The 288358-nt window shown below is 36.5% G+C and overlaps 1 protein-coding gene across 3 annotated transcripts; it reads right to left on the bottom strand.

Annotated features, from left to right (window-relative positions):
* Positions 1–49582: 49582 nt before the first annotated feature.
* DIAPH3 (diaphanous related formin 3) lies at positions 49583–282998 on the bottom strand. Of its 3 annotated transcripts, XM_090131181.1 has the most exons (30): positions 282812–282998; positions 282552–282689; positions 272677–272709; positions 260422–260595; positions 254648–254752; positions 248565–248695; positions 244868–244942; positions 244710–244779; positions 244204–244340; positions 243632–243737; positions 236088–236198; positions 235547–235665; positions 235283–235399; positions 234220–234338; positions 234030–234094; positions 233472–233576; positions 231216–231551; positions 230204–230318; positions 194059–194091; positions 189043–189138; positions 187917–188011; positions 183049–183150; positions 161648–161887; positions 157685–157814; positions 137203–137326; positions 128929–129094; positions 122614–122749; positions 108885–108980; positions 108407–108466; positions 49583–52353 (listed from the first exon to the last, which is right to left on the bottom strand). In XM_090131181.1, exons 2-30 carry the CDS (start codon positions 282678–282680, stop codon positions 52097–52099), a joined length of 3582 nt encoding a protein of 1193 aa, XP_089987307.1. In that variant the 5' UTR covers positions 282681–282689; positions 282812–282998; the 3' UTR covers positions 49583–52096. The 3 variants fall into 3 exon arrangements, with proteins under 3 accessions (XP_089987307.1, XP_089987318.1, XP_089987314.1); XM_090131192.1 differs by lacking the exon at positions 272677–272709; XM_090131188.1 differs by lacking the exon at positions 194059–194091 and having other exon boundaries at positions 282812–282997.
* Between the last annotated feature and the right edge of the window lie 5360 nt (positions 282999–288358).

The raw sequence follows: 288358 nt of genomic DNA, 5'->3' as shown, positions 1-288358 counted from the left end.
AGTGAATGCGTATCAACTCATCCGAATGGATATTTGATTTCTGTTGAACTGTATCATGAGGTGCAAATCATCTTCTTCTTTCCAGGTAGTATAGTCTGCTTGACTGATAACAGGGCTTAATTAATGTGTATCTGGAAAGCTCTTTACTTTCTCTTTAGTTTGATATGATGCACATTTGTATGGGGAACAGTAGAGGTCTTACTAGCAGATGTAATCCCGCCCAGAATTCTTCCTGTGCTATCTTCAATAATGACAGAAATGCAGCATGTCACTAAGATTTTTTTTTTCTTTTCTTTTTTTTTTTTTTTCATTAGAAAACACCTTGTTACATTGGGTGGCAAAAATGATTGTAACTACAACTTTTTACAGTAAATTCTAAAATAGTTCACATTGTAGGTAATCATTTTAGTAATCTATAATAAAGGATAGTTTTCAAAAGCCTGTTGAACAAATTAATGGATTTTCAAAAACTTATAGTCATTCTGGTGTCCTTACATGATGGAATGACAGTGAACAAAGCAAATTACACCATTTACCTGGACTTCTGCAAAGCCTTTGGTGTGATTCCTGTGATTCCACATTACATTCTTATCTCTGAGTTGGAGAGAGAAAGAATTGGTCACAGTCAGAGGGTTGTGGCCAACAGCTCTATGTCGATGTGGAGGCTGGTGACAAGTATTGTCCCACTGGGGTTTGTCTTGGGACTGGTGCTCTTTACATCTTTATCAACAAACTACACAGTGGGATCGAGTGGACATTCAGCAAGTTTAATTAGTTTTAAATGAGCACTGCTTTAATGTCGGTGGGAAATATAGGATTCTTTTATCAACTACAATAAAAGAGGAATTCCTGTCATAAGATGAAGCCAAAGTTATACAAAATGAAAAGGAGTTTTTTCAAGGTAATTCTTGATAGATCAAGCGATGCTAATCAGTGGTTAGACCACTCTGTGTGTAAAGGCAATACTGCAGCTAAAAGTTTCTGCATAGGAGACCATGAAAACTTTTCAGTGTAACTATTGTGCATGTCAGTGACAAAAGTGCTAGCAAAATTCATCCCCTTTTAAATTGTCTGTTTCCTGTCCTTAAGCAACCAATACCTCCTTAGCCAGGAAATGGATTTGCTCTCATCTTTTTCCTGTGGTTTGAATAATCATTTATTTAAATGTATTAAGCAATCTCCCTACCTCATTATGTTCTTCCTAAGATGCCTCCCCCCTCTGCAACCCAGGCATTTAACAAATAAATTGCTGCATAAAGTAATATATGAGCAATAATCTCTGAGATTTAGGAAGTAAAATGGTCAAGATTCTTCTCAATATTCCAAATATTAAATGCCTGCTCAGTTGCTTCCCTCCATTTTGTTGTTATTTGCTTTGTACTTCCTCTTTATATTTTTATCTATCTGATGGTTTATATCTATTATTTAGAGTACATTTTCTTCTAGAAGACAAAAGAATTGGAAAGCTATTACCACGAGATAAACAAGATGGATTAATCTGTATCTGATAAAGTAATCAGATTTCAAGATTAAAAATAAGGAATTACTGTGGAAAGACACACACTATACAGAGGAAGGAAAGAATATCACAGGAATTTATGCATATTTAAATACATTTGCAACAAATCATTTCTCCTTTTTAAAGTATGCATTGTATGTTAAAAGAATACCAATAAACTAATTATTTTAAGATTGATTAAGAAAAAATTATTTTACTATGGACTGTTTGTTTTTATTGCCATCAAAGTTTCCTAATGTTTCTTTATCCTCAGATCTTTCTGTGCCTTTATGGTACATTTGCTTTCTTCAGCAGGAGTGAGACAGAGTCAAGTATTTGGGTTGGGGATGGAAGGAATTTCTTGCCATTTGATCAGAAGAGGGGAGGATATCCAGATGGAAAAGTTTGATCTGTTGCCCAGAAACCGTGCTTGTTCGTGACACGAATGAGAGTTTGACAACCGCAGAAGATATCAGATTGCAGCTCAGGTGGGTGTGTAGCACAGTCCCACCTGTTGAGCCATTCAAGCAACCAAGCAACCTGAGTCTTCCTGGATCCTACAGAGCTCATGAGATTTGTTATGTTTTGAGAGCACAGAGGGAAGGAAATATCCATCAGGCAGATTAACTGATAGCTTAAACATTAGCTTGAAGGAAAGTTGGAGAGGAAACATGAATAAAAAGAGACAAAGACAGCATGGTCTAAGAATTTGATGTGACGTTGGAGACTCATAGAGGAAAAATAGATGTCAGAAATGTGTATAATCTGTGAGAAAGTGTGTCTGTTGGGAGGTAGTCCACTCTAGCAGAAGGTAGCGTTTTGGGTATGTAAGAAAGACTAATATGCTAAGCAAAACACTGGGTGAGGGCTATGAGACAGGGAGGTGTGAGTGATTAGAAAGGTAGTTCAGACAGTAGGCAAGAAGAGGTCAGGCTGAGAATGGCTGCAGAGAGACCGATGCACTGATGTTGAATAAGAGAGAAAAAGAGAAAAGGCAGAAAGCAAGCACTAGTATTGATGGGGAATAATGAGGTGATGCTTTGGGGAGTCAAAATGATATAGAACTGTTAAATTTGGGAAAAATTGAATGAGGTAGTAGTTGGCACAGAGCTGAGTAAAGAACAACTTGGTTCAGGTGTCTGATGACTTGTAAGATAAATGATGGTGCTCAGGGGGATGGGTGCATGTACTATATGAGCTCATCTGGGGTGGACTCGATGCTGCTATGTCATACGGTCACTAAGTGTCTCAGTGCCAGCACAGTTACCCCTTGGAATTTCAGAAAAAGATATTCATTAATAAGAGCCAAACAGGCAGATCGTGTCTGCTTCTCTTTTATTTTTTTGTGCAGCACCAACCTTAGCTAAAAAGGTTTAAAGAGCATTTGCTGCAGTCTGAGAAGTGATTTTAAACATTTAGTGTCCTAGATTTGTCGTTGTCCTCAGCAACAGTGCAGAGTATCACTAAGGTTCTTGGTAGCACACTGTAAAACGCGGAGCAGTAAAACAACATTTAAAAAAGGGTGCAAAGTTTTTGATTAAAAAAAAGCATCATAAGCAGATAGAGAGTCTCTTTTTACTTTTAACCATGGCAACAAAAAGATTGTTGGCTCTACAGTACAGTTGTCTTCTAATCAGTTGAATGGTAGTCTTATTTACAATACTTACAGATAAATTATTTGGGATTTAAAAAAAAAATATATCCATAAATGCATTAAGGAGAATATCACCATTTATCATCAGAACAGAGGGACAAGGTCTACTGTACTTGTGACATGAACACAAAAAGATCGTGTTAGATTTATGAAAGTCTGTACTGGCAAATTAAACTGTTTTATCTCCTGTCCTGCAGAGCCCCCTATCTATGGGTTTGTTTTGTGCAACTTGATTAATTTGAGTATGTCTTGTGAAGTCCTTCGATTTCTCCACACATTGTGAGATTTTCCTCTCTAGAAAGCACCATTTTGTCTCCCATATACAACAGCTCACAAGTTTGCTTTATTTTGCTATTAAATAAAAGGATTTCTTTGAACATTATAGAATGTTGCCATTTGAAAGTGGATACATCCACCATGTCAGGGGATGGAACATAAAATATATAGAAAAATAATGTTCTTTTGAATAGCTAGCCACTAGTACGAACTTAAGCCAATTATTGTTCACTGCTACGGTTCAGTAAGACAAGAATAATTTTTAATGAAGCTGGAAATCAATACTGTTATTCTTGAGATAGAATCTATTTTTTCTAACTGTGACTGCTCCTAGATTTTGGCAAATCAGTTGCCAGCAAATGCAATACAAATTTGTTCCAGGAAAAGTACCAGAAAAGAACTTCAGGGGTTATTTTGTGCTCTGACTGAACTGACAAAGTGATAGTTTTACATTACTATCCACATTTTAAAGTGAGGGCAAGGAGGAGAGGGGGGACTTGTACATAATAAATTACAGATATATTGAGTGATCTCAGTGGTTTTACCTCCTTTTCTTTTTCAGTTTTCATACCATATCTACACAGTCAAAAATGCCATACAACTCCTGTATGCTGTCAGTTCTGCCTCAATGGAATGTAGTAAAAACAACCCTGGGCTTAGAGATTGTAGAACAAACCTGTGTAGACCATAGTACATACCTAGGAGATATAAGCATTCTGAATTTCCATCTGACCTTACTCCACTGCTAGTTGATCTGAACTTAGCTAGTGTTAAAGCAGTCTCTGATACACCAGTATGAACCATTCAAAATTTGGAGTTGCAATATAATGACCACGACACAGTCATTCATGGCCAGGCTCCATTTCACTGGGGTGTATGAGAACCACACTGTTCTTTAGCTGATTTCTGTGCTAGTATCACTCAGCATCACCACCATTTTTTGCATTTTGTTATTAAGTCAACTCTATCAATATACATCAGAAGTTTTTCAGTTTAGATATCTATAAATGACTGGAAAGCCTAACCATCTCATGTTGTGGGACTTTGTCAAAAGATGGATGTTTCCCAAGGCAGTATCTGACTTTTAGGTTCCAAAAGAATATGTAGAAGGCCTGGTGTTCTGCTTCTGATAGCAGCAGAAAAGAATGTTTTCTAGAAGAACACATGTAATTTACTTCTTTCTATTATCCCTCTCCTTTCATTCCCTTGGCATCTGCAGCATTTGTGTGAGTTGTTAAAGACTGTACTCCTATTAATTTATCTAACCTGTTTTAAAATCTGCTTATACTGTCTACTATTCTGTCTTCTAATTTAATAGAACAGTATTAATGACTAAAAAGATACTCTCTTTTTTTCAGGGTAAACTTAACCCCTATAGTTCAGCCCAGTTTTACTATGTGGGATATGGTAAATAACAGTCCTTTATACAACGTGTCTAGCACCTTCATAAATTTGCAGACCTTGATCCTATCTCCTCTCCTGCTTAAACTGAAGATTCTCATTCTCTCCTCCTCACAAGGCAGCTGCTCCTCACCTGAGATGATTCCAGTTGCTCTTTTTTTGTACTATCACAAACTCCACTACACCATCCTTAGAGACGCAGAGAACAGAATGATAAATACAACACGATGTGTGCATAGCAGAGCAATCAAGTGATGTCCTTTCTGTCTTGTCCACAGCACCGATCCCAGTGACGCCCAAGATTTTGTTTTTTTTTTCCCTGCCACTGCATACTAAGCCAGCAATTCAGAGAATTGTCAACTCTCTTACTTTAAAATCTGTTTCAGTACTTTTTTTGTAGCAGTTCTGAAGTCAGCACCTTAAGAACAAGATTTAGATTATTTTCCCCCAGATGCAGTACGTCTTCTCTATGTACACTACAACTCACCTGCAAAATTTTTGCTTTGCTTTTTCAGACTAGGAAATGTCCCTGTTTAATCACAGGTTACAGCTGAAGACATTGATAAAACTTGTTCACATGTTGATCTCTAGGAGACCCCACTGATTCTTCCTAATTTAGAAAAGTGATCACTGATCTGTCCACACAGCTACCTTTCTTTAACCAACTTTCAGTTCATAAGAGTCTCCTTTTCAAGTGGCAACCCAGCTTTTAATAACATTTCACACAGAATCAAAGAATGTTGAGAGGAAAAAAAAAGACAACAAACAAATGCACTATATACACAGATTCCTTCTATCCAGGTACCTCCCATTAGTCTTTTGTGGTTACTGGGGCAAGATTTCACTTTACAAAAATTGCGTCAACTCTTTTCCTAGCAGTCCATCCTCATGCAGGCTGTCATTCATCATCTTAGCATTTTACCATAATTAGAAGCCATGATCACTAATTTGTAGCTCCCAGGATCCCCTCTATTACCACTTCACAGATGGAAAGGTTATACTGTTCACCTACCTGTACGGTAACAGGTTGGATGTTTGTGAAAAGAGGTTTCACAACTTGGTGAGCTGCTCCACAATTTTACATTTGAACAAATTAAGTACATACTGGTGGAGGGTCAGTTAAGTATTTTGGTACCTGGCTAGACATCCAGTTTTGAGTACATAGTGTGTTTCTCCAATAGCATACATCAGGCACATCCTGCATACCGTAGAGTCCCTGTGTAAAGCTGATATTGCCTTTGGCAACTACAGAATGTCTCTGACTTTCAGCTTCCAGGAGAATGGAAGATGCTAATACACTCCTGCTGTTCTTCACCTTGTACTTGCTGTTTCACTCAGTATGTCAGAACTTGAAAAGTGCCAGGCATATGCTGGTTGCTGCATGTCACTCTTGCTGTCTTAGTCTTGAGACACATACATTAGATATGTGACATATGCTGAGTGAACAGTTAATGTCTGAAAAGGATTTCCATTGCTTAACAGCAACTTAGTGAGTGTTAGCCCTCCAGCTTCTCATACCTAATTCTGTTTGTGTCCCTTGACTAGTTAACTATGTGCTCTTAAGAGTCTGCATAGGATGTGGAATTTACAACATGAATTCAGTGAATTTAATCAGTTCCTTATCAAACCTTACATTGAGGTCTGGTTTGTGAGGATGAATTGGTAAATCCAAAATATTTCTATCCCCTCTACTACTGCACACTTTCTCATCTTTCATCTGTTTCTTTTTCTCTTAGCATTTATTTTTTTTTCCTTAATTATATTTAACTATTTTGTTAACTTATTTCCCTCCTCCTCTGTATTTAAATAATACACTTTAATATATTTATTGATTCTTTTTTTATTCTTTTCTCCTCTCTGTCTTTTCCACTTTCCATTCTCCAACTCATTTATTCTGTCCCTCACTCTATAGAGTCTGGCATGCTAATGCTTCCACAACCAAATGAATTAATGACTCCCTTGAGTCAGAGGGACAACCACTTTAGCTTTATATAATCAGGGAGAGATGGGTTGGAACTACCTGCTCACAATGATACACTCCAATTTGTTGCTAATAGGTCAAGATCCCAGAAATCATCTCATCTGGTGTTCTAAGTTAAGCTTCATTTGGACTGGACAGTTGTAGGACGTTTGTACCAGTGAAAAATGTGGCTCTTTAATATGCTTTAGTGAACGTCAGTTATGCTGCATGCTATGCCTCTCACCCATTCAAGCAAGTAAGAAACCTAAATTATTACATAATCGTTTTGTCACAATGAAAATAAGTTTCTACAGGAACCACACAGATCAGTTCAGACCTAAGAATAGTCATAAGCAAGCCTGAATAAAGATCGGAGAACATTTTTGTATGAATATAGATGAACACAGAGTAATTTCATAATGTAAATTATAAGAACTCAGCTTTTTTATTTCATCAAATAGAACTTTGAAACAAATGTTTTGAACAAAACAAAGAGATGTAGTAGCAAGGACATCCCAACTCTCTGCTATCTTTTATCCAGGAAGACCAAAGATGCCTGTTTTTCTGACCCCACTATTTTTTTCAGGTAGATAAGCAGATGAAGTGAAGGAGGTGTGGATTTTTTTTTTCAAGATTCTCTTTTGCATAGAATATCATAATGGTCTGATAATCTGGGTTATGCATGACATATTTTATGAGGATGATGTCATATTTCATAAGCCTCAAACAGAGATGATACAATCATTTCACAGTGGGAGCTATATGATGTAATTGCCAGCAATACCACATGGATCAGTGGCTCAGCAGGCTTCATTCAGTTCCTATTTCCTATAGAGCTAATATGTCTCTTTTTCCCATCTGAATACATCACAGTGATTTCTTAATTTTTATTTATTTATTTATTTATTAATATTCAGGTGCTTTATTTCAAATCTGTTTTTTGTTTGCCTGTTTGTTTGTCTGTATGTTTTAAATAGAACCATAATGCTTTTTAACTTCTTGGATTTCTACCCACATTCCCCATTTTATAGCCTAATATTGTGTTATAAAAATGATAAGTATAAAGATGCCTTTTTCTTCATTTTCCCAGTTGTTAGACAGTCAGGCTTCTCCTCATCTGTATTCTTGCTACTGAACCATCTGGCAGGTAAAGAATGAACATCTACTTTGAAGATTGAAGTCCTAGAGCTTGGTAGTGTCTGTATGCTAAGAGAGAAACCTGGATACATAACCAATGCACTTATAGCCATCTCATATTTTCTGTAAGATCACCTACCTCTGTGTTGCACTTTCACAGTCAGAAAGACTGTACTGTCTAATGTACATAATTTTGCTAAGGATACAATTCCAGATCAATGGGATTTGAACATCTCAGAAATGTGAAAACCCAGGTCAGATATGGAAAGGTGCTCTATATCTGGAATGCCAAAGACCCTCCTGGCAGATGGTTTATTCCCTTATGATTCCAAATTACTCTGTTAGCAAACAAGATATATCTAGTCTTTGTGAAGATAAACTATTGCAAATGTTAGTCTGTCTTAGCTCCAGCTTGATTTCAAGAGAGTTTTGACAAGTGAAGAAAGGTTAAAACTTAGCTGTGAAAGAAATACACTGTCATTGTTTTGAAAAAAAATGTTTCCAAAACAGAATCCGAAAATGTAGAACAATACTTTTAAGGTTCTCAGGTATGGCATTCATTTCACTACTTTTGTGCTCAGCTTTCTTTTCTACTGACATCAGCTTATGAATTAAAAAAAAAAAAAGAAAAATCATAACTGGTAAAATTGTATGAATTTTTTATCCAGATATTTTAATATTTTCATATATTTATTAACTCTCAGAGTTTTACTATAAAAACTGGCAGTACAAACTTACTGTCTGACATATGAGGGTATACAGAGAAAAATAAAATATGTAAAAGTAAAGAAAAATATTGAAGGAACTTTCAACTGCAAAAATAAGTGAGAAGATGTGCCAATTGTTTCTTTGCTATTTTAGTAAATGCTATCTGTCCATTTACTTTTCAAAGATAAAAGGGTATCCATTCTAGGAGTCTAGCTGGGCTTAGAGAAATAATTATTCTGGTCTCAGCAGGTTCAATATTCATCTGGAAAGAAAACATTCTCAGCATTAGACTGCTTGATCTGAAATATCAGACTATGCCTTGTCCTGTCGTCACTAGGCACCGAAAGTACATGTCCATTTTTATTTCTTAACCTTGATATCTGTTGAAGGGGAAACACAGCACAACACGATCAATCCAAGATGTTCCTGGAATGCACTGATGATAACTTCCTTCTCCAAGTGATAAAGGATCCAATGAGGAGAGAGACTGTGCTGGATTTTATTCTTATCGACAGGAAGAGCCTTAAAAGGAATGTGAATCTGAAGAGCCACGTTGGCTGCAGCAGCTGTGAAATGGTGGAGTCCAAAATCCTTAGGGCAGTGAGGAAGGCACACAGCAAGCTCACTGAGGCACCTGCACCCCAGAAAAAAAAAACAACTGTATTCTGGGATGCATCAAAATTGTGATCCTCAAGTCAAAGGAGATCATTCTCTTCCTCTAGTCTGCTCTTGTGCGTCCTCATCTGGAGCACTGTGTTCAGCACCCGGGCCCCCAACATAAGAATTACTTGGACCTGATAGAGCAAGTCCGGAGGAGAGCCATGAAGACAGTCAGAGGGATGGAGTCCTGTGAAACCACTCCTATGAAAACAGGCTAAGAGATTTGTGATTGGTCAGTCTGCAGAAGAGGTTCTGGAGAGACATTTTCTTCCGGTACTGAAAAGGGACCTACAGGATTCTTTATCTGGGAGTGTAGGAGTAACGATTTAAAACTAAAAGTATATTTGGGTTAGATATTAAGAAGAAATTCTTCACCATGAGGGTGGTGAGGCACTGAAATATGTTGCTCAGAGAGGTCATAGATGCCTCATTCATGAAAGAAAGGCCAGGTTGAATGGAACTTCAGACATTCTACCCATGTCAAAGGGAATGGAACAACATGAACTTCAAGGTCTCTTCCTACATAAACCATTCAGTGATTCTATGAATTATTACAGAAATTCACACCTTTAGTTATTTTCTTTTCTCCTCTAACTTTTGTGAAGAGCTACTGATAATTCATATCAGATACAGGGCAAATGGATGTAATGAAAACTTAATGCATCTAGTATTTCTTGTCCATTTCCATTCTTATCTTCTGTTAGACATTGCTAACTAGAAACTAGTTATTGGATGTAAATAAATACTAGATGACATCACAATTTCTGAGCTCGGTTATTACTGCATCTAATTCCTCTTCGAAGTCTTTAATGATTTTGCTTAGATAAAGATTGGGGTAAGCAAGATTTGATCCTCCAGAACAAAGAATAATGGAAGTAAAATTGCTTTGAAAAAATTATATTGGAACTTTTATATTCCTGTCCTTTCTTTCAATCTTACTCCATGAAGGTTGCCAAACAAATTCAGTTCTACCTTTGTGCCTCATCCCTCAAATATAAGCTCTTATTACTAGTCCTCCTCTTTGTGCAAACATTCAGAGGACAATGACATCTCTTCTCTGTACATGTTCACTTGCTGTGGTCCAGCTTACACACTGCTCTGTTTGTGAGATTATGCAAACATAAATATAAATCATTCAAACTTTCTCTGAAATGACCGCTATTCTGAATTTCTGCATATTAATCTTAAAGTTCCAAACCACAGATATCTAGAATACAAAAAAAAAAAAAACTATTTCATGGTCAGTGTGTGACCATTGCAACCTGTGCTCTCTGGACTTTATAAGAAAATGGATGCTCATTTTGACATTCTTGTTACATAAAGAAGAAAATCAGTTGCACGTCCAAGTTCTATCTCTCAATGCTGTACATGCACTCTGGTCTTCAAAGCTGTTTGCTCAGACTTTCTCTTTTCTGACCACTTCAACAGAATGGCATTTGGGCTTGATTTGAGCACTTTGTAAGTGCCCAGTCTCAGTTTAAAGAGACTTGCAAGTGTGAAGTTTTTCCAAATCACTTAGTTCTCAATGTCTGCAGAGGTTCTTCTTTCAGTGAATGAAGAAAAAGCAGAGACCTTTGCTATTAGACCTTTCTGTTAGACCGTATTAGCATGATGAGACTGCTCCCAACTTCTGTAGCCTGTTTGTCTCAGCTGTAACAGCTAACACAGTCTAAGTAAACAGCCTGAACTCCAATTATGTAGTCTGGAGTACAGCATTCTATCAACTCTTCTTAAGTAACATATATTTTTTCTGAGACCTGAGATCAGTGTCCACTGGACATATTGCTCGTGTGTTTGGGATATGAGAAAGGATAATTATTTGACAAGAGTTTTGCTCCAAAATACTAAAGTTAGTGCAAGATTTGTTGTAGCAGCCATTGTTTTGCCACTCAAATTTAAGTGCCACAGGAAGAGCTGTGGACACACAACCAGGTCCCTTAACAAACAGATGCACCTTTTTTCTTCTTCTCATTTACATGAACATAAAGATATGTTTTCTGTTTCTATCTGCATACACTGGACAGATACAAGCATTACTCTGATCATGTTATACACATTTAAATTATAAAGATCGTGGTATCGGATGATGAATCAGGATTAAGAAAAATTCAAAAAATAATGGGATGAAAAACTAAATTTAAAGCTGGAAATACAAAAAGAAAGTAGGAAAGTAGTTTTTTGAAAACTATTGCCATCAAAAGTGTAAGTTCTGAAGAAAATCAATAAAAAACATATCATCACTCCAAATGAAGCACAAATATTAATCTGGCTATCCATCCAAGGCATCATCCTTTCATTCAAACTGTATTTAGTTACTGTTTGGTAAGCATTTCCAGTTATACTCTTTTCTCTTCTATGCGTGTTTATACAGAAGTAGATTCATTTTCTTATTTATTATTCATTTCTTATTGTTCATACTTAAGTGGTCACAGCCCTTTAAGAAGTAGTTGGTTTTCCTGGATAACATATGTAAAAATATTGGGAAAGTTTAAATTCGCATCTGTCTTCATCAATATATATTTATGATTTTTCTGGATGTAAGTGCATTTCCTATTTATTTTTAACCAAAAGTTTTTCAGGCAGTCATTATCCATTCTCTTCAGCAGAGTTGTCCACTAACCATTATTGCTTTACAAATTGAATGTTAGTCAAAAGTCTTAAAATGCATTTTGTTTGTTTCCACATTAAATAAAGAACTGTGTTGTCCATTTCTTGTGCATTTTGACCTTGTTCAAACTTTGGTCTTTGCTTAGATAGCCTTGTTCCCCTGCCTACACTCTGTTGTCATGAATTTCCTCTGCAATGATAAAAAATAAAAATGGCTTACTGCAGAGCAAGGGGCAAGAACAGAAATTAGAGGAATGTAGGAATGTTGCATTCCATTTGCTTTTTATGATGGAGTTTTTGATTTCTTTGGAGGTGATTGCTCAGTTTATGCTTTTACATGAACTGAAATCAAGTGATTACATTGAAAATGTGTCTTGACAGATGTGGCTGTGCAAAAGGCAGTCACCATCATTTCCTCACACCTATTATCTGTAGCTTTTTCTCTTTAGAAGAAAAAATGCTATCTTCTGATTACATAATTTTTTTTACCTCTGATTTTTTCCTTCTTCAAGCAGAGTATCAAGTAGAGAAAATGGATCTACTTATAAGTACAGTCTTCCACTTTATGAAGCTCAAGGTAGTGATACAAAACAGTGTATATGACATGAAATTTCCTAGTCAGGCCTTTACATAACAGCTAATATAAGCCAATTTACAGCCTCTAAGGCATTTTTTTGTGATTTTTTAAAACAGTTTCATTATTTGGCTACAATTAGCTATTTTAATAGTCCTTCCTTATCCTTTTATTGAGACATACTTTCCTTGAAAGCCTTATTATTGCCATCTTGTTGATACCTTTCTTATCCTTGCACTAATTATAAGATAGAGGTATTCTTCCTCTATTCAATAGCTTTCAAGAAAAAGTGATTTAGAGAGAGGCACTTAGCATAGAAAACTCATAAGCTGCCACCTAAATAAGCAGTTAGAGAACAGCAGATGTTTTTAGATTGCATTGGTAAATGGTGCAGTGTTATAGACCAATCAATATAGTTAATGTTAATTGTAATGCACTTTTGTCAAAATGATGCTTTTTCTTAAGTTAAATTTTGATTTACATCACTTTCTATAGAATAATTCTGTAAACCTGTTGTCTGTTGCATTTTGTGCCTCTAATAGAAAGTTGCATTTCTTCAGGTAATAATCTGGCTGAAGTATAGTAAACCAGACCTTCATGTACCTGATGGAAAGGCATACCAGATATTTACAGAAGACATTCTTCACTTTGTAACTTTTTCATGGTGTTGTGTTTCCTAACACAGCTTAGTCGAAACCAAGTGATGTTCAAGAAGTTTCAAAGTCTGGAGTTCTTCAAATTCTAACTGTAATCTCATGCTATTTTGTACAATCACATAATGCTGTTGGCTTTAGAAGCTTAACTGTTGAATTAGAAAGCAAATTGGATTTTTTGCTATAGAAAATAGAATGAGTTTTTTGCTATTTGATTTCTGAAATGGTTTAATTTAAAATATGTGTTTCTAATGTGTTGTTTAAGGTCTGTCATAAGATCTTTGGGAGACAGGCTGTGCTTTATTTTCATTAAGTACAGTACTTGGGAGAACGGAGCATTTTTTGATGGTAGTGTTCTGCCACAATATCAGTTGTAGCTGTTCTGTGAAGTAAAATGGTTATTTTTTAATAGGTTGGTTTGTCACACTCTGTTCCTCCACTGTTTCAAATGCCATTTTGTATGCCATTTCTCAATCATACTATAATGAAGTACACAATGCAAAGCACAGTAATGTAATAAAGGAGCTCATCTGAAAAGCAAAGAAAAAGAACAAAACAACAAATAAAAAGATATAATTTTGTTAATAAAGTCAAAATATAATTAACTCATTGAAAATATTAAAGAGTTTTTATGCTTATGGTGAATCATTATTTTCTTCCATGTACATACAATATGGAAGGTGTACTTCTGCCACCCATACAAAGAGTGAGTTTCTTGCTCAGGTTCTGCAAATTTAGAAGAAATCCAAACATAGTTAGCCTAGACCGACATCAACATAATGCTTGGTCCATTGATTTTGCACGCTTGTATTTTATACTTGTACTCTTTATTTACCCACCACTGCAGTCTAGCATTTCACAGTCTATATAACTGCACATTTATTTTTCCTGATAAATACTTGTTCAGAACTTGTTCTCTCTTCCAGGAAGAAAACAGTATAATGCAAGTCCTTCCATCCATACAGCAGTAACAAAATAGATAATATTGCTCTGACTCTAACATACTCTTTGAAAAATGAACTGAAAATATTCTCTTTGTGAGACTGCCAGCCTGGCTTTTTACTGTTGCTTCTACAAACACTGACTCTGACCAAAGAAGGGTCTCTTATATACCCTCATCATCAGTCTGAAATCACCTCATTAGCCTAATGAGGGTGAAGATGAGCATAAGTTAACATAGCTGATTTGATCAGCAGACTCTAGAGTTGTTCCCGTCTGGACAGTGGTGGACAAATACAGACTATGTACTGACAGGCAGGTCATCTCTGAGTTTCAAGATGAAAGAAAGGAAAGGTACCGTTCAGATTTCCACTGACTTCTTAACACTGTAGTTCTTGGTGTTCCCTTCTGAAATCTTCACTAATACAGTTTGATACTATTTAGATTAAAAATATCATTCACATTTGGATACAGCTAAATCTCCAGTGTCCTTTTCTGCCAGTGTTCAGTTATCACAAGCATGGCTCTGTTGACTAGTATGAAATAGAGGCTTTCCTATATTATTAGAATTATTGGTAAAGTGACCCTCTGCTATGATTGGAATTGCCTCACTTCTGTTTGAAGTACTGAGGAATATTGTATAAAAGTTTCTCAATAATTGAAAAACATAGATAGTTATTTTTTCTTGCTATTGGATTATACCAGACATTTTAAGCCAGGGAGGGACTATTTTGTCCCACATGAGGAGTTCTGTTCAGCTGACAATGTAAGGAGTGATGTGCTGTAATCCTGAGACAGCTTTTACTTGGAAAATCTCCAGAACATTCTCATTCTTTTACAGCCTGAGATCATCAAGCCTGAGACCAGAGCTAAACAAAACTCCCTTCTTTCTCAGACAGTAAGTACAGGTTGTTCTTCTTTCTTGGCAAGACAGTGAATGAGAGCCAGACTGCCCTTTAGACTGTCGCGGCTAGGGAACATGGCAAGAAACCATTACCCCTCCCTGACTTGGCTGCTGACATAGGAGAGGAAAGAGTCCCCCTGATCCTCTCCATTGCCCTGCAAGGATACACTGGTGCAGAAAGGGGAAATCAAAAAGAGGCTGAGTACGAAAACTTACTTCATGTATCCTACATTTGAAAGGCTTTGCTGAAAATGCCACTTGGTCTTGGAGGAAAAGTCTGAAAGGATGGGTCAGAACTGTGTCTACAATTTTTTTTTTTTTCACTTCATGCCTGGTTTTACTACAGGTCAGGGGACAAAGTGGGTTGTAATGCTGTTGATCACAGCACGTTTTCAGTTATTTGTCTGCACATCTGTTAGCATTCTGCCAACCTCATATTTTCAGCCTCAGCCGTTCCTATATGTGTTAAAAAAGGGATTTAGAGATCAAAACCATTTACAGTGATGGCAGCTATAGTCTCAGTTTTCATTTAGTTGGTAAGCAAGCAATATATTCTCTCTCTAACATAATCATATGTAAAGTATTTATTTGCCATAACATTTTCTGGAATGGAGACCGATCTTGAGCACATCTCTTTGAAGTCAATGAGGCAGTCAAGAACTTTCAAGTTTCCTGAAAACAAAGTTCATTTCTGTGCATCTGCTCAAGAAGAAACCTTCTGAACTATTTCAGGATTCAACAGAGATTTTAAAAATCCAAAAAATGATAGAATGTAATAGAACCTTACATTGCATGAGAGTGATGCAACTTCAAGTAGCCAATTCTTTTCAGAGTTCAGAATTTTTCAGAAAATCTGAACTGTCTGTATTTTAATGTTGTTTTCTGGAAGGAGTAAAGCAAATACACGAGATATTGGGATATCCATAAGTTAAATCCTTCTTAAAAACTTCAATCTTTAGCTACTGTCATGGCAGAGTGGTGACGAGCTGCTTCATCTTTTGCCCAAGTAACTAAATATTATTTCAGCCTTTTCAAACTCAGTGATGCAGAAATACATCCAAGAAGAGATTGTGTGTGGAAGCCTGTTAGAGACACTTTGCTTGATTCAAGAAAATACAAGCACTCAGTTCACAGAGAGATGCTAACTAGCTATTTTTTTCCCAGCAGCAGCTTGTTAAAGAGAAGTTTTATTCACAGTGCAGAAGTACTCACATGGTGCTTAGAGCTGCCTGTGCTCTTATTCTGGCCAAACTTGTCCAGGACAGAAAAATCCTTGTGAAGATATTCTCTAGGAAGGTTCCCTGAGGAAACTGAGTAGGAAGAATTTTGACAGCATCAACTTCTTCTATTGTTCCTTCACAGATATATATGTCTCTCACAGTTGGAATTTCAGAGTTCAAAAATTAAGTAATAGTAGGAGAAACTGATGTTAATCTCCATAGGCCCCATTAGCTCGACAGTGTGCTTAGTCTCAAATGTGTGATAGCGGGGTGTAAGAGAGGTTGCTATAGTGTTAGCCTGGCTTTCAGTCTTAGCAGCTATGCAGAAATGCCAACACAACTCAAAAGTAACTGTTGTGCTGTGATAATAAGAATTACTGCACTTTGTCAGCTCATTAGGAAGGCAAATATATCTCATTTACTAAAGAACTTTTTAGCTGATGATTAAAGTACAGGACTTGAAGTCAGTTACCTAAGATCTTGTTTCCATCCCTGTCGTTTTCTTTTTTTTTTTTTCCCCTCCCTCTCTTTATCTTTCTTTTTTTATTTTCTGAGAAAACTTTGATTAATCATACTGTGCCTCAGTTTCTTTTCAGGTACCAGGAAGTTAATGCATTGAAAGCTTCTAGTTGACAAATGTAATGTTTGTCATGTGCTTTGAGCTGTTTAGATGAAAGATTCTCTCGAAGTGTAAATTACAGAGGTAAGCATGGCTGAGGTGGAAGTGCCCTCTTCCTGAGGGCAGCTGGTGACAGGTCCTTAGCTGATTTTTTTGTGAAAGCCTGTCTGCAAGCTCTGGCTCATACTCTGTTTCATTTTGTTTCTGGGGAAAGCCTTGCTTTGCTAGGGATCCATTGAGATGTTTATTTTTCTCCATAGGAAATTTTTATTTTTACAAAGATTTTAAAGAAGTTTCTAGGTGTGACATACATAGGTCTCTCAAAAAATAATGCCTCCTATTGATTTCCATGGAAACTATAACTGATACAAAAAGTACTATAACACTATTTGATAGAGCAAATTATCAGCTAGTTTTCAGCATAGCCACCACCATTAGCTATTCATTTTCACCAGCAATGAACAAGATCTTGCACACTGTACTCATAAAACTATACACCAGTGAAGATGACTCACTGTTGGTATCATCACTAATAAAACACACCACCCACTACCTCACTGTGCTCTCATCCTCTGTTTGGTCTCAATAAACATTCAGAAAGTGTCAATGAGTGTCAGTGGGTGATTTTTTTTTTCCCACGTGGAGGAATTCACTGACATACCTTTGCTTTCTACACACTTGCATGTCAGACATCATTTTGACAGACTGCCCTTCTACTGTCATATGTCACATAGCAATAAAATGTAATGGAACATTAGTTGGAAGGTTTGATCTTTACTGCCATGCAACCAACATGCGCCTATGACATCATGGGCCAACATAGTAACACGAGCAGCATTACTTTTCAAGAAGTCCTCGTGTAATACATGTTGTATATGAGTTGTCTGGCTATTCATCTCTATTGAAGTGACAACTGCATGGAGGTAAATGTCAGCTGACTAACCTCAACTAGACAGTATTTTGGTTTAAATGCTTAAAGCTCTAAATATGATAGCTGGGTCCATGCCTAGTTCTATTTCAGGCAAAACTCATGGCTTATAAAGATGACCTCAACGTGTATAGTTGTCTTTGGCCCCTTAATGCCATCTCCACTTTCAGGCCATCAGCTACCACCTTTGTTGAGTGGGGACTTCTTCCCTGTTTTGTGGGAAATTCTTTCTCCCCTCACAGCGGAGGTTTAGCGAGAAAGGTTTTCAGTGATTTCTGCCTTTGTGAGCTCAGCTTGATATGTGCAGCCCTCTGCATGGTTCATTCAGGAACAAAAGAAATAAGTAAAGACATATGGTAGTCAGACCCTTCATGTTGCCCTCTGTGCTCACAGTACCATCTTTTCAATGGGTACTTTCCTCTGGAGTTTCCCCAGCACAGATGAGAATTAATATTCCTACAGTAATTCTTAGAAAACTGGAAAAGGGAGATGTTTTAAGGGGAAAATTTTCATTAAGTTTCATGAATGAACTCTTCATTTTCAGACTTCACACAACATTCAAGGGAAAAGAAAAAGCCTTTATCTACCAAAAACGATTTCACATCAGGGCATAGGATATATGTAAATTAATCATGATCTGTTTTCTCAGAAGCTTTTTCATCTTATCTGCATGATGCTGGGAGAGGTTGGCAACTGGGGGAAGCTATTAATCTTGCATTGTTTTCACTGTACTATGCCTATTTTTGAAAAATGACCTTTGATTTAGGTCCATTACTTTGAAGAAACAATTATAATTTATTAACCAAAACCTTTTCCAGCAATTCACAATGATGAGCATATATGTGTGCATATTTGTGTGCACCTGTACAGTCTCCTAGTTATAAATCAGCCAAATGTATATGTTCAGTAAGGATGAGTTCAAGTACGTGGACTTTTATGTTGTCTCGAGATAGATGTCAGCACCTTGTCAGAATGAGTCAGGAGGACATCCACCATGTCTACAGGTCATATTGACTTTTCACTGTTATATTTGAAATGTGGTAAGAAATATTTATAGTGGTAGCTTTCAAATGTGCATTGAATGTGACTGTCTATAATAATTACTGCCAATAGCAATGTCTCTATACAGATAATCACTCATTATTGATTAACATATAAACTTGTACTCTGAAACTTTTCTACCCTAGAGGTGTTCACTTCTCAGGAATCTGCCTTAATCTCTAAAACTGAGGCTGGATTGAGGTTGAAGGACCCTTGAAGACCATATTTTAAAGGAAGCGAAAAAAAAGTTTTGTTAGCAGAAAAACAAAAACAAACAAACAAACAAACAAACAAACAAAAAAAGCCAAGATTTCAATGGAATTTAATCTTTTGTTTGAATTATTTGTTCTAATTCAACTGGAGATTTTTGCTAGTTGGGACACTTTTAACATGCTTTGTTTTTACTACAGAAATTGATTTTTGTTAAATAATTCCTGCACATTGGAAGAAAAGGGGCAGAATGATATGAAGGCTGCTTCTAAAGTACTGCCTCCTATTTTATTATGGAGGCCCATGTTAGAAGAGATGTTGGTGATACAGCAGTTAGAGGTCGAGCCTTCCCACCAATATTCCATTACATTTCATTGCCATGTGACTGATGGCAGCAGAGGGGATGTCTGTCAAAATGGCATCTGATATGAAGTGTGTATGAAGCAAAGGTGTGTCATTGAATTCTTCTATGAGGAAAAAAATTGAACCCACTGACACTCATAAACACTTCTGACTGTTTATAGAGATCAAACAGTGGATGTCAGCACAGTGAAGCAGTGAGTGGTGCATTTCAGCATTGGTGATAGTGACATGAAAGACAAGCCACATTCCAAGAGGCCATGCACAGCTGTCACACCATGGAAAGAAAGTGTCTTAATCAGCTTATATGCACAAATCAGCTAACAATGACTATGTTCAAAAATAAGATTTTGTGGCTGAGAATTTGCTTTATCATAGTGTTACTGTATTCTTTGTATCTATTTTTTTTTTCTATGGGAATAATTAGGAGGCATTAATGTCTGAGTGACTTACGTAGATCCTTTTCTTAGTCAATAAATTTTGTTTAAATAATTACCTATACTCAAAAATTGTAAAAGGGAGGACAAAAAGGTGTGCATGCATGCATATACTTGCACACATTTTTGATAGAGAACATCCTACTCTATAACCTTTGTAATCCAGACTAGAAGATAAATTTTTAACAAAAAATGTTACAGAGCAACAATAAGGTTGACTTGATGGAACAGGGGCATGCTTACCATATTTCTGACAATCTTAGCTGAAAAGATTTATGTTGATGTCAAGATAGGAAGCACTTCCACGTTCAATGGCCTTTTCTTGTCTTGAAAGAGTAGGAGACTACAGAATAGAAGGTTTCTCCAAGCCTTCTTCAGAGGCAAAAAGCATGAATTGGTTGTTATTCTGTTTTGCTTTTGCAAAATCTAGTAGGAAAAGCCAGCATGGTTGCAAAATTCATTATAATCACAAGTGTCAGTGTGTCTGAAGTAGCTGTGAAAACTGTTGAGTCCTCTAGGGGATGTTTATTTTAGTTGTTTCATTTGTTCTAGCTGTTTAAATTGTCCTTTGTCTAGATTTCATTCTCTATTTGCTGCACTTTCAAAGCAAATACATGTCTCAGAGTCCTAACAGCTGACAGCTCTCTTGGGTTGAACAGAAGAAACATATTTTTCTCTCCCACCTCCCACCCATGAATAACTTAAATGCAGTGATATGCTCTCTTGGGCTTTCGTGTTTCTAACAATATATAAATAAACCAGATGCAAGTTCTTTGGAGTAGGGCTCCTGTCATTTTGAGTTTGTCTGCAAAGCACCTTAGAACATTTTTGTGGAATTAAACAAACAATTCAGTCTTATATCTGATAAAGTGTAGCAAATAATAATGATTAATCATACAAATTGTAATCTTCAGTCTAGCTTTAAAAAATATCTCCAGCTGTCTCAGGATTACTAAGACCTATTTCTTCTTTCCATGTTAATGAGTTGTTTACAGATACTAATTTTAAATCACCCATGATATTCACTCAGTTTATTTATGGGTTTTTTTAATGTTTTGCTTTAAAATGATTGCAGCTATTCTTATGACCTTAGTGGTGTAGGTGGATTTTTTAAATTTTTATTTTTTACTTATAATGAGTGAAATATTTATTTCAGCCATGTATTCACATATCTTTCTGAGATTCACAGGATTATATGTTAGTTATACTGTTCAGTTACAAGGAATTCCTTGAGGACTTCTATCCTCAGGCAATAAACATAGTCCTTCAGTGTATCCTTACTAGCCTTGAAATTTGTTAGGAAAGAATGATGCCTGCCTGATTTTAATTTTTACTGCGGTGTTATATCAGCACAAAGTATATCACAGTATATCAGCAAAAGATTAACAGGATTGCAGGATGTTGAAACATCTGTAAAGAGAATTTTGTTCAGTTTGTAATAGTCAACTTGATTTTGCTCTTCTATTCTGTTGTAAAATTCCTGTGCACTTCTGAACACACAAATCGTGAAATCAGAGACAAAATTTGCATTTATACAGATTTAGTTAAGTACCAATTCTACCTTTCATCTGATAGCTCCATATGATGTGAAAAGACCTTTACAGGTGAATGCACTGCTGGTATTCAGAATCTGGTATAAACCTATGATAAGCTTAGAGCAAGACCTGTTTCACCAGTTTAAAACCTGAGGCCAGAAACAAATCTCAAAGTGATTGATAACAAACAGCACCATATATTCTTCAGTTCCCCTCTAGTTTTTCTTGTTCCTAAGTCACACCAAGCATCCTGGATGCAAAGGCTAAATTCCAGATTTAATTTCCAACTCGCAGACTTAATAATCACATTTGTAATGAATATAATTCTCAAGATGTTGTCTCACTTGTAAGGCATATCTTCCAAACAGATACAAGTATGACTCTAAGATACAAGTTCTCAAAAATACAGTCTAAATAAAATCAAGTAAGATCTCTCTGTTGGTTAAATAACAAAGTCTAGTTCTTAGGAACAGTAACATCAAAATAATGTCATAACTTCTCATTTACTGGCAAATGCTAAGTAGTGTAGCTCATAGCATATTCTCATCAGTACAGGAATCTCTCAAGTTACATATTTTGAATGTGTTTCTCCTAGTCAATTGCACTTCTAAGCAGAAGTCTTAATTTGCTTTTATACTAAGAACATTTGGTAAAACTTTTTTAATATTAAACACTATTTCATCTGGATATTTGCCCTGACAAATAAAAGTGGCTGCTAAGAAATGGCCAGTTTACCTGCTTACGGAGAAGAACAGGAAAATATATCCTAACTTACCTGTAAACTTTTGGTTTACTCCTCCTATTTAAGTGACCCTAAGATAAAAATCATCTAGAAAGACAAATGGCATTTATATCCAAGGACTTGAGTTTGCTGTTATTAGGTGAATTTTGCAGAAGTTTGTTTTTCCTGCATAGAACTTTGCAAGACTGAGGACAGCATGAATCTGAACATATAAATTATCGCAGAGAAAAAGAAGATAGGTCTTTTTTTTTTTTTTTTTTTTTTTTTTTTTCCTGCTGTCTGAGGCTGGAAATCTGGCTATATTCCAACATACAAGCAGAATTCAGTACGTATTAAAAAACAAAGAAATTTAGGTATTTTTTTAGGTAACAGTCTTCAACTTTCTGCTTGAGGACAGAACACTTCAAGCTGCTGTTCGCTAGTTTAAAATGACAGACTGGGTATTCATGCTCCTACTTAAACTTCTGATCTCTGTACTTTCTGCCCAAGTTTGCACTGCCTAGAAAGATTTTTAACCGGTCTGTAACAACACAGATGCTTGCCCAGTCTGGAAACCTATGGAGATTCTGTAGATCCTGTGGATTCTGGGACTTAGTATGTCCCACTTACATCAGCCTACCCTCCTCAAGGTGAGACCACATGAGCTTTCTTGAACAAGCCCAGCCCTGTGCCAACCTCTCCCATTGCTTCCTTCCAAACCCAAGGCAGGCTGTAACCAAGAATATTTCAAAACAAGCTGAGATGTGCAAGGAGTAGAGCTGGTTCTCACTTTCTTGCTACCTTGTGCTAATCCTGAGGTAGTGATGGGATCACCAGCCCTTACCATCACAGGTTTGTCTTGGTGAGGCCTAACTGAAGTGCAAGACAGAGCCATGGCATAAGCCAAGATGGGGATGACAAGGGACATGCCACTGTGCCTAACTTCCTGATCCTCTTTTACTTCCTACATTTTTATGAGTCTCATTGGTTGTATGTTTTACATGCATTCATGGGAGAAAGAAATGGAGAGTATAAATAGTGTTTGCAGCAGTAGTGGCCTTTCCCAGCAACAGTTTTTTAAAAAAAAAACTTTTTTGAGATCCCCAAGGAAGCAAAATTCAGTTTTCCTACAGTGCTGTGCATTCTGGAATTAGATGTGCCATCTGATAAAATCCATAGCTTCTTGCAAGTAAGCAGAAGAGGTTAGCTAGCATTTACATTTCTGTTCAGACCTTTCAGTTTGCTCCCACAGGTCATAGGAAAATTTTTGTCTAAGTATGACATTGGTTTACAGTTCTAAATCATCTTTTCAGAAGTAATTTGAGAGTCAAAATTACATTAATTGTCAAGGAAAATAACCATTTATAATGGCTTCCCCATTTGAAAATGAAATTTCAGTTCTGAATCTGATACTTTCTGGAAATCTAAACTAAGCAAAATAGAATACAAATAATTTTTGTCGAAAGGCCAGATTTTCAATACTGTACAATGAATGTATTGATTATTGTGTATCTGTGTTGGTAAACATCCAAAAATATTTTAATTTTTCTTACAGCTGCCTGTGGAAATTTTTTCAGTTTCCAAAAAAGGACATAAAGCAAGTGGTCTTCAAATAGATAATAACTAATATTTAGAATCCTTAAATGTTCAAAAGGGATAAATCATCAATTACTGTAAACTTTTATCAGAAATTAGTTCTGAGCACTTTTTATGCTGTCGGTATGACTTTTCTTAAGACACTGAAATGATGCCCACTCAGAGTCTATGGAGATAGCAATTAAGCATCTGCTGCAGCGAGGACTTTTTAAGGGGAAAAAAAAAATTAAAAGGATCTTTGTATTCTTTTCTTTTCAGTCAAATATTCATATATATCTTCATCTTCTCTGTTTTCAACAGTTTCCATAGTCTTTTTCAGACATTTTGCTAGAAAAATATCATTACAGACCCAGATATCTGTTCTTTTTTATTTGTAACAAATTCAGCAACAGAGACTAGCAATACAAAATCCTTCTTTGTCCTGCATAACCTATAGCGTGTGCACTTGCATGCCTGTTATCAGTGCAGTGCACTGTGCGTCTGCAAACAGTAATACAATCAGGTTTTCATTTATATTTATGTGACTAAGCTCTGTGTTTGATCATGTTAGAAGATACACACTTTCTAAATGTAATTCCCATATATTAATATATTACCTACAAAAAGCCATTGTTTATGTAGTGTGACTTACATGAGGATTGTGAAAGAAAATTTATCATTTAGATTCGTAAATATTTTCATTTAGTTTTAGATAAGAATATTTTTAATTAAAAAAAATGGAATTCTCATGAAATCTGTAAATTACTATCCGCAGCAAATTTACTACTGTCACAGCAAGACAAAAGTCATCGTTATGTTCAAAGCCAAATCTCACAGTCCTTTTCAAGAAAGCATCCATTATTTCTGAGATAAAAGTGAACTGTGCATTCCTGTTACTCAGAAATCTCCTTACTTATTCACAGGATCTTTGGCAAAATAAAATCCAGATCTCAGCATTATGGCCCAATAATGATCTCTATATTACAATTAGGGCTGTGCTGGTAATTTATTTTCCAGCAGCTGAGTCATAAATCTGAAGGTAATCACAAACCTTTCCTTCACTAAAGCAGTGGTTGGAGAACGATTTGGAAGTGAAGAAAACTTGGCTCTGTTCCCCGTTTGGTTGGGGACACCTGCAATCTCCTTTTCCAAAGGGATTTATTTTAATTTTATTGTTAATTGTATATGAACTGGAACAAAGACTTGGATACAAGTGTTCACGTACTGAGGTTTCCTACTCTCTGTTAGTGCAATCCTGTACTCACTTTACCAGACAATTTTCTTGTGGGGTATCAACACTGGCTTCAAATCTTTCAAAGAAAAGAAGAAATCTAATGTGGATTTTCCACATCCTAAGTACTATTTCCAGTGAAATTTAAAGTAGAAAGGGGTTATATGCATGTAACTGTTTCTCACAGAAGATGTCATCTAGCCTTCCTGAGTTCATAGGAAATTTCATTCTTCTGGATACTTCATCATTTCTTTGCCCTGTTAGAAAATAAAAGCTCCGTTCCCATTTACTTAGAAAAATGTGTCTGAGCAGCATTTTATAATATTTTCATAATATAATATGTATAACATTTTTATAATATTAACACTAATATATATTAAGAATAGCAGAGAATGAAAAGATTCCAGTCTGATTGCTTGTCAGCACCCTCTCTACCTCAATTTCAGGTAGATATACTGTTTGCCAACACAGAGTTAAAGGTTTTAAGAGGTAAAATTAGGAGAATAGAGAAAGATATAGGAGATGGAAGAAATGCAATATTATGCTACGTAGTTCCTCTCTTGAGAAGTCAGTTATTGAGGAGTAGTTTAGTTAGGAAGGGAAATTTTAGTTTGCAAGGCTAGACCTACTTTCAGGAGAGACAATGAAGCTTTAAAGATGGCAGAGTTTACTGGGAATTAAGATGAGTAATAAGTTGTTACCAGCAGCTGGGAAGGTGTCTCTGACAGAGAAGGGCATAAATTGGAGGAAACAGATTGCATATACTGGGCTATATCAACACTTCAAGGAAAATTTGCTTTGAAGGAGGAAGGGAATATCCAAAGAAGGTTATGTTATTTTTAACTCTCTGTTCTGCATGTGTGCTCTGTTGAAAAAGTGAATGCTTTGTTTTGAAAAAGCCATTCCGAAAAACCTTCAGTCAGCTCAGTGGTCACAAATCCCTGAAGGAAGAAGGGTTCACAAGTGCCAGATGCACTTGTCATGCTACCAGAGTGGAGGAATGGGAATGTCTGCTCAGTGATCCATTTCAAGTTTCATCTTCTGAGAGAGTGGCCTGGTCACTGACTAAAAGGGAAGAAAGATGGAAATAGTCCAGAGGGAAGCTGTCCCAAGTACAGTGATGTTCCATGTTGCTGGTGACCATTTTCAGCTGGTGACAGAGACAGCTGAAGAAATCTCTATCCCTAGGCACTTATTCTACATCTGACTAGAGCATCAGTTTTTTCAGCATTACTTCTTCTAGGGTTGAGCTGTAACTTGGAGAAAAATCACCAGGTTGAAAACAAGCAAACAAATCTGGATCAGGCACTTCAGGTCATTGACCTGACCACCATGTCAGCATGGCCAGCCAGATGCACTTTGATGCTACAGAGAAGGAAGTAGACTGCTATGTTAAGCTTTAAAGGAACAGCTAGAGACAGGGAACAGGATTTACATGTTTCAGACCAGTGTGATTTATGCATCATTGTGATGCTCACATGTGTGCTGACACTGACTGCGTATTGCAAATTGTTGCATATGTTTCTAAGTTTCCAGCTAGATTGGTTGATGGTCCATTATAGATTTGAGAAGATATGGCTAAGTGATCGAGAGTTTAATGTGAACACAGGACAAATCTTTTGAGAAAGTAAAGACACCAAAAGTACATAATACCCCTGATTTTTTGCTTGTGTGCCACAAAATAGCATTCATTTACAGAAAAGCTCAAAATAAGATTTCTGATTGGCTTGGAGGCAATTAAAATCTTTTTCTTACCCAGAGGTAAGGGATTTATCTGTGACATACCTTTTATATTATATGAAGGAAAACATAAAATCACTGAAGCAGTATTAGATGACTCTTTGATGACATATTGTATGGTACCACTACAATACTGAAAAAAAGTACTGACATTTTTTAAAGAGAATGTTGTGATGCACTTTTCCATGAGATACTGATTAATATGCTGTTGAGTCTATAAATAAGGTGCCAACAAATGACAGCTGTGACAGTATTTCTGCACTTTGCTAGGATAGGACTGAGATCAGTGACTCGGTTCATATAGGCCAGTTATCTACTATCTAACAGTAATGAATGGTGAAAGGCAGGATATGAGTTGCTATTTAGAGACAAATTGTTCAGAAAAAGGGACAGGATGAGAATTTTCTCATACAACTTTAGTCATGCTACAACCATACTCAGAAAAATGAGAGAAGTGTCCAAGTGCGAAACAAGCAATAAATCCAAAGATAATAAAAAGCAATGACTGTCAGTCCAAGGCCGCACGCTGTACTTCAACATGCAAAAAAAAAAAAAAGAGAAATAGAAAAAAAAAAACACAACTCTCTAGTGTGGTCTTTTGTTTAGATTTAAGAAAGTTACTCCTGTAGAAGTGTGATACAGTCTCAGCTGATTTATAGTTGAACACATTAATAATACCATAACCTTTTTCCTGTGTTGTAGACCAGATTGTGATTTTGAAATATCTTTAGGGACTTCCTGGATATTTCCAGTGTGGAAATAGTGAGAATCACAGAATCACAGAACTACAGGGGTTGACAGGGACCACAAAAGATCACTGAGTTCAACTCCTCTGCTAAAGCATGCTTCCTACAATAGATTGCACAGGTAGGTATTCACTGGTCTTGAATATCTCCATAGAAGGAGACTCCACAACCTCTCTGGATAGCCTGTTCCAGTGCTCTGTCACCCTTACCATGAAGAAGTTCTTCCGTTTGTTAGTATGGAGTGTCCTATGTTCAAGTTTCAGGCTGTTATTCCTTGTATTATTGCTATGCACCACTGAGAAGAGCCTGGCCTCATCCATTTGTCTTCCACCTCCCTTTAGATAATTATAAAAATCTTTCAGATCCCCTCTCAGTCTTCTTTTCCCCAGGCAAACAAACCCAGGTTGCTTAGTCTTTCCTCGTATGTGAGATGCTTCAGGACCTTTGTCATATACTTGGCTCTCCACTGGACTCCTACAAGATCCCTGTCTTTTTTGAACTGAGAAACCCGGAACTGGGCACTGTAGTCTAAATGTTGTCTCACCAGGGCCGACTCGAGGGGGAGGATCACCTCCCTCAATCTGATGGCCACTCTCTCTTTAATGCACCCCAGGATATCACTGTCCTTCTTGGCCACATGGGCACACTGCTGGCTTATGACAAACCTGTTATCCACCAAGACCTCCAGGTCCTTTTCCGCAGAGCTCCTCTCCAGCAGGTCATCCCCTAACCTGTACTGATGCGTGCAGTTATTCCTCCCCAGCTGCAAGGCTCTAGACTTGCTTTTGTTGCAACTCATCAGGTTCCTCCCTGTCCAACTCTCCAGTCTGTACAGATCTTGAATGCGGGATAAAAGTAGATAGAATGAACGGAACAATTTTGTGAACTGCTCCCCTGGGATGCTCTGCTTCTACACCTCTCCATATGCAAATTTTAATTTCTAAACACATGCTTTCTTGGGAAGTTGATTAACTCATAATGAAAGAAATGAGATAGTTCCCTTAAAATTTCAGCATATTACAGGAAATCCAAAGGCAACAGAGATAGAAATAATATCTTAAATACCTCTTACAATTGTCTGTAGCTACAGGAAGGTGTTAAGTTTTTCAAGGCAGTGGGTAACCTAATCAACACTAGTTTATAATAAGACTTAATCATACTTCAATAGTCTATATCAGTAATTTCTGTGAGATTTGTTTTGCTTATGGTTCAGTCCCAGCTCCCCCAGACTTTCCTCATTGGGAAGGAAAGTCCCTTCACCACTTTCATGGCCCGTCATTGGACTCTTTCCAATATATCCACAACTCTTTTGTACTGTACACTGTGGCCAGCACTACAGATATGGCTCATCATGGGACAGATCAGCTCTCTGCATCTGTTGGCAACACTTCTTTGCTGTGATGGCCTTCTCTGCTGTGAGTGGTGGATGGCTACAAGCTCTTCAGAAGGGATAGACGAGGAAGGAAGGGTGGTGGTGTGTTATATTACAGACTGTTTTCATGTTGAAGAGCTTGGGGTTGGGAATGATAAAGTTGAGTGTCTGTGGGTAAAGACTGGGGGAAGGCCTGTAGACTGACATCTTGGAGGAGGTCTGTTATAGGCCACCTAATCAGGATGAAGAGATGGATGAAGCATTCTATCAACGATATCCTGGCCTGCATTATAAATAGTGTGGCCAGCAGGAGCAGGGAGGTAATCATCCCCCTGTACCCAGCACTGGTGAGGCCGCACCTCGAGTACTGTGTTCAGTTTTGGGCCCCTCACTATAAGAAAGACATTGAGGCCCTGGAGCGTGTCCAGAGAAGGGCAACAAAACTGGTGAGGGGTCTGGAGCACAAGTCTTACAAGGAGCAGCTGAGGGAGCTGGGATTGTTTAGTCTGGAGAAGAGGAGGCTCAGGGGAGACCTCATTGCATTCTGCAACTTCCTGGAGGGAGGTTGTGATGGGGAGGGGTTTGGCCTCTTCTCCCAGGCAACAAACAGGACCCGAGGAAATGGCCGCAATTGTACCAGAGGAAGTTTAGGTTAGACATAAGGAAGAACTTTTTTTTTTCTCAGAGAGTGTTCAAACACTGGAATGGCTGCCCAGGGAGGTGGTGGATTCGCCGTCCCTGGCAGTGTTCAAGAGGGGTCTGGATGAGGAGCTGCGAGATATGGTTTAGTGCTTGTGGTAGCAGTGGTAATGGGAGGACAGTTGGACTAGATGATCTTGCAGGTCCTTTCCAACCTTGTGATTCTGTGATTCTATGATCCTCTGAGTGTGCACTGCTGTGTTATGGACAACCTTTCCACCAGGATGTCCAGAACCTTGTCTGCAAATCTGCTTTTCATCCAGTCAGTTCCAACACAAGTTCATGCACAGAGTTATTCTCGCCCTGATACAGGACTCAGCACTTCACTCTACTGAACTTTGTCAAGTCCCTGTCAGCCCCTGAAAATGTGTCTTGCATTTTAGAAAGCTTATCTCACACTGTTATCTTTTTTTCCTGTCCCAGCTACAGCAATGTTGCAATGAAATATGTCAGTTCTGCCCATAGATTTGATTGTATTTTGTCTTCAGTTCAGGACTGCTATAACACTACAACTACTACAAATACTACTATTACAACTACTACTACAACTACTGCTACTGATACCATGGAGTATTTAAGCTATAAGTTTCTGGTTGTTTGTTTTTTCTTTTTCCAATAAAAAAGCATTGGCTTTATAATACCTCAAGCAAAGTCTGCATTCATTCTTTTACAAAAGAAAGCCAGAATTTTAGAATGTAGTTTTGCAAATTTCTTTCCTTGTTACTTTCTGTTGACAGATCTTTAAGAAAATTTACATTTTAGGCAACTATCAGGAAGAATAACTTGTAAATGGTAATAGAATGTAGAAACCAAACTGCATACTAATTTAGGAATTGTTATACTGTGGGTATTGACACTGACTGATTTTTGCACCCATGTGTCAGAATTTGTAGGTTACTTTGCATTACTTAGCAGCTAATACCAAATGCTTGTAGAATTCCAAATGTTGACATCACCAAATTCCTGACATGTTTTCTCCTTATAGATCAGTTGTGAAACTTTGAATTCCACCTTTTTATTTTTGTTTGATTTGGACATTATAGCTGGACTATTTTATTAATATGATTATGTATAGACCTCCTATAATCTTACTGTTTTTGTTAATCTCAAGAGCCTCCTGTGACATTCCGTTCCACAGGTTGGTTGCACATTTTATTTTGCCTATTTAATAAGGCTGTTCTTCTTTATTTAAATTTGGATTTGCTGTCTTTCAGTGTCTCTAGATGTCATTTTATCCTTATCCTAAGAATGGAAGAAGATAGCAATTATCTTTCTTTACACTATTCATTATTTACACTCATTTTTGCATCCCTTCTGATTTAAATGGTTTTACATGAAAAATCTTATTTTGTGAATTTTTTTTCCTCTACTAATCATTCTTGTTGCCACAAGAGCTTTGTTGTTGCAAATGATGTCAGCAGAATCATTTTATTGTATTTTAGTTCTATGCTTAATGGTTGCATGCTGAATTATATAATCACGTCTGATGATTGATTGATTACTGTTTACTACTGTAAAAAAAAATGCTCACAGATATCTCTTTTTGTATTTCACCCTGCAAGTTAAATTGGGAGTGATCTTTTTATTAAAAAAAAAAAAAATCCTCTTTTCATTTTTATTTCTTACATTTCCAAAGCAAAAATCCCTTCCTACTCTTCATGATTTCCTTGCTGATTACCAGAGAGATATCAATTAAAAAGATCAGTCATCATGAAAAGTCATTGTTGCTTAAAGACTTTAAAAATCCATGCTTTTGTGACTCCCTTGTTACCTATTTTCGTGTAAACTCTTCCAAATCCACTAAGCTGATATGAATTGAGATAAATTAGATCATTTGTAGCCTACTCTTTACTGCCAAGATCAGATCAGTATTCTCAGTGTTGCACTGTACAGAGCATAGCATTATATGCTGAGTTTTATTTGAGGATGAAATCTCAGATTTACTCCCAGTCCAGACATTTTCTTTCCCCAGAATAGGTAGTAGTCATTGTTTTCCTCATTTTCTTTTCTTTGTCAGTTCTTATGTTCCCTGTGCCAGTTCTGCCCAATGCTTTCCGAGTACCTAACAAAATGCCAGCAGGTATATCTGCAGTGTTGTATACCAATTTGAATAATTTTAAAAATACATGGTTGACAGTACCCCTGCAGATGCTCCTAGCTACTATTCTCTCCTTCATAATGATGGCAAGTTACTTCACTGAGCTTACATTTTTTTGTTTACAAGGAAAGTGAGAATTCATTCATCTTAAGTGACAATCTTGTTGAAATCTTGTTGAAATACTACCTTGACTTATTTTATGCCAAATAGCAATTTCCAATTTGAGCATTTAATTAGACTCACAGAGGGTAGAACATTTGTATTTATGTGAACTATAGTTGACTCAGTACTGAATTAAGTGTCTAAATCTGCATTCTCTAGAACTTACTTTCATACTTACTCTACATATTCGTTCTGGAAATGTATATCTTGTAGATTTTCATTCTGTCTATAATGGTATTTGGAAGAATGGCATTTCTGGAATGAAGTGAGGAGTTTAGAAGAGAAAAAAATCATTTGATTTTTTATTTAATTTTTCCACATGATAATGGTTTAGAATGTAATCTGCGTTCAAAAATGCCCTCAAGTTTGGCTTTATAACAGTTGTCAAGATTTTGCTTTAAATCTATTTGTCTCTCTGAAACCTGGCAAATGTAGATTTGGAGAGCAAGTTTAGGATTATATTTGGAGTGCTGGCAAACTGTTAGATGAACTCACTACTTTGGGAAATTGTGTATCTTCCATCTCAGTTCAAAATTCAGGAGGGCAACAAAACTGTGATTGCTTTTAGAGACCTGGTCTTAGGCTCTGTTTGCCTAAGACTTCACAGACCTGGTTAAAATTGTAAGTCTATTTTTATTTACAGGATTCCTGTCTGCTTCCAAACAAAGATACTCCAGAGATCTGGTGCATGTACAAACTGTGGCTTGAAAGATGCATTAAAGTTTCACTGAATGTAGAGGAAATGGACCTGAGGGTATGGACCTGGGGTTATTGATTGATGCTTGGCTGAGCCAGCAGTGTGCTTAGGTGGCCAAGAAGGCCAATGGCATCCTAGCTTGCGTCAGAAACAGTGTTGCCAGCAGGAACAGGGAAATGATTGTCCCCCTGTACTCAGCTCTGGTGAGGCCGCACATCAAGTACTGTGTCCAGTTCTGGGCCCCTCACTGCAAGGAAGACATTGAGGCCCTGGAGCAGGTTCAAAGAAGGGCAACAAAGCTGGTGAGGGGTCTGGATCACAGGCCTTGGGAGGAGCAGCTGAAGGAACTGGGATTGTTCAGTCTGGAGAAGAGGAGGCTTATTGCTCTCTATAACTACCTGAAGGGAGGTTGTAGTGAGCTGGGGGTCGGCCTCTTCTCTCATGTTACTGGTGATAGAACTAGAGGAAATGGCTTCAAGCTGCACCAGGGGAGATTTAGGCTGGACGTTAGGAAATACTGCTTTTCTGAAAGAGTGGTCAGGCATTGGATTGGGCTGCCCAGGGAGGTGGTGAAGTCACCAACCCTGGAGGTGTTCAAGGAACGTTTGGATATTGTGTTGAGGGACATAGTTTAGTGAAAACTATTGGTGACAGGTAGATGGTTGGACTGGATGATCTTGTAGGTCTTTTCCAACCTTGGTAGATTCTGTGATTCTGTGAAAACTCTTCTATGAGTTATCTTGCAGTTGCTGAGTATCTGTTTTAAGGTAGATGAATCATGAATGCAGGGGCAACATTTTGAAAGTGGGTCACACTTTAGAGAGGGAAGTGCTCCTGCTAACAGGTTGCTGCATTAAGAATGCCTCAACATCTCCCCGCACTCCCCCCACCCCCGCGCCCGCCCCCCAAAAAAAAGAAAAGATGAAAAAGATGCAGCCTAGCTGTTTGCTGTTTCGCTATGAGACAGCTGTAATTCACTGGTCACATAAGAAGCCAGTGGAGAAGGGGAGGCATTCACACTGTGCTGTAACCTGGTTAAGAAAAGTGTTAGCACAGCTACAGCACTGAAGCAGTACTGATGCACTATGTGGTGTTATTCATATAAATAAGAAACAACCTCAGTGAAGACCAGTTTAGACATGCTGGAAAGCAGGACATTTTCTGTAATGTGGTTGAGTGGATAGCACTTTATATTGAAACAGGTGTATTGTCAACTGTACATGAGCTTCCTCACTTAGCTAGCACTCTTACAAAATGTCAAGGCAACTAGAATTACAGAATATCATTACAGAATATCATTACAGAATAGCATTACAGAATATCCCAAGTTGCAGGAGACGTACAAAGATCATTGAGTCCAACTCTGATCTCCACACAATACCATCCAAAATTCAAACACTATGTCTGGAGCACTGTCCAAATACTTCTTGAACTTCAGCAGGCTCAGTGCTGTGATCAGTGCCATGAGGAGCCAGTTCCACTGCCCCACCACCCTCTGGATGAAGAATCTATTCCTAATACCCAACTCAACCCTCCCCTTACACAACTCCCTGCCATTCCCTCAGGTCCTATTGCTGTCACCAAAGAGAAGAGCTCAGTGCCTGCCATTCTGCTTCCCTTTGGAAGAAACTGTAGGCCTCCATGAAATCTCCCTTCAGTCTCCTCTTCTCTGGGATGAACAAAACAAGAGACCTCATTCACTTCTCAGTCTTTTGCCTCTCAGACCCTGTATCATCTTTGTAGTCCTCTTTTGGGTGCTTTCTAATAGTTTTATGTTGTTCTTATATTGTGGTGCCCAAAACTGCACCATTCCCTCAAGGGAGTCAACAGCTCCTCCCCCTTTATTGTCATCCACAATATAAATTAGTATACCTTTAATTCCTGAATCCAAGTCACTGATGAAAGCCTTAAAGAGAACTGGCTCTAAAATGAAGCCAACTGGAGAACTGTTGGAAGGATTAGATCAGTATGAACACCTGGAGGTGTTCTGGCAGTTTTGTGGAGCACCACATGGAAAATTAGTGCAACACTATAAGGCAGGAAGCTAGTTCATTCACCTGCTCTGGGGAAGGGCCCACCATATATAAACACCTTGTACTGATGTCCGTCTAACATTTTTCTTGAAAGTCATTGATGATGGGTGTCATGCCTGAAGGCAAAGGTGTAGCTGTTGCCAACTCATTGTCAGATATTTATCCCCAGAGTTGATAACTGACAACAGTTATCCTCCTGTGCAGGTTCACTGCAGGCTGGCAATGTGTGCTGTCCCTTAACCCTCACATGTCAGCAAACTGCTTTGAGTTTATCAGCTCCAACCTGTCTCATCCCATGATACTTGTCCCATGTTCCTGTGCTGTGAAACTAGAATGTCTTTTTAAGTATACAAATCACATGATTAATTATCTAAGTGTCATATATCAGAGAAATAGAAAGAAAAAATATTACAAGTGGAGATGCAGCTTAACAATGGAATATGTCCCTTGTTGAACTGCTGGCCTGAGATTTAGACTGCCACTCATTTCACCTCTTTTTAGCAAAGACCATTATGCTCAAGGTTTATATGTTTCTTTGAACAGGAGAGTCATATGTGTATTTAAAACCTCTTAGATTTACAGCCCAGAGGATAACTGGTCTGGCTATTAAGGCAGATATAAAGAAGGCATTGAGGACCTCACCCTTCTCCTTGTCCTCAGTGGCCACATTCCCTGCTGACTAGGTCTAGGAGGGCACCACCCCAGGTAGGCTCTCCTATGTATATACCTACATACATTTACAAGCTATTTTCCCTTAATCTTTTCTTTTGTACAGAAAGTTAGTTAGCCATTCCCTTTAGAGCCTGGATTTCCAAAGTTATTGTCTCAGTTGTTTCAACTATGTTTGCCACTGGCCATGCTGCATTCATTCTTTCTACCTCTTTACTTAAGTGAAACTGGATGTAGAAAATCTAGCCAGACTCTCTTCAGCAAGGCACAATAATTTGTGTACTGCTACATTATTATAAGTACATCCCAAACTGCAAAAAAAGGACTAATTACAATGGTAACGGTAATTTGTTGTCTTGAATTAGGATTGTTTGACAATACACTGCTGAATTAATCAAGCTCTCCATATTTGTGTTGTTATATTAATCCTTTTAAGTATTACCCTTTGCTGTTTATTGAATCACATCATTCTCATTTTATACTATGTCTCCAATTTACAGAGTAATTTAAGACTTAATCCGATTATCCCAAATGCTTTCAAGTCCTCATGTCCAGGTGCCATCTGTATATTTTCCAGATGTAATCTTTTCTGTAATCCCACCAGTTCAAAATAAACCTGGAATAGAACTGCAACCATTACCAGTCAGGATCCAGTGCAAAATGTCCTGGTCATTTTTCTCAATGAATTATGAGGCCTTTTGATATGTAGCTACCATACTACAATTTTATTTAGAAAAAATTACACAGGGTCTGTTTAAGAAATAAATTGTTTGGATTAATGTCAGAGGTATAATCAGAGTGTCTCAAAAGATTAGGCAATGCCTTCTGACCCACTGAATCTCATCAAAGGAAGAAATGACACTGTTTATTCTTCAACAGTTCAGTGGCCTCACCTTGTCAGCCCATGTCTATCAAACTGCTCATGGTCCAGGAGCCTGTTGTAAGTGGCTTGGACCTTCTGCGTGGTTGGCTTCTCCTTCTAAATTTGTCACACTGGTTTGTGGCCCCATTTTCCTTCCTGCCAGGCATCACATCAACCCTGACTGCTGAGTATGTCTGAGGGGATAACAATGTTCAAGAATCCTACTTTCTAAATTACTGTGTATCAATTTGTTCTTGTACATTATCATACATGAAAATTAAACCATTTAATTTTAATTCCTCTGGACCTGTCTATTTAGTCAGACAGAATATATTTGCCTTCCTCTCGATCACTTGGATGGTTCTTATATTCACAAGGTATTGAAGATCATGAAGAAAGCAGAACTATACTTCTGTGTCTATTCTTCCTTGCAACAGCAGCTAGGAGAGAGGAGTGCACAAATGTGGAGAGATACAGCCCTACAGATGCTAAGACCAGCGAAGAAGGAGGGGAGGAGATGATCCAGATATGGAGTAGAAGTTCCCTCGGACGTGTGAGAGTGGTGTGGTGGTGCTGAGTTGCTCAGTTGCTGAGTTGTTAAAACATCAATTTCTTTATTCTATCTGCACATCCTTATTCTATCCTACCTGTATTTCTGTCTCCTTATAAAATCATTTCTCTACATCACTGATAACTGTTGTTAAGAAGACTGACTCAGGAAAGAGATTAAATACTTCAAACATCTCTATGCCATTAGTTATTTGCTCCCCTCTCATCAGCCTATGCTTTCCTTTCTCTTTTACACATTTTTCTTTTATTTGCAAAAACTTTTCAAGTTTCTTTGTATGTCCTTTGCTTCTTGCAAGTCATTTAGCAATCCATCTTTTCTGATTATATCTCTATATGCTCTGCTTAATACTGGTGAGATCAAATAAAGTGGTAGGTCTTTCCCATAGTGCTAGAAGCGGAGCATTAATTCTTGATACAATAGGCAACTGTGGCAGTCCGGGTTTAAAATCCCATCTCTGTAAGAGGCTGAGATGGAAGTCCTCATCCCCTATCCATTCTAAGAAAGCACTAAATATTACAATGAGAAGATATAAGCATCTTAAATTGTCACAGAAAATTGTATTAGATCACCTGGAATTTCTTCATTTCTTATAGATACAGAGTGGACTTACCAAACTGTACCAAAAAAATACAACATGGCTTCCTGAGTAATCTTTAAAAGTCACCTGGAAAAATGAAAATGCCCAGTGGAGTAATCTTTACATTATATTTTTCTTAGTGTTGCTGTAGGTTTTATACATTACCTTTCTAAAACATATGACTATTATACAACTGAAATGCAGCCAATTTTGCATTGAAGTGCAATATCCAGGCAGGTTGTTGACAAGACAGAGAAAATGCTGGTGAAGGACAATGGGGTAATCCTTCTTTTCATGGGAAAAGTGTCACTCATTTGTTAATGTCCTTGCAGAGCAGACAAGGCCTCATTTTTTACAGTTCCATATTATCATAATGGCTCTCTGTTATACACTGAGTAGTCACTAACAAGGCTACTCCTTGCCCTTTCTTTTTAATTACTTCCAGGTTAATGCATCACGCTTCACTCAGGTTCACTTGTGCAGCCCATTTTTCCTTTCTGGGTGCCCATTCTGGCCTTTCTGTATCCCCGCACCTCAAACACTGACAATATGAATATTAGTCTCAAAGCAAAAATAGCTCTGACTATCAGATGACTCCGTAATTTACATTTAGATTTATTTCATTTCTCAGACTCTGCAAGTTACAGAGCTGGGAACATTTTGGCCTGCAAAACCTTTTCCAAATAGCTGAAGCTGCATTCTCATCTTTTCAAACCATCAGACACCAGGTGCTGACCCAGTCCCATTAACCAATTACTCACACGTCATACAATTAATCTTTCATTGCAATTCAGTCAAATTCATTCCCATCTCCATATTATTCTTTACAACCCCAGTGTGTAAAACTTGCATATTTTTTGTCACTGTTCATTTTGCCCTGCCCAGTACTGCTTCAGGCTGGGAAATGAAGTGACTGTAAATGTAATTTATAGAATCATTGGCTGCATGAAAACTCTTTTCAGGCTGACCTGATATGACAGGTTGTAATCGTTTCTTTGGAACGATTCTGGTTTGTCAAGTAGGCAGGCTCTTTTCTTTAAATATCTAAAATAGCAGATTTGTTTGAGCAGGATTAGGTGGTGTTCAGAGCTCTACCGCTGTCTTATCCTTTTTCTCTTTTGTTTCATATAAACCCTTTTTCTTGCAGCCGTCTGTTCATACTGAGCTTTAGAAAGAAAAGGAAGGGAATTCTAGCAGCAAAAAATTAAGTATAGAAATTGAAATCTCCACCCTCACCTTCAGGTATTTGAACTGAAAACAGTAAAAGCCTTTGCTGTAGCTGGAGTGCCAGAGAATATTCTGTCCCTTTGACAGAAATAATCCTCTCTTTTCCCACTCCCTTCCTGGTAACCACAGGCTATGGGCAGAACTCTGTATTAGCACTGCATCTGCACAGTGTAGGGTAGTCAAATATCATGGTTTGGTTCCAGAAAAAGAATCTTGCGTGGGCCACACATCTTGGTGTTAGCACTGGCAGATTGGCTTAGGTGTCAGAGGATTATTCTGACTACTTTATCACAAAACGAAAAGATAAAACTGTTTTCGCAGATGGACAAAAAAATTAGAGGGCATGAGGGGATCTTAAGAGATTGCTTACTTAATCCATCACTCTGCCATAAGGCAGGTTCAACTCCAATTATGGAAATCCTGATAGATATTTGAGTAAGCAGTGAAAGGATGTGCAGAGTGGGAAGAACACATCCTCTGCCAGTGAGAGATGTATTTCATGGAAGCACTGCATACAGTGGATGCATTGCCATTCTCCATACAGCTGAGAAGTTTTCTTGATTTTGCCTTAAATTGTTGTCACTTCAGTTTAAGTCTGTGACTTTCATTATGATCATCATAGCTGTCAAAAAGAGATTATTCCCCTTCTCTCTGTGCCTCTTTTCCCCACTTTATTTTGTATCCTTCCTCATTTTTCTTCAGATTGAACAACTCTGAATCTTCTACTCTTTCCTTCTAGGCGATATTTTCTAAACCTCTGATCAATCCCCTCTCTCTTCTCACTTATCGAATCACTCATTACTGAAATGAGCAAACTTTTACTAGGGCTGAACAGAAAGGCTTTAGTAATCTCTGAATGTGTCATGCTGCATGAGTACATATATGCCTTAATATGATAATTACCTCTTATTTCTTATTTTTTTGAGATACCGTGCTGTTGTTCACTTGTGCTTGCTTCAGTTTTACAAGAACAGTGGCTGTTTTTCTCAGTGTAGCAACTTGCATTTTTTATTCTCATTCTTACTTGTGCAACAGGTTATTTCCTCCCCATACAGATTCATTCTTCTAATCTGCTTTGGGATTGTTTATGTGTAGAGGAATGAAAAGTGATGTTGATGTCAGGGTACATGACATTCTATGCTATTGTTCTGTGACTTCTTTTTTGTTGCACACCATGTTTGCTGTTTCCCAGTCTTTCTGTACCTCCTGAACGCTTAAGAGTTCTCAAGGATGATCACTGAATGAACTGCGATGAACTTCTAGAGACCCAGCTGATGGGATAGTTTTTAACATTTTTGTGCCTTTAAAGCTCTCTAGCCCATGTTTCTTTGTTCAGAAAATGAGGTCTTGTCCCTTGCTTGCACATACAAACTGTGACAGCCATTTGATCATACTGTCTCTTTTTAGTGAAAGCATGCAAGGGAGATATTAAAGCATTCCTGTAGTTGTCTGTTGATAGCTTTATTTCTCTGCTGAATTATGATACCAACACTTTTCTTCATCTTTGTGTTAATGCCAGTATTTTTACAAACGGATGTCTTGCTAACTGCCAGCTGAATTTCGGGTTGCATCACTTTCTGTTTTGTGCCTTCAGTTTTTTTCTTCCTGTCTTTAGAACCCTCGGTTAAGTTTGTCTTATTGTGAAATCTTCCTGGATCTCAAACCCAACTTACTTCTATTCACATCTGGCAACAGATACTACTTTTCAGTCTTCACATTTGAACTTATCTACTTACATCCATGATTTGTTTTTGTTGTTGTTGTTGTTCATTTGAATTTTTGCTTGTTTGGTTTTGGTTTTATTAGTTTTGGTGGGACATTCTGGGCGGAACTGCCATCTTTAGCTTCCACTGCTCTTGAATCAGATCATGCAAATTTTTACTTGATCATGCAAATTTTTGAATTTATTGTTGTGTCCCTTCCAGAACTCTCTTATTTTTTTGCAACCATTCTTCTCTTATTTCATTTTACTACCCAGTTTTGTTACACTGATTCAGTTATGAACTTGGTCATGTATCTAGCCTTCCATCTTCACCTGTTTACTTGTATGTAGTTAAGATAACGGAGTTGTTCTGGAGATCAATTTAGTATCCTCCTGTATGGACTCTATGGGAGTACACTGATCTTCACTTGTTTTTAGAACAGTCTGCTTATACTGTTAGTCTCATTAATTTTCTCCTTTCACTAGACTCATTAAATGCAAATACAGTTGTAATGCGGACTTAATCCTTTCCCAATCACATACTGAACGACAGTCCATTCTTCAGTGCCACTTCCAAAACCATACTCTGTTTTCACCTGAAATACGATTCTTGTTAGGGAGAACTGGCACTTGTGAGTTTTTCCACCCACGGTATAGTTCCTTTTAGTGACTTTTGGTCTGTAGTGGTCATTCCTGTCAGTATTATTAATGCCATATGGATGAGCAGCATAGGGTAGCAGTTGGCGCTAACTTTCGCTGAGTGTCATGTCTGCTTGACAGATATGTTCCACTGTTGCCCTTAGGATAGAGTCAGTAATCACCACCACTGCTCTTTTGCTTCTTTCTGGAAATGATGATGAATTGCTGAACCTTTAGAGTGTGCGACTCTTCCTAAACTGCCAGGGAGGTTGGAGCTTTACCTGCAGTACAGGAATTAAGGCCAGAACATGGAGTCGGTAGGAGTGAAGTTCAAAATAAATAAAAGGAGATGGAGTAGGGGAGTAAATGGGTTGAGTTCCTTGACAAAGGACTCTGTGTACAAGAGATTTTAACGTGACTGAAAAAACTGTAGAAAGAGAGATCAGCTGGGTGCTAGATGTGTTTACAGAATTGAATTGCTTCCATAGTATGTAACTCTTCTTACAATGGGATAAGCACTCTGCTTGACACAGGTAGTCCCTGAATTTCCCTCCAGGGCTCAGAGACGTTTGTTGTTGTTACTATATTGTCTTAACAGTATTGCAGTTATCTCTAGAAAATCTCATGCTTTTCCTGTGAGCTGATGGAATAAAGGTTTCTCTGCCGTCAGCAATACAAAGCTCTGCTTTGGAATAAAATCTCATGGCTTTTTGTCCTGCTGCCATGCGTCTGCAGCAATGTTGGAAGATTGTACATTTGACTTTCCCCCTTATTAAAAATAAATAAATTCATATCTAGATTAGGTATTTTGTTCTCTGGTAAAAGCTGTGCCTTTTGCAAATCCCCTGCACTGAAGTGACAATCTTCAGCCTTTTGGAACGTGACACTAGACAATCTCTCTTTGCTTTCTGTAAGGCAGTGCAAATCTGCCACAGAGCCAGAGGTTTTCAAGTGTGTTGCTGCACCTACGATCTATGAAGCATTTTGGAATACTGTAGCAGAGGATTATGCAGTTCTGCATGTAGATACAATTAGGTGAGAAGAAGGTGAAACTGTAAGGTCAGCATTCTGAAATGCTCTTCCTTTTGAAAGCTTAAGTGATTTTTCCTATTTTTTTCTTATTGTTGTTCATCTTGTTTTCTGAAATAAATAATAAAAAAACCCACACACAATAGCAAGTCTTTTGATATTTTCTTAAGCTATATCTTTTTTTATATTTTTTTATGAAGAACTTAAATTCATATTATAACCCCTCAAGATGAAGCTCAAGTAGTTGTTCTTCAAATCAAAAGCCTAAGGTGAAAATACAGCCTTGTATTGTATATCTTATGCAGTATTTTTAGAGAGTGTTTTCATACTGGTAGAATGTGAGATGGCAAACAGGCTTTATAAGTGACTACACACAGGTATGAAGCTGAGGTATCTGCAGAAGTTGTGTATTTTCAATACAGTTCAGGCCGTGAATAGCTGTTGTACAAGACAAAGACCGATTCAAGGTATGGATACATACAGAATGAAGAGTAAAAGTAGACACTTCCTTGGTGAATCACCATTTCTATAGACTTAATGACTGAATGTTGGTCGCTGAATCAAAGGTGAATAAACTGAGGGCTGAACTGAGCTGAAAATAGCTGAAAATAGACAACTGCATTGAACTCTAGATTAAAATGTGTACAGTACTGGATCATAGCTTGGGCTTCAGCCTTTGGGAGGTATGTCCAGTTTACAGTCAATTGAAATGTGAAAGGAATGGTCATGAGGAAGAAGATTTCCTGGTATTTCTTAAGTTGTGGAAGGAAAAAAAAATGTGCTAATGCCATTTAACAATGCAATTTACTAGCAAGAGGATTCAACTCACCTCCTCCTTTTGAGAGGTGTAGAAGTGGATGCTGTTTTAATCTTGCCAAGGAAGAACAAAGCAAGTGAAGTTCATGACAGGTTGCTGAGTAGGGCTTCAGCTACCCTTTATTCTACACTCATGTGGCACACTGCACTGATCTCTCTAATCATTTGCAAATGTTCGGATTCATCTGCCCACATCTGAGCTGGTCCCCTCAGGCTCTCTCTTTAGTCAGAGAAGGGAAATAGACATGGCTATAGACTCATTTTTCTCCTCTTTACATATTAGGTGGAAAGAGTTCAAACTGGCCTTTTCTATATAAGAGGAAAGCCAGAATGAGTGATTACCTCGGCTGGACACTTTTACATCAGAATTGTCTGAACTTAGGTAAGATGAATCCCACACAAGAGACAGTATATTGTCCCAGGAAAAAGAGCTTTCTTACAAAGAACAATTTGTATAAAATGAATTTTGCTCTTCATTATAGCTGGACTGTATGCAGGGACCCTCGATTTCAGTGACAGTGCCTTCCTGCTGACCTTAGATCAACGTTGCCAACAATAAGCATCTTCTTTCATGCATCATACCCCCTGGGAAGCATAGAAAGGTGTCATAGTACAGACTTCTGGGTCTCATTTTTATATAATTAACCAGTTTTCCACCTGAAATATTGTAATTAAGCTTTCATGTGTAAAGCAGAGCATATGCCACTGTCAAATGACTGAATGAGACAAGTCAGGCATTTCATGTTAATTTAACTTCACCAGCATTAACTTTCTTTCACTTGTTAATGACAACCATATGCACAAACTACTGATGGTAACTATTTCATGCAAACAACCTGATCAGTTTCTTGGTAAGGTTATATACTGCACTACGCTCTTATACTTTGACATATGCTAAAGGTAGGAGTTAGTTTTGTTCAGCATGACTGATCTCAGCATTACAGAGAAAATTTCACTCAGATATTTCTTACCTCTAGTCAGTAATCTAAGTCTGTGTTAGTGCTGGATGGACAGAAGATGTGTGCTAATGTACTTTGCTCTTATAGGAATTATATAGGAATGCTAGAACTGTGTCAGAATGTGGGCCAACACATTTGCCCTCAGTCACCATACTGTATAATTGTTAAACTGACCCTGAAACAAGCCTGACCTCTGCCATCCCACACCTGTACTGTCTATAGATGTCACAACAGGCAATAAGGGGACAGCTTGTCCTGGTACAGTGGCCTTCAAACTGGCTTTCCTGTTGCTTTGTCCTTCAATTGGTTCAGTCAGTAACAGAAATGCTGCCTTGCAGATCCTGTGTATACTCTTCTTGAGTGGACTTAATGGCTGTGGCTCGTTTAAGGAAAATGAGAACTGTACCCAAGACCCATTCTTGCTCTTGATTGATAGCCTTTCTTTCCTTTCCTTGAATTTGGCAGCACTTAGGTGTTAATGTGAATAGTGATTGTAGGATTGTTTTTGCTGCTTAAAATTTCAGGCAGGCAGAACTCAACTCGCCTATTCAGCATCATATTTATTGGGCTAGCAACAAGAAAATAATAATTATACTTACAAACTGCACAGATTGGAGCCAGAAGCAATGAGACAATAAAGCCCCATAACACCATCTGTATAGCTGCCTCCAGGCTAGAGCTGCACTTTGAGTCATCCCATTTAGGAGCTGTCTCTAACAGTCTCTGAAGTCAACAAGAGCCTTTGATTTCTTCTCAGTGGGTGCTCTATCAGATTGCTGTAGCCTCCTTTTAAAGTCTAAGAACAAGGGGGCAAAAGGCAAGTTTAGTGAGCTGCACTGTAAGGATGAAATAATACCACTTTAAGAAGAACCATTCTCTTTGGAGAAATATTAAATCTGTAGGGGGGATAAGAGTTCAGGGCATAGCAATTACTGTATAATAGTAAAATTTCATCAGCGGTCAAGGACAAAGTTGGATTTCTGGGGTACTGCTTGGTGTACAGTATGAGGCAGATTTGTAAAATAAAATATTTTTGCTTCCAAATGAAACAATTAACAGTACAGTTTACACGCAAGGTACCTGAAGTTAAAAAGATACTGCAAGCTCAATCTAATATTTTACATCTGCTACATTTATGAACAATTTTTATTTTTCGGTGGTGATCTACACAACATGCGCAACATTTGGCAAAACAAAAATGCCGTAAAAATCGGTTGGATGAATTGGTTAGAGCATTACCCATTCTTTTCTCAAGGCCAGTCATACAGGGGTCAAGCTGTTCTGCCAGGAAAATGTTCTAAGAGGAATATTTTATTTTACTGTTGTCAGCACATTGGAAAGGATTTTACTCAAGTCACCTTTGTATATTTTATTCATTAGGGCATGATCCTGAAAGGTTGTAGTAACCCTGTGCTCTGAATGACTTTGTGCCATTTGAGGATGATGAGCTGAGTATTTACGAGGACGTGTAGGGGACGACACAGGATTAGGCCCTTACCGTGGCCATCTGTGTTCATATATTGGACTTGCTTTGCATTGAATAATGGGACAGGTTAATTCTGTGAGACAACTGCGCTAATCAAAGCATCCTGGTAGTAGGTACAGCATGAACAATGTATCTTCTTAGTGGTATGTAATTAAAAGAAATTCTATCTTTATTTTAATATAGATTTATGCATTTAGTATTAAATACACTGGGAAGGAAACAGGAAGCAATGATCCTGTGCAGCCTTTCACAAGAAGAGTTTAATTTGTTCTTGCCTGCTGATTTTGATGCTCTACCTAGATGCTACTGAATTTAAACTGTTTATTAGTTTGTAGAAAGATTTACTGTAGTGCAGTATTTCCGAGAAAAATAAAACCTTCTGATCCTTCTTTGGGGATTTGGTAATCAAGAAGTAGAAAATTGTATTCAGGGGCTGAAGTTAATGAGAGCTCATTCTCTTCTTTGTGGACCAAAGTGCCCACTATTCTCTGAAGAGGAGACAGAGAAAAAGCTGGCTTTTTTCCTCTGCCGTCCTATGGTTTCAGCATTGAATATGTACTGTGGATTTGAACCTGTTACACCTCAAGTGATAAAAAAACAAACACACAATGACTTGAATTCCTATTGCATCTGATTGTCCACAGCGTTGGTTGATTCAAGGAAAGGTATGAAGATACGGCCCCAGCTATCTTACTGTGATGTCGTAGCACAACGTGGCATTGTGCCACCAACTGCACAATGAGAACATATTTTTTTTCTGTCTAAGCATTTTTAATGCACTGCTCAGGCACCTTGCAGATAAATTTGGCATAATCAATTCCAATTTTAAAGGAGTGGAAAGCTCTTATGCCATTTTTCATTTCAAACCACTTACTGTGGTTCCTTTACCTCAGTTGTTGTCTTTCAGGAGAAATGTTGATGGGTTGTGCTCCAGGATTCATTACTGAAGAATGCCTGTGCAAAATTGATGGGTCTTGCATTATACTATCAAGGTGACTTGTTTGACTTCGCTGCTTTGCTTTCCTATCCATTAGCAGAAAGTACACTTCATTAGTAAAAAATCTGATCAACAGACTGCATAATTGCCATTTCTGTCTTACTTAATGGAAAGAGTCTTGTTGCAATGCCTGTTTTCAACTATGTAAAACAATCTTCATATTAAGATGCAACAAATTAAGCAGCACTTTTACAAAAGCTGTTTATGTATTTATTATTGTTACTAACAGTTATAGACTGTAAAGGTTATGGTTTGCTTTGGACTGAAGATTTCAAGAAGAAACAGAACAGCATATAGCAAAGAAACCTAAGTAATTGAGATTTAAAGGTCCTTCTGAATTTGTAGCTTGCATGTAGTCATCAGGCTTGTAACGTTGACACACTTCAAGTTTTCTTTGCAGACCTTCTGTAGCGATTTTGACATCTTGAAATTTACAAAGGCAGTCTTTTATTGTATTTGTGTCTGTAGAACTGTTGGCTTTTCGTTTTGTTTTTCAATTATTATGTAGGTCACTCTGAAAGTAATACCTCCTACTTATTTTCATGGAAACTACAAGAGATACAAAGAAAACAATACTATTTGACAGAGCAAATTCTCAACTACAAAATGCTAGTTTTCAACAAAGTCATCACCATTAGTCGTGCACTTTCAGCAGCAATGAACAAGAGCCTGCGTGCTGTGCTACTAAAAATCTGCACCAGCAGTGGTGACCCAAGCATTAATGATTATCGCTAGGTGCAGCTTTTTTCTGCATAGAGGAATCCAGTTCCATACCTTTGCTTCATATGCACGTCCATATCAGACACCATTTTGCCAGACTGCCCCTCTGCTGCCATCTGTCACGTGGAAACAACATGTAATGGAATACTGGTGGGAAGGTTCAACCTCTACTGCCGTACTGCAGACATCCATCTCTGATATTGTGGGCCAACATAATGAAATAGGAAGCATTACTTTTGGAGCAGACCTTATATTCTGATCCTATAATCTGAGCTCAGATTTCTTGACCAGCATTCTTGTGGCTCTCTCCACAGTCTGAAACACTATGAGGACAGACTGCCTTCTGTACTGCCTTCTCTGTGTCAGCATGCGTAGCTACCAAGAGCAGCATTGCCCAGTATGACTGTACAGAGATATTATGTGAACTCATCTGACTCCTTATGCTCTTTCTTTACCAAAGTGAATGGGAGCAGGACTGGCCCTTGAATTTAAGAAAATATTCTGAGGTTTTTTGGGATTCATATTTATCTCTGTCAGACTTTTCCTTCCCTTTATAGCTTGAGAGCATTGCAAATGAGCAGCCCAACAATATTGCTATTCTGAGGATATTCTGATATATGTCTTCAAATAGACAAGACACCTGTGGCCATACCAACTCTGGATCACCCACCGTCATTTCCTTCATGACCTTTAAAGATGTCAGATGAGACTATTTTTTTCCATTTGCTTCATTCCACACTAGATGCAGTTTCAGGTCCCAGAAGTGAAATCAGGCAGCACATTAATCAACTCTGCTCCTAAGTCTCCTCAATTCTGCCTTTCTATAGTTAATTTTTTTTTTCTTTTCTTTTTTTTTTTTTTTTTTCTGGGTAATATAACACAGATTTTAAAAGAGAGAGGTATATTACCCTCCAGAAATAAATGCAGCTCCAATACCAGCAGTGGAATAAGCTCATTTAGATGAAAGGAACTATTTTCTTTTGGTGGAGTGAAAAACCTTATCTGTCTCTCTTTGGATTACATTCAAGAGTTATGCCTCTGTGGTATATGAGACTGACGTTGCATGCAAGTCATCTGCTTGGTACGTTGTCAGAAAATATTTCCCTTAATAATTCTTCAGTGCATGACATTGCATGGATCACAAAAAGAAAAAGCTGCACTTCTGAAGGAAAATAAAAGTACATTGGAGTTTAAAATGCATTCAGCTAACGTATCAAACTTAATGGCTATCTCTGGAAGGGAGAGAAAAATTGTATCTGGACCACTTCTCATTTGTTCTTCAGTGGTGTTAGAGTGACCAGAATGCTTTATTGGCATGCTTTCACAATGAGAAGTAGTAAAACTGTAAAAGGTGCTTGCATCACATGCCAGAATAATTTAAATAAAGTTGATTAATCTCTTGTATAATTAACACAAGGCGATCATCTCAGCATTTCTTACCTGTAGGAAACTTGGCATAATGTAAGACTGAAAACATAAAAGCTGCAAGTCATCTATTATTTTTTAATTTATTTAGTGAGCCAGACAAGCAGTTCCTCAGACTTTGACTTTTAAGTGAAGTTATTTTTCTGCTTTAGTTCAGTTGTGTATAACAAACACATCACATTAAAACAACAGAAACTGGTATAGCAACGCTTTATTTTGTTCTAGAGAAAACAATGTTTTCATGTAATTGCTCTCTTTTTTTTTTTTTTTTTTTTTTTTCTGGGCTCTTTCACTTGACTCTGGTTTCTTATTACAATATTTTAGCTGCTGTGGCTTTGGGTTTACCAACCCCTGCTTGTCCATTTGTTTTATAGTCACCAAGTAAAGCTTGGAAAGATTATTGTAAAAATTATAATTTGTTCCTGCTCATTAGAAATGGCTGCAGAAGTTAGCAGTAAATGTCTTCTTTTCCAGCTTTTATTACAGAAGCCCAAAGGGCTGCAGTGCTTCAAGCTGCTCAGCATTAACCTATTCAGGTCCAGAAAGTATGACTTTGGCTGGGCTAGGCTGAGGACTGGTCATATAAGGTGGTTTCAGACAAGTAAGTGCTGCAGAAAAATTGCTTATAACAGCTGCATCTGAGTTTTTTTTTTCCAACTTTTTTTTTTTCTTTCAACTTTTTAAAGTATTGTCATAATTAATGGAGAATGCAAAGTAAATAGTTCTTCCAGGTTGCTGATCCATGCTCTGTTAATGATGTGCTTGATTCAGAACAGGACTTTATGCCATGGCAGCCACCAACTCCCAGTGCCACTGTACTGTTTGGTAATAAAGTCACTACCATCATTTTTCCTTCTGTGTTCACATGGACTAGTATATCACCTATGGTCCATAAGCCAGATGTCAAGCTTGGTTGCATATAGCTTGAGGAAACTGATAGCAAACATTAATATCTTGAGAAGGTCAAGCCGTTAGAATTATTTATGTATGAATTTAGACCACTGCCATGAATAATCCAGTGTATGTATAAACTAAAAATTGATGAAATAATCAAAATTCTTTTACTGAAGTAAATGAAAAGTCATCCCAAATGAATGTGAAGTATCAAAAATGTGTTAGACTTTTACAGCTTACTGGCAAGAAAAGCCCCTGCTGTTTGTGCCTGCTGTATGCTGCTCAAGTAAGGAATGAGCAGTGGAGTATACCCCACAAGATCTCTCAAATGCTTTTCTTTGAACAGTTATGTCTGAAGATAGCAGGAAGCTTTTTTTTTTATAGGGATTTAATCTTCAGGTGTGAATTACAGAAACAGAGGGTTTTTCACTTCATGTGAAACCTTTGGTTCAATCCTACAGATCAGGCAGTAGGCTTGATACTTACTAAAAACATCCTACTAAAAATAACTAGCACACAGCATTGAAAATCTGCATTAATTTTTTAAAAAATTATTTAGCTTTAAATTTTAAACTCAATTAATGAATTAAGTGAATTAAAACAATTTACCCCATACAATTTAGAAGCCGAGTTTTACACTTTAATAAAAGCATAAGAGCATAATAATAGAGTACAGACATAATATTCTCAAGCTTACTGTTACTTTAATCCATTAAGCCATATGTGTATTTTTCCTATTCAAAATATCTTAATTGTTTACTTACAAAGAAGGATGAAATACAGAGAGAAAACTTACTGTGTACCACCAACTGGACTGTGTACTTCAATCCTGAATACATCAAATGGTAAAATGAAATGCTGAAGGGGAAAACCTACACATTGTATTTACATGGGTTGTGAAAAGTTACAAAGCTTTTTTTATTCTCCTAGTTATACGAAAGAAACTGTGAATTAACTTGATGTCTGCTTGGAAGTATGAATTCAGAAACACAACATCTAACAAAGACCAAGAACCTTGGAATGCATTCCTTAGAGCTCCTTGGTCTGTACAAAAAGATGGCCTAAGATCTACAGTTTTAAAGGTAAATATTTATTTTTTTAAATCAGAAGATGCTAGGCAGCTAGGAGCTCTTTGATTATTGAAAATTCTACTAGGTAGCTTCATTAATTTGATTTGCTTGAAAAATGATACATTGATGTCCTGAACTGTCAGTTTTCTGATATGGACTGTTATTCAAACGAACAAACGTAATGAAACTGTTAATGAAAATGAGTTTGTACATCCACCTTCATTCAGCTGGCCATTACATTCATATTTCAGAGGTAGTTCTCCACTCCCAGCCCTTTTATTCTAGCACGTCTTCAGCAATATACTTCTTCAAAATATATTTTATTTAGTTTTATTTAGTCAAGCATACTGTACTCTGTCGACTGCAATTTGAATGGTACCCTGTAAGCACGTGTAGGAAGTCTTAACAGTTGACAAGGTGCAGGAGATCGTAGTGGTACTTTAGCAACAGTTGCATTATGCACAGTTATGGCTTACAACTTACTATAGTGACTGGAGAGGACATTGTTAACTCCAGTGTGACCCATACTTTAGTTTTTATGAGATTAGCAGTTGCTGTTCACTCACTAAAAGGCACCAAAGACAGCCTTGACACACCTGTCCATTGTTTTGCAAGCAGCACTGAATAAATGATGGTCTGATAAAATTTCCTTGCATCTTTCCCTGGCTTCTCTTCATATTTTCTATTTTTCAAAAGCTAATGCAGGAAATGTAATTAGAGTATATAATGATGGTTACAACAGCCCCAGAAACACGAGATTGATTCCCATGATGGCTGAAAAACACTCCATGCAGTATGTATAAACAGGCCCAATTTCAGAGTTCTAATTAACTTTATTAATGTTTAGTGCAGAAAGTAAGAAGGCAACTTAAACAAGGATATAAAAAGCACTGAAGCACTGAAACACTGGTTTCATAACTGACTCTTATTGAAAGACATGTTTTTCAGTGTTTTGTAAAGAAAAATAGAGTAATTTAGAAGAAAGATATTAGATACCTAATACACTCTAATAATAAGGAAGTTTTAAATAATGGAGCAAAGATACGAATAGTAGCTTCCTACTTGGTAACATAGGTAGCAATTTTTTATGATGTGCAATTAATAAATATGATAGCGAATATGTAACAATGTACAATGACAGTGCGATAAAAGAGATGCAATTATGTGCAAGCTTCCTATTGTGCCAGCAAATAAGACTTTATGGGCTACTGGAAAATGAGTTTGTGAAAAAACCAATTGTAGAAACCTTTTCCATTATATGTTCCTTTTGTAGAAACATATTAACTCACATGTGAAACGATAAAAAATGACATTGGTAAATAACTGCGGAGAAAGACCTTTTGCCCACCACAGATACAATTGCAAAACACTGCATTCACAGAAATTATATATATATATATTATCTTGATATAATCGGCATAACTAAGATTAAGAGGAGCAATATATTATTCACATATAAAGTATATAATCTGCATAGATTTTTCTGTTTACTGTCCATGGATTTCCATTTCATAAAAGCATATATGATTAAGTGAACTTTGGAGCTCTTCAATGAACTCAAACTGGAATATTCTGAAAAACTTAGGTGATACACATTTCCCATTACTATAATTGCAAATGTTGCTGTAATAACACCTTTTAGGTACTAATATCTCTTCAGAACAGAAATTGCAGTGGAAAACATAAGACTACTTTTCTTGCATTCCCTTATTCCCAGGCATGGTGATCTAACAATATTTATGAGATACACCTATTTTGAGAATTTCTCAAAACATATGGTCAGCAGTTTCTTGAATAAAATGATTGTGACTTGGAATAATGTATTATTTGTTTCTGCTGATATTTTTTTGTAGTCTCAGTAGATAAAGGCGTAACAAAAAAATCTTTTTAATGAGAAGAAAAACAACAGTCTGGTGCTGTGGAGTTTGGAAGCAGAGTATTAATACATAGAGAAGTTTGGAACTCAGAAGTACATAATGTCAATAATGGAAAATTAGTGTATCTTTTCAAGCTATCTATTATAGTTTGTTTTAAAGCTTTGATTTAATCCTTTATATTCTATAGTGCTCGCAGCCTTGCCAGGAGAGCTTCTACCTCTGGAATGGTTTCTCCCTTAGAAGGAGAGCCATTACGGTCTGTTTTCCTTTCTTTGTTGCCTTCTCCATTACAGGCTTCCTTTCTCCCAGCAGCCTTGTTCCATGCCATAGAACTTGTTTCCACATCATAAGTAACCTCTTTGGTGACCGGGCTTCTTGTCGAGTTTAAGCTGATATTGTGGTGTGAACATGAATTCTCTACTTGTGCTTTCTGGTTCTCTGTGAAAGATAAAACAAATAAATTTCATCTCAATATAAAATACTCAGTTTCAATATTCTGTAATTTAAAAACATCTCTTGTCAAGACAAAATTTCACATGCAGATGACGCATTAAAAAGATTAATGATGTTCAAAGAGTAAAGAACAATGAAGAAAAAAGTGGCAGGCCTGGTCTCCTGGAAGTGATACAGAATTTACACAACTTTATTGGATTAGCATCCATATTTCCCATAAAATCAAGAACAAAGAATGACAGGATCCTTCTTTCTCACTTGAGTCAAAGAGAAAACACTACTCAGCACTTCACAATGGCTTCCAAACTTTAATCTGGTTAATTAAATTTCCTACATATTTTTTAATTGATCAAATTTTGAAATATAAAAAAATCTATTTCCATAGTAAAAATTCTTATTTATTATTTAGACAGCTAAGCAATTTTAAGAATCTGCTACTGTTTGCTAAATACCATTGGTATTAACTGTCACAGGAAGCTGCCCTTGGTTCAGATTCAGCTTTGCTGGGCTGACGTGTTTTAACAGACAGATTTCCTCCCTGCACGCAGCCCTAGTATTCATGTAACAGCATCTGAAGAGTCCCTCTCATAGATCTCAAACTTTTTAAAAACAGGCATACTCAATATTCATGTAACCTTGAACAAGGCTTGAAAATGGCTTCAGCAAACTTGACATGACATTTAAAGTTTTTTTGGTTATTCTCTGAAAGATGTTCCATCATCCCAATAGTAATGACTTTGGAGCACAGGCAGTCACTCATGACAGTGTGTTTTATGTGTGAGCTGAAAATTCCTACCAAAAACAGCTTGTACATTAAAAGGCAGCTGCTGAAGATATTTACTGCACTGTCATTCCCTGACCAGAGGCTCCCAGTGATGGATGAGGATTTTACACACTTTCTTGGACAATCTCAGCAAATTTTACAGGCACAATCACCTTTTGGGAAGTGGAGGAAAATAAATGCCTTTCTATCATCTTCTAGAGCAGATAAATAATTCTTAATTAAATTTTGATAATAGCTGATTTTTTTCACTTAGCCAAAAAATTAAGTGAAACTAATAGAAAACTAATTTCTATTTTGTATTATGGAAAATAATTTGCCCCTGAAGATGCAGCAACATATATTTCAGATTTCCTGTATCACAGAAGGCCAAAGATTGGAGATGAACACATCTTCATAATTACACATAATAAACCCATCATATAAATTAAAATATCTCATTCTGCTTAAATGCTTACATTTATTGATTCTGATCACATATTTGCAAGCTGAGAAAAGCATGCCACCTATATCAGTACACAAAATTTAAGCTGCATTGTAGCTGTTTTTGATTAGATTGTGTTAAAGGGGTGTGGGAAAAACAAGCGTTTTGAAAATCAATACATTTTAAAGCAAAAGATAAAACGCCAGAATGAAAGATTAAGTGTAGATGTGTACTAACACTCAAGTTCCAACTACTTGGCAGTTTACTGGAATCCTTACCCCAAAATAGTCAAGCACAAGGATCAATTAAGTATGAAGAACTATATTCTGTAAAAGACGTAGTGAACACTAATGCACTGAGGCTTCAGTGTTTTCCCCACTTTCTCATACTATGACTTAAGTAACTTAGAAAAGCAAAAAGTCTAAGCAAGGAACTGCTTCAAGTCAACTGCTAAGAAACAGCAGATGTTGGAATTGATCTACAGTGTCATCCCACTTCGAAACTCCAATTTAGAATTACGGAATGATGTCTCTCATAACTTGCTACTTACAACCTGGAATTCTTGTATAAGTAACTGAGTAAAGCTGAGTATAATTTGTTGTGTGTGTTTTTTCTTTTTTTTTTTTTCTTCTTCTTTTTTTCCCCTTAAAACAGCAGCAATGGCATTGATAATCATGACTTTCTTGGCATATACTAGTGAACAGAGGGCTGGAGCACCTCCTCAATGAAGACAGGCTCAGGGAGCTGGGATTATTCAACCTGGAGAAGAGAAGGTTGTGAGGAGACCTCATTGCAGCCTTCCCGTATTTAAAGGGGCATTATAAAAAGGATGGGAATCAACTTTTTACAAGGGTAGATAATTACAGGACAAGGGGGAATGGTTTTAAGCTCAAGGAGGGAAGGTTTAGATTGGATGTCAAGGGGAAGTTCTTCACAGAGAGAGTGGTGAGGTGCTGGAACAGGCTAACCAGAGAGGTTGCGGATGCTCCATCCCTGGAGACATTCAAGGCCAGGTTGGATGGGGACCTGGGCAATCTGATCTAGTACCAGATCTGGAGGTTGGTGGCTCTGCCTGTAGCAGGGGAGTTGAAACTTCATGATCCTTGGGGTCACTTCCAACCCAAGCCATTCTATGATTCTATGAACAGAGTAAGACCAGAGACCTTCCCTTCCTGCAAAAACAGGGAACGGCATTAGGAAGTGCCTTAACAACCAGTCAATTTACGTAAGTGGTCCTCAGTTTGCTTGTTGTGCAGGGAAGAAGCCACAATTCCTTGAAACAATCACATAGTCATGTCCTTAATACATGGTGCTTAATTCTAGTGATTAACACACTTCCTAAGAAATTAGAACATCTTTGCTTCAGTCATTTACGTACGCTATCTGAATCCAGTTCTATTATCTTAAAGTTGCTTCAGATGCTTCCTACATCAGGTGGCACCTTGTATGTTCTTTAAATTAAGGAAGGTTTTCTATATGCCTAGGTGCGTGCTCAGTATTAGCAAATTTGTCTGCAGGCAATTACCAGCACAGTAAACTGGCTGTTACGAATCCTATTCAGAAACACTGAACTTTGCTGCTGGACCTGGTTCAGAAAGCACACGTACTTACTTGTAGTCCTAGATTTCACTTTGGTAAATATGTTCCCAAAGAACTATTCTTTTTATCAGAGTGAAGGATCACTGCCGTTTAAGTAAAAGTTTAAAACTAGTTAGATATTAGTAATAATAAAAGGAGAAACTCACACTAATTCCTTAGGAATAATTTCTACTTTGCCAATATTTTATTTTAATAAAGCAGTAATTAGTGTCAACCCCAAACTCTGCAACAACCTGTACTGCTTCACACACTGATTCAAAGCTTTCATGCTTTGGTGATTTGGTATCCCATCCACTCCGCAGTCTGTTTATAATCAGAAAAAGCCCCATGTCCAAATTAGCTGACAAATTGAGCACAAGAATCAATAATCATTACTATATTTCTATTAGAGACTGGAATGCTTTGAACCATCAGAGTAAGGAAGTTCTGGAATGCACATATAATAAAGAGAGAAAAAAAACACAAAACATGATCAGTTATGAGGAGCAATTTAATCTGTTCCTGAAATTTCACATGGCTGTCTGCAGTAGCAAGAAAATGGCTAAGGGACATTGCACCAAACTTTCAATATTTTCCTTTCTACAGCAAGGGAATCTACAGGAGATCCGTAAACCAGTCAGAATTAACAGGCTTTTTTAAAACTACTGTGAACCATTACACCATGGTCATTTATTAATGTAGTTTATGTTTTATCTGAAACCAAAACTACATGTAAAACTATATTTGGAAAGTCCATTTGAGACAATGTACAGAATAAAATAAATACATTTACACACTATATATCTTGTTTCAAATAAAATGTGAATTGAAAAGAATAATGTTAGAGGCAGTTAAAAGAAAACTACTCATGGAGAAACACATCTACATGAAGTCTTGTGAATAGAAAAGCTTACATTGGTGAAGATGCACTACTTGTCCACCTACTGTAGCAAGCTCTACCTTCATGAAGCAGCGAGAAAAAAAGAAACGAGATATTAAAAATCACTGATTAAAGACAGAAGTTATTAATTAGCTGTATACATTGGAATTAGTTATGGTCCATAAGACTGATGTTTCTAATATTTGGCCACTCTGAGAAATTAATAACCGTCACTCACATATGTCAATAATCACTGTGAAGGTGAAAATCAAAAGAACAAAAAACCGAAAAAAAACCCTGTGATTTCACAATTAAGGTTTCTAAAGACTAAAGTGAGAAAACATTCGCCCATACTATTTTTGACTTTACCACTTCTGAATGCTTTGAGACTCAAGTAAGATAGAGATCGCATTGTAAACTACTGAAGTCTAATTGTTCAGATCTTATCTTATTGTAGATCCTTGGCATCTTCAGACCTATTAAAATTCCGTTTTTCCAGATGTGAATTGCTTGAACACTGCTGTTAATCAAAGACATTTCAAAATTGTATTCACGTAACCTGGGGCCAAATAGCTACTGTCATCTAGAGATAAGTCTTCTAAAATTACTTTCATTAATGGCAATGTTCAGGAAGTATAGGAAGTTCTGCACAAATATGCGCAAGAACTTCTTCACAGTAAGGGTGACGGAGCACTGGAACAGGCTGCCCAGGGAGGCTGCAGAGTCTCCTTCTCTGGAGATATTCAAAACCTGCCTGGATGCTTACCTGTGCAACCTTCTAGGGAGCCAGCTTTGGCAGGGGGATTGGACTAGATGATCTCTAGAGGTCCCTTCCAACCCCTACAATTATGTGATTGTGATTGAAAATTGTGCTTAATAGCTTTCCCTAGTTTAAATTGTGTCCCAGCATAGAATAACTTATAATCTATTAAAGGCTACACACTTTATATTCAGAAAAAAAAAAAGAAATTGTGCAATAGTATGTGAACAAAAAAATCAGCAATGTGAGACTTGCCTGCTGTGAACCTGGGGAAACAAAATACGATCGGTTGGAGATTTTAAAATCCTGCCTAATGCTGTTATATATTACCTTTAATGGTGAACAAAAATGATTTCAAGAGACTTACTGAACTTGAGACACAGATTTTTCTAAAGCCGGTAATAAATATTTTAAATAAAAATGTACTTTGAAAAGCTTTATTTCATTGCATAGTCTCTCAATAAAAGTCTTGGTACTAAGGACATATTTAGTTTTTATGTAAATACTTGTACACTGATTGGAAAATAAAGCTGTAAATACAATAAAGAGAACGACATTACATGGCATTATAAGCCTGTATTACAGTCATACATCTCAATGTGGGGCATGATAAAATCGTAATATAGGCAAGAACGATTGCAGTTATAGTCTCATTACATCTTTTACCGAGTTAACAAGGAAAATTGCTCAAAGACTCAGTGCAGTATTTCTGATCTCTTTGGCTTGTGTTTTACATGCTATATTGTATTCTTGAAGCTATGTCTATGCTGATAGATTTTCTTCAGACAACACTTATACATCACCCTTATCACCAATGCAAATTATTTTTACATAATGAATCATGTCTTGCCTTTGCTAGTAAATATTCTAGGGTCATGCCCCCATGTCAAATGGTTTTGGCTTGGTAAAAGTAACAGCCCTCATCACTGGCTCCTCAGCGTGGTGTCATACTTTGACCTTGGTTCCCTGTCCCTGATGAATGAAACTGAAAGTCAGGGAAAAGGTACTGAATCGTGTTCACATTGTTCCCGTGTGGCTTCCCAGCACAACAGCAGAAAAAAACTCCAGTATTCAAAATTGTGATTTTGAACTTCCACATACCAAACTCTTGGCTTTTGTACTATCAGAAAGGGCAAAAAGAAAATTAATTCCTATTTTCTTCTCAAGTAGGTGTCATAATTTCATCTGGGATAGATTTTTCTTCATTGTCTGGTATGATGCTATGTTTTGGTCCAGGTGAACAATGTTGATAACACACTGATGTTTATAGCTGCTCCTAAGTATTGTACAGAATCAAGGTCATTCTTAGAGAAGGGCCCAAGCAGCTGGGAGAGAACAAAATTAAGATAGCTGACTTAAACTGACCAAAGGGACATTCCACACCATTTGGCCAAAGGGATATTTCACACCATCATGTGGAAGGAGTTTTGAAAGGGGTAGGAGTTCATTTGGCTCTTTTCTACTACTTTGGGGGGTTGGCTGGGCTTTGGTCCCGGGTTGGTGAGCAACTGGTTGTGCATCACCTGTTATAAATATTTATACAGACATAACTATTATCCTTTACTGATTTTTCTATCTTAGTATATAGTTTTATCTCAACCCACAAATTCTGCTTTTTTTTTTTTTTTTTTTTTTTTTCCTGATTCTCTCCCCCATTCCACTAGGAATGTGGGGGGAGTAAGGAAACAACTACCACCTGCTGGGTAAACCACAGCAGGAGGAAATGGGGGGTCTTATTTCCTGCACTGGCCCTCAATCCCTATTACATCTTAAGGTACTGCACATATGTGAGCCTTGATTTTTGTTAGGCACACTTATTTCCTTAAAATCATTCATACAGCCCGAAGTTAGTGCTCTGAAATCCATTCCTTGACACTGGTGTTAGAACGTCACAACACCTAATTCTCTTTCTTAAAAACCTGCTTTACCTTCCAGAAGCAAAATTTAGATGTAATAGGAAGGACTGCAATAGCTAGAAGGCTCATGCCTATTACACAACATGACTCATAAAAAATGTTCTATCATCTCCTTGCTGGATAGTGTAATGAAAAATACTTAAAATACATTTTATTGCCATTTTTTATTAGTTTCCTATTTTTTTCAACAATTTCTGTGACTGGCAAGGGTAAGATGGAAGAAAATCCCCAAAACATTAAAAGAGTGCTGTGTGTTTGCCATGACTTATTTCATCTAAACCCTGCAGCACTAACCCTAGCACCTAAAGAAGTGTTAGCTGTACTTAAACGATCTTTGATAAGAAATTTGTTAGACCATAATATTTCATGCTAAATGTTCACAACTTGACTTAATCCAAAGCAGAAAAGAATTGATAAGGCACAGAAGAGTGTTACTGAGCCTTCAAAGATTAAATAAAAATAAAAACGTACATTTAATTGATGTAGCTGTTCTAGTGTTTTATTAAAATGTGTGAATTGCAAGGAATAAACATTAATCAATATTTCAGTTTAGATGAGGTTCACTAAGTTTTCAGAAACACTGAATATAATTTTTGTGTTCATTTCCAAGGCGAGAAGAGAGTATGTCAGAACTAAGTGAGACTAGGATAGAGGATTTATAGAAACTAAATTTCAGTGCAAATCAATTATAAACTCTGAGCAAATTAATTTGGGAAGAAATGAACTGTGCTGAACCAGCTCCTTTTACCTGTTCCTAAAGCAAAGCCTTTCCAAACTGTTTCAATCTCTTGCTTACCTACATCTTCCCAAAAACTAGCTCCTGCTGATCACTCCATTCAATCTTATCCTTACTTCTTCCAAATGCACCTTGCATTTGCACTGAGATGTGGTGGAAACAATTTCTGTTTTTAATTTAATCTAATACAGCAATGACTTTCATTACAAGAAATGCAAATTTAAGTTACTATGATTTAAATGCAAGTCTTCAGTGTCTGTCAAGTGGAAACAAAAACAATTGTTATCAAACTGCTGACAAAATTCACACAAGCTTTTTATATAAGTGAGGAAGGAAACCTCTGAAAGTGCATGATGGCTAATTCAGTCTTATGGGTTTAACCTCCTCCCTAATTTCACTTTGCATTACAGTGGATCTTGTTTTGTTCTCATGCATCTTTCCATAAATTAAGGTACATTTGGTAGTTTCTAGGACACTGCAAAATGGAGACTTCCGAAGTTGAAACCTACTTTATGATCACTATTGATTTTTAGAGCACATGGTTTCAATCATTCTTAATAAACAAATAAATAAATAAGCAAGCAAGTTTCTTAATTAAAGAATGGATGAATAATTTTGTGTAACTCTAGTATTAGTATGCAATAAATTAATCTTACTTATGTTGGGATGAGTGAAGATGAAAAGATGAATCTTGATCCTATCTCATTCTCATAAATGAGGCTTTGTGACAGTATGCTTTCAGCCAGTAGCTTAACATCTTATTCAAGTGAGGTGTTTATGGGATTTCTTCCAAGGTACAAACATACAAACAAATAGGTACAAACATTTCCTCAGAAAAGGAAACAGTCGGGAAATTATAATGATCTGTGATTAACATACCTGGCTTATTTTAAATTTCTGAAATGTGTTTCATTACTAGGCTTTCTACTCTGTACAGAAGCATATTGTAGTTGACCATTTCAAGTTGGCGCTGGTGATCAGTGACAAAGAACATAGAGGTCCATATTTATGTAAGCTCCATATTTATTAAGTTATACTCTGATAATACTCTGATAATTCATGTAGATCTCAGACTAAACTGATGGCTTTGAACAGGAAATCCATTTAGTTTCCAAACACTTTTGTGTGGTATCTACCTATAGATAGATGAGTACAAGCTACACTTTGATACAGAATTTAAGGAATATGCATAAACACTGCTGGCATCAAAGGAAAGCTTCTGGCAGCTGCAGTGTGTAATGGTAAGTAATGTGTTGAGGAAAATAAATGGAAAAGAAACACACAAATTGTGGCAGTGTTCTCTCAGTTGTGAACCGACCCACTCTTTGCCCCCACTCCACAACAAAAAGAGCAGTGGGAACCCTCAGATCTCTGAAAAATAAAATCTTAACAAATCCGAAGAATAAAAAACATCTTAAAGAATGACCTGATATTTATGAGATTCCAATCACTGCAGTTCTAAGTGGAATTGTTGCTTGTTAATTATTTATTAATTTAGCATAAATGTTTTACAAAAAACAACTATGTCTAGTAATTGCCTTTAGAATTTAATGGCAAACTCTTGAGTTTATCCTCTTCTTATTCTCTATTCCTGATATGAAAGCTTTACAAAGATCCTAAGCATTGTAATTACTGCTACAAAAGCATACTATTTGTATGTCCTTGTTTTAGCCCAAATTTCCATTTCCACACCTATATCAGCAATCAGAGTACTGACAGGCTGAAATACTGAAGGTAGAGCACAAATATTTTGTAATGCCAAATCGAACTAATGGGAAAAATTCTTTCATCATCCGTTGCACTTTTTTCCTATGGAATCAGCCTGCTTCTAAAGTAAAAGGAGTCCAGCCTGCTTCTAAAGTAAAAAAGAATCTCGCAAATGTTTTTGGGAGTAACATAAAGTTAAAAGGTGAAGACTGAAAGTAAAGTAGGCAAGTGTTAGTCTTAACAGTCAAGTAGAAATGCAATTTTCTCACATTCCTGTAACTCGTACTGGAACAATGTTCCAGGGCAGTTTGCGCCCACACAGGTCACAGTCACAGTGTGCTGTCATTCACTATTATCCAAAAGATTGCAGGAATAGCTCCCAGGCTCCCATGCTCCTCTCTTTACAGCGCAGGAGCAACGAGGTGATTGTGAAGTGTAACCTGCGTACACTAACATCCCAGATTGCCTTCATGAATGCACTGGAGATAGGTAGAAGCTGAGTCATCTTACTTTGTGTGACTTTCATCATTCAAGCATTATTATTATGGTTCTTTCTTTTCTCTGCAGAAAATTTAATGGTCAAAAGCATGCTAGAAAGGAGACCGAGACTGTGCAGCAGGAAAAAGTACATTTTTAAGAGCCAAACTAAAAAACAAATGTTAGGAAATAAATGCAAAGTAAAAAGTGATTTATCTTCTGTTGTTTTTCAAGATTGCTTATCAACCACTCTGACAGTTCTCTTTAAGTGTATCAAGCTAATTAACGTTACGTGTTTTCACTCAATTATTTCCTTTCTTTGGGATGGACTGTGATTGGGCGTTGTTCATGTGTGAAGGAAGATGGAATTTAAAAATAATCCTGCTGTGGACACAATCCACTGATAGATGTGTTTGACACCAATAACTGTACCTTGCAAGTGTAACAAATCACTTTGCAAAGGGACTAGGATTTCAACAGAATCTAAGCAAGGAAATTTTCTTTAAAGATGGCATTTACTCACTTGTCCCATCGTAACTGATGATTATCTGAAACAAATTCTAACCACATTGACATAGGTAATTAATCCAATCTAGGCAAATTCAAAATGCTGTGTTTAACATCATGAATGGTATGCATTTTTTACTTCATGAACACATTTGTGTCCTATATTTTAACAGATAAACACTTTGCAGCCACTTTGGTAAGTAAAAATTCAGTTTAATCATCAAAAGCCAACTATGAGATTTCCAGATTCCTCTTTTCCTAATCAATTGCACACAATTAATATGTAGCAATGATCAAGTATCAGAAAAGATCAGTTAGTCTTGCCATGTAAGGGAGGATTTTTTAAATTTAAGACATAATGCATCTTTGGTCTTACAGAAGCAGCTTTTCCCTCACTTAGGGGAAAAACTTAACGTAGACACAGAGCCAATATAAAAGAGTCTGAAAAAACGATCCCTTTACATTCACTGAAAAATCAAGGCTGAAAGCAGTAAGACCTCCTACACCACTGAAAAATATGAATTTTACATATGGACCAGTATTCCTTTGTCTATTTTGACTTACAAAGCAGCCTTGCAAATGTGCCTAGCTCAAAAGGTGATACTGAAAACAAAAGGTTAGAGATCATCATGGTATATTAATTATGCAAAAGAAGCCAAATCAAATCTAATCAGAAACAGCAGACTCCAAACAGGAAAAATCTCTTTTTTGTCAGAGAAAACATTTATGGTAATGCCAGAGCATCTGCTGATTACAGTCAGAGCTGCAGGATGCCAACATTAAATCACTGAACCATCTTGACAGCTTCTCGGTACTCAAGTCACATTCTAATAATAATTTGCTGTGAAATTTACCCAAATCTGAAAATTAGCCAGAAAATGTTCACAAAGAATATAGGTAAGAGTCAATAATGGAGATACAAAATTGATTTTCATCTGAAAAAATACGTATCTAAAATAGATGTTCGGTCCTTAGACATTTTAGAAGTGCATTATATTGATAAGTCTCTACAAAAGACTGAACATTTTAAGAACAAAATATAATTTTTTCTTCAATTTCCTGTTGATTGTGACCTATCACTTTTTTGTTTAGAATGTTAGCATGCATGTTTGTTTAATATAAACTCAGATTAGCCATTTGAAGAAGGCCTGCACCATTAAAAATCAATTTTTAATTCCTGACACCTGAGGATTCTACACAGAACAATATACTTCATTGTAAAGCTTTAATTGATGCATCTATGTACTGTGGAGGGTGATTACTTGAATAATAAGCATCAGAGATGTGTGATCTGGTTGCTAAGCAAATGTGAGCAAGGCTACAAGCCTGAGAAACTACGTAACAGTGAATCAAGGTGTGATGACAGGATAATTATTCCATGAATTGTCATGTTGAAGGACTCACAGAACACCGACCTGTATGCGATCACACATTGGAAAATTGCTTGAGGGGGTAATTAAAGTAATAATAGAAAAGTCCAGTCAGTCACAAATAGAAAAACACATGCTTAACTTATTTCTCTGTAGCATGCACGATCAAATGATTTCTTATCTTATAGCAAATGCTTCAACAGCAAAAGAATTCAGGGGACTACAGCAAAGACCACTGGAATTTAACTGCATTAGCATTAATGGTCTTCTTTCTCAGCACATGTCAGAAGACAAACACCATAGCTACAAATGTTCCCTCCTTCCTCCTTCTTTCCCTGGAGTTTTTATTGCTGAGCATGTTACATGTATGGAGTAGCTCTTCTTTCAGCTTGGGTGACAACTTTCCCAGCCTCTTGCCAAGATGCTGTATGTCTTTTGGGAGTGAGGGAGAGAAAGTCTTGGAACTCTTCAGCAACAGACAAAACATTGGTGTGCCATCAACAGAGCTCTGTTGGGAACACAAAGCACAGCACCATATGGGCTGCCAGGAAGAAAGTTAACTGCCACCCAGCCAGACCCAGCACAACTGCTGATATTTTAACAGATCAATACTTACTTAGTTGCCACTGTATATCTACATTTGACGAAAGCTATTCACGTGCCAGTTTTAAGACTTTTAAGACTTTCAAGATACACTTTCACAGTTTTGATATTTGCTTAACACGTTTCCGTTCATCTCCCTCTCAGCTTTTGTTCAGTTTACTGTATCAGTTTATACTGGTATAAACCCCTCTCTACAAGCCTGCACTTCAGCTCTAAGTATATGTACTTAGTGTAGACAAAATAATCTAGTTCTAGAAGTAAGCCTGTCTGTGATGGAAACCATCTGATTGCTCAGCAATATATACTCAGAAATCTCCTCACTCCCCCACGTCCCACCATTATTTCTTCTTTTTCCCCTTAAATTTTCATGAAAACTGAGATACCCAGATGTAACTGGGTATACAGGTCATATATATAATCACAACCACTGCATTTCTGAAAAAAAATAAAAAAAAAAAAAAAAAAAAAAAAAAAATTCTGCCATCACATTCAAAAGAGAACCTAAAAACATCTCTTAGGAAACACACTGCATACAATAATTGAAATTGTCATAATGACATTTCTTTCTAGAATGAATATGTTCTGTAAACACATTGCCAGCTCATCAATTAAGTTACTCAGTCATGGTAAATATGCTAGAGTTGTATTTCCAAATCTTTCCTAGCATCCTCATTAGAACTCATTTCAAAAGAGTAATGTTATACCTAAATAGCTTTAAATGCTGTGAAGAAAAACAAATTCTACTGATAAATAAGTCAATGTTCAGCAGCTAAATGCAGCCTAGGTAAAATCTATTAAAATGCAAATCTCAAGCACAGACTTCATCATTTCAAAGTAACATCCCACAGAAGAAATATAATTTTTAGATTTGTGTAATAATACCGTGAACAAATCAGGATTCCCAGCATAACTCAGCATCATCAACAAACAACTGTTCAGCAGATTCTGAAGACATTTCTAAAAATTATGGCTACATATTCATGTATTTTACTTCAGAAACATCCTAGCTCAGGAAGACTATGGGGATGAGGGAGAATATCCTCTAAGAATTCACCTAGTGCAAACTCCATGTTATCTGCTCGTTCAAGCTGGGCCTGTAACTGGTCTGTAATTAGGAAATTACACAATATTTAAAGAGACCGTATGTCTCTTGGGAAGATGTAGGGATTAGGAGCACAGGTAGTGTTGTCCTCAATTCTCCCAGTTTGAGATTGCCTGCCCAGGGAGGTGGTGGAGTCACCGTCCCTGGCAGTGTTCAAGAGGCGTCTGAATGAGGAGCTGTGAGATATGGTTTAGTGCTTGTGGTAGCAATGGTAATGGGAGGAAGGTTGGACTAGATGATCTTGTAGGTGCTTTCCAACCTTGTGATTCTATGATTCTAATATACTGGGCAGCAAAATGGCTGGGCTTATCACCAAAGCTTTAAACTATATTTGATGGGGGAAGGTGACATACTGCTGTGTGACAGAGAAGATCCACAGAACACTGTCACTTCAGAAAGCAGAAGTGGAAAACCTCACATTTGTTCCAGAATTTGGGAGGGCTCCTCAAAAAATGTAATGCGGCCAATAGCCCAGCTGAAGTGCCTCTGCACCAGTGCACGAAGCATGGGAAATAACCAAGAGGAGATGGAAACTGGTCAAACTACAAAATTATGACCTGATTGCTATCACAGAAAACTGGTGAGGCAAATCACACAACAGGCCTGGCAAACAGCAGAGTCAGAATACTGAATTTCAAGAGAACAAAATTCCAGCTGTTCAAGGACTTATTGGATGAAATCCTCTGGGAAACTGTCCTTACGGACATAGGAATGGAACAGAGCTGGCAGCTATTTAAGGACATGTTTCTGTGGGCACAAGAGTTTTCTGTTCTCAGCATAAGAAATGAAGTGAGGAAGCAGGAAATTGGCATTGCTGAGCAGAGATCTGTTGGTTAAACTGAGGGAAAAGAAGAAAAAATACAGGCACTGGAAACAGGGAAGTATGGACTGGGAAGAATATGGTGATGCCATCCAGATGTACAGAGATAGGATCAGGAAAGCTAAGGCACAGATGGAACCAAGTTTGACAAGAGATATTAAATATAATAAGAAGGGATTCTGTGATTCTATAGATACATAGGTCAGAAAAGACAGGCAAAGGCCAGTAGACCCTCTCTGATAAACAGGAAGGAAGAACTGGCTTCAACAGACAGCTACAGAGAATGACTTGGGGATCCTGGTAGTTGAGAAACTGGACATGAGTCAGCAGCATCCACTTGCAGCTCAGAAGGCCAACAGTATCCTGGGCTGCATCAAAGGAAGGGTGGCCAACAGGGAGAGGGAGTTGATTATTCCCCTTTGCTCTGTCCTTGTGGGGCCACATACTGTGCCCAGGTCTGCAGTGCCCAACACAAGAAGGATGCAGAGCTGTTGGAGTGGGTATAGAGGAGGGGCACGAAAATGATCAAAGGGCTGGAGCACCGCTTTTATGAAAAAAGGTTTAAGGATCTGGGCATGTTTAGCTTGGAGAATAGAAGGCTTTGTGGAGACCTCCAGTGTGGCTTTCCAGTACATCAGGAGAGCTTATAAGCAGGAGGAGGATTCACTTTTTACACTGTTTAATAGTGATGGGATAAAATAAAAGAGATGAGATTTAGGTTAGACATTAGGAAGAAGTCTTTTACTCAGAAGGTGGGGAGGCACTGGAACGGTTTGCCCGTAGAAGCTGTGGATGCCCCATCCCTGGAGGTGCTCAAGACCAGGTTGGATAGGACCCTGAACAGTCTGAGCTGGTGGGTAGCAATTCTACTCACAGCACAGGGTTGGAACTAGATTATCTTTAAGGTCCCTTCTAACCCAAGCCAATCTATGGTTCTATTATACAATTCTGTTTGCTGCTTCTGAGATTAGCAATGACAAAGACTTTTTCCATAATTTAGTATTTAAAGGAGGACAGCTTGAATAAGCTGAGGTGTAGGTCTATGTTTTAATCATCTGCTATCTAAAAGCATACCTTAGAACAAATTTCAATTGCGTTTGTGTAGGCGCACTGCAACTACAGAAACAAAATCATCTCTTTTTGGCAGTACTGCATAAAATTATTTGAAACAATGGAGCATGCTTAGTTCTGTGTGTCCTTGTGCCTGGCCAAAGGCCAATGATCCCCATGTGAGATTCACTGGAGTAAATGACTTTCTGCTAGTTGCCTCAGGCTCCCTTCACAGTCAATGAGGAGAAACAAGCACTTCTGAAGTGTGCTTCATTTCACCCTGATGTAGATATCTGAAACAGGTAGAGACAGCTTACAGTAACTAACTCAAATGTGAATGCCTGCAGTCTAAGTATCTAAAAGTAAGTCACCAGATACTATTTTTAAAGGTTACAACTTCTGTATTTGAAAAGTTCAAACTTTTGACTGCATAAAATCTGCATAAAGGGTGGACTGTCCAGTCAGTATAGTGACAGCAGATTGTAAGATCCTATGTTATACTTTCAGAGTTAGATAACAGATTATGCGCACCAATCTCAATACCTATTTCAATAGAATTTCATAAATTTTTTTCTTGGTGAAGTAAATCACATTGTTTGCTAAAGCAAGTAGTTTAGATATGAACAGGGGAAAACTGGTTTTTATATAATATACAGTCAAGAATGGTAGATGTGAAAATAGTCCTTATTAAGTATGCCACTCAGCTGTTAGCCATCACAAATTTTTGCTTCTTAAAAATCCTTTGTGTTCACTTCCTTTTCTCTATATATTTAGGCATACATATTACAGTTATTTAGGTACCTATCTCTTGTGATACTTTTGTGCAGTTTTTCAAGTTTCTAACAAACCTGAAACATATTCAGGACTTACAATCAGCCTATAAAACAAATGACCTCTACGTCTGCACTGACATATGGAATCCTACCACTCACATGAAAATTATCATTGCTTTAAACTGATGATGGGTTAGATTTAGTCCTAGCCATGCAACATTTTGTAAATTCTAATAGTGTACATTGAGATTTAAGAATCTCAAATGCAGTGTTTACTTCTAGTTTTAAGGGATTAAGATATAAATACAGTGCTTTGCTTTGTATAGCAAGGCAACTGGATTTTAGATATTACTCTGCCTTATGTGTTTGAATTTGTGTTGCCTAAGACTGCTAGCTTAGTAGGAGAAAGGATTAAGGGGAAAGTGATTTAGGTCTCATGAAAATGTATACAAATTCTCTCTCTCAAATAAAAACAAACCTCTAACAACCTCTAACAGTGCTTATTAGAATATGTAGCAACTTAAAAAAACAGTATAAAACTACAGCAACACCTGTCATTCAACACTACTTTAACTCGCATACTCTCATTGCCATTCAAAATATACAGTAAACAGAATACTTTCACTGGATCATATCACCATATTTTATGCATATATTAAAGATTTTTTGCTTCTTGTAAACCTACTAAGTATGACATTAAATTTGAATTATTTCATAAAACATAAAGCTAAAGAATTAATAATGGAAGGCATTCAAGTTCTAACATTGTAACAGCTACAATAATGATAATAATAATTAAAAAACTATTTTTGATATGAAATAAATACATGCAGTTAAATTGCTTTCCTTTTCATCTCTGGACACCACCTTGTTTAATTGACTTCTATGCTATATCCTATCATCCATTCAGAAATAATCCAAATGACCTCAGAATTAAAACAGAAAGTAATTTCTCTTATCATATTATATACATTTCCATATTTTTCCAAGCAGAAATGACTTACACAAAAGAAATTCTACTGAAATAGATTTCAAATTTTTGAGACATCTTTTTTTATAAGCAAGCACATAGGTAATCTGTAGATGGCTGAATTTGTATAGTACTGCACAAACTACACAAACTATTTAATTTTCAAGTGCAACACAAAATGTAGGATGTTGTCTACAGAGTCTATCTATGCATCCACATCTGCCATACTCCACTACAATAAAATCCTTGTAGGATATTGTAGTCTCTACACAGAATCATTATGCCTGAATCTACAGGACAAAAACAGAAAAGAGATTGCACTGTCAAGTGACTAGTCAAGGGAAAAAGGCAATCTTCAGAGTACAATTAAAAGCACGTACTTTAGCTATCTGTTGCCTTTTTTTTAGTATTAAAGTCCAGTTTAGATTGGTTTTAAATAGATAGTTACAACAGGTTCCATGAAATTAAGTGGAATACACCTACATCAGAACATGAACTTTCTTTATAGGTATTGAAACCCATCTGAGAACTGTCAGCTTTGAATAGCAATTTCTGACTCTCATTCCTAACAAAATCTTTCTTTCAGCAGTCTAAGTCAGACAGAGAAGTGGGCTGAAGAAGTTAAATAGATATACGGTAGACAGAGAACACTAAGACTAGTGCTTTGTGTAGCTGTCTGGATTTTAAGACTTCTTTTTTAAACACAGATCAATAAGGTATAATTTAAATAGTGCATTGACTATATATGAATTGGCATTAAACGGTATCACATTTTGGAAAGAATTAACATGAATGCTTATGATGCATAAGAGGATTTTGGAAGATACTTCAGCTGTACCAAGGCCAGGTTGGATGGGGCCCTGGGCAGCCTGGTCTAGTATTAGATATGGAGGCTGGTGACCCTGCATGGAGCACGGGGGTTGAAGCTTCATGATCCTTGAGGTCCTTTCAGACCCAGACCATTCTATGATTCTATGCACTGGATTACCTATTGTGAAAGGAAGGATAGGGAAATGCGAGATCTCCAAATTTATGATTATATAAATTCAGAGATCAGAACTACACTTAAATTTTCTTCAGACTTACTTGATTGAGAGACATGAAACCTACTTAACAACAGGAATTTAGAATACATTAAGATTCTGGGTGCAAATTAAGAAAGCACTCTATCACCTGTATTTCGGAGGTTAGAAAAATATTTATAGCAGGAATTAAGAAATCACATGATTATAAAAAAAAAATCTTTTGATGACGTTGTGTATATATAGAGAGAGAGAACAGATGCTTGATATTGTTTCTCTTTATTATTACAAAATGATTTTTTTTAAATTTATATTATTTATATTATTTAAATAATATAAATCTGAGTTTTTTAATTTCTTAAATATACAAATCCCAGCTTTCTGCTATATTTATCAAAATATAAATAAAATGACAAAACATGCCATTAAAGGGTAAAAATGAATGTTCGCTAATGTACAATCATCAGACTAAACCTGTGATTTCATTGAAATGTAAATACTTTAAGGTTAGAAACTATAATTACAAGTGGGTTATCAAAGAAAATAAAATCACTACGTTGAAGAAAAAAGAAAACCCATCATCATTCTCTGGCACAATTTAAAGTCCTTTTTTTTTTTTAGTTGTTAAAGTTTTTATGTAAAATGTTTCTCATTGAATAATTGTCATCATATTTCAGAAAATAACAATGGAATGTAACCGGTGATTGAATACAAAAATTCTCATATCTCATCCTCTCAATTTGAAGGGAATCATATATTTATCTTTGTAACTACATAGGTCACTCTGAAAGTAATGCCTGCTATTTATTTCTATGAAAAATACAACAGATAGATTAAAAGAGCACAATAACAATAATTGAAAGAAGAAATTCTCAGCTACAACATACTAATTTTCAAAAAGAAATGACCATTAGCTATGCATCTTTGCCAGTGATGAACAAGAGTCTGCATGCCACGAATGAGTGTGACCCACTGTTTCACAACTGCTATGATGGCATTGTTTCTAGGAAAATGTTGCCTACAAAGTCCATCATTCATTGTTCTGACCAGATGGAAGTCAGAAGGTTCCAAATTTAGACTATGTGGTGGTTGTGGTAGGATGGTCCAGCCAGGATTGGCAGTGCTCCATAGTCTTCCAATTGGTATGGGGCCTAGGATTATCATGTTGCAAGAGAAAGGTTGTCTTCTTCTCCATCCTGACTCTGGAAGTTCAAGCCTTCAGCTCAGTCAGTGTGAAGATGTAGCAGTCAGACTTGATGGTCTGTCTGAATTCCAGACAATCCAGAAGGATCACCCCTTTCCTATCCCAAATGACAGTGCACATTACTTTGCCCATTGATGGCTGCATCTTGAACTTTATCTTGGATGGGGAATTCACACTTCACCACTCCATGGACTGAAACTGTGATTTCAGATTGTAGTGGTGACACTGCATCTGGTCACCAGTAATGATGCAATCCAGGTAGCTGTCACCTTCAACCTTGTATTTGTTCAATAGGTCCTGACAATCTTACATATGGTGTTCTTTCTGTCTTTCTATGAATGCTCATGGGAACTACTTAATGCAAACTTAATGCTATAAAACTTAATGCTTAAAACTTAATGCTATATTCCAGTGCTGCCACCATAATTTCCAACACAATGAAGCCAATATTTACTTCCACACACAGTTCCCTGGTTGTAATCTGCCAGTTCACATTGATGAGCTGGCTGATCAAGATGCTCTTAATTTCATGGTGTGACAGCTGTGCATGGCTATCCAGAACCTGGTTAGTATTTCACATCACCTTAGCTGATGCTGAAAAGCACCACCCATCACCTCACTGTGCTCGCATCCGCTGTTTGGTTTTCATAAACATTCAGCAAGCATCAATTAATGACAATGGTTGTAACTTTTTCCACATGAAGGAATTCACTGACACATCCTTGCTTCATACACACTTCCATGTCAGATGTGTCAGATGCCATTCAGTCATACTGCCCCTCAGTTGCCATCTGTCACATAGCAACAAAATATAATGGACTTTTGGCAGGACGATTCATTCTCCACCACCATACCACCAACATCTGCCTTTGATGTGATGTGCCAATATAACAGAATAGGAGGCATTACTTTGGAGCAACCCTCTTACTTATTGCACAAATGGATTTTACTCTCACAAACAGGAAATACTGCATTTGTCCTCATTTAAAAAATATATCATTAATATTTAATATCTGTTTGATAATTTGGAACGCAAATCTAGTATTACACCCCCTCCCCCTTTCATCATCTAAGACTGCAATAAAACATATGCGCTAGTGTACCTTCTAGAAACAGGCATTTGAAAATGTCTACTGTCCAGGGTTATAGTATATTTAATACCATAATAGTTAACCTTCTTCCGGAAAAAAATACACCAGAGAAATGAAGAAAATATAAAATACGCTCCACTGTGTGTGATACTGTGTATGAAGGATCTTCAGTTCTTTAATGATCAACCTTCATCATGTGCAGTAAATCAGTTTATTGCAATTATCACTAACTGATGAGTTCCTATTTAGAAAAAAAAAAAAAAAAAAAGAAAAAAACAAACCAGTATACTTTTTATTCTCACTGTATTTATTGCTTTTAAGCAGTGGTATGAAAAAAAATCTGAAAATAATCTAACCATTCATAACTGCTCACTTTTACATAAATACATATCTACATACATACATATGTATGTTTATGTGTATATGATTTCGGTTAAAAGAAATACCAAACAGTTATTAATGGTACATTACTATAAAATAAAAATTCAGGATAGTTTGAAAACCTGTCAGTTAGTGCAATTACTGTTTCATAACAGGGGGAATAATTTCTTGTAGAGTGACATGTTCCCTTATGTCACAGCTATTCTTCCTTTACAAAAGCTGTTACTTTGATGGGAAGGACAAATGTCTGCCATATATTACTATGCAGTCCATTACAATGGGTTCATTCATATTTATAATACAATCTGTGATGTTGATGCAATCTCTTTAGACTTCAGTGTTATTTCAAACAAATCCATAACTGAGAAAAAGGCAGGCTGTTGACAGGAGTTAATGTGGGTTTTACTCTGTTTACAATTGCTTTCTAATCTACTAAATGGCTGTGAAAATTGATGCACTGTTAGAAGTGCTTTTGTACACTACTACAGATAAAGGGTTGTTATACAGCAGTGATCTCTGTAATGCTAAATTGAATTTTTGACAGAAGTTTTTTGTTTTTCCAATTTGAATGTGACAAGACAGGCTATGCAATTTCTAGTAAGTTTAATTCCACCAATTCAAAACATTTTTCCACCTTTATTAATTGAGATAGCTATTACTGCTAGAAGAAAAAAGTTTGAAATTAAACATACAATATCAAATTATATACTATAGAGAAAATCTGTTAGTGGACCAGCTAAGGACCAGAGTTAGTGATTTTGCAATCAAATTTGTTGAAACTGGATAAGTGAATCCTCAAACAGGTAGTACAGCTTGCAGAAATGCTTAGCATGTCATAAAGGCAAACAGATTCTGTTTAGAATCACAGAACAAAATCTGGAGTTATGATATGACTTGTCAAAAAATACATTTCCAGAGGGATATTAAGAAAATGTGTTAGGATATTAAAAATTAAAAAGGGTAGCTTTTTAATTTTTAAAATTTATTCAATCAGTGAAATCTCAGTCAAAGAATTCCAAACTTTTTTTTTATCACCCTGAAAAAGAAGAGAATCAGAAAAAAAAAAAAAAAGGAAAAAAAAAAAGAATAAAAAAAGAGAAAAGAAAAAAAAAGAAAAAAAAAAAAAAGAAAAAAAAAAAAAGGAAAGAAAAGAGAAAAAAGAAAAAAAAAAATAGAAAAAGGGTCCTTTTAAGCTTTAGATTTCCCAGGTAAGAAAGTGCAAAGAAATACCAAGGCTTTTACTGCTATGAAATCACAATAGACTTTGGTACTGTCTCTGCATAACAGCTACTCTAAAAAAAATCCTAATGCACTTCTCTCAAGTATCTGGCGTCCCACTAAAATCTTAACCTAAACAATGCATGACAGAACATCTTTTCATTTTAATCAAGAAGTTGTTGATATCCAATATGAATATGAAAAAATTACTAAAAAATTAATGAACAGTTTTCTCTTTCATGGCTTCTGATGGAAGCCATAAAAAAAAAAGAAAAAAAAGAAAAAAAAAGTCATACCCATACTAGACATTTGCCTGTCTAGTAACTTTCAAATTTGCTTATGTGTTTCAATTCTACCAGATTTAATGAAGAGGCATATATCTCTCAGACAGTAGAACAACTCAGGCTAGAGAAGAACCCTCCGAGCTCCAAGTCATCTGGTTCACACCCAATTTCAAAGTGAGACACAGCTGTTAAGGAAGATCCTACTTTAAAAAAAAAAATAAATAAATAAAAAAATTCAAACCTTGGTGACATTTAATTACCTCAGCCAAATTTTGGAGTCTAATATACTACAAAACCTGCCAGTGCATTTCACACAGGACAGTATTACCATACTATGCAGAGTAGTAAGTAAAATTCACTTACACAGTCTATCAACTAAGAAATACAAATGTGTATTAACCAGGCTTCATGAACAATAAAACTCACAAAGTATTTTATTCTCATGGTTTTTTGTTTTTTTGTCTTTTTCTATATGACATCATCTCTCTCCTGAATACTCACTTTTTCCCACTTTTCAAAAGAAAATAGCCTTAACAGTTAAATTCTGTACCTCTTACTAACTCAAATGAAGAAGAATCATTAGAGGTAAGTGCTGCTGCATAAGTTTTACGAACATTGTAAAGCAGAGAACGAATTCAACTTTGGTATGTAGAGATTGAATAGTTTTAGAGAATGATAGCATTGTAAGAAGGTTCTTCTGGACTTCCTCCAATATATACTGGTGATAGTCATTACTTACAAGCAATTGTTGATTGTTTAAAACTACAGAACTGATTGTAGTTACAGATAAATTTTCTTCCCCTATAAATTAAGGAAAATACTACACAGAAGGGATATATAAAAAAGTGATTATTTTGTTTAAGCATGGTTAAAAAGTACAAGAAATTCAGTCACCATGCAATATTTCTTTCATTAATACAACAGAAATGTTTATCCCAGATAATTAGTAGGAATCTTCTAAATGCTCTTAAGTAACATCTTGTTCCAACTTGCAGCTACTTACTAAACCCAATCAAAGAAGCTATGTAGTTTAGCAACCTGTACTTCATATGCCATTGTTCTTCACAAGCAATACCATGGAAGTTCATTATGTTCAAGTTTAGCATTTCAGAGCTTCTGCATCACACAGTGTTTGTTCGAATTTTTAAACATCTAGAACATTTCTCCAGAACTACTGGAACAAAAAAATGAACTTATTTTAATGGCTACTTTTATAATTTATGAAAAATACAGAAAATCCAGTAATCATATTATTTGAGATACTAAATCACATGAAACTTTATTTTACTTCACTTCACTTCGTTAGCTTAGAGAGAATGACATCATCTGTGTGTAGTCACAAAGCTGAAAAAGTTGGTATAAAAAGTATCCCGTTCTTACCAGGAGGGTAAGAAGCTTAGCTATTCCTTCGGTAGACAATAACTTCTCTAACTGCTTACATATAAATTTTTTTAGTGTTTATACCCGAATTCCTATTATGAGGAGCCACAAATCATAGAATCATTTAGATTGAAAAACACCTTTGGGACCATCAAGTCCAACCATCAATGTGACATAACCAATTTGCATCACTAAACCACAGCTTGCAGTGCTAGGACCCCATGTCTCTTAATACCTCCAGTGATGGGGGCTCTACAATTTCCTTGGCAGCCCATTACTTGAAGAAATTCATGAAGAAATTCTTCTCAATATCCAATCTCAACCTCTTCTGGCAAAACTTCAGGCTGCTATTACTGACTTCCTTAATTTTTCTCCATTTTTAGCTCTTGACTAGATGCAACCACTTATTTATCACACAGTATGTTTTTGTACAGTTTTCCAAAACCAGATAATTTAATAATTGACACAAAGTGACCTGTTTAATATATTTTTTTGGTCTCCAATGAAAGAAAGTTCAAAGATGATAAACATATAAAAAAAGACAGCAGCTCAGAGTCTGCAGTCCTGAAAGGGTAAAGAAACATAGAAAAAGCTGCTATAATTGTTTAGTTAAACGCTATCTTTTGCCAGATTAAAAACAGACCAAAACTTGTGAAAGAAATAAGGTCTCACTGAGTTTCTGCTCAGATATCATTAGGAACTGTAGCATGATGAACACCAATTTTGTTCCCGTATGGACTGGTTGGAAAACAGCAGTTTCAAAGTGGAATCTCCAGACTGTTGACAAGGATGCTATATGAGACAGGTAAACCAAAGTATGAATCTTAAGTAAGTTTTCTTAATTAAGCTTAATTTCAATGAAATGTTCTTTGTAAACTGCTATATTTCCAAGAGCTTCTATTACACAGAATGAAATTTTCTAGATAACAGTTTCACCAAAAGCATAGTCATTCCTAATACACAATATATTCATTTCTTTGTGCTGTATAGCTTTCATTTTTACTGTCGTATAACCCTAGTAAAACTTTCCCACTGAAAACAGAGCAAGCTATATCATCTTAACTGTACCTACAAGCTCTAAAATTCACACTCATATGCATCATTTACACTTGCAGTCTTATGTATGGCAGACTGAACTTATAGGGCTTGAGAGAAGAAAAATCCCATATGTATATGTATATACATATGTATTTTTCTATATACATATGTACATATATACATATATACATATATACATATATACATATACATATGTATACATAGAGTACCTATATGTAATAATACATCCTAGGTACTATTTCACATATCTCTGTATCAGTATGGAAAGCCACATTAGAAACTTCTCAATGCAGATTCTATCAGCTTGAAGTCCTTACAAGCATTTTACATTTTGCTGTACTGACCAAAACAAACAATACATACTCCCCTTATATATAACAAACAAATATTTATGTAACTAGAGGAAGTAATAGATAAGCAGATCTCAATACTTGAACAATGCAACTGTATGATTACCAATATGATGTCTGAGTAAAACTATGAAAAAAGATGAAATATTAAAGAATTAGTATTACATTAGAACAGTGTTGGAGTACCAATTGCTTCCATAATGTACAACTCTGTCCAAGCTAATGTGCTTGAAAATCCTTCAGATGGTTCAAGAACCACGTGTTTTCCCCTCTACAATTAAAGTTGAAATCTGCATTCTCAGTGAACTTTAAAATTCCTTAAAGTTGAACACATTAAAAATTCTTTAACTACCCGAGTCATCCTTTACCACTTGTTGCCCCTACTCAGTAAGTACCTGTGACATATCAAACAGTCAGATAAGAATTAAGAGTGAAAGCAAATCCCCATATTTATTGTCTGTTACAGAGTACTTTGAAAAGTTATTTGTGATGGGTAATTACAGCAAAAGACATGCAACTATCTTAATGCTATTTGGAGGACAAACTTGTTTCTTAACTCTGATATGTTCATATGAGTGCCTAAAGAGAAATCTCATTAATATTTCAGTTTGATTTCAGTATGGATAGACAGCAAAACTGTAGCTTGCTTCAATGGGAGAAAGAATAAAAGAAGGATCAAATGGCCTAGCTGTCCTATTTCCATCTCTTCTCCTAAAGAAAGTAAGCTCTCACAGTTAACTGAAACTGCTGTTCAGGGAAAGGTCATTTTCTTGTGGAGATTTAAACTGAAAATTCGAAAACTTATTGGCAACTACAGTTTATTTATAACGCTCTATTTCTGTGGTATATATATAAGTATATTTATTGAATCCTTTGTCAAACTTCGCTTTAGTTGTTCGAGCTTGTGCAAGTAAGTTATTTGTGTTATACATATTATTCAAAGTACTTTTAAATTCACAGTAATTTTAATTTTCTCAAATTACAGACAAGTTTACTACAGCTTAAGACTAGTGCATGGTTTATTTTTTTTTAGATATACATTCATATTATTGCAGAAGCTGCAGTTTAGAGGCATATAAATTAAGTCCAGATTGCCTGATTTACATTACTGATTCCCTGATCTAGCTTAGTTGAACACTGAATTTAAATAGAGGTGCTTGAAGTCAGGAGGGATTTATGTATGTGCTTATATGGTATATTGAATCAACACCTTATTGCTGCAAATCACAAGTACAGCATGTTAAAGCAGCTTACTGTGGCAAAAGCATATTTATCTATCTATAACAAAGCCAGAAATGATACATCTCCTCTAAGCACTTCTGAGAGTTAGTAGAAACCAGCAGGCAACAACAGTTACTTACCACCTACTTTTCCTTAGAAAGAATTATCTAGCATAATAAATCAAAAGAAGCATATATATTTTCAAATTCAAAGGAAAAGGTCCAAACTGGCATGCTTTAGCTGTTTGTTAACTGTGTTTCTCCTAATGAATTGCCCTGTTGCTCTGTATCCCTCTGACTGCAGTATAACAGCTTTCATTAGTCATTGTAAATAAGGCTTTGTGCCACCTTATTTACATTCTTATTGCAAATAGCTAGAAACTCACATTATAATTCAGATACTGCACTTGCTGGGAAATCATTTGATGATGTCTAATGCATGATTTTACCTTAAAGAACATTAAAACCAAATCTTTAAAGTTTGTGGACTTTTTATTTTTCATCTGACTTTGCCAATGGCATTAAGCTCATCATGGCCAGAATTCTTGTCAATAATAACACCAAGGGAATCAGAATTTTACTGTAATTAGACACTGCAAATTGGGTTTTTCCCGTGGTAGAACTGTCACAGGGGGAGACTGATATTCAAACTGTAAAATATTATTATCAATTGAAAATGAACTAGAACTGTAAATACAGAATAGAAGTGTTCTTTGAAAAAAATCTTAATCAGAAATATAAACAGTGATAGATTTCACAATACACAATTATTTTATTTTCTAGATATTTTCATTATAAAGTTTTATTTTCATTCTAACACTTTAGCAAGTCAAGAACCGACTGTTATCTGAATGGTTGTGAGCCTTCAAGTAAAGTTTTTCTAAAATTAAATGAATTGTTTTATGTAGGTCAACCTGAGGTCAATGGATTTCAGACAGAATTGACATGATTGTCAGTGACTGAGGTACAAAAATCTTATTATCCAAAAATGAAAAAAAAAAAAATATCAGAAATAAAAAAAATATAATACATATTTTCCTAAAGTGGAAAAACAAAACTAACAAAAAAAATTTACATTTGTATAATTACTTTTATAAAAAAGTGTTTGTCACTGGTAGCATTCTTTACACCTATGACTTTCCTTACTACACAAAAATGAATGTTTGATACTTAAATAAATATATATGTACCTATGTACAAAATATCCCAATTATATACATATTATACAGAGATACTTTGCATGCACATATATTGTATCCAGTTTTAATTCAGGCTTTAATATAACTACTAATGCCAAAACAATTTTTAATTTTTTTTAATGCTCTGCTCAAACACTTTGAAACAGTGACTCTCAGTAAAATCCCCACTGGCAATCCGAACCCAGAAAAAGGCATTTCACGTTTTAAAAGACTTATTCCACCAAGGAAAGAATTATCAAGTCCATTAAAAGGATTCAAAATATTACTTACATAATATAGTACAGAAAAGTACAAAGACATGAAAAGACGTCCATATAAGAGTCTTAGTCGACAAAAAGGGAAAAAGGAAAAGCTAATCGATTCCTTAGAAAGGGGAACAAAGCTATTTTCTAAACCCGTTTTCAACCTTCCTAAAACAAGGAAATGCTCAAATATTGAAATATTTTTAGTGAGCACATGAACTAATTCTCTGGTATTTGGTATGTTCCTCTCTGTTTCACTATGTGACAGAGCACTGGAACAGGCTGCCCAGAGAGGTTGTAGAGTCTCTCGAGATATTCTAGACCTGCCTGGATGCCTATGTGTGTGACCTACAGTAGGCAACCTGCTTTAGCAGGGGGATTGGACTCCATGATGTCCAGAAGTCTCTTCCAACCCCTACAATTCTGTGATTCATCTGTACAACTTGAGGCTGTATTCAACATCCCCTGAGCTATGCTATGGTTGAAGCAAATTTGTACTGTGGTTTTCAAAACTATAAACTTTCAGCAGACAAAAAAATAGAAAAACACAAAAGTATACAATTGTTTTCATCTGAAGGGTGAGATGTTAGTGTATTTGGTTTATTGTCTGGTTACTTTCTTCCCATGCTGGCAACACACTTCCTAAGGGGCTTCTTTCTCCCCATAAACCATTTTGAACCAGATATCACACAGGTAGCACCTGCAACGCAACATACCTATGTAACTTAATTGGCAATATTACTTAATTTCATGGAAGAATTTGTTCTTAGCACTATTTTCATGTTACTTTATATATTTGAAGTTTTAGGAGAGATTTGATCTAAGACAACTAGAACAATGCAAGTATTGTGACTATAATAATAGTAAAAATGAGAAGTATCAGAGAATTACTAAAGGAAAGTCAAAATATCAGGCTGTTTCTAGGAGGCACGAACAGGAACATCATGTTTTAAGATATGTGAAATTATGCTTAAATCCTTGCCTACATCAACATCTTCGTCCAGTTTTAGACTGAAATTTAAGAGAGAAGCTGACTTTTTCCTTTTAGTTACCTGGAGAGTAATGAAAATCATGAACATCTATAAGTCTTAATCTAGAAGATGGAAAAACAGGTGCTCTTTAATCTACAGACAGCATAATATCAAGCAAAGAGACAGGGCAATGAACGTATGTCAAAAGGACACCTAGCTTTTTCCTTATTTCCAAGATAAAATTATTTTTTGTACTGTGAGATAATTCATCCAATAACACATATATTTAATAAATATAAAAAAAGAAAAAATGTAGCAAACAGTAGAATGAAATGCTTTAATATGAGAAGAGTATTTACATGCAGGTGTTCAGATCTGCAGACAGGGACATGTACTCACTTCTATTCCCAATGAACTATACTTCAGTGTTTAGTTCCCAAAATAATCAAATCACTGTCCAATCCATGATAGATTAGACTTATCCAATTAAAATGACAATATTTTTATAACTCCCAGAATGCCCGAAAGGATGACTGGGAATAAGTATTCACTCTTTCTGGTGGGTTTTTCCTCTGCTTATCTCCATAAGCTGCACAGGACTCTTCATTCTAATTATCAGATACCTGAGTGCTTTCCTAGTAACAATCCATTCAAACTATTTTATGGCAATGCATCACTTACATTAATCTTTCAACAAAATTAGGTACCACAACAATCTACTTTTCTAAAGCTAAATATCTTCACAAAGAGATATCACTTATGTTTCAAGTACTGAATCAAGCAAGCAGCTGACGAATATTATAGTCCATACACGACGTATTCATCAGGAGAGTTCTTAAACTACACAAAACTTGGCACTGTTAGGACAGATTTCAATACACGCATACTTAACTGCTTTAATATAAATTTTGAAGTGCTACAGGCCTTAACATGTTATAGCTATAATAACATAGGTTAATAACATTCTAGGAATGGAAAGTCACTGTTTATACCCCCTCCCCAACACTGCCACTAAAAACAATCAAACAAGCCAGAAAACAAACAAACAAAATCTCACATGCAAAACTAACAAAAAAGAAACAAAACAGAAACACGATGAAAGGAAAAATCAGAAGGTTTAAGAAGACAAATAATGATGGAGAATGTTCAGTACCTCTGTAAGATTTAGCTAGGCATCAGTATCTGGCTAAATGTTTTCAAGTGCTTTAGAAAAAGGCCACAGCCAACTTAAAAATCACATTTGCCCAACTGCAATTCAAAGAAATAAAATAAAGAAAATAATTTCCCTTCTATATGGGAACATTCTGCATTATTTGCCTTGCTTGGCTAACAAATTTCTTCTTTTGCATTGGTCTTTCACAAAGCAATAATGGACAGAAACTTATGAAAAATATAGTAATAAAACCACAGAATGTAGAAATGGAGTACGTAGATTAGGTATAAATGCATACAATTAAAATTTCCAGCTAAAATATTTTCCCTGAGAACTGCTAACACAAAGTATTAAGCTATAATTGCATAATATATGGCAAAACAGCATGGCTTACCCTTCAGCACGAGGAAAAAGGGGAGTAAAATTAAAAAAAATATAAAAGAAGCAAAGAATAAAAGTCATTTATAAGAAAGAAATAAAACTTCAGGCTCAGTATTTATACACGATATTACAGAAAAAACCAACAACAAAAAAACAGTGAAAGCTTTCTTTATTTTTCTACCCAAGGCATTAGATAACTTTTAAACAACTCCAAGTGATTCAGCTTATCTCAACAGCTAGGTAACAGTATGGTATAAAAAAAAGAACTAAAGTTTGTGTGTTCACAGTTTGTATCACAGGTGTAGTAACGTACATTTGGGAAAAAAAAAAAAAAAAAAAATCAACCAAACAAATAAAACCCAAATGCATGTCAGCAAGGAAAAAGGTTGTCCGCCTACCATCTCCTAATCCTTGCAGAGAAGTGAATCTGAACCTTGTGGATGTGGGGCAATTTGCTTCTTGCCTGATGCATGCTCTGCTTTAATGCATGGTGGAAGGAGATGAAGAAATGCATTTTTTCAGGACACTGAGGATGTAAATGAGTTCTGAAGTTTTTCATGTCATCCAGCTCACCCACCAGTTTTGATTTTTCACTACATATATGTATATATATTAACTAATACAAATTCTTACATAACTGAAAAGATAATTAGGAAGCTTTTGTCTTCTGGTGAACTTCCTTGCAAGATCTGACTGAACTGCAGTCTCATCTTAACATTCTAATCTAGAAACATGAAAGTTCCTAGGGCTTTTGACATGCTAGCTTCAGAGGCAAGAAGAACCTTGGGAAATCTCATAGGTGATCTGGTCTCAAGATATATCAAGTCAAAGGACAGTCTGATGGGATACCATGTAAATGTTAATGAAATCCTCTCCAAAATGTTAATGGTCTACTGCAGGTGACCAGTAGTGTCTCTGAATAAGTACACTAAGAAAAATTGGAAGCTACATATTAGCTTCATAAGAGCTTGCAAAAGAAGTGAAATTAATGAAAACAAGTGATTCATTTTATCCATCTGCAACTAAGCTGAAATGCCACATCTCGTTTAGCTTACGGGACATGTAAATTTATATTTCACCTTTCAATTGCTTGTACTATAAGAAAGGATTTGTAATACCTAAGGAAAGGTGAAGAATTTCTAGATTTTTTTTTCTTAAGCCTAATAAAAGGGAAGATCCTGAAGTATAAATGTTTCAATGCAGTGACTTCAGTTGCTTCAAATTTCATTAAGGCAGAAATAGGAGACTGAAACAGCAAGCAGAAAAAAGGAATTGTGGGTTAAGAGATGAAGAGAAAAACCAGTTTAAAAACATTAGTGATCCTTCAGAATTTGTTCTCGGGGAAGCAAGGGTAGAGGCTAGAAACCAAAAGCTTAATGAGCATGCAATCAGTACACAGCAGCCTGTTTTAGCTGTAAGTCTCAGTAACAGTGCTCAGTGCACTGTCAGCTTCATAATGAGCAAGCTTTCTACTCAACTGAAGAACTTAGTGTATTAAACAAATCACAGTATATAAAAATTCATTGCTTGTGGAAACAAGTAGAAAAAGATCACCATTAATGATGAAGTGCAACAGATAAAATAAGGAGACAAGGACACAGAAGCATCGCTAGTTTAAATAGTTTACGCTGTTTAAAGCTTAGTTTAAGCACAATTACCTTTGACATGAGCCATTTTGATTTCACTACTCCACCTATGTCAAAAGCCACGAATGTCAGCACTTTGCAAACAGTGTCTTTAAAAGCTGTAGCTTATTAACCCAAGTTTTTTTTCTGGTCTGTTCCAGGCCCGTTTCATATGGGAGAGAAGTTCCAGGTTTATTTACAGTTTAAATTTACTCTATCTGCAGTATTATCTCTAGTACAAGAGAGGCATAAAAGCAGAGAAACTAAATGCATTGTTTTCTATGAGTGAGTCATGTAGAATTTTCAACTGGTATTTCTAAATGTGTTATAGTTGTTCAGTACCATACTACACCAGTGCTCATGTGCCTTGCTGTGGTTGCATCTAGGTAAAATGTAAGATGTAGAATAGACTGCAATTAGTCCACATAATGTATCCTCCAATTCAAAGAAACATAGTTTCTTTCAAAAAATAACATTTGGATTTCTGTTCCCAGAGTAACTCCTTTAGGACCTGAAACAGTGATCTCATTACAAGTTTTTCAGTTACAGAAACTCTAATTCTGCAAGATTATATCCATAATATTGCCTTTACCTACATCTTTAATTCTACTTGTTTCAATTTTCTCATTCTCTCCAGGATTTTTGCCGAGTTCAGTTCTCCTTTTGTGTCTTCTTTAAATCTTAGCTTCAAGTGTTTTATCAAAAGCAGATTTCTACTTCTTGTCTACCTAGCACCCTCTTTAAACTGTAGTTTTTAAAAAAAACAGTATGAAATATGAACCCTCTTTGGCTCCACAAGCTGCCTGTTCTTTCTCTGTCCTATCTGTAATGTTGTTCTGAAATGAATATCTTCTTTGAATTCAGCATAAAACAATTTTATTTTATTTTATTATTATTTTTTTTTTAAGATGGATTCTCTAAAAAGAATCTCAGAAAAGTAATAAATAAATAAATAAATGTAATAAGCAATGGAAAGAATTTAGGAAAGTTATATATGTTTAAAAGCTGTATAGCTATATTTGATGTTTGGACCACAAAAAAACAAACAACATTTTCTTCTTTTTAATGCAAACTGCACAAAACACCTCTGAAAGAGCACTTTATCTAAGAGAGAAGACGAGCACTGTAAGCAGAGAGGCACTAACTAGGAAAAATTACAAAGAAGCATCGATAAATCGCTGTTAAAGATACAGAATATGGGCTAAAGTATCTTCTATTATATTTAACCATAAAGCTAAATACATTTTGGCTTGATGAGTAGTAGGTGACATTTTAAAATGTGATTGATCATTTGTCCTGATAAAAAGCTATTTTCAAAACTTCACTTATAATTCTTGTACTTGTGCTAATGCTGTTAACGTTTCCTCTCCCACATTTACCTCCCAAACATACATCACTTATATAGTATATGCTATGTTGTAATTGTTTGTAACATGTATACGCACACACACACATGCTTTCATCTTGCCTTTGTGAGACTAACCAAACCAGACTGTTTCAATTACATAATTTAATTAATTTTAAATAGTCTTTGTTTTGTTGTATTATTCTAGCAGCACAGGTCTAAATTTACCCTAGGTAAATTAATTAGTTTTGAACGCTAGTGAATAGTTCTCTTTCTTTATTGCAAAAATACTTTCCTTGCTACAGTCAAGAGAACTGCTGTCTCTTCTTATAGTGCAGTGAAGTTAAAAAAATAAGACTGATCTTTCCACCTATTTACCTGTTTGCGATCTTCCTAGTTAAGAAATTCCCAGTTTATAGAAAATATATGATCCTTCTTCATCTCTTAAAGTTCTCACTTACATACAACTATTATTGACACTGAATTCCATTTGGGAATAAAGCCTGTATGTAACTGGTATACTTAATACTTACAGAAGTGGACAAGAAGAAGGTATCCCTGACTTCCACACAATTATAACAAAATATGTTTTGAATATTCTTTAGTATGATTTTCCAATATATGTTTTAATTCTATAATCCTTATCCTTGTAAGGAAAGGTGATGATATGTCTTTGTTAATTAACCTCAAACGTCAACACTTGTAAGGAATCAAAAAAGGACAGAGGAACTAATACAGTTTCTTGAACATTACACTGTAGAATAATTTGGGGCTACCAAGAGTCTTATCCAATAGTCATACTAGGTCTTCACTAGTAATCTCTGGTTGGTTTTGGTTTTTTTTCAGTTTTAAAATAAAAACTCAGCCTATTACAGAGGATCAAAGTGTGATAGCGATACTCTAATCACAGTAAGCGTAAGTTAGATAGATACCTTATCAGGGCAAAAGCTTCATCAAAAGAACAAATTGAATGAAATCATGTAAGCTGCTAGTTCAAGGCAAGGAAAAGAGGAAAAAAAACCCTCTTTATCCATGCAAATCCTTTCAGTTCATAAAACATCCATTAAATTAATGCTACAATAGATGATGAACTACTTGCCAGATTAAGCTTAAAAACTGTATCAATGCTATCAGTAAACTGCATTTCAGTTTGAAAATTCTGATTTATAAAACGTTTTGATAAACATACTCCTTTATATCATAAAACTTAGTCAGTGAGGATTCATGTCACTTCCTTTTCACGTCAATTCTATTCGCTGCTGCATTGCCACAATCTGCTGCGGCCACTAGAGCTCAAGACAGACAGAGCTATCAAATCAATTATAACAGCCTGCCACTGTCTTACACCGACAACAAATGATTGATAACAAAACCTGCCTACTTTCAGTTCTCATCTGACAGCAACAAAACAGTCCCTGCCTGCTTTTACTAGCATTTGTCATAAATCAATAGCAATTTCATCACTCGGAAAGGTGCTGTCAACTCTACTCAGTCCATCTGGTTTCACTTTACTGTTATAATTTTTAATGCATAAACTATTCAGGAAGGTTAATGTGTACAACTGGCTTCTTTTAGAACTTCCTAGACATTGGCACCAGAGCAACACTTACAAAATATAAACTGTCAATCATTTTTAAAGATGGGAGGAGGAACCAAGAGAATCATGATCTGTAGTCTTAACAATATATCTGCATCTTCCTTTACTGTGAGTTTTCTCTTTATTAGGTAATACTGTCATCTGATCCAAAACCAAATTACTTCTTCTGACCCATAATTATAGCCCTACAATAATTACATGCGTAAGTTAGCACAGTGAATCATTTAAATGAAACTCAGACTTTTCAAGCATGTGGTAATAGGTAAGCTCTGTATTCTTCCTGCCATGCTGAGCCTGGCTGACAATGCTTTAAAAACATCAGAATTCTATAAACATGAAAATCTAATTATAATATTTTAAAACACTTTGAGTAGTGACAAACATAAATTTGTATTGCATTACAGAAAGCACTGATCTACCAAGTGGTACAATTAATTGTGTAGCAATAGAGAAGCTACATCTCTTAACACATGGATCTATTTTATACTCAAGTTTTTGTCTAAAAAGAATTGTATTACAAAATGAATTGGAATTTTCATTTGCTTAAAGCAGTTGGTGAATGTTTTAACTTTACTGCAGTGAAGCTCTGAGCCATGGTATTTAACAAGCTATAGCTTATGCTTAGAAACAAATGTTTGTCACACTTAGTTTTCGAGCAAACAACTTTTCAGATGTTGCTGGGGAGAATACTGTTTTAACAACAATCTTGGGACAGATATTTTGGTATTTTGGTACACGGGACATGTTATATTTACCTCTGGAATAATAATGATACTTCTGTGGTCATATTTTATAGTAACATTACAAATTGGAATAATTATTGAATTAAATAAGTTCATATTTAAATCACTTAGAATTTTTTCAAATCCATAATATTAATATTAGAAAGTTACATCAGCAGAAAAAAGCTCCATTACTACCTCACTCTTCTATATGGAAACACTACAATAGGCACTCTTATGGGAAAGAATATTGATTGGCCAAGGACAGATAATTCTGTTTTCCCTTCTGCAAGAAAACAAAACTGTCACAGGCATTCACAGCATGCCCTATGCTAATCTTTAAAGGACTCATGAAAGAACAAAGCAAAATAAGTTTGAGTAGCCAAAACTGGCTACTGTCCATCATGTGACATCTGACTGAAAAATAAACAAACAAACAAGTAAGTAAATAAATGAACAAGTCATGTTTATGGACGGACTGAAATTCTCTTTCTGACATTCCTGAGTTCTGTCACTTTCCTTCCCCTCACCCCAATTACTGTCTTTTGGGGCGTTCCACTTGTATTTATAGCAAGGCTGAGAGTATAACGAGTTTCCAGATGACTCGTCTCTCCAAGTTTCCTTCCTGGTGTATCAGGCACATATGACACTGACTAACAGCCTTCTCAGATATTTCATTATTTAACAGGTCGACTAACACAGCAAAGAACCTGCAGATTTTAAAGGAACAAACCAATTATGGACATTGAATGCCACAGGTAAATTAAAAATAAGCTTCTCTCTCACATTATGGAAAGTTGGGAAACATCTATCCCAATGAGCACTAATGTCCAAAGTCATCTTATTACCACCAATTACTTACTTGAATTTGAATTTTTAATGTGTAACCAGCCCAAGGAATTTTTTTTTCCCTTATATTTGACAAACATGTAAAAAATCAAGGAATTTATCTTTTAAAATAAGTGAGTTGATGAGGTGATGAAAAATAGGTTGGGCTGATAGTTGGGCTTGATGAACTTGAAGGTCTTTTCCAACATTAATTAGTCTATGGTTCTACAATTCTAAGATGCTGGTATTACAGTCTAAAACCCAAGAAAGAGTGGATTCATTTTTTCACAAAATAGAACAGGAAGGATATTTTTCTTTCGGATGAAAGCCTAATTTAAACACTACCTCCTATCCTTCTGTTACTGTATGAAAAAATAGACAGCCATTAGATACATACACCGTATTCTTCACTGTTTATCTTAACCATAACTAACAGCTGAACAGGAAGATAAAAGCAAAGGAAAATAAAACAAAAAAACTCTTTACAAATATCCAGGAAGCGACTGGACAATATTTGCACACCAGATATTAATTCATATTGAGGATTATTCATCAGTCTTAATTCATATTAGGGTCTTCGAAACAGTCCCTTACAACATCCCTCTCTTCAAAATGGAAAGGTACGGATTTGACTGGTGGTCTGTTCGATGGACAGGTTGCAAGTTTATATCTAGAGAGTGGTAGTCAATGGCTCAATGTCCAGATGGAGATCAGTGATGAGGCATCCCTCAAGAGTCAGTACTGGGACCAGAGCTCTTTAACATCTACAGCAATGACAATGATAGTGAGATCATGAGCACCCTCACCAAGATGACATTAAGATGTGTGATGCAGTCGACACACCTGACGGATGGGATGCCATTCAGAAGGATCTAGACAGGAATGAATAGTAAGCTCAGGTAGAACTTGAGGTTCTATAAATCTATGTGCAAGGTCTTGCATTGGGGTTATGGCAACCCTCACTATCAGTATAAGCTGGGGGATGTAAGGACAGAGCACAGACTTACTGAAAAGGACTTGGGGGTACTAATGGATGGCAAGCTGGACTTGAGCTAGCAATGTGCAGCCCAGAAAGCCAATCATATCCTGCATCAAAAGAAGTGTGGTCAGCAGGTCAAGGGAGGTGATCCTGCCCTTCTACTCTGTGCTGGTGAGACCTTGCCTGGAGTACTGCATTCAGATGTGGAGTCCTCAGTACAGGAGAGAGATTGATCTGTGAGGGTGTGCCCAAAGAAGGGCCATAAAAAAGATCCAATGGATGGTATACCTCTCCTTTGAGGACAGGCTGAGAGAGCTGTGGCTGTTCAGATTGGAGAAGAGAAGGCTCTGAGGAGACTTGATAGTGGCTTTTCAGTAACTAAAAGGGGGCTACAAAAAGAAATAGTACAAGAGGAAATGGTTTCAAACTAAGAGGGGAGATTGAGGTTAGATATAAGAATGAAGTTTTTTACAGTAAGAGTGGTGAGATACTGGAACTACATATCAGAAATGTGGTGGTAGCCCCATCCCTGGCGAAATTGAAGTCCAGGTTGGACAGGGCTCTGAGCAGCCTGATCTTGCAGATGTCCTTGTTCATTGCAGAGGAGTTGGATTACACGACCTTTAAGGGCTCCTTCCAACACAAAAGAATCTATGATTTTGTGATTATTTGAAAGAAAAATATAAGAGACGTTTTTCTGAAGCCACAGAATAGTTTTTCTTGCTTTTGTCTAAATTGATGTATCATCTTTTTACAACAATTTATCCCATGAAGGACCCTTAAAAGGGCAATGGGGAACAAGATCTGGAAAAATATGAAGTGAAATTAGAACAGTAAATTTTCTCAGAAGTCACTACATTCATTTGAGTACTGTAGCACAACGTGAACCTTCAAAAGAAAAGAAAGAAGCGTAAAGAAATCATATTGGTCCTATGATCTACAGAACTGTGTCAAAAAGGGTTTTTTTTATTCTCAAGGAATTCAGAGAAGTTGCCTTGGGACTGTTTTTCTTCAAAGACAAATAAAAAAAAAATCATTTATTGTGGTTTGCTTTCATGACTTATTTAAAAAAAAAAAAAATTAAAAAATGGGGGGGGAGGGGGAGGTTGTATGAAAGTTGTTAAAGAAAGGGCGCAGATGTATTTTCTTTTGATTTTACCAGCAAAGAAAATTCATCACCTCACAAAACAGGCCCAAAGACCAATCTGAATCTTCTTAAAGGTTATGCTCTGACCCAAGAATTACATAAATTGTAATAACTGAGGCCATAAACCCTGTAACGTCATCTAAAAAGTTAGCTGAAGATCTAATGCAGTGGTTGGATGTCTGTCTTAACTCTATCAAACCTATTTGTCATTCAGACTCAATTAGATGCTTAACACACTGGATTATCAGATTATCTCTTCTCCAATCAATCCACTAGTCACAGATATTCAGAGTACTCAGAGTACTAAACTCATGTACTGACTAAGGAAGAACATCTAACTATGCAGGTATGACACTTGTTTTATTCCTAGTAAATTCACGAGTATTCTCAATGAGAGGAAAGAAACTGAAGCTGTGTTTCTCACACCCTGGCTAAATGATGAAGAAACCTGGATATTGAGCAAAGGCACTAACATTCATCTCCTTCCTCTATTGCTTTTTTTTTTCTTTCTCTCAGAAAAGCAGATATTTCATAGCAAACAGAAAGAAATTTCAGTTTTCAATACAATGAGGAAAAATGTGTGTATTTGGTCAAATTTATTTTCTCTGTCTTCTTATAAGAGAGAAGGAAAAGAACAATATATATGCACAGCTCTGCTCCAAACATTTCTCTTAGGTAATAACTCCCAAAACTCAAACTCATCAACAAGTAACCCATTCCACGACTCCACTCGTTCCTCAAATACATCTATAGCAGTGTAATTCTTCTTGATTGCAGACTGTTGTTCAGCAACATACTAACTTTTAGAAGAGACAAAGTGTGCAGGAAAACTCCTAATACTTTTTGGGTGTTTCATTTGCCAAAAACAAAACAAAGAATCAAAAAAACAACAACAACCTAAATCCTCACCAACACTTCCCATCATTTTTCCTGGAGTTGAAGGAAAGGATGGGGTATGATACACATGTACACAGATGGGACCAGCTTTTAAGCAGGTTTATGTGGTAATATTATGGGCAGGGGTAATACAAATTTCAATCGCTTGAAAATAATCAGTTTTAATATTGAACTGATTTTCACCTTTCAGAAACGACAACAAAAACAAATATCCTCCTTCGATTAAAATTTTACAGTTGAATACGATCAGTTATTTGATGGATTCTGTTTCGTAATGTAAAGACAGAATCACACATAGCGGTTAAGGAAGCCATCTGGCCCAAGCACGGACACCCAGAGTAGGGTGCCCAGGACCACGTCCAGGTGGCTCTTGCAGATCTCCAAGGAGGAGACTCTACAACCTCTCCGGGAATGATGCTTGTGTCATCTGAAATTCAGGAATAAACTCATTAATTCCAGTGTGATGTCAACAGGCATTCTAGACACACACACCTTGAACAAAAGACTTTCAGCGACCTTCAGACAAATAATATAGATTATTTGTATTACATATCAGACCTTCAGACAAGTAATATACATTATTTGTGTTACATATACAAAAGGTTTCCCAGACAGTATATACATATTCAATACTTCTTCCCAAAATCATTAACATAGGGTCCCCCCTGCTTGCACATGCTCAGTGATTATGGGTGGGGGGTCTCAAGACTCTCAGAGATGGAGTAAGCAGTCTTCCTCCTCATGACCATAAATTGTCCCCCCGCCCTTTTTTTTTTCTTTTTTTTTTTTCCTAAGTTGGCAGTTTTAGAGTGATGTACTGGAGAGGGCACCCGCGCTGACCTACATAACAATGATACACTGGGCTTCTTGAGCAGATAAAGAATGTTCTACTTTTTAGAAGGGCGGGTAGTGAAATGGCTTTAAACTGGAAGAGGGTAGATTTAGACTACATATTAGTAAGAAATTCTTTACTCTGAGGGTGGTAGAAACTGGAACAGGTCGCCCAGTGAGGTTGTGGATGCCCCTTCTCTGTAAGCATGCAAGGCCAGGCTGGATAGGGCTTTGAGCAACCCGGTCTAGAGGGAGGTGTCCCTGCCTATAGCAGGGGGTTGGAACTAGGTGATCATAATGGTCTCTTCCAACTAACAAACTACTCTATGATTCTACAATTCCACTCGTTCACAGTTTTCACACCAGGCAATCAGTGCCCTTAGTAGCTCTGTGCACAGAACTTAGTGTTAGCGCAGAAACGCTAAGAAACAAAATCAGCCAAGGAAAAGTTTTGCTTAGCACACAGCAGAGCTAAAGCCGGCAGCAGCCTCTGCCGGGGTCTCTCCCAGCCCTTGCCATCAGCATTCACCCCGCGGCCGCAGCCTCCCGCCGTCGCCATGGTAACCCGGGTTGCTCGGGGCCGCCCGGGTCGGACCGGGCCGCTCCTCCCAGCCCCTTGGGATCACCCTCTCTGCATCCCTCTTATCCTTGTTGTTATCGCTATTATTTTCCCCCCCATCGGTTCGCTAAGGGTAATTTCAGCAAGCAGGAACAGCTGAAATACCTTTCTCACTCCTTCCTTTACGCAGCCCTACAAAAAGCCCAAACCGGCTTGGTATATGGCCAAAAAAGGAAACGCAAGAAGTCTGTCCAGATATGCTAATTGTTTTCATAGGTGGTTTACACTCCTTTCACAGCAACTGATGGGGAGAAGAAAAGATTTATTTCTATATAACGGAGCTGCTGTAGCAGTGGGGTAAAGGCAGCAGCTATATGGGTGGGCAGCAGTCTGCATGGTGAGCCAAGATAAGAGGAGACGGTAATTTAATTATCCCAGAGCACACAGAGTTGTTAATTTGGGCTGAATTTGAATTAACCGCAAATATGGCAACAGAAACGAAAAGGTGTAAATAAAGCGTTCCGGAAGCGCTGTGCCCAACTTTGAAATCAAACAACACAGAGCGCTTCACACTGCTTTTTCCTGTTGGCCACGCGTTTAATTCAGGAACCTTGCTGTGAATTTTTAAATCTTTAAAAACATCTTAGGATTAGTGCTTTTCTGACAATGCTTCGACTTTACCAGTGCAAACTCCACTCTGAATATTGGCTATGAATGCTCCTTCAGCAGATTCACGCTAAAGCAGCTGGGCCAATGGAATATATAAGTAGCTAAATACTGCGCACAGGAAACTGGTAAGCTGAAGTCAGTTAGGCTAAAATGTCAGCTGCCACCTCCCCAGGCAGGGAAAGTGTACAAATGAATAAACTTTACTGAATTCTTTTCAGTGAAATAAGTACTTTCTTTTCCCTCCCCCAGTGAAGAATGGCTATTACAAGAGCAGATTAAGAAAAGTGAATATTGAAAGATAAATCACAATCCCATTTCTGCTTCTGTGAAATAATTTATTTCTGTGATTCCTTTTATATTCAAAAGTAGCAAAGGAATGGGATCAAACAATTGATTTCTAAAGACAAAGAACTATAAACACTTTTCTTTAAACTAATCACCCCTCTTCTCCCAGGCACTACTTTGAAGACCATAAATTCTGCTGTCTGAGAAAAATTATTTGGTAAACTGTGATTTTTAAAAAGCAAATATGCAAATTTCTCATCATAAGCACCAGCGACAGCACTTGAATGTTTAATCTTCCTGCTGTTTGTTAGATAATCTTATGTAACTGGCTTTAAACTTTTAGTTTGGTAAATAATATTGGTTGGACAATCATATTTCTTTTTTCCTTAAACTGCTAAAAATTTAATTCATCAACAAAAAAGAAGTAAGTAACGTCAACTGGAAACCTAAGTTTAAAATAGGAAGTATTCTGGAAAAATTACTGCTTCTGTTTGATGCTGAACAGAGTATTGAGGGTCATTCAATTTTTTGTTAATAATTAATGCAATTTTATTTACAAAAATGTGAAATGAAAGTTAATAGAGATGCTTTCCATGAATACAAATTACAACAGAATATCTCCTGAGCATTGATCAGTAATGAGGTATTATGTGCACTCCAACAACAAATCCCAGTGGAAAGTTTAAATGATAGACATTCTCTTCTTAGGTTGACTGAACGACCCTAAGCTGATTTATTGAGTAAACTCAAACTTATTTAAACTTTTTTGGGGGGGGGAGGGAGCATGAATTTATTCACTTTCATATACCACTTCTACACAAGTTTACATGAAAATTAAATCCACTGCACTATTCAGGTCGCATTGTCTCAAAGATAGGAAATTTCACAAAAGCAATGGATAAAATGACTGTTACTTTAATTACATATTGAAATCTTTTTTCTTTTTACTGAAAAATGCAATAGATTTGAAGCTGAGCTTTTATTTCTTTGATGCTCCAAATAAGGGAATATTAAAAGCACTTCAAATACCAATTAATTAAAAAATATTTAGTGTAAGAACCACCAAACTTTTCGTCTAGAGAACGAACAGATGTTTATACTAGAGAGAAGCAACCAAGTTTCAGCAGAAGCAAACAATCAAAAGGGAACTAATTTCTGGTCTTTTCTAGTTCCTGTCAGCATACTTTATACAAAGGCATACGATTATAGTATATGATTACCTCTAAAGTCTGAAATTTAGGGCAACAAGGCTGCAATCTTTTCTGAATACAAAGCACCTTGAAGTGGAATTCTCATGGCTGGCTTGCTCATTTTTTCCCAAGAAAAGCATCAGATTGTAAAATTTTATTGCACTCCATTCAATCTGATGTAAGAGGACCCCACATTAATAACTAAAAAAATTAAGGATGAAATCTGCAACATACACTGAAAGTATAAGTCAGTGGAGTGTGCCATTTACTAACATAAATACAGTCAGCTCTTATAAAGAGCTTTACTATTTCTCATATTTTTGTATTGTTCTCTCCAACTTGTTCAGTTTAGCTTCGACAAAACCAGACACTGGAAGATTAATTTTAGTCAAATTTCTTTTCCCATAAAAATGCAGTTAGTATTCCTGTTAAAAAATGTTCTTGATGAAATAAGTTTTCTTATCACTTGCAGAAATGTATTACTTACTGCAAACATTTAAATAACTATTTCACTATATCAGTGCAGGCTGAGGGAATAAAAATTTGCAAGCTAAAAATAAGAAATAGCTCCTATTAAAAAAAAAAAAAAAAGGAAAGGGAGGCTAAGTTAAAAGCAATAAAGTGTTAAGTATAAGAGAAAATACCCTGTAAGCACTCAACGCACTAGCATTGTGGAAGCAGGGATCAAGGAAACCTAGTTGGATTATATGATGCAAGACCAGAGCTAGTAGTCCTTAAAGTACATTTTACAGCAATTTCTGAAAATATCCAGGTCCCAAGTAGTTGTTAAAGTACATTTTAAAGCGATTTCTGAAAAAATTCAGGTCCTAGTGGCATACAGTTTGGATGAGAGATCTCAACATGTGGTGTCTCTAAAATGGATTTGATAGGTGGACCATTTGGTGGGTAAGGAATTGGATGGATTGTCATATTCAAAGCATTGTAGTCAATGGCTTGATGTTCATGTGAAGACCAGTGATGAGTGGTCTTCCTCAAGGGCCAGTATGGGGACTGTCACTTCGTTGATAGCATGGAGATTGAGCATACCTTCAGCAAATTTACAGATGACACAAAGCTGAGTGGTACAGTTGGCATGCTGGAGGGAAGTGATGCCATTCATAGCAGGCATCAGAGGTAAGCCCATGTAAAAAACATGTGGTTCAATAAGGCCAAGTGCAAAGTCCTACACTTGGACTGGGGCGTTCCCTAGCACATATACAGGCTCTGTGATAGGTGGATTGAGAACAGCCCTGCAGAGAAGGACTTGGGAATATCAGTGGATGAAAAACTCAGCATGAGTCAGCAGTGTGCACTTGTAGCCTAGAAAGGCAACCATATCCAAGGCTGCATTTAAAGCAGTGTGTCCAGGAGGGTGAAGGAGGTGACTGTACACCTCTACTCCACTCTTTTAAGACCCTGCCTGCAGTACTGCATTCAGGTCTGAAGCCCCCAACATAGTAAGGACATGGAATTGTTGGAATGAGTCCAAAGGAGGGCCACAAAGATGATCAGAGGGTGGGAGCACTTCTCCTTGAAGAGAAGCTGAGAGAACTGGGGATGTTCATCCTGAGGAAGAGAAGGTTCTAGGGAGACTTTAGCGCAGACTTCCAGAGGGACTACAAGAAAGTTGGAGAGGGACTTTTTACAAGAGCATGTAGTGATAGGACAAGAGGTAATGGTTTGAAACTAATAAAGAGTAGATTTAGATTAGACATTAAGAAGAAATTCTTCGCTATGATGGTGATGAGGCTCTGGAACAGGTTCTTCAGAGAAGCTTGGATGTTTCATCCATGGAGACCAGTTCAGATGATGCTTTGAACAACCTGGTCTAGTGGAAGGTGTCACTGCCACTGTAAAAGGGCTGGAACTAGATGATCTTAAAGGTTCCTTCCAACTCAAAACATTCTGTAATTCTGTGTATGAACATGTTCCCCCACCACCCAGTGTCCCTCTCTCAACTCACAGATCTTTAAAAGAGACATATACAATATGGATATTTAAAGTTTAGACAGTGTATTACTTGAAGGTATTCCTGTCCTGCTTCTCACTTAGCTTACTTTTAAGCAAGCTAAAATATACTCTTTAAATGCATATTTTGGTATTTGCAGTTAACAGAAAATTAACAAGTATGATGTATTTTGTGTTACCATAGATTTCCCATAAAAATCAGTTGGAGATACTTCTGCAATCTTTCTGGTTGCTTTCTCGGTTACTTCAACACGCACATTTTTACCAGTCCTATTAAAAGTAATATTCTCATTTTGGCAACAGTGTGTTTTATAGTTCATTGTCGCAGGTCAAAAATGCCATTTTTACTAGGCTAAGTTTGCAGTTACAGATTGAAGAAGAAGAGAAATGTTTTATATACTGCAGTGAATGGTACTGTTGAATGTTTTGATAGGTAAGAGGGAAAGATGGGCTGAGAATAAGGAATAGGTAGATGTGGTAGGGAACAAGAAAAGCTATCATTGGGTATCTTAAAGCCTCTTAAAAGGCTTCAGAAATAACCATCAATGAAGAAGAAAATGATCCACGAAGAGAGATCAGACCCCAAACTAAGAAGTTAGGATGTAGCTAGTTGTATTAAAAACAGAGCTTTTAATTGAGTAGTTTATTTTTTTAACTTTTAATAATGAAAACAAAGCTCTTTTGTCCAAACTTTTCTATTTTAAAATTGTCTGTCACTGGAATAGGGAAAAGAAATAAATATACTTCAGCATATTTTGTTTTCAGTTCCATTGGAGGAAACTATTCTAAATAATAATGTATTCAATCTTAAACTGCAAGATTCATATATTTTTGAGAAAGCTGAAACAAAACTAACATTTTCTAATAGGAGATCTCACAACATATCAAGTTTTCAGTAAAATGATCTCAGGGCAACTGTTGTTAGGTAGATAAACAGAGACTGGGTAAGCTCAGTGGAGAGTAATTGGCTGTGTCCTGTTTTCAGTTAGTGACTGGCAAACAGAAAGAACAGACTTAAAGCACGAGGGTAAGCTTGGAGACTGATTAGTCAGGAAGCTATTGCTAAAGGCAGCACGAGTAGGAGCTATCCCATGAGCTCTCTTACAGCAGTTTTCCTTGCCCTGCGAGACACAACTGGAAATCCCTTAATGCACTCTGCCCTTCATTTATTTTTGCTACTGGACATTTGAGACCATTTAAGAACGCTGCTTTTTTTGAGTAGTTGCCTGATGATGGATCACACAGAATTAAAATGATTTTATATTTCTTAGGGAAAGGGGAAGACTACCATCTACAGTACAATTATAAAACTAGGGATGGTCTGATAGCATACTGCTTTTTATACTGTGCTGAGTAGCCAGAACTGAGTTTACAACTAGTCAGATATCACTCTTTATTATATATGTGATTTGCTGTTTAAGATGAAATTATGAACTTAACATATCCAAATTCAGATATTTTGTCAGCTTTCTTGTAATTCCTATAAATAATCTTGCTGCTTTTAACTATTTTAATATACTGTAAAGTGTGCCATGATTACATTCAATGCAAATATTATGTTTTTATACCAGTCAGCAGTGATGAAACATTAACTTCAAGTCTTGCTAATCAATAAAAATATAAATATGTAACATAAAGTTACAGTACCAATTCATTTAATTTTTATCCAGCTATTCTAACAAAACATTAGCATACTTAAAAATTATTATCATAGTAGCTAGCTGTGAAATATAAATTACACAAACACTCTGCAGTAAAGAGAAAGAGCTGAGTATCAAGATACTAGAGTCTGGAAGCAAAAGAAAGTGGGTTATCCAAACTCAATGCAAATGTTCATATATAAGCACTCATTTATTCTTTTCTTCATTCCTTGCTCAGGATAGAATATACTAACTTGAAGAGCAACTATTCAAACTATTGTTTTATCTTCAGTATTCGTTGTGCCAATTTCTATTAACTTTATTATAGATACAGAATTAAAACATGGAGAAACCTCTTCCTCAGATCACTAAAATTAGAGGCCTAAACTCACTATTTAACAATTTATAAAAGCTAATTCTTGTCTAAAATGGGTATGCCCCTCTCTCTATGCAATATAAGAAGCATAAGCTCACTAATTGGGTATCTATATTAATGAGGTATGAAATTCTTCAAGAAATTAAATACATGAATTAATTGTACAAGATCAGTTAAAAATGGACACTTGATATGCCCAAGTAATTAATTAGTATTCAAAAGCACTTTACGTGTTTAGTGCTTTGTTCAGACTATTTTCACTTGCAGTTCTGGATATCTGGTACATCTGTAAAGTAGATCCTGAGGGTCTCAATATTCTAACAGTGAAAACTGGGGAAAAAACAAACAAACAAAGAAACAACACAAAAACAACCAAGCCAAACCAACCAACCAAAAAAAAAAAACAAAACAGAAAAACAAACCAAACCAACCACAGCCACCCAAAAGTACACAGAAACTGCTCTGGTTTGGAGAAAATCTTTAAGCACTGTTTCTCTTGAAATAGTTCTTATTTCATTCTTCCAAATTTAACAGTCCCTCTCCAAGCTCCTCCATCAGCCTAATTTGGCATTGTGTTCATATGGGTTATCAGCAGGTTTGGAATCGTTACAATGACTCACCCAGTTTTTCAGCTAATGATGGTAGAGTGAAAGGAGAGGTGTCATGAACTTTACTTTCTCATGGAAAAGATGGAAGAAAAAATACTTATATATTAGAACACAGGAAGAAAAAGTGTATTATCTCTCCCTTTTCTGGTAACAAGAGTAATGCATGCTCATATAAGAATAGGTCCTCGGATAAACTTCTCCAGACAAAGTTCTTTGGGGAAGAAAAAGCAATTTTGGCAAGGAAATGAAGTAAGGTATTTGGGGAATAAATTACTTTTCATTACTTTTGAAAGTAAGAATATGGGAAAAAACAGTCACTAAATGTAATTATAAATACAGTAAGAAAAGGTACCCATTTCAAAATGATTATGAAAACCTTTACTCAGCTACATTTTTAACTTTGGTTCATCCAGATTCCATTATTCCCTTAGGGCACAAATTTAAACCATACTCTCCATATCCCTGGAAAATTCCCTCTGTTCATTAGCTCCTCGGCTTACAGAGTTCTGCTATAAATAACAAACATTACTGAGCCTCGTGATTCAAATATTCATATTGAATGAGGAAAGCCGATTATGATTCCTGCCACAGAAAACATTCAGTCTTTAATCCAGTGACTGAAGTAAAATGCATATGGGGATCTGGAAGCTCCAACCATGAAAATACCAGCCTATTAATTTGTGTCCCACTAGGCAGGCATTTTCCAACAAATAGTTTACCCATGGTTTTATTAAGCTCTTTTATCCGAGATGTTTATACCAAAGCAGCTGTGATTTAATTCCATTCCATAACACAAATACCTATGATACTAATACAAACTTTACCATTTCCCACTAATATTTTTTGGTGAAGTGTAGAAATCAATCTCAAATTTAACTAAAGCAGTCGCTTCATCGAGCAAAATGTGAGGCATATCCTGATTTTAGATTATCTGATACGTTTTTCATCTTTCTGTTTATGAAAAGCAATTACAACAAAATGCAGTGCTTCTAGCCAGTATCTGCTCCCAAATGGCAAAGAAGAACCCAAGTGACAAAGTGATTGGAGAAGTGAAAATATATACACTTTTAAATTATTTAACTGTGATTTAAGAAACAGAAAAGACTTTGATTTAGTGGAAGATGTCCCTGTCCCTGCAGGGGGGTTGGAATTCAACTCTTTTGGTTGGAACTAGATGGTCTTTAATGGCTCTATGATTCTATGATCAATTCTGTGTCAAGAACAAGAGTCAAACTACAATGTCCACTGAAAGTGAATTCACTCTTTATTAGCCCAATTTACCTCAAAATCCAAATATTCTTCCCCAAATATGCTTATATTATAGCCTTTCATTTTGGATTTGTAAGCTACATGAATGTAAGGAAAGGCAGATGGTATGGTTTGTGGGTCATGTGTTACTGTGACATAGGAGACTGTACGTATGGTGCAAACTGAAAGCAGAAAGTCAGAAGTAGTGAAAATATCAGATTGCAAGAGTAATGTATTCACAAAGGTGTTGCCCACTGATGAGCTGCATAAGTGAATTGTGTAATTTTTTTGACAGCTGCAATATATAGTACCTTTACTATGCCAGAAACAGCTTAATGTAAATCATGATGAATTGTCATGAAAAATACAAGTGATTTCCAAAACCATTTTAATAGGATCTAACCATCTAATCATAGTCCAACTGTCTTGCACTACTCCAGATCATTCTGGCTATCATCTTCCCTTCTGACATTCATGTGAAAGCTGTATTTGTTTCCTGTATTTGCTTTCTTTGCCACTCATGATCTATAAGTAGGAGCCACCAAGAAAGTCTCTTGAGCCTCCTCATTATTTTGCTGGGAGGTTGATGTGAATTTTGCCTTAGGCATGTATGATGGAAATAAGCAAGACTTACGTATTTTTGGGATGAAACAAAGATGATACCACATTTATCAAGCAACTTACAGACACAGTCAACAGTTCTGGTTCATCTTACATGCAAATTTCCCTTTAGAATATTCCAAAACTTAAAAGTAAAGCTTCCAAGTGTTCCTATTCCAACAAAAAGGAAGAAAGCACAGGATGCTCTTGTTTTTCCGGCATCTTTTAATGCCTTTTATTTGCACTGACTGTTGACTTACAACAACAAATATCAGGAAGAAATAGAACTCCAGTATTTCTTTTACACTACACATTTTTGCTCTGTAGCAACAACCACTCAGAAAATGAAACTGAATAATCCCAAGGGAGGAAAAAAAAACTGTTAAGGGAACACATTCACTTACATGGCAATGAAAGATGAATTAAGTGCGCTTAAAGAATTTGATGTGTAAAGTTTTGTGCTTTCTCTGCATCTTTTGAAATACTGAATGAACACTATTGCATTTACTAGACACTGCTTGAGTCATAAAAGACTCAGGTCAGGATCAATACACTGTATCAATCTAAGATTTTGTCCCTAGTGTACCATTAACCAGACAATACTCAATTCTAACATCTTGCTATTGAAATTTCACAACCCTACATAGTGAAAGAAAGTAAAGGCAATCATTTTAAAATGATATATGTAAGAATATGATGAGAACTGTGATTGTTGTTCAAACTATACATACGTTATTTATTCTGTTTGGATCAGTGTTTCTAAAGCATTTGAAGAAAGTTTCAGGACCTTAGATGCCACTTATTCTTAATGTTCAGAAAATGATAAACAGAAGGGAAAAGGCCTGGTAAATTTATACCTAAAGCTTTGTTTAATGAATACAGTAGAGATTTGAAAAGTACTCTGAGAAGTGACAGAACCTCTTTACTATACAGATCAGCTCAGTAATCGCCTTCAAATGGAAAGTTCTGCATGACTAAACAATGGAAAGACAAATATGGGTAAATTGTTGGTAATTTACAGCCCCCTTTGCAGATTTAAGATTGTCCACTGATGCATATTCAGAGGACTGCTTTGAATATATAACCTGCCTGTAGTACCTTTTGGAAATCTGGTTACTCAGACAGATGACTACGAAGCTGACATTTACTATATGTGCAATTATGGGATATAGAGTGTCACTGCTTTCAAATGTCACTTCTTTGCTACAGTTCTCATCTTGCAGAAAATGTCCTTGCATTTCCTGAAAGAAGCATTCTTACTGAACTAGTACCACTGAACACTGGCAAGATATTTATGAAAGCACTTAGTTCTTATGAGTGTCTAATTTGAACACTTCAAAAGATCTCACTTTAGTAACGAACTCATCAAACCTCTGTAGAGTAAGTCCCTTTATAAGGTCCAAGGTGGCACTTAGAATTTTTGCTCTTAGAAATCCTTTGCTCTCTTTCTTGTCTATACTATGTTCACTGTAACTCTTCATGATAAGACAGAGACATAAGGATATGCAGGACAGTTTACTCATGGCTTTTTTTCTAACATTACAATTCCTCTTTTCCTTTTCTTAATACGGGTGCTGCCAAGAGGTTGACAGTTTGGGTTTGGCTCATACAGACGGCAAGGTAACAGAATTTTTTTTCTTTCCATATCAGTTTTTTCCAGACTATCATGCACTTACTACTGATTTGAAGTACATTTTTCCATTCTTAGCAGAATCTGTATCAATTTTCCAGCATTTGGCTGTTCTTTTTTTCTAAGTGTTATTTCCTGTTTTTCTTTATGTCAATCTTAAGTCAATTAAAAGATGCCAATGTTGCTTTTTTTTTTTTTTTTTTGGGGGGGGGAGGGGGAAAGGCTCTGAAAACTCAAATTTTACCATTTTTCATCCAAATCCCTTCTCACTACCTTTCATCCTTCTGACCCACTTTCTCTACTCCAACATTAAACTTCAAGGAAGGGGGATTCCTAGATAAAGATCCTAAAAACTCTGCAACAAAATTAATCATACTTTATTTTCGAATGTTAATTCTACAGGGCCATCTCTGTGAGACTCTGCATGTGTGTGCAACTATGCCAATGCAGAATTAGTTCTAAAAAAAACAAATAAAAATGAGTAAATTAACTTTCCTCATCTGGATATTTTTCACATATATGCAAGGTTTGTTCCTATGGCCACAATTTCTCTGACCTTTGCTGCCTACTCCAGAAATATATATATATATATATATATATATATATATATATATATATAAAATTAATGTTGTATATGGTTTCAGGGGAATTATTTCTGTTAGGATAAGCAGCAGTTTTACTTGACTGCTGAAGTCAATATTGAAGTGAAGGTTTGGTCTTAAAATGGGAACAGTTGAGAATTACCTTTCTCTTTTTAACGAAAATCCTAGTAAATATTTTCATTTTATAATAGTGCCTACAGATATTGCAAGTTTGCTGAGGAAACTAGTCTGTTAACTAAAACTTCACAAATCCTTCCAAAAAATTTGTCTACCTTCTTCTTTCCATACATGAGTTAAAAACATCTAGCTAAATGTTTAGCTCATGAATGGAATGAAAAACAGGCTAACATCAATAATTTCTTAAAAACAATGTCTAACATGAGGAAATGATTGTGCTCAAGAATGCATCTTCAGGGCCACAGGTTAAGAAACATACTGGGAAAAATCTTCACAGGCTTCAGTGTCTTTCCAATGCTAGGTACTTTCTAATGTTCCCTGCATGCAATTTTGGGAAACAAAGCAACATATACTTTTTTTTTAAAAAAAAGGAAAAACTGAGATCAAATGTAAATCATCACATGCTGTCATATATAGCAATGCTCAAATAAAATACTGACCTCCAGGTGATTGCACTATTGATTTTCAGAATTAAGATCTGGAGCCTTAGCTCATTGCCATCTATGATTGTCAAAAATAAGGTAGCAGAGACACTAAGATGAATCTCAGAAGACAATTCTGTTCTGAATAAGAGATGAAAGAAATACAGAAAAAAAAAAAAAAAAAAAAGAACCATTTCCTTCTACTTAACTGGTATTAGAATAACACTGCTGGCAAGAATTTTATTTAACATACATATTTAAAACAGTTCAGACTAAACATCATACAAAAATTATTCTGTCATTTACAGGTTTGCTGAACAAAAAGCTACAGTAATTTACACTATCCTTTACAGCAGGGGTTTGACTTTACTATGGAAAGAAGACCTTTGAGAGCACGGTCCACAACCCAACTGATTGCAAAAGAAAGATTTCTTTCAACCTCTGAAGTCACAAAAATCAACCTGCATTTTCACTTCCATTTTACTATAGCTTGTCTTTACTCTCAGCATTTTGAATCTAACCTCCTTGTAAAGAAAATCACTTTCCACTGCATTTGAGATATATATATGTGCAATCACAGCTGTACATAGAATTTCTATTCATGTATTTCAGATAACATTACCTTGGCTAATGTTACTGCAAATAAATGTGTAGCCATAGCAGCAGAGAACTTAGTGCAGGCTGCAAAGCTTGACTGAAAACTTATTTAATAATGCAGTTTTCTGTGCTGCAGTGGGCACTTTGCTGCCTTGGATATGTTGTTTGTGTATTTGAACGTAACTAACTTGGAATAAATGTGCAAGATGCTAATGCATGTTGATTGTTGTTTTAAATAACTGATAGATCAACGTTAGCTATTAGCTGCTTGAGAAGATATTATAATGTGCAAAATCCTGATCACTGACAATTAAGTGCTTTATTCTGCTCTCAAAAGATAAAGCTTCTCCATTTGATATTACTGAATCAAAGGTACAAAAACACTAGAACTACTAACAGACAGCTAGAGCTGTACACTACTCTGACAAGCAATTACAGCAAAAGCATATTTTGCAATACTTCCAGTTTATGGTTATTTTCTTTTAAAGCTAACTGTAACCTTACCAGGCAGTTTTTGTATAAATTTAATTCAGCTGTTAGTAAAATAAATACAAAACAGCATTAATAGAAACAAAGGAAATAAATATACAAATCATATAAAAAAAAAAAAATCTATTGAAAAGACTTGTATTCCTAAGGCAATTCTGATCACAGAAATAAGAGCAGAATTAAATGACAAGAAAAAAAACAAACAAAAAAACAAACAAAAAAAACCCACACATCGTGTTAGGGGGAAAAAAAAAAAAAAAAAGACCATCTGTTCAATAAAAGAAAAGTGCAGTAGATCTGAAAATAAAAGAACGCAGCCAAGAGGCCACCCTGGGAAGCAGCATGAGAACCAATACTCAGAAATACCAGGTGAAGACTACCAGAGTTTTCAGGGGAGATCAACAAATCACAAGGAGGAAAAGGACCAGTCAATGGCTATCATTCGACTACATTTACTACTTTTTTTTTTTTTTTTAGCAATCTATTTAATGAAAGGAGAAAATGTCAACTCTCTGTTCTAGCGCTATTTAGTGCTGGCTTGGTCCTCTGTTTTTCACTTGTCTTTTTTTTTAAAAAGACTTGGCTTAGCCTCACCATTAGGAGGTAGTTTGGTATCTTGAGAGTATTGTACTGAGGATAATGATGGCAGTGATGAAATAAATTACCTTCCTCTTGCCATTTATATTACAGCTATGGAGAGAGTGGACATTATTTCCGTATTTCTCACCCTTACCATACTCTATGAAATATGAAGTCGTTGTTTTTTACATCTACTGTGCTGGGGTACAATTTTATTTCACTTTTTTTAGAGAAAAATCTTTAATCATAAAGACTAAACAGTTTTTGTTTGGTTTTATTTTGTTTCTAAACAAGAAAGATTAGTTAGAACTTGATGGCATCTGCCCAGTAGAGATTGCTGCATTCTGAATCATTCAGCAGGTTGATATTTCAACACATGACTTATAATTCTTTCTGACTGTACTATGAGTCAAAGAAGTACACTCTAGGTATGAATCTGCAATGTGTATTAATAAAGCATATCCACTGTAAGTGAATCTGTTAGTCTCATCAGAAGAATCAAACAAGAAAAGTGCTTTATCGCTTTTCACAGATTTTAAGGTAGTAGCTTTTTTGGCACACTGATACAAAATTTAGCATTCATTTGAAATTTCAAGTTGGGAAAAACAGCCAATCAATTAAAGGCCAAACCAATCTTTCTGTCTAATGACATACTCCAATTTTTATGAAGTAAGCTGAAATCTGAGACTTTTTACTATAGAGTATATATAAAATGAGCTACAGAAAATAAATCATAATGTCTAGTATATGTAGAAACAATAAGTTACTGCATATTTATCCACATTAGATATAAAGTGAAAGAAACAAATTAGAAAGAGGACGAAACTGAAAAAAACAAACTTGACATTATAAAATACTCAACTCCTTCGTAACAGAAAACTAAAGAAGCTTTCTAAGTCTTGGTTTGAGTGACAACTCTACTAACTTCAGTGAGGTTACTAAAAATAAACTTTGCTACTGAGGGTCTAGTATACATTCTAGATAATATGCAACGTACATAATTTCTAATTTCCTAAAACAAAATAAATGATCAGACAGAACATTCTCCTACATAGGCTTTCAACAGCTGACGAAAGAAAACAAAAAAGAATAATTTACAAGATAAACTCCAAGTAATTAATGCCCATATATTTTAGCAGAAATTATATCAAGTTCAGTGCTATGTTTGGCTCAAGACAGTTAGATACAACATCTAGATTCTGTGACAAGTGCAAACAAATCAACAACGTAGTACTGAATTCCTTAAAAGAAAGATCAAGAATGTATTATCTTGCTCCAGAAAAAATGAGACAGGCTCAAGAAAAGCTGCATTCATTGTGAAACATCTTTGAATCATATTGTCTTAAGATGCTCTATTGAAAATATGTCTAAATTTAAAGCAACAAAAAACCCAAGAGTTTACTTTTACTTTTCTAGGACAAACATCTGATCTTTAGCCAAATTTGAGTACCAGATTATATTCATCAGTTATAAAAACTGGTTCCCATGCTTTGCAGAATTTAAATTTCTGTGTTCTTTATTTTTTTTAACCTGAGACAAAAGACTTAGTCCTCACGTTTGTCCAAATGCATTTATAGTTTGAAAACAGAAACTATACTGCCTGTAGATAGATATCTGTCAGATAGATAGGCTGAATATAATGGGCTGAAAATAAGCAACAATCAACATAACTGTTCCATCAAGTGGTATTTTACAGGCTAGCATTCAGATGTGCTCTGTTGTCATTATTTAAATATCAGTATCTTATGTGCCAGACAAGCACCTGCCAAATTTACTTCATTCTTCCTTGGGCCAATTCCTAGAAGTGAATTAAATTATCTTTCACCTGTCTTTCTGGCTCTAGATTATTTGACTTTCAGTTTAATGACAAATTCTGTATGGTCTTTTTGTCCACTGCAGACATTTAAGAAATAAAAACATAAGAAACACCAAGGTATAATTATTATCCTCAGTGTGATTGCATTTGCTTTTTAAAGTATGAAGTGTTTTTAAATCTCAAAAGATAATGCATTCTGCTTACAAAATGAAGACTTTTGTTTTTCTTTAAGGTTAATGAAAATTTTTCTTTAATAAAATAAACTATGTAAATAAACTGAGACCACTAGGTTAGAAGCCACTGAAAACAGTCAATCTGGATTCTTGAGACTTAGATAAAATGCAGCTAAAATACTGTTCTGCAGATTATCTAGGAAAGCTAAAAAAACATCTATACCCTCACTGTAACTTTTTGCAGAGGACTATTTCTACTGATTGAGTGGGATTGTTTGGGAGTTTATGCATAAGACCCATGCTCAAATTCTGGAGAAATACTATTCCATGAAATACCTGATTCATTTCCTCTTACTTCACTGATACAACATCATTTTTTAAATATTTTAATGAATGACAGCTTAAACTATTCCACACAAGGACCAAGAAAACCAAGACAAAAAGAAGGAATGCAAAAGGTTATATAATTTGGTGTCATAAATATTTAACATTTTAAATGTTATGCAATCTCTGCTTTCTAACAAAGTACATAATAGATTAAAAAGTCTTACATTACTGTTCCTAAGGTTTATAAAATTACTGCATTGAAAACTGTGGTCAAATTTTAAACAAATATAAAAAACTTAAAAAAGACAGAAGAGCTTTACAGCATAATAAGTACTGTTTCATGGTGTAATATTCATATGAACATTAACGACAAGGTACCAATTCTGTTTTAGTGTTCCACTAGTGCAGAAAACAGAAAATATCACAGCCATCTTTTGAAAACACAGATCAACTACATAAGCTAAGTTAAAAAGAACATGCAATTCATGAATATGGTTCATTACCATGGTTACAGGCTTTCAGCACAGGCCTTTGTGTGGTTGGACTGAGATTTTGTGGTATTTCTGCAAAAGCAAGAAAACAAAGGAAAATAAACACCTCTTTGAAAGTTTCTGGATGGAGTATTGTAACAACATAAGCAAGCAGAAATATTTAAAAGTAAGATATTTCTAGGACTACAGTAGTTTATTCTACAGTGGAATAAACTGATGTACTGTCAGGGCAAGTGGACTTTTGTCTCCTGTATACAGTGGTTATTACTATAAACCCCTAAAATTTAAAGTATACATAGCTATATGGAAAAACTTAACAATCAGGCTGCACATAGTTTAGTACAGTGATCTCCAGAGAGCAGCAAAATAGCCTGAACATTCCTGATAGATATCACTGCAAGAAAGAATTAAACCCCAAAGCCTTTGGTCCACTGGACCCATAATGATTTTAGCTTTATTCAGAAAAAAAAAAGTAAAATAGAATATTCACCTTTAGGCCTTGGTATTCTTTTCCTTCGATCTCGAAAAGCTGCACCTGACTGCAAGGCCTCCAACAGACTATCCATCACTCCAGTCTCCTCCCCTTCTGTAAGAGAAAGGAAAAGAACCCTCTGGGTAACCACAGCAGTATGAAAGCATAAGTAATATTAACAATAAGAAACAACAATAATTCGTAGTAGTATTAAAATCAGTTATTTAAAACTTATTTGAAGTTATTTGAATTTTAACATTCAGAACATTGCTTTCTCACAACTAAACAGAACAGATTTGGTCTTCTGTCAATTGCACTAGGCCAAATTTTATTTCATTCATTTCACATTCCTCTTTCTCAACTGTAGCTTTAAATGAAATGTCATTTCACTCATATTTTCATTTCAGTACCCTTTTGCAACTGCAAATAATCAGTTTCACGTCAGCTTTCAAGAGCTGTCCCTTAAGTGATTTGCTGTATTAGACAAAAGAGATCATTTCAGTTATTGTTATAAAAAGTTGAAATTGTTTCTCGGTGGGAAGCTGAAGGAAAAATATTGGACTAAATAGGGTATAAAATGATATCCATAGGTATCTTTAATCAAAAGCCATTTTCCTTTTATACTTAATGACCTGTGTTCAATATTGATGTAGTCCAGGAACATACTTCTCATCATATTACACAAGTGGGGGTAATATCCCCCTGAAAGAATTAAGAATGTAACCAAGATGTTATAACTAAACACAAGCATTAAAAACATTACTTATATTTCCTCAAATAAACATATCAGAAATCTTAAGATATTTTAACCTAATTGATCCTTTGTCTCTACACCTGTCAGGACAAAAAACCCCACAACACCATGGATTTCCTATACAATGAAAAATCTCTACAGAGCAATAAAGAACTAACTACATGACAGAAATCTCATTATGTCTCACAAGGCTAAACTCCCAAGGTCAACATACACCCTGGATACAGTCAGACACATCACATGATTTTGAGGATATTAGTGAACACATTTCTACTCTCAAAATCTGAGCTTTGAAAAATGTCATTAAATATTAAAAAAAGTTCTTTTTTTTTTCCAAAAAATCTATAGAAATACACATATAAACATATTTAAAGCTCACAACATGTTCTGTAACATTGATTCAAAATTAAATTACCTTTTTGTAAACATGTTTTTTGTGATTTTACCCATTCTTTAATTTTTGATAATTCTATACATATACTTGTGTTTAGGGAATGATTTTCATTTCATTTTTGGAATTTATTAAATATATTCCACTAAGAAGAACAATCTTCTTTGTAATACTTCATGTGCTACTACTCCAAGATGCTGTCCTGAAAGTGATGAAACTGTAACCTGAGAACACCCTTATTTCTTCTCTTTTCTCAATAGACTCAACTACCAGATTTAAAGAGCTATACATGAGGAGAAATAATGGAAAATTAGCAAATATTTTATGACTTTGCATAACATTGATCCCCTTTTATTTTCTATGCAATACATGGTAGATATGGAATATAAGTAAAGACAGATTTTTTTCTTTCTTTGAATTTAGTATAATGTACTTTACCACAATGAAGTTTCCTCTCTCATGACCAGCGGACCAGTACGGCAACAAACTTACTTAAAAAATATTACTCGGGTTGCATATTCACCTTCTTGGTGGTTTTTATTCTTGTTCTGTTAACTTTTTTTTCTATCTGATCTCATACAATTCTTTAATATTCACATGTCAAATGAAAACTCAATGAACGTTTCAGTTTAAAGTGATGCTTGAGGGGAACAAGCCATTAGTTACATTCAGGTACGTGAATTTTGGAGGAAAGTTTATAAGCATTGTGGGTAGTAACAATTCAAAAAAGACTCAATAATATTACAGTCTCCAAAATAAAAACATAACTATTTATGAAAGAAGAGTTCATAAACTTTGTTTTAGACAGTAGTAATAACAAAAAATAAAATAAAATAAAAAATTGCTTTCAGTTCTATTTCAGCAAGTCATTTTTTTCACTTTAAGCCTTTCTAAGACTATTATGGATTGCATAGTTATTTCCAAAACATAACAGATTTCAGTAGAAAAAAAAAACAGTGCATAATCTGTTCTACAATAAAAAGACCAACTGAATAAAAAGTATTACATATTTTAAATAATAGAAAGGAAATACTGCAAAACCAACTTTTCGTCACATAGCTGGAACATATTGAAGGGTACTATCTATTTTTCTTTCTTATCTGAAATACACTGTAGCCAGAAATCGTCTAATGTTTTCATTGACATGCAGAAGTGTTAACAGAAGAATGAATGGCATATATAAAAATTGAATTAAAACTGAATTAAAAAAGAAACACCTCTAGTAATATTATAGTATTTGTGGATTTACTGAAGAAAAATTAACGACTGCAAATGAAAACATTCACAGTTGTTATTCTGTACTAAAACATGCAGAAAGCTTGTTTTTCAAACTTCTAGATTTTCAGTGAGGCTCCAAATGCTGTTTTTTGATGCCTAAATCAGCAGTTGATTACACCACCTTCTATGAGGTCATATAGCTAGCTATTAATACCCATACTGTTATCATCACTCTAGTCAGTTAGTAATAGGCAATAAATTACATTAATCTTCCTATTCTGAATCTGTTTTGCCTGTGACGGTAATTGGTGCGTGATCTCCCTGTCCTTATTTATGACCCTTTTTTCATCATCTTTTCTCCTCCTCTTCTTTTTGAGGAGGAGAGGTGAGAGAGCAGTGTGGTGGAAGATGCCTGTCAGTGTAAAACCACAACATCTTCATATTTCACAAATGCAACAGAAGAAAAAGGGTGTAAGAACTCAGGGGATACTCATCAAGTTATCTGAAATATCAAAGACTTGATATAATCTTTGAAATAAATCCAGGTATCATGGCATCATTTTAGCTTTTATGTAATTCAAAAATAAACTTGTAGCACTGAAGCTACTGGGTTTGTTCTTCTTGTCTGAGTAATCAAGTCCTGGTCTCACAGTTCAGTAGTTAGCAAAATAAATAAATAAACAAACAAACAAACAAATAAATAAATATTTTTTTTTTCCCTCACTAAAATATTAACTGCTTTTGGTTTTCCCTCTTCAGCTGAGTATATAATTCAGGTCAAATACACTGTGCCCAGTTCTTGATGAAATGGAATTTAATTCCTTCTAGATTTAGCTATGCCAAGTCTTTCACTATAACATAATAAATGTTCTGAGGCAAGTGAATACCAGTCTTGGGACACCAGCAGAGATTTCCCAGATTATTCACACAAGGCTAAGCATGAGAGAAAAAGATACAACTTAAGGTACTCTTAAGCACTGATAAGAAAAAGATTTAAGAAAAAAAAAAATCTGCAAGCAGAAAATATTTTTTTTTTCTCTTTCAAGTGCTCCACTGTAGGTTTGCTTGAATAATGATCAACTGTAAGAGTACATCCCATAAAGCAACGCCCAGCTTTTAAAGGTCCCAATTTGAGTCAAAACCAAAGGGCCAAATAGCATAAGAGTAAAGTTTTAGCAATGGTGTAGTGTTTGATAACTTAATTTCTGGAGAGTAGGACAGGGACAGGGAGATAATTGAAGCAATCAATACAGGAGTGAGCCCCAGTGTTTGGAACTGGTTCAATTTTTTCAGTTTCAAAAAGATTCTCAGGCAATAAGATTCTGTGAAACATTCATACTGCTGACGTATAACTTTCAAGCACTTTCAGACATACATGTGAACAGGGCAGGAGTTCTTATTAAGGCTCATATAGTCAATGCAAGAATAACAGAAACATCCTTTTCCAGAGAAAGAAATGTTTCAAAATGTGCATTATTGTGACCCCCCTAAACTGTGACTCCTTACTCCAGTGAGATTCAGATACAATCTTACACAGAAATTGTTGGTGGATGTGAAGGTTAGTTTTGTCCAGGATATGGTGGAATTTTAGTAACACTGCATGAATTAGAGCGATAACTCCTAACACAGTGTAAGTGCTCCTTTGACCCTAATTAACTGTAAGAATGTTGTTACAGTACACGCAGAAAAGAAAACTACTGATGTACAAGTGCAAAGTTGAAATAGCTGTCAAGTAAGCCTGGGATGGACTGGCTGAAAGGACAGTTCCCTTTCCCTTTATAATTAAAAAGTGTTAAACTCATCTTCTGCCAGGAATGTTGCTATTCAATCGCCTTTCCTCAGAGGCAACTTCAGGAAAAAACACCTAATAGCTCTTCCCAAACCTCAAAGGAATCACAGAAACAGTCTAGTCCAGAATAAAATGAGTTCAATTTCTTACTGATGCTCAACACAAAGCAGTAAGCCTGTGCTAATTCTTCAAAGCCCTAGAAATTATACCATTTTAATATGATTTCACCTAATGACAGAATCGTACCATAAAATCAGATCATAAAATGGCTTGGGTTGGAAGGGAACCTCAAGGATCATCAAGCTCCAATCCCCCTGCCACAGGCAGTGTAACCAAGCTCCCCATTTAATAACAGACCAGGCTGCCCAAGGCCCCATCCAATCTGGCCTTGAACACCTCAAGGGATGGGGCATCCACAACCTCTCTGGGCAGCCTCTTCCAGCACCTCCCCACTCTCTTTGTAAAGAACTTCCCCCTGACATCCAACCTAAATCTTCCTTCAACTTAAAACCATTTCCCCTTGTTCTGCTATTATCTACCCCTTCAAAGAGTTGACTTCCCTCCAGGTTTTAGGCTTCCTTTAGGTTCTAAAAGGCTGCAATTAGGTTATCCTGCAGCCTTCTCTTCTCCAGGCTGTAGCACCTAATTCCATAAATCTTCTAGCTGAGGAGAGTTGGTTTCATTCTGACTTATTTCTGCATCTCTGTTGGATCCCAATTTTCCATTAAATAATCAAATCATCTTATGGATGATTTCGTGAAAAAAACATGATGAGACAGAGAGCACCTTTAGCAAGTCTGCATCTAGTACAAAATCCAGAGGAATGGCTGATGAACCAGATGGCTGTGTTCCCATTCAGAGGGACCTTGAGAAGCTGGAGAAATGAGGAGACAGAATTCTCAATGAAATTCAAAAAAGGAAAATGAAAAAATCACCAGGAGTCAGCAATGTGCCTGTGGGGCAAAGAAAGCCAAGGAAGAACACTGCCAGCTGTTCAAGGCAGGATATCCTTTACCTCTTCTCAGTGCTGGTGAGACACATCTGGAGGATGAGTGGAATTGACATAATTGAGCAAATTCAGTCAAGGGTCATGAAGATGATCATTAGGCTGCAGCATTTCTCCTGTGAGGAAATGCTGAGAGAGGTGAGACTCTTCGAGTCCAGAGAAGAGAAGGGTTGGGGAGATTCTGTCAACATGTCTAAACATCTGATGGGGGTGTGGGGTGTAAAGAAGACTGAGCCAGACTCATCAAAGTGCCCAGAGACAAGGCAGGAGAGCAATGGAAGCAAACTGAAATCCAAGAAATTGCACTTAACTTTTTGGGTTTTTTTCTTCTGTTGACTGTAGTCAAATGATAGAACAAGTTTAACCACAATGGAAACTCTAAATATGGCTACATTAAAAAGTAGTTACCTTTCTATTAAATCATCAGAAACTAAAAATAAAAGTCTGAAAATAAAATAGTTTACCTCCATATAATACCTACTCAACACAGGATATTGTGTGCTTTATTGCATTACCCATTAATATATTCAGAAAGTCGGTTTAAAAGCTCAAACTTCTTATGACCCAATTTCTTTTTATTTTATTCTTTTTAGCAGAAAAACAGAACTGCTAAATTAATCTAAATGCTAAGTTTTTGTTACTTCTATTTAATTACTTATAATTAAACAGACCATAATTAAGCACTGTTATCTCAGATTAAGATCTGGTTATGATCTGATTGGACAGCTAATAGAACAAAGTCAGCTATGTACAAAGAGATCAAATTTTCACTGTTCATGTATGATTTCTCTGTTTTCTTTACACATTACCGCTCAACTCAGATGACACTGACAAGAAAGACTGCAATCAATCCATCTTTCAGACCAGCCAAGACCAAGTACTTCCAGTGCTGTTGTTTCAGAAAGTAAAAAAAATAGAAACAAATGAAAAAGACCTACTAGCTGAGACTTGCCAATTACAATTGCATTTAGAAAGCAGTTAGAACCACTCTATTTGCATTCTTATGTGAAATTAGCTTCTCATATTATATTCAGCTACAGATATTCTTCTATATGTGAGGATGTCTATGAACATCTGTTTCTTTGTTACCGTTTGCCTCTGAATGAGTTCATTGAGTAAAGAGAAGTACATTACTATTGCCATTCCAACTTATAAACAACTAATAAATTAGAAAATATACACAATGATCACTCACACTGACAGCTGTGTTACAGAAATGAGAGGCTGAAGGAACTTTAAAAGTTACTTATTTTGCACTTGTGGAGTGAGAACATTCTGACTGGTGACACAACTGTGCTTAGATACAGAAAATCTTCCATGCAACGTTGGGTAAGCAAGGCCCTTTCTGTTTAGCAGATGTGAGTGCACAAGAATACCAGGGAGGATCAGCTCAAAGGACCACCTACCCCTGCATTTATTGGCAGAAACAGCTTTAAAGAGGTCAAAATAAACACATTCTAATATTAAAATAAAATACGTAAGGATGCTGTCTTGTTCTCCAGCAGTTTATGATTCAGAGACTTTGTATTTGCATTTAACAGTTTTCAGTAAATAGAAGCTGCTAGAAAAATAATGTAACTTTTGTTAGTTTCAGAATACAAATATTTTGGTATGCAATAACAACACTGTACTTCTGCAAAACCGCTGCTGTATTGCTTGGTTAAGATAAGTGTCACAGTGAACAGCACAGAAACAGAAGCAACAACAGATTCAGTGTGAAAGAAGAGTCAGAGACATGACCTTCTCTTCTGCTAGCTTTCCAACAATGGCAGAAGAGGTTCTTGGCTTTTTTACAGCTTTGGACTAAGGAAAAGAAAATTATGTTTTGGTAATTATATTGATTTCTTCTCTCTGTTGCCACTGGAAAGAAGAAACTTATGAAGATTCAGAGGAAAAAAAAAAACAACACAAAAATCTACTGAAAGAATAAAAGGCATTTACAAGTAGTTCAAGAGAGAGATTAAAGAGGACTCTAATATATCCCTGCTTATGGAGGAGATGAGGGATAGTATTTGGAGTAGGAATTATAGAATAGTAGAATCAACAAGTTTGGAAAAAATCTCTAAGACCATCTAGTCCAACCATCCACATATCACCAGTTTTTCCCCACTAAATCACATCCCTCAGTACAACATCTAAATGTTCCTTGAACACGTCCAGGAATGGTAACTCTACCACTTCCCTGCACAGCCCGTTCCAGCACCTGACCATTATTTCAGAGAAGAAATATTTTCTATTTCTTCTTTTCCTATGACGTGGGAGAAAAGGCTGACTCCCAACTCACCACAACATCCTTTCAGGTAATTGTACAGTGCAATAAGGTCTTTCCCGTGCCTCCTCTTCTTCAGACTAAACAATCCCAGTTCCCTTAGTTACTCTTCATAAGACTTGTGCTCCAGATCTTTCACCAGCTTTGCTGTCCTTCTCTGGACACACTATAGAGCCTTGAAGTTTTTCTTGTAGTGAGGGGTCCAAAACTGAGCACAGCACTCAAGGGACAATCACCTCTCTACTCCTGCTGGCTACACTATTTTTGATGCAAGCCAGGATGACTACCTGGGCACACTGCTGGCTCATGTTTAGCCAAGGGTCAGCCAACACCCCAGGTCCATTTCCTCAGTCTTCTAGCCACTCTGCCCCAAGCCTGCAGTATTGTGTTGGGTTGTTGTGGCTAAAGTGAAGGACCCTGTACTTGATCTTGTTGAACCTCATCCCACTGGCCTCATCCCAGCTATCCAGCCTATTCACATCCCTCTGTAGGACCTTCCTACCCCCAGGCAGATCGCCAACGTGGTGTCATCTGCAAACTCACTGAGGGTCTATTCAATCCCTCTGTCCAGGTCATCAGTAAAGATAATAAACAGGACAGGCCCTAGTGTCCTGGAAATGAATGCTCAATCAAAATACTGCTATCTGCATGTCTGCAAAATGTTCCAAACATGGCTCCAGAGATTCCCATTGTTTTTAAAGGTATACTGTTTAAAATTTCAAGCATTTTATACACATTTGTTTAGAAATCTTACTGCTATCACATAAATGACAAGTCCTATGAGAACAAAAGTCAATAAAGATATGTTTGTACATTTCTTTTTAAAGAATGCTGTTTGTTTTGACTATTTTTTTTTCACTCAAAATTTGCTGTTATTTATTTTTTCCCATGCCTTTATATAAACATGAATTTCCCAAATGCCGTTCAGCTACTATCCCCTTAGGTTTCACTTCTAAGTAAAATTTTCAGGAAAAAAAAAATGTTTCTGCTAAATCTTTTTTTTTTTTTTTTTTTGCAGTTCAGTACAAATACTTCATACAAATGAACAGTAACTGTTGCATTCTGAGTCTATGGATTACTAGCAAGTGCATAAACTAATTATTGTATATTTCAGAAGATTTAGCACCGTTGAGATCTTGGCAGAATATGACTTGTGACGACTACTAGTTGGTTTCTAACTAATATACACTCTGATCAGTTCTATTCCTTTTTGTACTACAAGTATCTAATTCCCTGAACATCCTACAGTGTGAGATGCGATGAGGTTTTGCTGTATCTCAACTTTTGATGTGGCCTCTGAAGACGTATTGCACATTGTTTTTCAGGCTATTTTTTTTTAATGAAACATACCTGCATATTTATCATTCTCTGCATTAGTTTCAAGTACAAACATGACAAATATTCTTGAGGGAACATCTGCTTTCAATAATTTATGCTTTTCTGCCAAGGCAATATAGTTGCAGCTAAAAAACAAGCTTCATACTTAGTGACATATCAGCTCATGTCTCCTGTGTCTACTTTTCTGTGTATTCACAGAATCACACAGAAGCACAGAATTGCCAGGGTTGGAAGGGACCTCAAGGATCATGAATCTCCAACCCCCCTGCCACATGCAGGGCCACCAACCTTCCCACCTAATGCTAGACCAGGCTGCCCAGGGCCCCATCCAATCTGGCCTTGAACACTTCCAGGGTGTCAATTTTTGTCATGCCTTGTTCCTCATGCATTCTTTCTTTCTCCTTCTTTCCTTCCTTCTTTCCTTCCTTCCTTCCTTTCTTCCAAGTGGTGTATGAAGCAAAATTACGTCTACAATCCAACTTCGTCATGAGCTTACTGTTAACTGCCCACAGAGTATTAATATTAGTAAGTAACTAGACAATGACATACAGTCCTGTAATTCCTTCTGCTTAAATCCCTAAGAATAAATTTAAATTACAAAAATGTTACCTCGGGTGTCCCCTTGTTGAAGAGAACACACATAAGTATCAGTGGCGCTATTAAAAAGTCAGGGCACAAGTAGGAAGTGTTATCAACTTTAGGGAAATTCTGAAAGGCAAAACTCCCTAGAGAGACCTCACACAAAATACTTGTTGGATATTAATGCCATACTTTCAGGATTTCTTCATATATAGAATTATCAGAATTTTTGCCCGCTCAACAGTACATTTAATTGCACAAAACATATATACCAAAATACATCAAATCTAGTAACAATCCTACAGTTGTCCAGAACTGGAGTTTTTTGTAGAAAATCACCCCACAGACAACAGATTATTAACATATGTTAGAAATCACTGATGACATTTCCATTGTTATGGATCAGAAACTGATTTTTATAATATGTGATCTTTAATATGTGATCTTTCCCCTCAGAGGGAAGGATCGCATTAAGAACTATTGATTCTCCATCCTCAGCGAGATGAAATTAATAAAATGGTGGCCTTACACCAGATGGGGAAAATAGGGTCTTTGAGGGCACCTATTAATATAGAGAGTGTTGTTTAATTTTATCTGATGGAATCAGAATTCTAATTAATTATGTTTACAATTTTCATTGTTTAAACTGTCAGTGCTGGGATACTCAGTGCCTTTTTGTTTTGCAGAGCACTTCTTAACTAATGAAAATATTCATATTTCACAATGTAGCTGACAGTAACAAAGAAAAATCAAGCCATAAAATACTTCTAGCAAATCTGTGAAATATGTGACTCCCCTTTTCCCCCAAACCATGTAAACAATACAAAAAGCTCTGCAAAAAGGAATGCTGCAAAACTGACTTCAAATTAAGCTATAACTTTCTAAATCAACTGAAACATGGATTTAAACCCAGTTTCTTGTGGTAAAAGTTAAACTGAGAAACAGCAATGAAAACAAACTAAACATCAGATTTCCCATATAGAATGTTAAGAAATCATTTTGACATCACTTCATTGCTTTAGCATAAGGAAGGGCATCCTTTGTAAATATCCACTGATTAAATTGTGGCTTGTTGTTTAAATAGTATTCAAGGAAAGACACAATGAAGATGCCACAATGATGGAATTCTCAATTATATTACAATAAATTTTGCTGGTGTTATCACAGTTAGAGGATTCTTTACACTATGATAAGATCAAAATAATTGATTGATGTGTTTTCTGCTGAGAATCTGAACAACACAAGAAAGCATGTATCTGAATGTTAATAGTATGAAGACAAGTGATATTTACATAAAGATCTCCTTCTACAAGTTATTTACCTTTGTAACCTTAGTATGTGATAGTTTAGACTGTCTTCACAGATGCAAGTAAAGTAAAGAATTTTTACTGAGTTTTCAAGTTAAGATGGAGCTCAGAGGAATATCTGAAATTTACATCTATATTATGTGAATTTAAGCTTCAGCCTGTTATAACAGTCAGTAATATTCCCCAAATAGCTAACTTCTTATTTTAAGCATTATATAAGTCACTTACTCAAGACATAAATTGCCTCATGCATCTGGTGACACCACAGACAAGACAAACTTACTCTTCAAATAAATCTCAAAAGCAGGTGAGAGATGAAGCAATGCAAAGAATGGGACTTCGAGAATAAAAGAGATTCTAGACTTAAGCATCTATGTTATAAACAAGACCTGTGGTTAACAAAAGAAGTTCAGTACGATGATATAAACCCAGTTTAAGCACTGGATAGCAGTTCAGGCCTTGAATTAATGGAAACACTCTGAAAGCTGGAGCTCCAGAACTGCAAACACACTGTAGTCATTATTCGGCAATTAACAGTCACTGAAAAATGCACAACTTAAAGCAAATTATAGAAAAGACTACTCTAATATTTAAGAAATGAATTGGCAGCTAAGAAAAAAAAATCAGCTGAAGGCTTGGGAATGCCCTCTAAAGGACTATAGATCATGCAATTTAAGGATAACAGAACAAGGGTTGGGAAGTGTCTAGAAACTAAGCCACCTTGCTAGAGTATGAGTAGTGAGAGAAAGAGAAAACAGAAGAGAAAAAAAAAATAAATCCAATTCTGTCTTCTCTTGCTGAAGGGCTCTCAAATTTGTTCACGTCATCTTGCCAGCAATCAATGGTAGCTTATCACTACTAGCTATACAAAAGTAGCTCTATGTTTTTGGCTTTTTTTTTTTTTTTTTAACTCACATCAGATTTAGGGTACAAATATTAAGGACTGACTGCTTGAATACATACTGATAGTGATGGAAAGTAAAAAATAATTTAAAGTGATAATGAAATATAATATCTAAGAATAAGCATCAATCTAATAAAGTTCTGTTTGAAAGTGTAACAGAACAAGTTAAGAAAGTCAGTAGTGGCATATAGCACAGTGATACATAGGCATCCTTAACCTTCATGTCATTTGCAGTTAAAACAAGATGTTACTGAAAATTGAAAGTAGAGATGCAGAGTACACTATTATCTGTTCAGTTAAAAAAATGCCTTATAGAATCAGTCAGTACATACAGACTATTCTCAAGTATCCATCTGTTTAAATGCAAGAAAATGTTTTCCGGGATGGTGACATCAAGGAGTTTTGAGTGGCTTCATTCACAAAACATTTGAAATAATGTTCCTACAAATCCAATATCTGATCTAGAATCCCTATCAGAAGTGAAATGTAGCAGAAAATCAGTTACTCCACATTGTCACCCTTAGATATTAGTGTTTATGTACTTGGACAGAGAGAGGGTCTAGTTAAATTTGTCAGCTGGTCAGATGTAAACATTTTTTGATTGATTCACAGATTCTTAAAGAGCAGACTTAGTCTTTCAATGAACAAGCTGTGGGTAGGAAAACAGGGGAAAATAAGTAATTATTATTTTTTTTTTAAAGTCTTTGCTATTCTTCTTAGTAAATATGGTTGCAATAAAACTGCCACAGTAAAAAAACAAACAACCTCCCCTTCCCCCAAAGCTTCCACTATTCATATCATTGTTGCAGTACTTTCTGACAAATAAATCTACCTTAAGTGCTTTCCACTGCCAGAATTTGGGTTTTCTAATAGACTTTTAAAATGACAATTCAAAGTGACAAGCACAAGAAACCTTACAAAGAGCTCTGCAGAACAACAACAACAAAATAAACCAACAGCAGCAGTGGCCAATTTAGCAAATATCAGATCCAATACATTTATAGTTTCAGATGACTCCAACATACTTTTTTCCCATTTGATGAGGGCCTTATGTAGCTGCTAACGAAGGAAAGAAATTTTTCTGTACATTTATGTGACCTATTAAAACAAACAAACAAAAACAATCTACTAACAGACAAAGTAGCTATTTACTCAATGACTTAGATGATTTCTGGATGACAAATGCATATAGTTCACAGCCACAGTAGTTGAAGGAGTGGGTTTAGCTACCAGAGGCCCATATACACATGAGGGCATGTGACTCAGAAGTCTATAACACTGGAACCTGTTACATAGAAAGTTTCAACACAAATACAGGAAAAACGAAACAGCAAAGAACTTTAGTTTTCCCAAAAGGATTATCAATTGTATATCCAAAGCACTATCAGTCATTCTTACAGCATGTCTTAGAGAAGAATAACTAATCTTTTTTGAAACACTTCCAACCATGCAAGAATACAGCCACTATTCCTACTCTTTCAAGGCTTCTATACTACATTCTTTGAACTTTAAAAGAGCGTCACATTTACTTCTAAAAAATTTACATTTCTTTGTTTCGAGGAGAGTCTCTTGATTTCTATCTTAATAGAAAACTTTAGTATCACACCTCAAGGCACACATCTACTCTGGATATTAGTGAAACGTGGAAGAGACAGATAATCATTTATTCCAAAGGTGTGAACCAAGGATTGAGTGGGGAACTGTGTAACGAGATCTGCTAAGAAAAAATGAAAGTAGCTCATGATAATTTACACTGAAAGTCGTATATCATTCTGAAGGATTCCAGAAGCTCAATCTAAGATAAAATATAGCAGTATAGAGAATCATCAGAGATCTTCTTTACTAACAGGGAATTTACAGTGTCTGCAGTCTCTTGGTACAAAAGACAACACAGAATAAATGAATAACTTTAAAAATGCATGGATGAGGTTACTTTGAAGGTGTTTCAATAGGGACTTGGTGGAATAACAACTGACGTATTCAAAGAAGAATCCATAGTACTTCAGACCAGACTTATTCTCTTGAAAGAACAAAACGAATATGTAATCTTAGTTAAAAGAAATAAAAATGGCTTTATGACTTGGAGAATATTTATTCTCAGGTAACATAACAGGTTCTCAGCATAACTGAACTTATTTGTGATTCAAGGTACACCAACCTTCGCGCCAACCTTACCTTTCTACATTACTCACCTGTTTTCATTTCTAACAAACGCTTTTTCTTTTGTTGCCTTTCTTGTTTTTCTTTTTCTGCTTTCTCCTTAGCTATTTTAGCACGTCTCTGTTTTTCTTCTGCTTCTCTCCTTCTTATATTCTCCTTTACTGCTTGCTGTGCAAAAAAAAAAGGGTTGCTCTTAGCAAAAGTTGAGCTTAAAAACAAAGAAAACTTAAAAATTCAATATTCTTACTAATCTTATCAAATATTTTACATTCAACATACAGTACATTTTATTCAGAAGAACAAGCAAATTCAGAATAAATACATTAAAACCATACTAATCGGCTCCAAATGGGATTATAAATTTCAGCAAGAATTACAGCTTATAAATATATATATTAGTGAAGGAAGTCAGAATATTTAAACTACCTGTTTTCAGATAACTATAAATTTATGTTCTTTACTTGTAGTTCTAAAGGAATTTCAAGACCTATTCTTCGTCATAACACTACTAAGACAAAGGAAACAAAATTGCTTTGGTGACTTATTAGTTTATTTTTCTTATTGTTATCTACATAAGAATTAGTTCACTGAGATTATAAATTCTATTTTTCTGGTTAATATTCCTACTACATTCCTTATTTTGAATCATAAATAAGTACTCCAAATCTTCAAATGAAGCCAAAATAGAACACAGAGTTTCAGAGTTTTAAAATCATTCTTTGGCATATCTAGACACTAACCAAAAAACATCAACTTCAATAACATTTTTAAAAAGTGCTTTTAAGATAAACTTCATTATTTTGATATCAGCTGTGTATGCTGGTACGTAGCTATGTGGGTTACATAAAATGTAAAGAGCATTGTAGCTGCAATACATGTGCCAACACGTGTGCTCAAAATTTTCTTTAATTTCCGTATGTGTTAAAGTCTGGTCTAGTGCTTAGTGACCCTGCCCATAGCAGGGGGTTGAAACTAGATGATCTTTGAGGTCCTTTTCAATCCAGACCATTACATGATTCTATGATTCTATGATCCAATACAGCATAAATATGGATTATAGCAATATTTGCACAGGCACTGCTTGTAACATCACTGCAATAGACAGTAATGAAAGATAAGATTTTTCAGACTTGAAAGCCCAGGTGAATCTAATGAGGCTCCACACAGCAAAGTGTAAGGTTTTGCACTTGGGCTGGAGGAATCCCAGGCATCCTGGGATACAGACTGGAAAGAGCAGTCCTTGGGAGTAGCCCTGCAGAGAAAGACCTGGGGGCCCTGATGGATGAAAAACTTATCATGAGCCAGCAGTGTGCTCTTGCAACTCGGAAAGCAAATGGTATTTTGGTATCTTGGGCTCCATCAGAAGAGGGGTGGCCAGCAGGGACAGGAGGTGATTGTCCCCCTCTACTCTGCTCTTGTTAGGCCTCATCTGGAGTACTATGTCCAGGTATGGAGCCCCCAGTAAAAGAAAGACAGACAGCTGTTGGAGAGGGACCACAGGAGGGTAGCAAAGATGATCAAAGGGCTGGAGTGTCTCCCCTATGAAGACAGGCTGACAGAGCTGGGCTTGTTCAGCCTGGAGAAAAGAAGGCTGCAGGGTGACCTAATTATAGCCTTTCAGTACATAAGAACAGGAGGGAAGTCAACTCTTTGAAAGGGTAAATAACAGCAGAAGAAGGGAAAATGGTTTTAAATTGAAGGAGGAAAGATCTAGGTTGGATGTCAGGGGGAAGTTCTTTACTATGAGAGTGGTGAGTGCTGGAACAGGTTGCCCAGAGTGGTTGTGGATGCCCCATCCCTGGAGGTGTTCAAGGTCAGATTGGATGGGGCCCTAGGCAGCCTGGTTTAGTATTAAATGGGGAGGTTGGTGGTCCTGCATGGGGCAGGGGAGGGTGGGGGGGGGGGCGCTGGAAATTAATGATCCTTGTGGTCCCTTCCAACCCAGGCCATTCTATTATTCTCTTATAATGAAAAAATGTACATGGATTTTATAAGGAAATGCTCCTCCTTGAAAACTAAAATTTGAAAGCTTTCAATCATGAAAAATTACTGTGAAATGAAAGGATTTTTTTTAAAATACAGCAAAACTTTACCTCCCCAGTATCTTCTCTAGGGTCAACTCTGTCAATCTTCTTGACAGGGATGGTGGGGAGAAACCTACTAAAGAATGCTAAAGTTCTAAATTGAATTAATTGTAACAAATTGTTTGCAGATTTTCAGACTGAGCACTCAGTAAAATAAACTAGACAGCAAAACTCTAAAGGGACTTGAGCACAAGTACAGTATTGGAAGGAATTACATAGTTGCCTAACGGAGTCATCAAAGAAAATTCTACTTCACATCAACATTTTTTCCCCAAAATAGTATCAGTAGAACTCAGTCTCAGCTTGTAACCATGCAAATTTAGATATGTATTCCTTTCTAATTAAAATGATCAATGGGACTTAGTTTAGTAGCTCACACCTACATATACAGTGCACACTGGTTGCTCTGGAGGATCACATCCTGCTTTCAGCCTCTCCCTCAGTAGGACAACAGCCTCTCACAAGTCCTGTGACATAACTTAGAATTTCAGACTGATGATGCCTCAAACACCATTTGAGACATCAGTCCAAGACATAGGTACTTCTGCTGACAGAGCTCCTTTGAAAGCAACAACTAAACAAAAACTGACTACATGCCATCAGATAAAGCAAGATGCAGATTTGCACTTCATTTAGAAGTCTATCTCCTGTAATCAAATCCTATCCTAAATGTTCTACGTCTCATGCCATTTGCATTTCTTAATAAATAAATTCTTAATATTAGATTGCTAAAAAAGCCTAAAACACTACACAGTCTGACCACATCTACTCTATAGCAACACAGTATGCAAAGTTATTGTTCAGAAGGGCTACAGAAGTAGATTTAGTTTGTATAACATGCCAACGCTTACAGTTTCTGGGATGGAGGTATTCTTGGGTTCTCTGTTGTGCTTTCCTGGATCATTTGTGATTTTTAAGTATTTGTATAATACAGAAGATAAATGCTCTAGCATCTAGGAAACAAATGTTAATGTCTTCTTCCGTACGTTTGCTTTTACTAAAGCACTGATTCAAACTTTTCTGTCATTTCTGCTGCAAAGCAATCTAGTAGCAATAGGAGCAAGGGGTTTCTGTAGTTCTGCAATTAGTATGCTGTGTTGCATTTAAAAGTTGCTGATTCAAAAAATCTTTTGCTTTCTCCTACACAGACTACTGCAGGAAAATTCTAACCATTAGAGAAAAATAAGAAGGAAAAATATTACAATTCACATTATTTCAAAAAGCTGTTTTTCTCAAGGGAAGGAGTGAGCCTACTAGCAGTACATCCAGCTGTATGAAAGCACAGGTGAACAGACATTTCAGATAAATAAGATGATGCAGTAAGTGTATTTATCTGCAGGCACTACAGCACTGAAGGTAAGGCGCTTCACCCATATTTTGGGTTCAGCCAACCAAATGTGCGCTAGATTTGGTAGTCACAGAGTGCTAATGTTAGTTGCTACAGATAACACTGAAGTATAAAGTGCATTCCAGTATTAGCTATTAACTTGAAAACTATGGCTCCAGATTTTAAACTGCTTAGTTTTCATTAACTGAAAAATACAAAAGTGGCCTAAGTGAATAAAAGTGTATTTAAATTGTCAGCTTTGCTCAACAACAGAGATGACATAACTTCATCTTCCCATGCGTAGCAATGACTAAAGCTGTATTTTTGTTATAGACTATTTAAGAATCCAATAATGGTGTAGCACTAAGTTTAAACATCTTTTGAGCTAAGTTTTCCAAACACCTTTCACTTCTGTCAGTAATCAAAACCAATTCTAAACAATTCTGAAAATTAGGCCTCAGGTGTCTCACACTAGGTATACCAAAAATCTTTTCCAAATAGACTAAAACCCAAGCAACTACTCAATATTTTGTTTAGTGTCATTGAATGATAAGTGGTTTCATGCCTTATCTACACACCTTCTTCATATAGCCTTCAAATTGTGCTCTGCAAGACAGAATTATTAATTTTCCTCAAGGTTTCTTCTATCATGTTCATCAATAACAGCTAACTGTTTCAAAGCATTAATGAATCTATCTTTATAACACAGCTGTGAAGCAGGTTCTTAGTATCTGTGCTAGTTCTATGGACACAGAAAGCAACTATGGGGAAATTAAGATAAAGGACAACCACTACTTTGTATCTCCAGTTCAAGATGAATCTGAGCACTTAGAATTCTTATTCCACAGCATTTAAGATGTGGGTTAAAAATTATAATTTTATAATTATAATTAAATTAATGTAACTATTTTATAACATTTAGAATTTTTGAAATCAGTTTCCTGGGTTTCAAATTAGGAACAGTTTGGAAAATATAACTGGTATGTGTGTTTGAGAAGTCAGGCATACAGAATCAATCACCAAATCATTTGGAAAAGACCCTCAAGACCCTGAAGTTCAACAATCAACCTAACCTACAAATTCCATCACTAAAAAATGTCTCTTAGTGGCATGTCCACACATCTCTTAAATACCTCCAGGGCTGGGGATCCACCATTTCTCTGCACAACTCATTCCAAAGCTTGATTACCATCTCCAAGAATAAATTCTTGCTAGTACCCAATCTAAACATTCCCTGGCACATTGTGAGACAGTGTCTTCACTGCTATCACTTGTAACCTTAGAAAAGAGACCCTCTTTGCTGTTATCTCTTTTCAGATAGTTGCAGAGAGAGATGAGGTTTCCCCTCAGCTTCCTCCTCTCCAGACTAAACAACCCCAGTTCCTTTAGTTGTTCCTTGGAACACAGCTTTTCCAGTTCCTTGAGCCAGCTCTGTCACTCTCCTCTGCATGCACTCAGTACTTGAGCAACTCACTGTTTTTCTTGTGGTTAGGGGTCCAAAACTGAATACAGGATACGAGGCATGGTCTCAGTAGTGCTGCATACATGAGGATGGAACTCAGACTAGGATGTGATTGGCCTTCTTGATCACTGGCTCATGTTCAGCCAGTTGTCAACCAGAACCTCCTGACCCTTTTCTGATGGGAAAGTTTTCAGCCACTATTCCCAAATTCTGTGTCACTGCATGGGATTATTACAACCCAAGTGGAGGATTTCAGACTTCCCTAAATTTGCTTTGGTATTTGAAATTGAGGGTTATGAGAGTCTTGTGCATGTATTCTAAAGTGTATCATCAAATTAATCATCCTTCTTTCAGAAGAAGTATACTGGCAATGTTAAAAGAACTTTCAATATCTTTTGGAGAACAGCTGATTATCCTGAAATTTGCCAAGACAATCGTTTGTAGCCATATATAGTGAGCTCCAAATGTTTAAAGAAATACTATGGTGACAAATTTCTAAACACTTGTTAAAACTCTTAAATCATATTTTGGTAGAACAAAGAATAATAAAAACACCACATTGCGATTAAATAATGTTTATTATTAGTATTTGTAAACATTATGAAAATATGTTGGGACTGAAAAAAATATCTAAAGAAAAATTTAGATTTCAAAAAAAACTTTAAACTTTTATGCTGAGCTATTATTGCACTATTTGTGAATATATATATTTATATATAATGGTTGCAGGATGATGGCATGTGATATAAGAAATATTGAACTAACCTCAATCTATGACTATTTTAGATAACTCTTAAGCAAAGATCTACTAACTGAAAGTGATTTTGAATTATGCTTTTGACAATGTACTGAGCTTTAGATATGAAAAGCTATCTAAAAATAACCTGCATCAGTCTAATGGCTGTTTCTCACATAAATAATCAGATAATAAAGACATTAAAAACTTTAAAATAATTCTTTGCTGCTTCTCTTTAAAAGGCAAGATAAGAAAGATTTAAAAATGCATAGAAACCAAACTCAGAGAAACATGAAACTCATTATCATTAAATAAAATAAAGTTTTGGATTTGTATTTTGTATGGGAAAAGAATAAATAGAATGACAGCTATTTTTTATTTTTAAATAAATAACAAGCATCCTTTAAAACGAAAAAGCAGTGTTAGGAAAAGTGGAGTTTCATATTTTTCCTATTCAGGTTATAAATAAACGTAAGATGTTCAGTTTTAAATTACATTCATCATTATAAAGAATTTCCATTTCTTTCAAAAAGAAATAATCCAAAAATAATAACTCAAAGCTTAATTATCGTAACTTAGTAGAATTTAGGATGAACAAAAAAAGTTTCTGTGATGTGCATCAGATACTGTTTGAGGCAGAAGAAAATTATTTTATTTTGTTCAAGAATTTAAAGACTACAAAAGCAATTTTTAAGAAATGTTAGGTAATAAATAAATAAATAAATGAACAGACCATACCATGAACATCATCCTGAAGTTGTTTAAGTCGGTTAAGAACTCTTCCACTGAAACTTTCTTCAGATCGATTGCAAAATACCCCATCACGTTCTGATACAGTTTTTCCATATTCTCATGCATCCGTGAAAGTTTCTGAAAATCTTCTTTGGCATGAACTAGAAAGCTGTATGCTGCTGTTAAGGCTGCAAGAGTACTCAGTTAATCCATTCAAATCCGTGGTTTTTAACTTAGCATAGATCTGTAATTCATACACATTTTTCATTTCCAATAAATGAAGTGTCAAGGTAATTCCTTCCATGTCATATACACTTCCAAGTATTTTCTGTGTATATTAGCACTCTAGATAAATCATGATGTTGTCATCACATTTTCTCAGACTCTTTTAATTTAAAGATTATTCTAAGGACATGCAATTTATTATGGAATTAAAAGTATGAAACAAAGCAGCTCAGTGTTGTTGTGGTTTTTGTTTGTTTGTTTTTTCTGTTTTTATATCACTGTCCCATTTAAACTAAACGTTTAGGTATACAATACATTCTTCAAAAATCTCCCAAATAAACCTGCCAAAAAAACCTATCAACCAGCCAATAATGCTTTTGACTCAATCTAATAACATAGTTTCCAAAACTGTTGATGGAAGCAACTCAAGTGCATTCCATCTCTCCTTCTCCAAAAACTAATTGGGATTTTCATTTAAGAACATATGCACAATTATCTTTAAGGTCAAACATGTAATTTAGTTTAAGTAAGTTAGAGACTTAGAATATATTTCTAAAATAACTCATTTAAAAATATATAAATTATGTAATTTGATTTAGAACTATTAGCTAACTTCACTGAAATGCATGCCATTCTGTCACATACATAAAAACAAAGTGAAATTTAGATATCAGTAACTAACCCGAAAACTTTAACATATCAAGAAATACTGTAATTCAAATTCAAAACTACTTCAAATACAGTAAAAATAGAAATGTTAGTAATCAACGGTGTTAAAAATAATAAATAGAAAATAAAAAAACCCCTCATCCTAACTACTCTCTATAATGTTAATATAGCAACAGTATTGCTTCCATTTTTATTTCTAGTGGCTGCATCAGATATTTATGCTAAGGCTATTTACAATGCAAATACAATTTAATTAAATTAGAGGTGAAAACAACACAACTACTCCCAAAAAAGATAGACAACTTATAAAAAGCACAAAAATACTGCATAGCAAATGAAATTAAATAAAAAAATGTTTATTCATGACTCTGTAAAGCTCAAAGAAGAAACACTGCACGTTGGTCTGTGGGACAATTTCATACAGTATTTACTTAAATGGAAAGGCAACTAAACAAATATTTATGTTCTGTTCTCTTCATGCTCTCGAAAAGGATGTAAAAGACAAAAAATGACAACTTCACCTTTTCTCCCACTGTGCACCGCAATTACTATAAAAGACAATTAACTGTTTATTTTATATCACAAATACATACACTATTTACCATTTTATTTTTATGAAGAATGGGATTTTTAATTAGGTGAATTAAAAACTAAGAAATAGAATTTTTGTCCACTCTGCTATTTCAAATTGATATGAACAACTCACTACTGGGTGATGATTTTTACTCTTCAAATTTTATACCATGTACTTGTTTAGCTTTACTTAGAGACCGCATCCCATTTGATCTTCACTATAAGATGTCTTTATAGTTTGTTACAGTTAGTTTAAAACATTCTTTTACTTATTCCCCAACATGCACAAAACTTACTGGTGGGATAGCAAGGAAAGTGAATAAGAGATCAGTATGCAACAGCTGCCCAAATATTAAGTAAAGAAAAAAAAAGAATTATGAATAACAAAGCATGGCACAAGTACACATTGGGACCACATAAAGAAATGTCAGCAGTTCAAAAAAGAAAAAAAACATGCCACAGTAGGAAACAAAAATTAATGTTAAGTCACAGAAAATGTTTTTGCATCTAGATCATTTTTCACAGTATACTTATATATAAATCTTAGATCATCAATAGAACTTAGATAGAAATAACTATCTATTGCATTTATCTATTGCATTTTTGAGCTTGTTTATTTCCATAGCTTGGAATGCTAAAGGGAAACCAGGTAAATTGTTGGGTTTTTTTTGACAATAGGTATAAATGCCGTTTATTAAACCTGCCAGTAACTTTCAGTGTTCTAGAAAGGAAAAAAATCTTACAAAAGCTAAACATATAAATAAAATGTATATCTAATGTTGTAAATGAATGATAAGCCAGTATATACTAAAAAGGAAAGTTCTGAGAAAATCTGTGATATTCTACAAGATGTAAGTACAGTTACAACAATGTTAATAGTGTCTATATAATGCTTACATTAAACTGTTGGAACTGACTCCCCTCAAATACGTGGTGCAGAATTTTAAACTGAAAATGCAGCATTCTGGAAAGATGTGCTACTATGCAGTATTTCATTCCCAGACAGAGAATTCTGAGATTTTTATTTTCTGTCTGGTATGCTATGGGATACCCTAAGCTCTTGGCATTCTACTGAGACTGCGCTTCAATTTAGGTATTTTTAATAAGTCCTCTTCCTTTTTTCCTTAAATACAGCTTTTGTTAGCCACTACTAGCTAAACTGGAGGCAACAGGGAATACTACTGAGCACGGCAATCCCAACTGTAATTATTATGAACAGGTTGATATATATGCATTATCAGCTACACGATTCATTGGCTTTGGATGAATGAAGACAGAAGTACAGCAAAGCTGCAACACAGGTGGGAGGAAAAGCAAATCAAGAAGTTAGTTATTTGTTAACTTTTTCTGAAATGGCTTCACTTCGTGGACAGCCTTTTTGAACTCATGGGACTGCAGATCATCATTCTGCTCATTATTGGAACAGAAAAGCAATGCGGGGCTGAAATGAGTAATATCTGTGGTGGAATTTCCATATACTATATATTTGGACTTGCATATTCATGGCAGCTTTTTTCATAGTGGACTGCTTGTATGAAAACTGTATTGATTTTAATATATTGTGCTATGTAAAATACTAATATAGTGGACTGTATCAAGACATGTAAAATCAGCTGTTACTCTACAAATTACGTTAGTACGCCAAACATTTTCTCAGAAGACCTTATTTCATTGCGTGTGACTTTTTGACAAACTAACCCATGTATTAAACATAGGCAATCCAAAAAGGAATATGATCCTTGCATAAGTACAAAAGATTAATAGGTGCACAGATGCTGTGTGTATTTCAACAGAATCTTCAAAATGGAAGTGAGACTGTCATTATATAAGCCAGCAATAGTCTCTGTAAAAACACAGCAAATTTTCAAAGACTGGTGTAAATAGATTGAGGTCACTTCAAACTAGGATTTCAATGAACAATTTTATTTTATTTTTTTTTAGGCCAGAGGATAAAATTATGCAGGGCTCCAGTGAGAATTTCCCACATGAAGCTCTTGGGGAAATAGTTGCAATTATCTGAAAAATACATGTCACATAGACTTCATTTTATATATACAGCAAGGATCAACGGTAAAATTTCTTCTCTGAATACAGTAGTTCAAAAAAGACACACTAATGTTTAGACTTTTAAATTAGTATCTTCTGAAGAGTATTTGTCTAATAATTCCTTTTCCTTGACTTACTCACTCAATCTTATCTCTGTTAAACATAATACTAAAACAAAATTGACATACGTTTGTATCACAGTGTATATATCCCTTATATTTATGAACAAAACTAGTGTTAAAACCAGAGTCTGAGGTCCAGACCAGATAGAAAACATATAAAAGAATTATGCAGTTCAAGTTAAATTTACATTGTTTGCCCAAACCCTATTAATTACATGCCCATATAGTCAACATCTTGATCCTTTCTGAAAGAGTGACGAGCAGTCCTTTTTTACCTGACCAGCTCTGGTCTTGTAACCTTGCAAATCCCTTAGGATCCTAGGATGTCTTATTTGTTCACACTGTACACAAGAAATTTCCAACTATATGGCTGGTTGGATAACCAGTAGTTTAGAGGCAACATGTATTGAATTGGGTTTCTTATACTTTACTTGAATCAGGCTAAGTTCAATCGTTTCCTTCTCTTTAACAAATTCACTTAAACTACAAGGAAAAAGGAACAGAGAATTGATCAGTAAGAAAGGACTGTATTCCTAGCTGAAAGGTATCAACCAACTTACTATCTCTCAAGTATTAGTTCCATAAATTTGTGTGAAAATCACCTTTATAAATACATTCAATGGTTAAACAGGATAAAATTTGTCAAGAGTTTCTCAACTACTCCTTAGAAAATCATTAGATGTGAACTGGACTGATAGAGAAGATGCTGATTAACTACTTAATTAAGCTTTCAACATGTAATTTAAATTCTCTTCATAAACCCACTAAATTTTCATTTTGAACATACAGATGCATTTTGTTCACTGTGCTTTTTCTTGAACGTTACGCTGAATGAATTTAATACTATAAATCAATATCAATTCAATATTCTTTGACTGTCCTAATTAAAGCAAACAAATGAACTACAATAATGACTATAATTTCTGTTCAGCTAGTATACATAAGATGACTGACAAACTAGCACAATTTAATATATAAGAGAAATATTCATAATTATAGACTTTGTCAATAAAAGGGTGCACCAACTGTGCATATATCTGACTTCCTGAAGAAACAAGAATGCTAATCAGTTCATTAGCTACCTTTGGGTTGTGATATTTTGTGACAGGATGTAATAGGCTGCTTGTCCATGAAGCCTAATTGTACTCAAGATGAAAAATTATTTCCAACAAAGCACCATCCTTCCTTTTTCAGATTTCCTACTGGTTTCTCTTTATGAGCTGCATGCCTTTCAAGACTTCAGCATCATTCAGCTTTCCTTGTCATAGGAATAAAAGTTAAGACACGTTCAGGCTTCATCATGCTGTGCAGGATTATCTAACCTTTACATCAAACCTTTTTTGCTTCGTAATTTATTGAAACTCCTGCTTTTCTAAAAGTGAGCTTCTTTAATTAGTGTGTTCACAGAAATTACTTGAAACCAAATGCAATTTAACTGTTCTGAAATTATTGCCTCTGTACTGGGAGAGGTAGTAGGTGAAGGCAAACTATTCCCGTTCATAATATTTTCTATTCAAAATACTGTTTGAATAGCCTAACATAACAAAATACGTAGTGTAGCTGGTTTTACTTGCACTGATTTATTCTGACTATGATAAAATATTCATCTCAGCTGTTTCTGACAGCAATCAATACCCAATGATTGGAGAAAACAAGACGAAATAGAAAAAGTGTAGCATGATAAGTCAACTTATGTAGTATTTAGCTTCTAAGAATCTGCAGGTTACTGATTTTTATGAGCTAAAGCTACCTCTGGTCTAATGTATTTAAGCTCCAGACATAGTATCTTTAGCTGACTATCTAAGCCTTAAAGGAAATTCATCTATGTTGTCAACCTCTACAACATCTTAAAAGTAAATAATGCAGTTTAATTGTGTGCTGCATGAGTAAACATTTCTGTTAGTATGTTTTCATCTCTGAAGTAGGATTTTATTCCTAATTATTTACAAGAAATAATGAACACCTTCCTAACTTTCCTGTTCCATGGTAGATAAATTTACAAGTATCTTTTTACTAATTCTCATTTAATTCTCCAGCTTCAGAGTCCTAATCTATTTAAACATCCTTCTTGCTGAAATTATTGCTTTCTGTAGTTCATTGTTTTCACCATTCTCTACCACATCAGTAGTGTATAATATACTTTTGGAGATGGGGTGATTGAAGTACTCAAGATGTAAGACAATTACTGATTTTTACTGCAACTTATTTATGCTTTCTGATTGTTTTTAACTACATTTGTTCTCAAGAACTCGTAACATTCTTCTGCTAGATGTATTATTTCATAGTCATTGAAATGTACTTGCCTTTCTGTTAGTATCTACTAGTATCTGCTTTTTGGCATGAGTTTTTCAATTTTATTTTTTAACTAGATATTATTCCAGAATAGTCATTCTACTATTCCCTTAAAAAATCTGTTTCCTTGGAAGACTTTGTTGACCCATCTTGTTGAAAGATGCATGGATATTCAGTTACGCTTTACTGAATGTCTTGGCATAATCTGTGTTCTGCAAGGAATGGTTTCTCCTTAAAAACAAACAAACAAACAAAAAAAAACAACAAGAAAACAAAAACAAAAACACCACAATGTCCCTCTCACTTAATACTGTATCTTGCATATATGTGTATATATATATATATACACCCACATATACATACATATATAGATATGTATATAGACTGAGCCCATATATATGATTGTTATTATTTAGTCTAAATCAGTTTTTCTTGGCAGAGAAACCAGACTTACAGCTACACCGCTCAGTTTCTCCTTGCAGCCATCTTAAAAGAAAATATCTTTTCAGCTCCAATTTTTCTGTTGTCTAGCACTACCTTAGTTCATGTAAGAATATGTCATCCAAAGGGTACATACTTGAGTTTATTTTTAAGTCTTTTCAAGTCTGGGGGATTTAATGCTATTTAATTTATTATTTTAATAAAACTCCTAAAAACTTCAGCTGAGATCATCCCTTCATACAAAATATTACACAGTTGGTTCAATCAAAGATCTCTTTGGAGACAACCGCTGCAAACAAAATTTAACTTTTTGGTTATGGCTTATCTTCGTGACACACAATGATAATCTAAATCTTCAGCAGTACCGCTGAAGTACTCTTCTGAAATGCTTGAAAAGGACATTTCTTCCTTTCCTAAGATGATCAATATCCTTTCTAAGAGCTCAGTAAATTGCTCTAATAGACTTCATATATGGGGATAGAATTTTAATTCTGAGAAAAGTTATGGCATTTACTGACAAGGTCCACCCATTTACCTATCTGAATATCATATTTTAACTTCTTACACTATTGTTTTACAACTGTGACCTATTCTGTCTCAAATGCAATTTATAACCTTATATGAAAGTATTCCACTAACTTTCTGCCATCAAGTTCCAGAAATACCTAATGTGTCAGTAACACAAAAGGAAATTAGGCATCCTACTTAATCATAGTTGGAATTTCAGATGTTTGACATTAGCACAGATTTATTTCTCAATTCACTGCTCTCTGCTCTCCTTCTTAAGTTAAACTTATATCTTCAGGCTATTCTTCACTCAATCCCAAATGATTTTTGTTAACTTCTTTTATATCTTTTTTTATGGAGGAGATTTAGAACTCTCCAAGTTCTCTACTATACTATTGGCTTCTTCAGATGCAAAAACATTTCACACTATAGAGACATCGTGCTAGTGAGTTTCAACAAATCTCTCAAAACCACACTGAGTTGGAAAAGAAAGGCACTAACAACAGCAACAACAATAATAACAAAGAATAGTTTCACCAACAAAATAAACCACAATAGAAAAAATTAGTAGTAACACTGAAAGGTTACAGATACTCCAGAGTCCAGAGAAAGGCCTAAAGCCAAGTTATATATAGTTTGGTTGCAACTAGTCTTCAGAAGAGGAAATTGGCCCTAATGCAGCAGTGATAAGAGCCACTTAGCTTTAGGGTCTCTTGCTGTCCTTTATTTAATAGAGTTAGATTAATCAAGAGCAATGAATAACTGTCTCCTGAGTCCTCCTGTCTTTATATGTAGCAATGTAGACTTCCAGCTAGATAATAACCTAACTTTGCCACACTCACAAGGGAATTTCAACTTTTCTCTCTATGTATGCTGATATTTCTGCTCCTAGGATATTCTCCATGGCCAACGGTCAGTAGAGAGGTTTAAGCTAGAGAACAATTTCCTTGACTTTAATTAAATATCTTCCTGTCACATATGAGAGAGACAGGCAGTTCAGTTGGGTAGAAGGCTTGGAATAAATAGTCAGAAGGTAAACTTATTTAAGCAATAAGAGAAAATTTTTGTTGTAATTGTTGCATCTACCAAACTATTCTGAATTGTAATTCATACACTAGAGAACAAATACAGGGTGATGCACATCTTCCTCTAATATACTCTTATGAGAAAAATCACCCAGTAAGACACCTACACATGGAGTTAAAGCTAATAGCATTTTCCACCAATTCCACTCACTACAGATGACTCCATTAATAAGGCTGTTCATATGCTTAGCTTTTAAGAGAAAAAAAAAATAAAAATCAACAATATATGCTACAGACTGAAGCTAGATAAATGTAAAGTTTGAGTTATTGCTATCAAACTATTTGTATGTGTTTTTCTAAAGAATACTCCAAAGGATATGGACATTTTTGCTACGAACTTATCATGCTTATCTTCAGCAACTGGAAAAGTCTGCAAATCCTTCTCAAGCTGTTGGAGTTGCTTTTCCATATGCTTCAGGCTCTTCTCCAGGTTTTCTGCTGAGACTAAAACACAGTACATTAACTCTGTTAACTCCTTAAACAAGAAACACTGTAAAATTTGTCAGTTAAAATCTTATCCAAAACAGCATACTGAATTTTCTATTTTGAAATAAAAGCAGTGACCAAATTACAATGCATGATGAGGAAATTACAATGCTCAGTTTCCCTACTTGTATAGTTGCCTTATTCTGATTAGAATATTGTTTGAATGTTGCATTTTGCTTTATTCTTATGACTAAGGTATAGCACAGTCAGTTTTAAATAACCTGAGATATACATATACCAGTCTGTCTTCTCATTACCTGTAGGCAACTTTAAAGCAACTCCAAGAATCACAAAGCTTGCTTAAACAACAATCTGTTAAAACAGAAAATATCAAAATTTCTATGATACATCATGAAGAAAGTAAGACCCTCAAAACAAAGAAAACAAGCTACCGAAAACTGATGCATGAAACCTAAGATCCAGCTCCCTAGTTTGAAAGCACAATGCCTGTTAAGAAACACAACAGAATTTGTAAAGTCAATGTGCCTTTCAAGCTGGAGAGAAGCGCAGACACTGAGATGAGGTAAAGCAATACACTTAGAGTGTAAATAGGCTTAAGAAAAAGAAAAGAGCAGAAAGGAAACATCAGGGATCTATAACAGGATGCGGAAAACCTGCAAAATTTCTTACCAGAAAAAGAGGAATGCAACTTCCAATCATTTGAAGGAATGCGGGGAACACTGATGATACAAAACAGAGAGGTGTCGCTGACATACCAGAAGGCTCTGCTTCCATTCAATGACATCTAGACAAACTAGAGAGCTGGGCAGAGAGGAACCTAATGTGATTCAACAAGGGTAAGTGTAGAGTTCTACACCTGGGAAGAAGTAACCACATGCTTCAGTACAGGTATGGGGCTGACCTGCTCTAAAGGAGTTAAGCAGAGAAGGACCTTGGTGTCCTGGTGCACAACATGTTGACCATGAGCCAACCTTGAGGCCACGAAGGCCAGTGGTATCCTTCATATCTTGATGATACGAAGTTGGGAGGATTGGCTGACACACCCGAAGGCTGTGCTGCCATTCAGCGAGACCTGGACAGGCTGGAGAGCTGGGCAGTAAGAAACCAGATGAGGTTTAACAAAAGCAAGTGTAGAGTCTTGCACCTAGGGAGGAATAATTGCATGCACCGGTACAGGTTGGGGGATGACCTGCTGGAGAGGAGCTCTGCAGAGAGGGACCTGGGTGTCCTGGTGGACGACAGGTTGGCCACGAGCCAGCAGTGTGCCTTTGTGGCCAAAAAGGCCAATGGCATTCTGGGGTGCATTAAAAAGAGCGTGGCCAGCAGGTCGAGAGAGGTGATCCTCCCCCTCTACTCTGCCCTGGTAAGGCCTCATCTGGAGTACTGCGTCCAGTTCTGGGCTCCTCAGTACAAAAAAGACAGGGATCTCTTGGAAAGAGTCCAGCGGAGGGCCACAAAGATGGTGAAGGGCCTGGAGCATCTCCCCTATGAAGAAAGGCTAAGTGATCTGGGTCTGTTTAGCCTTGAGAAGAGAAGACTGAGAGGGGACCTGATCCAGGTCTATAAATATCTAAGGTGTGGGGGGCAGAGTGGCGAGGCCAGACTCTTTTCAGCAGTGTGCGGAGACAGGACAAGGGGAAATGGCCAGAAGCTGGAGCATAGGAAGTTCCGCACCAATGTGCGCAAGAACTTCTTTACGGTGAGGGTGACGGAGCACTGGAACAGGCTGCCCAGGGAGGTTGTGGAGTCTCCTTCTCTGGAGATATTCAAGACCCGCCTGGACGCCTACCTGTGTGACCTGGTGTAGGGATCCTGCTTTGGCAGGGGGGTTGGACTCGATGATCTCTGGAGGTCCCTTCCAACCCCTACGATTCTGTGATTCTGTGATTCTGTGGGTGCAGTGAAAAGAGCACTGCCATCAGGACAAGGAACATGATCCTTCCCCTCTGCTCCACCCTGGTGAGGCCACATCTGGGGTACTGTGTCCTGTTCTGGGCTCCCCAGTTCAAGAATGTCAGGGAACTACCAAAGAGTCCAGCAGAGGTCTGGGCTACAAAGATCATTAGGGCCTGGAGCATCTCTCTTACAAGGAAACACGATAGATCTTTAGTAGAAGAGAAGACTATGAGGAGATCTTGCCAAAGCTTATAAATATCTAAGGGTGACAGAACAAGGACCAATGGGTACAAAATGCAACACAAGAAGTTCCATATGAATATAAGACAGAACTTCTGTATTGTGAGAGTGACATAGCACTGGAACAGGCTGCCCAGTGAGGTTGTGGAGTCTCCTTTTTTGGAAATATTCAAGACCTGCCTGTATGCTTTCCTGTGTAACCCACTATAGCAAACCTTCTTTAGCAGAGGGGTTGGACTAGATGTACTCCAGAAGTCTCTTCCAGCCTCTACAGTTCCGTGATTCTGTGACGCAATTTATTATTTTTTATCAATGATTTCATTCAAAATATACTGTTCCTACAAAGGTAAAGTTACCTTCATCTACAAAATCCCTGGAAAAAGTTTCTGGCCCTATGATGTCAATAGGATCTGTAATGGATCCATGATTTCCTTCTGCATAGAAATATGTGATAGAAAAATGAGATGCACTCACTGAACACATTTTTCTCTCACAAAATTCTGCCAAGAATTGCCAAATGACTGGATTAAAAAGTTGCATAGCAACTACAATTCCATTCATAACAGGAAGGTTAACACAAGTATAAAATGATCAATGATAACCGTGAAAATGCTAATACAGCATAAAAAAAGTAATTTCTATACAATCACTGTTTCTAAAAAATATAGGGGATATAACTGTATGTTCATATTATAATTTACAACTCAATTCAGTTTGTAACCATAATTTAAAAAACCCTCTGTTTACTCAAAATCACAGTTTTCCAATTTTATGTCAGGCTTGGCAGATTCTCAGTGAGTGATTTGGCGAACTCTAATCATCACTAGATAGGTCATTTAGCTTTAGCAGTTAAGAAACTGCTTTGTTAGAGAAGTAGAGTTAAAATTAGAAGTTGACGGTGCATATTGAAGATGTGCTTCAAGTCTTGATAAGTTTCAGAATCAATACTGATTTTAATATAAAGTCATACCTCTGCTGTCTTAAGAAGCATTTGAGTGTAGGTGCACACAAGTTTAAGAAAATAAATAAATAAATAAAAGTATTTAGAAAGCTCCTAGGAAATACATAATATATACGTTGTGTTTAATATTAATTATCAAGTTCAGAATCTTTACAACATAGTTTGTCTTGTCTTAAATGTGCATAAAATTAAAATACTTACAAAATGTCAGAATGATCAGAGCCAAATTATACACAAGTTTAAAAAGAAAAAGTGTACATAGCAGCTGAGAAAGAGCTACTTGCTTTTTGCCAGATTAAAAAAAAAAAAAAAAAATCAGCTCCTAGAGTTAATTTGCAAGCCACATTTTCAAATTCTTGTTTTCAGCAAAGTCTTAAAAAAAAAAAAAAAAAAAAAAAACAACACTTCAGTTACTTCTGGTTTGGTTTTTTTTTGGACCTCGAACAGTTATGTATTTGATCAAGAATCTTCATATGTCTGTCTTGTTCTATATTTGGTTGGGGTTTTTTCTTCTCTGTAATTGTCTTAGGTTGTTCCTGAGTATGAAATTTCAGCATTCCTATCATTTCAGCAATACACATCTATTAGATATATTTTCCTTTAAGACTACATTTCTGTAGACAGTCTCGAACAGAAACTAAATCACCGTATGTTGGTATTGTTTTGGAATTCCTGTTTTAGCAACTTTCAATTTAGTGAAAACAGATGAAAAATCAAAACTGAGAATCTAAGCAGCTCTTCTAAAGATCACCTGAAATATCTATCAACATTTGCCCATGCTCATCTAGAAAATACAGTATAAAGTCGAGAGCGTAATAGAATGGCAGAAGAGGAAAAAAAAACCAAACTACCTTTTACTCCTACTCCTGAGGAGATGCAGATGTAAATCCAAGCCAAACTGAAGTGGATAACTCATAATAATTCTGAATTTAAGTGAAGGAATGGAGTTTTCAGTGTTAGTGAGCACACAAAACTAAGTTGTCTGTTGAAATAAAATCTATACGTGCCTGAAGTGTCATTTATACACTCTGAGTTTCCTTATCCTTGCTTAAAAAAGACTCCTTATATCCTTCTAGGCAGTACTTAGCCTTCCTCACTTTTCAGGGTTAAAACAACTTTGTTCTTCAAGTTTCCTCTTTTGATTCAAATCTTTTAGTACCTTGGTTATTCCAAAAGCTTCTGCACTGCATCTGGTTTAAAATTTCTCCACATTTCAGGTGATGGTTTACCAGTGCCTTTAATGTTTGCATTAATATTAGTACTGGAAATACCTTATCTGATTATCTTTAGATAAAAAAAATTTCTTTCCTGACCAGAGCTCTTACTGCAGTATTAAGATGCATGATCTTGTACTTCATACTATTGATTTTCATTTCTTTTACTCTACTCCCTCAGCACTATTCAGTGATGACAATCTAATCCCACTCTCCACTGACAATGCTGGCTAAGTTTTTTGTCAGAATGTTTGTTGGTTCAATAGCACAAATTTATTTTGTTGCCATGTCCCATTTAGGCAGCATTTTACACTTCCTTCATTTTTTATCCTAATGAACAATTTCCCATTTTATATTACATCAAATGCCTTCCATTCAACATAGATTTCATGTGTCAAAACGAAAAAAAGAGAAATTAATATTCACAACCAGCAGATTAGTTTGCTACCAGTAAATTCATTTTCATTTTGTGCCATTGTCATTAACCTCTGTTTGATTATTCCTTCCTCTAAAACTTTCACATTATTTAGGCTAGATAAAAAGATGTGTAATTGCCCCAAATCAATATTTTCTGCACACTATCCTAAATGTTCTACACAACACTACTGTAGCCACAGAAAAACTTGACAAAAAATCTTTATGGAGACCCTCTCCCTCATTTCCAGATCATTATTCTTGCCTTAAACTAAAGCAATATTTCTTCTAGTTTTGTAGCTATACCTCTCTCATCTCTAATCCTACAAATAATTCTCTAAAATAAAGCACGACTAATTGCATTATCCCCCATTTATATTGCTGTAAAACTTGAGCTACTTTTTGCAATAGATACATGCTGCCCAACGTGTATGACAGTTTTCCTGGATGGCTGCCATCTCTGTACCAAGAGAATCTTCGTCTTGCCTACAGGTATTTAGCTTTCTTTGTGCTATTCTGGCCACTACATTCTGAAAGAGAGAGAGTGACAATGACATCCTGATCTCTAGCCTCACGCAGAAAACTGTAACCCCCCAAAAAAGATTCTGACAATACACCATTGCTTTTTCTGTTTGATCTTCATGAATACTGGATAGCAGTCAAAGTCTACTGAATGATTCTCTAAAATTGACCGTGTATTATTGATGTAATATTTAAACACACAACATCCTTGTTGAATAACATAATAGAGCCTCAAAAAAAGCAAACCAAAACAATGAAATCCTTCACTGTCAGATGGTTTAGAGCCCTAACTGAAAAGTAGTATGTAATGCAAAGACAAAATGTTAGGAGGTTTCTGTAAACACTAGCAGAGGTCTGAGATATCCATTAGCAATAAGAGGTAGTTGGATATACTCAGTGTCACAGAAGACTGAAAATACAATATGTATGTCTTATGGTTCCCAAAATGACCTTTTCTCTTGTCTTCTGCAGCCTTTTCCTGGGTTTCTTGTCTTTTCTTGTTTTAATAAGGCGCTAGATGCTACACTTGAATTTTTTTCCCCAAAGCTCTGACAATGCCATTGCCTCCCAAGCCCTAGGATGTTTTCTTCTGTAGACAAAGCAGCCTCCAGCTGCAAACATGAAAGCAGAAGCTCTCTAAGCAGGATTTAATTGATTTTTCTCTTATTTTGAATTCAAATATGAGCACACTAATACAGCATAACTGTAAACAATGCATGAGAATTTTCACATCCAGCTTTCCATTAATAATGTTACCATGATCACTAGGAATCGAGCACAGACCTTAGAGCCCTATACTAACTACACAAGAGCCCTGGTCTGTTATTTTTAGAACTCTCTGTGCAAAATGAAGCTTGGCTCCATGTCTCTTTTTATGATGTACAGTTCGAGCTCAGAACATGAAAGAATGGGCAAAAGTTGAAAACAGACACCCTCAAATGAGGAATAATTGGACATCAGTGAATTCTTTGTCTTTGGATTGCTATTGAAAGAAAGAAGCACCTGCTAACCAAGGGGAAAAAATGACCAAGCAACAAGATATGCCACCTGCCACAGTACAGGAAAATAATATCCCCATATTGCAGAGTACACATGATAGAGTAAGAAGGAAAGAAAGAAGACACCTGCATCAGCTGTGGTTTCCCTGACTGAAAAGCTTTTGAACCTCAACACCTTGGCCCTGAGGGACCAAGACCATGAAGTACTACTGTGCTGACAGCAGGGTAGTATACATTCACAGATAATTTAGGACATGATTGTTAAGAATTAACTGCTTTGAATATAGAGTAATATTGATTTACAATTATTAAGAATGAACCATTAGCATGAAAAGTTTCTCAAAAAAAAAAAAAGAAAAAAAGAAAAAAGTGGTTAAAAACATTGTTCAAAAAAAAAGCTCTGAATAGATGACTATTCCAAATCTGAGTTCTCTTAAGAACTTACAAATGTGCAACCTGCAGAACAGTGGAATCATCTGCTGATTTTTGTTACTGAATGCAATAGCATATCACATCATGAAGTTTGTGCTGTTTTCTGAAAGCACAAAAAAGCCATCCAATAAACATCAATCTTGGCTACCTGAAAAGGCACCCTGTGAAAGTTCCACTTCAAACAAGACAAAGCAAAAAAACCCAAACAATACATAACAGAAAGAGTATTAGTACATACTACTAAGAAATTTGCCATAAACTTTGATAAAATCTGTAATAGAAAAAAACCATTCTTCTTGACAAATGAATTGTGGTTAGCATATACATTATATTACCAGGACAGCTGGTTCAAACAGACCAAAGGGATATTCCATTCTGTGCGGAGTTGTGTTTAGAAATAAAAGCTAGGGAGAAAGGAGCACGAGGGGAAAGATTTGGAGTTATGGCATTTATCTTCCCAAGTGCTAGGTGTGATGAGACCTGCTTTCCTAGACATAGTTGAATATCCACCTGAGAAGGGGAAGTAGAGAATGAATTCCATGTTTTGCTTTACATAGTAAACTGTCTATCTCAACCCACGAGTTTTCTCATTTTTGCTCTCCAGGTTGTATTCCCCATCTCCATCTTCACTTGTGGTAAAAGAGGGACTGGCTGCATGATTGCTACCTACCTGCCTAATGGTATAGGCTACAAAACAAGAAATTTCAGAAAAAGTACTATTAAAATAAACTTCTAGTATAAAAAATAAGTGTGTGATAATGTTAAGTCTCAAAATAGTTAGAAGTGTATGTATTAACAAAAATGTGTTACATGTATATCTATTAAAAATAGATCAAACAGTGAACACATCTTAAGTACTCTCCCAAAAAAATCTTCCTCTTCATTCAAACTCAATACTTGTTGTTAATCACCACTGTATCAAGATTATTTTTCTTTTCCTTCCTCAGTGAACATTTGAGTAACATCTAACTAAACACAATTCCTACCTGGCAAGTTAACAAGCAGTAGTACTTGCAAATTAAAAATATATTACTTTTATATTCAAAATATATCAAAATTATAATTTGGTTCCTTGTTAAAAATAAAAAGAAAAAAAGAAAAAAAAAGGAAAAAAAGTGAAATTAATTATCTGTAAAAACAATGAATAAAGTCTCAAAAAATGAGAACACAGGTAAGTTAACTGTAGAGGAAAGAGAGCCTGCAGTTCTATATTGTTATTATGATGTGAAAGGAATACCCTTATGTAAATTAGAGTCAAGCAAGTAAAACGGCAGCCTGGGTAGATACAGTATAAATCTTCAGAATATCATAAAATAAGAAATTAGTAAAGTGTACTAAATTACAAAAATATTTCTTGTCTGAAATACTAATAGAAAAGAAAGAAAGTCATTGTGGTTAAAAGAAGAGGCAGCTTTAATTATATGAATCTTCAGAAACTGCCATATCAGTACATACATTAGCTACAATGAAAGTTGCTCCTGCTGATCCAAGAGTACTTAAAAAACAGGATTTGTTATACTTCAAAGAAAAAAGGTATCTTTAATTCATGTACTGTAGTAGGGAATTAAGCCTACTTCTTGTATTACAAAAGTAGAAACTAAAACATTAGTAGGTAATGGGAAAAAAAAAAACACAATAAATTAAATACCCTGAAGTAAATTATATTCACACATGTAACCTGTCCCTTGCTGATGCCTGGGAAAGATATATTTGAAAAAATTAAAATATATTTTTCTAAAGGAATAATTAATATACATATTTTAAGTGTTTTATCATTAATAAAGAAACATAACCTAGATCTTGACTGTGAATAGAAAAAGTTTCATGGATGAAATAGCAATTGGTGACTGTCTTGGACACAGTAACCACAAGGTGGTTGAATTTAAAATGGTGATAGGAGGAAAACTGAATCATAGAATCAAAGAATCATGGAATCATAAGTTTGGACAAAATTATCTAGTCCAAACGTCCTCCCATGACCACTGCTGTCACAAGCTACCATATCACATAGCTCCTCATCCAGACCCCTCTTGAACACCGCCAGGGACGGCGACTCCACCACCAACCTGGGCAGCCATTCCAGTGTCTGAACACTCTCTGAGAAAAAAAGTTCTTCCTTATGTCTAATCTAAATCTCCTCTGGTACAACTGCAGCCATTTCCTTGGATTCTGTTTGCTGCCTGGGAGAAGAGGCCAAACCCCTCCCCATCTCAACCTCCCTTCAGGAAGTTGCAGAGTGCAATGAGGTCTCCCCTGAGCTTCCTCTTCTCCAGACTAAACAATCCCAGCTCCCTCAGCCACTCCTCATAAGACTTGTGCTCCAGATCCCTCACCAGTTTCATTGCTTTTCTCTGGACACATTCCAGAGCCTCGGTGTCTTTCTTGTAGTGAGGGGCCCAAAACTGAACACAGTACTCGAGGTGCGGCCTCACCTGTGCTGAGTACAGAGGGATGATTACCTCCCTGCTCCTGCTGGCCACACTATTTCTAATGCAGGCCAGGATGTCATTGGCCCTCATGACTACCTGGGCACACTGCTGGCTCATGTTCAGCCGAGCATCAACCAACACCCCCAGGTCCTTTCCTCTTCACACTCATCCAGCCACTCATCCCCAAGCCTACAGCGCTGCATGGGGTTATTGTGGCCAAAGTGCAGGACCCGGCATTTGGCCTTGTTGAACCTCATCCCATTCATCTCAGCCCATTGATCCAGCTTATCTAGATCCCTCTGAAGGGCCTCCCTACCCTCAGGCAGATCAACACCACCTCCCAACTTGGTGTCATCTGCAAATTTACTGAGGATACACTCAATCCCTTCATCCGCGTCATCAATAAGGATATTAAACAAGATGGGCCCCAGTATCAACCCCTAGGAGACAACGTGAAATGGGCTGCCAGCTGGACTTAACTCCATTAACTACTACCCGTTGGGCCCAGCCCTCTAGCCAGTTTCTTACCCAAAGAAGGGTATACTTGTCCAGGCCATGGGTAGACAGTTTCCCCAGGAGAATACTGTGAGAGACTGTATCAAGGGCTTTGCTGAAGTCTAGGTAGACTACATCAACTGCCTTTCCCTCATCTACCAGTCTGGTTACCCAGACATAGAAGGGGATAAGGTTGGTCAAGCACAACCTGCCTTTCATGAATCTGTGTTGGCTGGCTCTGATCAACCAGATGCCACGCACGTGCCATGTGATCTCACCCAAGATGATTTGCTCCATAACTTTCCCTGGTACTGAGATTGGCTGACAGGCGCATAATTCCCCAAATCCTCCTTATGGCCCTTTTTGTAGATGGGTATCACTTCGGCTAGCATTCAATCCTCTGGGACCTCTCCAGATAACCAGGAGCACTGGTAGATGGCTGAGAGCGGCTCGGCAATCACCCCCGCCAGCTCCCTCAGCACCCTAGGATGCAGCCCATCCGGTCCCATGGACTTGTGTCAGTTCAGATAGAAGAGGAGCTCTTTGTCCCCACCTGAATTACTGGGGATATTCTGCATAGCATCCCAGACTTCCAAATCAGGGTGTAAAGTGCCCAGAGGATAACTGATCTGGCTATTAAAGGCAGATGTAAAGAAGGCATTGAGAACCTCAGCCTTCTCCTTATCCTCAGTGATCACATTCCCTGCTGCATCAAGTAAAGGATGGAAATTCTCCTTGGTTCTTCTCTTACAGCTGATATATTCGTAAAAAGATTTCCTATTCTCTTTTACTGCAGTGGCCAATCTGAGTTCAAGTTGGGCTTTTGCCCTCCTAACCTGTCCTCCCTGCATACCTTAGCAACTTCCTTGCAATCTCCCCAGGTAGCCTTCTTCCAGAGGACATAGACTCTTTTTCTTCCAGAGTATCAACAGTAGTACGCGGTTCATCCACACCAGTCTTCTTTCCCTACGGCTTGCCTTATGGCATTCAGGTTCAGCCTGTTCTTGCGCCTTTAAGATTTCCATTTTGAGGAGTGTCCAGGGTTCCTGGACACCTTTACCCTTAAGGAGCAACTCCCAAGGGACCAGTGCTACAAGAGTCCTGAACAGGTCAAAGTCTGCCCTCTGGAAGTTCAAGATAGCAGTTTTGCTAGTCAGCCTTCTGACATCACCAAGAATAGAGAATTCTACAATTTCATGGTTGCTCTGCCCAAGACAGTCCCCCAACCTTCACATCTCCCACCAGTTCTTCTCTGTTAGTGAAGATTAGGTCTAGCAGGGCACCACCTCTGGTAGGCTCTTGTACCAGCTGCGTAAGGAAGCTATCTTTCACACACTCTAGAAACCTCTTGGACTGCTTTCTCTGCACTGTATTATATTTCCAACATACATCAGGGCAACTTCCACCAGCTGCTTATAGAATGCCTTGTCCTTTTCTTTATCCTGATTAGGCAGTCTTTAACAGACTCCCACCAAGATGTTGCCCCTACAGGTCTTCCTCCTGATCCTAACCCATAGACACTCACCTTTCAAGCTCTTCAATATCAAAACAGTCTATAATATAAAGGGCCATACCACCACCGTTCCTTCCTTGTCTATCCCTTCTGAAGAGCTTGTAGCCACCCATCACAGCACTCCAGTCATGGGAGTGGTCCCACCACGTTTTGGTAATAGCAACTAGGTCATAGTTAGCCTGATGCACAATCACTTCCAGCTCCTCCTGTTTGTTGCCCATGCTGCGTGCATTGGTGTAGATGCACTTCAGCTGAGTCATCTGCCTCACCCCCAGCTCAAGCATAATTCCCCTAGGCTCATCTCTGGTGAGCCCTGTTTTGTTCCCTTCCCCCATCATAGCTAGTTTAAAGCTCTTTCAATATGCCCCACTAGCTCCTGCGCTAGGATTCATTTCCCCCTTTGAGATAGGCAGGTTCCGTGCACGGACAACAGGCCAGGGGCTGAGTAAACTGCCCCATGATCAAAGAACCCAAAGTTTCTGCCTGGACACCAGCCTCTGAACCAATTATTCATTGCTTGTGCTTTCCAAGCTTGCTCTGTGTCCCTCACTGCCCTTGGAGGTATAAAACAAAAGATCACTTGAGCTCCTGCTCCTTGAACTAAACGCCCTAAACCCCTGAACTCTCTTCATAGCTCGTAGGCTTCTCTGAGCAATTTCATCACTCCCCACCTGAACTATGAGTAAAGGAAAGTAATCAGTGGACCTAACCAGCTTCGGGAGTTTTCTAGTTATGTCCCTGGCCCGGCCCCAGGAAGGCAGCACACTTCCTACAGATCAGGTCCGGTCTGCAAATGGGGCCCTCCATTCCTTTGAGAAGGGAGTTGCCCACCATGAGCACTTTTCTTTCTTTTTGACAGAGGCAGTCTCAAGGCATGGGGGTGACCGCCTTGCCTTAGGCTCCTTCTTGGAGAGATCCTCCATCACCTCCACACTCACCTCCCCTTCAATTTCCACCATCTCAAACCTGTTGCTTAATGGGAGCTGGGGAAGTGGGCTAGGCAGGCACGAGGGGCTCCCGTGATGCCAAGTCAGGACTCTCTTCCAACCCTCCTCATCTGTCAGGTCTGTCAGACTGTGACAGGGCAGGGGGTCCACCACTTTTCTGGGGGTATCTCCCTGGCACCCTTCCATCCGGCATGCCAGTGAGTCACTCTACCAGTCAATCTCCCACTCACACTCCCTAATGGTCCTTAGTCTCTGCACCTCCTCCTTGAGTTCCACCACCAGGCTGAGCAGCTCATCCACCTGCTCACACCTCATGCAGGTGGAATCCCTGCCACCCTCCCTGGGCAGTAGCAGGCTCAGGAACTTCCCGTAGCCAGAGACCTGAACAGCTACATTTCTGGGCAGGTCCTCCATCTGGGTCACCACAGTCTTCTTGGAATAAGCCTGCGCCTGCTGTCTGATGGAGACCGTGTTTAGGCCTGCGGTCTCAGAAACTGCCAAGAGGAAAGCCGATCTCCTGAGCAAGAAGGAACAATACTTACGCTCCTCACCACTTGACGCATCTCCCACACCCACAGCTGCAGCACCATATGGTCAGTGTGCACTGTGCTCATTCTCAGTGGGTAGCAACAACAGTTACCTACCTGGGGTGCACCCCGAAGCTATTTAAAGCTTATTATCAGGTGTGAATGTCAAGGGCAGGTGATGACACGTTCGTAGGGTGTTTAAACTGCGCCACCAATGTATCAGCTCCACCCTTGCTGATTCAGGAGCCTGCCTACAAGCTGCCAGCTCCCTAGCACAAGCACAGCACTGTTGCTGGCTTTAAAAAAGCCTCAGAAAACAAAGACATCCAACCCCCCCCAAAAAAAGACACCCAAACCCCAGCCCTGGATATGAGGATAGTAGGTATCAGGCTGCTTGGGGAACTAGTAAATAAGGTCCCCTGAGAAACTTCTTTTGAAATCATTAGAATTTGTTGGTGCTGGTCACTTTTTAAGTACTACTTCCTGAGAGTAAAGAAACAGGCAATTCCAAAATGTCACAAGTCAAGCAGGTGGGACAGAAAGCCAGCCTGGCTGAACAAGGTTCTTCTTCTAGAGCTCAGATGGAAAAAGGTGTATAGCAATTGGAAGCATGGTTTGGTGACATTTGAAGACTATAGTGAAGCTGTTCACCTTTGAAGAGAAAAAATTCACGAAGCCAATGCTGAGTTGACACTGGCCAATACTGTGGAGGACAGTAAAAAGGTTTTTTTTTTTTTAAATACATTAACAACAAAAGGAGGGCCAGAAAGAATGTTAGTTTGTTAGTTGAGGAGAACAGTCATTTACAAAGCAAAGATATTTAGTGTTGTCTTTGCCTATGTCTTCAACACTGATGATGAGGACTGGCACTCCAGGTGGCCTGAGTTGGAGGACTCCGACTGCAGTAATGATCAATTCCAAGCCAATCTTGACTTTGTGTTAGATTTGCTGCTCCACCTGCATGCATATTAAGTTCACAGGATCAAAGGGGATTCATCCCAAAGTATTTAGAGAGTTGGCTGATGTCGTTGCAAGACCTCTCTCAATTATTTCTCAGTCGTCTTGGGAATCTGGAGGGGTTCCAACTGACTGGAAGCTGGCAAACATTGTTCCAGTTTTCAAGAGCAAGAGAGAAGACCCTAGTAATCACAGACCTGTCAGTCTCCCTTCAGTGCCTGGTAAAATTATGGAGAAAATTATGCTGGGAGTTACTGAAAAACACATGAAGGACAATATGGTCATTGGTCAAAGCCAACACATGTGGGAAAGGTTCCTGTTGAACTAATTTAATTTCCTTTTATGACAAGGTCATCTCTCCTTGAGCACAGAAAGGACATAAAACACTTGCTTAGATATTCACTGTGAAAAAGTTAGTGCATATTAAGTCAACTTTCTTTATAAAAATATACTTCTGCAAGAGTACTAAAAGGATTTTAAAATACATGAGCTCTGGTCTTCAGAATCTGATTGATTTTCTGAAATTCCAGTGCAGAAGGAGTCTTCAAGATAAAACAGAACATTGCAGGTAATGAAACCAGTATATACAAATCCCAATTTGGCAAAGATATATGTATGAGAACTGTTGAGTCAAGGACTGAGTCAGCCATCGGAGCACAGGTGAAGGCAATTCACCTGTGTCACTGGAAGGGGTGGAGCCTAACTCCACCTCTCCTAGGCCCCATTTAAGGGCTGACTGCTGCTAGAAAAGGATTTCTTTCTGGAGATTTCTCCTCTGTGGAGTCTTTCCTGTGAACTTAGGTCTTTGGAAACAGATGAGTGTTCCTTCCCTGTTTGTTTCTGACAGATGTTTAAATATAGCTGAACTTCTAAGTGGTTATAATACACTAACCACAATTGGAAACTCTAAGAATTGTGATAACAGAAACCAAACTCAATGTGGATGACCACTACCTCAAGATTTCTCTGCCAGGAACAGTTTTTGCAAAGCTATCATTTCTTTCTTGGAGACTGAATGACTCATAAGAATGATTCTGAATAAAGCAATACAGATAAATAGTGATATTCTCCAAAGTGATGTAAACTAGAAAATGATTAACTGAGACAGCCCATCCAATCTTCTTCCTGCAAGAGTTAAATAGTGCTGAGGTGGTATCAACTTCAAACTCCATGCTTAGTCAATTTAAATTATTTAATCTGTGACATAACATGCAGAAAAAAAACTCATTCAGAACTTCAAAGTAAAAAATATGCTGCTGCTCTTTATATTGAGATTTACCACATTCTACACTTGATTATGAAGAAGTAAAAAGAGGAATTTATTTTTCCAGACTTTCAAGACTACTGTTGTATGAGGAATATACAGGCAAGGAAGAGAAAATTGTTCAAATCCATGTTTAGAAAAAAGAGATGGAATGATGGAATTGAAGGGTGAGAAGGGCCCCATAGTAAAAGAGTAAAAGTGAGAAAAGGGCTTCACAGGGACTAAGGACGGGGACTAAGGACGGGGAATTGAAGGGTGAGAAGGGCCCCATAGTAAAAGAGTAAAAGTGAGAAAAGGGCTTCACGGGGACTAAGGACAAGGAGGGGTAGTTAGAGATAGTTTATAAAAGCAAGAATGTAGAGCTTGTTAGAAAAATAAGGGATGGCTGGGCCTGGGATAATGAGGGGGATGAAGGCCATAAAGATAAAGGTCTGAGAACAGCCCAAGGACATCTGGCAGTGAGGTGATTAGATGTCCACAGGGCAAGCAGAAACTGGTTTTGGGTGCTTCCCCTCCCACAAGTCGTAAGTTTACAGCAAAGAAGACTGTTTCTTCATCCCATGACCAACAGGAAGAGACCCACACCATTCACTATGCACACGCGAGGGGGAGGGGGGTCTGCATGATAATGCATTCTCGGAAATCTAATGAATATGTATCCGAATTCCTGGAAAAAACTGATTACGTATTAGTTTGGCCTATACATGTAGCATGCTTTTTCTTCATGGTGTGCAAGTTAGGTGGATCTATCCCACTTGCACCCAGCATATGTGCAACACTGAATAAACCATACCTGCTTTGTAATCTTACTTGGTTACAGAGTTTTATTCCTCATGTCAGGTTGCCACCCCCGACAGGACAACCTCTGTTTGGCTGCGGGACTGGCTGAGAGGGGTGACACCTTTGGCATGCCCCAAGGTTTCTTGGAAGGAGTCCCCTTCCTCACCCGATCACTGTGGGACCATCCATCGGTGGACCAGGCATGTGTATGGAAAGGGGGAGCCCGTAAGTTGTGAGGAGACGTCCTATGCGGGGTATGAATGCATGCTCCTTCCTACCTACCCCGAGTATGTGAGCTCACAAGGTTAGGTTGCTGGCTGAGGTACGGAGACTCCTTGGGGAAGTTTGTATGAAGCGGACTTGTAAGTCGTACATGAGGAAAGAGCAATAGCTCTCCCTTAGAGACTGGTAACAGTGGGTATCTTGTCAAATTATATCGTGGGAGTTATAGGTTGTATTATTATTATCACCATCTGTTGTAAGTGTTCAGTACCGTGTATTTGAGTAATTGCTATCAAAACATTCAAAAGGAGTCTGGAGTTCTGATTTGGTAAAGTGTAAAGCCAGCATTATGTGTGATTGTGAGTGAATGTGTTGAATACTTGAGATGCGGCACAGCTGCAGGGTGAGTGCGGAGTATAACAATGATCGTTGTCTGACTGTCTGCCTTTATGCTTTTGAATTTATGAATGGGGACGACGAACCCATAGAGAGATTCCCATTCCATTCAGGGAATGAGTGTCAACTTGTTTATGTAATATTGTGTTCTGCTTGCGAGGAGGTGCATGAGGGAGATGGGTCAATCAGTACTAGTTTTGTAGCGAGGTGTTTATAACCAAAGGATACAGATTGTAAGGGGAATGCTATATGGTATTAAAGGTGTTTATGGAAACTGAAGAACTGTATTGTTTGATTTGTGGGTTTTGAAGGGAATGGGACAAGGTGTTTTGATGGTATAAGAAAGTGTAATTGTTAATGGTATACAGAGGTATAATTGAAGGTATGTGGAAATGTAACTGAGGGTACGAATAGTGGAATAGTGTACAAAGGAAAAAAGGGTTAAAAAGAAAGTGAGTTTATCTGTGCTGGCATCAGAGCAACCCCCCCACACATTCCCCCACGAGCAGAACTTGGTGTGAGAGAAAGAGCCAGGGACAGAGACTGCTGCTGTAAACATCATTACTTGAAAAGGGGGAGGTGGAGAGGATAGGGCACTAGAAGTGAGAGTAGCCTTCATCTGTAGAGATCTAGGAATCCCCAAATCCCAGTGTTAGCACTGGAAGCCTCTGATATTAATATGATATTAATATGAACTGAAATATGATATTAATAGTTTATGTAATGATGAGAGTTTGGAAAGTGAAAAAGTTTGTAAGGACACAGGCTGAGGAAGGCAAAGATGAGCAGGGCGTAACAGGATTGTCAGGACCGAAGAAAGGTGAGCGAAAAAACAAAAATGGCACTGTGGCACTAGCTTAGGGCCGTGGGACCCAGAGATCCCCTCAGAGAGAGGTGGGGGGGGGGGGCTGGAAGAACACAGGGAGGGCTCCACCCCACTGGAACGGAAAGCAGTGTGCAAACTGAAGGGAAACGGGACACTGGTGGAGAAATCCTACCAAGCTGAGTAAGAGGGAACTGTCTCTGACTGCAAAGCTGAAGGATGGGAACCTGGGAAGTATACCCTAGCAGATCCACTGGTTAAATTGCAGCTAGGGAAGCAGGAAAAAGAGGTTTATCTTCTGATGGATACAGGTGCCTCTTACCACCCATAGGTGATTTTGTAACAGTAGTAGGTGCTACTGCCCAATAAGAAAAGGCTTACTTTTGGGATCAATTAAATATAGGCTGAGAAAACAAGTAGGAATACATAAATTCTTGTACATGCCAGGTTACTCTGGCAAGATCTGTTATAACAAATAAATGCAGAGATTAAATTCAGTAAAACTGGAGCTAATGGTCAAACAATATTAACTGATTGAAAATTGTAAGTTTGACTTTAACACATACTGGGAGAAACAAGGTTGTATCTCCAAAAGTTACAGAAATCTTAAATAAGGTATGCTTAGGAGTGTGGATATCAGGGATACCTGTCAGAACCAAAACTGCAGCCCTAAATAGCAGTTAAGTTAAAAGCAAGAGTTAGCCCTGTCAGGGTAAAGCAGTGCCCTTTGAGGATATGTGATTGTAGAAGGATAAAAGAAATAACAGATAATTTTTTGGAATCTGGATTACTAACTGAATATGAATTCAAATACAATCCAACTATAGCTATAGTTGGTACAAGATGCTATAGTTTGGTGCAAGATTTGAGGGCAAGTAAAGAATTGTTGAATGCATACACTCAATGGTGGCAAATCCATACACTTTATTAACCAAATTAAGGAATTAGTAGGTGGAGTTTACCTTCTGGATTTGAAGGATGCCTGGTTTGGCCAACGGAAGCCTAAGGTTATTTGCCTTTGAATAGGAAAACCCTAATACAGGGAGGAAAGACTCAGTTAATCTCGACAGCATTACCCAGGGTTGTGAGAACAGCTCAATGATTTTTGAGAGCTGGTCAACTTGTGAGGCTGAGACTTGGGTTCCTCTATTCCAGGGTAGAATTTTACTGTAGTATACGTAAATGCCATGGAAACAGAAGAGGACTGTGTGCAACGGACTCTGAGTTTGCTGAATTTCTTGGTTTAAATGATTATCAAGTTTCTCAACAGAAAGCACAAATAATTCCATAGCAAGTGACATATTTGGAATATGAGATTACAGCTGGACTTCAAACATTAAGGACTGTCAGGAAAGAAGCCACCTGCCAAACCCCTAAGCCACAAACTGCCAAGGAACTCCATACGTTCCCAGGAATGACAGGATGGTGCTGACTGTGGATACACAGCTACAGACTGCTGGTAAAGCCAAAATAATATATGAAATGGGGAGGCAAGGAGGGTATTCCCTCAGTTGAAACAAGAACTCATGAAGGCCCCGTGCTTTGGGGCTACCAGACATGACCAAACCCTTTTGGCTGTTCTTGCATGAAAAACAAGGAATAGCCCTGTGAGTTCTTGCCCAGAACCTTGGACCCTATCGAAGGGCAGTGGCACACTTCTCCAAACAGCTTGATGAAGTAAGTAAGGGATGGCCAGGGTGCTTGAGGGCAGTGGCTGCACTAGTACTCAATATTCAAGATTGAAGATTCAAACCATCTGAAAAGAGCAAGGATTGCTCAAACACAAGGAAAACAGCATGATGTAAATCTACCAATGGCTATTATACAATATATTATACAGAAAGGTAATACTGTACAGGAAACTGGAAAAAAGATGATGGGTCAGGTGGAGAAAATGAATCATTTGATCAAATTACAAATAGTAAAACTTGGTCAAGAGGCTGGGATTCTATGGCCGCAGGCACTGCCTCTGGCACTTTTAAGAATTCAGACAAAACCCAAAACCAAGGAAGGATTAAGTCCATATGAGATTTTTTATGGGTGATGTTATACTGTAAAAAAGGGAGTCTCTATACAGGCAGGGGATGAGGTGTTGAGTGAGTATATGGTCAGCTCGGCAAAGCAGTTAAAGAAAATTGAGAAAATAGTATTTGGTACCAGGGCACGAGGCCTGGATGATCCAGTGTGTGATGTATTACCAGGCGACAATGTTTATGTTAAATCGCTCTCAGATTCACCTTTGGAACCGAAGTGGGAAGGACCCTACCAACTACTTCTAACCACCCACACAACAGCTAAACTAGAAGGACTGACACTGTGGATACATCATATCCACCCAGACCACAGTGAACAGCAGAAGAGGAAGGACCATTGAAAATCAGGATTCAAAAGCACATATAAGACTTTGATGACAATCAGTGTGATTGTAGTAGCAGTCACAGCTTGGCAAGAAAATAGTTACTTGAGAATGACTGAGAAAATTGGCCAAGCTCTCAACAGATCTTGCTGGATATGTACGGCTCTCCCTAGAGGAGAAGGGAGAGTGTTGGTTTATGGGATAGTAGCACTACATTGGACAATTTCAAATTGGGTGGAAATTTGGAGTAGAAGATAAGCCACAGAAGGGCCCTAAGTTTGATTTACTACTTATTAACTCTACTAGGTCTATCTCTGTGGATAGGAAAAACAATAGTGAAGGTGGGGTGGGGTTGGATGGCAAAATTTGACAGGTATAGGATGGGAATACGGAACTCTGGAACAGTATCAGGGACCAGTGAAGCTGGAAGGTGGAAGTAAGGTGAAGGGTGTGATCTTAGAATAGATGAGGCATCACAATGGGTCTCAGATAAAAACATACTCAGAATTGTAGGGATGGGAACATCATTCACCCACCAAGAAAGTATGACCAGGCCATAGCCTTTCTGCATTTCTGAACAAAAAGACACCCAGTAATCATGGAATCATAGAATGCCTTGGTTGGAATAGACATCAAGGATCATCTAGTTCCAACCCCAATGCTGTGGGCAAGGTTGCCAACCACATGATCAGACTGAAAGTTGAAAGTGATTTAAGATCTTTTAACAGAAAGGAACTTCTAAAAGAAATCTCTTCTGGAAACTGAATCTAAAGGATATGTTAGAAAAAGTATTATGGGAAATTAAAAAGGACAGAATGATATACTATATTCAAGAACACTTGCATGAGCAAAAGTTACTGATCAATGATTTATACCAATAATGTGCATTCTAATAATATTAGTATAAAACAAGCATCATCTCACAGGAAAAAAAAGTACTGCAAGACACTCAGAATTAGTTATACAAACCTTTACTAGCTTTATCCAAATGCTGAAAATCCTCAACAAAATTCAGGACATCTTGATAGTTTTCTTCACACACTTCTACAAGAAAATGGAGCAGTGTTGTTTTTTGATCTGCTGACTTCGTGTCTTTTAGCTAGGCAAGAAAAAAAAAAAAGTGTTAAAACACTGAGGATAAGATTGCCTCTGAATATTTTGGTAATTAATATATATTGCTAATTGTGAATAAGAAAAAAGGTAAGAACAAGCTGTTGAACTGGAACAGTTCTTAGCGAAAACCTGAAGTAATGGATTCTTATTTCCATTCTTGATAAAAATAAGAATTAAATATTTTTTCTATGAAATATTTGAGTTCATTTCTAAGAAATAATATATGTTTCTCTTTTAAAATATAATTATTTAAGCAATGTATCAGTGTCTGGGAAATCACGATCAGATTTATGATAATGTAAACAGACAATTCAGAGCTAAATCTGCAAAATTTATCAATAAATGATGTAAATATACACTCCACGGGATGATTCCTTACCTGTGATGCTAACTCTGGCTTAACAGCATGCAAGAAGTGTAAGCTACAATCTCAATCTGCACAAGTCCTAGTTCAGTTCACAGACAGGAATGTTCAAAAAGTTAGACTTCCAAAATTGTTAAGCATAAAATTTTCTGTCTGAATCATTTGTATCTACAAATATGATTTCAAGCCTGATCAGTTTAGAACTTGTATCTATGTATGTAAAAATACTAACAACTAACAATAAGCAAGTATTCAGTTATATGTTTTTGTTGTAGCCATCTGATTGGCTTGATATAAAAATCAGAAAATCAGATAAATGTATACTGTTTGCTTTTCCATAGTGTCAAACTGAAACAGAGAATTCTGAATGGTGCTTAACAATCAAGTTGGCATTTCATACCTTCTTGTTGAAAGTCATCAATTATTTTCTAAGATCAAGATGATACAAACAATAAATCTGACGAGCTATGCACCTCCATTTTTTTCCTTTACACAAGTATGTTAATAATAATGTGAGACAATTTTCAAAATAAACAGAAAATGAAACTCATATATACAAAAAAAAAACCAAAAAAAAATTAGGGTCACTACTGCATGTAGCATAATAAAATAAATTAATTCTACTCTATTGAGATTCGCAGCAATAAGTATCTCTACTGTTGGAACATCACACAATTTCTACAATGAGACTCAGTTTAAAATATATATAATTATAAAAAGCTAGTTTTAAAAATACTGGGGTAATAAAATGCATTTATGTTTAATATATCAGTATTTAATAAATTACCATTAGCACACCAATATCATATCTCTCTTCTCAGTATACATAGCAGACTTATTTACATTTCAATTCTTCATGATGTAGGAAGAAGTCAAGATATGGGTTTATCTTTGCAAAGTGGATAACTTCTTGAGTTTCTCATGCATAGTCAAAAAAGAGAAGAACAGCAACCTTACTGTGAGATCTTACTGAAAAATGCTGAGCAGAACACCAAGCAGTCTGCAATTGGTAGCCTCATAGTTTTTCAGTCAAGAAGTAGTGGTTTGGGTGGGATCATCTTTCAATTTAACACTCATTTTTTTGTAACGATTGAACCGGTTTATTATTCTCAGAACAGAAGGGATTATATATTAACTAAGACAGAACACACTGCTCAGAAAAATACAAAAAATTACACATACATACTTTTACCTCTGTGTTTCAAGACACAGTTTCATAACTAATGAAGGCTTGGCACTCACGTACTTCCTAAATAGCTTCCCAATACTTCCCAACTACCATTAAGACAGCATTACCTCATTCAAGAAAAGAAGTTTTTAACCAGCACGGTCTGGCATTTACAAACAATCAGTATGAAGCAACGCCAAATCAAATATGTATGGAAACTTTGCCATTTGAACTTTATTTTTTATTTGTGTATTTCTTAAGTAAATGAAATATATCAAATACTATAATATATGATTATGTATTATTAAAGAAGTCCTGAAAGACACAAAATTGTATCACCATTTCTAATCATATGATGTGACATAATATCAAAATTACACCATACTAGGCATTTTGATTATAAGGAGAGAATTACCTTTTTCTGTAATGGCTTATAGCTTTATATCTAATTCACTAATAGTCTATTAGTAGCAATCAGTATTTTTCCTGAACAGAAGATTAGGGGTCTACTGACATCCATTTCAACCCGAATTATTCCATGATTCTAAGAAACCCAATTCCTAACAAGTTAACTACATAGGTTGCTCCAAAAATAATGCCTCCTACTTAAGTTAATGGAAAACAGAACAGATACAAAGAGCATAATAACCTAATTGATAGAGTAAATTCTCAGGTACAAAACACTATTTGCTTACATACCCATACCATTAACTATATATTTTCACCAGCGATGAACAAAAGCCTGCATACCATGCTTGAAAATATCTGCATGGCTGTCTGGATTGTGGATTCTTTTTCATGTAGCTGTTGCCATTGCTGAAACATACCACCAACTGTTTCACTGTGCTAACACACGCTGTTCAGTCTCCATAACAATATGAAGACAGTTATCACAAGCATTTTGCAAAGCAGAATAAATGTGGAAAGAATGATCTTGCATAAATAATTTAAGGTATAGTAAATAAAAATAGAGCTTGAACTGCTCTACATAGGAAGAACTGACTTTAGGTCGTGGCTTACCTTACAGTGCGCTGGTATTAAATGCATAGGACAAGCAAGTTAGTTAGATCTGCAAGCTTACAGGTTATCTAGCTCTAGAGGAGGCTACGCTACACTGCTGGAGGGGAAAAAATCTGAAAATATGTTGATTACTGAGATCCTAGAGTGTGAGTTCCAACCTTTTGCCTTAATTGAGATGCACTGAGTAAAGAGGAATTGTCTTGGTCCACATACAGAATATATTATATGTATATATATGTATGTATGTATGTATGCATGCATGTATGTATGTGGAAGCAAAAATAACGAGTACCTTCTATGTTATTACGTTGGCCCACATCATCGAAAGTGGATGTTGGTGGCATGGCAGTAGAGGTCAAACCTTCCTGACAATATTCCCTTATTACAGTTTGTTGTTATACACTGGCAGTAGGAGGTAGTTAAGGGATGGTGACAAAATGGCATCTGACATAGAAGTGCATATAAAGCCAAAGTGTGCCACTGAACTCCATGTGTAAAAAAATGGCACCCACTGACATTCATTGATGCTTGCTGAATGTTCTTAAAGACCAAACAGTGGGTGTTAGGACAGTGAGGTAGTGAGTGGTGCATTTCAGCAGTGGCAACAGTAACACAAAAGACAAGCCATGTTCTGGAACAGCCATGCAAAGCTGTGACACCACAAAATGAAGTGCCAATTTGTGTGAAATGACTAATGGTGGTGATGGGGAAAAAAACCATAGCACCAAATAAAGGTTAGCCAATTGGGCTTAAAATTGTTTTTAAGTTAAGACACAGGAAAGAATAGATGTCTTCTTGCATTACATTGTCACTCTTTCAAGTTTTACATGAGGAAAATTAGAAGCAGCAGGAAACTAATGAAGCTGAGCAACAATAAAAGGAAAACAGATAAGGAAAAATGTTATAAGAAAGAGAAATCATAACTATCTCATAACAGATTAAAATCTTAGAAGTGTTCAGACATGTAAATCTACAGTACAACCAGGATCACATTGATACAGTCCTTCCATAGCTTTAGTTTGTTTTGGTTTTTATTATAATTTCCTCAATATGAAATATTCTGAAAGTTTAAATGCAAGCCAGTCACAAGACAACTGAACACAGATAATCTCTGTATTGTTCAAATCATCATCTAATGTTTAGAATTAAGAAGAAAAAATAAATACAAATAACTAACTGCAGAAAAAACATCAAAATATTTAGGAAGTGCAATAAAAACAAATAAAGAAGTGAATGTAATACTCAACATGGACATTTCAAAACTCACTTTACAGAGAGAGCTGAGATTATATCCAAAGGTCTGTGCATTCCGAGAACCCGCATTCATGTAGTTTCCCATTAACAGTACTAGTTCTAGCAGCTTGCTGAAGCTTTTACTCTTTTTTATCTCTTCACAAGCAGCACTGACAGCCATGATGTCAGGTTTGATGTTGTTCACCTGCTCCTCAAACTGAAGCTTAAAAAGAATAGCAGTGAGCCGTGGCCGTAGTCTCTTCACGTTGCTCATCTGATTGAAAAGAAAATAGGAGATTTCCTTTAAAATTCATGCTACACTGTACAAATGCATACAATCTGAAATGATTTATTGGTGTGACAGGCTTGAAGAAGCAATATATCTGCTATAACTGATAGCAAATGAACGAATGAATGAGAGACACTTGGGTAAGCAACTGAAATCCCATCTTGTGGTTAATGTGAACTGCCCCCATCCTTTCCCAATAACTAGTATGTGTAAGCAATAAATGATAAAGTGTCATCATATATCATATCTGTCAACTCATATACCAAATCCTATAAAACTAATCCAAGTTTATGACCCAGTAGTTGCAAAGTAATAAAAGTAGTTCACAAATTCTGTATAACTCAGGATGTACCAAAACAAGACAAATCACATTTTCTGGTACAAATATTTAAAAGCTGATTTCAATAAAAGCTTAATCTAAACTTGTAGAAAAACAACAGTTCTGAAAAATCTCTGCTATGAAACACTTAATATAATGTGCATTATTATATGCCAGTATTCATACCCCACTAGACTTTATACAGTTAAATTAGGTAAAGCAGAACACTCCTAGGAAAAGAGTAGCTTCTTTAGATCATATGCAAAAGACTTACTTCCTCTACTCTTTACTAGTCAGGGATTTTCAACAGAAGTTTCACTCTTCCTGTATGACTTCAGTCCCTGAATTCCTACCCTAGAGATGCTATACACATTTTTTCCTGTATCCAGACAAGATTGTGAATTTTATTAATACTTTAAATCAAAGAACATGGAATATATTCAATAAATTAAATCTCCCTAGCTTCCAGTGTACTTCTCACACCTTTTATCCCCACTAGGCACTATATATACACCTTAATTTTTCCCTCCTTCACAGAAGAAATCATTTTTTGCCACTTTGCTCTTCAGTTCTGAATGCATGGAAGAAACACTAGTGTCAAGTGCCTCCATGAGTGTCTTCCTTCATTTTTTCCTATCCCTGCTTTCCCACCAATACAACAAATTCTTTAAGACTTTCTTTCTGATAGTCATATTCTCCTTTCTAAAGGCAAAGTTGAAGTCAATTGTGCCTTAACAATACATGGAATCCTAAACTAGTAGATTACGTACAGGTTTTTTGTTGATGTTGTTGTTGACTGTTATTCAGTCTGGACACAGAGAGGCTTTTTTGTTTGTTTAGGGTATGAAAGATACACAGATGGACAGATTTACTGACAACTTGATCAAAATGGAATGGAGACACAGCTTTCCCTTCTCAGAGTTGAGTTAGGACTCATTTTTTTGAATTAGGACTCATTTCCCTACAACGGAAACATCCAAGACCAAGAAGTTTAGAAATTAATTCTATTTTTAGCAGGCTTAACAGCCATCTGAAAACTATTTTCATTAAAAGCTACATATGGAGCAGATATCACCAGACTGAAAAGATTTCCTAATAGGAAACCAAGTCAGAGTTTAACATAGGAAAGGTCTTCTATGAAACCTCTATTTCAGGCAGATGACAAAAATAAATATATTTATACCAGAAGTCAACTGTAGAAGTAATTGAGTAATTTCAGTTAGAATAACATAATATCAAATCAAATGAAGAAAAGTTTCTAAAAGTCAAAGGGATAGATCTCTTCCAGATGGAAAAATCTGATAAATTAGTTCTAAAAGTACTTCATACTTCCTAATGCTATTACTTTTAGTGTCTCAATATACAAGCCATGAAGATATGGACAGGTGATCATAGTGTCAATGGAAATATCTGAAAATCATGACAGCAGACGTAGTATTTTCTATGAGGTTGAACCATACTTACTCCAACATAAAAGTAGAATTTGACACCATTTGTAATGGTTTAAGCAATATACAGTGATAACAGACCACGAGAGCAGATGATTATGATGTCCTTGATGTGACAGGCATGACATATATTTAAAAAAAAAAAAAAAAAAAGTCTAGATCTCTAGCACATTCTTTTTAGTATAAGTTTCTCTAATGATTCAATGAGTCATCCAAGTTGATTTTCCTAGACAGGAAGATATTATGTGGCTATGATGAAAACAGTAGTGATAAGAAAAAGCATTCTGCTGCAAATCTTCTGTAGTCTTGTCAATAGTCAATTAAAAAAATTATTTATCTATATGGTTACTTAGTCCATTTGGAAACATGGGTAATCTGTGGCAAAGAGTTTGACCTGAAATATCACATATGCGGATGCTGTTGAAAGACAGCTTGCACGTAGTGGGAAAAGTCCCCCACTTCTACAAAATGGTGCCAGGGAAAGCAAGTCCCTAAGGACATGCAGCTCCACTGAGCTCTAAAGTCCGAAGCTGGAATACATGAAATATCTGCATAGTCAGTTCAAGCAACAGAGATCTAAGATACTGACTAGATTCAAGATTATTTAAGCATAGCTGCCCTGTTAGCCAGTCACGTGAATAGATCACAATGTAGGTGAAAAGTGAAAACTTCCCCAAAAAACATAGAGGTTTTTCAGCATCTATACGTCAAGATCCACTACTGATCACATCAAAACAAAATACCATTTCTTAAGATGTCCAAATCAGAACATGAAAATCAGTTTCACAAAGGCTGTTGACATTTTTAATAAAGCAGAAGTATTGTGCCGTGCTGCCAACCAAATTCAAATTCTCCTAAAGCCCAATACAAGTATTTATTCTTCTTAGGCACCAAAGTTTAGATGCTTTAAAACTTTTCAGCACTGATAAAATGGGAACAGTCTCTATAGTAAAACATGTAGATATCAGGTATCAAAAACTGTTAGCATGGGAAGAGATTTTGCACAAAGCCAGGAAGGATGTTTTGGAAGGCAGTAAGGAATGCTGCAACCAACACAGGTGGCATCAGCCACCTGGATGACATGGTTTCAAGTTGAGTTGAAAGCGTGCAATCTATTCCTAAAAGCTGAGAGTGAAAACAAAGTCGTAAAGAAGTTTGTCTTTTCCTGTATAGTTGCAGTCTTAAAGCAGCATAATTCAAGAAAGCGTAGAAAGTCTAATTTGGGGATAACTCTTTTTGATTCTTTCATGATTACTGATGGGATGAAAATAAACAGAGAGATAAAAACATGGTATAATCCACATCAAATTTAGTGGCTTAATGCCATCTTCTTTAAAGTGTAAAACATTTTTCTATTAATGTTACAATTTTTCAAGATTTTATTTTATTTTTTAATTTCAAATGCAATCTATATTCCATAGTCAAGCCAAAATGTCTAAGCTCAGAAATTATTTCACAGTAAAAGACACCATCTTTTCATATCATCTTCCTTGGACCCAAGATTCCAGACAAACTTTAAGGGCTCTTACAGAAAAATTGTTCTGTTCTTAGGAAACTGCCACTCCCGAGTATGAATACTGTCAAATTGTCATAGCATATTCCATACGGTTGCTGCAATATGGGTGCACTGGAATTGCTAGGTCACAACCTGAACCAATGGTTGAGCACCAGGTGAGAAGGCTAACCAAAGGGGTTCAAGTGCAAGAAATGCACCTGAGTGACTGAAAGAGGTGGAGCCTAGATCCCTCCTCACCCTCATTTAAGGGTTAGCAGACAAGAAAGGAGTCTCTCTGGATAGAGATCACACTCTTCTTGAGCTGGTGCTGGTTGTTAGAAGGAGCAAGCCAATTTTCCTTCTTTATTACATGCTATTGCACCATAGTATCTGTATCCCACTTGAAGGCACTGTTATTGCTTTCATTTGCCGTGCAATGGGTAAAAGAAAATCCAGTCCACCAACACATGATAGTTTTCAGTTACACTGAATCATAATGGGAAACAAACATCTGATAAAGCTTCTTAAGTGAAAACAATACAACACCAATTTTTATCAGTAATGTTGTGTGAAGAGAAACAAATTTTCACTGTGTGAATCAAATCAGATTCAAGACAAGTTCTTGAGACACTTAGAAGAATCTGCAATGTGAACTACTGATCAGTAGAGACAAAAGATGAGGACTATTCAAGAGAGATAATCTCCTTGATCTCAAGTTGTAGAGAGATCGGCCAAGAAGAAAACTGAGAGAGAATATGCCCTTGCCAAAAGAAACAACCACCACTTCCAGACATCTGAAGTAACATCATAACTTCATAAGACAATTTATTTTTTACTTATCTTTACATTTTGCTAGCTGCACTACAGGCATTCAAAATAGTTTTGACAGCATAGAATAGAAGAATGACACCTATAAAAGCCTATTAAAAGATACCAACACTGTAAGAGTTAAGGATGTTCTCCCTTTATAGTCAAATTATTTAAGTGGCTTAAGTTGACATATATATATTTTAACTGTCACAGGTGATGTATAGTGCTAAGTCAATCTTTGACAACATTCTTGGGAAGGCTCAAATTGCTGATGGAGAACACTGAAAAGAAAAAGCAGCATTAACATGTGAAGAAAGACAACAGAAAAGGTAAAGATTACAAAAGAAATTCTACAGATGGAAATTAACACAATTAAAATATCTCACAGTGCTTATAGACTTTGCCACTATAGGATTTCAACCAAACTGAAATGGCTGTGATCAAGCACTAAGTATTAGGAACAGCTCTTCAAATATACTAAGATATTTTCTAGACAGCAGTGAAAACATTAATACGTTCTGAGTTATCCTCAATGTGAACATACAGGTGAAATCATCAGCTGAATATAGAATTGATCATTTTAAGTGTTTGCTGAATTATTTAAGACAAACTAGCCTTCATTAGGTCTCACTCTAATCTTCAATTTACTCTAGTGAAATCTTCTTTTTTGGTATGAAATGATTAAAAACACATCTATCAGTGAACAAGCTATGAAGCCACATGAGAATAGCTTGCCAAATTCTATTCAGGTTAGCTATCAGTGTAACTCGCAAGGACTAGACATTAATTATTTCTGAAAGAATATTTCAAAATTCACCCATTTTATCTTTGAATAAGTAAAAGTGATCAGGCAAAAAACTATTTCTTCTTCTCATTCCCAAACTACATGTGAAAATATTTTCAAAAATCTCAAGTTTTAAGATCAGAAATGACGTAGGAGCTATTACACATAGTTCTTCAAACACTGTCCTCATACATGTTACTGTTAATGTAGTTGCCTGCAGCCAAGGTCAAATGTCCACTAAAAGCATCCTATCAAGTATTAGCAAATTTTTACATCAACACTGTTAATAAAGAATGTAAAAAAATATGTTTTTTGAAGTAGAATTGTACTTACGAATTTAAAATCATATTAATAAATCTAATACGTCCAGACTAATTTCAGCCAGTAAGGATTAGAGACAATGAAGAGTTCACATGTCTTCGACTAGCTTCAGTTCCCTCCACTCTGCATAACCAGATCAGAACTACTACTTGGAACAGTTTCTTGTGCAATGAGTTGTTAACTGGTGGTAAGTTGGCCTCAAGCCTGAGCATTATTGCATTGGCAAGAGTGTGGGGAAAAGTGGATGTGTGCTGATGGAGAGTTGACAGGGGACAGAACTTCCTCAGCTGGAGCAAAAAGAAAGCTTACCCTGTCATAAAAATGTGTAATTTCTTTAGAGATTCATTTCTGTTCTGAGTACTTTGATACTCATTTATATAACCTATCACAGAATCACAGAATTGCCAGGGTTGGAAGGGACCTCAAGGATCATGAATCTCCAACCCCCCTGCCACACGCAGGGCCACCAACCATCCCACCTAATGCTAGACCAGGCTGCCCAGGGCCCCATCCAATCTGGCCTTGAACACCTCCAGGGACGGGGCATCCACAACCTCCCTGGGCAGCCTGTTCCAGTACCTCACCACTCTCTCTGTAAAGAATTTCCCCTTGACGTCCAAACTATGTGCCAAAACAGCTTGGGTAGGGTGAGAGCAAAAATCTGGATCCACCTGACATGGGATCAAACATTGCTGCACTCCTCTACAGTTCCAAAAGTGCCCTGAGATGTCAAGCTCAGGAGATGCAGCAATGTCTGCTAGACACTCAAGTTTTGAATGGCTGGAACCAATGTGCTTGTATCCAACTTCCCTGTTATGTACTGCTCCCTGTAATGAAAAAGGGAAGATGTATTTTGTAACCATTATGATTCATCTTAAAAAACCAATCTGCCTCTGTCTTATTCTGAATCCCCAATGATCAAATTCTGGTTAATGCCAACTCCTGAACTGTCTAGGAATTGTTAGGAATTCTGCACAGACTAAAAGGATACCTATTCTATGCCTAGAATTATTGTTTCTTCTAGTAAATTAGCAAAACAGACAACTAAGTTTCAATATCAATAGCATTCTCTGGTGACATTTAGTTGATTAGTAAAGATAAAGCCTTAAAAGCGTCATCTAGTGATTCATTATCTCCACAGCTGTTAAAAATAGCTGGGTGAAAGCTGGTTCAGAAAGTTGTTTTCAGAACATTGAATAATATTCAAAACCAGTATAAAAACTAATGAGAACTGAACTGGAATGGTTTTGGTCACTATTATTGCCTGAATGACTTCAGTAGAAAAAAAAAGAAAGACCGCCAAGGACATGAAGGACTTCATATTCAAAACAACACACAAATCAATAAAAGGAATAAAGGAATTCATGACCTCATAGAAAACTATAAAAGCTATATGGATTTCCTGCATCATCTCCAGCTATTTTAATAAACCATTATTTAGCTTTTTCTCAAATAAAAATTTATTGAGAAAAAAAGCAAATCCTTCCAACATTTGCCTTAAGAATTTTCAGCATAAAACTGCAATGCAGATGAATTTGGTAAATATTTGTTACCAACTCCTTAGCATTTATCCTCTTAAACAAACAAACAAACAAAGCCAACCACCTCACACATTTGAGCTGTTTCAGATGGCTTGCTCGGTAAAAGCAGAGATCAGATAATCGTGCTATTAGCTAGGCTATAACAGAGCTGTGATATGATAGATTCAAGTGTTAATTTTCATTAGAAAGGCATCCTTAAAAACAAGATATCACACTAATTGCAATGTTTAAATGCTAGATTCTATCCACAACAGTGCTGTGGACATTTTGGTCAATGTATGTATAGAACAAGCAGGAAAACAACCTTCAGAGATTACTCACAGCATTCTGCCTTTCCATGAAACAATCAGCTTTGCTAGCAAATAGTGCATTAGCCTTGCCTGCTCAAAGAGATGGCTGATTATACAAGGAGTACCTAATCTCCCTAGAATAAATCAATTCTACTGTTTTATTATTCCCACTGTTAGAAAAATCTTCCCATCATCTAACCTGCATCTCTTTCCTGAAAAACATAAACCTACTACATACTGCTGTAACAACCAACACTATTAAGGATATATTATTCCCTTTCTTCTTCCAGTTTTCCTACACATATTTTAAGTGAAGATCCTGCCTTGGCTTTAACAACTTACAAGCAATATTTCTTTATATCCCTTGTTTCTAAACTGTAGTCATTAGCCATCTCTGGAGTCCCTGCTGCACATCTATAACTAATGTACAACAAACCTCCAAACTAAATATAATATTGTAGCTGAGGCTTCAGCAGCGGTAAATAGAGAAGTTCACAATTGTCCTGCCCATAACCCTGCTTCTATGTTTCAGTTTCCAGTATGATTATTGACTGATATGATGACAGATCCAATTTGTGTCTGACTTCTCATCCAACATAATACATCGTTCTTTAATACAACTGTATCCATAACTATAGACTTTGCACTCACTGCCATGTTAATCCTGAGTCTCTGATGTTCCTAAAATATCTTTCACTGTCATTAAGCAACCTAAACTTGCAGAAAGCTCATTAGTAAAGTGGAACCCAGCAAAAAAGAAATTATTCAAGGGTCAGTAATAACAGGGCAACATAAAAGCCGATAGTTATTGTAATTGAGAATTTGAAGCACTGTGCCTAAATATGAAGCTCAAAGTTAGTTTGACCACTGTGAACACAGCCTTGTTGCAAAATGAGAATAACAACGATGACAATAAATAAATACATAAATAAATAGATAGATAAATAGGTAAATAAATAAATAAAACTTTTTATATCTAATAAAAGTAATTTGAATGGGTTCCAACACAAAGAAAGCATACTGCATATTCACTCTCTCCCAAAAAATTAATGTTGGAAATGTAAATTACGTCAGTATACCCAAAATGCTTAGCTTTATATTTACCATTCCATCATTCTTCCAAAAATGACGTTTACTCCACAATGAAAGAGAGAATTGTCAGTGAATTAGTTCTTTTTAAGTGCACATTTCTTCCTGAGCAGATTTATAGAAACTACTGAAGTGATCATGACCTGTGCTAACATTTACAGAAGCTGAAGTTAGGAGATTCTGAGATAAAGACAACCTCATGGCAACTGATGGCTCCTCAGCATATAAAAGAGCTGCCCTTATCTAACTTGCTCTCATCAGTCAAGAACAACCCTAGGTGTTGAGAAAGTCCCTTGACATCAATGGTGCACATTAGCAATCCTGGCCAGACTGCTTGGACACACATGTGGTAGTACTTAGAAGAACTGAGGTATAAAATACAAGTGAATTCAATATCCAAGAGACCAAGCAGGTAAAAATGTCATTTTATATCGGGATTCTGTAAATTAAAGTTACTTTCTCTTTCAATTAGATCCTGCAATGGGGGGGGGTTATTTTCTTTCTATTTTTTCAATGTAAGCCTGAAATTTAGAAGCTTTAATTCACTGCAAACCTGTCTTTTGCATTCCTCCTTAAACTTAGGAAAAAAATCATAAAGTTTACTTCAGACAAGGAAGCAATGAGAAGCTCTTATCAGCTGCTTCATGACCCTTGCAATTTTAATATCTCAGGAAAAAATAAACACCTCAGACTCAGATCTAATTAATACAAATGAAAAATAACAGAAGATAATCTTTAGTGCTTGAATTTTTTAAATTCAAAAACCATTCAACAACTGCTGACTCACACATACCTATTATAGCTTTATTAAAAACAATTATAATGAACAATGGTTTATTTTTCAACTCTCCAGCAGCCCCTTGAATAAGCACCTATTATTTCTTTTCTCATACTATTTCTCAAAAGGCTCTAAATTTGCTTGCCTGAAATTAATACTGTTGTACTGTTGGATCACATTCTTAATTATGCTGTGTTTGAGTTAAGTGATCTTCATTACTTTTTTTCTTCTTATTTCCAAAAGGTCTTCTAGAACTGTTAACAGTGACTTACAATTGCATTTAGCTTGGGCTTCCTACTTAATTACAAAATAATATGTGTTATTAAGATGGTTCATAAGAGTTTGTGATAAGTAACTCCTCTACAACTCATGTTTCCCAATAATTCAGTTCATCTAGAAACTTTCATTCCGGTTTTGCTTTCTTCAACATACCTATATTTTTCTTTTATTTTGTCATCCCAAATTTTTTTTCTGTGAAGTTTAATAGCACCTCCAGGTCCAAATCCTTTTATTTTACCTGTTCTTTACGTGAAAGATTACCCATGGTATTGTTTCTCCTTTCAAATTTCCCTCAAGAGAATATCTAAGTGAAGTACTTTTTCTGAACTTATTGGCATCTTCAATTGGTATCCAAATGGAAGCTTCAGAAGGCCTAAACAAGAGATTAGAAAAGCAAGTTGTCCCTAGATGAAACAAAAATAGGCTTATGCCAGAACAGTATTAACTGCCTGGAGCGCAAGCAAATCTATAGAAACATAGAATGGGTTAAGTTGGACGGGGCTTCACATATTTCTAAGCTCCATCCAGCAGCTCAGGCTGACCAGGGCCTCCTCCAGCCTGGCCCTGAACACCTCCAGGGAGAGGGCAGCCTGATCCCATGCCTCACTGCCCCCTGAGTAAAAAATTTCTTCCTAACGTCTAACCTAAATTCCCTCTCCTTTACTTTAAAGCCATTTATCTTGTATTATTACTATTAGACTTTGGAAAAAAAAATACTCCCCTTTCTTCTTATAAGCTCCCTTCCAGTACTGGAAGGAAACAGGAAGGTGTCACTGGAGCCTTCTCCAAGCTAAACAAGCTGAAAACCATATTCCGAGTGGATCTGAAGCCATGTTAGATTGGCCCACATTGTGCCACAGAAAGCCCTTGTTGCACCTTGTAAGTAACACAATAACCTTAGATTTATACTAGGAAACATAATCACTCACACAATTAAAATAGCTACATATGCTTATTTCTGTCTTAGTTGTAATTGGGCATGTTGTATGTTCATCACAGGTATGATGTGTTATCCAGACAAAACCACTGAAGTAAAAAGGAAGCTGAAATTCAAGCTGACTATAGAATAACTAGAAAAGAGAAAAAATATAATTACATGCACGTAATTACGTAAGGTAAGAACAAGAAACTTTTCAAATTCTGTAAGACAACTGCATTTTGTGGAATTATAAGGATCTATTTCATGGAACTATAAGAAATAAAAAAGAGGAAGGGGAGCTGTCCGGTTTGGTAAAAGGATGCAGCAACAAGGCTAATGAATACAGTCAAGGCAAGTAGACTTTGGTCTTTGGAGAAAGTGATGGAGTTTTTCATATACCAACAGGACCAGTTCTTTGTACAAAGCAGTTTTGAAAGAGAGCAGTCTTTCACACAATTAAGAATTTCACACATTTAAAACAAGGAATTTTCACTCTCTAATGAGCAAATGTGAGAAGAAAACAGAAAATACAAAAAAAAAAAAAAAAAAAAAAAAAAAAAAGATGTAGAAAAAAAATTTACACAACAGAGAAAGACATCCAGCAATGATCTCATCACCATCAGTGGAATAGAAGGAAAAGATTAACCATCAGTGCTGTAACTGGGATGGAGAAGAGAAGCTAACTAAACTTACATTAAGATGAGTTATTGCATTTATTCATGCAGTAGGGTGAGATGCATTCTAAAGAAAATGGAACAGGACAAGTTTTGAAGAAAGAAATTCAAAAGGAAATTAGTTGCTGTAAGCACGAATGGGGAAAACAATACACATACAATTATTCTTACCTGTTCAGAAATTAAAGGGGACAAAGACAAATAATTAGCAATACATACAGACAAACCAAATGCCAAACTGTCTTCAATAAGAAAAAAAGAGGAATTATTTTAAATCTGGCTGACATAAAATTCTAGTATCATCAAAAAAGATGATGAGAAGCAAAAGAAAAATAACTCTTATATGAAGTGACGAACATGAAGTGTCATATATTAGGCATTTCAGACAAAACAAAGTTGTGCACAAGGTTACAGTACGGCACTCTTCCTACAGAAAACTTCCCCTTCTATGTCACACAAACTTACACTCTCTAACAATGCAGGAAAATCTTTAAACACATGCTTCATTCATTTTTACAGTCCTTTTGAAGAAAAAAAAAGAAAGATAAATAACATGTTTCAGCACAAAAAGCAAAGTCAAGTAAATAATGTTTTTTTTTTTAACTAATTGCCACACACACACAAAAAATGAAATCCAGAAAGAGCTTTATGTGTAACAACTTCCAAAATTCAATAATTAACTCCATTAGCCTCAATTTTTATTTAATGAAAACTTCTTAAATTAGTATAAATCACCACTTAGTATATAATCTACTTCCTTTAAAAATTCTAAATTATTACTTGACACCCATACATCTCTAATTTCATTTTGGTGATATTTACATTTTACAAGTATACTGAAAATATTTTAAAGATATCTGAGTTTAATTATCCTGTTCTCATTATATTCAAAACCTTGCCTATAGTTTGAGTCCCTTATTGACTGTGATGACCAAAAAAACCTCCACTGCTTATGCGGTGGGAAGATAATTAAGCGGTACACTTCAAGAATTCAGTTTCTTTTTATGCCTAATAATTTTTAGCTAAGTAGCTCATTTGTTCAGCATCATTATTATCCCTTGTGCAAAAGATTAAAACAAACACAGTTTATATGGTAACCTTTGGATATAATAAAATCTTGTAGGGAGATATAAAACTACATAAAATTAAAAGCCTCTGGAGAAGGATTTCTGAACTGCAAAGTATCCCTGTTAAGGCACACACACTGGATTTTGTTACTGAAGAAAGCCAAACACACACCTATATACAGCAGCAAGACCTGAATGGTGGTATGGCAATAGTGTGTCAATGAAATTCCATTAGGCAGATTAGTGCAGTTAAGTTATCAGTCACAGAATCACAGAATCACCAAGGTTGGAAAAGACCTACAAGATCATCCAGTCCAATCATACACCTATCACCAATAATTCTCACTAAACCATGTCACTGAACGCAATATCCAAACGTTCCTTGAACACCTCCAGGGTCGGTGACTCCACCACCTCCCTGAGCAGCCTATTCCACTGCCTGACCACTCTTTCAGAAAAGCAGTATTTCCTAACATCCAGCCTAAATCTCCCCTGGCACAGCTTGAAGCCATTTCCTCTAGTCCTGTCACTAGTTACACGAGAGAAGAGGCCAACCCCCAGCTCCCTACAACCTCCCTTCAGGAAGTTATAGAGAGCAACAAGGTCTCCCCTGAGCCTCCTCTTCTCCAGACTGAACAATCCCAGTTCCTTCAGCCGCTCCTCCCAAGGCCTGTGCTCCAGACCCCTCACCAGCTTTGTTGCCCTTCTTTGAACCCGCTCCAGGGCCTCAATGTCTTTCTTGCAGTGAGGGACCCAAAACTGGACACAGTACTTGACTTGCGGCCTCACCAGAGCTGAGTACAGGGGGACAATCACTTCCCTGTTCCTGCTGCCAACACAGTTTCTGATGCAAGCCATTGGCAGCCTTCTTGGCCACCTGGGCACGCTGCAGGCTCATGTTCAGCCGAGCATCAATCAATACCCCCAGGTCCATTTCCTCTACACAGTCTTCCAGCCAACCTGCCCCAAGTCTGTAGCATCACCTGGGGGTTGTTGTGGCCAAATGCAGGACCTGACACTAGCTATTCTTGAACTTCATCCCATTGGCCTCAGCCCAGCGATCCAGCCTATCCAGGTCCCTCTGTGGGGCCTCACTACCCCCAGGCAGATCGATGCTTCCAGTGTTGGTGCCATCTGCAAATTTACTGAGGGTGCACTCAATGCCCTCATCCAGGTCATCAATAAAGATATTGAAGAGGGCAGGCCCCACCACCAACCCCTGAAGAACGCCACTTGTGACCAGTCGCCAGCTGGATTTAGCTCCATTCACTACCACTCTCTGCACCCAGCCTTCCAACCAGTTCCTTATCCAGCCAAGAGTGTACCTGTCCAAGCTGTGGGCTGCCAGCTTCTGCAGGAGAATACTGTGGGAGACAGTGTCAAAGGCTTTGCTGAAGTCTAGGTAGACTACATCAACAGCCTTTCCCTCATCTACCAGACGGGTCACTAGATCATAGAAGGAGGTCAGGTTGGTCAAACAGGACCTGCCCTTCCTGAACCCATGCTGGCTAGGCCTGATCCCCCAGTTGTTCCGCACATGCTGCGTGATCTCCCTCAAGGCAATCTGTTCCATAACCTTCCCTGGCACCCAGGTCAGGCTAACAGGCCTGTAGTTCCCCGGATCCTCCTTACAACCCTTCTTGTGGATGGGAGTCACATTGGCAAGTCTCCAGTCTTCTGGGACCTCACCAGTCAACAAGAAGCACTGACAGACAATGGCAAGAGGCTTGGCTATCACTTCCACCAGTTCCCTCAGCACTCTCAGGTGAATCTCATCCGGCCCCATGGACTTATCACAGTCCAGCTGGTGTAGTAGGTCTCTGACTGTGTCCTCCCAAATCGTGGGGGGTTCAGTCTGCACTCCAGTCGAGACTACCAGGTCAGAGAGCGGAGTACCTTGAGGATACCTGATCTGACCTTTAAAGACAGACGTAAAGAAGGTGGCATTCTACCTCTGCCTTTTCCTGATCACCAGTGGTCACTCCCTGCCTCATCCAGTAAAGAATGAAGATTCTCCTTAGTCCTCCTCTTACTGCTGATGTATTTGTAAAAGAGTTTCTTGTTACTTTTTACCCCAGCGGCCAGGTTGAGATCAAGCTGGGCTTTTGCCTTTCTGATTTTCTCTCTGCATGTCTTAACAACTTTCTGTACTCTTTCTGAGTTGCCCGTCCCTTCTTCCAGTGGAGGTAGATTCTCTTTTTCTCCTGGAGTCTCAAGAATAGCTCCCTATTCATCCACGCTGGTCTTCTTCCCCGCTGGCTCATTCTGCAGCTCAGGGGGACAGCCCGCTCCTGTGCCCTTAAGACTTCCTCCTTGAAGAGAGATCAGCCATCTTGGACCCCTTTATTCTCTAAGACTGAAACCCAGGGGATTCCCCCTACTAGTCTTCTGAATAATTCAAAGTCCGCCCTCTGGAAGTCCAAGGTAGCAGTTTTGCTATTCCCCCTCCTGGCTCCACCAAGAATTGAGAACTCTACCATTTCATGGTCACTCTGTCCAAGACAGCCCCTGACCTCCACATCTCCCACCAGACCTTCTCTGTTTGTGAACAGCAGGTATAGCAGGGCAGCTCTTCTCATAGGCTCTCTCACCAGCTGCATCAGAAAGTCATCCTCTATACATTCCAGAAACCTCCTAGACTGCTTCTTCTGCGCTGTGTTGTGTTCCCAGCATATGTCAGGGAAGTTGAAGTCCCTCATGAGGACAAGGGCTGGAATCGCGCAGCTTCTGCCAGCTGCTTGTAAAACTCCTTATCTGTTCCTTCATCCTGGTTCAGCGGCCTGTAGCAGACGCCCACCAGGATGTCTGCCTTGTCAGTCCTTCCCCTGATCTTTACCCATAGGGATTCAACCTTATCATCCCCAGCCACAAGCTCAGTAACATCAAAGCAATCTCTAAGCACTCTAGAGAGCCACACTGCCACACCTCCTTCCTTGCCTGTCCTTTCTGAAGAGTTTGTAGCCAGCCACTGCAGCACTCCAGTCATGGGAGCAGTCCCACCATGTTTCCATAATGGCAACTAGGTCATAGTTAGGCTGCCACACAATGGCTTCCAACTCTTCTTGTTTGTTGCCCATGCTGCATGCATTGGTGTAGATGCACTTCAGCTAATCCAATTACCTCTCCCCAAGTCATGATTAATAAAGCTAACTAGTAACTATTGAATCAATTTAACTGAAAACTCAAGATTGATATTACTAAACAGCAGTCTAATTAAATGCTGTCTACTTGATTACGTCCAAAACTAGGAAAAAAAAAAATGCTGTGAACTTCTCAGAAGAGAAGAACTATCTGCAAAACAAGTCAACAACACTACATCTTTTAAGTCCTAAAGCAATGAAATATTTATTCTGTCATTGAGTGCTGCATCAAAAAGGAAAAAATAAAAAATAAAAAAATAACAGCAGAAAACAGCCAACCACATAGGTGACCAAATAGCTGAAATAACATCCCTCTCAGACAAGTTTCGTCTTGAAAGTGTACTATGTGACTACTCATATGGCTACTTATTTTCAAACACAAAACCCAGACTTCACCATCATCAAGTTTTACAGAATAAATTACCCAGTAATCAGAATTAATGAAACCTCCAAGAAAATTAGTCACACTGAGCAAACCTCGTACAAAATATGAACTACAGTAAAACTAAATGCAATTAAATATTTAAATTTTGGCAAGCACACCCCTCATTATGAAGCACTTGATAATTGAAATATAGCATTCAAAATCAGCTTAAGATAACACTGTAAAGCTAAGTTAAAGCACTTAATAAATGAACAGACTTAACAGAGTTTTCATGAAATAGTCCATGAATGTGTGCAAGTAAAAAATAAAATAATACTAAAAAAAAAGCCTCCAAAAACCTCCACAGTAATATGTGATAATATCTATGTTCTGAAACAGCAGTCTGAAGCACGTGAAAGAACACACAGAAAAATAAAGCAGTTTATCTAAAGAAAACCTACAGTCTGGAAGAGAAGATAAGGGTAGGAAAGGATTTATTTTATACTTACTGCTGAATGAACAGAAAACATAAAAGTGCAAAACAACTTAAAAAGAAGAGGGTAATTGTAGAAATCACAAAAGCGACCCATAGAGTCACCACACACACATACAAAAAAGAAAAATAAAGGAGAACCTGAACTGCTTAGAGTCATGCCCTCAATGTCTTTAAGCCAACAACAAAAGTTAATTAACTCCAGTTGAAATAAAATCCACAATACTCTAACAATCATAACATGCCAGAATCTTAGTAAGTGTCAAGCTGTTTCTTTCAGAGTAACAAATCTTTACTTTGAATTCAAGGTCAGGAGGATAAAACAGGGTTTGCATTATAAAAATTTTATTATCACACAAGTAGTAATTATCAGTTCATTCACTATTTAGACTGCTCCCTGAGAAGCACGTGGTTTAGTCTCTCCCTTGAGTAAATTAACATGTCATATCTGAATTTTCAGAAATATAACTACAAGACTCTGCTCACATAAAGTTGGAAGCATTCTATTTCATTTATAATTCTCCTTGCTCGAAAAGAACAACAAAAAATGAAGTGTAACAATTTATCTTTGTGTCAACAGTGGTTCTTAAAGAAACAAATGAGAGTTCTCAGCCTGCTCCCCAGACAAAATAAAAGATACAAGGGAGCTTGACATAGATTAGCGAATCTTGATGATAAAAATCCAATGTGTAAGATACCATTCTAAGATGTGAAAAAAGTAACATATCCAAATGTATTTTTTGTAGCTTGACTCTGAAAGTAAGCTTCAGGAGATGTGCAGAAGGTGGCACACTAGAAAAATTGTGCCTGATAATCTTCTTTTGTTTCTATGCAAAACTAGGGGAAGTAAACACTAGCATTCTTGAATGGGAGTATCTGGTTGTTCACTCAAAACAGAAAATCCACAAACAAATGCAAGAAAACTTGACCTATAGGTCTACTGTTCTACTCTTCTCATAAGATGGGATTGAAAAAATATTTGGTAGATCTAAGTAATAACAGTTAAAATATCTACCAATAATATTGCATTTTGTCAACCAGTGCAAATCAATCAATGTCTTACAACAGATCATTTCAAATTTTTTAATACTTGAATACAAGCACATTTCAAAAAGAAAGGAATTGCCCATTGCAATTATATTAATGATTGCTTTAAAACTTAAAAAAAAAAAAAAAAAGTGAATTAACTTGCAGGAGCGTTTCAAAATACATCCCTGTTTGCAAAAAACCCTCAAATAGCTAGTGTTGAAAAGGGAGTAGTCAAAGATGTAGTGTTACTGAACTACATAACACAAACATACGAGAGCACATTCACCTTTCAGAAAAACAAGTAGAAGACAGTTGGATCTTACTGATGATCTATCTTGATACCAGAAAGGTTCACTGATAATTAATCAGACGTGTTTTAGCTTGTCAGATAAAGTACCATTTTAGACAAAACTGTTCGGGATAGCCAACTGCATAGATGTACAACAAAGTGGACACTCTTAGCACTGCAGAGAAAATAACATAGTATTAAAATAATTTCTGATAAATACTCCAATAATACAGGAGAACTTCTGAACCAACTAAAACTACAGATTAGTCTTTAAAATGCAAATTAGCTCTTGTTATTTACATTGTTCTAATGACAGCAAAAACTGCAAACTAAACATGCTTTTTCCTCCAGTAAGCAATGTCCTCTTTTCATGCTGACAGGTAACCGTAAGAATTGATGCAGGGTCTGCTGATCACTTGGAAAACACTAACTCACTGTAAATTACAGATTTACTACTGCTGTCAGTATGCCTAACTGTAGTAAATTTGGAATGTTTAAAGAACAAAAGGCAGACTTCTCAGTAGGCTTAGGTTGAAAAATAATAAAAAAAAAAAAATAGAAAAGCAAATCAAGTTTTAACCTATGTGAAATTAACTTTTAAATGTCTTTTTTTCTTTTGATAAAAATGGAGAAAACATTTGCTACTTAACTTTTAATTTTACTAATTCAATTAAAATGTACAAACTAGCATGTCATTGTCCTGTTTCTTCAACAAATCAATAACAAATTCCAACAAATAACTGTTGGAATTATTTGGCATGGTCGAACAGATGTTTATACCTTAGCCAGCTCAATTTATAGTTAAATTTACTGGTACAAATCCATCTCTACTAGCATTTTGCCATAATTTGTAAGACTTAAAGCTGCTCAAGTTTAGATACGTACTTATCTCTATCATCCTGGCAGACATGGTTTGAAACAAGGTTATCAGAGAGGAGCATCATGCTCCAGCAAAGGACATTTGAATTTCTCTCAGTAAGATTGATATGTATGAACTTCTCTGCTACATAATCAGCCTACCCTTTCAATTTTCTAATATCAAATTTAAAGGAAGCCATGAACTTTTAATACTGAGCAAAAGTGAAGCATGTAGCGAGCTGAATTCTAGAACAGATGCTAGTTCTTTATATATATACAGTATGTCTACATTTATTAAGAGAAAGTAAAGTTTTAAAGTTTCATGTTTACATAAAACTTAAAAAAATAAGAAATGTTTACAGAAAGAGGGTGAAGGATCTCACACTAAGATGAGAAAAGGGCTTCACAGGGACTGGGGATAGGGGTATTTAGAGATAGTTCACAGAAGCAAATATGTAGAGGTTGTTAGAAGAATGGGGATTGCAGACACTGGATCTGGGACAATAAGGGGACTGAAGGCCATAAAGATAAGAGTTTGAGAACAGCCTGAGGACATCTGGCAGTGAGGGGATTAGATATCCATAGGGAAAGCACAAACCAATTTGAGGGCTGCCCCTCCCTTAAGTCAGAAGTCGGCAGTGGGGAAGACCAAGCGCCTTCACAAGGAAGATTATGATTCTTCATCGCACAACCCACTACACACACGCAACGGGGGAGGGTCTGCATGCTAATGGACTCTCAGGAATGTAATGAATATGTATCCAAATTCCTGGAAAACAATTGATTATGTATTAGTTCAGCCTACATCTGCTTTTTCCTGACGGTGTGCAAGTTAGGCAGATCTATCCCCTTTGCACCCAGCGTATGCGCACCACTGAAACAAACGTAACTGCTCTATATCCTTAATCTGGCTATAGAGTTTGATTTCTGCATGTCAAGGGTGCAATACTGACCAGCACAGAAAGGCTTAACTTCTGTGGCACAAAAACAACAAAAAAAAAGAGCTAGAAAATGTCCTTCTAACATATCCCATTATTAGTTTCCTTCTGTTGGCCTATGATGCTCATCATTGTGTCATCTCAATGTTTACATGGGCCAGATTCATGCCAAAAGACAATGCCATGCTTTAAAGTGAAAGAGTGTTCTGTTTATTTTTTCCCTGTATCATAGTCACTCTAATAACATTTTGCCCTCCATTAATCAACTCCTCTGCAAATATTGCAAAATTTACATCAAATGAGCTTCTACCATCAGAAATTTCACTGATCTCAGATATTACTTAAATTTTCAGTTTGAGAATGCAAACCAAACTTGGTATGTCTGGCTTCTAATTATATTGTTTTTCTTAACATAAAGATTATTGTTCCAGGTCAAAGGAGGAGTTTAGGGAATCCACAATGTACCTGCATTCCAGATGTTCTAAAATCTAGGTACAAATAGTTGATATTCACACAGGTAATTGCCAACAAAAAGTATCTATTGTTATGACGTGATACTCCTTTTCCCAAATCCAGAGATACATCTAAAAGTAATACTTCCTCTCACTGAAATCCTCCTGGATGAAGCTGACAGTGATCATCTTAGCTTGAAACATTACAAACAGACAAGGAAAATCAGAGACCTATATGGATATATGAATCCGGTACAAGAAATAGCCTTGCTCTGTATTTGTTAGGACAAAATCCGTAATATTTATGAATTATGGGCTATATACATGGTATTCCAAAACTATATTTATCAACCACCAACAATGAACCAACAATGTTTCCTTTTCTTGTCAGCCTGGGAGATGTTATAAACATTTCTTCCCACTGGGAATGGAAAAAATGACTAATAATTCTTGATTGCACATACTATAAAATATAGGAGGAAGGATGCAGAATAGTTTAACATGATGATATCGATGGTATTTTATTCTCATTTACACGGAGAATAGAAAGAAAAAACATCAATGTGTATTGAGTTTACATGGGAAGGTTTGGGGGCAGGGCAGGAGGGGGTGCTGCAGAGATTAGCATCTTTGAGAACAGCCCAGAAGCTGCCCCATGTAAGATCAGAGCCAGCTCCAGCCAGTTCCAATAGGAATCCATCTCTGACCAGGGCAGAGCTACTGAGAAAGGAAAATAAATTCTGTACAACAGCAGCCCACAGCGCAAAAGGTGGATGTGGCCTGAAAGAGGCTGCAACCCACAGAGAGCTCCCACAAGAGCAGGCCCCAGGCCAGAGCTGCAGCCCATAGAGTTGGTCTGACAAAAGTTGCAGTCCCAAGGGGATCCATGATTGAGAAGTCTATTCCTGATGTTCTGCACAACCCCCATGGTACAGACTCATGTTGCAGCAGTTCTTAAAGAGCTACACAAGAGCCCACATCAGTCTAGTTTGATAAGGACAGCTTCTCATGGGAAGAAACCCATGCAGGAGAAGGGTAGAGAGTGACCATGAAGGAACAGCAGAGATAAAGCATTCTGGATTGACCACAGCATCCATTTCCCATCACTTCCCATTCTCCTGCAGCACCCAGGGAGAAGAGTTAGAAGAAATTGGATGGGAGGAAGGTGTTTTTAGTTTGCTTCTAAGTTCCTGCTACTCTAGTCTGTCTGTTGGCAATAAATAACATTAATCTCTCTACCTTGTTTTGCTCATGGTGGTAAATGATGAGTGATCTCTTTCTCGTTATCTCAACCTGTAAGCTTTCTTATCATTGTACTTAATTTCCCTGTTCTTTTACGGATGAGGAGTGAGAGAGAAGCACAAAGGAGCTTGGCTGCTCATCACATTGAAAACCACAAAATGCAGAAAATTTCACTCGTAATTATAATGTCATTCATAATGATTTATCAGTGCAAATAAAGGTCAAGTCAAACAATTTTAAGTATGGAAATCCAAAAATGGCTCCTTATCTCCCAATGCCACAGAAAATACAATTTTTTCTGTTTGTTTAGTCTTAACTAAATTACATTCTTAACAAAAGAGAACATAATGATCGGGCCTTCCACATCCATGAGTGTGTCCCCTGAAAGTCCAATTAAAAGGCAGCAACTACACTCTGCTTTTAATATGCAACCTCTTCACATTCAGGAAGAAGAAGCTGGTAATGCTTCTATATTAGTATATTAAAATTGTTTTTCAGGCAAGAAAAGAAACAATAGTAGAGCTCACCACAACTCCAAACTGCTCCGGCTCAGACAAATTATTGTACTCATTCTTGAACTTTGACAACGCATTCAGTTGTTCTTGCTCTGGAAGATGTTTTATTAAATTCTATCAAGAAAAAGAAAGTAGATTTAGAAATCTCAGATTCTGCATTGCTTGTATAATCGCATGTAAGCAGTATTACTTATGTTTTATTAACATAAACTCCAAAGATAACACTGCTGTCCCAAAGTTGGTAGAACATAAACAGGTAACATACAAATTCATGTAACAAAGTGTAAAAAGCAAGTGATTACTATCATCTGCTGTTTCCACCAATGTATATGTTTCTGTAGCCTTTTTCCAAAATAGAATTTCAAAGAAAAAATATGTTTGGTAGGCGCTATGGAAAGAAAACTAAAGTAAATAGGACAAGGAACAAGTAACATACCTAACTAAAGGATGGCAAAAATAATTAGTGGAAATGGATAATTTATTTTCTAGTATTAAAAAAAAAAAAAATGATTGTAAAGTGATGACAGGTAACATCCATATTTACAAAACTTTAAATCCATCAGACACTACTTAGCCTACAAATTTGTGAGAAATAGGATTTCAGAGGTGGGACTCAGCTTCAGCTGAATTCAAGAGGCCATATTCACTTACATAAGTGAATGTCATTTCAACAAAGAAGTCTAAACATGTCACCCTACACCTGATCATCTAAGAAGTCTGCAGATTCTCTGGAGCTTTCTGAGCACTTAGGCACCTATGCTTACATATGGATTCCACTCTAATTACCAGGTAAGTAGTAAGTACAATAAAAATGGCTATTCTGAGCAAGTTCTGGAAGACAGCCTCTCAAAAATCCAATTATGCCTAAATTTGACAGCCAGTAGCTCAGTTCTGTCCTTTCCCAAGATGACTACTATAACTACTAGGAAAATTCAGGATTCCTCTATCCAGCTTTCTTACTCATGTCATGAATCCTGTGTTCCCGGTTACACAGTGGCTAAGCTTCCATCGTAGTATGAAAACAAGAGAAAGACTGTCTTCTTACTTAAAACAGTCCCTCAACTACTGGAAAGGACAGTATTCTGAACTGAAATAAAGACACAATCATTCTAATACTGCATCAAGTCTAGCAATCACAGCTCTCCCACTACCTATTGCCATATTTTAAAGTTAAATAACTAGATAATACTTTATTACTGTCTTTACTGTAAAAATAGACATTATTTTAAGAACTGAAACCCTACTTTTATTCTAAGGACTAAGACAAATAATTTGTTTTAAAGCATTTTGTGACATCCAATGTGAGGACAACATTGTTTATCAAGAAAGGAAAGTCTGCAAATAAGAAAAGCTAGACTCACATGCAAGGACTGAAATAAACCAAAGAAAGACTAAACAATAGTTATGGAATGAACAGCTTCAATATAGTCGATAATGAGATAAGAATTTTGGTTAAAAAAAATAGCGCTAGTAAAAATGCACAAATTATTTCACTTTAAATAATAATACAAATTAAATTTTGTGGATCTGGATGTGTTCAGGCTAATTTACAGCATGAAGAATTTATGGCAGTATTATCTATTACAATTGGAGAATATTCTTTGCAAAAACAGACTGCCTTTATTCATTATGGACTAAGATGTCCAGGATTAAATCTATAAAATTCAGCAAACACCAAAAGGGCACAGAGATTCTGAGTGTAAAAAAGCACTTTTTAAATTAGGAGTTCATAATCCACTTATTTCTGTCTTGATATAGAAAATTTACATAGCCAATTATTACCAATATCTTAACTACTACTCCTTAATTTTTACAGAGATTAAAAGCTCATTGTCTATTGATAAAACGATTTTCACGTGTAGAAAAACAGATCACAAAACTTCTGAAAAAGAGAAACAGTCAAGTGTTGTATGAATGTTTTCAATATTGAGCACCAGAAAAAGACCTGAAGTAGTGATTAGTATCAGAGAAGCTGTATAGTGTTCACATACTGTTTTAAAACTGCTAGTGATAAAAATAAAGTTTGAATATCAGAGAATAAGCAGGAGATATAATTTTCACTAATTCACAAAAAACATTCCAATAGTTGGTCAATGACTATTTGGATTACAGCATAAAATTCAAGAGTTCTTATGGCTTTCAAAACTAGATTTAATTTCTTACAGGAGGATGGAGGAAATTGGAATAAAGAGTCACAAATGACACATACATATTACTTCATACACCCTATATAACGAAAAGGTAAGATTAAGGAAAAATATCCAACCTCAAGAACAGTGATGTACTGGACAATATTTACAGCTAGACAATCAGAAGTGAATGACGATAAGAAATTTCCGAATAGGAGAAGAATGAAAATATGTAATGTATTTTATAAATAAATAAAAACAGCCGCATGCTTGTAAACACATGTATGCTCTTGCTTTTCTCAGAATCGTGAAATGCACAGAACTACATTTTCATTGGATGTCCAAAAGCCATATTTGTGGTTTGTAAAGGCAGAACAGAGACATGCAGATGGGTATTATCATTTATTTAGTAACCCTGGCATATACAAAGGTGAATACTAGGATTTTTAAGGTAATGAGGCACAAGAGTGAACCGTTTTCAAAGGAAGAGAGCTATCTAAGTGCTTTTTGAAGTTTAAACTCAGATGACATTGTTTTCAAAGTTATTACAAAACAGCTTTATCCAGAAACAAGAAACTTGGATAAAGCCACTTGAAAAAAAATGATTACACAACCTTGCAAAGTAAATTTGGAGCTTAAGCCTTGTTAAGAAAAAAAGGACAAGGCAGTCCTTTTATCAGCAGAGAGGCAGCCTGACAAAATAGTGATTGACTTGGAAGTGCATAGGAAGCAAAGGTGTATAACTGAAATCCTCTATGTGGAAAAACAAATGGCACCTAGTGACATTCCTCAATGATTGGTGAATGCTTATGGAGACCAAACAGTGGATGATAGTACAGCAAAAATTTGACTACGTTGGCAACATTTTCCTAGCACTGACACCATCATAGCAGATGTGAAACAGTGAGTCACCTCAGCTGGTGCATTTTTGTAAGTGCAGCATGCAGGCACTTTTTTTTTTTTTTAATGCAAAAATGCATAGCTACTGGTGGTGACAATGTTGGAAACTAATGTGTTATAGCTGAGAATTTGCAATACTATTTGCAATAGTATTGTTGAGTTCTTTGTATTTGTTATAGTTTCTATGGAAATAAATAGTAGACATCACCTTTAGAGCAGTCTTCATACAAAGACAGCTTACTGAATATGCTGATTTTTTAACATACCCTACTGTTAATATTAGAATTTAAAACAAAAACAAAAAAACAACAACAACAACAAAGCAACAGCATAATATTGAAACAGTATCTGCTACTATTATTAACCATTACTATTATTAACAGAGACTAGAGTAGGGCTTGGTCATGTTAACAATTTTAAAGATAGAGAAAAGTAAGCGTTCTCTATCCCAAGGTACATAGCATTCAAATAGAAATAATACATCACAGGAGAATCAGAGGAAAGTAAAAAATTCTCTGTGAAAGTATGTTTTCTTCTTAACTTGTCACAGTTGGTTAAATGATTGCTACATATTCACATAGAAGAATGTGTTTAATTAACAAGCCATTAATAGGCTGATCTATTTCCCTAGACCCCCAAGGATGCAAAAACTGTTTTACTTTATTTGAATTATGTATAGAGAAATTATGAAGATGCCAATTTTTCATAATATTGATATGTAAGAAAGATAAAGATATCGATATGAAAGAAAGATAATCTTGGTCTAAAGAAGCATCTCTGCAAATCAAATGAAATGTCATAAAGATGACTGGGGGTTATAGCATACAACATAGGGGCACGGCAAATCTGATAGAACTGAGACTGTTCCACTTTAACAAAACAAGCTGCCAGAGAATTTAACATGGTCTTCAGGTACCCAGCTGGAGGGCATAAAGATAGAATAAGGTTCCTACTAGAGGAGTGCAGCAGAAGGCCAAGGCCACAAGTAGAAAAAAAGAAAATCCCAACTGAATAATTAAGAAAAAGTTTTTCTCTATAAGAGTAGTTCAACACTGCAAAATGTGTCTAGAAAACTATGGAGTCTCCAACTTTAGTTGGAGTCCAAATCTGAAGGGGAAAAGCCCTAAGCAACTTACTCTCCTTGACCTGGCTATGAGCAAGGGATTGGAACAGATGACCTACAGACCTTTCTTCCAAATGTTTTTTTCCCATGGTTCTAGAATAAAGAGTTTCTACTAAACATAGTTTTATAGGATTTTTTAGCTTATCATCTTTTAAATGACACTGTGAAAAGAAAAACATAAGGAATTTGAGTACCTTTTGTCTCCACACAGAATCACACACTGAATAATATAATATAGAATATGAAAAAACTACCAAAATAAGCTCTAAGGAAGAGAAGCGGTCACTGTGAATGCCCTAAGGCAAGACTCTGGATTATATCAGCTCCGAGAGAACAGAAAAGAGGAAAGACAAAATAAAAAAATGATATTTTTTCGCCAAGTTTCCAACCAGAAAAATAGACCTATGGCACTTGTGCCTGAATATTTTTTTTTTTAATACTAATAACTAGAAAACAAACACAATATCATATGCAATTTAAAAATATATAAACAAAATTTCTAGTTAGGTATGAAGAATATGAATACAAAAAATACAGAATATCAACACAGCTACCTTCATTAAAAATAGCTTTGCAAATATAAAAAGAACTAGAATTCACGGAAAAAAAATATTATTGCAGTGACTTACTAGCCAAACATTTTAGGTTTCAGAGGCTTTTTAGGCACACATATCTATTTTATGAGAAACTTATCCTGGAATACTCGGATGAAGCATCAGTTTCCCTACCTGAATCATGGACTCTGAGAGCTGCGTTTCATCTACTTGCAATATCATCATTTTAATTTCCTCGTAAGGCACTCGGAAAGATCCAAGGAAAATTGCTAAAATAAAGATTCAACCAACAGTGAAGAACACAAGACAACAACAATCTTTTTTCGACTTAGAGAATATTAAACAGGCTACAGCATCTGCAAGTCAACAAACACTACATAAAGAAATATAGGCAAGAGAAAACAATTTAAAACATATTTTTAATTACTCTTCTCCTATAATTTCAGCCTTTTCCATTCGTTTGCTAAACGTAACATTCAGCATTGTGGAAGATCACCAGTGATGAGTCTACTCTCAAGAACAATCACTGCCACCATATTATTTTTTGCAGAGAATACAATTACACTCTTTTCTTGAACAGTCTTTCTTGCGCTTTCTCACAGAAGAGCAGCTTGAGAAGATTACAATGAACAAAACCATAAAGCAGTTAAAAAATCAAAATATTCTTATAAAATCGGTTTATTTCTACAATATAATCAAACCATTTCCTGTTTCAATTCTGCCTGCATTAGTAACCTATTCACAGAATCACAGAAACATCAAGGTTGGAAAAGACCTACAAGATCATCCAGTCCACACATCCACCTATCACCAATAGTTCTCACTAAACCATGTCCCTCAACAACGTCCAAAATTTCATTACAGCACTCCTCTCTGCCAAAATTTTAGCATCCTTTTTTTGTATATTAGTAGGCCTTATTATTGTTTTACTCCTACAAAACTCATGAGAAATGACTATATATTAGTCTTTTTTAACTTTTTGGCTAAGGGGCAGTGATGATTCATGAATGCACTGATGATAAAAATAGATACACAGTATCCCTGTACCCAATTGTTTAGGCATATATAGAAGAGAGTAATTTCAGTTTTAAATGAAGGATATTGCTTAGCTGTTTTCTGGTCTTTTTATAAAAACATGTTTTAATTCTTACACATTCGAGCTTAACACCAATTAGTACACATATAAGCATATTCTCAAATCCTTTAAACAAAAAGTGATTATGAGGCAGTCAAACAAAAGAGAAACATGTTTATGGAACATTTATGACATTACTTGGCCATAAAATCAGATTCTACTTACACAGATTCTGTGCAATCTTTGGGTCCAAAATTTTTAGTTCTTTGATTCGTTTCTTAATGGATTTCTTTTCTTCAAAATCTTCCTCATCTTTTTTTACTACCAAAGTAAACACAAATACACTTATAGTTAACTTTTGATATGTACAGAAAAACTAATGAATGCACACTACACTGAATGCAGTCAATTCGTAAATAAAAGAACAAAACATCAAATATGCAGACAAAAATACAATAGTTTTTCATTTGTTGCTTGTGTTCTTCAATTTTTTGTTCCAGTCGAATTTGCCAACATTTCAGCTTTCTAGAATAAGTTTCTTCATTTACCATGTAAATTGAAAGAAGATGCCAATATTGATTATTGATTACATCTGAGGATATAAACCCAAAAATTATCATACCATGGCAACATAATTCAGCCAATGCCCAAAGTTATGTGGCTTTGTAATCAGTTTTGTCTAAACACTGATTCACAACAAAATCAATATTGTTTGGAATATAAGTGTATATATACTTACTTATATACGCTTATTTTCCTTACCTCCTCCAAAAAAGTGGGTTTTTTGTTGTTGTTTTTGTTTGTTTTTTCTTTAATATATGTAATCAGCTTCTAAGTAAATATCATAAAGGCAAAGTGACTGCATAAACATACAATGATGTTGGAAATTCTGTATTCTTTCAGAAAAAAAATCACTGAAATAGGATCTTCCAAATATTTTTCACAAACTGACTTATTTCTCATTATTTAAACACTATCATAAGAATTTTATTTAAAATAACAGCAAATGCTTGATAACGTAATACTAGGATAAGAACCATTCCAGCTGTTACAGAAACAAAAGAACAAAAAAAAATTAAAATTACAAAAATCTTTCTTTAAATCCAATCTACGGTGGTTTTTTTTTGTTTGTTTGTTTTTTAAATTCGACACAGACCTTCACTGTCAAATGTTATTCACTCGATGTATTACTATTCTTTATCTAATCATCTATAACATTTCATATTTGAAATAAGTTTCCAAGCTTTTACAGCATAATTGTCCTAAGTTGTTATACATGCTTCAAATATTTGAGTAGAAAATATATGTCCAACTCCTTACAGAATCATAAACTCCAAAATAGATTTGATGATCAGGGAAGATATTTATCAGGCCTATTATCACTTTTCACATGCACTGCCTGAATCTTATATCTCACATAGATACTGAAACTGTTCTGTGCCTTAGTAAATTGTTAAGATAAAAATTTCTGCCTCATGTCTGATTCTTCCCAAAACCAGATGTAATGTGAATTACCAGGAAAATTTCTCTAAAATGGAATCACTTCTGTAAATTTTCATAGACTTGTAGAATCACCAAAGTTAGATAGGATCTCCAAGACCATCCAGCCAAACTGTCCAACTATCACCAATACTTCCTCACTAAACCACATCCCTTAGTACAGCATCTAAACGTTCCTTGAACACCTCCAGGAATGGTGACTCAATCTCCTCACTGACCAGCTCATTTCAGCATCGAACCATTCTTTCAGAGAAGAAATTTTTCCAAATATCCAACCTGAACCTCCTCTAATGCAACCTAAAGTCATTCCCTTTAGTTCTATTGTCACACAGTTACACAGGAGAAGAGGCTGACCTCTACATCACCACAACTTCCTTTCAGGCAGTTGTTGAGGGCGATAAGGTCTCCCTTGAACCTCCTCTTGTCCAGACTAAACAATCTCAGTTCCCTCAGCTGTTTCTCATAGGGCCTGTGCTCCAGACCCCTCACCAGTTTCGTTGCCCTTCTTTGAACCTGCTCCAGGGCCCCAGTGTCACCAGGGCTGAGTACAGGGAAAAGATCACTTCCCTACTCCTGCTGGCATCGCTATTTTTTATACAAGCCAGGATGCCACTGGCCTTCTTCTTGGCCACCTGGGCACACTGCTGGCTCATGTTCAGCCGAGCATCAATCAATACCCCCAGGTCCATTTCCTCTACACAGTCTTCCAGCCAATCTGCCCCAAGTCTGTAGCATCACCTGGGGGTTGTTGTGGCCAAATGCAGGACCTGACACTAGGTATTCTTGAACTTCATCCCACTGGCCTCAGCCCAGCGATCCAGCCTATCCAGGTCCCTCTGTGGGGCCTCGCTACCCCCAGGCAGATCGATGGTGTCATCTGCAAACTTACTGAGGGTGCACTCAATGCCATCATCCAGGTCATCAATAAATACATGGAACAGGATGTACCCCAGTACTGACCGCTGGAGAACACCATTGGTGATTCATCGACAGCTGAATTTAACCCATTCACCACCACTCTCTAGTCCTGGACATCCAGCCAGTTCTTTACTCAGCAAAGAGTATATGTCTCCAAGCTGTGGGCTGCCAGCTTCTGCAGGAGAACACTGTGGGAGACAGTGTCAAAGGTTTTGCTGAAGACTACATCAACAACCTTTCCCTCATCTACCAGGCAGCTCACTCAATCATAGAAGGAGACAAGGTTGGTCAAGCAAGACCTGACTTTCATGAATACATACTGGCTAGGCCTGATACTCTTGTTGTCCTACATGTGCCATGTGATCTCACTCAAGATGACCAGTTCCGTAGCATTCCCTGGCACCAAGGGCAGGCTGACAAGCCTGTAGTTTCCCAGATCCTCTTTATGACTTTTGCTGTAAATGGAAGTCACATTTGCAAGCCCCCAGTCATTGGGACCAGGACCACTGGTAGATGGTGGAAAGCGGCTTGGCAATCATCTCTGCCAGCTCTGTCAGCACCCTGGGGTGAATTGCATCTGGCTCCATGGACTCCAGTTGGCGTAATAGGTCTCTGTTTCCATTGGAATCATGAGGGGTTTATTCTGCTCCCATCCCAGACTTCCAGGTCAGGGAGTACACCGAAGATAACTGGTCTGACTTTTAAAGACAGACATAAAGAAGGCATTGAGAACCTCAGCCTTTTCCTTATCCTCAGTGGTCACATTTCCTGTCGCATCCACTAAAGAATGGAGATTCTCCTTGGTCATCTTACCATTAATTTGTTTGTAAAAAAGTTCTTTATTCTCTTTCACTACATTGGCCAGGTTGAGTTCGTGCTGGGCTTTTGTCGTTTTAATTTTTTCCCTGCATGTCCTAACAATTTCTTTGTACTCTCCCCGAGTTGTCTGTGCCTCCATCCTCAGGAGGTAGACTCTCTTTTTCTCCTGGAGCCACAGAAAAAGTCCCCTGTTCATCCATATCAGTTGTCTTCTCCAACCAGCTTATTTTACACCACATGCATACAGCCTGCTCCTGTGCCTGTCTACCTGGATCCTTTTATTATCATCACAGAATCATAGAACTGTAGGATGCCCGGGGTTGAAAACGACCTAGATCATCTAGTTTCAAGCCCCCACTGTGGACAGGGTCACCAACCACCAAACCAGGCTGCCCAAAGCCACATCCAGCCTGTCCTTGAATGCCTCCAGGGATGGGGCATCCACTACCTCCCTGGGCAACCTGTTCCTGTACATTACCACCTTCTGAGTGAAAAACTTCCTCCTAACATCTAATCTAAATCTCCCCTGTCTTAGTTTAAAACCATTTCCCCTTGTCCTGTCACTGTCAGCCCATGTTCAAAGTCCACCCTCCAGAAGTTCAAGGTAGCAGTTTTGCTGACCCTCCTCCTGACTTCACTAAGAATAGAGAACTCTACCATTTTTTGATCACTCTGCCCAAGCCAGTTCTGATCTCCACCAGTCCTTCTCTGTTCATGAGCAGCAGATCTAATGGGTACCTTCCGCAATAAGGCTCTCTTACCAGCTGCTTCAGGAAGTTATCTTCCACACACTCTAGAAACCTCCTAGATTGCTTATTCTGCTCTGTATTATGTTTCCATTATATATCAGGGAAATTGAAGTCCCCCATAAGAATAAGGGCTGGTGATTATACAACTTTGCCAGCTGCTCTTAGAATGCCTCATTCGCCTCTTCATCCCGTTAGGCAGTCTATAACAGATCCTCACCAGGTCGTCCACCATGTTGACCCTTCACAATTCTTACCCATTGAGATTCAATCTTATCATTCCCAGCCCTGAACTCTACAACACTGAAACACTCTCTAACATCCAGAGCCACACCACTGCCCCTCCTTCCTTGCCTATCACCATTTGTGATTGGCCTCTACCTGGACATAGATCCACTGATCACAACCCTCTGGCTGCAGCCATCCAACCAATTCTTTATCCACTGAGTAATCCACCCTTCAAATCCTTATTTCTCAAATTTAGATATAGGGACCATCTCAGAAACCTTACTGAAATATAGATAAATGACAACAGTGGCTCTTCCTCTATCCACCATCATAGAAGGCCATAGGATTTGTCAGGCACAGTCTGTTCTTGGTGAAGCTGTGCTCATATCACCTCCTCATCTCACATGTGCCTTAACACAGCTTTGAGAAGCATCTGCTACATGATCTTCCCAGGAACAGATGTGTAGCTCACTGGCCAGTAGTTGCCAAGTCTTCCTTTCTCCCCTTCTTAAAAATGAGAATGTTGTTTCCTTTTTTCCAGTCACTAGGAACTTTGCTTAAATTTCCTTAACAGTCACACTAAAATAGTGAAGTTATCTGAATTTACTGAAACTTGACTTGGTAGCCTTGAACTAGATTCTACTAAGAGTTGAAATACAGAAAAATATTTACCTTTTCCAAAAGTGGAAAACAATATCTAGGAACTACAGGTCTCAAAACAGAGATAATACACAAATACGCAAACGTATTAAAAAAGCCCACAATCTCTCAAAAAACATCAAACATCCCAGAAGTTAAACACATCATTTTATCTCTCAACTATGATATCAAGAAACAATGCTGCCAATGAACTTTTTCCCTCTGGAATTTTCACCAAGAAAGAAGCTATGCACAAAGTTACAGCAATGTGTAAAGCATCACAACCCTAAAGTAAAATATATAACTCTAGAAAATACTTACTCTGGGAACTCATACTAGAATTGTATGTAGTTATACAAGTATGCAACAAACTAAATTACTGCAAACTTACATGATATTTCATCAGGAGAATTCAGGTCACATCCTTATGAAGTTGCCAGCAGAAAGAAGCAAAGCATACATATTACTTGTCTTTCCCACAGGAAATTTTGCACTTTCCAGTGAAAACTGATACCTACTTCTGCCTCTAGAAATTTTTAGATAATTTGCTTACTAATTTATAAGACAGGAACAAAAAAACAGAGAAAACTGTTATTTATTTTCAACACCAGAAAAAGGGAAAAAGGCTAATGGAAAAAAGAAAACATTTCAAAATGGAACAGAAAGATCTGAATATGTGAAGTAAATACCTAAATTAACAAAGTAAATTAAGGAAGTAAAAAAAAATTAAGTAATTATGGCACTGGACCACAGAGGAAAGTATATATGTGACTGAAAATGAGAAACATCTGCTTTAGCTGGAAACGGAAAAAACATCACAGTGAGAGTGGGCAGCTATAGAAGAAGGTGATTATCAAAGGAAATAGAGGTAAAATATTCTTGTTTTAAAAACACAACAATCAAACCAGGGACTCTCAAAACATCATGGCTTCTGAATATGCACCACAATATTAAGCCATTAATTCTTTTCAAAATCAGATGTCTTATTTCATGTATTATGCCCCTAGAAGTTCACGTCACATACCAATAACAGCACATTCTGAAATTTTCTTTCAATATGTTACTTATACGCATGGCCCCAGCAAAGATCTGTATTGTTTTTCGCAGTAGTAAGTCGTCTGCCATAACAGGATGGGAAACGAAGTAGAATGAATATTCATATTTTATCTCACATCCTTTACAGTTCATCACAGTTCCTTATTTTCACTTTTCCACGTCCTTATTAATTTAAAAGTTCTGAATGTGTAAATAAAGAAATAACTCAAATGAGTTTTACCTCTTAGATTCTACTAGAAAGGTTGCTTTGTCTTTTTCAAATGTGTATTTATATTCAGATTCAACTGTAGATAACTCCCTCTATGTGACAATGATCAAAATGAAATCAGCCTGATGGGAATGGTGAGAAGAACATTTTATAAATTTGATGTTGCAGTTGAAAGCTTACACAGTGTGTCATGAATATGTGGATAGAATCCAACAAGAGTTACCTTTTGGATAGTTTTACACAAAGCTTTTCTATTAATCAGCTACTTTTTCATCATTTTCAAGTAAGACAAAATAGCCATCCTATTAAAATTGTATAAATATATAATCTACATAAGAAAATGATTGAAAATATATAGTATGCATGAGGAATTGAAGTAATTGTATTTATAACAGTATTATACTGATACTTTTTCTGATACCTCTGTAAAAGATTAATACAAGTTAGAACATCTTTAGAGATGTTTTTAGTACCTAGCATCTTTTATATTGCTTAATACAATCAAATTAAGTACCTCAGCTTAGAATCTTTAAAATTGCCAGCACATGGACAGGTGCATGCATCCTGTCCCCTGAAATACCATATAACTGTGTCTTAAATAGTTGGATGAGCAGTAAAAAAAGCTAACAAAGAGGTAATAAAGACGGTATAAAGCCCTTGTTGGCAAGAAGACATAGTAATAACTGGCATAGGCTGTCTCAGATGATAACAACTAGTACACAGGCAAATGTAGTTAATGAAATGGACTTCTGTTTGGCTTTTCAAACTTTTTCCCCTCTTTTAGAACAATGAACACTAGAATTTACAGTTAAAAAGAAAAAGTACTATTTGGGGGAAACTAGTCAAACAGCTAAACAAATTCACTTGGAAAAGTTTTTTAAAGTAGAAGTACTGTCTTCATTTTATTATTAAATTGTAAATGTTATCTTAATGACCAAATTGTTTCTAAATACTGTTGGTTCATTCAGAAATCAAAGACACTAGGTTTGCTCATATATTTTTAATGGTAGCTGATACATTCTGAAAATGAAATTCAACTCCAAAATAATATCTCTCAAGAAACAACTACTTAAAATACTGTAAGAAATATGGCATAAATAAATTAGAAGAATCCTTTTCTTAGCTCCAATTTGAACACCTGTTTGGCATCACGGTAGAACTGAGAGAATTAGCCAAGACAGACTCAACACCTGAAAGGACTTAAAGCTTCTCTAATTTTCTGGGAGAAGAAAAAGGCAATAGAGATGAGCTTTTTGCTAATCGCCTCATAAAGGCGGTTGAGGGGTCGGACCTTCCACCTTCAGCACGAGCCCCGGTGATTATTGATTGCTTTAGACAGAAATCACACCCGGATGTTCAGCAGCTTATCCGAGTGGCGCCCTCTACTTTAACGACACCAGGAGAGATTATCAAATATGTTCTAGACAGACAGAAGGTTACCCCACTTACAGATCAGGGAATAGCTGCGGCTATGTCATCAGCCATCCAGCCCTTGGTTATGGCGGTAGCCAACAGAGAAAGGGGCGGCACAGATGATAGCGGGAGTGGGAGGAACAACGCCCACTCGGAGGTCCGCCCAGATGGTTGAGATTATCGTAATCAGCAGGGATGTTTCCCTGGAAAGGCCTGTTCTGCTACAGCAGAACAGGGGCAGCACGCATAACAATTTATAGTGGGGGCCACGATCTGTCAATTGTCGGCGCAGTATGCGATCCCACTGCGCTGGGGACAGGAAGTGCGACCTGTCTGGGTGGATCAGTGGTCCTTACCGACGGAAAAGCTTGTAGCGCTTCACGCATTAGTACAGCAAGAGCTTCGCTTAGGTCATATAGAACCCTCTCTTAGTCAATAGAACACTCCTGTATTTGTGATAAAGAAGCGGTCAGGATCCTATCGCTTGCAGTTAGTGCCTTTTGGTGTAGTTCAGCAGGGTGCGCCCGTACTATCCGCTGTGCCTGCAGGCTGGGGGGTTGTTGTTATCGATTTGAAGGATTGCTTTTTCTCCATACCCCTGGCTGAGCAAGACAGGGAGGCTTTTGCCTTCACGGTTCCTGTCCGTAACAAGCAAGGCCCGGCTAGCTCAGTCGGTAGAGCATGGGACTCTTAATCCCAGGGTCGTGGACTCTTAATCCCAGGGTCGTGAGTTCGAGCCCCACGTTGGGCGCCAGCGTTCAGATGCTCGAGGTCAGGGCTGTTGCGATGGCGATTGTTTATTGGCCCTTCCTTCCCTGTAACATAGTCACAGATTCTGCTTTTGCAGCTAAGCTCGCTTTGAAAATAGGCCAAGAAGGCATTCCTAGTACGGAAGCAGCGCTTATCTTAGAAGATGCTTTGTGCACCCGAGTAGAGCCTATAGCAATTTTACATGTAAGAAGTCATTCGGATGTACCAGGATTCTTTTCAGAGGGCAACGCAGCCGCAGATGCGGCTGCAGGGTCCCGTGTCCTGACGATCCGAAAGGCCAGAGACCTCCACTCCACGCTTCACATAGGCGCCCGGGCACTCGCTCGAGCCTGTGGTATTTCCATTACAGCTGCAAGGGATGTGGTGCAGGCCTGCCCTCACTGCAATTCAGCTTCTGCTATTGGGGCGGGGGTCAACCCCCGCGGTTTAGGGCCGCTGCAAATATGGCAGACGGGCTTTACGTGGGAGCCGCGAATGTCACCTCGGTCGTGGTTGGCAGTTACTGTTGACACAGCCTCCACGATGATCGTGGCTACCCAACACGGAAAAGCTAATTCTACCTCGGCCCAGGCCCACTGGGCTGTAGCTATTGCGGTCCTTGGCTTGCAGATCTGATGAAAGAGAACAGTAACGAGGGACTCTGAGTTTTGCAGGTATGGCTCCTGTGAACACCGAAAAAGAAGAAGGAGACAGCCCAGGAACCCCGAAAGAAGGCCGGGAGAAGCATGGAGGAAACTCAATCGTTGCTGCCAACGAGAAAACGTGTTTCTAACAGGGGCATGAATGTGAAGACCTAGAAGGGATGTGTTGCTTCAATCTCAGCGACCACAGTGTATCCATCCATAAAGCGCTGAGAGCCCTGCGAGACCATACGGAGAAGATCGGCGTGGAGACGGACCCCATCGGGGACTGGCTGAGAAGTGTGTTCGGAGACATCGGAGAATGGGGTGTGCACTTATTGAAGGGACTGCTTTTAGGACTTGTAGTTATTCTGCTTTTGATAGTGTGTATGCCATGCTTTCTACAAATTATGCTAGGCTGTATTCAAAGGATGATTGACCGCACAGTCAATTATCGCGTGGAATATAGTAAAATGCAAAAGGCTTGTAGGCAGTCAGAAAATGTAGCGATATAAGGGTAGCGCGGGATTATTTTGCGATTCGGGATGTAACGGGGCAAGGCTTAACTGAGAGGACGGTGGCATGTATAGGCGCAAAGCGGGGTTTCGGTTGTACGCGGTTAGGGTCCTCTCAGGATAAAGTAGTTGCGCTTGTGCATAGGGGGGGGGGAGATGTAGCAGTGAGCAGAGAACTTTCGAGTAGTTGCTCGTAGTAACTAGATAAGAAGTAGTGATGTAAGTGCTTGCGTATGATAAGAGGGGCGTAGACGAAGGTGCACAAGGCTATATAAACTGTTGTCACGAGTTAATAAACGCCATTTTACCACCCACCACATTGGTGTGCACCGAGGTAGATGGACAGACCGAGATGTCCCTAACGATTGCGAACACCTTGATGAGGCTGGAGCGGGCCTCCGGCTTCATATCAAAAGCAAGATAACATGCAGTTGTATTTAAAATAAGCACAGACAATTCAAGAAGCTCAATGTTACTGTCTACACTATGAAACAGGATGACAACCATTCAACTTTTTGAATCCAGTACCTGCTGGTACTGAACCACACAAAACTACTGGACAGTGAGCCAGCAAAGATCAGAGTAAATGCAACAAAGCAACTGAATTATCAAGATTAGATACAGAAAGCAATTAACGCCATAACTAGACTGCTGCGTCTGAAAGCCACATCAGAAGAATAACTATATCTCACTGGATCCAAAGTCAATGTCTTCCACAAATCAATAAGATATGAAGAAAAAAAGTATGTGAACAAATCAAGTATATTTGCATTTCAGATGTTCCATTCCAAAGCAAAAGCTTTTCATTTAATAATCCTTGACACATTGTTCTTCCATGGATTTCTATAATTGCATTTTATATCTACTAAATTTTAAATATTTATTAAGTTCTTCAGCACAGAGTTCCCATTCCTAATTTGCACTATACAAAGAAAGACTTTCTAATATTTTTTGCAATAATCTTGATCAGTTCTGCTGTACCTTGACCGTAATTTTTACTAGCGAGAGGAATCAAAACCATACCAAACCCAAGTACATAGGACTGAAACAAAGCAGGGAGATACCCAGTGATGTATTTCTTTATTAGAGAATCACAGAATTCTTAAGGTTGGAAAAGACCTTTAAGATCATCTAGTCCAATCATCATATTTTGTTTTCCATTTGCTTTTAACCATTATTGAGACAGAAACGATTTCATCAGTATATCAATCATTAATTAACTAATTTGCCGTTCAGTAATAATTTTCTAGAATGCATCCAGTATTGATGTCAAAGTTGATAATCACAGATCCCCAAACACCTCATAAATCTTTCTAAAAACTGTCATTGCATTTACTGTCTTCCTTACTTCTTCTGACATTGGCATAGGTTCAAACTGTGGTTTAGACAGTACAGTTCATAGCTCAGCCTTGGAGATGTTTTATCCTTCAGTTCTCTTAGAATACTTGGGTAAATACCAGCTGGTCCTAGCAATCTGTTACTGTCCATTTTATTGACCTATTCTAAAATTTCCCTCTACTAACAGTGCAAGTTGGGATAGATCTTAGAATGTAATACTTCTCTTGACATTCCTTCCCCACAGAAAACTAGTTTTCAGGCAATTTCATTATTAGATGAACTGGAATAATTTTAAGCTTCAGCATTTGGAAGTCGGAAAGAGAGGTGCTATTCAAACTCTTTTTTTTTTTTTTTTCTTTGAAAGACTGATAAGAAGCAGTAAATCATACTTTTCTATTGCAATTTCATTAAATCAATTCATGCTCAAATTTCTCTAGTATGAAAATTTTAACACCTTAGTGCTAATTCAGTAACGCAGTAAGAATTAGGAGAGTATTAGGAAACATGCAGAAGTCTCTGGAATTCAAATACTATTGTACTGCTAAGCAAATCTGAATGAAAAAGGGAACATTCAAAGACATGGCTTGTGCTGCTTATATATTCTATAGAGTATATATTAAGCATCATTAATGTGCTTCAGTATTTCCCTAGTCTCTTGCTAAAGCAATTACCTCTTGCCATAACCTCTTTATTCCCCTCAAGGTCAATGTCAACTTTTCCAATATGAATACTTAAAAAAAAAAAAAAAAAATTCAGGCACATCAAGTCTACAGTTTTAAGAGCTTTCAGCTTTGGACCACAAAAAACAGAATGCAAAGGAGGGCAAAATGTAATAATATTAATACATTTGCACAGCACAGACTGCAGTAACTAAAGAGTTAGTGGAATTGTCTTACATTTCCTGCTAAAGGTTTTTTGTTTTCCCCTTAAATATGCAGTTCTTAAAAAGGTACTGGAAATTATGCTAGTCTGCAAAATCATAATTGAAAAGTCTTAATTATTCACTAAATTGATTTAATTAGCAAGAAAAGTTATGATTATTCACACATTTACCTTGAAGTACAAAGCAGAAACAAGTCAGAATATTTTTCAAAATAATAAAAAGACTGACTTCAGATATAATCAATGACAGCATGCAGTGACCATTGATTTCATTACTTTCATATGTCTTAATTTCATTCAGAAGTTTAGATAGAGGTCATCTGGCATATTTCTACTATTAGACATATTGCATGCTTACCAGTTAAGATATTAATTTTGTATGTGCATTTTCATGTCCATATTAATTTTTTTGTTTTCTTTGTTTTATACAATGTAATTATACAGAACATAAATGAATTTGATTTTTTGTACTAGTAATAGTCTTTAAAGATACACTCTGCTCCAACCTAAAAGATGAATGAAATTTAGAGGATTACAGTTCTGCAGCAAGTTTGCTATATATTTACTGTTGAAGTACATTTACTCAAAAAAAAAAAGAAATTTATTGTTCTGACAGCAACGTAACAGACAAAGCTAAAAGCATCTATTTTGAGATTTGTCAGTTTGCTTGCAAAAACCATTTTTAAAAAAATAGAAGAGAGGTACTCTTTGCAGTGCACATCAACTAAAAGTCCTTTGGTTAAAATACTCAAACCCAGCTTTCATAGCAAAAAAGATGGACAATTTTCCTATCTAGGCCACTTTAAGCAGATCTCACCTTAAATCCACATAATTGGACCACCAGACATTAGGAAAAAATACACCATCTTACCCATAAATTTCTTTGTTTTAAATTATTCTCCAGCTTACATATATTTCTCCATCCACCTAGTAAAAGCATAAGTTTAAACTAACTGCGTAAATGTCTACATAACAGAAAAAGAATAATTTTGAGTATTACTTTGCATTAAGAAAACTATGCAGTTCACCAGATGAAACACTGAAGCTGCAGTGTGTCACCGCAGACATCACAGAACAGAAGAGAATCCATTCCTCCTCTCCCTCACACACAGAGCTTTTCTCCCAGCTGTATATTTCTGCCATTAAGCTCATACAAGAGCCTGGTAGAATATGTAAACGGGAACATGAAAGAAACACCAGTCAGGCCTCTTCTGTTTAGCAACAAATTGATGTACCTGCCCAGCTGCAGAGCAGCATCCCACATACCCAGTTTAGCAGAAGCTGGCATTGCTTCTTGAAACAGCCTGTTTGACCTTTTTTTCATGACACTGTATACTGACTGGCATGTGCTTACCTATACAGTGAACACCAGAAGCTAGTTTTCAACTATACCAATTCCCTGCCCCAGTTTACTGCATAGCCACGTAGACACTTAAGTCAAACAACAAAGACATTGGGACTCCCTCATTTAGTAGCATCAGCTCTGTCAGATTCACTTGTCACTAACAATTGCCACAAAACAAGTTAAGTGCATTAGCTAACGCATTCAATTATAAAAAATGTTATATGTCTTCAACTAAGTACATCCTTCAATGTAAAGATATGTCTCTCAGAATGCTACATTATAACACCTTAATAAGACAAACATTTTTCATAGGTAATTTCATTTTTGTCAGTGTAAGACTTGAAGCAACCCAGTACTATCTGTATCTAGAGCTAGGTTGAAGACACTTCTGACAGAAAAATGATTCCATTTAAACCTTATCTCCTTCCTTTGAAGTTTGGTTTTAATTTTACTTCATAATTCACAATGTCTTGTGTAGTCTTACCAGCTCTCAGCTCTCAAAACCATTTAGCATTTTACTACATACCCTTGAAAATGAATGATACCTGAAGATACAAAACAGACAACTTACACTAGTTATTATGTCAAGGTCATTTCATCACAAAACACACATCATGTTACTTTTAAAGTAGTTTCATTAAATCAATTTTCTAAGTGTACGCAATGTGTTCTGATGCTATTTTTAATTCTGTTATTAACCTCTGATCTCACCCTAAAACAATTCAATATCCTTTCAGCAGGGAAACACTGGATCAGGCTTTTAATTTAATTCGTCAAGTGACTGCACACACACATACAAAAAAAGACATGGTAACAACAGAAATGTGTTAGTGCAAGAGCAGGAATGAATGATCTGACATACGAGCAGCAAAAATTACTAAGCCAGCACTGTTAGAGCCTTCTATCACAAAAAAAAAAGGAGAAGGCAGTATTAACCTGAAAGCACAACAAATGTTAATTTGTGGGAAGAAATTTCTGGCCATGGCCTGGACAGGTATACTTTTCTTTGGGTAAGGAGCTGGCTAGAGGTCTGGGCCCAACGGGTAGTAGTTAATGGAGTTAAGTCCAGCTGGCGACCCGTTTCAAGTGGTGTCTCCAGGGGTTGGTACTGGGGCCCATCTTGTTTAATATCCTTATTGATGACCTAGGTGAGGGAATTGAGTGTACCCTCAATAAGTTTGCAGATGACACCAAGTTGGGAGGTGGTGTCAATCTGCCTGAGGGTAGGGAGGCCCTGCAGAGGGATCTAGGTAAACTGGATCGCTGGGCTGAGGTGAATGGGATGAGGTTCAACAAGGCCAAGTGCCAGGTCCTGTACTTTGGTTACAATAACCCCATGCAGCGCTATAGGCTTGGGGATGAGTGGCTGGATGAGTGTGAAGAGGAAAGGACCTGGGGGTGTTGGTTGATGCTTGGCTGAACATGAGCTGACAGTGTGTCCAGGTGGCCATGAGGGCCAATGGCATCCTGGCCTGCATTAGAAGTAGTGTGGCCAGCAGGAGCAGGGAGGTAATCATCCCCCTGTACTCAGCACAGGTGAGGCCGCACCTCGAGTACTGTGTTCAGTTTTGGGCCCCTCACTACAAGAAGGACATTGAGGCCCTGGAATGTGTCCAGAGAAAAGCAATAAAACTGGTGAAGGATCTGGAGAACAAGTCTTATGAGGAGTGGCTGAGGGAGCTGCGATTGATTAGTCTGGAGAAGAGGAGGTTCATTGCACTCTATAACCCTGAAGGGAGGTTGTGATGAGAATGCGTTTGGCCTCTTCTCCCGGGCAACAAACAGGACCCGAGGAAATGGCCATAAGCTGTACCAGAGGAGGTTTAGATTAGACATAAGGAAGAACTTTTTCCTCAGAGAGTGGTCAGGCACTGGAATGGCTGCCCAGGGAGGTGGTGGAGTCGCCGTCCCTGGCAGTGTTCAAGAGGTGTCTGGATGAGGTGCTGTGAGATATGGTTTAGTGCCTGTGGTAGCAATGGTAATGGGAGAACATTTGGACTAGATGATCTTGTAGGTCCTTTCCAACCTTGTGATTCTATGATTCTGTGATAAGAATGAGAAGTATGTAGAAAGGGCTGACGGGACATAACAATTGAAATAGGATTGGTAGGGAGGAATTGGGTATTCTGAAAGAAACTGAATGAGAAAGCCACCGTCAGCAACTAGACTTCCAAGCTACGGAGACAGGAGGCCAAGGACATCACAGATGACAGCATTTTCTCCCAGCAGCTCCTCTCATACCTCAAACATCTGTAAATCTGGATTGTTCATTTCTGTCAAGCAGAGACATCAGATAAGCTAGCACATAACAAGGTAGTGCAGCATCTCTAGTTCTCCAAGATGAGGGCATTAACTTGAATGGCAACTTATAAGTAGCAGTGAACTGGCACATCAAATGTTTATGTTTGAGTCTTCAGAGCACGATTATTTACTCACTACTACCGTGAGTGGAAGCTGAAAAACCTAGGAGGCAAGCAGTTATGCCAACAGCCTACACAAAGTAGAACTACTAGAAACATTCCATCCTTCCTTTTGCACCCAAGCCTCTTCCTCACGTGCTACAACTGCACTTCATGCTGATAATCAGTTACTCCGTGTGGTGTGGGGACAGAGGAGAGAAGACGAAGTAAAGAAATTCTGTCCCTTACTTCTAAATACAACAGGAATACTAAATGTAGTGTTATCAAATAAGGGTAAAATAGGGACTTTCATAAACCAAAGACCAGGCCACTGGATCATCAACGACAGCTAAGTGGAAGCATAATGTATTCACTGATCTATTTTCTTATTTAAAGACACATTCACACAATAAATGTGCCAGAACCTCTCTGATATAGATGACTGGAATCAATCTCCAGTTTAAATTTATTCATGACTATTTTATACATATTCCTCTTAATTAAAACATTTTTTTCCCCATCCTAGCGCCCTTTTAAAAGAATAAGAAAACATCTAGGCACTACAACATGATCTTTGCTTTCTCTTAATTAAAGAATCCAAATCCATTTTAATCTCTTCACCTGATGATACCAGCAGCTTCTATGCATCTGTGCCTTAATGTGTCTTGAGACTTGGACAGAACTGAAAAATCACATTGCATGCTGACTTGGGAAGATATTAATGAAAATGTTTCCCTACTGGAAACACTTGTATGAAATCCAGGATCTGTCCTACTCTTTTTCTTCTTCTTTTTTTTTTTTTTTCCTAAATAAACAACTGATATATATATAAAACATATAAATACACAGATACATGTGTATAAAGGCTACGTCAACTATAGTGTTAACAACCCAAAGCTTGTGTTCAAATTCAGGCATAAGTATTTCTTAATTTAGGCTCTGAGAACAAAAAGGAGTAATGAAAAATTAGTTTATTTCAGAGAGCTTCTTTCTCAGATTATTTATTACAAATTTTCTACTTTTCTGTGGCACACAGCTGTAATTCCTGGTCCTGTTTTCTCTAGCAATTTCACATGAGTTCCAACTCTCCAAAAACCACTATTCCCAAGAGCCTCCACTGTTCTCTACATGATCTCCAATTGCGGGTGATGGGGATGAAGGGCCTGCTGGGTTCTGGTGGCACAGTAAACAACTGTAGCCTTCCTCACTCTTTCTTATTTTTATCTTGCATTCTTTTACCATTTGTAGCAAATTTGTTATCTATTTTGATTGGGTCATTCTTCCTTCCTTCTCCTCAAAATGGGGAGAAACAGGCACCTTTTCCGTGCCATACTTGAAACTGTGAAAGATGCTGAATACCAGGCAAAGGCAGCAGTGTTTAGTAGTGCTTAAAACAAAAGTAACGTACAAAAACTACTATGCTATCCAGTATAGAAAAAATGCTATGGTTCTTACTTTGTTCATTATGTATGCCATATGAATATCCTGAGCTGGTTTGGAATGTATTAACTAGAACAATATATTTCAGGACTGACAGTTAAAATAGCAAAATTTGACAATTGTACCTAGCTTTGTTACAAATTTAAATTTAATTCTGAAACCATTATTAACCAACTTTTCATCTGTGATATTCTAATCTCTTTCTACTTGATAATACCCCCAAAGTCTCCTATCACAAAGTTCATCCCTCTCTTCACATACAAATATCATTTTGAGACTTTGCAATAAACAATTATTCCCCAAACTGATCCCTCAGAAACTTGAATATCCTCACAGTCCTATACATCCTTTTTCAATATCACACATCTCCTGAACTCAGCTATTTTTACAAATATTGCTAATGTCACTCTGTATTAGTATTACCACAGAGGCAATCTTACTGCAGTTCACACAGATCAAATCTATCAATTATGTTGTTCTTAAAAAAAAAAATCATCTTCTCAGAAAGAAATCCAATTCTATTAACTTCCTGGTATAATTCATCATTCATATACTGAATTTGCACCCCTTGTTTTTTTGAACACTTACCTCCATATTCACAGAATCATAGAATGGCTTGGATTTGTAAAGATCTTCAGAGTCATTCAGTTCCAATTCCCATGCTACAGACAGGGACACCTCCCACTGTATCAGATTACTAAAAGCCCCATCCAACCTGGCCACTCTCACAGTCAATAATTTCTTCCCAATATCTGATCTAAGCCCACTTTCTTTCAGTTTGAAAACATAATTACATGCGCTTGTAAAAGAAGTCCCTCTCCAGTTTTGTCAGCCCACTTTAAGTTCTGGAAGGCCACTATAAGTTCTCCCTGGAGCCTTCTCTTCTCCAAGCTGAAGAAACTCCAACTCTCGCAGCCTGTCTGCACATGAGCAGTGCTACAGCCTCTGATCATACTCATGACTGCCCTCTGGACCTGCTCCAAAAGGTCCGTGTCCATCTTATGTTGTTATCTGTTCATCCAGAGCTGAATGAAATGCTCCAGGTGGAGCTTCGCGAGGAGAGAAGAGGGGGAGAATTATCTCCCTTGGCTGAGCTGCTTCTTTTGATGCAGGCCAGGATACAGTTCAAATGTTGTTTGTTATAATTTGGAAGAAAACCCTGCTCAGTCATTCTGTGCATTACTGATAACGGTCTAATAAATCTATAATGCAAAATTTTCTGTGATTTTTTTCAGATTAGCTTATAAAAAACATACTAAGTCCTTTTTTTCCATCAAAAATGCATATTAAAAAACAGTATTTTATTGCTATAAACCGCATTGCAATCATTTTTAAAAAAACTGTGTACACCAATTCTAATAAACATAATGAAATGGATTTCTGAAAACTAATATATAATTGAATAGAGAAAAAGAACAATAATGTTCTATAGTATAAGCTAAATCTAATGCCTTCATGTGCACAAGCAATCTGAATATCAGGCTGGAACAAAATGTGCCTTCAGCCAGCATTTTTCATTGCTAAATTAAGAGCTGTCAATCAGCACATCTGTTTGTGTGGTCTCATTACAGAACACTGCCTCAATCTCAACAGTCATAGTAAAGAAAGCGGACAGCATAACTGTATCTACTTAACCTTCATCAACCAGCATTCATGCACCCTCATTAATTTTTTTCATCTCACTTTCAAGCATGACATGGTTCATACCAGAACAATAACTTGCTGATAATTGTTCAAGACAACAGCTGGACAGGAACAGTGCAGAGGTGATCTTTCTTATAGATTATAAGGTGTCTCAGTGAATTACAATTAGTTTAAAAGTCATCTGTCCTGTTCAACAGCTTTGAAAAGAAGACATTTCATTAGCAAGGAAAGAAATCCTATCATATTTTAGGCTTTAATGAGCCAATTGCATTGCACTTTCTAAGAAAAGATTTTTCTGCAGATCACATGATGATTTTTACAATTCACAACTCAGTAAAAGAATGTCATATTTATGAAATTACACCACATGAAATAAACTCTCATGGTAACCTCAGCTTACCATTCATTATAATCTAACTTAGAAACTAATAAAATAACAGTAATGATTTATACATCTTTCAAATTACCTTTACAAAACAGTCTGATAGTAACATTGTACTCTTTTGAAAGAAAATCAGTAGCACGTTTAAATGGGATATATAAGTATTCAGATAATCAAATACTTAATTCTGAAAAATGACAAAGGAAAGCAACTAAAGATATAGTTGCATAGTTCTCTGGAGAGTTTTTAGTTCTTCTAATATTTTCTTTTCATCGATGACATATATGATGTCATAATCTGCATATGTAAGTATAATTTACTGATAGTTAAAAACAAGTAAAATTGTTTAAACATAACTGTAAGACATAAAAAACTTGTAGATGTCTATCTCTGTTAATGAAGGTTCCTGTGCTGATAATATTCCTTGTCTCTTTCACAGGAATCACAGGAATTTAGTATTGCCTTATCTCTTGCTGTTCCTACCCCAAAAGCCAACTTCTTAAACGTCAGAAGGCAATTTTCTTTTGTTTTTTTAGGAACTTGCTAAAATGTAAGTGCATCATTTCAGCAAGAGAAAAATGTCCATATCTAGAGAAAAATTACATCTTTGAAGTTACAGCTATAAAGCTACCCTCATAATAAAATGCATGCTTGCTTATTATTATGATAGATATCTGCAGAAATTAGTAGTTTATATTTGTTGCTATAATAAAAAAAAATAATAATAATTAGAAGTCCAGTGAGAAAACAGATAAAAATAGAAGGCAGATTTCCTATAGCAAATCTACTTTCAGATGAGGAAGGGAAAAAAAAATAATAAAACGAAGACATAAGGAAAAAAAACAGTAGACGGTCCATTAGAAAACTATATCCTGCCCAAACTCTTCCCTTCGGTAGAAGCTAATGCATGGGGCTTCAACAACAGTTTGTGAAATGTATTTATAAAGAAGGTAAGGTAAAGGTAAGGTAATTATCTAAGAAAAATTATCTTAAAAAAAAAAAAAGAGAGAGAGAGAAAAAAAAAAGAAAAAAAAAAAAAAGCACAAAAAGGCTTGAAAAAGTACTGTTTAAAACAAAGAAAGAACACAATGCCTAGTATTCCAAATCAAACAGTGTCCTTCAGGAAACAGCAAAGAGTTCAGGTATGGTTTAAAATAAGTTGTTTATCACTGAATTGCTTTCTGTAGAATCCATCTCCCAGTGGCAGCATAGAGGAGGAAAAAAAAAAAGAAAAAGTACAATACAGTGATGCCAATATTACTTTGAAAAAGAAAAGTTATTTGTCAGTAACTGAAATTCTTTGAGATCTGTTATCCAGATGGACATGCACAGTTAGAATTTCTAGCATGAGTGCACAAATACACCATAGTATTTTTGCCACTGCCATTTCTCAAGGCACATCATAAGTCATCATGATAAGTCTACACATCTCTCCCCAAAGCTGGGCATTTTGCCATAAATATATATGGTGCATGATCTTAACTTTCTCTTATCCTCACACAATTTGAAATAGGAAAGATTATATACATACACACAGATAACAAATCTCAACTAACTCTCCTCTTGAATAATTGATTATATTCATACTGTGGGCAATCAGAAGTTCTACTCATACATTATCATTACTTATCATACTTATACACTACATTTCATTTATCTGGAATAGTGCCCTGGAGTTTAACGGAATAAATACCACTCTTTCAAAAACAGTATGATGCTTAGAGATACCAGGAAGAGTAAGTGGTAAAAGCATAAACGCACTTGCTGCAATCAACAACCATGTTATTATTGTAAATATTTCTCCATGTGTCAACCAATGCTTATTCATCCTAAATCCCACCCATTTGCCTTATAACACTGCCTGATTAATTGGTAAATGAAGCTCTCTAGGTCCTCTCCAGAACTTGAAACACTCATGATGGATTGCCCAGAATAAGGCAAGAAAAAAGAGCTACTTTGAATTCTTCATTTTAGTTGATAGTGGTGTTTTTCTTGTTTCGTTGTTTTTTTTTTTTTCATCTATATATTTTATAAAGTTTTTACAGCCTATTTGAGCATTTTTAATCAGTAGTTGTATTCAAGTTTTACTTTTAACCTCACTTATCTACAACTTCATGGTAAATGAGAACAACAGAGTAAAATCAAATGCATTCAGATAGTCTTAATTACTGGCTAAGGTACAAGTCCTGAGCACGACCTGCAGTGTACCCAAGGGATAACAGATTGTGTACTCACAGAAGGTGCGTAAGGTGCAAGCTGGTATCACAGAAGGGTTACACAAGGAAGAAGTGTCCTTCCATGAACAGTAGCAACTGAGAAAAGTCTCTAGCATGCTGTAACATATTGGGAAGCACAGCTGAACACTTCAGCAATCCCAAAGAGGTTCTTATGTTTCCCATACGTAGTCTAGCAAATAGGATTGTAACAGGTCACTGCCAACTTTTTTACAGAAAATGGAAGGTGAATGCTATCACATATAGCTCTCTACCTGTTCTAACTATTTTCTATGTTAAGGCTGCATCAGACTTGAAGTATGTCCAGTGATGCGAAGATAAGCATCCACAGCAATTTCACCTTGAAAGACTTTGGTAAGGAAACTTCAGAAAGAAAGCACACAGAAAAAAAAATATGGCTTAAAAAAAAAAAAAAAAAAAAAAAGCACATTCTTGATGGATGTATCTTTCTATATGTATGAAATAAAAAATTTTCTCTCTGCAGGAGAGAAAGTGGCCTAAACACTACCCACAGCCAAATACACACCTCAGTGATTCAGACTGGATGGAGATGTTTGTAGTTCAGACCTAGAAGCCCTGAAAATTTTTTCTTTTTCATTTTCTTTATGATAACAAGCTTCAGAGCACTTGGCTTCTTAATGTTAAACTCAGGCTAAGAACAGATAATAAGACACTGCATTTGAAGAAAACATTTACTATGTCTTATTTTGTAATTGGAATACAGGCTTTAATAGAACTGCTTTGATTGATGCTCAACCAATTCAGGATGGTAATTCCAAATCACGTAGTGATCTCTTCTATGCACCTAAAGCATTAAGTCTTCATTTCTCAGAAATGAAATAGGAACTGGTTGCTTTTCAAACTCATTCAGCAGTTGGATCCAAAACGCATTTTGCCCAGCCAACTTGAACAAGATATGCAGCTGTGCTTATGCTGCCATATAACAAGAAGAGAGGTTACACAGCAGTTTCCCACTTCAAAGTAGAGGCTTCAGGTTTTTTTTATGACTAATATGGAAAAGTCCACTGTAACATAGTGGGTGATACCTGGGACAGTACTGTATCAGACACTGAAGAAATGTAAAACTACACTCCAAAAGCCATCCAGTCCTTTTTAACTGTATTTTTTCCCACAAAGCTTCAAGCATTTGAAGTAGCTGCTAGGCACAAGTAAAAAAAAAAACAAACCAATTGTGTTTCAAAAGTCACCTCTACAAATAATGTAGAGTTTCAGTCACTGCAGTTTCCAGAATTAACTATGTTCAGTACACATTTTTTTACACGTACATAAGGTATTGAGATAGAAATCCATGAAAATACTCAAACTCTATAAAGTTGGGTTTTGTTATTGCTGTTGTTTCTTCTCACTAGCAACATCATTCATTCACTGGTGAGTGGCTAGGATGTGCACCTTATATCTAGAATCTGCCCTCCTATCAATCCACTTTTTCAATTTAAATGAGATCTAGAATATACTAAGACTTCACATGACAATTCTACTTACTAAATCTATTTCAGATAATAATTATTCACAGTTGCCTTCTTGGATCTACTTTCTGAATATACATGCAAATAAATAAGCAACAAATAAGAAGCAATAATACTGCTGTTCAATGCTTAAAATAGCATTTTCTTTGGCCACCTAATTTTAAATCAACAGACAGCTCTAGACATGGTATTCGCAGACATAATGTATGCTTTTATTAATGGATATTCAAAGTTGATGTGTAACTAAACCACAAAAATTTATATGGAACGACAGTTATTTGATCTGTATTTTATATGAAGGGTTTGTACAAAAAAATCCACTTATATGTGTTAAAGAAATCCATAATTTATTACATTATATTTTTGTTCTGAGAATTAACATAACAAAAGCCTCTTCTCAGAACTGATTCTTTGGTTTAAAATTACACTGCTTTGTTAGAAAGTATAAAGCTATTATTTTCACAGAATGTAATTATAAAATACTTTATAAAAAAAATGTTAACTGTTTCAGATACTTAAAATATATATATATCTAAAGCTGCCATAGATATCCAAAACATACTAAGTATCTTTTTAAGCAAACATATGAGAGAGATTTGAAACCACAGTTCCAATACAGTGGACATTGGAAGGAAGGTACTTAGCTTTGTAGTCTCTAAAACTATAGCACTTATATTTATATACCAAAAAGACAGTTTCCAATTTTTACAGAGAAGCATGACATAGTAAGTTATTCAATATGATATTAAGATCAGTTTCTAATAAGACTAAGATATCAATAATGTTTGGAGTCATTTTCTAAATATAAAAAAGTCAAACTGAAATAATAGATAATACACACTGAAAAAAGATCCAAGAAATGTACTAACCTCTGGTTGCTATGGTGAGCACAGGAAGAAGCAGAAACTCAAAACAGCATGCATAAATACTTTTGAAAAATTGTTTGAATACAGAACAAAAAGATGTGATTCAAATATGCAACATTAGACCTTAAAGTACTTAAAAATAATGTATGTGAAATTAAATAATAACAATATAAAGACTGAAGCATTTATCGAAAAATTACTGTGCAGAGCCACAGATATTTATCTGACCATGACTGTTTCTATGAGAAAATGACAGTGCCAAGCAAAATTCCAGGTCTTTGCTAGGTTTTTGTTAGGTAAGTAATCGTGTTGACTACTTATATAGTTTTACATTTGAGTTGATTACATAAAATTTGAAATATACTATACTGATATGACTTAACTATTAGTGTTTCATTTACTTTGGACTCATTACAGCCTAAAGTGACAAAGTATTTCACAATGTTATTTTGAGATTTAACTTAAATGATCTAAAACATTAAATGATTGAGCAGATTTTTAAAAATATTAAATTTAATAAAATTAACTATTCTAGGCTTAAGTGACAGAACTTTCATGTTTACATACTGGTTTTAAATCAAACAGCAATAGTTAGATTTTAGCCTATCCATTCTTACAAGTATATATTGACTTAATAGTAAAAGACTATGATTTAAGCTAAAATTTAGAAAACAGGTGAACAGTATTAGTAAATACTTTAAGTTTAGTAACATAAAGTACTGAGAGTACTTACAAGTACTCTAGCACACAGAAGGTGGTTTCATAAAACATAAACTTAGCTTCAGGAATCTGCTTTTCTTCTAAAAAAAAAAGTACTCAAATTAGCAATTAGAGAAAAATGTAAACCCGAGTCTAATTTAAAAGCAAAAAAGGTCAGTTTGGCTCCAGTTTCACAGACAGACCAATAGATATCAGTAGGTATTTCATGTATCTACTTCCCTAAAAGAAAGCAGTATCCCACTTTAATTAAATTACTGTGCATTACGACAGATACCACATGGACTGGAGAAAGCAGACTGTCTGCAGTGAGAACAAGCTAGGTGTATAGATATTGTCTCATAAGCAGCTTATAGACTTAGTCTTGAATGTCCAAGAAAGAAGGGAATATATTTTCTCCTTGGAACCTAAATTTGCATGTACAGTCTTCTAATAAAAATCTCAATGAGGAAACTTGATCTGGCATATGAAGCTTAATATATAAGCAAGAATCACACTATAGGTGAGCTCACAACTACACAAGAGAACATTACACTTCATAAAACTGTCAAAATAGTCACTGAGAGAAAGCTGAGAAAAACAGAATATTTGCTAGTTGAAGGCAGCCTTAATGTCTCTTTCAAAATGCCAGCAAACAACAAATAACAAATTAATCACTATTTCAGTGTTACAAATTTTAATGAATTTCAAACTTCCAGAGGACAACACTGGAGTACCTGTAGGACAAATACATTGTACAGCTCTGTGACTAAGCCAGTGCCAATCAAGGTCACACAAATCCCAAGCGGATAAAATTGCCATATTTAATAAATAAGGACAGCTTATTTATTATTACCAACAGACTTAACATTGACAGGTGAATAAAACAACATAGTTCACATTCTGTACATTGTCCTTGACAAGAATAAAGAACCATCCACCCTCTATGGATCATTATTGTAACTCCTCGAGTAGCTCTGCATGTATTGCAGTGGGAATCCATTGACCATGGAGAACACTGGGCCTTCACTCACTCACTGCATATCGAAAATTACTTTCTAACAGCTGCTTGCAGATTCAGTCTAAACACTAACAATTAGTTTCTGGGATATCTCTTAAGCTGATGTAGTCATTCGTTCACTTTTTTTTAAAATATTTTTTTTTTCTATATTGAAAAGAAACCCTGACGTCTGAAATTAATCCTGATCACAAACTACAGTGTGCTGACATCAAAATAGGATGCAGCAGCAAAAATTAGAGCAATTCCTACAAATATTTACATATGAAGATGATAGCAAGGAGCAATACAAAAGGAAAAAGTGAAAAGTTAAAATTTAGACCTTTCCTCAATTGTAAAGGTAAAACACTGATCAAAATACACAAGATGATAAGGCAGGGAAGCGGGGGGAAGAGCAATAAACTTCTTGGTTTTCTTGCTTGTTTTTGTTTGTTTGTTTGTTTTTGTTTTGGTAACTACTATGAAATCATTTTCTGATCCAATACTTATTTATATAGTACCATTAAACTATACTTCATCACTAGTTATCAGTTTAAAATTATTTACTCGCTTAAAGCAATAATTATCACTGTAATGACTATTTAGGTAGTCTTTGTGTGAAAAGCGTGGGAGTATTACTTTATTTTTAGTAAAACTCTATTACAGCATTTAACAAAAAATGTTAAGAGTATACTGTCCTTCAAAACTGAGAACAAGTCAGTAATCTAAGGCACAGACTGAATTCCAGATTTGAAGTTTTACACCTCAAGCACACATCAGAGCTTCCGCATCTAACATAATCACTATTAATATGCTCTTAACTCATGGTTTTGTAGAATTGCTCAGATTTAAGTCATCTGTTTTGCATAAGCAAAACAGCCTCACAGACTCAAAAAGTATGTGGCACCTTGGTAACAAAGCATAGGAATGTAATTCTGGCACACAAATCTGATTTCTTATCTTAACCTCCCTACTATTCCTGATGTGCTGAAAAGGATGGTCAAACACCCTTAAATAACAAATGTTTTCAAAGTTACATGTAAGTTCATACAATTTAAATTGGTTTAAACTTTAAACATGAGAAATGAAAATCAGTTTTTGCTTCTAAATAATCTCAACTTATCTAAAGTATGTCATTAAATATTGTTAGAAGACTAATAATCAACAGAAAAGAAATATCCTATAAGGTAAGAGAAAGACAGTTGGTATTTTGTGTTTGTTTGGCTTTATTTTTCTTGGCGATGGTGAATGTTAAAATATCAGAAAAGGTAGGCATTGCTATGAAGCTTTTATAGGTCAGAAGATCTGATTGACCTGTACTCAAACTGAAAACAACTGGATTTGCAAACATATTCCAGTTCAGGAAGTTAATGCAATATAGCTTGCATCAAATTGTAAGATCAATCCAGCTACATTTAAAGGTTGCATAGTCCATTATCAGTGGTTGAAATAGGATATTAGGAATACTTAATTAGGTTTTAGAAGTTTCAATGCACTGTATGTCAAACGAAAGATAACACTATTACAGGATACACTGTCTAAGCACATGAGTTATACTTTCAGAATCTGTGTGCTCATCATATTAAACTCACAGACTCAAGCCACAAGAAGATTGCAAGTAAAGGTAAATGGAGCATACCTTCATTTAGATCATATGCCTTAAAATACCCTGTAATAAGCCAATTATTCAAGGCTGTTCAGAAGACTGCCCATTTTAACTATTGATTTTGGAGACGCCTAATATAGGAAGAAAAAAAAAAAGCAACACTAATGAAAAGAACTGAGAAAAGCATACATAATGAGTCACTGACCATTTATTTAATTTTATGAAATTACAGAATGACTATTAAAGTTCTGCATCTCTTGAAGAAAGTCTTGGAAGAGAAGAAAATGAACAAAGCAAAAAAGGGAAGCAAGCGCCATCTAGTAACTGTAGCCACAATTTTAATTTATCTTAAGATCAATAAAATGCAAAATGGAACAGGTAAAATTTCTGTATATATTATTTTTATTTCTTAATATATTCATGAAGGTGTCTACCGTATGAGGAAATCACATCACATGCCTGTAGACACCACACTATTCAGGTATCAAATTGTTTTCTTTTCTTTGAGACAGAGTGACACTCATGTAACCACTTGTGTAGCAATGCTCTGTAAATCACAGCTAATGCTACTCACTGTTAAAAGATTTATTGCATACTGAAGAAAAGTATTTTTCAGTGATAATCCCTAAAGGACATGAAATTTCCTGACAGATTGATTTTAATATATTTATCACTGTATACAAGTATTGAAACATAACAGTTAGGGAGAAAGAGGATTAGGATGATTCTGGGCAGCCTGGTCTAGTGGTTGCCAACCCTGCACATAGGATGGGAATTGAAACTAGAGGATCATTGTGGTCCTTTTCCACCCAGGCCATTCTATGATCCTACGATAAGGTTAAGTACAGAAAATTACAAAGTCTGTTCTTTACATTATTTAAAAAAAAAAAAAAAAAAAAAAAAAGGAGAAGTAACATTTGGTGTTCTTGGTGCTGTTTCTGTCCTGAAACCAGTGCTTTCTTCTCCAGTGGAATCAGCATCACAAATTAGTTATTTACTAAAAGCAGTGAAAGCTGCTTGATTTCTCTGATATTCTCCAGTACCAGAATGAGATACTGAAACAAAACACATGTATTTCAAAGGAAGTTTAGCCTAGGATTGTTGTCACACATGTACAGATTGATTTCCTGCAGATAGCTCTTGCTTCATTCTTTTTTCCAGAAATATACAGTGTTGTTTTGTAATCTAAACAACGTGTGATTTTTCTACCCTTTTTCCCACTTGTATCCAGATATACAAACCAACATGGTAAAAAAGCTTCCAAGAAACTTAATTGTTTTTCACAACTGCATTTCCACTGCACTCTAGATCACTTGCTTCATATTTTAGAGCAGATTTTTCATTACTGATAACATCACAGATATGAGCAAAACATGGGGCTACAAGCAAGGTTTCTGGGAAAGCTGAAAGTAAATAACAAATACTACTAAAAATATCATAGGTACAATAAGAAAACACTACCAAACTATAGCCATTCAAAATAAAAATCAATTTTCTTATGCTTATTCAAAACAGTTAAAGCACCATAAAATCCTCAAAACAAAGTAATTTTAATCATACTCAGTGTCAAGAAACTAACACATAATAAGAACAGTAGTTTCCAACAATGAAATCTGAAATAAAATCCGTGTGCATACATACTAAATGTGTGTAAATAACCTTTTCCTGAGAACTGGAAAGCACATCAAAATACGTGGCATGCTTTTTCAAGAACATGATTGTGATCTGATCTTAGAACAGTATTTAACAATTTGTACCTTAAAACATGTATCTTGGGTTGCAAGACAGAGCTCACCAATTTCACTAAATACAGAAACCTACAGGAAATACTGACCTCGCTTTTACAAAAAAAAAAAAATCCTGCAAACAGTCTTCTATTTGAAAATATGGCTATATTTCTTCTAATTACAAAACTACATTTCATGAGCAATATTACAGAAGTACAACAGATGTATTTCCAAAGTTTGCATTTGTTAAGAGCTTTAGCTTATCTTTCACCAAATCAGAAAAATAGTCAGTAATATGGATCATTTACTGTACTGTGATACACTCTTGTGGTATATCAAGGAATGAGGTGATCAGAACTGGATCATAACTGGATAAAGAGATTCAACACATAAATATCACTCTATACTATAAAACTGTGTTCAACTTCACTGCAAATTCTAATCTCTTATGTTGAAAAAAAAAACAACCATATAATACTGCATGAAAAAATGAGTAATGGAAAATGCAGCATACCTACCAAAACTAGCACATCAGACAAATATCATGAATACAGTTTTAGGTTACACATTAAAACTTCCCAATTGGTAAATTCGTTTAAAACTATACCCACAAAACGTCTCGTTCCTTCAGTAACGTATGCAACAAAACACTTAACATTAAAGCTTACTGAACTCTTCCTCTTCAGTTTTGTGAGACTGATAATAATGTAGTTTCTATATTGATAGATTTTGAGTAGTCAGTCTAGTACGTAAGTTCAGTTACATTTACATAGAAAAATATTTTTTACTGTACAATAGAAGTAACAGTACGTCAATCACTCCAAAAGTAATGCCTTCTTTTTGTTTCTATGGAAACTACAACAGATACAAGAAGCATAAGACTATTTGATACAGTAAATTCTCAGATACAAAATACTATTTTTCAACATAGCACCACAAATAGCTATGTGTTGCCAGTTATGAACAAGATCCTGCATGCTGCTCTTGTAAGAAAATGTACCAGTGAACGTGGCCTACTGTCAACCACTGTCACTGCTGAAATGCACCACTCACAACCTCACTGCTCACATCCCCTACCTCCGTAAATGTTCAGTAATGCAGATGAATGCTGATAGGTGCAATTTATTCCACATGGAAGAATTCTGCCTCTGACATCATGGGCCAGCAAAATAAAATAGAAGGCACTACTTTTAGAGCAGTCCTTGTATTTCTTTATTGCATGGGCATATATCTTTGCATTAGCCTCCTCTACTATACTCTCATCAGACCCTACCTGAAGTAATGCATTCAGCCATGGGGGTCCCAAAATAAAAAGGACATGGATCAGCTGAAGTGGATACAGAGAAGGGTCACAAAGATGAACAGAGGTCTTATGCATCTCTTATGGAAAAACAGGCCGAGAGCTGAGATTCAGCCTGGAAAAAAGAAAGGTCTGAGGAGACCTTTTAGCAGCCTTCCAGCACTTAAATGGCACTTACAGGAGAGATATGGTAGGATTATCTACTAGGAAGTTAAGTGATGGGACAAGGAGTAATGGTTTTAAGCTAAAAAAAGTATAAATTTAGATTAGATATTAGGAAGGTTCCCCAGAAAAGCTGTGGATGCCCCATCTCTGTCAGGTTTCAAAGCCAGTCTGGATAGGGCTTTGAGCAACCTCATCTAGAGGAAAGCTTCCCTAACCATGTCAGGGAATCTGGAAATAGATGGTCTTTAAGGTCCCTTCCAAACAAAACTATTATTTCTTCTATAAAATGCTAGAAGAGAGAAAAAGTAAGTTCACTTTATGTCATTTTTAGCCCTTTCAGTCATATTAACATCTGTAAATGCTAACCCTAATCCCACAGCTTTGTAGCCTTCTGCATGAGGCCTGGCTCCACCTGTGCCTTGGCTACCATGTCATGATGATGGCAGCCAAAACACTGGTATGCTATCAACATTGTCTCAGACAAAACCAGAACAGTATATGGATTCTGAGACTCAACTGACAGCAGTGAATGTATTCTGCTTTCCCACTTTTCAGGTATAACTAAGTCCAGTCTTTCATTCATCACTGCCAGTTCTCTTTTACAGAGCCTTAAAAGAACAATTTAGTCCATAAGAGTAGATTAATACTGATAGTAAACTTTCTCTCTCAGGTGTCTTGCAGTTCAGATTACATAAACCCATTTGATTTTAGTTTTATACTTCAGGGTTTCTTTCTTTTCACAGCAGCGTTACAGTTCTGTTGAACTCTACTTGCCAAGAATTATTTTGCCATGTGCAACCGAGCCTCGAATCCCAGTTTCTCTTCATGCATCCCAGTTATATCTACCTGTCATTTTATCAGCTTTGATAGCAGCTTTCATTGAAGTAACCTTGCTGAACACATGGGCACCTCTCCAACTTTCCAGTGTTTCAGATAAATGACCAAATACTTTGAAATATGTTGAAATACCGGTTACAAAAACCAGAATCCTGCTGCATATCTATCAAGTATATTGCAAACAGATTTTAAGCCACACAAAGCATTACTCTGCATGATCAAGGAACCGGAAAGGCAGGCAGTCACCTTAACTTGTTACCCTTGTCAGTTATACTTACACACTTACAATTTTAGGAACAGTCATTTCTATTTTAAAGGACAAGTCAGACTGCACAGAAGGAAACATTTTGTCTTTATAGCTGCAAAGCTGAGTAATAGAGCAGATCAGGTTTCTAAATTTCATTACTGAGGTGTTGTTGGAGGAAAGTAAGGTTGGTACAGAAGAGCTATCTTGTCAGCTAATATTTAAAAAGAAAAGCAGTGCCCCACTAAGTTGTAAAAATGGGAGAAGTGAGGAAGCAAAACCATAAAACAGAAATACAAAGTTGTTAATAACTACAGAAGAGTATGTTGTCTGCTTTTCTTAATTGAAATGAAGATAGAAGCAGCCAACTGATCCAGAAGAATGTATCTAATAACACAACTACTGTTTTGCTATAAATATTCACCTGTTATACCAATAATTGTTATTGCTTTTCTTCTGTTCATTCAGGAAGAAGGCTGGCTTGGGGGCATTTGTACAAGAACTTCATTAACAAAAGAATGAAAAGAAATCTTTGTTTTCTCAACATCCAGTAGTTACACTGATTTGCAAGAGGCAGGACACAGACCATTGTCACTGGTACCCCATTTTTCTTATGACACACATATAACTGAATCCTTCACCTAAGTAGTTTAGTGGGTCAAGTAATCTCGAGTGTTTTCTTTTCACAGACTTCTGTATGACAAGCCAGATTAATAAATCATTGTACTACAGCAGAGTATCTGGGAAGCTTAATTAAATTAAAAAAAAAAAAAAAAAAAAAAAAAGGCATGAAAATGCCCCATCTTGTTAGGACAGTTTTCAGGATGCTGAACTAGATTGTATCCTCTGTAAAAGTGAGCATTTGTAAAAACTTCAGTTTATCCTGAATGCAACCATTTCAGCTAAAATCTGAAAGCTAAGTAAGAATGGAGAGAGCTTAACTGAAATAAACATCTACAAGACATCTAATATCTAATCTAAACCTCCCCTGTCTCAATTAAATATAAAACAATTCCCCCTTGTCCTACCACTATCCACCCTCATAAACAGCCATTCTCCCACCTGTTTATATGCTCCATTCAACTATTGGAAGGCCACAATGAGGTCTCCCCAGAGCCTTCTCTTCTCTAAGCTAAACAAGCCCAGTTCCCTCAACCTTTCTTCATAGGAGAATGTAACATAGGATTATGTAATCTAAGTGGGGAAAAAAGGACTGTAGTCGTTTTTTACATATAAATTAAAATTTTGTTTCAGCATTATCAAATCAAATGCAAATAGAACAAAAGGTTGTAACAAATATACTGCCATTTTCTATATGGCACAGCAGAGTCTTTGCAAGAATTTTCAATACAGCTGCCTAATCAAAAGTCATTGCTCCATTAACAAATAATCTTCCTCTTTGTTTTCATAAACTGTATTGCTCTTGAAATAAAATTACAAGACTTAAGCCATTAATTGATAAACTAAATGGTAAATTTTTAAAGGAGGAAAAATGGTGCTCATGTAAACTTACATGTTAGTAATTTTCAACAGCAGTGACTCTGCAGGCTTGCTATGCAAGGTTTATCAGACAGTTCTTTTCTTCCATTTAAATTTACTGAACTCACAATGAAGAAAAGGATACAAAAAAAGTACTCCTGTAACGAAGATTTTATTGCACTCAAATATAGTGTTATCTTTAGTGAGATATAAATGCTTGTGACACTAGATTAGAAATTTATCAAAACTACTGAGTGAATAAATATCACAGAATCACCGAGGTTGGAAAAGACCTTCAAGATCATCTAGCCCAACTGTCTACCTACCAACAATATTTTCCCACTAAACCACATCCATTAGTAAAACAACTAAACATTTATTTTCATTCGTTTCATGAACTTATGATAGTAAGCATGTTTTTTTCCTTCTCACAATACATACAAATAATACCTATCTCCTCTGGGATTTTACTTACCCACATAATTAAAAAAAATATTCTCTACTTGAAATCATCATCATACTCTATTTTAATTGGCAATAAAATAAATTGATTTTTGCCAAGTCAAATGTACTTTGCCTTTAATAGCAATTGGTAAGTGATCTCCATCTTCATTTTGACCCACAAGCTTTTCTAGTTTATGAAAGTTGGGCTTGAATATCATCTATACTGCCAGGTCAACCCACCATAGTATTATATTCAGTCACTGTTATTTATAAATAATTTTGGTTTAAAGTATATTTAAGTTGACACTGCAAGGGGGATCAAACCTAAACACATCAGGCTTTACTTCTACCTCTACGTAGTCCCTTCCAATCCCTGCAGGGGGTGATAACAATTATATTAAAAGGTAACTAATTTATTCAGAACTGTATTAGCAGCAGAAGTTATTAGGTAATATTGTTGGCAGTCTTAAAGGTTTGTAACAATGAGATTCTACAAGAAGAACAGTTTGAAGCAACTCCAGCATGAGGACAGTGGGCTCTACCTAATACCTCAGGATCTATACCTTATGCTGATTAGGCTATAAAATATAAAATACAGCACAGATCTCATTTGTTGATTTGACCTTCTTGCTATCATTTGCTCTCTCCCATGGTTCAAAAATGTTTGAGACTTTGGTGACACCAGAGCAGTATAGACCTTGCTGTTTTTTCTTATAATACATGCAAACACACAACTAAGATGTAAGAGCACCTTACATCAAAAATAATGTTGGCCCAAGGAAAACACATTCACTAATTTGTCCTAAAACTCCAGAACTGAATTCACTTCAGAACTCTACAAATTACAGCAGCTTACAAAAAAATTTCTTACACAGGCTTATTTTTTTCATTTTTAGAAGTCATTTACTAACACAAAGACTGAACCTTCTTTGAATTTATGCAGAGGGAAAATGTCACCCAAATACATGTTAGAAGAAAATGTCAATATTAAAGGAGTCAGCATACTCTTGGAACCATCCAAATAGTGCAAAATTCAGTTGAGGTATTTTCAATAATTAATGGAAGCAAAATCAGTACGCTCACCATCGTATTTCAGAAAAATCTGGCAGAATTATAGGAAGAAGAAAAAAAATAAAATCAAAGAGAACTACATTGACCTTTTCAAGACAAGTGCCAACAGAGATAGCACTCCCAGAGAAGTGCTTTATTTTTGAATAATTAAATCTGGCATGAATTCTGGTGTGATGGGATCAGGCACTGCCATCTCCAGTAAGGTTAGCATGAAAATCTGTCCCAGCCAATAAAAAAGAAACTGTACAAAGATTGTTCAGTCCTTCTCTCTAGAGTTTACTAGATCAATTCCCCATTGATATCTAGAAAAGAAAAAAGAACAAATTTGTAATTTTCCCTGCCATCTCCCATTAACTGCAGTTATCTCCATATTGTAAAAAATAATAAAGTATTTAGGAGTGGTTTCTTGTATATTTGACGTGCAATTTCAAAATCCTCACTTGGCCTTTTAAAACATTAACATAAAAATTATTTTAAAAATGACTCTTGTTGGAAAAAGTCAAATCAATCCATTAATACTCTTTTCACTGTAAAACTATTACCTTCCTTACATTTTGCACACAAGGAACAAATTGACATTTTGTACTTAGATACTCTCAAAAATGTTGTCCTTGTTAGAAACTGCTTTCTTGTATGCTCCATATACTCCAAAATCTTATATTTGCCTTCAGCAAGTCACTTCAAACAGCAGAAAGAAGACTAAGCAAAATGTAGCTGGTTCTGAGTTCAGTTATTGTGCAAACTTATTCTACATGAAGCCTAGGCACTGCTGTCTCAGGACATTAATTGTACTACTTTGTATCTGTTCTGGAAATAAATATGAGTCATTACTTTCAGAGCAACCTATGTACTTATTCACAGACACTCACCAACTTTTGTCATATCTTGTCCACAACCTTCAAAGCAGCCTCCAAACCAAGTGCATTTCTTATTAGCATTTTGTTACTTCTCTACTTTCTGCAAGCAACCAAACTGTATACTCACATATAACACTTTATTTTAGCATTTGAATCCTAAACATATTAGCTTAAAGCTACTCCAGGTTAACAACAGGCTCTAATATCCATGATTAAGGAGACTAAGAACTTAAAAAATGCTCCAATGACCAATGATCTATCTAGTGCACTACTATTGTCTGTGCAATGTGACACCATGCAAGCTTTATCACTACCTGTAATCCAATATTCTCCTGACTTCCCAAAAGATGATGTCCCTTTTCCCACACACATCAGCCTAGGAGTGTTCTATTCTTTCCTATTTCACAGAATCACAGAATTGCCAGGGTTGGAAGGGACCTCAAGGATTGTGAATCTCCAACACCCATGCCACATGCAGGGCCACCAACCTTCCCACCTAATGCTAGACCAGGCTGCCCAGGGCCCCATCCAATCAGGCCTTGAACACCTCCAGGGACGGGGCATCCACAACCTCTCTGGGCAGCCTACAACCTCTCTGGGCAGCCTTTGGACATACTGTGCCTGTGTTTGACTAATGTTCTTTTAGCCTGCTGAACTTCTGAACTTGTCTCCAAATTGTCTCAGCAGCTCCCTAGCTAACTTCCTGTTTTCAAATATTTAACTAGACTTTTCAATATTGGCTGAAGTATCCTATGGAAAAAAAATCAGAATTCTAAAGAACATTAGGATGTTCTGCTTAAATTTATCTTCCTACACTTTCTCATTCCTTTCATCTGGCTAAGTCTTCTAAATGTTATCCTATTCCTTCGCTTCACAACTGAATCACATGCATTAATTTTTTTTATGTCATTTAGACTTCTTCTGAATTAAAGTACAGTGTTTGCTTGAATCTCTAAGACAGCATTTTCAGAACAGTTTCTGAGCTGCTTGTAGGCATGACTACCTTGTTTGCTGGATCATCTTCCTATGTCATTTAATTCTCCATCCTGAAGCTAAATATTTGTATGCTAGACTGACTCAGATTGTTCTCTCCCAGTCCATTAAAATTATGATCATTCTCTCCTCCTACCTCCTTTGTACAACCCTAGACCACACTGAGAACAGCTTTGTTTTGCTTTAGTTACAGAATACTGGAAGCAGACATTTTCTCATAATGTCCTGATGAGTAATTGATGCAAGTCCATACATAGGTAGTCAAATCTCCCACTTCACTGTCACCAAATTTGCAGCTTTCCTCAGCAACATATTCTCATAATCTCTTCCGACCCAAACCATTCTATAATTCTATGCATTCATCAACATCTACACCAACAAAGATGATCTCACTGTCTCTGAAATGCACCTTTGATAACATCCACGGTTTGGTCTCCAGAAACATACAGCAAAGTATCAATGAATATCAATGAGTATAATTTTTTCTACATTGAGGCACTCAATTACAGCTTTTCTTCAAAAAAAACAAAAAAAAAAAGGAACTTCAATGTCAGATGCTTTTTTGTCAGATGCCATTTTGTTAGACTGCACCTCTGCTGCCACCTGTTGCACAGCAACAAAATGTAATGGGATGGTGGTGGGAAGGTTTAACATCTACTGCCACATAACCAACATCTGCCTCTGACACTGTGGGCCAACAAAATAAAATAAGAGGCATTACTTTCAGAGCAGTCTTAGTATGAAGGGGTTGTTATTTGATACAATTTTTGTTTGATCATCTTACATTTTAGGCTTTAGATAATTCACAGAATAACAGAATCGTAGGGGTTGAAAGGGACCTCCAGAGATCATCGAGTCCAACGCTCCTGCCAAAGCAGGTTCCCCACACCAGGTCGCACAGGTAGGCAGGCATCCAGGTGGGTCTTCAATATCTCCAGAGAAGGAGACTCCACAGCCTCCCTGGGCAGCCTGTTCCAGTGCTCCGTAACCCTCACTGTAAAGAAGTTCTTGCACACATTTGTGCGGAACTTCCTATACTCCAGTTTCTGGCCGTTTCCCCCTGTCCTGTCTCCGCACACTGCTGAAAAGGGTCTGGCCTCGCCACTTTGCCCCCCACACCTTAGATATTTATAGACCTGGATCAGGTCCCCTCTCAGTCTTCTTTTCTCAAGGCTAAACAGACACAGTTCACTCAGCCTTTCTTCACAGGGGAGATGCTCCAGAATTCAGAAGTATACATAAGGTTTGCTCATGTTGCACTGCTCAGTTTTTCACATATCAGTCAGATTTAAGTCATCTATTTGGTTTAATGTTTCCAAAGAATTATATTAAGTGATTGCTTTGATACCAGTGTTGCTAGAAAGACTTGCCACAGATTTTCTTTACTGATACACAACCATGAGCATAAATCTGATAGATCTTATACACTTGATATTTCTTACGATTTCTCTTTTAAATCTCAAACTATCTATCATACCATATGCTTCGTTTTGCCTTTTAAAGAGAAGAGTTATGAGATTGCCAAAGAAGATATATGCAAAGAATTCATATTCAATTTATTTTCAGTTGCTTTTTTTTTTTTTTTTTCCCCCATGGTCAATTTTCTTTTTTTTTCTTCACTTTTTTTTTTACAGCCAGTGAGGTCAGAGGCCATTCCTTACTTCCAAACTGATGTCTCTAAGGCAGTAATTTCATTCCCTACTTTTATTCTTTTAGCTGCTGACAGAAAACTAATGATTTGAAGGTTCCAGAAACTTTTAATATTCCTGGGGTATCTCAGAATAAAATCAGAATAAGCACACTTTCTTGCAAATATCAAACATATGTATGCTTTTCAGTCATTAGTTTAATCTTTTCTCAAGCATTCATAGTGAAAATATTTCCTCCACATGCTAATAAGTACTTCATGATTCTGGACCTGTGTGGATTCTGTGTCCTCCCACATTCCCTATGTAACAGGAAATCTATGTGACTTTACATATTAAAAGAGTTGGCCTGTTATTTTGTCCTTGCCTACTTCTTTTGTAATGTAATCTTATATTTCTTTAAGAGTGCAAATGAATTTTGAGTTCAGAAAATGAGCTCTTTGATAAATAACCTGCACTTTGTTTTTCATAGCTTGCCTATAAGAACAGAATCAGCAACAGCTGCTTTGCTACTTCTCATTGTTCCTGTTTAAATATGTAATTTTTGTAACACACGTTCCTTTCACAGAACGACTTAATTTCTGGAAAGTGACAAAAATGACAACTGTACTCTTATAACAAATAAACGAGGAAAAAATACGCCACCCATAGCTTTGAGTTATTATGAATTATTCTTATCAAACAAGTGACACAGTGAAAACATTTCCTTCAATAAGTTACTAAGACTGTAATCAGCAGGTCCAAGAAGTGATTATTTCACTCTACTTTCGTCTCTCCCAGGGAGAAGTATCTGAAGCACTTATTCAGTTTTGCACTCGCCACTTCAAGAAAAACAGAGATACATTTGAATGAGTACAGGGGAAGGCCACCAAGATGATGAGAGGGCTGAAACATGATGAAGAGAAAAGGCTTGAGAACTGTAACTGTTAGTTTGCAGAAAAGATGGAATTCTTACTACTGTCTCCAACTATCTAACAGGAGGCTACAATAAGAGGTAAACAGATTCTTCTCAGAGATGTACTATAAATAAGAAACAACAGACAAAAGGTTCAATAACAGATGCTGCAACAAGATGTTACAAAAAAAAAAAAATTCACCACAGTGGAGATAAACACTAAAAAACATTGCCCAGCCTCATAGCCATACCTTCTACATCTTCAGGGTTATCTAGAACTCAGCAGGACAAAGCCTCAAGCAACATTAATTATGTTGACTCTACTTTAAAAAGATAGTTGGACCAGTTGGACCCTTCAAACTACAAAATTCCATGTCTTGACTCTCCTGACATCCTCAAATAAAAATGAGTTTTTCCCCACATATAATCTTTGCTCCATGTTACCCTCAATATTTTTCCAACAGTTAGAAGCTAGACCCTTCCTTTACATTTTTACGCTCACAGTAATGTTTCTTTCATGACTCCATAACATCTTCAATTATTTCAACTGCTTTAATATTCATTAAGAATCAACATCATTTATAACTTTCATACAAACATCTGCTATAGCTTCAAATCTTTTCTATATTATTGTAGTGGATGCCCCATCCATGAAGGTGTCCAAGGCCAGGCTGGATGGGGCACTTGGGCAGCCTTATATAGGGGGTGGGTGAGTGGGCCTTATATGGTAGCAGGGGGTTGGAAGTGAATGGGAACATCCAATCCAAACCATTCTATGATTATTCTGTATTCCTTTTAAACACAGACATTTTCCAATGGATTTTATACATGAATCAAGAATGAAATATTTACTTTGGGTACATCAGCTGGTAAAAAGTAGTAATTGACCATCTGAGTACTTCAATCTGATTTTACTTAATTACAATAAAAAGCATTTAAAGCATCACTGAACATTCTGGTCCCTTCTTACACAATGACTTCAATGAAAAGAACACATAAGCAGTTGCTTCAACAGAAAACAGTTCATTCTTTATATGGCATCAACTCAATATAGAATCATTTTCAACTTGTCTTTTTGGTTTCAGAGACAAAGCTTTAGAAATAGTCAAGGACTGTTTCCAAATTGAATATGGTGACTAGTTTGATGACTCTACATTATAAAGCACAGTTATAAACCTCTTTAAGACTAGTGGTGCAGAAAAATGTTTGTCTCCGATTTTTAGACATGTAAGTATTGTATAAGCTACGGAAAAGCATCCCTTCTTCCTACAGCCAAGAAAATAAAAGTAGTTACTGTAATACTCTCTGAACTAGGATTCATGTTGTTACTAAGAGACACTGGGATACCCAGTGCTGCCTACTTAGGAGTTTAAGTATTCATGCAAATTTTTGTGAACCACTTATTTGAACAAAGCTGAAATTTAGTTGCACATCACTCTTTTGATATCTACCTAATGCTCTAAATATAATCTTTAGTCTCTTTTTCCTTTGGGAAAAAAAAAAAAAAAAATGAGGAGACCCATTATTCAAGTGAAAGATTTCAAAAAGTAAAAAAAAAAAATTTTTTTTTAAATATAAAGCAGTGAATACAACCTCTAGAAAAAAATGTACATTCATCCCTGAAGACTTTTTACCCACCATTTACTACACTATTTGGTGTAACAATGTATTTCACTCATTTTTTCAGCTGGATCCAATAATTCTTCTCTATTAGGTTTTGTCAAAACAATGTATTCAGTCTATTCAGTTAAACTTTTAAAGTATGTAATCTTGTTAACTCTGATGTTCTTGCTGTCTATGGAGATTCACAATCCTCCTCTGAGCCTTCAACATTTGGTCCGAACATCATTCAGCCTCCCAAATTTTATTGTTTAATTGCATGGGAAACAGTACTTCCTCCAGTGGCTTTTAAACCTTCTAACTTATTAATTCAAAGGGATTCAATTGGGAATTCTCCTAACATTATGAAAGCACCACAATTTTCTTCAGACTTATTCTAATAGTCTAAGAATCTACTGTCTATGAGGCTTTCTTGCCTTTTTTTATCTTTGAACAACATTTTAAACATTCTTAAGTATCAACATTAATAAATTGCAACTCAACTCATTAGAAATACTACATCACCTTAAGCATCAAAAGTCTGCTCTGACAAAAGCTCAGCAAAATAAACAAACAAACAAAACAAATAAAAACCTGGGGGTTTCTAAATAACACTACACATTATATTAAATAAAAATATCATGATGAAGAATGTGAAAGAGACTAAAAATTTAACAATGCCTTTTCAATTTGAAAACAAACTAATTATTTGTGCTCCTTTACCTGTCCCAAAGTACTCAATCTCTGATACTAATCATCGAGCATTAAAAAAGTGTAAAGAATTAACTGTAAGCAAATAATTATATTGGATAAATAATGTTGTAATAGCTAGTAAAACAACTTATTTCCAGAAAGGCAGAAAAGACAAAAAATGCTTGCAGAGTTTGCTCTTCCACAGGCTTTGAAAGCTAAAGAAACTAAGGAAAATGTCAAAGGACATCAAGGTTGCTATAGGTTTGTGAGAAGTAAAGAACTTCACTAAAAAACTTTTATTCTTCAACCAAAACATATCAATTAATGTATGCACTCTGAAAGTAAACATATCACCTTCTTGTGTCACTGTATTAGTGTATTTTATTAAGGTACTCTGACAAAACTTCATAAAGAATTTTCCAAGTGTCTATATTATCAGGAAACATTTCTCAGTTTTTGATATGTTAAGAGTCACACATTTTCTTGCCATCCTTAAAGTAAAATGGTTGAATGTTGCTGCTTTAAGAAGTGTGAGATTTTCAAATTTCTTTCATCACACACTCTACTTTAAAAACATAACATTAACGCATAGAACAGTATATGTTTAACAGTGTATACAGTTATTTAAGACCCAATTATCTAAAAGGTAACTCCAAAAGCTGAAAATTGTAGGTATCAATGACTTACCCCTCTTCTGACAACAAAATGTAAGTTCCAGTTTGCAAAGCATGTCAGCATTCTCATACTTGCCCTCTTCTGCCTTAACCCAAAAACAGGACTCTGTCATTTCTTGAGGCCTGATCTTTAAGAGATAAAAACAAAATTTAATTAATGGTTTTTATACTATGGAAAGACTAACCTCTGTAGATTCCAAAACTAATGAAATACTTAACGGCTCCGTAAAACACAAAGTTTTCCCCTAATCTTAGAGTTGTTAAAATGATTCAAGATCAAGTGCTTTTGGAGAAACAATATAAAGCAGTACAGACAACATATTTGTTACTCAAGGTGTACATATTTCAAACTGTATTTGGTGTTTTATTTAGATTATGAAACTTGGGTAAACTTTGGTCTCTGAACACAGCTGGTTATTTTAAATAGTATTATTTTAAATAACAGCTGGTTATATTATATTGCCTCATAAAACTCTGACAGTTTTTGTTTTGGTCTAACTAACTATTTTCTAAAATACAGTATATTGATAGTCTTGGCGTACTTGATCCTGTCACAAGGGAGAGGAAAGAACTAGACAGAATATATATTTGCAACTGTTAAATTTATTTAAGTACACTTATACTGAGGACAAATACAAACACTTGCAACGGCTCTCCCACAGAATGACAGAGGCAAAACACTTGTCTGGAAACTACATAGCTAATAATACAGTGATTGATACAGTGAAAACAGTCCACTAAAAGTCAAGGCACAGCAGGATCCAGAAAGCATGCTGGTATCAAGGTTCTATTACTCCAGCCCAGAATTATATTTTCCAGACATTTTCTCAGAAGCTTCAGGGGTAAATGGAACACAATTTTCAAAAAAGAGAAATACTCTGGTTTCTCTTCAGATCGTATAAAGGCAAAAAGTATGCATACCTAACATAAATTTAGCTGATTAGCCTATGATGTCTTATTCCTACTAATCTATTTAATCTCTATGTAAGATTTTAGAGCATGTATTTGCCATTCATCAGTACTACCTTAGACCAGTTGAGCCTTTTCATGGTAACCTCTGGTCTAAATTCTTTTTTAGGCTTCAGTCCAAATGGCAGAGTACATGAAGGTGGAGACCACTGTGCCCCAGGCAGGCCTGGTGGAGGTGGTGGTGGTGGAGGAGCACCAATTCCTGCAGCAAATCCCAAGCCATTCAAAAGTAGTGGAGGAGGAGGAGGAGGCGGTGGTGGTGGTGGGATTGCTCCATTAGAAGGCAGTGGTGGAGGAGGAGGAGGCATCTGATGTGGTTCTGCAGCTTCCAGTGGAATGACAGATGCATCCCCACATGTTGATGGCAGAAATCCAGGTGGCAAGGAGCCATACTGACAAGGAAAATATTCAGTTTCATATTTTTACTAACAAAATGCCATCGCTGTTACAGTCAACAAATTAAGATGGCATGATATTTTCTGTACACAGGACACTTAAATATGTATTATAATAAACCCAACACACTTTTCATTTCGTAACTGGAAGTCTCAATATTTGAAACAGACACTCAGACTATGCAAAAAATCACAAACTGAAATTCTACATCCCCTCATCATATTTCAGTGATCATGACCTACAAAGTGTATAATACGTGCCTTGATGAAATTTTATCTAGACTATCATTTTAACTCAAATTTAAAAACAGTTCTTGCATTCTTACTTATCCAACAGATCATGGAGAACTATTCCTAAAATTTTACTTCAGAATATGACTAAGTTAGAAGCAGTTTTTACAACTGCAACAACAATTTGTAAGATAGCAACTACTTAATATTCAATGCGGTGACAATATCTATATTGTATGAAGATGGGCTTTTCCTTTTAGAACTTCAATTTAAAAAAAAAAAGATTTTTTTTGCTTTTGTTGTGCTATGTTAAGAAATTCTATCCTAGCACTGCTAAAGAGGTAACCAACAAAAAGAACAAAAGAATAAATATTATCTATACTGCTAATCAACTTCTTTTAACTTATCATTATGAACTGGCACTGTTCATTTTAGTTTTCAAACTTAGAGGGGAAACATAATAAGCAAAGATCAAACTTTTTTTTTAAAAAAGAAATAGCTGAAAATCAATAAATATAATTAAATAAATGCAGGACAGTTTTACTGTTTTCAAATGCTTGAAGGAAGCATTCTTTATACTGACATAGACACTGAAAACTTAAGTTCTACAAGATGAAAGAAACTGAATACTAAAAAGCTCCAAATACTAATAAAGTGAAAATGAGGAAGAAGACCAGGAGAAAGACAGTTGTAACAAGTAGATGCCATATGGAAACCAAAGATTCCTCTTAGGATGGACATACGAGTAATATTACTAAATTGAATGAATCAATTACTTGATATGCCTGAAGCATTTCAAGTAACATTAATAGCAAGATAGTTCATGGTATGATAATCTGTGAGTGTAAGCATAAATTATGCTCACTGACTGCATGCTGAATATATATATATATATATATAAGCAGTGAATTCTGACCAGAAACCTGAATCAAAATTACATTTTCAACCAATCAAAGAATAGATGAACTGATTTTCCTCACTAGAAAAATTAAACAACCTCAGAACCATAAAAAAGCTTTATGATGAAAGCATATATTTCAACATCTTTCTACATGCATGTCATCTCAATGTTATCTTTCTTTAGTCATTCTGATATTGAACCTCACACCTAAAAATAAGACACAGGAAAGTCACTTCCTCACATACAGATTTTAGAGTGAAGTAGTTAAAAGTTAACTCAAGCATCACTCAAAAAGTCTGCACTATATATGCTTGAAATTTGAAAAATTATCAGCAAATCTTCTTCACTAATCACAGGTTTTCTTTCTCTGCTGGATATTCATGGTAAGGTTTCAGAAAAGCAAACTGCACAATGAATAATTTCCTGTGGAGGGATAAAGATCACAGTGATGAATGCTAATCTAAAAGCATAGGACTTATTACCCTATGTGGTTAATTACTTTGGAAATATATGACACTGAAAGTAAAATCCAAATGAAATGTAAGAAACTAGTTTAATTAACAGAACTCGGGCACAAAAAGGATCAACTGGGATCTCACATAGCTCATTAATGTCACACTACAATTCTTGCTATAAAACAGAAATAAAGAAAGCTAACAGACAATAATAATCAATAACAGGATTCTTTGAATTACCCTCAATCACTTTATCAAAATCTGCAAGAAAATCAAAATGAAATCTATTCTAAAAAGAATACTTTCTATATTTATTAAACTGTCCTGTACCTGAGATTTAAAAGCTTGTAATTCTGCTTCAAGTGCATTGATTCTTTCTTCTTTTTTTTGCAGTAGGGCCTGGGTCTCTTGATGAGCTACAAAATCTTTCTCAAACTAAGGAAATAAAAGAAAGAAAGAGATAAAAAACAATTTTAAGAATACTTTCTAGGATTCTACTTCTTCTTTTGTGTTTCTTAATATAAAAATAAAAAAATAAAAAATGGTGAAGAATGCTAAGACGGAATCTGTACATACAAACAAGACAACTCTTGTTATCACCCTGTTTATCTTTTTCAAGAATAGACAGCTGTTCACATGAATCTTTCAGTTGATTTTGGGGTGATTTGTACCTTACAATAAATAGCAGAAAGACTCAGTTAAGGTTAAGTATTTTATAACACTTTTCTACTTCCCAGACCACAAGAAATATTCAAATTCCCACTTCAACATAAGTAATAATAGTAACTTGAAGTTAAAAGCTATGCCACTTTCAATTACATTACTCATGAGTCTGTTATGCAATTTCCTATATCCATCTTACAATCATAACTTAAAATTATTACGCACCTTTCTGGAAAGTTCAGAAGCCCGCTCTTCACATTCTTCTAATCTTGCTTTATCTACACAAATATCTGAAAAAACAAGCAAATACACACTTGCAAATATGCAGGGAAAATAATATTCTTAATCACACGTATCACTCTGTGTTTTGAAGAAAAAGTACAATACTGTAAACATTTTCCAGCATGAGACTTACCTACTAAGTGGCTGAAATTTATATCTAGTCTTTTACGATAACTGAAATCTGGGTCTGTTCCACTTCGATGTAACACTATCTGGGACACGCACTCTTCAATTAATTTGAAATACTGTGGACTAAAGACAGAGGCACATTTATTTATTAACATATATTTAAAATCCTCCTTCTGAATACAGTAATGTCAAAAGATTTGGGTTGACTTATTTCCACAGAAGGATAAATGCAAAACCCAAAACCTTTAGAGAACAAATACATTTGGCAGTTTATTACACCAGAACAGTTACACAAAGCCTGAAAAACCAGCACATATAAACATGAAATATTTCTGTATCATAAAATCTGCAACTCTTTTCATATGGAACTACAAAAAGGCAGGACTCCTTCCTGCTTCCTTCCAATAGAAAGATGGCTCTTCCTTTAGCTGATTCCTTCTGCTTTTATGACTTTTCACTATGGATACACTGAGGCTCTGCTCAGTTTAAAACAAAAGAAAAACAGTTCTTAAATGCCAACTGGTATCACAGCTGGACCACTTGACCAGAGTGTGCAAGCTGTCACTTCAAAATCATTCCAGTGGAAAAGGTCTAGCACAGATGTACCAATGTCAGGTAAGCACCCTTAATTTACTAAGTTGAAATCTACGCACAAAGTACACTTCTGAGCATGATGTTTTTGTTTCAAATACATGACACAGTTACAACTGTTTATAAACCACGTTAGTAGCATTAAGAGATCTGTCCTGATCACTTATACTTGCAGGGAACAAGCTTCAGATCCCAATAAAATCAGTATTCTCTGTTTATATATGGAGTTGGATCCCAAGCGGAAGAGGAAAAAACATACAGACAACATTATTACTCATTCCTGATACTTTCAAACATGAATTCACAAAGCAATAATTACAAACTGTATTCATTTCAGAAAAATACTAAAATGTATTTCATAAAATGGTAGAAGACACTCTATTAATGATTAAACAACAACTGATAACTAACACTTAATATACATTATAACACTTATATATATTATAACTTAATATACAATATAACATTAAACATACCGTATAAAATAATCATTTCTTATTAGCAAAAGATGTTGGAGAATAGAAAGAAAATATCCTTCAGCACTAGTGTCCTTAACTGTATTCCATACCATGTTGTAAACATCATTTACTTCAGTAAAAGAGTTAAGGAGAATAACAGTGTAAAAAACATTTCTGTCAAATATTCAGTCAAAATGTTGTTTTAAATTAAAGCTACACAGAAAAATTTTTATTATATATATTCTTTAGTTCATGTTTCTCTTGCCAATATCAAAAGGATATTCGAGTTCAGATCTAATATCTTCTAAACGATGAGAGAATTCAATCATGTCTTCTTCCTTATGCTCATTGAATACCTTCAGCTGAATATCTAGTGCTTCATTTTTAATACATTTCAATTGCTGCAAGGAAGAAACAGTAGAAAGATTGGCAAATTTAGCATTTCCATAAGGAAATAAGCTTTACCTTTTTAGTAATTTCCATCAATCTACATTATTTTAAAGTTTAAAATGAGCTAAGTTTAATATGTAAAATTTTAATATGCAAAAGGTAAACAGGACTTCAATTGGCTTCACTAGTGGCTGCATTACATTCTGCAGCCGGTTCTAAATCAAAGCTGTAAAAGATTAAGGATTCAGCATAAGCTTAAGAGAGCACACTTCACCTTTTCATTCTGATTTTAAGATTGATTCTAATATCTAACTGCTTAGGCTCTCACCTAATAAAATGCCCTTGAGAATAATTTATTAGAACTTGTTCTCCATTTCTCCTCTCAGACTCTAACAGTCCAGTAATTTAAATAGCAATACAAAGAGAGACTTACTGGCAGTATCTCTTTCAATCCACTGCGGATAAATTCATTTCTTATGTGAAGCCTAAAATCCAAATCATCAGGAGATGTAACAAGAGCATTGATAAGCTGCATGCAAGCTACCTACAACAGAGGAAAAACAACATAGTGTTATTTCTTAGTTTTCAATGTTCATAAAGAAAAAAAGACAAATCAAACTACTAGATAGCATGCCATCAATCCATTACAATCCTATAATAAAGATACTCAGATCTCTTGTCAGCCACGAGGTAGGGATACCAAAAACAATTTTACAAAATTCCACAAAAATCATATATTTTCTCACTCTTTTGAAGTTGCCATTTTTACAATTAAGTCCATTTGCCACAAATGCCTTGGTAAATATAATTCTCAACATATAAAAAATAGCATAAATATAAATTTTTACACATATATGTATACATAGTGACATAACAGAAAACTGTAAAGGCTTATGTCTGTGTGTATGTGAAAAAAATATTAGAAGACATAACGCTGATTTTAAACTAAAGTGAACCTAAAGAACAGAATGGTTTCATTATTTTTCCTTCCCTGCTAAAATATTCCCTTTTTCAATGTACTCAGCTTCACAGAACACTTGATGGGAAGCAGTTTTTCAGATCAACAGCAAGCAACAGGCCAACTGATTTCTGTTGTCAACTAGCAAGTAGTGTCTTTTCTAAAGAATGAAGAGATACATTAGAAAAACCCGTAGCTTACAGGAACAGGATTTAACTTTCCAGAATCACAGCCATTTAGAACAACAGTAAATTATTATTATAGTTAATCACTGTTGCTGAGATAACAGTAGCATTTTCTTTTTTAATTTATATGATCTGTAGGGACAGGAAAAGATTACAGAAAGGAGTACCCAGAGAAAACAAACTTCACCAACACTTCATCAGATGTTCTACGTGTGCATGAAAATAATTTCCACACTAGAATAGACAAAGACAAAATCTATCACAGGTTCAGTGGTTGGCAGAAGAACTTCCAAAATAAATCCAACAATTAAGTTACAAAAGAGGATTCACCCAACAGGTCAGAATAAAATCCAAAATTCTTTTAGTACTTGCTTCTGGATACATGTTTAAAAGTACACTGACAAACAGGAAAATGACAAAGGATATTTTGGGGGTGATCTGAAAACTACAGCCAGGTAAGCTTGATCCTTCTACTGTGCAAATATATTGGAAGTAGAATAGAACTAAAGAACAAATTCATTGAATAGTATGACTAATTGCAACATAAAGAAATGAATAATATGGATAAATGTAGCATGGAAAGGGACCTTGTTGTACTGATGAACAGTTAGCTGAATATGAGCCAGCAGTGTGCCCAGGTGGCCAAGAAGGCCAATGGCATCCTCGCTTGTATCAGGAATGGAGTAGTAAGCAGGACTAGGGAAGTCATCCTGTCCCTGTACTCGGCACTGGTGAGGCCTCACCTTGAGTACTGTGTTCAGCTTTGGGCACCTCAGTACAGAAAGGACATTGAGGTGCTGGATCAGGTCCAAAGATGGGCAACAAGACTTGTGAAGGGCTTGGTGAATATGCCCTATGAGGTGCAACTGAAGAAACAGGAGATGTTCAGTCTGGGGAAAAGGAGGCTGAGGGGAGACCTTACTGCTCTCTTCCAATACCTGAAAGGTGCTTACAATGAGGGCGGGGTTGGTCTCTTCTCACCAGTGACAGATGACAGCACGAGGGGAAATGGCCTCAAGTTGTGCCAGGGTAAGTTTAGGTTGGATATTAGGAAACACTTCTTTACAGAAAGGGTTGTTAAGCACTGAAACAGGCTCCCCAGAGAGGTGATTGAGTCACCAAACCTGGATGTGTTTAAAATCCATTTGGATGTGGTGCTCAGGGACATGATTTAGCAGAGGGTTGTTAGAGTAGTATGGTTAGGTCATGGTCAGACTCGATGATCTTTAAGGTCTTTTCCAACCTGAGTGATTCTATAATTCTATTCTATGATTCTATGGCTTTGTGAAGCAAAATTCTTTTTCACAGACCAATGCCTTCCTTCCTGGAAGGCTCAAGCAACAGGCAAGAAAGCTCTGACTGGCCTAAGTCTGATCTTCAAAACAGAAAAAAGTTTGTAAAATATCAAAATCTTTTATAAGGGTTTAGAAAAGAGTTTATTAATTAGAAGCTTCTTTAAAAAAAAATAAAATTTCACACAATAACACAAAAAGTTAACCTATGGTGCCCAATGTGAATTGAATAAAATCTCCAAGTATTTGTTTTAACAGTACCCAATGGAAGACAATTTAAGACTTTCTTGTTGCATAATCAAGCTTTTTTGGAAACTGAACAACATATTTGTATCCAATGTTTGTTTGTCATGACCTTTAAAATCTTGTTCATGACAGTTGCTGCAGCCTTCAAAGAGAAGTCTGCAAAAAGCAGAAAGAGTGCAAGTTATACAAGAGGAAACAAGCCCAAATCACAAAAAACACCTCACTTAAATTTACTTCTGAATAATTTGCTTTTGGGAAAGTTAGATCTGAGGAAGAAATATCAAAAACAAAGAGAAAAATGTCCCTCATACTGGTTAAATAACTTGATGAACAGTGGCTTGTGAATAGGCAGTTTTAACTGATAACCCATTGGAAGATTCAAGAACTAAGACATTTTTTTCTATTCTGAAGTTCGCAGTTTGAATAAAATATATTAATACTCCTTTACTCTGTTTGAAGATACGTCAATAACGCAGCAGCAAGCTTGGTATAAGTAGTGTCTGTTTAATGCACAAGACAGAACTCAAGAAATAGAATTATTCTTATAGAAATAGAATTATTATTATAGTTTTCCAATACAACACGGTTCAAACTTCAGATACCCACGGTTAGATGTCCGTACATAGACGAATACCTACATGTAATTAAACTCCTTTGCTGTACTCCCATTCTTGTTAACCAGTTCTCTGATTGATTCTATAAGCCGTTCAGATCTTTACAACACTTCTTAACTTCTGCTGTGTTATATTGGAAACTGTTATTTGAAATAAGTTGTTTCCTAACACATTCACTGCCTATTCATGGTGTTTATCAAAAGAAAGCATCAATAGGCCTTTCAGGTCCTTCTGTCCAATCTCAAATGCTGCAAATAAAGGGTAAGTCAAAAGAGAAAATATCTTCTATATAGTTGAAAGAACATCTTGCAGAAGAAAAAAGTAATTCTTACAGACAATTCTTTTCAGAGACAAATAATTCATTTTCTTCAATTATTTGTCTCTACATGCAGAATTCCAAGCAGTATCCACTCATAAATTATTGTCTTCTCTGTTCCTAATTAAAAATTGAAGGACAGAAGTCCCAAATGAAAAGTTGTTCCTTGACAATTCTCAAAGTACTTGAGGAAAATGCTGTGATGCCAAAGTTGACAGCTCTATAAATGTCAACTCTTGGTACACAGAAAAATCAGTCATTACTTGCACTTCAGATGGGTGGGCCCAAACTGACAATACAACAGCATTCTTTCACACTCAATTACTTTGAATGAGATTGACAGTCTTTTGCATTTTTCAGTCATGGACAAAAAGAGGCAAGGCCATGTCCACATCTAAAAGACATCCCATCTTCAATAATGAAGAAGTACTTCTGCTGAACTAGCAAGAAGTTCAGTGAAGACAAGTAAATTAGCTTCCTAGGAAGTCAGAATTCATTGCGACCAATACATTTTGAAAAATGTTCTACAGCTACAGCCAAATCATCAAAAGTTGTAGATTCTGCAAACCTTGAGAAGATGCCTGAATAAGTCAAATTATTTTTTGCTCTAAGACTTAAAAGACGTACAGTAATATACAGCTCTTTGATGGGCCTTCTAAAATTTTGTTGCGGTGTCAAGGACTGCAATTTCTAAACTCTCTTTCCTGAGCAGAGAGGAGAAGAGCTTTGCATAGATGATCACTGAGTTCACCTAGAATGGCAACAACTTGAATATTTTCCTCTATAAGAAAGTAGACCAATGAAATAGATACATTCCACTAGGTAAGAGCTTACAGCTCGAAATTTGAATCCTGTTTTTCTCTGCATTCTCTGAGGAATGCTGTTATTTTTCTCAGTTGAACACAAAGATAACATAACTGGTACTTTTCTCATGGAGAGTATTGACAACTCAGTAGCTCACAGCAGCTTTTCCTCACACAGACATGATTACTAATTCTAAATAGGTAATCATCGTCTTATTTCACATCTTGAGATAACAGAACTGCAGGAAGATTTTCAACTTTACTTTTCTCACTTTTATCAACAGTTGTAGAAAGGAGAAATGATAATATAGATTTAGTTAAATTTTGTTTCCTAATACTTAACCAGATGCAGATTTGGCTTTGGTACATACTTTACTAATTTTCCTAAATTGTTCCCCCCTTGTAATACTAAAATATTGTATTGTCCACACAAATGTACATTTGCAAATTTACATGCATCTTAAATAATATTATCAGTCACTGCATTGAGATAAGTTGTGCTTTGCTCGTATTAGTTACTCATTTATGGAAAGGATCTCATTAGGACCAAATGGCCAAGAACTGCCAAGTGTTTGAGCTAACCAAAATAGCATAGGCCATACAATCTCACATTCTTTTGTTATTAGATGAAAAAGAAGGATGAAATGGTATTCTGTCAATTTATAAATACTGTAAGGGTAATGCTACTGATGAATAGGAAAGAACTTTGACATAAAAATATTTCTCAATAAGTTCAATTTTACTTCTGGCTGTAGCTATATTCTCAAACTAGGATCATCAATCCCATCTTGAACCAAAAATATTTTAGTACTCTTTCTATACTTGCTGACAATCTTTTGAAAGATCAAAAGTAGAATATCCTTTGCTTTCAGCAAATAAAAAAGTAGATATACTGAGGTTTCACTGAAAATACAAAAATTAACATACTAAGGCTTCTCATAAATTCACCCTTCAAGTAACAGAAATGTTAGTCAACTTAAAATTGAAAAGGTCAGTTGTTAGTGTCAAATTCACTTGCTACAAAGCGAGCCTACATATATCAGGCAGATAATCAAGGCAAATACACCAAGTAACTGACAACTGTAAACTTTTGTCTCATTAAAGCACTGTCAAATTAACCACTAGGTCAATGTTATCGTTGTAGAAGTTTACAATTGATTCACATGAGAAGCCTTACAAGAAAAAAAGAAAAAAAGAAAGAAAAAAAAAAATAATAAGCAAACCTAACTAGCATTTTTAGAGTCTGAAAAAAAAAAAAAAAGCTTTTTAGGTGAAAGTGTTCAAATGCAAGCTTAACTCCAAAAAATGTGAAATTTCATTAGGTTTCTATGACCAGAAAACACAGTAAATGGAACACGTTAGCTATTTTCAGAAAATTTGAAATCCTCAGTAAATCCAAAGTAATTTAACAAATTATTTAAGTACTCAAATTGTAACATATAAATTGTCAGTTTTAAAAATTCTGCTCTCCTCTGCATCAGAGGATAACAAATCCCAAAACAAGGAACAGTACAATTCTACAGTGCACTAACTAGTAGCAAAGTAGTTGCTTAATATCAGAAGATATTAACCTAGTAACCCTAGAAAAATAAGGGTTACTGCACAGTTAACAACCGAGCTGAAGTCTTCTGCACTGATTCAGTTATCTCATCAGTGCTATCTCACTAAGGGAACTGAGCATCATTGTAAATATTAAGCATGAATGCACTCATATTTATAAGAAAAACCTAACTGCTTAGAGAAAATCAGCTATAACTATTTTTTATGCTCTGTCTCAACTGTCATTCATATTGGTATCTATCTATTTATCAAGTGGGCTGCTTACCAACAACTGTTCACAAGGGACAGTAATATTTGAAGCTTATTCACAAATGTTGATCTAAAATAGCTATTAATTGTTTACATGCTTATAAATCTATAGAGGTCTTTATGCATTAATTTCTAAAAAAATGGAAGACAATTCTTGGATAAATTAATCATATGTACTCATTTATTTTCTTTGAAGCAGCAAATACACTAAGGGACTGCTTTTACTGCAGTTTTCATGTGCTTTTTGAACTATATAGAAAAAGGATTTAAAGCTTTTTTTTTCGTAATCAGATCCACATGTGAATATATGCAACTCTGAAGAGCAAAAAGGAACAAAAATAAATAAACAAAACAAAAACCAAAAGAAAAAAAATGCACAAAAATGGAACAAACAACAAAAGAAAGCAATACAAATGCAGTGAGCCAAATGTTATATTGACCTGAATGTTCAAGCTTGCACTCCTGGCCCAAATTCCTACTGCCTGCTATCTCCAGGATGCTAAAATACCGAGCAAAAATTATACTCAACAGAGATGTATTAACTTAAACATAATTTACCTTGAAATCTAGATGAAACAGATTCCAAAGGAAGAGAGACATATAGCACATTGCATACTTAAAACTAATACTAAAAACCGTTAAGACTCTTGCAAAAACACTAAAGGTAGAAACCCATTACTATGAGAAACTTGTGTCTGGTCTGCAGGCTCAAAAGCCTCAGAACACAGGAAAGAAATTTATTGTCTTACAGTGTACGATTTCCCTGTGCAGTCCCTTTCCAGATCACCTACAACTGAGGCTCAAAGTTCCTTCTCCTCTTCCTCCTTCTCTCCTCCTGACACAGATTCCCTCCTTCAATCCCTCTTTCTCACTCACATATACTGTAAGCTGAGCCTTATATAAAGGGACACAAAGCCATTGCCCAAAAGTGAATTTGTCTTTTCACTGGAACTAATTCTTGCTATGGCAACAAGATTCTGAAAAATGACTTGCCATCAGCTCTCACGTGGGAAAAAAAAATGGCAATACCTATAAACAAAACATTTCAAAAAAGGAAGAGAAGTCAACTATCTCTTCGCCAATCAAAGTAATCCACCTTTAATCTTTTATATAATCTTCCAATGACCTAAGCTCAACACAGACAGAATATTTATTCTAGAACGCACGTCAGAAAACAAAGTATTTTGGTAGTGATTTTTACAATACTGGAGACTAAAGAAAGACAGTTTATTACTCAAAAAATTATATTACAAATTGATATCTAAACAACTAAAAAGACTGAGAAAGCAAAAGCAATTTTTACTATCAGACATGAACTATTTAATACAAAAGGTGACAGTGGAGTAATACAACCATTTCTTTCAAATTGCAGATTTATCTCCTGTCATCGTGGCAAAATTCAGAATATGATATGAAAAATTTTTCATTCACCCAAGTTACATGCAAATCAATACGAGTTACTACTCACACTAATAGAATAATGACTTATAAAGATTGCACTATAACTTTAATTCAAAAAATTCGTAAGATTTGGGTAAGCAGAAGAAAGCAAGTTCAACCACAACATCATTATGTTTCTCAAGACTGAACCTTCCAATAATGCATTTTCAAAGATTACATTTTAAAAAACATTCCCAAATTGAACCTTTATTTAAAACAGTATCTCTTCTTCAGTATCCCTTTTTGTAATTCAGAAAAATATATAAAATTATTTTTGCTTGTTGTAAAGACTATTTGTGCAAAAAATTGCTTACTTGCAGCTGAACTGAGTTATCCTGAAGTCCTTCTACAATAGGAGAGAATCTATCAACATTTCTTTCTTCTGCTGCTGCTGTTATAGCTTCCAAAATTTTTTCAAGGCTATATGAAAATAAAAGCATTTCACTCAGGAGAGATATTTAACCTTCTTGTTCATTTGTCATATCAAGAGTCATGCTGCCAGAACATTCACCTATTTCAATTTCTAGAGTACAAATGCAGGAAGTTTAAGCATAACTTGTTTCCTTTGGAGTCTTATGTAACCAAAGAGTGACTTACTAGATTACAATGGCTAAAACACCTTAAAAGTAATGTTAAAAAACTTCTAGGAAAAAATGGCTGCAAAACTACTTCCATCTAACCAGTTCATTCACATGCCAAAAAGGAAAATTCTTACCAATACAACCACAAAAAAAGTTACAGATAAAGGTATTTTCAAAAATGACAACAGAGTAAAGATATTAGTTTCAAGCATTAGGTGACAAATTCAGCATTTCATTTAAGTACAATTATAATATTAATTATCTTGAAATTATCTTACAATGTCTGGCTAAATGCCAGTACTTACATGCTTTCTTCTCCAACAATGCACACTGCAGAAAGGAGTTTGACAATGTCTGTCATCATATTAGTTTGCTTGGGATCAATTGCTTTGATCAGCAACAAAAGGCTCCTCTCTTCTCCCAGAATTCTTTCTAATCCATACTTAAACAGCAAAAAAATACTTATAAGCAGAGTTGGAAGAAAACCAAATGATAATATTGAAAGTCCAGTGCAATATGACAACAGTTTCCTTGAGTATGGATTTCAGATCTTTTTTAACTCTTTCAAATAAAAAAAAATTGAGGGAAAGGTCAAAACAGGTCACTCAATTTTTAATGAGAGCAAACATCAGCATCAAAAGTTTATACTATTATGAAAGCAGGCTTCTGCAAATCAATGTGGCAGAAAGTTTTTCAAATCACAGCTGACCAACCCCCTGCTTCTCCAAATTACACACACATTCACTGATCGTGCACAATGTCAGACTGAACAGCAGTAGTTCAAACTTCCAGATTAAAGAAAATCCCATACCTTATTATTCATGAAGGCTCTCAAACACTGTATAACCTTATGCTGGCTTCTCTTCACAGCTTTGTCCTGGCTGATTAGATTAAAATATATATATATTGTAATTAAATGCTGTATAAATAATAATAGAAAGTATCAATTTTAAAGAAAGTTATCCTTACTGTTTTGTCTCAACCAATCTTTCCAAAACATCCAACAGAAGACCAAGACCTTCTCGGCCGAAGTTTTCTACCCAGCTAGGGAGAAAGGAAGACATTAAAACAATTGATATTTCAAATATTAATTAAAATAAATTAAAATTTTGAGAATAAATAAAAGCAGTATAACTTGATGATTTTATGACCTAAATTTGATCTTTATTCAACAGAGGATCAAGGGGCATTGCCCTCACTCCTTGGCCCAATTAGATTAACTTAAAAAAAACAAAATATTAGATATCTAATAAAAATTAGAGAATCTAAACAACAAATGGTAAAGAAGGAAGAAAATGCCTACAGAAAATACAGAAATGTTTCCCTGAGATATGAATGCATGTGAATACTTTCAAGAGAACATAAAAAATTCAGCTCTTGCCAAAGCTAATTTTTGTGAGACTAAGCCTTGGCAAGCTGTTTCTACCAGACAACTGCTTCACATTTCTGTTTATTTTTGGTCAAAATGGCTTGATACAACAAAGTTCTACTCTTCATTGACTGCCTGCATCACTGCAGCCATCCCCTGGATAGCACCTCTTGGTCTCGCTGAAACAATGTTTGATCAATTACGTAATCCTACATTTCACAGAAAATACTAACATTTGTAGTCATAACAGAAGACATGTTCTGCTTTTTATATGTCACTGTGATTTAAGGGAGGGGGATACTGGAAGACTCCTCTGTTTCCATAAGTGACAGGAAATATTTCCCAACAACTTCAGTTAACTTTCCATACTAATATAATAAAATTTTAGATTGATTACTACTAAAAAAGACAGAAATTTATTTCATAATGGGTCTCTCTTGTCTACTCTTTCTTTCTCTAGTATGAAATTAGCATAGTACTTTTAACTATTAACTGATTACAAAACCATAATTAGAACATAAGATAGCTAGCATGATACAGATGTAATAGTTTCTATAATCACTGAAACAAAGATTCTGCTGTGGGTTGTTGCAGCAAAAGTTTCTGTGAATTCCTTACATTATTTTACTTAAAAAGCTTACGTTTAAGAACTGTATTAAAAAGAAATAATTGTCTTTCATGTAAAAATGAAACATCTATTCTGAAAAATCAGAAGTTCAACATCCCCAAAAACTTTATGAGAATTAGGAAAAAAAATTTCTGTTCACTGCACTAACATTACTTTATATGTTTTCCCCAGAGCATTTTTCTCAGCCAGCATGGGTTCACGAAAGGCAGGTCATGCTTGACCAGCATCTCCTTCTATGACCAGATGACCAGTGGACAGAGAAAGGCTGTGGATGTAAACTACCTGGTAGTAAAGTTTTAGTTCCTGTCTCCCACAACATTCTCTTGGAGAATCTTATATAGTAGCTTATAGCTTGGACAGGTGTGCTTTTCACAGGGTAAAAAGCTGCCTGGACAGCCAGGCTCAAAGAATGGCAGTGAAAGGTGTTAAATCCAGCTGGCGACCAGTCACTAGAGGTGTTCTCTAGGGATCAATACTGGAGCCAGTCTTGACTAATATGTTTACTGATTATCTGGATGAGGAGATTGAATGCAACCTCAGCAAGTTTGCAGATGACACTAAGTTGCAGGAAGGCCATACAGAGGGATCTGAAGAGCCTAGATTGATGGTCTGAGTCCAGTGGATGAAGTTCAACAAGACCAACTGTCAGGTCAGGCATTTTGATCACAGTAATGCCATGCCATTGGGGCAGAGTGACTGGAAAGCAAGGAGGAAAAGTATCTGGGTGTATTAATCAACAGCTGGGTAAACACAAGCTAGCAGCATACGCAGCTGGCCAAGAAAGCCAATGACATTCTGACTTGTATCAGAAATAGCGTGGCCAGCAGAACTAGGGAGATCTTTTCTCCGCGCATGGTGCTGGAAGGGCTGCACTTCAGTGTTCAGTACAGTACAGTGTTCAGTTTTGGGCCCCTTACTACAAGAAAGACTCTGTGGCACTGGAGCCTGTCCAGACTATCTAAGCAACAAAATGCGTGAAGGGTCTGGAACACAAATCCTATGAAGAGTGGCTGAAGGAATTGGAATTATTTAGTCTGGAGAAAAGAAGGCTCAGGGCAAAGCCTATCACTCTCTAAAACTATCTGAAAAGAATTTATATCAAGGTGAGAGTTGGTCTCCTCCCCCAAGTAACTAGTGATTGGACAAGTAGTAATGGGCTCACATTACACAAGGGAGGTTCAGGTTAAATATTAGGAAAAACTTCTCAGGAAGACCGGTAGTGCATTGGACAAGCTGCACAGGGAAGTAGTGGAGTCAAGGTCCCCAGAAGTTTTCAAGAAAAGGGTAGATATGCTACTTAGGGATAAGGTATAATAAGCATGGTGATGATGGGGTAGTAACTGGACTAGATGATCTTGGTGGTCTTTCCCAACCTCAATGATTCTATGATCCACACACCATTGAACACAGTGGGTAATAAATTGTTTATCTGGCAGTAAAATTTATTTGTTGTCATAATATTTTATTATTATTTATATTACATTTGAAGAGTAATCAGAATTTTCAGATAGTCCTATAACAGTGGGATCTCATCAGTGGCAAATAATAAGTCATTCTACTGGAAATAATACAAGGTAAGATGCAGAAGCTCTTTTGAAAGACAAAATATCTCCGCTCTCATCACAGGAGGGGATTAAAATGTTCTTTGTATTTGCTAGACACAGAACTATAATGGAAGTATTTAAATTATACACTATGATCAGATGCTTTTATAAGTTTTTCATGTAAATGTATAAATACATTAAAATAGATTTTCTCCTCAAGTAGGGTGGTTTGTTCTGAAACAAATTAGGCAAACACTGATCAAGTATTTTGAGAATAACTGGCTATATTTGATCTAAAGATGGTCCTACTAGATGTTTTTTACCATATTTTCTATTACATGAAATTGTACGCAGACACTTTATCAGATGCCCAGCAGTTGAAGAGGCTGAGAATGATTTAGTGTGTAAAATACTGTTGTGTTATTATTGTCCTTTCCTTTGCTTCCACAACAGAATAACAGATTACTTGCCCTATACCTGGAGGCAACACAGCTTTTTGTCAGCCTGATAAAATACCAAGGTAGCTGTCAGTGTTCCATTCTCAGTGCATTTTTGAAAAGTTCTCTTAATGGAATTATCTAAGTTTTTTGCAACTACTATATGAAAGGAGAATAAATAGTTGTAGATAATTGATTAACTGTAGCATGATGCTATCTGTAATACCAGTTAGCTGTATTACAGCTAGATTACCAAATCACTTTTCATGAACTATTTGTAACTATGAGATATTTATGTCCCATTTATTCACCTGCAGAACAGTGATCAAGATCAGAGGATATATTTTGCTCTTGAGATTCTTTCTTTAGTGCCATACGCTGTAATTTCAGTTTGTTTCCTTTGCTATTGTTTTGTTTTTAAGTACCAGGATAAAACTATTAACTATCACTTGATTCTCATCTTCTCTGTATATTAAAAATATGCTTTAAAAAACAATATTTGCAAAAGGTATATAATCAATGCAGAAAAAGAAAAAAAGATATAATCATTCATTAAAACATACACATTCATTAAGTGGCAAACCTTGACATGTGCCCATCTAGAGATCTATTAATTTTAATCCATGAAGAATTAAGAATGTGATCAATCTTTGCAATATTTATTAATGATGTTCAAATTCTGTATTACCTGACAGGATTACTAGTCAAGGACACACGAAGTGATTCTAAGCAAGTCACTAGTCTTTCATCTGTTGATCCAGATTTTAATTCCTGGATAAATTCTTGTGGTGAAATCTTTCGACTGTTCTTGAGACTTCCCTGAAAAACAGAAAACAAATTCATTTTTTATTTAGCATGTATAGCACTTGAATAAACCATCGATGACTAAACTTTGGTTTTGATCCATAAAATGTGGGAAAACAATATATTTTAGACCTAAGTCTGCAACTATATGTTGTCCATACACTGTTTATATTGAACGCTGATTACATTTTTGACAATTCATTATTAAGTTTATGATCGGTAGTCAAAAGTAGCAGGCAGCAAACATAAAAATGTATCATGCACACTTGATGAAATAGTGCTTTTGTAACAAATTACTTCTATACACTGCAAACATTTTCATTTTCAATATTCAATACAACATAAAAAAAATCTGAGATGATCACAGGACCCAAATGGATCATGGCATTCTTATGGGAATTCAGACTGAATAACCATTGCATGTGAAGAGTATTCAGGATATCACTGCAGTAACACACTGTAAAACACTTTTTTCTTCAAGATCCTGGCAGCACAACAGTATGAGGCTGGAACTGTAGAAAAAAAATACTACCTTGGTTCTAAGGGATGAAGTAAACACCTCAAGAAAATAAACAACAAACAGAACAAACAAACAAACAAACAAAAAGTAAAGTAAAAAAAAAAAAAAAAAGGAGGGATTTGAACACTTTAAGGAGCAATTTAAGTTCTAAAAGATAAATTCCAGCCCAATACAAATATGACTGTTGATGCAATAACATGATATTTTAAAATAAGAATTTTACCCAGATTTTGCTTTTTTGGATTCTGGTCTTTTTTGGTGGGTGGGGAGACAAATGGGGACATGAGGATACTGAAAAGAAAATGCAATGACAAGCTAATGCAATGCTATAAAAGCAGTTTTATACAGACAAAATATTTCCTGTATTTCCTATTTTAAGCAACATAAGGTAAAAGACAATTGCTTCAACTCATCATTGAATCTATGATGAGAAATGTTGCTTAAAGTAAATTCAAAATATTAATGACCTTTTGGGAGGGCACAGATATCCAGAGTTTTAAGCAAAACAACAGTTACGCTCAACCAAAGCAGCTATAGAATTTGCAGTTAAAATTAAAAATCTAAAAAGCATTCACTATACTCTTAATAGTATTCACTCCTTCACACTTTTTTTTTTTCAGGGCGGATGGGCAGGAGGCATGCAACCTATATTTGTGTTGACCCAATGGAAAGACTCAGTTTGCTGGGAGCAGAGGTATAGTTATGCAGATAGCACATAGGAGAGTTACTTAATACTTTATTATTATATTTGTTATATTACAAGGCTGATTGGGCTTAAATCAAGAGTTTAAGTGCTGAAAGTTATTCTTTCCTATTCCTGGAAGCAAAGAACTACAAAAAAAGTTTCTGAAAGAGATCAAAAATTAGTAAGAGTGGCTGACAGATTAGATGGCACACTGACATTCAGGTGGATCTCAACAGGCAGCAGAAACATGCAGAGAAGGATCTCATGGAGTGCCTCAGCAAGAAATGCAAGGGATTATTACTTCCCAGGTGCACTGACTTATGCTGGAGTCCAAACAGTCAGAATCTGACTTGCAGAATTCTTGATGGGAACTCAGTTGACCACAGTGGAAGAGCATCACCAGGTAGTCAAAGGAGGTGAATTGAACTTCTCAATCTGGCCACAGGAGTTCTTAGTGAGCCTAGTCAAATTCCTTAATGGTGGTCACAAGAGCTCATTTGAACACAACCAGACAACTTGGGCAGTGCATTATTTGTGAATCTGTTACTGTGATAGTAAACATGTCCAGACTTACAGCATTAAACTGAACATCACTCAGAATCTAAGCTCAGCTGTCCCCGGCCCCAAGGATATCTGAGAACAAGCTGAAATGCAAGGAGATTCATTTTCTGCCAACTACTTTGTCTTTTTCACACAACACCTATTCAGATATTTTCTGGATCCAAGATTTACCATCAGTGTACATTCGTAATGTCAGGAACAACACAACACCTCCTTAAAAATACATCTAGTTGGCAAGAATATTCCATGAAAATTTTTTCAAGTCCTGGATCTAAAACTTAAGTGTTTCCAAAATCATCCTCTTCACCAAGATAGTAACTTACATTTCCATCAGGCAAGCGAGCTGAGCTTCCCTATAAATATGGCCATGTTAAAGCTAAACAGAGATGAGGAAATAACTGAAGAGAATCTCTAAGCCAAATGTAAAAGATCTCAAAAAACAAATTAAAAAAACTTGTAACATTAAGAAGCACATAACAGATTTGATAGAATATGGAAGGTAAAAGAATGTTGTATAAAACACTACAAATTAAATGCCTAAGGGGGATCAGTGACAAGAATTGCTGTTTTATTATTCAACAGCTTGCATACTGAACAGATCCATCCTGTTACAATAAATGCCCAAACATTTTAAGACAAGACAGTACATACTCCTGAGTAACAGTGTATGGAATTTGAGTTACAGCTGTGACATGTGTAGGTAATCTAAGTCACATCTCTGGTGTAACAGTAGTTTACAGGGCTGCAATTGTGTGCAAATGTATGCATGCAGTTCCCTGTGCAGTTCTGGATCTCCTCAGCTATTCTCTACATGGATGAGATAGTGGAGTGGCTAGAGACAAGATGACCAACCGAACTCCTAGCAGCCGTCACAACAGAACATTTAACAAAATGTTACAGAAGTTCTCCAAGTGGGAATTTCAGAAAGTCCCAGAAACTCTCCTGGCAGCTCCTGCTGTGCACAGACTAATTGATAAGCACTACTTGTATGCCTAAGCATATGGATTAATATCCTGGGTGGAGAATTTGTCATTTTCATTGACATATCCCAGCAGTTCTTGCTGTAAAACTGACCAAGCTGGATACAGCTAAGATACTTATAAATAGTTGGTAAAATAGTCTTCTTTTGATGCAGAAATGGTCAAGTAGGAAAGTCATATGGACAAGACATACAGTTAAGATAATTAAAAGGTGTTTTGAAAGTAATAGCAACATGTAGAGAGGCCACAGGGAAAATGAATCCAGCCAGACAACAAAAGTTTATTAGAATGACGACTCAGGAAGTCTCACCTGACCCGTCCAAAGACACCATCATAAGCAATGGAGACTTGCATCAACATGAAGCCACTCTGTTTCACATTCACTTCCCCACCTGAACATTATCTTGTGCAGATGACGCCAATGAACTGTATGAGCGTGTGCACAACATATCCACAGTACCAAGTACCACTTATTATTCACAGTTATAACACAGTTCTGCTACTTAATAAGAATATGATGCATCTGCCACTGCTCAAGTAAAATGAGAACTGTAGTTGATATCAATTGTGAAACTGATTATATTAGCTATATTTCTGCATGGGAAAAGCTGCTTAAGTTCAAAATGCTTGAATTAACCGAGAAACAGGAAATATCTTGAGGCATCAGTGCCTCTCAAAATTTAATTGCTCAACTGAAGAACAACTGGTCTGTGAGCAGATGCAGTATGAAGTCAGAATTAATTAATTCAGTTACAACATTACAAGGGAGTAAGCTGAACAACAAAAATGAAATCTTGCGAAGAAAACTCACTTTAAAAACCCAATCCGTGTATGTTTCGCATACAGAGAAGTGAAACTTACTTCGGTAGATGAGAACACACACTCACATAATAGCCTTTTAATACAACTATGTTCCCTCTTCTGGAGGCTGGTGGCCCTTACTGTGGCAGAGGGGTTGAAACTTGATAATCCTTGGGGTCCCTTTCAATCCCATTCTATGATTCTCTGATTCTGAATGCTTCCTGATAAATGAGACATGATACCACAGGAAATAAAAATTTCTCTTAAGATTTTCAAACCCTGATGGTTTAAAGCAGTATGTAATACATACCTCTCAGTTGATATTTTAAAGGAAGAAATAAGGCTTGATCTAAACACTGAATATTACAAGAAAACAAATATATAATAGCAGAATACTCTGAAGTACTTCAGAAGAATTATTCAAGCTTGTAAATTATATTATTGTCCAAATTTTCAGTAAGTTTCCCAGACAATGAGGCTGTACATGCTCAAAAACTCTTCTACATGGAGCTTCTTAAAACAGTAATAAAGGCTGATAATAACAGCATGTTTATGAACATGTACAGAAGTATATTTAGCTAACTGTTTAAGAACTCTCTAAGTAAAAAGGAAACAAATTAAGGAGTATTGAACTATGCCTGTCTGCAGAACTTTAATTACTTAGAAGTACATTCCTTAGTCCTAAAGCGATGGATTCATTCTAAACATCTCATACATGTGAGGAGGTAGGTCACAGTATTCTATACATAAATAAGCAACTGAATATATATAGATCTGCCAAAACCAGTGTGAACTCTAGATATATCAGTAATAGAACCATGCTTTGTAAATATTGGAGAAGTGTTCTGCACTTCCAAGAAAGAGAAATCCTGATACTAAAACCAATGATGAATCTTCGGTTACAGTAGAGTCCACTCATCACTAAAGGCTCTTTCATATTCGGTGATTTATTACAGTAGGGACCTGTTCTCCATTTCAATAGGCTTTATAATAAAAATTGCTTTAAATGAAGCCTCGTGAGAACTCTGTAGAAGGGTTGTAAGTGAATATATGTTGTACCAACATAAGATAGCTTAGTATGTGTCTCATTAATAGGAACAGAGACCTCAGATAGGATCAGTTATACTTAACATTCAGGCACATATTCAGCACTTCAGTTCTTCCGAAAAGAACTCACACCTCTTTCCTCAAGTGAAGGTACACTGAAAGTTTGCCAAGTGCAGTAGGGCATGCAAATGCATTATTCCCTTAAGATTAAGGTGCATCCAGTGCACTTGAGGCACTTAAGAATATGCTGGCAACAAAGAGTTTGCAAAGGAAGATGGCGGGAGACCATGAGTTTCCCATCCCAACAGCACCAACACTAAATCATATTCATCTGCAGGACTACTGTATCAAACAGCTGAATTTATACATCACAGAAAAGCTCCTCCCAGTTCCTCAGAAATCTGAATGCTATTTCTAGTAATGATATAGCAGTAGTAACATAGTTCAGTAAATACAAGAGTTTCTCTGTATGAATTACTCATCAGAAATCTCCCTTAGCACAAAGGAGGACAGGTGGGAAATCAGGGAGGGGAAAATGGAAACAATATTGCTGGGGCAAAACAAAAGTGTGTTGGAACAAACCACTATCCTGGCAGAGGAAAACTAACCTATCTTCTTCAACAGAGTACCCCATATGGCTGCTCTGTGCATAGTGCTATAGGCTCCACTAGCAAAAAAATACACATGATAACCAAAAAAAAAAAATCTTTATTGCAAATGACATTTGAAAGGATCAATGAAACCTACTCATCAGCTACAGGCTTCGGTTCTTTGCAAGCAGTTAAGTGTTAGGAAATCAAGAGCTAGCACAAAAACTTCTCTCTCAAGAAAGGGAGTCTTAACACTATCATCAAGATCGTGAGGTTTCAGCAACATACACAGATGCAGCAACTCTGCACAGCCATCCATATTCTACTATTAGTCACTTTTTAGATCAAATAATTTAGCTCTTAGAATGACTGTGGAGGCTTGGAGTATCAACAATGTATAAACCTAGGTATTCTGTTCTGGGCTGAGAAACACCACAGGTATTGTATCCGTGGCCTGAAGTTTCCTGATTTTCTGTGAAATATCTCTAAAAAAGAAAAATTGACTAGACTTCCCAATCTTCCAGTACTAAAGAATTTTTATGCTATGGAAGGACTAGTAGCTCTTACAGGCTCATCCTGAACAATATCCAGACAGTGTGGCTCTGCACTAGGTATCTTTTATTGCAGCGTGTAAACTTAAGAGATAATGTCCTTTAAAAACATTTTTACCTGAGAAATAAGTTAATCAAAATAAAGTAATATGCATACATTATTTTTCCTCTTTAATAGTAGGCAAAGTAAACGTTAAGTCATTTTTCATATATTTCATCAAAATGTACTTACAGACTTCGAAGCAGTGCTAATGTATTGCATCACCATTTCTTTTTTGGTATTAAAATCCTTTTCTCTCAATGGCATCTTCTTGTCTTCATTTAAATTCATATCTTCCTAGAATCAAAAGGGAAATAAAAGAAGTTTTGACAATAAAATAAAAAAATAATAAAATACTGATTATAAAAAGAAACAAAAATATGAACCTAAGCAACTGAAAGTTCTTATACAAACAGCTAAGTTAGACGTTATTTAAAACCACAAAAAAGTACATCTATCTTCCTCAGCAAATCAAATTAAAAAAAAAAAAACAACTGAGCCAGGATAAACGAGTGCATCACAAACATAAGTAGCAAAATCTCTTCTCAAAAATCACTTAAAATATTGGAACATATAAAGCTGGGCAATGCAATCTCCTTTTTCCCAAGGATAGTTCACAGAATAATATTCACTTTTACAAAAGGTGAGGACCAAATTTTTGATGGCTTGATCACTAAAACAACACTTTCAACTGCTATCAAAACCTCTATCACATTTCATGCCAACATAAACCCAAGAGTCAAAAACAGCAGATGCAGAACCCCATTCAAAGCCACAGAGCAGCTATTCAGTGGCATTTCTGACTCATGAACTCCTAGTGTTCCAAGCCTAGGAATGCTCTGACTGTTACAATCAGTTCTACATTTTGTGACAACAGACATTTCCTTTCATGCTGTAGGTTAAAATGACATTTAGAAACAATATACACACATTTATGTATACATTTAGCATTATTAGGGTCAACCGAACTTAGGACGAATTACTGCAGTTATTTTCAGCTGAAACTCGTTGCCCACTGATGGAGTTTTGTCTCACAATCTCAATATCAAAGCTCATTTCACCTACTCAAGAACCAATGACAAAAAGCAAATAAATTAATCTTTTAATTTTAAGAAAGCAAGTTAAAGATCAAAATTTAAAGATCACTGAAACTTGAATTTCCTTGTCTTTCCCCAGTTTTCATATGGAACAGGACAAGGTCAAGCACAATTTCTAGAAATATTTAGCTGTTAATATGAATCTGAGCTGTAAGAAGTTGCAGAAAATGCTAGAGCCTTTAAGCTGAATTGCTTCACAGTAAAATTAGGGCAATTTTATGTAGATTCTGTTTTGTTTTTCTGCTTAGAAATGTCATCATTTCCTTTCCTGAACGACTAGAGAAAGTTTCCTCACTTAGCAAAATACTCATTTAAAAATTTCTGCTTTTACCATTAGTGCCAAACAAGTACAGGGTGTGCGTTGAAAAAAGTTCTTTGACTTAAAATATGGTAATATCACAGTCTTTTGCCTCTGTGGCAACTAGCTCATGCATTCATGCTACTTCCCATATCAGAAAATTAATGCAAAACAAGTTTGTCTAAACAAGCTGAAAGAAAGGAGGCCACACATACTTCAATCTTTTCTCATAGCTGTTCTATTCTTCAAAGTACTGTACTTCTTTGATCAAAAAAGTTCAGAGAGAAACTATCATCTTATGCCAAGAACAAAATTCTAGCAGTACATAAGGACACATATTCTTGACACACGCCTTTTTCTTCATTTTGATAGTCAGAACATACACTTACATAACACGTTAGTTATGTAAATCTCAACAGTTCATCCATCTATTTTTCTTCATGTTACTACAGTTCCTATCCATTTTACATGAGAAGAACTCCCTTGAGAAGAACTCAAATGTTCTTAAATCTTTTATTTTAGTATTTATCTGGATCTGGAAGAAAAAGATCAGCGCTGTGTTTGCCCTCCTGACTACCAGAATCCATGAAACAATTTGACAACTGCCTTATGCAATAGCTGAATACTGCATTTTGCCTCTTAGTAAACCAAATGTTGGGGCATTATCTTGAAAATAAATGCTACATTTCCTAGATTTTTGTTGGGTGATAGTAAACAATAAACCACTATGATTTACTTAATGATAGGCAACTTGGCATCATTCAAAAACGTTGCACGAAAAGGAATTTTAAAAAAATCAAGCTAAACTATGTATGCTTTTAAAACACTGTTGGGATAATGTATAAGACTTTCATATGACTGGGAACAAAACAAGGTGGGAGTAAGTTTTCTGTATTAAACATTATGGAAAAAAACAGAAAATATATTTAAAAATGCTTGTTTTTATTAAAGCTTTCATAAGCAGCTGCAGATTTTTTTTTCAGGATGAGAATGAGCACAGTCAACAACACAAGGTAAAGTCTTTAGGATGTCAAAATCAAAGTACTAGAGATGGAAGGCTAAAAATTTAGTTTTTAGGGGTTTTTTTTTGGGGGGGGGGGTTCTGTTTGTTTGTTTGTTAGCCAAAGTTTAACAGGAAATTACATAATCGGACAGGACTACAGGACTTCTAAAATTCATCAGGGAGTTCAGACATTAATATATGGTTTGGGATGAAAGGATTTAGGACAACCTAAAAGTAATTTAAAATAAGAAACTGATAAGAAAGTTGTTTCTATTTTAGTTCTTCAATTTTTTTTTCTTTTATAAGTACAAATTATTTCAAAGCATGTAAAGTACTACAATTTTACTACAATTTTAAATTCTAAACAGGTACGTGAAAATCTTTATGCCTTGGGCTAAAAATTAGGAAGAAAAAATTAAGTCAGATTGACCTTACTGTTCTCTCTAGTCTTTCTCTTGTTATCATGTACAGGTATCTCTCATTTCATACAATAGTACAATTTAATTCACTACCATCTATTAAATGCTGAGCAACATATCTATGAAGACTCTTATTACCAGGCAACACATCCATTATGATATGCACGTGACAAGCCATACTCTAAACAACTAAAACAAAGTCCATCTCGATATTAACAGATAAATTTTGTTTTTTTCTTGCAAGTTCCAATAAACGTCTTCAGGATTTTGTGCCTCAAAATTCTTTCCACAGGTATACAACTGTATAGCAATACTAGCCTCAAGTGAAAATATACTTTACATGTATATTTAATAGGGCTAGCTGGCTTTTATTCAATATTTCAATTGTATTTTTAAAGCTTACATAAACAGGAATGTTAAGAACACTGAAATCAAAATATTCAGTTAAGCATTTTGCAAAAAAAACATACCTAGGTCTTTTTTAACATTTCCTGAAACTTATCACATCTTCAGTACTTGCCTGCAAAATACTGTAGATTTTCTTTCACTATAAAAATGAAATGCACATATATATGCTATATAATGAAGAAATTAAATTAAAAAAAGTTTCATGTTTGCCTGTAGCTATTACATTCTTCTGTTTAAAGTTGTCTTGCTCTTTTCAGTTTTCTGGAAATAAAACTCCTGAACTTATTAAATAATGAAGTGAAAACAAAGGCCTTGCTTCTGTTGCAGAAAATAGCCAACATCTAACCATACTAAAAAAAAAAAAGTAAAATAGGCAAATAAACTAAGAAACCTATCAGTACAAAATATATTGCATAATCCCAGATGTAAGGGCAAGTTCATTCATAGGAAATATCGTATTCTGTCTGTATGTGCAGTAAGATGTCATCTCTTGCTTTTTTTTTTTCTTTTTTTTTTTTTTTTAACAAAGGAAACATCCTAGGGTTCTGAACGTGACAACTGATATGATTGCCAAGCCACTCTCCATCATATTTGAAAAATCATGGCCGTCTGGTGAAATCCCCAGTGACTGGAAAAAGGGAAACATTACTCCCATTTTTAAGAAAGGGAGAAAGGAAGACCCAGGGAATTACAGGGTCGAGGCAATCTTATACTTAAGCAGGTACTTATACAAACTGGGTGAAGAGCTCCTGGAAAGCAGCCCTTCAGAGAAGGATTTGGGGGTCCTGATGGACAAGAAGCTGGACATTTGCCAGTAGTGTGTGCTTGCATCCCAGAAGGACACTGTGTTCTGGGCTACATTAAAAAAGGGGTGGCCAGCAGAGAGAGGGAGGTGATTGTCCCCTTCTACTCGGCTCTTGTGAGGCACCATCTGGAGTACTGCGTCCAGGCCTGGGGCCCCCAGCACAAGAAAGACGCAGAACTGTTGGAATGAGTCCAGAGGAGGGACACTAAGATGATCAGAGGGCTGAAGCACCTCTCCTATGAGGAAAGGTTGAGGGAACTGGGATTGTTTAGCTTGGAGAAGAGAAGGCTCCGAGGAGACCTTGTTGTGGCCTTCCAATACTTGAAGGGAGCACATAAACAGGGGTGGGAATAGCTGTTAACGAGGGTGGATACTGATAGGACAAGGGGGAATGGTCTTAAATTGAGATAGGGGAGATTAGGTTAGATATTAAGAGGAAGTTTTTCACACAGGGGGGTGGTGATGTACTGAAACAGGTTGCCCAAGGAGGGCAATACCTGGAGGCATTCAAGGCCAGGCTGGTCAGCCTGGTCTAGTGGTTGACAACCCTGCAGATAGCAGGGGGTTTGAAACTAGATGATCATTGTGGTACTATTCAACCCAGGCCATTCTATGATATGATACTATGATATGAAACACCAAAACAATAGAATTCTACAAATAAGAAGCATTCAACTTCTTAAGGAGGCATGTCAACTGTGGCTTAGATTTCGACTTGAATCTTTTATTTCCTCTCAAGTCATTTTAAGTTATTCTGTAGGCGAGCAATACCTTTTTGGAAAATATGAGTCAGTCATTGCACATGAATATTTTCCTAATAGCAATAATCAGAAATGAAACGAGCTAATGATCATCTTTGACTCTCTGGCATTATGTATTCTTTCACAATTCTGAAACTCTTTCATAATTTCAGCCATGAACAGGACATTAGTGCACACAATGTGGGGAAAATTAAGCAATATTTATCCATGAAAACCCAAAAAGTAACATAATGTACTCAGTGAAGTTTCTGATTTTAGAAGCTGTTCCCTTCAGTGCTGACCAACTGATATTTTTCAGCAAAAGTATCTCCAGAAAGCTTGACTAATGAAGTTACAAAAATTACTGATCTCTCAGTCGTAACTCGCAACGGTAGTACAAATATACCTTCAAAACTAAACACTATAGAGTACTAGGAATTATAAATTCTATAAAAGCACTCCACTAAGAGTACATTTAATTTCCTCCAGAACCCAGTCCCTGGTAGCTGCTGTGGGCTTCACAGGAGACAATTAATTTCTGTGAAGAAATTCTGTGAATTTCTGCTTTTCTAATCTCACTCTGCTCTCTAAAAGCTGTTTACTTTTAAAGAGTTAATTTCAGTTAATCTTCCATTCCCTAAAATATCATCAAGTGTGTCAAAAAACCAATCAAACAAACAAAAAACACCAGTTGAAGTGGTACCAACATCACATGATCCTTCTGGCAAGTGACCACTCATTTGTAGCAGATCAATGATGGCAGCTATAGAAGAAACTACACTAAGACTGCATGCACCTTGTAGAGAAAACATTGCCTTAGGGGCAAGAATTCCAAGTCTTTTTTTGTGCAAAAAGTGGCATGGAATATTAGATTGGAACGAAACCCTGCTGTGGTATTCAAAGGTATAAAGCCCCTTTATGTTTCAAGTCATTTTAAAAGCAAGCAGGATTTCCCTTCTTTCTCCACATCAAAACCTGTTGCAGAATCTCATTTTTAATAGTCAGAAGACTTTTGATTCCATATTAAGTATTCCAGGCACACAAATCTTGTCAAAATAATTAAAAGACTTCATTTTCTTTGGAAATGGTCCAGAAACATGGAACTACAACAAACAACAAAAATAGTAATTCAGGTGAAGATCATAATGCATGCCAGCATTCTTCAGTGAAAAAAAAAATCAGTATAGGACACCTACCATCATTTTTTCGAACAGTGCTATGATTTCTCTTCCTGACAGGGGTTTTGGAACAAAATCTTCCACATCAGTAGGTGTAGATGACCCATCTGTAGAGTGTGACTGCTTCATATGTGGCAGAGCAGGTCTTTCCTTTTTGCTTCCTGGAATTCTTATACTGGCAAATCTGTCCAGCTGAAAACAGAAAGGGTATAATATTTCACACATGTTTTCCATTCTTGTACTCCTAATTAAGATGGGTATTCTTGGAGTCTCAACATTCTGATTTTTCTGTAATAACTTACATATTACTTAACTGCCTTACTTTAATGTGGTTTCTTAAGGATACAAATAATGGTAAGTTGCTTGGCACTTCAGTAGCAAATAAGAATTCCACTAAATTATGAAGATACCACACAGAACATGAGAGTTTCATGGAAAAAGTTTTGAGGAATATTGTATTTACAAAGCCAACTAAGGATCTATGAAGAATTCCTCATAACCGTTACATGTAGAATATAGATTAAAAAAGTAGGTCTATTTATATAAGGCACAGTTTTAAACTGTTTCTCCTAAGTCTGAAATGTCTGTATCCCAGATATTGTAAAAGAATATAATGATGTACAGTGACATTACTTTTTATTAATAAGACAAGTTAGCATGACTAAGACACTGTTCTATTTATTTTCCATTTCAATCATTACCTGAGCTCAGCACTTTTCTGTGTCCCAATTATTTAAAAATTCATTTAGAAGAATAAAAACTTAAAGGTCCTTTGTTAAAAATAAGTAGGATAAATTCACAGTTTAAGAATAAGTTTGCTTTATCACCAATGTAAGACAATGATTCTTACTTTACTCTTTGAAAAGATACTTAAGGTTCTTTGGAAAAGTGTTTGGGCATGGGTTTTGAGTTTGTTGTTTGTTTTTTTTTTTTTTTTCCTTGGTTTGGTATTAACTACATCTCAGTAAAAACTTATTAACTGAAATTTTAAAATGTTTTCAGTGTTAGAGCCTGAATCATCCTTGTAACAGCCTTTTGAGCAGATATGAACAGCAACATTACATTTGTCAACACAAAAGAAAGTTCCAGTTGAGTTTGATGCACAAGAGATTTTTGACAAGATTTCAACCTTATCAGTAGCCTTACATCTTTGAACTGCTATGCAAATACTATTGAGGTTTCAATAAATCCTAAAGATGAGTATTTTGAGATATCATTCAATAAGCACATCAAAGTTACCACACTAAATGACAAGTAGTTATTATGGCATCTGTGATGTTAAGATCAGAGAGAACAAAGAAAATTAGTGGCAAAAATTGAATATAAGCATTCCACAGAGCAGAAATTGACTATGCGTAAAGAGAGGTTTAGAAGAAAAGACAAAAAGAATTTAAATTCTTCCTGTTCAAAATTGAAATTGAACATTTTTAGAACATAGATTGCAAGCCACTCATACAGATGGTTGTAGAACATGCAAAACCAGAAAATTAATATAGCATAAACATAAAAGAACTCAGCATGGAAGATGGGGCCCTTCAGTGTCACATCAAACCAGCAGGCAGTACGGAAAGCACAATCAAAAGGAATAATTACACAGGCAAGACCCAGGAAGAAAGAGAATGCTACAAAAGCAAAAGGGAGGGGAACATTGTGGAAAGCAAAGTACAGATTCATCAGTGACAAAAGCCATCTCACATCTTGATCAGACAGCAATTTCCCTTCCTGTCGTTAAAACTATGAGTCTAGGGTAAGCATGCAGAGATGAAGCCAGATTGCAAACTTCATTGACTAGACCAGTATTTTAAAAAATAAAAACAATTGATAAGAGAGCTTTCTTCTCAATGAATGGATTTCAATAAGCACCAATGAAAGGCAGTGCACCTGCTCCAAAGAACACATTAGCCAACAGCTTTTCCCTGTGCTCATGTTTGTTATCTAGGGCAAAAAAAGAAAAAAGAAAAAAGAAAAGAAAACACCATAACACCATTATATTTGAAGATTTTTAGTACAGAGAATTGAAGCAGGGGCGGGGGGAAAACACTTTGGCTGAAATCAAAAATTTCAGGACTATTCAGTGGGTAGAGGGATGACAAGTGAGATTTGCCCTACACTTCCTAACCCATCTATCCTTAAAACTTTCAGCCCCTACCTCAGAGCACTTGTTCCTCCAGATGTCCCCTCTTCCCTCCCTTTCTTACAGCCCTTGTTCCCTAAGGGTTCCCTCTTCCTTCTCCTGCTCCACAAAGGCAGAGCAGTTCTTAAGATAAAAAGGAGCCAGTCAACAAAACCACTCTAGTCAATGAAATGAAATACCCCACAGACCCAGAGTTCCTCTTATTCTATAAGGAACTGAGCAACAATTCAGGGATGAAGGCTGATTCACCACTGAAAAGATGTATTTCACTTCCTTTCAGTTGCTCACATTTTTAATTTATGCTTTGTTTTAACTTCTTTTAGAATATTAGAACTACAGATAAGTTTCTAACACTCTTATTTCACATAATCAGCCAATTCTATACCACTTGTCTTAAGGGAGAAAGCACATTTCAAATATATTTGTCAAGCATAACAAGAAAGAGTTAGGTCAGATGCTAGCATTATAAGCATTTAAAAACAAGTAAAACAAATTATTTTGAATAATTTAAAACAAAGAAATCTAAAGAATTCTACAGATTTAAAAAAAAAAGGAAATTGATGGAGTCACAGAATGGTTTGGGTTGGAAGAGACCTTCAAGATCATCTAGTTTTAGCCCCTATACCTTGTGCAGGGACACTTCCTACTATACCAGGCTGCCCAAAACTCCATTCCGCGTGGTCTTGAACACTTCTAGAAATGGGGCATCGAGCTTCTCTTCTCACAAGAGTGCAGTAGAGAATCACCTCCCTTGCCCTGCTGGCTATGATTCTTTCCATGCAGCACAGGATATAGTTAGCCTTCTAGTTTATAAGCACACACTGCTGGCTCATGTTGAGTCTCTCATCAACCAACAGCTCTCACTCTCCATCCAATCTGTATTTGTGTTTGGGATTGCCCCACAGGTGCAATGAGGCACTTGGCCTCGCTGAAGTTCAAGAGGTACACGTAGGCTCACCTCTCATGCCTGTCCAGGTACCTCTGGATGGCAACAATCCCCTCCAATGTTTAAACTGCAACACAAAGTTTGGTGACGTCAGCAAACTTACTGAGGGTGCGTTCAATCCCACTGTCCTTGTCACCAACAAAGATGTTAAACAGTACCAGTCTCAATACTAACAAGCCATGAGGAACATCAGATGACTAGTCTCCACTTGGACATCAAGCCAATGACAACAGCTCTTATCCACAGAGTGGTTTGGTTCATCTCTTTAACATTGATCCATAAATTCATCTGTCTCTCTTCACTTTAGAGACCAGGATGCTGACCAGGACAGCATAAAATATTTAGCACAACTTCAAGTTGATAACATCAGTTGCTCTTCCTTCATTCATCAGTGCTGTAACCCCACTGTAGGAGGCCACCAAATTTGTCATGCATAATTTGCTCTCAGTGAAGCCACACTGGCCATCACTAATCACTTCTTTGTTTGGTGTCCCTTAGCACCATTTTCAGTAGGATCTGCTCCATGATTTTGACTGCCATGTAAATTCTCTGAGTCTTATTTTTTTCCTCTTTTAAAAATGGAGGTTGTGTTTTCCAATTTCCACTCAGTGATAACTTCATGGGGGACTGCCATGACTTTACAATACGATAGATAGTGGCTTAGCAAATTCATTAGCCACTTCCCTCAAGATCCACAGATGTATCTCACCAGGTCCCATGGACATGTGCACCTTCACGTTCCACAGATGGTCTCAGATCTTATCTTCTCTTACAGCATGTAATTCTTCACGCTCCCAGTCCCTGCCTTTGCTCTCTGTGGCTTGATTGGAGTGGGTAGAGCACTTGCTGGTGAAGACTGAAGTAACCAGATATCCTGTTTCCTCCTGGAGAGCTCTCATGTTTTCTCTAGTCTTCCCTTTATCATTAGCGTACTTACAGAAGCTTTTCTTGTTGCCCTTGATATCCTTGGCCAGATTTAATTCTACCAGGCTTTAGCTTTACTGCTCTGATCCCTGGCTGCTCAGATAATTTGTCTGTATTTCTCCCAGGCTACGTGTCCTTCCTTCCACCCTCTGTAGGCTCCTTTTTTATGACTGGGTTTCTCTAGGAACTCCTTGTTTATCAAGGCAGATCTCCTGGCGTTTGGCCTAACATTCTCACTGTTGGGATGCATTAAGCCTCCAGTTTGAAGGAGGTGATGTTGAATATTAGTTTTCTCAGGCCCTCTTCCCTCCAAGGCTAGATCCCACACTACTCTACCAAGAAGATCCCAGAGGCCAAAATGCACTCTCCTGAGGTCCAGAGTAGCCAGCTTGCTGCAATACTTTCTAACTTCCCTAAGGATCTTGATCTCTATCCTTTCGCAGTCATTGCTGCCAAGGCTGTCCTTGAGCTTCACATGCCCCACCTGCCCCTCCTTCTTGGTGAGAGTGAGGTCCAGCATTGCATCTCACCTCCTTGTCTCCTTGCTGGATAAGTTATCACCAACAGTCCAGGCATTGCTTATGTCCTTCTGTGTTATCTTTCCAACAGATTTTCATGTGGTTGAAGTCCTCCATGAGGTCCTAGGCTTGTGAACCTGATGCCTCTCCTATCTGTCAATGGAGGGCTTCACCCACTCAGTCATCTTGGTCAGATGGCCTGTAGCAAATCTCCCACTATAATGTCACCTGTCCCTACCTTCTCTTTAACCTTGATCCATAAATTGTCAGTTTCTCATCCATCCCAACATAGCCAACACAGACAACAACAAAATTCACAAGACCTGAACAGTAGCACAGTGTGGATATTCTACATCCATTACTCTTGAATTTCACATTTCTGGTGCTTCAGAAAAGTTAATACCTCTCAATACTCCATACAAGTGAATAATTTCATGGTCCACAGAAAGCAGTTTACAGAAGGAATAGAAATTTCATTGCTTGGTTGTAATGAAATTTACCACTGATGCTGCTGGCGATCCAAGTACAGAGGAGGAAACGGCAAAAATATAGTTCAATAATCTTCTATGTTATATCAAATATATATTTAAACCAAGCTAAGCAGTGGGAGATATCTAAAGACAGCTTTGTATCAGCATTATTACAGTTTGTAGAAGGTCTGACATTCCATCTTTTTAAATACAACCTTCCTGTTCTAACCAACAACAACATTCAGAAGTATATTGAAACAATTCTTCAATTGAGAAGAATTTTTTTCCTTAGAATCTTTGTAGAGTCAATATTAAAAATAGCCAAAGAAAAAACAGTGCTTCAAATGGTCTTGACAAAAAATATTTCCATAGTCTCTTTGAAATTCTCCAAACTGAGATTTATCTTGATGTACTAACTGAACTCAGAATACTACCCAAAGTCAAAAGTTCGAAGGCAATAAGGCGTTAGGAGAAAAAAGAGAGATGCAATATGATACTTCTGAGCACTCAAAGGAGAAAGCTAGATTTTTTTTTTTTTTTTAATACAGTACACAAAAGCATTACAGGGAATCTGTGACCAGCTAGTGAGTTCCAACAAAAATATATTTCTATCACCATAGCACAATGGTGCTAAAGTTAAGGACAACTGCATTTTAGATAAATAAGCTATAAAAAAATGCAGTAAAATAATGAGTACAAAAATATCCAGTAAAATCTGTTTTAAGTTGTAAAAATAAATAAATCAGCTGTGCATGAATAGCACTCAAGTTAAAAATTATGTGATATTAGAAAGAGAAGCGAAGTTAACTAAGAAATGTTAGCATTTGAAAGTAAAAACAGTTGAAAGTAGGACCAGTTCTCCATCCAGAGATAAGCAACTTCTACAAGTAGTAGGGGTATATCATTTATTTTACTCTCTTCCTCCCTCCCCCCTTCCTTTGGTTGGCTTGGGGGGTGCCTTTTCTTTGAAAGGAGAGGAGGAAGAAGAATTTCCTTTTTTGCTTTGCTTTTGTTTTTACTTGTTTTTAGTTTAAGGTGAAATAGAAGAAGATGAAAAGAAAAAAGATAAAGAAAGGAATTAGCACAGCAGAAAAAGTATGAGTCTTTACTTATAAACTTGAATTTAAAGCAATGGGTTGTCTGTGTGTACGTCAGTTTTTATGCCCTTATGCTTCCTACCACTAAAGAGTGGAAGTTCCATAATTAGCCATGCACTTTATTCTGCCAGTTTGAATTATCCACAAGAAAAAATGTCAAGGCGACTGAAACAAAATCCTAAATGTCAGAACTGAAATACAGCGAAAAGTAAATCACAGTCAACACGTAGATGCGAGTTATCAAGAGAACACTTCTAAGGAGCCTTTTACATTTATCATCCTGAATATTGTCAGCGAGTCTTCACAGAAAATCTGTATAATTCCTTACACTACAATACATTTTAAAACTGCCTTACAGTAGCACTTCTTCCACAACTTTGTTCCATAGCTAAGCTCTGTGAAACTACAACTTCAGTAGTATGGCAGTCAAACACTAACAAACTCTAACAGACGATGAGAATATGTTACTGAATATAGCATACAGTACTAACAGCATCTACACACTAGAAGCTATCTCAATCATTTATTGGCAGCAAAAGATATGCAAATGAGTGAAGTTCTCACGTAACTTAAAGGCAAGAAACTGTGCATACAGAAAAAAAATATGAGAGTTTAACTTCTTTAATACTAGAAGTGAATGTGATCATTTATTTTAAAGGTGACATAATCAGAGCAATACTCCAATCTGTTAGGGATTTCCATTCTAATGAATGTTTTTAAACACTGTCACATTAAAGAAACTGCTCAAAAGAGAGCAATTGACAGCACGTATCAGCAGGATCTGGGGGCATCAATCAAAAGCTGGCTGAACATGAGTCAGCAGTGTGCCCACGTAGCCAAGAAGGCCAATGGCATCTTGGCTTGTCTTAGAAATAGTGCTGCCAGCAGAACCAGGAGGCTATAGTCCCTCTGTACTCAGCTCTAGTAAGGCCATACCTCAAGTATTGCGCTCAGTTTTGAGCCTTTCACTATAAGAAAGACATTGAGGCTCTGAAGCGTATCCAGAGAAGGACAATGAAGCTGCGAAGGGTCTGGAGCACAAGTCTTATGGGGAGCAGCTAAGAGAACTGGGATTGTTTAGTGTGGAGAAGAGAAGGCTCAGGGGAGACATTATTGCTCCTTACAGCTATCTGAAAGGACACTGTGGTGAGGTGGGGGTCGGCCTCTTTTCTCAGGTAACTAGTGACAGGATAAGAGCTAATGGCCTCAAGTTACATCACTGTATGAGTGCTGAGAACATCAGTTTTGATCAGCGTGGCCAGGTACACTTATAGATGTGTATATTGTATACTTGTGTTTGTATGTGTGCCTACTGGGAATATACACTCAGTCTAACAACTGATTAGGCATGGAGACATGACATAGGTTATTGGATTTATTGTCCCCAACATTTTCCATCCCTAACAGAGCAAAAATTTTCTCTGCCCAATATGATTTACACATTTATAGTCAATTTGACAGTAAGGTCAGAAGCAGTATTTTTGCTACTTAAAATATTAATAGAGCTTAAAGCCCAACACTTGCTATCAAACATAATATAATAATGTCCTTCACTGTTGGAAATATATTAAGAGCATTCTAAACATTCTCAAAGCCCCTAAGAAACCATGATACTAAACATTAAGGAAAAACATCAAATGATAATTCCAGATAAGCGCCACCTACCCCCTCAAGACTTTATTTCAGACTGACTGCTAAGTAGGTATCACAATTTGAATCAGTGAATAATAGCTGCAAAAACGAAAATGAAGTAGCCATCACAGGATGAATGGTATCCAAACTTTTATTGGCTTCCAATTTCATACGTTCTCTTTAAAACATTAAGAGAACCTATGAAAAATGAACCTGGTTTTATGCACATTCCGTGGACCTGAAGATCAAAGTTACAGAGATTCAAGGAATCTATTTGTGTTCTCACTTTGATCTTAGTGAAAACTTCTTATACCATCTTCTGTAAGACAACAGTGTCTATTGAACTTACATGCATGATAATGCAGGAATCAATGGATTAGTTATCAGCAGATTAATTGCTGGCTCTTCAGAATTTCAAAACCCATGCTAAAAGAATTACAGATATTACTCCATCAGCCATCTTGCTTCCCTCATCTTCTTCTCCCACTTTTAATTAACATCTTCATATTAAGAATTAAAAACACATACCTGTATTTACGTTCACATTTCTGTTGAGGAAACTTGCTAAGAGAGTTCTGCTCTTAAAGTGAAGTTTTACAAAAAACTGACATATGTAGGATACATTGTAAATCAGTAAACCAATAAATTTAGTATAATTCTAATGGACATATATGACATATTTAAAAGTAGAGTTTTAATTGCTGTATATTGTTGAATTTGAAGTAAACGAAAATGCTACAACAAATTCTCAAGCACATTTGAGTGTAATTAAATTATTGCAACTCTCAAATCTATTGTGCTTGTATTAATTTTCCAGTTAAATGAAAAATTTAGGTTGAAGATTATTAACATTTGCAGAATTTAGCTCCTAAAATAATCCATAGAGGATAAAGCAGCTGTTTTCTGCGGATTGCTACAAATACCTCTGCTTTGCGAATGTTCTGGGAACCAACAAATCAAGTGGAATCAACTGGCATGGCTGGTCTTATTTACAGTCAAAGAGGGATAAAGTGGGGAACTACAGAAGTGATTTAATAGCAGAAGATACCTACATCAAGGACAGAACACTACATCAGCTGAGACTTGGCTTCCTACTACCTATCTTAGATAAGCTCAAAGAAATGAATGCACAAAAAAGGAAAAAATAAAACTGAACTGTAAACTCATAATACAAGCAGATACAGAGTTTCTCAACATAAATTTAATGATATGCCTTTAAAACGTTTACAGTGAGTTTGGCAATGCAGTTCCAATTTCCATGAACATAGGAATACTAGAAACACCCACAGTCTCTCAAAACACAGAGCACTTAAAAGATTTACTGTTTAAAGAAGCTGGAATTGTTCCACAAAAATATTGGTTGTGCATTTCTTCTAGAGTTCACAGTTGATATAGCGTGACTGTTCCCTCAGGTAAAATTGCCACAGATCTATGGAAACAGCACCTACAGGCATTTCTGTAAAAATAAGTGAATAATCTTGACTTCGATACTGTTTCCTCAATTCAAGACCAAAAGTTACTCCAAACTGACGCTGGATGATACGGAAGAAGGAAGGGGAAAAAAATAAAAATAAACAAAACCACACCACAAAACTCCTCAAGCAGAAAGAAACCCCCACCTTCACGGTGAGCTCAACGAAGGATGTGGGAAACCCCTCAGTCTGTTAGACTCCCTTCCCAGGCTGAAGTTGTTAAATCCAAACAGGTAGTGGAAGAATGAGCATTGCTCCAGAGAAAAGGAGTAGAAAATAAGAAGCATTTTTAGAAAAAAAATTAGCATACTGAACTCTGAATGTTAGTATCAATGCAACTTGACTAACGACATATACAAATACTAGATTCAAAAAGTAAGACTATGAATTACTTTTTGACTTTGCTTACAAAGAGTACCTCCTAATGCACGTATCTGGAGCAAGAGCTTAAGTGCAATGCCTTATAGGTCTCCAGAATTCAAGTTAACACATACCTTCCATCTATCTCATCAGAAAGATTTTATCTAAAAAGTGATGCTAAACACACTTAAATTGGATGTAATCCAATATCTCATCACTACCTGTGTACAACATAAATTTTGTAATAAATACACATAGTTGGAGCATAACCTGTACTTCTTTATATCCTCTCTTTAAGCTATTTACTGCAGTGATTGAACCTTAAAACCTTGGGAGGCAGAGAGAGTGGAAAAAAAAAAAAAAAAAAAGCACCTGTACTAGATTAGAAAGTAACAAGTGGGAGAATGAGGTAGATTTAGGTGGAAAAAGCCCAGCTACCTGAAATGTATTGTTTGTTCACTAGTTATAGCAGCACACTATGAAGAAACTTGATTAAAAATTGTTCTGTTTTAGTTTAACCTGCATAATGAGAAGTACTGAACGGTCTTCCTCGCCAATTCTCATGGAGAAATGCATGTATGGACCATCAAGGACAGATATCAGTAAATACAATCTATTAGAAAAGACCTGACATGAAACATGCAGCTATAAAATCTTTGTTTCTTGTTTGATGGGGTAACAGCCAAGCACTGTGCAAAGCTTCTGTTTCTCTTGGTACCATTTACATTCTGTCTTACAGGACAAGTACTTGCCAATTTTCAAGATCTCATATTTTTGACTGCCCCCACTTACTACACCCCCAGAAAACACAGTTTCACAAGAGGAAAATCTACAATAGAATAGTTCAGTGTTCCAAACATTCTGCCAGTCATTTTAATCCAGAATCCAGCAGTTCAGTCATAGAATTTTGCCGTAACACCCTAACACAAACTCATGGTGAAAAACTAGCCTAACAATAGCAACATGAGAAGGAAGAACAGAAAATTAGACAATTCCTGTGCCTTCATTTGAAATAATTAATACTGGAGGAGGAACAAAGAGGAAACAAAGGGTTGTGTCAATTTATTTCCATGTATTTGAAAGTGAAAGCAAGACACTAATTTTCTTTACCAGCAAAATGACATTAGAGAATTTATTTCTAACAACACTGAATCAAAGACATCTTCACTTTTTCCTCCTTGAAGCTCTCAGAAGATTAAAAAAAAGAAGTGCATTCTTTCAGTCAAATAGCTCTCCAAGATTAACATCTTGCTAAATGAGAAGTTCCACTGGTAACAGTAGAGCTTAGTAAGAGTAAGGCTTAAATAAACCAAGATGCACGAAATAATCCCTTTCATTGGATGACTTCTTTTTCTTGATCCATTCATTTCCCAGAGATGATTCTACCTTTTTTTTTGGAAACCAAAGCATTTAACTAATGGCAGAATATTAGAAATCACAGAATTTATTCCTGTACACAGTCAGGACCTGGATGTGTAGAACATATTTCACTCTGAATCTTGTTTCTCTGCATACTATAAATTATAAACCTTTTCTCATCTATACAGCAGAATTTTGATATACACTTTTTTCCCTACGTATACAAGCAGTTCTATTTTTAATAAAAGCCTTTTAATATGCATAATTCTTTAAAAAAAAAAATTGAGCATTACAAATAATTTACTGGAATATGCAGCCCTCCAATTATAAAACATTTTTGTTTCCACAGTGATCTTGCAAGTAGATACTTTGTCAGATAGCTAGCTACCTGCTGCTCTTTTACAGAAGATTCTTGCTTTCATAATCTCTAAACAAAGAAACTAGAAGGAACACGCATTCTAAAAATTATCATGGTTTGGTGATATGTCAGTATAACCAGACAACTCATCAGCAGAATCTCAGGAATAACACAGAACAATTCAAATACTAAAAGCAGCCTGAGTTAAGGATCTCCGAATACTGCTAACTTGCACTGTTTGTCTGTTCAAGTGCATTGCATGCTGTCCAGAATAAAACTTTCTATGTTTGTCCTCCAGCAAAAAACTCTACATTTAAGCTCTCATTTACGCACAGAAGTATTTCAGCAGAAATACAACATAGCAAAAAATAAATACTGAAGTCATAATAAATGATCTTTAAGTGCATAGCGAACATTATTTCTTATATAAATTCCAAGACTTCCCAGAATTATTTACATTTAGAAAAACTACTCTAACCAACAAAACAATAGTAGGGACAACAAAACAAGTGTATTTTAATTGCAAAGAAAAAGAGATCTGCATTGTGATAATATCTTCTGCTGTTGAAGATACATGAAGTTTTTAGAAACATAACAACTGATAATACCTGACATTGGTTGAAGGAAGCATTAATGATTTTACAAGCAATTGTTAGTTTATTAAACACTGGATTTTAAGCTAGCCATACAAACCAAGGAACTTTATTATTAAATATGCAATCACAGATATCTTAATTATATCATACATCAGCAGGCACAATTACTTGTCAAACTCACTCAGGCATGATCTAGCCATGAACACAATTTCAAAGCCATGCAAAGATTTTTTGCTACTTGAGCAGAGTATGTTACAGATAACCAACAGTTTAGTAAGACTTTACCAATTAACTACATTAGTTTCCAAGGTAAGATGGTTTCTGTAGCAAAAAGGTCATTCATACTGTGTTAGCAATGAGGTTATTAGCTTAGCAAAGCCAAATCAAAACATTTTAAGTTGTCTTACCACATCATCTGTCAATGTCTTGATATTTAAATGCTGTAAATTAAACAGGAAACCAGACATGTCACAATTATGTAGTCAAAAAACAAAACAATAACAAAAAGGCAACATCAGCTATAATCACCGTTATTCAAAAGATGCCATGTCATCAGTACTGAATTACAATAATTCCTTTGCAAGCTGCATTTTGTTGGTTTACATTGCACAGCAAGTTTTCAAAGGAATACAGTGCAGATCCTCCCCCAAAAAAATCTGTAATCTGATCCTTAGAAAGTATAATTCCATGCAGAAGAATATAGACAAGCATAGCTTGAAACAAGTTGCATTTTATTATGATTATAACTAAATATACTACAGCAGAAGACCTGTCCATAATGAATCTGAAAATCCATAATCCATCTGAAAATGGCTCTGGGGACACTACCAGAAGACTCAGCCAAGAGATTTTAAATTCAACAGGAAAACAGTTCCCCAATAGCCTAAAGCTCTGACTGCCAAGCTGCAGTACACAGTCAGTTAAGACCATTGACTGCTCTCAAGCAATGCCTGTGTGGGAAGGAGAACATTAAACTACGAGCAGAAACTCACTCTATTTCTTCTTAGTAGTAACATTCAAATGCTCATGATCACTCGTTGTATAAAATAAAAGCTCCTGAACTCTTCTGCACTCCACTGCATATTGGCATATACAGCAAGTGCTAGGAGCAGTTTCTGCACAAAACCAAAGAGGAGTACTGAAGAATACAGATGACTGATATATCTGTGCTGCAGAGATCCAATGCACTGTTTTATATGACAAAGCTTGGCAAAGAAACAGGAAGAACATGAAGTCACATATTTGGTGAGACTGATTCTTTCCCTGTTGCTAGGTTCCTCACTGTCAAGCATACAAAGTTTGGCAGGAGCTACAGCAACTGTCACTGGCTATATCTAGATTAATTAGATTTAAAACTCTTACATTTGGTCATCACCAAAATTGGAACAGGTTGACCAGAAAGGTGCTGGATGCCCCATTCTTGGAGACATTCAGGTCTCAGCAACCTGACTGAGTAGATTCCCCTGTTCACTGCAGGGGAGTTGGGCAAGATGACCCTTATGGGGTCATCCCAACTCAATTCTGTGATTCTGTGACAATTGCCTATAACATCTTTGCTTTCTCTTCCCTCAGTACAGAAGAACATTTTGTGTTATGACAAGTATTATCCTGCGATAGCTCTATTCTCAGTATTATCAAGAAACTGAGAAAGAAATATGTGATGAACAGCTATGAAGTTAAAAAGTAAATGAAGTGTGATGAAACAATTACTACTCAGTGACATAAGTTCTAACATCAATAATTAAAAAAAAACTGGAGCTATGTGAGTATGGACAATCCTACTCTGTTACAACAGATGAGAATTCACAATCATAGGACAAGGGGCAATGGGTGCGAGCTGGAACATAGGAGGTTCCACATAAATATGAGACAAAACTTTTTCACAGTAAGGGTAACAGAACTCTGGAACAGGCTGCCCAGAGAGCTTGTGTGGTCTTCCTCTGGAGACATTCAAAATCTGTCTGAATGTGTTCCTGTGCAACCTGATCTAGGTGCTCCTGCTCCATTAGGGGGATTGGACTAGATGATTTTTTGAGGTCCCTTCCAATCTCTGACATTCTGTGATTCTGTGATAACAAAACATTAAGAATAATAAATGAGAAAACACTTCAGTGTAGTCAGCAGATTGAAGATATGTACCCTAGATTTCCCACTGCAGAAACAGATCAGACCTCTGTCACTTACTATGCAGTGTTTTACGTCTCCTCATTTTCCAAAATAGCTACAAAGACAACCTGAATATTAAATTCTTCCATTTGAAAAGCTCCTGACTTAACATTTAGAAAATTGTTGATGTCTCTGTCTTTCAGCAGTCAAACCCACAGGAAAAAACACTATCATGTGGTCTTACAATGGAACTGCGTAGCAAAGACCACAAGCATTTATGCATGTTTCATACACTCAATTAAGCCTCGCTGAGGAATCTGCTTAGAATGAAAGTCTATTTTGCATTACATGTTTTGTGGTGGAATTCTACACACTGGCAGAGAATACAGTAGCAGGTCCAGTTCCACTGAGAAGCAAATTTTTGATCATAGAACTCCTGGAGTTGGAAGCAACCTTTAAAGGTCAATGTTCTGCACTGCTCAGTAGAAGACATTCATCAACATCTTTGGAATCAAGGGAACATTTTTGAGCTTCAGGTTTTGTCCTCTGAAAAAGACAAAGTGAGTGGGATAGTTCAAGCCAGATTTCACTCATGAATATAAGAATGCTGGAGCTCCACTCCTATGAAGAAAAGCTGAAGGAGCTGGGCTTCTTCAGTATGGAGAAGAAAAAGCTCTGGAGAGATCTCATCACAGCCTTCCAGTAATTTATAAGCAGGAGGAAGACTGACTTTTTACATGGGTAGACAGTGATAGGACAAGGGGGAATGGCTTCAAAGTAAAAGAAGGGAGATGTAGATTAGATGTTTGAAGGAAATTTTTCAGAGAGTGGGGAGGTGCTGAAAAAGGCTGTCCAGAGAAATCCTGGATGCATTCAATGCTAGGTTGGATGGGGCCCTGGGCAACCCAGCCCACAGCAGGGAGTTTGGAACTCAATAATCTTTCAGGTCCTTTCTAATCTAAGCCATTCTATGATTTACAGAATTACACTGTGAAATTTAGCAACGGAATTTACTGTTAGAAAGGCTGAAAGTTCCCTATGCTATACATTAGAACATCTCATAACTCAATTCAGTTGGCTAATTAGTGAAAAGAAGACTGGCTGTGCAGTCAGTTAAGGACACTGCACAGTAAAGGACACCATAATAGTATAAGAAACTCAGTACACAACTATGAATTTTCTAAGCTTTCAGCTTATTGACTACTACTACAATGCAGAAAATTGAAAATTTTCTGTGTAAGAATTTATGCAAACAATGCTGTGTGGTCTTATTTCAAAAGAGGGCTACAAGAAAGCAACTCTACTTAAATAGCACTAATCTATCAATTTTGTTAGAAAGCAGGAGAAATCCAATAGAAACTACAACCTAGCAGTGTTCAGTTCCTTCAGTATTCTAATATCAAAGCACTGTATGACTTGCAGTAAGACATTTCAAAATGTGTTCTGTGAATTTTACAGCAAAAAAACCTCCCCAAGATACCAATTAGAACATGACAACTCTTTTCCTCTCCCTCACCAAATCATCGTCCTCTGGAAAGGTAGTCAGTTGCCAATTTCTGTTGTCTTTGATAGCACCCAATTATACACAGATGTGGAAAATAGCACTGACTCACCAAAATCTTATAAGACTGGATGTTAACTTTATGCCATTAAAAGAGATCAACTTAAGAGCAATGACATGATTTAAGAACAGGAGTGTATGTTCATTCTTGCCAGGACAAACAAAGTTATAATAACAGGTAAAAAATAAATAGATCATGCTTAAGTAGAGTGTGGAGTGTTTTATTACAAGCATAAATTTTTATTTTCAGTCCTGGATATGTAAGTTGACAGAACTAAGACATAGTCTGCTCAGGTGAGCAGGTTGTCTTAAGTACAGGCCTGCAAGTAAACAAAACTGGGTTAAGTAGTGTTCAAGTAGTAGCTACAGTTACTGTTAAGAGCATTATATAAGCCTACAGAACATTACCTTGCAGAGGATGAAAATACTGATATGCTACTCTATGCCTTCCATGAACTACTCTAGAATAGAGTAAAATAATTTCTTCTGAGAACACAGGAACTACATACAAACACTTCTCGAGGTTATTAATGGATTAAATAGATACATATAATATTGGTAATCTTGTTTTATGTCAGCATCCTATTTTGCAGTCAAAGAAAAACAAAAACATCAAGAGATTAAAGAGCTACAATATTTGGAAAGTCCAGATTTATGTGGATTTAGCATGCTTAGAAAGTCAAGATTTACTGAGATCAGTAGCACCTTCAGCTGGAAAAGCAGAAGTATCACCATTACTTAGTCTTCAGCTACATAAACACCTAATATAGCTTATTTTTTAGTCTGGGACAGGGAAAAGGAGGTGATTTTACTTAGAAATTGAGTTGGCAGCACTTCACCCAAAGCTAACTCAGAATTAAAAAGAATATACATTTAATATTTTTGAAGAAGGCAATTTGACATGGAATTACTCCTTACTGAAGTCCCTCAGGCATACTGACAAATAACTGGTTTAATTAGACAAAGGATACATACATACGTTCAGTGTATAGTACAGTGTACTTGATAAGCTGTCAGAAGGCCTGACCTCTAGAACATCAAAGACAATGAAAACCTTAGAAAGAAACTGAAGGGTACAACAGAGCACAACAGACAACATTCACAACACGTGCACAGCTAGGCAGAAGTTTACCTTCAGAACAGAAGAATCACCATGTCTTATACAAATGTCAAATATAGAGTCGCCATATGTGATGCAACTTTTGGACCATAGTGCTAGGGAAAGTAAGCCAATACTACTCAGCTTCCTGCATACTCACAGTAAAGAATCTTATTAGTATGCAGAAGACTCTTTATACAAACAGTTTTGTAGCACACACTGAAAGTGAATTTGCAAGACAAGGTTTAACAAATTGAGTCACTGCTTTTTATAATTACTCCAGGCAACTCTGGGTTGACGCAGTGAAGTGAAGCAAAGAAATGAGAAACACCAACACTACAGCTCAGTGTAGGCTGCAAAGGATGAAGAACATCCTAAAGCAGTGTAAGATATACTCTGTAACATTCAAATGTTCTCTACCAAAGGCAGCTTCTACCTTTTCTTGTGGTGCTCTTTTCATCGTTATATAAGCACAGAGTAACATCACTCACCTTCATGAATGAAAACAACTTGTTTAAAAAACAGTACATTTTTACTTGAATTCAGATTATACCTGGCAGGGATGGACAACGTTAACATGCTAGACAGGCAGAAGCCCAACTTGTTCATCATAAATGGAATTAGAAGACAAATAAGCACCCAAACATACACTGCTGCCAATATGAGAGGAGTTCAAGCCATTCAAAAAGTAGCAGAATCTCAGGCAGCTAAACACACATGCATGCCATCACACTAAAGTTCTTAAATAATTTATATCTATAAAAGAAAAAGGAAAAAAAAGGAAAAACACCTCCCACATCTGAGTATTCAAATCCTTTTTCAATCTTTATATTTGCTTCCTTACAGAAAGAGGGAAAAAGAGGAAAAAATAATGATCACAGAAATTTAAAAAAAAAAAAACAAACACTGCATATGCACAGCTTGATACATAAAGAACAGCTTATAGACTATGTAAGAAAAAATAAATAAAGGAGAATTTAAATAAGATACCGTGAGTTTTAAGAGAACTGGCTGATTTAAGGCTGGAAGCTGAAATTACCAAGACTGATGATGTACATATAATCACACAGATCTACCCAAACCTTCTTAAATTAGAAAGTGAGAAAGAACTCCAATACTGCCATTGATTCTATCACCGGAAAGATTCAACACAAGCTGTTTTTTCCCCAAAGACAATTATCCAGTAGAATCACAACTAGAAGACTGAAGAAAGGATTGCAAAGAAACCTGTAGACTCAGTTACAGCAGTGTAAATTGGATTGTTACGATTGTTACAGTGGATATTATTATTCTAAGATCCCCTTTGACACAATATTCCCTAAGTAATTTTGCTATCTCAATCTGTAAATGCACTTTAAAAATTTCAGTATAGCCCGACAGCATCTCCTATTTTTAATTTCCAATACACTACTTCAGCATTTATTTAATGGCTTCTTTTTTTTTCTTTTTTTTCTTTTTTTTTTAATATGCATATACTCTCTCTGTTGCTTGGAAAGCAGTTTGAAAAGCAATTAAGGGCAAAATTATCTTAACATGACAGTTTCTACACAGCAATATTGTTTAGACATTGATGAGTTAAACTTAAAATTGGTGCTTACAGGTAAGATTATATAACAAAGTGCCAGAACGCAGCACTAAAATTTAGTATCATAACCCACAGTGTTAATTCATGCCAACAAAAATAACAGCATGAGGAATTTACAATTTTACAGAGCAGCAATAAAGAGTTTTAGGTAACATCTGTTCAGCAATCATTTCTTTAAAAGACTAATTTAGATTCAAGGTCTTACACTGCAGTATAACTGCAGCAATAATTCAGTCACTTCATAATTAAAGATATTGACACAGATTGGTCTTACCTTTCTCCTCTATGCCATTCAAACAGAAATGCTTTTGCTTTTAACTACATCTTTCTTTGATTTATAAACACTATTAAATGCAAGTGTTAATTTGCCTATGCTAAACAGATTGCTGCAAACAAGAAAGTCTTCCTGACTCATATAAATTTCATAGAGAACTTAAAAAAATATAACCTGAAAGTCACTGAAGATTGTATTAATTTCAGTGTATCATTGACCAAACACTCCTAAACCAGCTACACATCCAGTTGACATTCTGAGGTTTCAGAAGATTCCTGCTCAGACAATATATAGCCAGGCTGAACCTCTGCCATCCTTTATTCCATTTCTGCCTTCTACCAAACTCTAACCCCCTCAAAGATGAACGTAAGGGCTTTCAACAAAGCTAAGCTACAACAGTATCACAGAACACATTATCCTTCCAAGAATTCCACTGTTCCAAACCCTCAGACCTATTGAACAAAGCCAAACTGTTAAGTGCTTCAGAACTAATCATCATGCCATAAAAATGTTATTTTGTTTGATTTTTTTTTAAATAATTCTGTGAAAGAATAGAGAGAGCTAGGAACTACAACTCAAATTCATTCTTCGGCGAAGATAGTTTATTCAGGATGGCAGTACTTCAGGAAGACATTTAATTGGAATTAACAACTATTTAGCCCAAAGCCTTTTTCTCCCTCATCTAAATGAAGTGGTAAAAATCAAGAGATTGTTCTCCTGCTAAATAAGGAGATCTGTTGGAGAAAAAAGGAAAAAAAAAAAGTGCATGCTAACAATGTCAATTTTGTTAACCAGCAATCCAATTTCACCTGAAGGTCTGTCAAGGAATCAAATTCTTTTCCAGATTGGCCTAACTACTGTTGATTTGGTAACTCTCAAGTGACAGATCAATATGTTGCATTGATTGGAACAGTCCAACTTGGAATTTATCTTGAAGCCTTTTGTCCTACAGAAAATTAGACTAATCCAATCTGGATGACTTGAGTTTGTTGAATCTAATAGTCAATTTTAACCACATTTGATAAATGCATATTAGATAAGAAACATAATTCAGGTTACATGAAGAAGTATGGCACGACAAGTATCCCAAACATAGACAGGGTACAGCCTGTATTTATGACTAGATTACAGATAATTCAAAGGAGTAAGGAGAAGTTCAACATACTCTGACACAAAACTAATCTAACGAATGAAAGAAGATGTATTACAGGAGAAATTAGATATGAACAAATCAATACACATACAACATCTTGCACACCATTCACTCCTCTCTCTAAGAAAAGTCTCTTAAGAAGACAGGAGGTAGAGAGGAGGAAGGAGAATATACCAATTTTAGTTTTAATAACAGATAAATATTCCGCATTACAATCTTAGAGCAGAAATTGATGATATGACAAAAAGAAATGCATTTCTCCCAGTACCCTTCAAGGAAACCACTACAAATCAGAGACGTTGGTTAAGGCCTACAATCATTAAAATAACAGATATTCACAACTTGTACTGATTTGCATCTTTCTTCAACAGAAAATTATTACCTGAGACAAACCAGGGATTAGAGGAAACAGCCCAATGGTTATAGAAGATCTTTATAGAAACTCTTTAGATTTTGGGGCATGAAACAGCTTGCTACCCCATAGAAACTGTTAATTCCCACAGATGAGATTTGTAAACCATATTTTTCAGCAGTTTACACGAAGATAGAGACAAAAACTAATACTCTGCTTAAGGAACATCAACTCTTCTTAAGGTCTCCTAGTGAGCTAATGGCATACCTAGAAGACAGGCCACATTAGAAAGAACTGTCACATATCACCATCCCAAGGCAACATCTTTGCTTTAAGAGTACTTATACAGATGAAATACAAGACTGTTGTCTCAGGTCAAACACTTCTGAAAGTGACAAACCATTCTCATGAATTAAGAATATTCTCAGTCACTCTTGCTTAAAGAATTTCAGAAACTGGGAAAAAAAAAAAAAAAAGCCATACTGTCACGATGATCACACACTCTACAAAGCTAAGTAAAACACCCATATCCAGCCTCCTTGGCTTTGTGTGTTTGGGTCCAAATAAAATCAATACTATAGTCCTAAGAAGACAGTGAGCTAATGCCCACACCTGCACACACCTAGACTTCACAGACAGACACAACAAACAAGCTCATCTGCAGCAAAAAGAAGGCCTCTTTTCTCTACAAATCCCATCTGAGTTCATTTCAGTAACAAATTCTCATGGGCCTTGTTATATCTGACAGTTACACTCCCTAAAAAATGTTTGTATTTCTATTGAGGGGAATACTGAAACTGATGGCAACACCCTGATTTCCCTCCCCAGATGTGTTTAAACAGTGGAAATGACAGCAACATGCAATTTGCCTGAGACCTTAACAGTTAAAGTATAGCCAAGAAATAAAAGATTTTGAACTCAATGCTGTTGTCAGCCTTAATTATACACAAGTCTGCCTCTTGCTTCCCGCAGGAATAAACCAGTCACCAAGTCATATACCAACACTACTCCAATTGAGCAGACCATATAGGTTTTCACTCAGAGACCCTAGGCTAAAGAATGTTTTCTGACACAGCCCCATATTTAACTGTGACCAGCACACAGTTTCATACACATACATTCTAAAGAGCATGGTACACATCTGCTCTGCATGTGGTGGGTACTTGTAGAATGTGTATTTGTTCAGCTTTGATATTTGAATAACTCAGTGTGTCCAAAGGAAAAAAAATGGCTATTCTTAGGTACTTTTTAGCTAGGGCACATCTTACATACATATAATTCTGTGGGCACCTATTTGCTCTTTTCAGTTTCCCAACTGATGAGTATGCTAGCCAAACCTTATAAAGCAGGGCTAGGGAGAGCTGCAACCGTGAAATTACTATGTTACACTATTACTACACTATTCTATTAGAAAGCGTCCAAAGAAGGGCTTCAAAGATTGTGAAGGATCTAGAAGGGAAGACACATGATGAGCAGCTGAAGTCTCTTAGTTTGTTCAGCTCAGAGAAGAGGAGACTGAGAGACTTCATTGCGGCCTATGAGGCCTAGAGGAGCAGAGGGGCAGAGCTGATATTTGCTCTCTAGCTACAGCGACAGTGTCACAGAAGTCCATCATGACAGGATCAGATGGGATAACTGGAAAAGGTTCTTCACCAGAGGGTGGTCAGGCATGAAATAGGCTCCTCAGGGAAGCAGTCAAAGAACTGAACTTGTTGGGAGTTCAAGAAGCATTTGGACAACTCTCTCAGACATATGGTCTGATTTCTGGGTCACCCCATATGGAGCCAGCACTTGGACTCAATATTCCCTTCCAACTCAGGATGTTCTATGAAATTCAGAGTCCATTTTTCACTAAACGGTTTATGTGACCAAAAGAAAGCCCAAACATCAAGCTCTAGTGGAAGTGGCATCATTTACGGCTGAAGAGCCGTTCTGTTAACACCCCTACAGCTGTCACACGGTGATTCAGAAAACTTCTTCATAAAGAGCAGAGACCTGAAAGCACGCGAGGCAACAGGGAGCCGGGCCCTCTGAGGACAGCAGGACAGAAGCAAGCTGGGGCGGGCGAGCCCTGGAACCCTCAGAGAGGGCCACACTCAGGCAGGCCTCCGCCTATGCCACGGGCAGGGCCGTAGGACGGAGCCATACTTACGAATTTCGGCTTCCTGCCGTCTGCCTCCTCAGGTCCGCCGGCCGCCGGCGGGCCCTTCCTGCGGATCCCCTTGTTCTCCCTCCCGCCGCGACCCGGTGGCGAACGCGGCCGCGGCCGCCGCGACTCCATGGCCGTGCCCTGAAGAGGCGAAACGGAGACAGCCGGGGGCTGCGATTAAAGAGGCTTAGCTGAGCTGGGCCGGCAGGGCGCCGCGGGGGAGAAGGAGGGGGCTCAGGGCTAAAGCCTGGCAGAGGATTTACAGCCAGCAGTCTTTAATCCAGGTAGCGATGGCCGCCGTCCGGACTGCACCGCGGAAACACCGCCGCGCACACACAGACCGGGGGCAGCACAAAACGCGCTCCAAACGGCCGCACCCCAACGCTCAGCGCCTAGGAATGCACCGCCGTCCGAATCGTCCCGCCACTGCCGGTCCCGCCCCCCACCCCTCCACGACAGCCAATCCACGGCGGCAGAAGGAAACCGTCGCTTTCTGGTTGGATGGCCTTCTGCCAATCGCCGCTGAATCAGCTGTTCTCCCCGAGAGCCGGCACCTCTCGCCGTTCGTTCCTCGCACTACGTGTCCCAGAGTGCACTGCGGCCTTCTTCCGCGCGGTGAGACCGCGCCTCCGCACGGCGGGAGCTGCAGTCCTGGGCATCCTGGGGGGAGGGGTGCATCCCCTGTGTCAGCTGTGGGAGCCGTGCCCCTGGGGGCGGATTTTGTGGCTTCGTTTGGAGCTGTGGCTCAGTATTCCTTTTTTTTTTTTTTTTTTTTTTTTTTTCCCCATCATTTGTTGTTATTTTGTTTAATTTTGGCCCCAGGAAGTTTTATACTGCCACGTAATGAGAAGCTTGTGGCAGTGTGCCCTGGCAGGGCGGTTCCCTCACAGGGACTGTGTGTGCAGATATGTGTGTCTATGTCCAGTGCTCTGTCACTCTTATAGTACTTATTCCATTGCTGCATGCCACTGAAAAGAGTCTCCCCCCATCGGCTTGAGTCCCACCCTTTCATAGAATCATATCATAGAATTGCCTGGGTCAAAAAGGAGCACAATGATCTAGTTTCAGTCCCCCTGCTATGTGCAGGGTCACCAACCACCAGACCAGGCGTCCACAGCCACATCCAGCCTGGCCTTGAATGCCTCCAGGGATGGGGTATCCACAACCTCCTTGGGCAACCTGTTCCAGTGCGTCACCACCCTCTGTGTGAAAAACTTCTTCCTAACATCTAACCTAAACCTCCCCTGTCTCAGTTTAAGACCATTCCCCCTTGTGCTCTCACTATCCACCCTCGTAAACAGCCATAAACAGTTGTACCCTTTAGATATTTATAAACAGTTACGAGATCCCCTTTCTCTTTTCCAGGCTGAACAGACCCAGGTCTCTCAGCCTTTCTTTATAACGGAGATGCTCAGTGTTGGGTATCATTAAGAAAAACAGATAACACTCAGCATTCATATCTAGAGTTTTTGCCAAAATAGCACAAGTTTCTTTTTTCTTCAGTAAGAAAGACACTGGTATTGTTTTTGAAATGTAGTTATGCCTTGAATATAGCAAAAATAAAATGTCTCCCCCAAACTATATGACCTCCTGAGGTACCTTCCATCCCCTATAATTCTGTGATTCTGTGATTATGTTCACTGTTTCAAAATAATTTGAATGCCTTCCATTACAATGCAGTGACATAGGATAAAGTTATCAGTCCCTCAGCATCGCCCAAATAGATGCAACCCATCACACTTGCAGCTTGTAATGCCTGCAGTGATGTGGAGTTCCAGGAAAGCACGGTAGCGTTTAGCCCCAAACTGGACCTTTGGAAGGCTGGGACCCAATGCTGGGGAGCTGTGGGGCTAGAATTATTTGAATACATTAAACTGTTTGTTCTTTGGCACATTTCTGTAGATCTTTTGTAAATTTATATTGGAATTCTTTGTGGAAAGTGTAATTAGCATGACACTGTTTAATGTCATGGTTAATGATTTCCTGGAACATTTGATTAGAAAATTAATCAGTCTATGTATGCATATGATAAAGCTGTTTAAATGGACCTCCTAATTGCACTGTGGTAGAACACAATGCCTTGTGCCAATATATCACTTTCAAAGTACTGTATTGCGATAATAGGGAAACACTAAAGAGAATAATTTATTAGACAATTTTCTAAGCCAAAAATAAATGTTAGTACTTTTGATCAATTATTATTATCTTTTACATTACCTCTCTTGTGCTTCTTAGGTGCTTAGCAGCATAGTTGGTCAAGATTAATAATAACAGAGTAGTAGGTGCGAGAAAGAATCAGTATCACAGGCTCTAGCATCTCTCCTGTGAGGACAGGCTGAGAGCTGGCGCTGTTCAGCCTGGAGAAGGAAGGGGAAAGATGCTTTATCACAGTCTATTGTGACAGAACAAAGGGAAATGGTTTCAAAGTAAAAGAGGGGAGATTTAGACTGGATAGTAAACAAAATGTTTCCCAGAAAGTTGGTGAATACCCCATCCCTCGAGACATGAAAGGTCAGGCTGGACCAGGCTCTGAGCAATCTGTAGGTGTCCCTGTTCATTGCAGGGGAGTTGGACTAGGTTACCTTTAAGGGTTCATTCCAACTTAAACAATTCCATGATTCTGCAGTTTTGAAGAGACTATACTTGGAGTGTGCATACTGGCTGGTGCATATAGCTTGATGATTTTGCTTTATTCTTTTCTCGAATGAGTTTTTCAGTTTTAAAAACGTATGAGACAAAGAAACAGCATAACTTAAACATAGGGATATTTGCAAAATTTGAATTGATGTCTTTAACTGGATTCTCCCAATTTTATTCCATGTCTTTTTTTTTTTTTCTTCAATGTGGCTCAAGTCTTAAACCTACAGAAATGAGTGTCCTCTTGATATTCATTCTTCCACAGAGGCAGTTTTTCAAATAAATCCCTGTGTACTGGATTTGCAAGCTGGCTTTTGACTGAAATTAGGCAGTTCTCCATATTTTATTTAGAGATGCCTAGTTCTTGCCTATGCAAAGAGAATAAAATAGTAAATTAACTGTTGTGGGTTTTTTAAAATTAGATTAATCCTATTAGACTGGCACATAAAAGTTAGAATTTTTTAAGCAATGCTATTGTTCTTAAAGAGCAATCATACAGTTTCAACAGACTTTGTTAGTAAGGCCACACAAGTGCTCCAACTGGCAGAAACAAGAAGGATGCCATCTGCAATTGCCTTTCCAGGATATTTCTTCTTTCTTTCATGAAAAGCACCAAACAGGCTCTCTATTTCAAATCTCTCAAACCTGCATAACTGTTTGTAAATTATACCAATTGACTGTATCTTAAACTTTTCCTAAAGTCTTATTCAAACAGTTAATAAAGTAGTTACACCAAAAATAAATTATAGGATTGCTAACCTAATAATAAAAAAGTAAGTAATAAAAATTAAGTTTGAAAAACACAACCTGTTGTTGTGTCTTATGGAGTGAATTGATGATGTTTGTTACTTAAGAAACTCTTAGCAGGTGCATTTTCATACTGCAATACAGTCCCTGATAATTTAAATGTACTACAATGTTTTATTATTAAACATAGCCAATGGATTAGATATTACTTAATTTTCACAGCAAAAATGTGAGAATCCTATTATTCCATTATTAAGATAAATTGAGATAGAAACTCAAATTGTTCGTATATTAGATTTACAAAGGAACCTGGCTGCTAACAGGTTTATTGTACTAATAAATGAACAAATTTACGTTAAATTTCTAAGGAAAATCATGCTCTGCAAGTATTAAATAGAATTAAATGAATTTTAAATTGATTAAATAAAGTTTTATAAAAAAAGATTTGCTGTGCTTTTCTCTGTAAAAAAAGAGAGCTCAAATTCTTGTGATTTCTTGGTCATAATTCAGTTGTCATTTAATCATAAGTTATGTTATAATCTGTGCATATGTAGCATATATTTATTCAGGAAAATGAAAAATTATAGATTTACCCTGGAAGATCATTATCACCTAATACTAAACCACATTCCTAAGTGTCACATCCACACTTTTCTCTGCCACCTCCCTCAGCAGACTGTTGCAATGCTGACTTGTGAAGAAAGTCTTCCCAACACCTGGAAGAAACCACCCCTGGCGCAACTTGCAGCTGTTTCCTCATGTCCGTATAGTTGTATAGCAGAGTATAAAGATGAGAAAGGCATACCTGAAAACAGTATATGTCACAGTCCTGTTATTGATTTTATATCAGTCATGACTTTTGGAAATGTCAAACAAAATTTTACATACAATGGATTTATTCACTCTCTTTTCTAGCTAGAACTTAAATAAAGGACTTTCAAGAGTAGTTGTTACCTGAATGTCACCATTCTCCTTTTTGAAGCTTTCAAAGTCACCCTGTTAAAGATGAGGGTATAATAAGTAGGAAAGTAGTTTGCTCAATTCATTTATTGTAGATTACATGTTGCTAATAATTTCTCACAAAATGTTTTAGGCTAACCTCTCACTCGACTGAGGAAATTTAATGTAGCTCCTATAAGATGGGATAGGAAAAAAAATCAGTGAATAAGTCCATTATACACTTCATCAAATGGATCTTTATGAGGATACTGGAGATGTGATTTGTGGCACTATTTAGGATACACTGCATACTACATTATTATAAAGTTCAGGTTTGTAATTTAATTATGTGCCAAATTATCTTCAGTTCTAACTGCAGAATTGACTGGGCCAAGCCTGACAGCTGATATAAATTAAAGATTTTAAGTGGTCTGAGTGTCATGGATTGCAGTAAAGGCTATGTTATATATTTTTATACTAAGTGTGGGATTTTCAGAGCCACCTAAAGAATTAAATGAATTGCCATTACTGCCTATTCTACCGTTATAATAGTAAATGTTCATTGCAAAGTTAGTACGAATTGTTATTTTTTTCCCAAAAGAAAATAAATGGGTTTCTAGAGGAGAAAACTGTGAAGTTACTCTTTCTGGATTAAGGGTCCACAGTACTGTGATCAAGCATAGAGAGATTTCAGGGCATTTACTAAAAACTTTTTAAGGCTTATGTCAGAGTGCTGGGGCATACAATTATCTTTCATTATTTCTATATAACTCACTGAATTCATCATAGCTTTCCTTTTTCAGTATACTTTCATCATTTTAATGCTTCACTTTTCAAATTTCCAAGTCTGTATTTTATTCTTACATCCCAGGTGTTTATACAGACTGGGTGAAGAATCCCTTGAGAGCAGCCCTGTGGAGAAGGACTTGGGGGTCCTGGCAGACAAGAAGCTGCACATGAGCCAGCAGTGTGCGCTTGCAGCCCAGAAAGCCAACTGTCTTCTAGGCTGCATTAAAAAAGGGGTGGCCAGCAGGGAGAGGGAGATGATTGTTCCACTCTACTCAGCTTTTGTGAAGCCCCATCTGGAGTACTGCATCCAGGCCTGGGGCCCCCAGCACAAGAAAGACGCAGAACTGTTGGAATGAGTCCAGAGGAGGGCCACTAAGATGATCAGAGGGCTGGAACAGCTCTCCTATGAGGAAAGGTTGAGGGAACTGGGGAGACCTTGTTGTGGCCTTCCAGTACTTGAAGGGAGCACATGAACAGGAGGGGATACATCTGTTTAAGAGCACGGATGGTGATAGGACAAGGGGGAATGATTTTAAACTGAGACAGGGGAGGTTTAGGTTAGATATTAGGAGGAAGTTTTTCACATGGGGTGGTGACACACTGGAACAGGTTGTCCAAGGAGGTTGTGGATGCCCCATCTCTGGAGGCATTCAAGGCCAGGCTGGATGTGGCTCTGAGGAGCCTGGTTTAGTGGTTGG

The sequence above is a fragment of the Phasianus colchicus genome, chromosome 1, assembly GCF_987193195.1.
Source record: "Phasianus colchicus chromosome 1, bPhaCol1.hap1.1, whole genome shotgun sequence".
NCBI lineage: Eukaryota > Metazoa > Chordata > Aves > Galliformes > Phasianidae > Phasianus > Phasianus colchicus.
Note: the sequence above shows the minus strand (reverse complement) of the source record. Positions and strands in the feature narration are given on the sequence as shown.

Coding starts and splice junctions, on each gene's coding strand:
- DIAPH3 (XM_090131181.1), bottom strand. CDS start 282,680: ATGGAGTCGCGGCGGCCGCGGCCGCGTTCGCCACCGGGTCGCGGCGGG. Junction 231,552..233,471: donor TACAAGCTTTTAAATCTCAG/GTACAGGACAGT, acceptor TTTCCTTGTCAG/TATGGCTCCTTGCCACCTGG. Junction 183,151..187,916: donor TCTCAGAGTCCATGATTCAG/GTAGGGAAACTG, acceptor TTTTCTTGATAG/AATTTAATAAAACATCTTCC.